The sequence below is a fragment of the Tetrao urogallus genome (assembly GCF_951394365.1).
Source record: "Tetrao urogallus genome assembly, chromosome: 14".
NCBI lineage: Eukaryota > Metazoa > Chordata > Aves > Galliformes > Phasianidae > Tetrao > Tetrao urogallus.
The window spans coordinates 10760800-11003480 of NC_136827.1; the positions used below are offsets into that span (position 1 = coordinate 10760800).

The following is a 242681-nucleotide window of genomic DNA, read 5'->3' on the forward strand; positions in this document are numbered from 1 at the left end:
ATTTGTATTGAGACCATCAAAGCCTTTCCTAGGTAGAAGAACCAGTTTTAACTGTGGGACTTGATGGAAGACTGGAATGGGGGTTGAGTAAAAATGATTGAATCTAATTTTATACTTTTCTTTTTCTTGAAGAGCTTGACTTTCTTTTTCCCCTCTCCCTGATCACTTTGTCATGATTGGATTCATTCCTTTTACTACCACTCTTAAGTCCACAATTGAAGTCACTGAAGTACAATAATCAGTTTTTTATAAGAATATATATTTTTGTCCAAAAATGGCCTACATATGTGATTATGGCTAATTCAAAGGGACCTGGAATGTACATACACTTTTGCTAATGTTCCAGCCACGCTGCTGTATTACTCAAATTTTTATTGTAAAAGTTGTCTCTCAGCAATTTGGTGATCACCAGATTTTTGGGGCATTACGTGCCACCATTGTTGTAACTGATATCCATTGCAAGCCTGGGAGAGGATCTGACTGAGACTGCTGGAAGGTTTCCTTTTACAAAACTCCAGAAAATGCACTTTCTTGCAGTTCTTTTACAGTGGAAGTTAGCATCATTTATTCTACCAGTATCCCTATGGAACCACTGGTTTACAGTGTCAGCAGCAGTCAAAAGACAAAAATGTTAATTTTTTGCATCATTACAAAAAATAACAAGACGAATTACACTGTTGAGTAAATCTATAACCCCATCTAATCCAACAGCATTTGATCTTAGCTTTCATATAAATCACATTTAGTGATTCTTTTGTGTAAATATGGCATTAGCAACTGTGGAAGCCAATAGAAGAATAAAATATATATATTAATAAAGGAAACCTGTAGCAGTCAAAGATTTTACTGATTTACTGAAAACAAAAGAATGAATTATGGTTTGGTTTTTTTTTTTTCCTTGTCTAAATCTGCATCTAAGTTCACATGAATCATGATTCTAGAATGTGGAATACAAAGATATTGTTATATTCACAAGCTGGGAATATTGGTAAGAATAAGCACTATACTATAGGTATGAAATTTATTTCCTCCTTTTTCTTACGTTGAATTTCTTTTTTATTATTAAGTTGATAAAACTTTGTTTCCATTGTATTCATAATGTTCTGTTATACATAACATTAAAATGTTCATTAAAATCAATGTTGGGCTGCTTTTCTTTTCATTCCATTTGACATTTATGAGAGCATTTGGGAAAAAAAAATAATTTTAATTTGGGCAAAGTAATTTTTATAAATAATTTAAAATTGTTTAATGACTTCTTATCTGAAGCCTTTCCTATCTGGCTCTACTGTTAGGAATTAAAAATGAAGCAGGCAAGATATCCTGACCCGCTCCAGCCTTGCTAATGCTCCATCTACAACATTTCTAATTAGGCAGAAATTCATGTACTTCAGCTAAGTGGTAATGAAAAGTGATTCATTTGCTGAATAAGAGATGAGAGTGAGTGTAATTAGCTGACTGCGGTTTTTAATCTTTCAACAATTCAATGTGTTTAAATTAGTTTCAAAGAATAGGAGCTTTCAAGTGTTGTTACATCAAAGTAATCAAGGCAGGCTTTAACGGCTGAGTGGGAGAGAGCGCTCTGGTTCCTCTTCTGAAACCTTCAGACTTCTTTGGAATAACTGCCCTCAAAACCTCGTGCTGACAGATGGGAAGGTTCACACTGGTTCAATATATGCAAAATAGTGGTGGGAAGAAAGGCGGCTCTGGAGGGTAAATGGGTGACAAGGAGAACTAAGCCTATAGTTGGTGTTGCTGTCTTTAGAAGGCTTTCTGGTGTCTTGGGCAAACCTGTTCATTATACTGTCCTCTTAAGGTAAGTTTAGCTAGTTAAATAGTAGCCGTTGAGTTTAAAGATCATGTTGTTGTTTACATTGCTCAGATCTCTTTGAGGAACTGATGATTTAGCATCTAATTGAGTGGTGAATTGTAACTAAGCATTTATCAGAGTAACGCTGTTGGAAAAGGCTCGGTCAGTCCAGAGTGGATCTTTGGGTTTGTCAGAGATCCCTTAGTGATACGTGGGCTTACAGACCAGTTGTAGCACTGAACTGATCCACTGCCCAAACCATGCATCGTTCTTTCTGTGGGTTGATGTTCTAATTGTGAACAGGGCTGTATGGAGTGCGAGAAGTTCCTTCATTGACTGCTGATTTCTGCAGGTAGATGGGAGGGAATTCCTACAAACCAAAATATACATCAGAGAGGATGGTGTGATAAGATCTCTTTAGAACATAAGTCATGTGCGCCCTGATGCAACTGCTACCTGCAGTGATGAGAGCCTTTTTCATGGAGTTTCCTCCTGTTCTCTCCTTTACTTAAAGTGAAGGACATAGAGTGTAAGTTATTGTGCTTAGCAGAATATGGCTTACATCTTTAGAGACAGAATATTAAATGGATTGTGAGTGCTAAGCAAAATGTATTGACGATGTTTAAGATGGATATCATAAAATATCAATATTTCAGGTGTGAGGAAAAATAGCATATTAAGAATTGAAAACAAATTACCTTTCCAGGTGTAAAATGCAAATGAGCTGCTGTGTGCGTGGTGATAGTTTGACCATTCGTCAGCTCCTCCTCAGAATAACTAGAGTATAATCTAAGACATGCTCCTATGTTCTTGTTAAGGCCAGGTCCAGCTATAACTGCAAACTGTCCAAAAGCCTAGTGTGTATGCAGCATGTGGCTGCATGGTGTGCTGCCATATCAGCATGGATTTAGCTTTGCCACGCTGGCCATTGGCCAGATCTGACATCCTTGCTTTTCCCCCCCAGACCAGTCACAAGTCATGGCAGTGTGCAGAGTGCTCCAGGTTGAAGGACAAACTGTAGGCAGTCTTGAAAGTGCTGTGACTGCTGGCAGTGTAGCAGCATGGCCTTTGCACACCAAACTGAAAAGCAGCAATCTATAACTGGAGTTTAGAGCCTACAGGGAAAAAAGAGAGGGGATAGACTGTATTCTGTAGTAAGAGGTGAACTTTAGAAGCTACAGAGTGCAGAGGTGGTAGACTTAGGAAAATTGTAGTCAAAATAAGTGAAATCCTTTCTAAAAGTTGTCTGTACTTCAGGAAATTTGGAGCCATTCCCTGTGTAGTTTTTTCAATCCTTTCTTAAAAATAAAATCATAATATGTGCAAAGGAGTAATAAATTGCAGCACAGGTGCAGGTTCAGGGATAACTAGAGCATCCACTGTGTTCTACAAAAGGAATTATATTCAAAACAGCTAAACAAGAGTATTTATAGCAGCATCTGTTTCAGCTATATCTGTCAGCTAAGAACAGTCTGACACTGCTTAAGGGAGGTGGGGGAGGGATTTATCAATGAAGTGTTTACATAATGCAGGCAGGCATTGTATACTCAAGGTGATGCCAACTCTAACAGGATAACAAATATCTAAAGACACTTTTATTCTCGGAGGCCTTTGCTCCAGGAGTCACTCTACAAAATTGCCTCTGTGTTCCTCTGTGCGTGGCTGTAAACGCTTTTATGGCGTATGACATTTTATAGTATCTTCACTTGGTTCCGATTAAAGCTTTTCATGGAGATGTAATTTTTCTCCCCCACCCTTCAGGTATTCAAAGCCACCACTCACTAAAAGTCACAACTGTTTCAGGCAAATCCACAGGGTTTGACTGCACATTGAAAATCTTTGTTTTAAGCAAAATATTTGACTGCTAAGGAAACCTTCAGTCAGAAATGGCAGCACGCTGAAAAATCACTTATGTACTGTTCTGGGCACTGGCTGACAGATTTGACTGGCAAAAAGAATGAGAGAATTGGAAACCAGATACTGAATACCTGCCTCCAGTTATTCCAGCCAGGGAGCTCTGCCTGCAGCAGGAGAGTTGTCCTCTTCTTCCTGTACCGGTAATTGAAGCACAGCTCTTTCTTGAGGACAAAGCAGCACTGTGTGCTGCTCCTAGGAGGCTGGGGCTGTGTGGTGATGGAACATGTGGCTCTGCAGCTCGTTCACATCAGCCAGAAGCACACAGTCACTGTGAATGTTTTCCAAAGCACTCAGATTTGGAGCTGACCCTAACGTTTTAGACGGTTCTGTGGGAGAGCTCCTGGGCTGGTGGGAGAGAGGATGGCTATTGTAGCTGCACTTCTAAGATGTGCCTTATGGGAGCTGCTTGTAGAGCTCCGGGGAAAGAAAGGCAGAAACAAGTTGTAAAGACAACGTGGTGAGCCCTGCAAATATTGTGATACAAAATGGGGGCCTGTGGAATTTGAAATTCAGTCTGCATGGCTTGGTCTGGTTACAACTTTACCTGGCTGGGATCTACAGAAGTTTGGTCCTTGTCAGGTACAGCAGCCTTTAAAATACGTAAGGATAAGCAGTAAAAGGAAATCTGCTGAGTGTAGCAAATGAAGCAGGGAGCAAACCTCAGTGTATCCCTGTATGTCTGCGGCTGGGATTTCTTTACATGGCATAAGCCAACTCTCTCTGTCTTCAGTGCTCCATGTGTACGGTGCAGCTCAGCCCTGAGTTTCAAAACTGTCTTCACTGTTCACAAATTTACAGATTTTTCTTCTTTTTAAATCATGTGCCATACGGTACTAGTTCACTAATTAACTGGCTCTTTAACAGAGCTACAATTACTTTGTTTCATGGGAAGGAAAAGAATGCATTCCAAGACAGAGCTACTTTCGACATCTGGGAACCTCCTAACAGCTGGCTATCTAATGAATATGCATCTGCTTAAGAGGCTGTAGTCCATTAATAAACCAATAGATATAAAACAGAAACAATCTTTGTCAGCTTCAAATGAGATTGGATGCAATGTGCTGTGAAGTGTCACTGTCACGCTGAATCGAGCTGGGGAGGTTAACAGTGGCTGTGTGGTATGGGTGGCTCTGTGGCACTGCGTCCTGCTGCGAGGGGGGAGGGCTGGAACCTCAGTGCTTTGTGGCTGCTTTCTGCTGCCTTCTGCATCCTTCTTTCTCCTGGTACCAGTTGAGTTTGAGGCAATGTTGCCTGTGATATGCAAGTTCAGCTAGCATTTGGTTTCACAAGGAGGATGTAGGTATTGTTTTTTCCTACCCAAATGATTCGTTATGCGAGGAAATCCATGCATGTGAAGAAATGACTGAGGAGAAGGCACGGGGATGTGATAGAAATGCACTTATTTGTGAACTGGGGCTTTGTAAGGGGACTGAGGATAGCCTAAGAGCTGTGTTGTACAACAGGATTGTGGTAGGTGAAATAGTCACTCCTAAAAACCATGACAGTGACCCTATTTGACTGCATAGATGTCTGAGCTCTTAAGGGTTTTATCTGTGCTTGTTCCAAAATATGTAGCATCGTGTGTTATCCCAACCTGTAGCAGCATTTCTTATTTTTGTACAAGTTGTTTCCTGTGACATTTCCTCCTTTAAAATGTGGATTTAGCATTATTTTAAGCATCCAAATCCTTCATGCATCAGTGTCTAATCCAGCCCAGACTGGTCAGATACCTTCTCTTGTCAATGGATGATTATGCAGAACAGCAGCCACCTGAAGCATCAGTAATTATTTTTTATGGGAAAACGTTAAGGAGGTAGAATTGTTCTTAGAAAAGTTACAATTTCACTTTAAGTCAGAGTGGTGGTAAAACTTAAAGCCAACTGTTAAATAACCTGTTTGCAGATGCCCTGGGATGGAGGCATGTACATCTTTTGTGTTGGGAACTGCGATAGTTTCCTTGTTTCATTGCTTAGTAAAATGTGAAGGTGCAATTCCACTGCCTGTAGAAGTGGAAAAGCCAAGAAGTTTGGTCTGGTTTTGCCCAGGTTGTGTTGCAGGCACACAGGATAAAAGTAATTATTCTTCAAGCATCATGTCCCATCTTCCACCTCCCCATCTTGCTGCATGTGGGCAGGGAGTTTGGCAGCTGACGGATGCTCCTTTGGAGGTCACTGAGAACTCGTGCTAGATTGATAGCATCTCTAGGCAGGCTAGTCTAGTCCAGGATTTGGTTCTGTTGTTTTTTCTTATTTCCTATAGATGAAAGACTTCTCCTTCCCTAACACCTTGTCAAAATGTACTCCTTGCCCTGCTCTAGCAAAGATGCGAATCCAACCAGCAAAGCTCTGGTTCTCCTGAGGATTGGGCTCCACGTCCATTTGGAGCACAGCAGGTGGGTCACTGATTAGCAGCACACCTTCCCCCTCCCAGGAGCTCTGCCTTTCACCCCAGAATTAGCAGCAATAAGATGTAATGGCTTTATCTTTCCGAGATGGACAAAAGAGCAAGCCGTGATGGAGGGCTGTCCTTTTAAATACTTTTACTTTTCAAGGTCATTTGGAAGCTTTTATCAATCAGAAAGCTAAATTCATACAAAAAAAGCATCCGTAATGAACCAAGCATATCTTGAACCTTATCCCTTCAGCTGAATACAAATTATCTAGGAAGGTACGTTCCATGAGTTCAGCATCCCCGTGAACATTTTGGAAGTAAGTACAGAAGCTGCTGTTGTGGGTTGCCATCTATCAATTTCTTGTCTTTTCTTTCTTCTCTTCTGTAATTGATTTATTAATTGTAGCATCTTAATGATCTATTTAAAATAAATAAACCATTTACACCATTTCAAAGGTATTTTGTGATATTCAGCTGATATTAAAATAGCACTAGCCTTATGTGCTTTTTCAGCAAGTGACCTAATTAGTTAATAAAGTAATTGAATATTAAAAAGGATGTTGCAACTGATTAAAATTTAAGAGCCTTCAGAACATTATTAAAGCTATAAATCATACATCACTGTTTTAATTTGCATAGCTACAGAATTACTAATGGTCCCACATGCATAAGCTACTTGGCAATTAGTCTTTTAACAAACTGTTGGTAATACTGAAATTACCAAAATCTTTCCCCATTTCTGACTTGCAAACAAACCCAGGATGAGGGAATGCTAAGGGTTAAGTTCCTAAAGGACAGGAAATCGGGTTCCTTCACAGGTCTCTCCACAGCAGCCTCTGTTCACCCGTTGTCTCTCACCCTTCTGGGCGGAAGACCGCATCCCCCCAAGTCCCACCGAGGTGTGAAGAGGTGAGGAAGCAGCGTCTGTCTCTGAGCCTACACCACCCTGGGTGATTTTTTTTTCCAGCCCAGTTCAATGTGTGTGAATTTCTTGACCCGGTGATGGAAGTTCTGTATTCCTGTCTCAATACATGGAAATGTCACAGTAATGTCACCCTTTTTCATCACCTGGATTCCAAGCACTGATGGGAGCAAGCAAAGAGCTCTGGCCCATGGATACTGTCTTTGGGCAGCAGGAAGAGCCAAACCACCGGCTTGCCACCTTCCAGTCTCTGTGCTGGGGCTTGCAGCCTCAGGGAAACCTCAAGCACCTGCAAACAACACAGGGTTCGGAGAAACATCACTGATGGGGAGCTGTGTGCCTGGCCCACTGAGCATGGGGCAGGAGGTAAGGAGGAGAATGAGGGGGAAGCAGGCAGTGCCATCTGGACTAAAAGGTGCTCGGTGAATCCGTCTCTGATTTCCCACCTTTTCCTTTGATACAGGCTGTGCCATCCTCTCTGGGAGCTGAGGTTTTGTCTCGCCCCCTCACAGCAAGATAAGGACAGTGCTCTGTGGCTCCTGCTCTGCTCCCCTGTTCCTTCCCATGCACACTCCCTGCAGGCACACTGCTGGTGCGAGCTGATATCATCACGTAAGGCACAGCTCCTTTTCCTCGGGTGAAAAGCAGACCTCACAGAACAGCATTTCCCTGCAAAACAATTTCATTTCCACCAAGTCAGCAGAAGCCTTGATGTAGTTTTAGCTACTGAAGTGCACTGACTGCTCCATTCCTTCTAAGAGAATTCCTTCTGGGTGCTGCAGAACTTTTCAGGAGCTCCTTTGAAACTGTTACTTGAGGTCAGGGTCCGCAGCCTCTTGCAGTATCTCCCTGTCAGCCCGCAGCACTCCCTGAAAGCCCTTACACTGGATATCGTGACAAACAGCAGCTCTTTGTTCATTAGTTTACACTGCAAAATAGACACGAGGCCAAGGATGGCTCTCAGCAAGTGCTGCACGCTAACACTGATGTTTGCTGTGTCTCAAGAGGTTGGAGACAGTACAACCTGCTTTTTCAAGGGTCTGTGTCTTTAATTAAAACAGCAAGCAGAGGAGTGGGTGGCTTCAAAGCATCCTGGTTGGAGGAGGAATGACAAAAATGCAGGTGTTTCTAAAATAAACTAATAACTATCTGCTATCTTACAGGTATAAAGCTGTCATTGCCTGATGGAGGTGGTTTAGCAAACATGCAGATATTACTGCATCATAAACACCAAGCTGGGAGGCAAAGGGGTGCTGGAGAAGACTGAGGTTTGTGCCCATTTGCACTATTTGGCTGAATTTAGAGCTGTTTAAGTCCTAGTTTGCCACCCTGGTTCCACCCAGTTCACTTCAGTGCTGTGACCTGGTAGCACCCCACCCCAAGCACAGCTTCTAAACCAGCAGTGCAGGCATTACAGCAGCTAATAGCAGAGGCATGAAGCGTATCCCTCCACCATTGTTTGAGCTCATTTACCCCAGGTTTGAGCTGGAGTGAAGACAAACAAAGTGTGTGGTGCAGGGAGGTCTTGCTGAGAGTCCCCATCTTCCCTCTACTTCCCACTGTTCTCATTTTGGAGCTTCTAAGCAACTAAAATCAAGCATTCTTTCAGTTGTTTCTTCCACCTTTTTGAGAACTTGGTGATACTGCCCAACATTCACCCATACTTCCCAAAGAACCACCACAGCGCCCTTCTTCCAGCAGAGAAGTGTAAAATCACTCACTTCCTCCTTTCTGGCTCACTCTGGTTCACTCAGATAACAGGCACAGCTCTCTACTCTGCTCTTTCTGCCCCTTGCTGTGCAATGTCCTGTTTGCCATCCTTCCTGCTGCTACATCAGTCCAATAGCATCAGATTTTCCACTTAAACCCCCACATCCTTTTCCTGATCACTGTGCTGTGCGCTTGTTCCACTGACCACACTGATGTGACAAACCCCCTGTGCTTGAGCTGGTCCCCAGCAGGGCAGAGCAGAAGAGGGGCTGGTTCCCTTCAAGCCTCTGCTGCAGCTGTGTGTGACCACACCACGACAGCACCCACGGGCTCAAAGAATACTATTTCAGTATTTTCCACACACATCACTTCCACGTGAACTGCACAGACGTGGTGGGCTCTCCTTATCCAGAGATATTCAAAACCCAGGAGGATGCTTAACTGAGTACCATATTGCAGGATCCTGCTCTTAGTGGGGGGGCTGGACTGGGGGAGCCTCAGAGATCCCTTCCAACCACTGTATTCTGCAATATAGGATTCCAGCTCGTATATCAGCACAGCATCGTTTGAGTTGGAAAGGACATTAAAGGAGATGTGTTCCAACTCCTCTGCAATGAACAGGGCCACCCACAGCTCCATCAGTGCTCAGAGTTCCTCCAGCCTGACCGTGGCTGTCTGCAGGTATGGGGCGCCACCGCCTCCCTGGGCAACCTGTGCCACTGCCTCACCACCCTCCTTGTAAATCCAACCTAAATCTCAGCTCGCAGTGGGATCTCCTCCCCCCCATCCTCCCAACCCCTCGGGATCTCGGCGGCCGCGGGATTCCCCTTCCCTTGCTGCCACCTCGCGGCTGCAGCGGGCGGGGAGCGGCGGGGTGAGCGCATGAGATGCGGTCCCAACCTCCAACAGCTTCAGTATCGCCAGAGAAGCCCCACCTGTTCACAGGTTTCAAAAACAAACTGACATCAGAACTGTGGTGAGATGAATGTGCTACACAGAATACCTGGACAGCAGCTAAACTCAGAACTGGAATTTCTAACTGTGCCTTATTGCTCCAGCCATCGTTTCCCTTAACCTGAGCAATGGTCTCATTGGACATGAGACAACTGTCTGCACAAGTACTCTCAGATGCACGTCACCTGCAAGCAAGTACACCCCACAACCCACATGTCTGAGTCAGCATACGAGACTGAAGTTTCCAACCATGCTTTAGCAGGCCTTTTTACACTGGCAAAGCTACAGTTTAGGTTTTAATAGCTAAGAGCAGTAGAACAATGCAAAAAGCTCCAGTTTTCCGTGGCAGTGCCAAACTTGTTTCATGGAAAGCTCAGGAATACAACTGCTGCACTTAAACCAACTGATGTGACTCCGGTTAGGGAGGTATTAGAGCACGTGCTTCACAACCTGCGGGAACATCAAACAACTCATGTCCTTTGCACTTGTCAATTAAACAGACAGAGCTGTAATCTAAAAGAGCAAGCAAGAATTCACTGCCACTCTGACTGCAGTGACATCAGAGAGATACCAGACACAAGGCAGAAAGGGCATGCTCCTGGTGCAGAACTACACTTTAAAATGCAAATGAAAGTCAATGGGTGCAGACCTCTGTGAATTTGCTGCTGTCTGATCCTTCTCATTACATGCATCCTCCTACTGCTGCTGGTAGCTTTAAACTGCAGATTTTGTATTCTTTAAGCAGTTGGCAGGTTGATTCCTTTAGAAAACACCTGAATTCCACAACAGATTTCTTATCACCTCTAGCAACCTGCACCCATATATTTAGCACCTCTGATCCAAACACACCAGCACCGTTTACTGTGGGACCAATCAGCTTCCTGGCAGTCAGAAGCTGTCTCTACTCACACTGCATGGCAGCTCTAAAACTCTCCAGTTCCTGGAAAACCCTCTCCTGGTGGCACAGTGGAAGATACATCCTATGTAGCAGCCCTGGGAGTGATCAGGATGGTACTTACATTCTTCAGTGTGAAGTTCACTTCCTTTCTGCATCTCTAAAAGACAGGTATGGTGATGTTAATTTGTGGCCAAATATGCTTTTGAACACAAAGACAACTGCTTCCCTCAGATCATACACTGGATAGAAGCACTAGCAGTTGGAACTTGTGGCCCCTACATCCATGTGCCTGTCCTAAGCACTGTCATAAGCATATTAGAGAGAGCACAAAAAGCAAGCTTTGAAGCCAACTGTTAAATGGATATTGTTTATTGCAGTGTAGTCTTAGCACTTTTAAATATAAACATTTATATCTGAAAGCAGAATATTGCAAATTTGGTATTATTCAATGTGTTCATAGCAGCATCAGCTTCCTAAGAAACAAAATAGGAAGACGGAGAAGGAATTACAAACAAGTTACACCCTTATTTATCAGTTTGACCCAAACATGGTACTGCAGTGTGAAACAGATATTGAAGTCACCTTGAAAACACAAGTAGTTCCAGGACTGAAGTGCGTCATTACACCTGATGTCTGGCACACCTCCCATGTACCGAGACACAAGGCTAACAGTCGAGTGCCTGAAGAGGGCAGATGATCTGTGTATCTGCATTACCTGACATATTATAGTTTTAATAACAATACTTAGCACTTGTGTAGCGCTCACTGCTCCCCCAGATACTGGTGAGACAGGCAAGGATGCTCTCAGATGGATTACAGCTGTGGAGCATATAGGAAAGTGACATGCCAAGGCCATTCAGTGAGTGAGTGGCAGTAGTGAGGTTGGAATTTGTCAGCACCTGACTTCCAACCCCGTATGGGTCTGGTAGGTCGTGCTGCCCCTTTGTGTTTCACTGGGGAAGCTTTGTAACTGACTAATTGGTTGCAAGTCCCAGTCCATGCAGCTATATTGGATGCATGCACCATTTGGAAAGAGGTCAATACAACTGCTCCTCTCATAATGCCCATTTTAGTGTTTAAGAAATGGAGCACTGCTCTCATTTTCTCATCTCAGGATGATCTGTCAGGCAGAAGGTACAATGACACAGCTGCACTTTGCTCTGAAGCAGTGCAAATCAGAAGCAATCACTAAAGGAGCAGGAGCAGCTTTCATTTCTTGCCTGAGAGAGAGCACTGATCTTTTGAGAGGAAAAAAAAAGATGGATATGTTTTTACACAAACTGATCAAACTACTTTTCATTCTAAACGAATACAAGACTGACTGAAAGTCTCAGGTGTACTAATTTTCTTCAGCTAAGTCATCCAAGTGTACACTGTGAAGGTAGCAGCTAATAAAACAGTTATCCAGGAACATCAGAAGCCATTTTCCTTCCCTGACAGGCCTCCACTTCTCCCAGCTAAGAGCAGGAGCACTTACAGTGACATCTGAAAGGACGTGTAAACATCATGAGACAAGCCAGCTCTGATATTCCCCTGAATACTGAAGCAGTCCTTCCTCCCGCACCCCCAGAAAGCTAACGAGGAAAATCAAGCCTCCTGCCAGCCCTGCCTCAAAAGAGGAAATTTCCTTAGTTGTTTGTTCTCCCACTGGGTTTTCTCTGCACATTTTTAGAGGCAGGATCAGTTATAAGGGATGGAGCCTGGCAGAGACCCTTGGGGCACGGTTCAACGAATGGAGGCTGCACTACAGAATCATCTCTGCACACTCACTGCTTTGTCTGCAAAACACAAGGTAACACAGGACAGCACACCTCTAGGAGAACTGCTGTACAGACGTCTTGTGGGAGACAGTAACACCAAGAAAGCTGCACCCTGCCAGCGTTGTGGACGCCTGATTGCTACAAACTGGAACTGCTCTTCTAGAAACTTTCACTGTAAAGTTAAGATTGTTTATATTCAAGTTGGCAAGCAGACTCGTGTCCCTTTGAGCTCTGTTTGTGATTGTGCCTAAGTCACTTTGGACTTTGGACTGTTTATGCCTATCTCCCATCAAGCATGGAAATGCTGGGAGAACCAGCTTGGAAATAACTACCTCACTCTACGAAGATCATCTTCCTGCACTAGAAGGGAAGGATTATTTATCTTCTCTTGTTCCTACAGTGGCTTCATACATTTCCATTTGCGCATCTTCATAGTATACTTCAGAAAAGAGGTTTCTGGTTTGTAATGCCTTAATCACAATAATATAACCTTTAGTCACTGTTATCAGTCAGTATCACGTAATTCCATAAATCCTGTAATCTCTTAATTTTTAAATATCATTTCTAGTAAGCACTAACAAGGCAGTCTTATAATTGCTATAGTACAAGCTTCCAGTTTTTAAGCCAGTGCCAAGAGGTGAAAGCATGAACTGGGCTGCAGAAGACACAATCTAGCATTTCTTCTTTACGCTTTGTGATGCAGGCAGAAAACAGCTTTCTATCAACTCACAGTATTTTGCAGTTATGCTTTGAGGCAGCCACAAACACGTAACTCAACAGCTTCCCAGGAAAGCGTGTGCCTGGTTGAAGCAATCACTGCACCACTGCTACTGCTGCTGCTTCGCCTCTGAGGGCTGCGCCTTGCAATTGTATCCAGCCACACAGCCTTCAGTTTAAACTGCTGCTTATAGTTCTGCTCTGTCTAATCAAAGACTGAAAGTTTACCTGCAATTATACATCCTCAGATACTTAAGTTTGCTGACCCATCTGTTTTCCCATTTTCTTTCAAGATCAGATGAAATCATTCTTTGTATCGATTTCATTTCAGTCAGTGCCACTGGGCAACAGAAAGGGCACTGTGGGCAGCATGTTGGACACAACACTAAATTCAACAAAAATCAGACATCTTTTATATCTGCTGCCTTTTTTTTTTCTTGAGAACTTCTTCATCCACTGCAATTGATGGGCAATCCCAGCTGCATCCTGCTGAGACCTGCTTCCAAACAGTGCCCAGGGCAAAACTGCATCAGAAACAAACAATCCAGTAGCTGAAGGAGAAAAGCAATCAAAAACCACCATGTGCTGCCTATTTCAGTAACATCATGCTAGCGCCTGACTCTAGATCAGAAAAACTTTCAGGCAATGAACAAGCCAGATTAGTCAGGTGAGGGACTAAAAGCTGCACTTTCTACAAGTTCCTTTCTAACGCTGGCCTTACCCATTCTGTTTCCACCCCGTACTTCCCAAGTGTTTGATAAAAATGAAGCACCTGAGTAAAAGGTTCCCAAGAAAGAACAATACTCACAACTACAGGCTGACACTGCGGTGCTCAGCCTGGTTCTCACTGTATTCCTCACTTCCCAACAGCACATAAAGGATTTGTCCTGTGGTGCCATGAAAATCTCACTCAGACTGTGTGAAAAGGACTTCAGAATTATATCACCATTCAAAAAAAAACAACAAAACAGCCCTTCTTAAAGGTCTCATGTGACTTCATTCCCTAAGGAACTGTGCTGGCAATAGAAAGGCACACGATGACACTGAGAAGTATCTGTGACACCCAGTTTAATTCTAAGACTATTGCTTTAAGTCACATGTTCTGTATCGTATACCTGCAGCTGGCACTGCGACGTTGCACAAGTTTCACATCTGTTATTTCAGGAATTCTCCTAAAATCATCTCCAGTGATCACAGCACTTCTTCAAAGGCAGGTCAATAAACATTGCTCCTTGCAATCATTTGGTACCTCACAATAAATAGGCTTTCAGAATCAGCGCTTACCAACAGGCTGAAAAACATCCCAGAAACAACAGGGAGAATGCAGCCAGGAGGTGACGCCCCCCCCCCAGGGATTCTTTACATTTGTCTCAAAACCTGTTGACCTTTACTTTGTGTCTCAGGGCTGCCTCCTGCTCCTGCTCTCAGTCTCTAGTGCAGTAACTTCAGATATCTATGCTCACACCTTCTTTGTGACACTACAGCAAAAGAGGAATGCAGGAGGTGCCAGCTGCTGAACGAAGAACCCAGATCTGCGCTGTGTCTGGAAAAGGTAAAAACACAGAAAGAAACAACCAGAAACAGCAACCAAAATAACAAAGTGGTTTTGGTTTGTTCAATTTACATGAATACTTCAGTGAGGTACAAAACTTCACTTCGGAATCGCATTCAATTTTATTTAAAGAGAAACTTTATCTGAAGTATTAAACATGCAAGTGACAACACGTACAGCATCACTTGCTAAGTCATAATCAAATACTGTGTTTGAGTGAGACAAAGTTCATCAAACAGCACTTAGATCATGGGCCTTAAAATGATACGCTGTCAGAAAAAGTAGGGAACAGGAAGACTAGGAGAAAGGCAGAGCCTGCATTTAAGAAGCAGCTTGGAAATAATGAGGAATGGGTAAGAATTAGAAAATAAAGGAAGAACACCACACAAACCATTACAGCTAAAGTGTGAGAGAAAACTTGATTAATCAAGTTCAGAGATAAGAAAGCAATGAGAAAAGAGGAAGAACAGTTTAATGATGAGGTAGAGGAAAAAGAAATAAAACGGCATCGATCTTAACCAGGTTTGTGGACTGAGATGATGACTGTGGAAGAACAGGTCAGCAATATAAAAATCAAGGCACCAATGCAAGTGTGAGCACCAGCATTTCTCATAGAATCTACAAACAGAAACACACAGATGTGAAGCAACAAACACCTGTAAGATTCCAGAAAAAAACCTTTTATGAAAGGAAACACTGAGACTTGTTGTAGTAAGTGAAGTAAGTAAAGTGAAGTAAGTAAAGTGTCAGTGGCATGGAAAGAGGGCACTGAAGTTGAAAGAACACTCAAGGCAGCTGTATCTTATTGTGTAATAAAGGATATAGAGAAGGATATAAAGAAAGAAATAGGCAGACAAAGAGAAATACAGATATGAGGTTAGAAAAATAAACCACAAAAATTGAACGGAAGATCTGACACAAAGGCCTGAGAGTGGAGATACAACACCCCATGGTCAAGTATGAGAGAAAAGGGAGTGTCAAACCAGCAGCCTCTGGCACACGTGAATGGAAGAGGCAGATACAGCCAGCCCACAAAACAGAAACAGAAACAAACCAGTCAGAAATTGGAGGAGAAAAAAGAAACACCACTGAAAACAAAATAAAGAAAAATAGTAATTTGCAATGGAAGTTGCTGAGAACTCAGGAGCAGAAAGAAGTTCCTTGTTTCAAGCTTCATATGCTTGCAGTAATTTGTGAGAATTCTGTTCAGCTGGCAAGTGCAAGGAAAGGCAACCAGGAAAGGTTTAGAAAGAGCCACCAAGGGTAAAGAGATGAACAATGTTCTGAAAGCAAAGTTAGAAAGGAGCATCCTGAGGAGAAAAACTACTGAAGGAAGGAAACTGTGTACGAGGGAACAGCGGCCCACATCAACACAAACAACAGCACAAGGGGAGGCAAGAACCTCCAAGGGACGAATCTGCTCAGTGCTGAGCTCATAGTAGGGAGGAATTACAGCACTGAAGTTATGTGTAATAAAAAATAGTAAATATTCTTTTTTTCTTAACTCCGTGAAATTGGTTTTTGCCTCCACAGTACTTCTCAATCTGAGGTACTTTTGTCCCAGTCTGAAGTCAGATTTGCTTCTCACTGGCTGTGCTGATCAGTCATCCAACCCCACCTCAATCTGAAACGCTGACATAAAAGTTTCAGGCTCCCCCAGAGGCTCAAAGCTGCTCTGTGTGCCCAGGAGCTCCTGCTAAATGAGTTCTGTAATTCACCCAAGCACCAGATGTACTCCTAATGACAAACAAGCAATATGCTGCATTTGTTGCAATAGAAACATGTCATTCAAGAGGACACTTGCTCAGTCTGAGGACTTAAGACCTCAGTATGCAACACAATACCTGCTATAAAGCACTAGAAAGCTGTTTCACCTGTTGTCCTGGCAATTTCACATCCTCACACCAGAGCTGCTGTGAAGCATAAGGTAGTTGCTATGAAAATGGGAATAGCAGCATGAAATCTAGCGTCGTCTACCATCCAAGAGAACAGACTAAGTAATTTAACAGCATTACTTACCCTCAAAGTTTTATACATAGCTCTCAGAAAGCAGTTTATATATGCAGAAGCCTGGCCTGATCTGTCACAGCTTAAGAACACTACTAAAATAAAATGACCAATGAGCTGAGTTTGACTTTTATACAGATAGAAAAGAATTGTGACAATTTGTGCTCCACGAGAACAGCTGGAGACAGAGCACCTCTAGTTTCAATAGAGGGAACTTAAAGTCACTTACATACAGCACGATGTGCTCAGCATGAACACTTGTATCTCAGAAGGAAAACTGCATCTTTGCAGATACTGCTATTGCTACAAGAACCAAATGGGTGAAAGAGAAAAGCACAGTTTTCCATATGCATCCACAGCATTCAGAGATATTCCCCAAATGAGGAGGTCCCTACATCAGCTCCATTAGCTGCTTGCTGGTGACACGTGGTGAAAGCATGGCACTGCAAATAAGAGCACAAGCTTTGACATTGAAAAAAGATTAAAACCTGGCAATCATTAACAGAAAAAGAACAGTCTTCAACTGAGACATGAGGTTTTCTATCGCACACAGCATTGCAGAGCTAACGATGGAGCCATCAGTAGCATGTCACCCCCCCTTTTCACACATTGTTTAATCTGTCAGAATTACATCTGGAAGAGAAAACATCTGTGTAACAATGGCAGATAAACGGTTAGTTTTGGAACATGTGAAATCAGGGATTCCTCAGAACATGCAAAATATCACTTGTGATTTGTTTTGGGTGGAGATCTCACCTTCAGCTCCGTAATCATAAGTCACAGTTCGCTCCTATATCTGACTGCACAAACATTCTCGGCCAACCTTCCTGACGTAGCTGTTTACCTTTTAAGAAGCAGAGGGCTCTGTGCTCATCTCCCTCATCTCACAAAGCAAAACCGTGCTGCTGATCTCACCCTGAGACCCCCAGCAGAGACTGAAGGAGGCTGCTTTGGCAGTAAGCTCAGGATACTCCAGTTAGAACTACTTCCCCTACCTGGTTACGGCAGTGGGAAACCTGTCACAGTACTACATTCACAAGAATGCTAAATAGGAATGAGAGCTACCACAGCAATTCATGCTATCAAATAAATACAGTGACGAAGGCTCATCCAAGTCAATGAGCTAAATGGACAAGCAAGACGTTCTCTCCTCGAATAAAAATCTGGTTTATGTGACGTGTGAACACCTGTTGATAATCCACTTTGGGCCTCCTTTTCCTCCGTGCCTGGCTTCTTGTGTGGGTACCAGCAGCAGCAGCACCCCCCGTGTGAGCAGTCCCGCTGCCCACATCAGCTTCACCTCTGACAGCCAGATGCAAACTGTCTCCTGGCACCTTCTTTTCTCCACCTCTGCCCAAGCGTTTCTGCTTCTCATGCTCATCTTCTTCTCTCCCTCGTCCCGATCCAACTTTCCATCCAGGCGTCTGAGAGTCATTTGTCAGGGCTAGCTCCCCTGATACAGTCTTTGAGTCAGCTCCCTTCTTCACAGAGGCATCCTGCAGCTTGAGTCTGTCAAACAGCTGTAAAGGAACATTTCTGTATGTGACCACTCAGAAAACAAGGAAAGCCTCTTGTTCTGCACTTCTGTATGGTATTTGAGTACACGGTCCCAAACCAGTTCTCATAATACTCAATGAACGAAGAATCTTTACCAGAAATAAATACCATGCTTTGTTGCCAAAGTCAAGCTGTGACATAAGGTAAATAGATCTCCTGCAGGTACATAAGCATATTTACACAATAATTAAGGAATGTGGGAGCAATACTGATGTGCAGTAGCATTTAACCATGGTCAGGTACAACAGAAAGCTACTAAGTCACTCTGTTAGCTCACTTTCCCCAAATCTCTTGTTATGCTGTTAACTAGAGAGATTTCCATCCTTGTGTCCCCAGTTGGGACACATACCCTCAAGATAAGGAGCCTCAAACAGCAAGGAATGCGTGCTGAAACATTCTTTGTGCTCCCGAAAACAAACTGAAGAAGGCCACTTCTGGGAGGTGAGCAGACCATGAACAATAGGAAAATAATTAAAGCTACAGCAGCAGATCCAAAGCACTGCATGAGCTCATTAATCCAAGAATACATGATACAGAATTTGGAAAAGGGGCTGCTTTTACTCTGGCAGCACCAAGCTTTTATGAAATACTGACAAATGAAAAGGATTCTTGGCGAGGTGGTCTCTTCCTAGCAACAGGACCAGGTAGTGAGAGCTGGCTAAAATTAACAATGACAACTTGATTATCTTAAACTATTTTTTTTTTTTAAAGAAGGGCAGGATCTATAAGAAAAGAGACTTAAATGGTAGGAATTTAAAAGCAAATTCTGTGCAATGGAACCATTTAAAATTTTTGTGATGCTCCTGTGATGTTCAGAAGGCCCCAAGCTATGCCACTGAATAGACACAGCCCTGTCACATTTTTTTTCCTTCATTGTTCAGAAGTTCACGTATCATTTTTTCAGTTTTCAACTTCACAAACGTGTTTGCAGCTGGATCCTAGAGTTTTGCTTTGCAGCAGCATGAAGAATTTTGGGCTTTGCAGTAGCTAGGCTAGAAGTCCAGGAGACAAGACAGACACACTGCTGGCTGGAAAAACTGTCACTCCACAAACATTAGTACCAGTTAGGCAATCACTTGGTGGAACAAATGAGGACTGCATCAATCATGGGTGCAGAAAGAGCTTTTGTACCAAACTAGCTAGGGCACAAAATGCCAGATTTATGCTGGATTTACACTGGCTATCAGAGGGCAGAAAATGTGGTCGTGTAAAGCAGACAGTATAGAACAAACCAGTCAAGAACCAGGGACTGAGCTTATTGAAGATCAGCATATTGTACTCAGCAGTGACAGCAATTACGATCTGACACTGGAAATTCTACAACAGAACATCAGTAACTCTGAACTACAGCCAAACTACTTTCAGAAGTTCAGAAAACTTAACTTTTCAGTTCAAGTCATTTTAGAGTCACCTGTAATAAAAGGAGGTAAAACATTTCAACTGTAAGTTGTAAGTTTTCCAGTCAATGCTCCTCTTCCACTACACTGAACAGTGAGATACTCAGGACATTAGAATGGCAGAGGGTTACCTACCCGGGTTAGTGAGAGCTGAGGTTCTGCATAGAAAGCTTTGCCCAGAACTGGTTTCCTGTATGTCTCATCCACATCTGTCAGGGCCTAGAAGAACATTAAAGAGATGGAAAGTACAAAATTAAAAAAAAAAAAACACAGAGACTCCAGGCCAGTTTTGTCTCATAGCATTATGAAATGGTATTCTAACTGAGAGAAAATCCACCCTAGGAACAAGATGTGCTTTGGACATGGCTTTGTGTCATCTGAGTTCTACTGAGGTATAAAAGTAACAGCAAAGCCCAACACTCATCCCGTATTACTTACAAAATCTTTCTGAGCCATGCTTGCAAAATCCTTCTGTTTTTTTTTCTACCTATTTCCAAGCTTTTCACAGCCCTAGGCTCACAAATAGTTCTTTCACAGCCACTGTCTCTAAGATGTACACGTGGTAGAACGGTGGAAAGCTTCTTCACCAAAAAGCAACTTATCAGTGAAAAACATCAGAGAAATCTTCAGAAGCTTCTGATATTCCTCATTCTCCACCTTCCTGGGTTCTTACATAAAACCTTTGAGGCACTTGGGTACTCTTCAACATCTCTCCATCCCTACCTGAGACCTATTGAGCAGCTGGGGGTCAGCCAGACACCAACCCAACACCAAGCACCACTGAGGCTGAAACCCAGCACTCACTGCCAAGGCATACAAGATTTAGGGACCACAATACCACATCTATAAACACAATTTGCTTACAACTGTTGCAAATTTCAAGTTTTCAGCGTTGCAGCTATAAATGAAGGGCTTGGAATGGTAATTACCATATTCCAGAACTTGTCAAATGCAACCAAGAAGCCTGTGCAGACTCCACGGAGCCCCTTGAAAGTGCGGATGTGAACATTGATTTTTACACCATCTCGGACACAGCGGTGGAGCTCCCCCAGTGGGCTGCCTTCATGCACTAAAACACAAAGAGAACATGGTTGGTCTTCAACAAAACGCATTCATAATAAATGTACAGAGAAATTATTTGCTTTACAGTGGAAGCGCAGCAGGTCTTGGTACAAAACAATTCCTCTAGAATGAAAAGTATTTAAGTCCTCCTGCAGCTTTTCATATGAACAAAAATATCTCAGCCAGAGATGATCCTTCTCCTTGCATTTTAGGGGCTGCAAACTCAAGGCTTGATTGCACATCAGGAAAGGTATACACTGCAAACCTCAAATGTTACCGTATGGCAGCTGATGAGCAGAGGCTGGCTGCATGCAACAGCTCCCCATGGATTAACCTGAATCACTTCTTTTTTTTTATTTTGAGATCCAGTGCCTTCTTTCCATATCCACTGCCAGGACAGCTGGAGAAAACTGCCTTCACACCAATACAAGCTGCCTCCTCTACTCCTAGCTTTGATTTGAGGGCAAACAGACTTTCTCCAACCTAACTGACAACAAACCATGCTCTGAAGCACAGGTGACACAGTCACTACACCACACTGATGTTTTTAACCACACAGCACATTTTCAAACCAACCCTGAGAACTCACAGGATCCTTTCAGTTCTTTCAGAGTGCCAGTTCAGATCCCTGTTTCTTTTTCAGAAGAACCTTAAAAATATTCAGGTATTGTGTCTTAGCAAGTGCTGTCTCATCTGATAAGCATGAATATAAAATATACATTCTTAATGCAGAGGTGAGCTGCTTGCTGGGCCACCCTACAGTTAATTTTTACACTGTTTTTCTTTTTTCCTTCTGTTTCAGTCACAGTATTCCAACCTCAGCCATCATATAAAGCCATCAAAACAATATTTAAAGCCGATCCTTCTGGGAATCCTAAACACAACGAGATTTGGGTTCATAAAGCACCTGCAGCAAGGCATTCGTTATGCTTTGGCACCCGCACAAGAAAAAACTTCTGCTTCAGGCATTCACAACAGAACGTTTTGAGCTTTGCATAAAGAATGGCGTGGAGGTCACAGCGCTGAGATGCTCTGACCGCGATAATCCCGCAGTATTTATAATAAAACACCAAAAACCGCTCGGACTCCCACACACAGCCCCAAGCCCCCGGCCCCGCACGCCTTACGCGGCATCCTGGTCAGGACGTTACGCGGAGCCCTCCGGCGCCGTGCCGCGCCGCCTCCCGCCGCGTCCTGCTCGGGGCCCGCGTTCACCATCAGGCTGCGGAGGCGCTGGATGCGCTCGGGGTCCGAGGCCGGAGGACCGCGGCGGGCGGAGCGCCCGGCGGAAGGGCCGCGGCGGGCGGAGGGACCCCGGCGGCCGCGCGGGCGGAGCAGGCCGCGCTGGAAGCTCTCGTACTCGGCGAGGTTGTTGAAGCAGGGCGCGGAGGGGAAGGGGAGCGGGGTGTCGGCGGAGTACAGCGCCAGCAGAGGGTCGAAGCGGCTGGAGCTCACGTCCAGGCGGCTGGGGCTGGGGGAGCGCTCGGCCCCGGGCCGCCGGCGGGGGTGCCGCTGCTCCGCGCCGCCCGCAGCCCCCTCGTCCTCCTCCATGCCGGGCTGCGGGCGGCGGCGCCGCCCACCGATAGGGGGCGCTACCGTGCCGTCCGCAGAGCCCCGCGGGGCGCGGGAACCGAGCGGGGAGGGGCGGCGCATGGAGCCGCCCACGGGTGGGCGTCGCGCAGCCGGGCGGTGCGGGGCCGACGGCTGCCGGCCACGCTGCGGCAATCGGTGACCCCGCCGTGCACCGCAGCGTCGGGCGGTGCTGCTCGGAGCCCGTGCCCCAGGCGAGCGGCACAACCTTCATTTCAGTCCATTAAATCCTGTGCAGCTCAGAAACAGTTCTGAAAGGAAAGGCGGTGCTGTGGTACCGTCGCTGTGTGTTTCTACTGTAACAGACTCCATCGCCTTTTAATTAATATTTTGTAACTGGCTCACGGAAGTGTAATGCTTCCTGCTACAGCAGTAGAGCTGACACAGTTACCCACCGACACAAAGGTCCACTTCTTCAGTGCAGTCACGTCCTGTACGAAACTGCACATGAGAACACCATGTACTTGAAGTCCATTAAGCACACAAGTTTTTTTTTCTCCTCCCAGCGTTTAAATTAACAAAAGTGGAAGGCCGTGGCTGTGAAGCCGATTCATAGCTTGGTTCCAGTGTCTCCCACCCATACGATGTTTACTTACTGCGTGTTGTAAGGATGAGTTAAATGGAATAAACCTGATACCTCTGCTCAGACACACAGTGTGCATGCGTAAGGAGACAAAGCACAGCATGTGTCAGACTATGAGATTAAAAACCTACATAATACTGTATTGACACTGGCATAACGCTGGCAGCACAGAGGCAAACCCAGCTGGCACAGCCTTGTGTGTGTCTATGTGTGCATATCACATCCCCTGTCATGCAGCAGCCCCTGGAAAAACTGAACAATACCTACATGAGACGTGACCATGGCTGCAATATCTTCTCATCTTTACTCAGCCTGCAAAACCCAAATATTGCCACTTCTGGAGCGGTTGCTCTACAGGCAGTGTCTGAAATGAGGTACCAGGCAGGAACGTGGCGTGTAAGACTGAAGAAAATTACATTTCTGATTTTAAAAATACACATGAAAAAACCCCAAGCCACCACTGAAACCGCTCTGATACTGCAGCAAAATGATTCATACAGAATCGTCTCTCACACTCCCTCATATCCTCTTCCCAGAAATTGTATGTGCCATTCTACCAACTACGAATATATATTCTTATTGTTCAGCATTAATTTCTCAGAATTAGGGTACGTCATGGAGCTTCCTGTCCCAGTATTGTAACTGCACAGACAAACCATTCATTCGCAGAAAAAGGAAGAAAGTGCAAGTAGTATTTCAAAACACAGCAAAATGCCTGTTTATGGGCTTGTTTTTCATTTACTAAGATCTGCACATTGCCTTAAATGTAGAAGTTCTTGTAAGAAGAAAAGCAGGAAAGCAGATAAACCAACTCAGCTCAGCACTTACCTGATTTTGTCAGTGCTATTTGATCCTCTTTCCATTCTAATTGGGGGGTGGTCCCAACTGTGGGTTCTCCCTTAACAGCTTGCTAACCAGATTATGGTTCTAGCACCATGTTTCTGAAACCAGTATGGTTAAAAGCAGTAATATCATTCTTATAGAAATACAGCTATAAAGATAATACAAGCATTTGTATTGAAATAGGTTATTTTCCTCAAATTCCATTTCTCCTGGGGCAAGTCCCTTTACGTTAGCAGGAATGTTTCTGCTCTGAGACGCCGCATGATTTGTTTCAATAGATTAATTCATAGTTAAACAGTGATGAACTTCAGCAACAACTCACTCCCCCCTTCCCATTGTACACAGCAGTCATGACTGCTGCATCTGTATCTACCCAGGAAAACCAGAGAACAGCAACACAAGTTCTTGTCAGCATAATCTTTACAAGAACATTCACACTTTGCTGCATTTGCCCCTCCATTTCAGGTAGTGGAAACATGACTTCCCAGGCTACAGAAGATGAGAGCACGATGTCTATTTATGCCCTAACAGAATTAAAGTCTGCACAGTTTCAGTACTCTCAGATTATTTGAAACCTTCACTAATTATTACTAATGAGAAAGTCCAAATAATAAATACAGAAGGAAGAAATAACTGGTTTTTTATTAGTTTAAAAAGTATAAAAATCCTGTACATTTGACAGAAGCATTTGAAATCAGTCATAGGAAACTGCTGGGGTACTTCATTGCTACTCTGTAAGGATCCATCATTAGGAAGTTGAAGAGTTTTTTCACTAATGTCACAAGGGCCTTGAAATTTAATACTAGATGTCACCTGAAGCATTCTGATCTGTCTCTGAACTGAAAGTAAAAAAATAATGACTTTTCCCTCTGCCCTTTACTACTCAATATGCAAGTTTTTTTGTCAGCTGTCAGTTCAGTAAAACATCCCATGATTCATGTACTACAGAAATACATAACAATTCTATACACTTTTTCTGCATGTATGTACAAGCAGCAGTCAATCAAGATGAGTTCTTAACATTTTAAATGCAGCACGGCTTAAGGCTTCTCCCATGGATCTATCTTTATATCAGACAACAAAACAGCGTCTCCTTTCCAGGCAACTTTGCATGCTAAAAGCAGTGTAAATGTTGGAGACATTTCACAGGTTAAAATCTGCAGTGACAACCCATACTTTCCCAGCTGCCAACAACTCAAGCAGAGCAGAACGAGCTACCAGCTCCATCATCAGAGATATCAGCTATCCTCAGCCAGAATCTCAGGATATTCCTCCCAGAACTGTTCTCCAATAATGTCACAGTGCAGGGGAACAACTTTAGTCCTGGTCCGGGTCACTTCCACTTCCTTTTCCTCTGATTCCTTTGGCAGTTTAATTTTCTTAGTCATTACCTCGTTCACCTGGAAATACAGCTGACACGTTAGCACACATATAAGACTTCAGAGGGGATTCTCAAATGGACAAAGAATAAGAGCTATAGTAACAGTAACCATCAAGCCTATAGCATACTATAGGATTTGAACACAGAAACTTCGAGTCTGTTCTGCTTGACAACTGACACACGAATGGTTGAAACTGCGCATCATCATCACGTAGCTTGAGGAAGTTACCTCAAACTCCACGCAACTGACTGCAAGTATCCTTGAATAAAGCACAGCATTTAACTCAGAACCACTTGAAGTAAATGGGAAACCTCAGAAATGTCCAAAATCAGTAACAAAAGATAAAGTATAAGGATCAAGTGAAATATATTCGCAGGTGAGAGCTTCTACTTGTTCTAATTATTTCAAATGAAGTCATAGAAGTCACTGGCTAAAATGGAACAAACAACAAAACACAAAAGAAAACAACCAACAAACAAGCAGATTAATTCTTTAAATTTATACAGACACACACATGTAGGAGTCAAAAGACTGAACAAATTAAAGAGAACTCTTAGCATGGACCGATTGGGTTCTGATCACACGAAACATCCATACAACTAATTAGGAATATCCTTCTGTGGTAGAAAGATTGAAGGCCGTCAACATTTACAGTTTCCTGGGACTGACTTCATACAGAACTGGTATTTCTTGCACTAATTCTGCATCCGTTATGCAGAATGATGAAAATTTCCTTGAATGAAAATTATCCTTAAAAGGAATTCATTAAGAGCTGCAATCTGTAGTATGTTCCTTTACATAAGAAAAGGGTACTACATATATTGCCAGCTGAGTTATTGAATGTGTTATTGAATGCCTCTGACTCCTTTGCAGTGGAAACTGACAACAGTTACTAAAATGTGCTTTTTTTCAAGAAGCAGAAATTCCTAAATTCTCCAAGCTGCTATGCTTATAGATGTGGTTATTTAAAAACACCTTCAAAACACCTAGTCACCTTTCACCACATCACATGGCAAGTTTGGTTAGTTTAATATCTCTAAAAATAAACATCCACAGAGCATTACTCCCATTTGGTGATCACTCAGACTAGATTTCTGGCCACAGTGTAGCTATTTAAAACAAGAACATGAAGCAAGTGGTAGTGAAGTTTTTACCTTCTGCCATATCAAGACAGTTCCTTTTCTATACATCAAAGGTTCATTGTTGTAGTTGATGTTGAATTCAGAAAATAAAATTTCATTCTTATCTCCAGCCAAAGTTCCCTACAAGAAAATGAAAGCAAGTACTCTTATAGAAAAAGACAGAAACAAACCAACAAGGTTACAAGCCAACTGAATCTGCAGAGCAGAAGATGGGTAAGTACAGGAATAATGGCACTTAACAAGGTTTTTCATCTTTGAATTACAAGGTGTTTTTCCCCAACACAGGAGTTACGTTCACCTGCTAAAGGGGGATATAAAAAACAGAGAGTTTTTTCAAGTCCATCTTACGTTTTCAAGATAAATAGAAAGTCAACAGAAACCAAGAGAAAAACTGAAACGATCACCTGAAATCTGCACAATGAGACAATAATAGAAGAGGGATTGGGAGCCCGTACTAATTGAATCCTCTCATTTCATTTCTTGCTTACAGACACCAATGTTTACATGATGTTTTCAAAATTTCTGAACTCACTAAATAAGAAATTAAAATACTGGTAAAATTCCAGTTAAAATGTATTATTTGCTGATCAATATTATCATCTTTACAATTCAAGAAGTTGTTGAATCTGCACCCACAAATTATTATAGTAGGAACAGAAAAGTCAGCCAGGGCTGCTGAGCAGGCAAGGAACAACTTGGCAGACCAGATGATTTTCTTTGTACCCAGAACATAATCTTGAGAGGTTCTTACCTGGAGTCTGTCCTGTGCTTGCACTGGTGTCAAACCACTCCTCTGCACAAGCATCCAAAACACTGTGTTATAAAGGTTATTGATATGGCCTACAGAAGGAAAAAAAAGATTTTTTTTTTTAAGTTTAATCCCCACAGTCACAACAAAAAACTTCAGAGAATAAATAATATCATTTGGTAGAAAAGATAAGAGTGTTTGTGATCCATTTTTAAATGCACTGCATACTGCGATAATTAGAAGACAGATCTGAAAAGGAAGACATCTGAAAAGGAAGAGCAGGGGGAGAAGGGAGTTTTTTGTATGACCTTAGTTACCTCAGTTTGAACAACAAGGGCTACATGTTAATGGAGACCTAGAAGTGAAACCACTCTTTCAGCGTGGCATATGCAGCCCTTTTAACCTCTACTGCTTTCCTGCATTTCAGAAGATTTTCATTTAAGATTACTTTGGTTAAAGAAACCCAAGAATATGAAACAATCACAACCAAATTCTATTAATATTTCCTGTGCTGAATTCACACCCAGCATGCAGCAAATTCAGTCATCATCTAAATATTCAGAATTCTAGCTGACACGCATCCAGACAAATCCCACTACAATACAAACACTTCCTATTTAAAAAAATACCACCCCACCTGCTGTTCTTTAACTGACAAGTTCTGTATACAAACACAATGGCAATAAGGACATTTCTAGTCAGAGAGGATGAGAACTCAACTGTTCCGTTTTCTAGAATGCTTACAATCAGCTTGTCTCCAGCTGAGGTAGTCCTTTAAGTTTTGGTTGCTGGGATACAGCACAATTCGTCCATCAAATCCTGGTGGGTACAGAAGTTGCTGGTCCTTAAAGTAATCCTTCCAATAGAAAACGTAACTTGAGGCAAACTGGGAGACCACGTGAGTCATGAACTTACTTGTAAACACAAAACAAAGGGAAAGGAAAGGCATACATCAATATGACAATAGGCACCTATAACCACGATGTATCAATAGCAGTAATTCTGGTGGACATTATGACATTATTTCTTATATAACAGTCCAACAGTTCAACGGCATAATCTTTTATAAATCAAGTACATCAGTTTGGAAAGCAAAACACCTTGCTAAAGGAAGCCCTGTTTTACCAAAACTACCTAAAGCTCGACATCACTAAACGCTACAGAAACACTGCTGGCAGAATTCACACTAAGAACCAGAACTAGTTGTAGTGTGTATCTCCAAATACAGCCCAGCCTGTAGCCTCTGTGTACAGATAAAGGCAAACCTAGAGATGAGGGCCAAGGCACAGGCTTAGACACAAGCTGACTTTCATACCAAAGCAGGTGTTACCTTGCTCTTCTTTTAAACCATTTACTCTTCCTTTTGAAAACAAAACTGTATTCATCGCTCTGTCCATAAGCAATAGCAATATCCTCCAACTCCTGCATCACTGTCTGGGCACATTTGGTCATCAGATGAAGAGCACGGTCATCATTTGGCTTTTTGAACTCATGTTGCTCAGCAAACCTTCAAGGAAAAAATGGTAGAATAAGAATCTTGTATAAGGTCGCTTGGAAATGTGAACTGATTCATTTTCATTGTATTTAGTTTTTACAAATATTGATTTACAATATTCAGCCAATACTAACAGAATTCCTTACAGGTGTGAAGAACAGTAACAAAAAATCGGTTTTACATAAGAGCTGATCCAAAAGCAATGCCTCCTATGCTGGTCCATGATGTCAGAGGCAGATATTGGTGGAATGGCAGCAGTGGCTGAACCATGCCACCAATACTGTGTTACATTTTGTTGCCATGTGACAGATGGCAGCAGAGGGGCAGTCTGACATGGAAGGGCACATGAAGCAAAGGTACAGAACAATATTCCTCCAAGTGGAAAAAAAGGCAGCCACCAATATTCGTCACCTGCTGAATGTTTATGGAGGCCAAACAGTGGGATGTCAGCACTGTTAGGCAGTGACTAACAGTGACTGAGTTTTAGCACTGTGACAGTGGCTCAGCTCTGCTGGTGCCAATTCATACAAGTGTGGCATGCAGGCTCTTATTCATTGCTGGCAAAAATGCATAGTTCATGGTGGTGACTGCATTGAAAAATAGTGTTTTGTAGCTGAGAATTTTCTCTATTAAACAGCGCTGTTGTGCTCTTTTTAGTTGTTGTAGTCAAAGAAATAAGTCAGAAGCATTGTTTACAAAGTAACCTGCATACATTGCAGAAAAGCTTTTCCTCATCAGGTCTCACCCTAACCCATCATTCTTATTTCACCTGGATTCAGATAATGATAAATACCATTTCCTATAATGCCGTTTTCTCCTAAGGCACCTCAGTCCCATCAAGGCAACACTACCAATAAATACATCAAAACTTGGTAGCTTTACTGAAATCAGACTCGAGCAAATCAGAGATCAAAGCCCCAGCAACAAGATTTATCCTGAAGAAAGGTGAATGCTGACCCCAAGCACAAACACTGTCCCTCTACACAGGCTGCAATACCTCCCTCCCCAAAGGTACACCGTGTCCCTGTCACAGCCACACTTGTTAAGCAGGACGTGACTCTTACAGCCAGACACCCTCCCCCATACCAGGTCCAGGCCGTGGCCGCGTTGCTGTAGCAACCACCCGGCAACAAGCTGCCCGCCCATTGGCTGCCCGCCCGGCCTTCACCTGTGAAAATTGCGGCCGTCCAGCCGGACCACTATCCAGCAGTTGGGCAGACAAGTGTCGTCCGTCTCAAAGTCCCGCACGTACTCGAACTTGCTTTTCGCCATGGAGAAGCGACCGCGCACACAGCCCGCCCCGCGACCGGCCGAGATGGCCGCCACTGCCGCCCGCAGGCAGCCCAGCATGGCCAGAGCGGAGGCGGAAGTGCAGCGCGGCACCCACAGAGACGGCACAGCAGTGAGCCGTTCTAGGCACCTAGGAGGACTTCTCTATGGATCTCGGATGCCGGTCTCCATGGCGACCGCATGGTGCGTTGGTGGGAGGGGCCGAGGGGAGCGTTGCGCTCTCGTTGGTGACTGCGGCGCGAGGGCGCTGCGAGCGTTGGGGACCAACCGCAGGCGGCAAACGGCAACGGCGTCATGGAGCGGGGCGGGGGCGACTGCCACGGCCGGGATTCTGACCTCGATCTCTGCTCTCAGGGTCCCTCAGGCGGTCAGGAGGCCCAGGCGCCCCTCCAGGAGCCGCGCGTTAAAGCCAAGGAGCTGCAGCAGGAGGATGGAGGCTTCCCCGCCTGTCTTGAGGGCAGCAAGGAAGCCGGAGGGGAGCTCAGGTGCTCCCCAGCTCCGTGGGGGGGAAAAGACAAGGCAAAAGAGGATCGAGAAAAGCGCGGCGGAGAAGAGCAAGAAGACGTGGAGGTGGTGGAGATCAGAGGAGGCGTGAAGGAACCCCGTCCCGGAGCGAGGGCGGATGGGGACGAGGACGGTGCTGCAGGCAGGGCCTCGCGCGGGCTCGCACACGCCGGCGGTGATGGCGGTGTGGCGCAGGCCGGTGAGGGGCTGGGGGTCCTCCCTGAGGACCTGAAGATCCCCGTGGTGCTTCGCCCTTTGCCGCCTGGTGCTCGTATACAGGTCCAAGGCCCCCTGCTGCCAAAGCTGATCCAGGTGTCAAAGGGGCCCGTGAGCCAAGTGCCTCTTAAAATGCAGACCCTGCTGGAGCCTTCCGTAAAAATTGAAACTAAAAACGTTCCCCTCACAGTACTGCCCTCCGATTCAGGTATTATGTTAAGAAGCCAAGTTAGCAGGGTTTTAATAAGGGACACGCAGCTGACGGGTTATCAGTAGTGGAAAGACAGCGCTAGAGAGCTAGCCCTCTGGATACATTGTATTTTGTAAAACCATCTAATTCAGCCTAGAGTGTGAGGTACAGGAGCACTGAGTTCTCCATTGCCTTATTGGAATCAATACAGTGCTTGCTCCCTGCCTCTACTGAACCCCTTTATAAAATGTTTAGAACCACACTGAATTTTGATTGCAAGTTGCAGTTTATGTGTCTGCTTGATTTTTAAAATGGAGAGTTCATACACCTCTCCAGGACAATTTGGGCATGTTAAGTGGTGAACATTTTGTAGTATCTGGGTTAGATGCTTAATTGTTCTGGAAAGAAAAGGGCCTTTAAAATTTATGGTTTTTTAGGCTTTTAAAATTCATGACTTTAAGTTCTAAAGATAAGAAGACCTTCTCCCTTTATTGATAGTATGGAACAGTTCATTTCTAAGCCTTTTGCTGAGGGATCAGCTGTGAGGGTTCTGGCTGTTCATTATGTCACCAGTTCAATCCAAACACAGTCTGTGTTTACAAAGATGTAAAGCTAGGTGTCATGTAACGGTCAGTTGATAAAACAGATTCCTCCAGCAAATGCCTGTCCATATCTGAGGGAAAAAAAACCCATCTAGGAACCCAGCACAGCAACAGCCTCAGCAGAGAAGCCAGAGGCTGCTCAGCAGTGGGACTGAAGTGCCATATCAGTGCTAGGCCTTGCCTGTGCATCGTTAGGGCTTTTGGATACACAGTTCTGAGGGAGGTGACAAATTTGCAGTGATATGGTCTATGCCATACTGAGTTCAATTCATAAACAAGTTACAGGAAACGGTCTAGCCAAGTGAAATCCAAACTCTCTTAGCAGTCACATGTGTTACATATTTTTAAAAAGAGAATAAACAACAAAAGCCATGCACATGATTCCTTATACAGTGGTTCGGTGGAAGTTAGTAGGGCCTTAATTATTTTTCTAAGAATTGCTCTCCACATGTGCAATGAATTTTGTGTATTCTGGAGATCTAGAGATTCTATTGACTGTCACTGAAAAGCCTTTTGATGTAATCTGCACTGCGTCTATTGCCTGGAAGATGATCTTTCCTCATTTTGTTGCATAGGTATGCCAGATACTCCATTCAGCAAGGACAAAACTGGCCACGTAAAGCGTCCAATGAATGCATTTATGGTGTGGGCTAGGATTCACCGACCTGCCCTAGCTAAAGCCAACCCCAATGCCAATAATGCTGAAATCAGTGTTCAGCTGGGGTTGGAGTGGAGCAAACTGACTGAAGAGCAGAAACAGCCCTATTATGATGAAGCTCGGAAAATAAAACAAAGGCACAGAGAGGAATTTCCTGGTAAACGTATTGATTTACCTCAGTGTTTTAGTAGTGCAGGATTCACAGGAGAAAAAAAAAGTACAAACACAGAAAGGGTTTCTTTCATTAGAGCAAAGAGAAGAGTTAGAAAACATGACACAAATTTCAAGCACTCAGTCCTTCTATCAGCCTTCTAGTGCTTGTGAAAACATATTCATTTCTTAGCATTCAAAAATTATGTGCATCCTTTAGAGCATCTGATGTTTCCTACATTCCCAGACCACCACAGCTCTTCTGGCCGCATGCAGAGGTTATTGTGAACATTGCTCCAAAATCCCTAACAAATTTGTTTATCCACTGCAGTTCAGTTAATAGGATAGTAACAAAACATAAGAATTTGCAACGCTCTTTTTGAAAGCTGTTAAGATATCAAGTGTCACAATCCTTTGTGATGTCATAATCCTGCTAACCCACAACTATGGCTAGACGAGACCTGATGTCACAAATGAGCAAAAGACGAAGTGCAGTGCTCTTTCTCTCTCTCTCCCCTGGGCTGCTCAGTGTAAATTCACAGTTTATTTAAAGTCTGCTAGTGTTTAGTTAATGTTATATGTCAGAGGCAAACATATTTTTTATTGCCAAACTCTATATGGGATTCCTATTGGATCATATTTTCCATTGTCTCTTGCATTATGTGAAATTTGTGGGGTTAAAGAAAAAATCAGAAAAGACCTACATTTTGAATACAGTCATGATTTCCTTCAGGACTGGAAAGCCAGCATGTGTCATGTTCTCCTTAGCATGCTTTCTGTAGCTGTGCCGTGTCCCTCCCTACCCTGCTGTATTTCTTTGTCTCACTAACAGTTACAGTTCAGTAACACAAACACAGTGCCCAAGTGTCCATTTTCTTTCCGCCTCTGATAAAACACCCCATTCACTCGCTCACTGACAGAAAGGCAGTTTTGCTATTGAAGCATTTTGAGAATTCTTTGACATTTTTTCTGATTTTTTCTTGAGGTATAAGGTTAAAAAAAAAAAAAAAGAGAGAGAGGGAGAGAAAAGAAAAAGAAACAGAGACACCATCCTATAAATGGTATATCTGCATTTTTTCATCTCTGACAGGTTGGGTTTATCAACCACGACCAGGCAAGAGGAAGCGTTATCCACTGGCTGTCTCTGCTGTATTTTCTAGCACTACCCAGAATATCATCACTACAAATCCAGTTGCTGTTTATCCCTTTTCATCGCCTGCATTTCCTGCTGCCATGCACAGTATTCAGAAAAATATTGGACATCCAGTCTGTGAGTTGCAATAGTGAATGATTTTAAAAATCAGGAATTTACCTGTTGTAGCAGAAGCTATACCTCTAGTAGTGTAGGTATATTTAAAAAATGATTTCTCAGTCTGCATGGACATTGCTATTTCTTTTGATTCTCCTCTGCACTGCACCTCTGCCTCCTAGTCTCTACCTACTGCTTCCTCACACTTAGCTGCTCTTTAATTCTGTCCCCCTCTTCATCCTCCACAGATGCTGCTATTGCCTTTGTAGTTCCTAGTGCCTCCTGGGTCTCTCTGGCTGTCTGTTATTCAACACTTGCCTCCTGAAGAGCTATAATCATTTCATTTCCCTGTTCTGCCTCCCTCACCCATATCTTTGCACCCCAGATCTAACTGCACCAGCATTCGAACCTGCTCTATTAAGCCTGGAAAGTTTTATTAGCTAATTACCTCCATCCGATGTTAGTGTTCTTTGGTAGCGAAGCAGCACTATTCTAGGGCTCAGCAACTTGTGCTGCACACAAGGAGGCAGAATTGTCTGCAACGTGATTAGAAATGAAGTTAGAAGAGTGTTGGTAAGGTGTGATATTAAAAGTCACTAAACCTGGAAAAGGAATTTTTCTCTTGCATGTTTTCCATCAGTTATTTGGGTGTTTTGTGCACCTCTGGAATAGCTCTATGCATCGCTGTTACCAACTTGCACAGTCTGAAGAAATGCATTGAATGTTGCACCTAACCTGGAAAGATCTTCCTTTTTTATTAAATATTTCAACAGTGAAATGGAGTTTATTATGAGAACCCATGTGCAAATATAAGTATCTAACCTGCAGTTTCTGATGTTTTGTGGTGAAAGAGCTCTGGCTCCATCAGTGCCCGGACAGTGGATCACAACAAACAGCTTAGATTCAGGCACTGGACTTCAGTGAGACAAGAAAACAAAATGCCTGTTAATGCTGTATGGTAATATTTGGAGACATAGAAGAGAGCACGTGGGGTACTTTGTTCTGGCAAAGTTTCTGAAGTAGATATGTGATCATTTCTCAAATTGTTCTATAAATTTGACAGAATTGTTTTGTTTCTTACCCCAGTGTATCTTATAATGTTGTAGTGTCCTCAGATGCTAGTGTGTTTCATTCCAGGGTTTACTATCCTACTGAGCTTGAAATCACTCTCAAACACAAATGGTAAAATCTGGAGGCATTTGAGATTCATTGACTCAGCATTTAGATGCTTAGACTAGCTAGTGGTTTTTGGGAACACTAATGTAAAGTGTTTTGGAATCTTACTGTGTAAAGGCAGTCTTTAACATGAAGTATAATTTGAAAGTGTACATCTGCAAAATGTTTTAAAGTGAAACTGGCCAGTGGAAGTGTTTGTAGGTGAAACAAATAAGAAAACATATCAAGAGCTGTTCTGTAATTATTACTTCTGCTCTTCACTTCTGCTTTGGCATCATGCATATTTATGAAGAATTTGGCTCATGCCATCTCAGCTAGTAGACCTGGGATGTCTTCTGATCTTCAGGCACTAAATGGTAGTTCATTTTTCATTCACCCTTGTTTTTGTTCAGTTCTGTTGAAGGAAGATTAAGCACATGGACTCCAAAACCATGCCAGACACACATGGGCCAATTGGCACGTGACTCGAGTTGCAGGGAAGCAATGCTATGAAATGTTTTGGAGCAAATGGTTCTGGCTCCAGATGTGGTTTGCTATGTCACTGTTTATGAAATCTCTTCCTTTACCCATGTCTGATAAATAATTGCTCTCTTTCCTAAAGGTGAAGCTCCTTCTGCCAGCCGGCTGCCAGCTTCTTCTATTCAGCGTCCAAGTCCAATTAATCTTTTCCGACCTGCTATTGCAAGCACCACTCCAGTAGCAGTTCCAGCTCCAACCCTGCCTCTGCGCCCTGTAATTGCATCACAGCACTTTGCTGAGCCTACTCAGAGAGAAGCTCGTGATGTATCATCTGGATCCTATTGCTTTCTGAAGAGATCAACACCAGTTGTTGTTGATCTCTCCAGTAGAAGTTCAAGTGCCACATCAAACACTAGTGACAGATTTTCTGTCCCTAATAGCGAGTTTCCGAAGGAGTTCTCAGGGATTTCTGCTTATCCTAGAGGTGTACTTCTTCCCCAGGTCACACCTCTTCCTCATTCGCATCTCTGTGAGAGTCCTCCCATTGGGCAGGCAGCCAGTCTGTACGGAGTACCTCCTCAGTTTTCGTTTTATCACCCCTACTTTGTTCCTGGACCTCACTATATCCCCTCAAGGTAATGCAACCCTTCATTTCAATCCCATTTAGATTAAATGCTAAAAGGCTTTAACTTTCAGAAAGCAGATGGAGCATTCAATTCTTGAGACAAGAACACAGTGCCCGAAAGGAAGAGTGCTCTTCTCTTCCCATGACTTCTGTGTGCTGGGACCTGCTTTCCTGAGGCTGCTTGTAATATATGCATAGTTACTGAAGGCTCTGTGGTATGATTTTAATAATTGCCATTCCCAAGCCCAAAGTAAATAGAAGTACCTTCTCTCTACTTCGTGCTCCTAAGTGCAGTTAGATGCACTACATCTGATCTCTATGGAAAAGTATTAGGTAAATGTATTTTCAAAATGATCAGATGCAATTAAGTAGTTTGTGTGAGATGTCTCCCAGCTACTTGTATGATTGTAGCTGTCATAACTATCAATATTTCTGAAATCTGGTCCTGTGGGAAATGTCTTCAGAAATATTACATCACCAGTAATTACTAGTTCACCCTTTGCAGGGTAGTAAATCAGAGAAGATCACCTAATCAAAGTATTTACAACCTAACACATGTAATGCCCTGTGAGTATTTCTTATACTTTTCTATACTGTTCTCAGTATGTACATTAATGTACTGCAGGCTTACTTGATTCTGTTTTATCCATGACATTAATTAATACTTTAAAACAATGGGGTTTTGATTGTTTTTAAAGTAATGTCCTGCCTGTGTTTACTATGAAGGGATGCATATGCAATCCTTGCTAATACAGAGGCTGTGTATGACTCTTCTTACAAAACCAGTGTTTAAATAAGACATGGCTCTAAAGTATGTGTACTTTGATGGTTTCATCTAAACTAACTTAGACTAACATTCTGATTCTCTCAGTTGGATGGAAGTCCAGCTATCTGAAGGACTACTTTCAATCTCTTTCATTGCAGCACGTGCCCATTCAGCCGTCCCCCTTTTGGCTGCGGGAATTTCTCCAGCTCAGTGCCTGAATGCTTTGGCTTCTATGGAGATGGCTACCAAAAGCAGGAGATGAAGTTTTCACCTCTGTGCAGAGATTACTCTTTCAGGGGACACCCAGGGGGAAGAATACGTGAAGACTCACGTGTCTGCACAGACCTCGAAGAAGTGACCTATCACAGCAGCCACAGCGAGGAGGGTTGTAGTATTAGCCCCATATCACAGCTAGACACTGGAGCTCTTGAGAATGATTTGCCAGCCACCCCACCTTCTCCTTCCAGCATCCAGCTAGTCAATGTGACTGACAGCGAGGATGAAGAAGAAAAAAAGGTGTTGCAAGAGCTGTGATTTTTAAACCAATTGATAATCTAAGAAATTGTTACAGAAGAGGAAATAAATATTTTCGTCACTACCGTCTTCAGAGAATGTGTTCAATGGGAAACCCATGTACCCTGAGCAACCCGTGCGTGTCAGTTTGAGGACTCTAATGAACTGCTTATACTTTGAGAGGTCACATACAGGTTTGGGAATGTCTAAAAGCTTTCTGAAGTTTCACCTGGTTCGTCAGGGCATTGCTTGGACTCTGGCTTACGAAAGCACTTACACTCAACTCAAGATATTTGACAACATTTGACAAAGATATTTTCCTGAGGAGAGATATATTTAAGCACATCCTTTTATTGCTCCTCTGAATTAGAATACTGCCTTTTATTGTTTACAGATGTTCTAATGGTATTTTCCATTTTTTTTAGGTGTTACTTTAGGAATTTTAGCAATAATTCTGGCTGCAGTAAAATACTCCGAGGCCCAGAAAGTGAAGCCAAGAATGATTCTGCAGTGCTTTTTGTTGATACTTTCATGAGACAGTTTTGTTTAATTTGGTTAATTTTTACTGTACTCTGCGTTTGTAGTACGAATGTTATATAATGCACTGATAATATAGATCAGTTTGAGTAACATCTTAGTCTGTAACCAGTTCCATTAAGGAAAACGGATTGCCCAGAAGGTAGGTGGATGTGTGGTAGAACCTGGAGAGGGGAAAATGGATGGGATCCAGTCCTGTGACTGACATTAGTGGACTGTGATTTGATCTCTGAGTGTCGTTATTACTCTAAAGAATTCTCCAGAGAATTCCAAATTCTCTGAGGAATATCAAAGGCTTTTAATAGAGAGGGTGTCTGTGCTGAACTCAGAGTGAGGAAATTCAAACATTTTTGGCCCAAATATGTAAATAATGTTACAAACGTTTATGTTTCTGTATTGCGAAAAGGAGGTCGTTTCTGTCTAGGAATTCTGTTATCTTTCTGTTGTTACAGTTGAATAAACTCACCTGAGTAATGTTCCCCTAGTTTTTCATTTTAACATGAACATCAAACTGATTTCAGTGTCGGTTGTATCCTGTGTTTTACTGTGAAGCCAGAACTGTGTGTGAGCTTCAGAGGGGTGAGGCATTCAGCATCTGCTGTGCTGGGTCGTTCATTTAGGAAAACACAGTATCATGTCCTCCATGGAAATCTCCTCTATTTAATACCACAAAGACCATAAGAAGAGAAGACTGAAGCTTAATATATCCTGAATTTCTTAATTGGAAACAAAATGTAAGACTGATTTTCCTGCCTTTCCTGTTAGAGCTGAAGGCCTGTATGAGACATTCAGGATCTGTGTCTGCAGATACAGCATTAGACCCAGCTCTCTCTGCTGTTTACCTTAATCCAGACTAAAAATCACCTTGCGTGCTTCAAAGTTTGAAAAATATCAGATGAAGGTATTCTAAAGATATTTGGGGCTGTGAGCAACCTGGTCTAGTGGGAGGTGTCCCTGCCTATAGCAGGGGATTGGAAATAGATGGTGTTAAAGGTCCCTTCCAACCCAAACTAGTCTGTGATTCCAAAGTTTGTTTTCTCTTGCTGCTGTAACAACTTTTAGTAGTCTGCTTCTCATTGTGGTCACTGCCTGTGGCTACACTTTTGCAGAGATTACTTTCCTCTCCAGAGTTATTGGACATTTTTATGGGCTGGGGTCATTAGAAGCCCTTATGCCGTTAAACCTGTTCCCCTTCTTATGGGCATTTGCTACTTTGGTACAAATACTATTGGAGAAGTTTAAAGTCAGCGTGGAGAAAACTGCAGTGCTTTAATATACAAATATAGTCAGAAGGATGCAGCATGTCAGCATGTACTGATCTGTGCCCTTCTTTGTAGGAATTAAGCAAAATTAGCAGCAGTGGCCCACCCTTAAATAAAAAAAAAAAGGAAAGAGCACTTTGACAGTATTTCAGTAGCAGCACACTGGGACAAGCCCTTGTGCGGTACCTGATCATCTTACAGTGCTTCTCCCTCTTTGGCAGGGCAGCTGCTCTAAGGCTCTCCCAAGTATTCCTGCTATCCTGCTCGGATGGTGGAAAAACAAAGCTAATCAGAAGATCTTTGCTCAGCCAAAGCTGTTCCCAACTCTTCAGGCCTGAAATAATGAAGTTACATCACCAGTTCCCTTCACCGATTCACAGCCTTCCTCCTTTGATCATTTCAAGTGATCTGAAAGAGGAAAAACGTTCTGAAAAAAGGAAGATTTCACATGCCACTCAAGTTAGCCAAGATGTTTACCACTGGCGCATAACAAATGCTGAGGTTACACGTGACAGAATGTCATCCACATTCACTCACTACGATTTTTCAGTAACACTTTCTCCAATTTCAAGAGGCTTTCGATGGCGGTTCATGATCAGCCTCCCTTATTTCTGAACAGGGAGTTCAAACGAAATTTTACGGAGCTCTCAGTTTGATACACACCCGAATCATTCCCTGTGTAAGTCTGTTTCCCTAACAGGCTTCTCTCCTCTCTGAATCTGTCTTTCTATGAGCTTAACTCTTAGTATATTTCTAAATTACAACGAATGGAATGGGAGAAACATCACCTTTTGCCCTGCAGCCAACCTGAAGAGTTAAACCACCTTGCATAGTGCAAAGCTAGCGCAGAAACCCCGCTGCAAAAGCGTGCTCAGCAGCTCTGGCCAGGGGAAATGGAAACCATTTCCAAACCTAGAGAACGACTGCACCCCCCGCCCTGTGTGCTGCGTAGGAGCTGCTGCTAATAGGTACATCCTTGCTTGGTCACAGGAGATGTCACAGACAGATAAGGCACCAGAGAACAGACTGCCACATCCCCAGCTGATACTTCTAACCAGGCAATTGGGGCTGCAGGGGAAATGAGTCTGTGCAATTCCCAGATAACAGAAAGCTTGATCTCGCTCTGTGAATCAAGCAAACAACCCATTAAGAGCTTTTTGAAGAAGTGGGTCCAGGGCAGGATCTGAGTCATGCTGTGCCAGAGGCAGGTAGCATTGCAGCATCTGAGCACAGCTAATAAGGCTGGGATACCCTGCAGCTTTCCATGCAACAATGCCTGAGCAGTGTAAGCGATACAACATATAAATATAGATCAAACTATTTATAACGATAGCACAGTACGTGGTTATATTTTTATAGGCAGACTTACTGCTGATTATAAATTAAGAGATCAATTCTCACATTACTAAATCCAGAGATAAAAATATCACTATACAGCAAATGCAAATGCTGCATATACTTTATTTTTATGACACTTGAATTATAACCAAAATCACAAGCAGCTAAGCAGCAGTTATTGGCCCAACTATTGCAGCAATTTTAAGATACATTCTTTTTATTTCATTTTATGCTTTTTTGAGCTGATCTTTTTGAGAAATAGGTGGAGCAGCCCCGTGAAAATTTGTCATAGTGGGAAGATCTGTGATCCTTCAGTGCAAGTGTAGGTATTCCTCATCAAATATTATTTTTCTCTGGACAGAAATATCGTTCAGGGATGAAAGCAGAATAGCTGTCTAAATTTGGGTTACATTTTTACTTCTTTGTAATGAAAGCATTGGCAATAGTGCCATTGTTTTCTTCTCTATTACAGGCAGCTACAAATTAATGGGAGAGTTCACAGAAAGCTCTGGGTTTCCTTTCAAGATACTCGAGGGGATTCAAAGAGCTGATTTGGTCCCTGGATTTCCACCCTGAGAAACTGTGAATTATTTGTGCAAAGGACATTTGTGACCTGTTTGTGGTGAGTATGAGGCCATTTATGGCACAGAATTTCCTGTGGGCACAATGATAGGAGTCAGCAAAGATCTTCAGTTAAAGAAAGCCCAGTGGTTTTCAATAGTATATATAAACCACTGGACCAGAAGCAAAATCTACTACTATTATTCTTAATTGTAAATGCATTGTTCATTTCCTATTGGCCTTGTTTACCAGTTTGCTCTGCAATGTAGCCAGGTGCGGATTCTCCCTGTTTGTTATGCTGGTTTTCCTTCCTGGTGGTTCACTGACACAGACACATGAAGCACAGAGATGAATGGAAAGGGTGTTGTGGATAACGCAGACCAATGGCTGAAGCATAACGCAATGACCAACAGGCAATGCTTTTTCGTGCTGTTCAGAGCCAAGCCCACAAAAAATGCAATCATCCTCCCTCCCAGCCTCATCTGTGTAACTGCACCTTGAGATGGCAGTGGCTGTGCTGTTAACCAGCTCACGCTCTGCCAGGCTGCCAGCACCTTTCTCACTGATATCCCTGTGCCAGTGTCACCGAGCCTGGGTCAATGCTGCCCAGCAATGGGCTCATCCTCGTGGCAGAGAGCTGGCAAAGGGATGGTGCAGGGAGTCAGCCCATGGGTCAGCCCTGAAGGGTGCAGAAGAAGCCAGGGATACTCGCTTGGGAGCTTCACAGAATGAGCAGGGACCATGAACTGCGTGTGCTCCTTCCAGCCCCTCTGTCTGCCTTAAGGGGAGAGGAGCCGTGAATCTGGCTTTGCTTCTGCAAAACCAGCATAAATCACAGCTGCCCTCAGCTGCCCATTGAGATAAGGAATTTAGGATGCTTTAGGCAGCGTGGGTTCAGTCATGAAGAGTTTGGTTGGGTTATGTAATAAATAAAAATATCATAGCACAGCTCCTTTGGGAGCTGCTTGAAGACGATGCGCCTGCTTCCTTCCAGCACGTCCTCCCTTCTTGCTGCCTTTGCGACGGCTTTCTGTGCTGACAAAGGAGGGGAGGAGGGAGGGACAGGAGAGTCTTTGCATGAAAGCAGCCCGAGCTCCCACCGAGCACCCGGGGCTGGAGTGGGGAGAGGAAGAAACGGGCAGGAGCTGTAGGGCGGTGTTGCGGGTGGGAGGAGAAAGCCGGACCGAGAGCTTCTATATATGAGGGGTGCGGTGGCGAGCCGAGTCCAGCCTGGAGCCATGCGGGGCCGGGGGCTGCTCTGCGGCATCGCCCTCTCGCTGCTGCTGCAGCCGCCGCGCAGTGAGTGCGGGGACATCGGGATGGGGACCGGCGGGGCGGGGGGCACGAGTGCGTTCTGCTGCATGAGCCTCGGGGAGGATGGGCTTGGGATGGCAGGGTATCTATCTCCTCCTGCTCCCCTCCTCCCAGCTTCTCGTTCTCTATCTTGGTGCTGAGCCGTTCGCCTCCTGTTCCCTATCCCCAGGCGCAGAGGCTGGTGGCACAGAGCCGCAGCCCGCCGTGCTGGTGCTGAGCTGGGACGCGCTGCGGAGCCCCGGCGGAGAGCAGGTGGGTCGGGTGCGGTGCTGCTGGGCTGGGCGCCCCGTTCTACGCCGAGCTACTGCGGAGCGCTGCCAGGTGGAGGGATGAGGCCGCGGTTCCTGTGTGTGAGCTCCCACGGTGCGCGCTGTGTGTTCTAAGCTGAGCTCTGCGATGAGGCTGAGGCCGGCTGCGGTCAGGGAGCCGCTGCATCCCTCCCGAAGGCAGGGGAACGCTGGCTATCTGCTCTCGGCAGGCTGCTCCTTTACACGTGCATCCTCGCTGCCCTGCGCTGAGGCTTCTGATCGCATCTCTCTGACTGATCGCATCTCTCTGACCTACTTTAAAGCTTTGCTTTCACTGTACTGAGATGGATCACAGCTGTGAGGGTGTTTCCCTTAAAAATATATAAATAAACCCCACACAAATAAACAAAACCCAACGACAATACCAAAAAAAAAAAAAAAAAAAAAAAAAACAAAAAAACAAAAAAACAAAAAAACAACCAAACAAGTCACTCCAAAGCTCAGGTGCAGATCGTAGTGACAGAATGTTTTGTGTTAGAAGGGACCTTCCAAGCTTACCTACTCCAACCCAGGAGACCCAGCTGCTCAAAGTCCCATGCAGTCTGAGCGCTCCCATGGATGGGGCATTCACAGCTCTTTCAGACCACCTGTGTCTTGTGCCCTGTGTGAGTACAGACATTTCTCCACTTCTCTTTGCTCTCAGTGGTCTGTCTGCAGCCGTTCTGAGAACTGCTGGGATGTTGGACTTGAATGTCAACCACAAACCAACCACAGTTTCCTAGCATCTGTGCTGCTGATATCATGAAGGTATCAAATAATGAAAGGGGAAAATCCAGATGAGGTTGCTTAAACTGTGAACCAGAAGAAGGAAAGCTACAGCATTTTTGTAAAGAAAATTATGGCAGCTCCCTGTAGCTGTTGTTATTCTGGGCTTAATGTCCTTTCCATACGATAGGAATTTCTATAACTCCATTGTGCTGTATAAGGAAAAAAGCTGCAATGGCTTCCTCATGTTCTTAATTCTCTAAAAAATGTTCTTGCAACATAGGCTGAAAGTTTTGTTTCTCTCTGTTATTGATAGTGATACAAATACATCTGGACAGCATTTGCCTTTACATAAAGTTGCTGTGTCTCAGGGGTCTTACTTGGTTTGTTTCGAGCAGATTCCTGTTGGCTCCCAAACCCATGTTAGCAAAGCTTATGTAAAGCTGGGATAGTTCTGTTACGTGGCAATTAATGGACTCTGAAGCTGAGTGAAGGAAAGCATTATTAGTAATAATGATGAAGAGACGTTACAGTCACAGAGACACTCAAATCCCCTAGTGATGGGTGAGGCAACATCTTCTGCAACTGCTTACATCAAAACAGCAGACCCACTCTGTGGTGGACTGAGTGTGTAATTTAGTGGACTAAAACTCAGCCCCTTGGCATTATCCTTTGTTGTATGCATTAAGGTATTTAGTCGTTCTGCATCACCTGATGGAAAATGAAGGACAGATGAACAAAACCCAGAGTATGAGTGGGGAGCTGATGAAAAGAGAAGCTTGTAACCTGGAGCTGACAGAGTGATGCCCAAACATACCTCAGGGCTGACCGCCTTTTAACAGAGCATCCTACTCAGCCTTGCTTTATGTTGCTTTTGGTTGATCTGTTCTGCAGAATCCCCTCTGACACTCAATAAGGAAATACATCGGTTGACTGCTTCTCACTGGTTTTCATAGTTGGTTTGTTGTTTTTTTTTTTTTTTTTTTTTTCACACAGTTTAGGTGAATTGAGAAGTCTGTTCTTATCAGATGGCTTATTCATGCATTTCCTTTGAGAGGAAAAGCTCTTTCAGAAACCTGACTTCAGCTAGCCCTGCTTTGACAGGGAGGTAAACCATAAAGAAATCCAGAGGCCTCCACTTTGGGCTTCTGGCAAACATATTCTATCCTTGAATTATTTAATTAATATTTTTAACACTGCTTTTGCTGTCTGCACTGCTCCTTTCTATCAGCTCTAGTAACGGTGTTAACTTATCCAGCTGTCCTGCATCCTAGCTCAGGGCTGTGCTTTGGGCTATTTGTGGATTGCAGACTGGGGCTGTGGCTGCTGTGCTTGAACTCCCAGAAAAAGCTGCTGCCATGGTTTCTGCAGCCTGGGACTCACACAAGAGCAGCTGTGAAATAATGTCCCCCAGACCTCTAGGAATCTGAAGACATCTACAGGATCCTGTTGCCTGCGTCTTCCTGGCATTTCTAGGGTGAAAGGAATTTTGTGTAAATCTCTGAAAGAGGCATGATTCCTCTTGTCCTGAAATAGGCTTCTAAAAAAAGCTTTTTTTCAGCTGGGATGACAAAGGAAGCTTTGGTTAACTTGCTCATCTGTTCGATGCGTAAACCTCAGGGGCAAATTGAGATGTCCCATGATGCAGACCTGACCATGGTGTGCCCACAAATGGACTCAGTGCACACCAAGCACTCCAGCACCAGGACTCACTGCCACATCTGAGCCCATCCCTCCCCACAGCAGACTGGGGACACTGGCTCAGATGCAGCACCCTAACAGCACAGCCATGCTGCTTGCCAGATCTGCGTTAGCGTGGCTGTGCTGTGGGGATGCAGCAGTGCATCTGGAGCCATTGCTTCTCCTCTCCGGCAATGAAGGTTACAGCCTTCCCCTGTGGAAGAGGGCAAGGAGTGCTTTAAGGTCAGCTGCAATATCTAGGGGAACAATTTGTTTTTCTGGATGTGTTCATAGTGGTGATGATTCATGAGTAACAGGCGCTGTCTTTTGTATGCAGCATCCACTCCAAGCTGAAGTTCGGATACAGGCAGAAGGCCAGGAGCTCATCTTGGACTTAAAGAAAAATGGGTAAGTGTGCTTTGCTCTGCAGTTTGACTTGTGCTCACTAAAGCAATGAATAAGGATTACAGTGAAGTCAACAGGAAAACCTCCACCGACTGAACAGGATTTGTATAAAGGCAGGATGAGGAAGTACTTTTTTGGATGTCAAGGTTATCCCAGGTCTGAGTCCTCACTGGTGTTAACTGGGCAGTGTTCACTTCAAGAAAGCTGTCAGTAAAAAGCAGACTGTGACCTGGTCTGCAGTCTGGAACTTACATTTATATCCTAGTTCTTGCATTCACCAGAAGATGTTGCTGATGCAGAGTGCACTGTTTACCAAATGACTCACTGTGCCTCTAATGCTGTGATAAGAAGAGATGCTGCTTTTTCTTTCTTAGGACAAATGACCTGATAGTTTTTATTCCATTAGTGCCCTTCGTGCTGAAGTACACTGAAAATATGCTTTTGATTAACTGAAATGCAGCCTCCTCTTGGGCACGATCCAGCAACCACGTGAAAGTGTAGGGCATGATGTGCATGGAATCCAGCTGGCACTACGGGAGGGGAAGTTAAGTTGAAGGACCCTTGTCTGGAGGCTTAGCCCCATGTCTCTGGATTAGTTTCCAGTGCTGGAACAGCAGCAGCTGGATATTTAGCTGCTATAAGCTTGTTGTTAAGCAGTCCACTTGTACTGTTAGTGTTTTAATTTTAAATTGATCTGAAGAGTTATCTATAGAAACACAACCCAGTGTATGTCTACTAGAACTAGCAGAGGGAATATTTACCTTCAAATAATAACCCTTCCTTCCTATATTTTAAATGTGTTGCATGGACATCCCAAGCACAGAGCTTAGGGGCTCAGCTTTCCCCCTGAAATAATCAGAGGATCTTTTCATGTCTGTCAACAGTATGTGATCCTAAATTATATTTGGGGTGTCCTACAGGAAAACCAGATTTTTCTTGGCACTGTGTGCAGCATAGACTGATAGCTGATGCAAGGAATGTGTATCCTACTGGGTGCTTTTGGTAATAGAAGCTTCTGGTATAAAAGCTACTGGGAATTTCAGAGCTGCAAAACCTGGACATGTTTCCCATTCAGTTGTACACCTGTGTAGAACCATACAGAACAAGCCATCAGTTATCTGTATTTTGGCATCTCTCAGCTGGGAAAATAGAAGTGATTAAAGAGCAGGCAGCATAAGCACTGCCAGTTTGGTCCTGTGTAAAGCAGGGAAAATATCTGTTGCAGGTGACAGTTTCAGCAGTGAGCTGAACCTGGAGGCAATGAGCCTGTGGGGGTTTCCTCCTGGTGAGAGGCTGTTGGTTTTAACATTTGGCACTAACTGCAAAGGTGAATTCCCTTCTGGCATGGAAGAAGTGGGGTTCCTTCCAGAATTATGTCACTGTGCTGGTGACGAAACAGCCAGGTGCCTGGTGGGAGCAGGGCTGGACTATTTCCAGCGCAGGCAGACTTGTTGCTGGTGTTGGTAAACACAATGATAAGAATAAAAGGCTTCCATTGTGTTTATTTCCTGAGATGTGTTTTCATTCATTGAGATGTGTATACACAGACTGAAGTGCACACACGCTTCCACTGCAGGATCAATCCCTTTACAAGGGCTGCAGAAATAGGGCAAGTGGTTTGGACCTCTTATATTCTGTGGAGAATACAAATGATTCACGGAGAGCAGCACTTCATGTGGGAGACTTTCCAGTTCTCAAGTCCTTGTTCAGGAGATGTGATGGCACCATCCCAAAATGAAGGTCTGTGAGCATGATTAGGCTCTGAGAGCCGCCGCTTCCCAGACTTGAGGGGGTGCAGAAGTAGTTCAGGGACTCTCAGTCTGAAAGAGAAATGATGAGGCAGAAGAGCATGAAGTGCATGGGAGCCCTGTGGATGCTGTCATCATTAGCATCTATAGAGCACTTATATGGGAAGTGGAGGAATGTCACTCCTCACTGCAGTCCATGGGGTCCAGCATGGAGCTGCTCCCGGCACCCAGAGCTCACACTGGGATGCTGAGTGATGACAGAACAGGGATTTCTTCCCTAAAGGGTCTGTCAGGCACCCAGGCAATGCAAGAGAAGCTGCCATTCTCTACTGGGGTCCATCCCTTTGGAGCAGTCTGAAACCTGGCTGCTCTGGTTTTGTGTTCCTTTGACAGTGAGTGTAACAAGTGCGTGGAAGTTACTTGGGACTTTGTGAGTCAAGAAGATCCTCAGAGTTCTGGGTCATTTCACTGATCCCTGCAGAGGGGCTCCGGAAAGCCGGTAGGTTAGGTTGCATGCTTCTTGTTAATCAGTCCTTATGGAGAGATGAAGGTGATGAAAATGATCTTGCTTTGGAAAAGTGAGAGAAAAAGCCATACAGATAAATCTTTTGTTTGTATGTTTGTTTGTAGGGACGCAGTAGCTTTCAGTGAAACAGGCTGCTGTTTCCAATATGTGGAAGAAACGGTCACATTAAGATTGTGATTTCATATTCAATACAAGAAGGACATGATGTTCATCTGCAGAGTGCAACACAGAAATTATTGCATATACTTCTTCAAAACTGAGCACAGAACTGAGTTTTGAAAGACCACCACACCGTCTGGGTCTGGGCTTCATATATCTAAGAATACAATCATTGCATTAGCAGTTAACGTAATGTTGCATTATTTCCTGTTTGGGCACTTATTACAAAGAAGGAACCATGCCGCAGTTCTAAGTAGAGGTCACAAAACCATGTCATGTTTCTGAGGAACAACAAAAGTATATCCCCTGAACGACTCACACTTCTCTTAAGTGACCCAAAGCCACGTCCTGCAGCTGCAGGACTGGAAAGCTCAAAGCTGCACAAACAACAAATATATGGAAAGATGCCTATAAAACAGCTTTAAAGTTGGCTGGGGATTGGGAGCAAAGGAATCTGAGTTGCAAACATTGGATGAGAAGTGACTTAAAGGCATTTTTTAATAAGAAGCAGCTTTGAGTCAAGCGTGGAGGGGATGCTGAGAGTCTTGAGTGTGTGGTAAAGCTGCCTGGTGTGAACCTTTTCTTCCTGGCCAAGGGGTGACCTGATATTTGTGCAGCAGAAACTTGCGCGAATTTTTTTCTCACCTAAATACCATAGAAATATGGAACACAGCTGTGTGTTGGCTGCTGCTCTCCTGCAGCATCCGTGGCTGTGGGGGGCAGAGCCTGTGTGGGGCTGGTGGAGATGTGCAGAGTTTGCATGAGGACAGAGCCAAGAAAGCCCAGAGCTCATCTGATCAGGGCTCTGAAGCAATCCAGTGATTATTTGCTGGATCTGATAAGGAGCAGTATCACTTCTAAGCTCTTCTGACCCCATCCAGGTAGCTGATGATTGCACCAGCCCTGGTTGATGCCCTCAGCAGTCTGGTAATGGCTTTGTATGTCACTTGTGTGTCACTGTTTCCTGCTTGTTCTCATTTCCAGGGCCTCCCTTCCCAACCGAGCGAGGAAGAGGGGAGGCTGCTGCCCACTCCCAAGCAGGAAGGATATATGAGATTATTCCACTGATGGGCTACACACTGTCAGTGTCTAATAGGTTTCCTGCATGGGGGGTTAAGGGTTATGTGAGAGAGGGAAATAGAGTTTATCCTGCTCTGCTGTCTCTTGGAGTCATCAGAAAAAGAGTGGTGGGACGTGGGAAGCCGTCGCTGCTTTTCAGCCTTCTGATTCTCCTGGGATATTCAGTGATTTCTGTGCAGTGTATGGAGGAAGAGGAAATTGAATCCTTTAACTTTTCTCTCTGAATCATTATCAGCTAATTTTCTATTTATTTTATTTCCTTTTTCCTCTCCAGGCAAGTTTTATAGTTCCCATTGGGGGTTATGTGGCAAATTTTGCTTAGGTCCTGTAACGTGATTTACACAGCGAGTGTCAGATGATGCAGATGACAAAAGGGGATCGAAAGCGCTTAGTAGCTTGTGGTGTTCTCCAAAACCTTGCAAATAGGTGTTTTAGTTCTACTTCAAGGGCTGGGAATCTACTTATTCCCTTCCAAGCTGCTGCTGTTTGCACAATAAACATGATCTCAGATATATCAGCATAGCTCCTGAGGGAGGGAGCTTAAGAGCTCTATGATTTTTCTGGATGAGATTTACTGACACAAAGAGAAAACTTTTGGAGTTCAGTGGTTTAACAGTGCCAAGTTTTGGCTAAAGAATTCCAGGGAGGTGAAATCCCTGATTTTTCATTAGTGATGGATACAGACAGCCGGCTCTTTGCATTGTCAGGGGTGACATTTTGGAGGTGTTTGTGATGGGGTCACTCTCAGGTTCTCACAATAAATCCTGACTTGAGGGAATGTTTGAAGGGCTGGGAAGTGAGGAATCTAATTTCCTCTCTTACCCTACTTGGATCCTGCTGAAAGGCAATGGAGTGGGACCACAAATCATAGATGGAAATCTGATGTCTCAGCTTTCTTGGGAGAACCAATTCCCTCCACCTCCAGATGCTGGCAGCCAAGCTGGACAGATTTATGGTGATTTGAGGAAATGGACAGGGAAAAAAGATGTCAGAAGAATTGGTGTTACTTACAAGAGCTTCCTGGATTTTTCTTTTTTCTTTTTTTTTTCTTTTTTCTCCCATGTACTGTTTTGGAGAGCACTGGGGTGCTGCCTGCTGAGGTGGTTGGGTTCTTCCCCAAACTCTCTGCCATTGCCTCATGTGTGAGGTGCCCGGCCTCCCTGGTGCTGTGTATTGGTGTGGTGAAAGGGAGATGCTCTGATCAAGAACATCAGCTGTAGGTGGTCATGTGCAGAGCAGGGTTTTGTTTCAAACAATGATATCATTGACAGCCGGGAGTGGGTCCAGTGCTGCTCCACGCCAGTCAACAGCAGAAAGTCTCGAGCCATCTGTATGCTATGGCAGCGAGCCACTCGTGCTTCATTTGGCTTCCCTGCTTGGATTGGAGCTGTGTCCCAGAGCATTCTGTGGAGCAGATCCTTCCAAGACACAGGCCCTTCCACCCGGAGTGCTGCACGCCGAGCTGGATCTGGGGCAGTGACTGATGTTGCCAGAGGTCGGTCGCTATGGGAGGTGCAGTGGTTGCCCTCGGGCACCCTGAGAGCTCCAGCAGTCCGTGTGGCTGCAGTTGCTATCACAGCTCTGCTCTGCCTGCTTTCCAAAATCTGCTTCTCCTCTGAGTTCATCAATTCCTCGTGCTGATAACCCCACTAATGACCAACTCCGTGCTTTATGATGTGTGCTAGTGGTCTGCCAGCTGTGCGAACATCTCTGAGGCCTTTACATGATGTTATTTTCACATTCAAGATTTACAGGCATTCAGTTTTATCTACAGCTGTTGCAGAGGTGGGCTGTGTAACAGGAAAGAAAAACCTAATCATGCTGTATTTTTCTATACTTTTCTCCTCCGTCAAGGATCTAAGTTCTGTGCTCCTATGAAAGCAGTGAGTTGGGTCTGTCAGCATTCAGAGAACTGAGCTTCCCTGGAAACCTGGCAGTGACTGTCCCAGAATTTTGATAGATAAAAGCCACTGCTAAGGTTTTGGGTGACAACATCTCACTGATGTCCCCTGTTTACCCAACTTGTACATATGAAGAAGAGGAATGAGCTGGACTGGTGCGCTGTGAGACGTGAAGGATTCTTTTCTATTTGTTTATGCTTTGGTGGTAAATTTGATGCTCTCTGAGGAAGTGAGCTGGGCTGGGAGTGGACTTTCACAGGCTGGGAGGTTTAGTCGACCCCTGAGGGTATTGCAAGATGTCCTGTTGTCTTTCCTCTTTCCTCATCTCCCTCCTCCCTGCAATGCCCTGCTGTGCTGGAGCCACAGGGCTCTCCTGTTACAGCAGGGAAAGGCCTTCAGAACATAAGATGGCACTAATCAGCTGGAGGGGCCACATTCCCAGCACAGCAAATAAATACCTCTAAAAATGCAAGCATCCCCCCCATGTCTCTAAAATTGAAGGTAGGAAGAGATGTGCACATGGCGTGTGCTATATGCCTTTATTCCGTGCCCAAAAAGCCTGGTGCTGAGTGGGAAGTGGAGGGATACATAAGTTGTGGCCATCAAAATTCAAAGCATGGGGGAATTTTATGGTGCTGGAAAAGAGAAAAACTAGCTATTCATAGTGCATGCTTTCCAAGAATAAAGGAGCAGGAGGCAAACACAGGCATGCTTGTTTGGGATTTAAACAAGTAGGCTGTGCAAGCCCCAGCTACTGGAAGAAATCTACAGGCTGTAGATTCTGGCTGTAGCAGCACAAAGCAGATTCACATTGGTTTCATGTCTGCTCTGAAGATGACAGTCTCTTACACAGACCAGATACCTGCCAGAACTCATTGCTCAAGGCAATTTCCTGCCAGTTAATGCAATCTGTTGATTAAACATTTGTTTCTTGCAGCCTCATGCTGAGCAAGCTACTGCAGTCAGGGAGATGAAGGGAGTTCTTTCTTGTGGGATGGCACTTCAGGGCTTATCTTTAGTTTACAGATTGAGATAGCTGGAAAGCAGTAATTCAGCCTTCTGGATCACTGACAAGATCTAGTGATGGGAATTAGCACATCAGAAAGAAACCAAATGAGCCTTCCTGGGCTACAGTGGCCTTTGGAAGTGGAGGTAAAAGCCGTTGAATTCTTGACACTAAATGCTGTCGAGTAAAATGATGGCACATGATGGCACACGGATCTGTTTGACACGAGGCTGCTGAGCAAGTGTGCTGCATAGATGGGGCACGCTGTAGGGTTCTTCTCCAGTTTTGGAAATGAGGCTATTGTTTAAAGGAAAGGAAAAACTTTTAAAGCTGTGTTATACTGCTGCTGAGATAGACACAGGATGTGACCTTCTTGCTTTGGCCCAGATTTTGACTTACTGTACTTTTTTACATCACTGTTTAGAAAATGCAGATGTTTAAAAAAAGAGGGAAGGCTGTTTCCTCTGGAATCAGGTCAAAATACTTACTATTCAGTGCATAGGAGCGCCTTTTATAGGCTTTTGGCTTGATCTTGGGCTGAAGACAGGGACAATATTGTCTGTACAAGGATGACATGATCAAATTTAAATGGGGGAATCAGCAGTTTCCTAGGACAAAGATGTGAACTGGCCTCTGGGCAGAAGTTGCAACACAGAAGCAGATTGGTTTATAATTGTGTTCAGATTTGGGCACTGGAGAGTCAGAGTGACACACACCAATGCCCAGATGTGTCCTGAGCTGGCTTCAGTGTGCTCAACCTAATTCCATTACACGTGGGCATAACTTAGCAGCACAAAGGAAACCACACAGTGCCTTGTATCATTCAGGGACTTTTTTTTTCTCCTTTTCCTCCTGCAACTGCAGAGACCTGTTTGCACCAGGCTACACTGAGACTCACTACAGCCAGACAGGACAAGCACGGACCATTCCTCTGGCCCACACTGTGAGTACTGACACCTGCAGCTGAAGGGGAGGGTGGTCTGGCTTTCTGACCTGGGGTGTTCCAGCAAGAAAGCATCACCATCATCAAAAAATTGGTAAAAACAGCTTAGTGTATTGCCTGTACTCTGGTGTGAGAGAGCCAAGGTCAACCCCCAGGATTGTCTCCCTCTCTGGGTGCTGGGGATTAATTCATTTCTCCTGCTGCTCATGCCCTTGCTTTTAATTCTCCCACTAGGTGCTTCATGCTGGGAAGAACCCAGCCCGAGTAAGTTGGCTCTGCTTGAGTAACAACCCTATGAATTACTGCTCTCACGCTGCCTTTGGCTGATTTACCAGCAGTGAGCACGCAGTGGCACAAAGATGTGCATTGGTTACAACATAAAAAATAGAAGACAAAATCCCCATGAGATCATTTTTATTGCTGCTGCCCCAGGGCAAGGGGGAGGGCCATGGTAGATACATTGGCATTCATGCCCCAACTCCTCCTGGTCCCTACTAGAGGCTGCCTTTGTTCTGCGGATGAGGACTTGCTGCTGTCCATGCTGTCACACATCTTTGAGGGCTCGACCCAGGGCCAGCTGCCACCAGCAGTGAGCTCCACTTACCAGCAGCTCCGGGTCAGGCTTCCTGCTGCAGCTATTCGAGGTGCATCCTTGGGGATTTAATTGAGATAAATGCCACGTGCAGCAGAAAGAAAGCAATTACAGGAGTATTGGCTGTACTCAGCTGGGACTTATTGATGTCTAAATGTAATGCATGTCAACCATGAATTGGATCGCCAACCTTTGCCCCTCTGCCTTGCAGGAGCACTGCTTTTACCAGGGAGTGGTGCGGGGCAGAAAGCACTCCAGCGTGACGCTCAGTTCATGCCAAGGGCTGCGGTAAGTGCTGGGGCAGATCTGCTCCCCAGGGTCTTTCTGGTCAGATGGGCCTGTTCTTAAATTCTACCCCACCAGAAGTCCTGGGTGTCAGAGGAAAAGCTGAAATCTGGGGAACACTGATGACCACAGCTTCCTATACAGCTCCCAGATTGCTTCCCCCTCTGCACTGGCAACATTAATCCATACATCAAATAACTCCAACTTGGATACCTCTTCCATTAAGTGACCTAGGACCGTGTCCCTTATGGAGGCAGGGACAGGGCTTGCCATGCTGCAGAAACCAGTTCCTTCTCCCAGCCTCTGACAGCTGGATGGTTTTCATGTTCTGGGGGCAGCCTTCAGATCTGAGTTTCCTCCCATCAGCCCCATTTCCTCTCCTCGCTCCCTGCTTTCTCCCTGGGTGGTGCAGGGTTGTGAGTTATGCCTCTGAAACCTTGGCTGTGGTAGTAATGGAGTCTCTGGCAGAAAAAGGCAGTCTGTATGTGTTCATTTACACCAGCTTGGGGTCTGTTTCCTAAATACCACGTGCACTTTATTGATATTAGCGGTCATCTGCCCTCGAGAGCTGTGGGACTTGGCCCAGCCAGGAAACAGCCCTTGCCAAAGCAAATCCCAGAAATCTTAAGTGGATTTACAGCAGGCCAGAGAGCCCATGGAGATAAACAAGGCAGTGCAGCCACCTGTGGTCTGCAATAAATAACTGAAAATCAGACACAGGTGTGTTCTTCTGCCAGCCTGCATGTTTCCCAGCTCTCCCCTCCAAGAGCAAGGAACACAGCTCTCCGATGCATGTACAGCTTTCTGCACCCATCAGGCCACTATCTGGGGGTGTTAGGTGCTCTGAAGCCCCCCCAGATCCAGCACAGAATCTGTCCCTGTGCAGGAGATGTGACAGCATCCCAGCACGAGGTGTTATTATGCTGACTGCATATTGCTGTGGTTTCAGAGGGGCTCTGAGTTGATTTGTGGCTTAGGCTTTTTGGGAGCAACTGGTGGAAAAATGGGGCAAAGGATAACAACAGCTTCCTGCTTTCCTTGAAGCCACGTGGCTGCACTCACTCCTGTAGCCATGAGATGGAAAAAAAACAGGCATATGAGCTGTGCCCCTGGGAAAGCACTTTGAATATGATCCTGGCTCACAAGGAAAGCACTTTGCAAGATCGCATGTATTATTTATTACTCCTTTTGTAACACTTTTTGTCAGGCACTCTCTCCTTTGAGGGTGAAGCAGGGTTTCTTTGCAAAGGGGTGCTGTGTGGGGTGGTGGCATGGGATGGGCAGACAGCTGGAGAGGATAGGGCTGTGTGAAGACATGGGCTGTTTGGGGGACAGAGACTTGTGGTGCCCAAAAATGGCATTTGCTGTAAGGGAAAAAAAAAAAACATTATTAATTGTTAGATGAAATAAAATGGGAGAATATCTGTTTTGTTGTGGCATCCATTACTTGTCCACATCAGTGCTTTTTTTCTTATACAATAAAACAGAGAGGGAAATGAAAGGGAGACGAGGAAAATCTGCAAAATGAAGGAGACAAAAATGCTGTTTCTTCTATTGACAAAAAAGCTTTTCATGTTTTCAGGCTAGTTTTGTTGCAGACAATTTTTTTTTTTTGATCCACTGAAGGAAAAGCTATACTTAAAAAAAATAAAAAGTAATAATAACACAAAAATCAGGCCTTGTTGCAGCACGTGCACCAATAACCCTTTAACTGATTGTGAGAGCCCATTTGAACAGATTATATGAAAACCAATGGATCACTATCTTCTGAACTCAAAATATTCCCATCCTTCTGAATAAGTGACCAGCCTGGCATGGAGAAATGCTTCACCAGGACCAGCCAGGAATACAGCAGCAGGATTTGACTCTATTTGCTGCAGTAGTAACTGGATTTCCTTCTCACTGCTTCCATTCCAACAGAGGCCTCATTGTACTGAGAAGCAATTGCAGCTATGTCCTGGAGCCGCTTCCTGACAACCCAGACCTGCACCAGATCTACAGGCTGGATGATCTGAGGATGCCAGCAGGAGCCTGTGGCCACCAGGACTCCATGGCCACAGCCAGGAATTGGCTTGGGGACTTTGCAGCTGGGGTGAAATTCCCCAACCACAGGGTGAGGAGGGCTTTGAGCATTTCCCAGCTCACTGCTGTAACTCAGTCACACCTTGAGGACCCTGTGTGATGGGGTGGGGTGAATGGCTGGTGAAAAATAGCCTGTCAGTATGTTTTATAAGAGTTTCTTGGGGAATGTTGGGGAAATAACTTGTATTGCTGCTGCAGGTGAGGCGGGAAGCTCTGCAGGCTATGAAGTATGTGGAGCTGCTGCTTGTGGCTGACTATGCAGAGGTAAGGAAGGGGGTCCTGTGCCATCACTTCTGTCCCCTCTGCTGCCTCCATTGGCCCGCCTTGACCAGCAGAGATACAGGCTATGACAGGGATGAAGGAGTAGGTCTGGGACAATTCTTGTCTCCCAGGGTACCAGTGATCCAGAGTAGAAAGATCCCACATCTCTGTGGACATTTGGGAACTCCTTCACAATCCTTCATTGAGGATAGGAGGGATGGCCTTCAGCCTTGGGTCACCTGGGTGTTTCCAGGAGAGATGTGCATCTATATTTAATCTCTAGGGAAGATAACTAAGATTATCATCTGCTTTGAGATCTTGTCATGTATATAAAAAAATAATGACGACATTTTCAGGGCTCCAGATGATCAAATCGGGCTGGAAGAGGCCCAGTGAATTCAGCAGTCCCTCCCTGTCTCCTGAGTGGATTGCATGCCAGATGTACTTACTGACAGTAAAACCTCACAAAGGAACATCGGTCATTTAATCTCCAGCACAGACTGGACTCAGGCTGATCCTATTCATAATTTACAGCTTGAAGCTCCAGCAGTGAAAGCCATGTAGTGCTCTGTGCTATAATTTATTCTGAACAAAAGTGGAGACAAAATCTGTTTTGATCTCCTCTTTTAGGCAGCAGGATGATAGGGAGACTGAGAGAACATGTTACACCCAGGAACTGCCATATGTTGTTCACCATTTTGTTATGTGAGCTGCAGTAAACACCCTCACAGTGTAGCTACACTTCACTGCTTCCCTTGCTAGGAGAAAAATCCCAGCTTTTGCAGTCTGTTTAATAGAAACCTAAATATTTTGCAAATCCTTAAATCAAAACACTGTTTGCAAAATTAACTCATTATCAGGTAGTTTAATAGGCAAATTTGTTCTTTTTGGCTGTTACCATGTATTGTACCTGACAAATTTCCTGTTACTTGCATTTGGATTGCTCCACTAAGTTCCTACCACCCCTGGAAAACTACCCCTGCAGTGGGATGCCAGGGGTGAATTCTGAAGATACATCTACAGGTGGGCTTACAGTCAAATGTACAGCAAATAAAGGCTTTTGAGCATCAGTTGGTAGTTACCCTCTTATTCCCACATGCTTAAACACATTTCAGCTCTTTCTAGTTGTCGTTGTGCCACCTGACACGGACATGTTTGTTTTGTTCAGGTTCAGAAACATCATTTCAACATTGAAGCAACAAGGCTTAAATTAGTGGAGGCTGCTAATTACGTGGATAAGGTGAGATTTGGTGAGCATGAACTTGGGGAAATCAAAGCCCATATTGTGCATTATGAGAATTAATCGTGAGGGGGAATATTGTCTTCTTGGGAGAGAGAATAATGCTTTGGCAGCACTCCCCAGTGGCTCAGGGAGAGATCATTTTTCAAGTAATTCTCTTGTTGGACATCAGGGGTGGGGTGAGATCTCCATTCCTCACCTTGGAATCAGCATGAGCATCTCTGTATTTTAATGCATCTCTGTATTAACTATGTTATCTAAATACAGAGGTTGACAAGGAGCTAAGGTCCCTTCTTTCTCTTCAGCTCTTTTCTCTTGTAGAAAGCCTCACAAACAGAGCAGGAAGGAGCCTTCAGAGCTCATCTTTGCAGTGGTACCCAGTGCTGTTGAAATAAACATCACAGCTTTTCAGATCTGCTCCCTTCATGCTCCCTTCAACTCCTTCCTCCTCCCCCTTCCTACCCTGCCCAGGAAAACTTGTCCTATTTGTACTTGACGTGGGCAGCAGATTACTTCCTTCCTTTTTTCAGGGATTTTGACATATCTCAAGATTAACACGATGTCGGTCTCCAGTCTTTGTGTTTTTCTAGATTATATCTCTGTCATTCATTAAAAAATGCATCTCTAGTCCAATCCAGTTTAGTTTAGTGGGTGGTGCACTTTTCTCTTTGCAAATTGTGATGCATTTCCAGAGAGGACATCATCTCTGGATGTGTGTTTCGCTAGTAGCATTTATCAGTGCTTACACACAAGGTCTAAAATGCAATAAAATTAATCAGTAGTGCTCATTTTGTTTTTTCTTTTCCCTCCTATACCTATCAGTTTTACAGGTCCCTGAATATCCGGATTGCCTTGGTGGGGCTGGAGATCTGGAGTAATGGGAACAAATGTGATTGCACTGAGAATCCTTACTCCACCCTGAAGTCCTTCCTGGCCTGGAGCAGCAAGGAGCGGGTGTACAGAAAGCATGATAATGCCCAACTAATCACGTAGGTTTATTTCACCTGAAATAAGCTGTTTCTGAAAGTGTGTTGAGTGGGTGGGAAAGCAATATTTGAGGTTATTATTTTTTTTCTAAGATTCAGAATGGAAAATTGAATGCTCAACTAACATTAAGCTTTGGCATGCAGAGCAATTTCAAGAAAATCTGAACCATAAGCAAGATCTGTAAGCACTTTGTAGAAGCTGTCCATCCCTACTTCACCCTGCTGAGATACAGGGAACACAATGGTAGGAGCTGGCTGGGGATCTTGCCTCACCCTGCTGATCTCATTACAGCCAGCAGTAGCTATGGCCAGCAATGCAAATGCCATCAGAAGAAAAGTCTGCAGCAACTCTCAGACCTCCCTGCCTCTCCCATGCTAGTTTATCCTTCAGAAAATAATGCTGAATCAAGCAGTAGACTTAAGGTAAATTAGATATTCCCAACTAGTACCAAACTAAGAATCCAGAAATATTGTTTTCTGTACCTACTGCAAAGCTCAATCGAGGAAACTTTCTTCCACTAAACAATTATACGAAAAAAAAAAGATTGGCTAATTGGTCCATAAAGCAAAGTATCAGTCCATGAAAATTAGGTCCTAAAGCTTTGTAGCTCTATTGTAATGTTCTGTGCTTGAAGGTGGTACTAAAGAAAATATATTCAACTGACATGTACATTGTACAAAGCTTGGGGCTGCAGGATGCTTTTTTTCTCTGCCTTGCCTTCAAGTGCCTCGGTGCCATTTTGTGGTCTTTCTGGGTTGATTTTAGGGGTGTGCCCTTCCAAGGTACCACAGTAGGTTTGGCTCCTGTGATGTCCATGTGCTCAGATTTCCAGTCAGGAGGAGTAAACATGGTAAGTTATTGCTAATGCCTGATGTGATGTTTCTTGTCAGCAGTAAATACAAACAATAGATGCCTCCTAAAGTCCAGGAAGAAATAGGCAGCAATACCTTCAGTAGATGTCTTCCATACATAACAGTGAGAAGTGCCTCTCACCCCATTGATCCAGAGGTACAAGGAACAGGCACAAGTGACATGCTGACCTGCCTCTTTGATCTTGCACAGGACCACTCTGATAATGCCATTGGTGTTGCTGCTACTATCGCCCATGAGATGGGCCACAATTTTGGCATGAATCATGACTCATCTGGCTGCTGTACCACCCGTGCAGAGGAAGGAGGCTGCATCATGGCTTCTGCCACTGGGTGAGTCCCATGGCCTTGCTGGGAGATGCAGAGAGTTTGGTGAGAGCTAAAAATTCAGAGTGAAGTGGACCTGTTGCTAGGTGCTATAGCCAGTGTGTTTATAGAGACAATAACTGCTGAGCAAACACTAGTTCATGTGTCAGTTGTAATTTGCAAAATTACCATTGAATTTATTCCTGTATGAGTTGGGCTTAAGTGTTGGAGCAGCATGTGGAGCTCTAAGCTGTTATAGAGGCAAATTTTCCTATCTTCTGTCCTAAGAGATGGTCTCAGGGTCTCTCTAATCCCTTATCTCTGAGTTTGTGCTTCCCACTGTGTCCTACCAAATGATCTATCACCCAAAGCACATTCAATACACTTACACACACATATCCTTCTCCACAACCTAAGCTGGCTATTGCCAGCAAGCACAGAGAAATGAGGGGTGACCAGAACATGTTTGGGTATGTCACCATGGTGTTTCATTTATGTGCTGCACAGAAAAATACAAAGGTAGTTGATAGGTTTTTTTAAAGCATCTCCCAGAAAAGATAATTTTGTCTTTTATAACACGATGAAGAAAAGAAATACGATTCCTTCAGGAGAGAACTGATCTTATTAAAAGCACAGTGACGGAGTTATACTTAAACTCAGGAGACATGAAAACAGATCCATTGCTTGTTGTCATCAGCATACGGCTTGGTTTCAGTGAGCCATGGAAAGCCATTGAAAGGGAAGGAATAGATCTTCTTTGGAGAAAAGGGAAGTGGGTCATTTTGGAAACCCACAGGAATTCCAGAGCTCATTCTGGATGAGGAACCACGACAGCTTCTGTATTTCAGTCACGTAAAAATGCTAGCCAAAGCCATTCACTTAAAGCCATGTTCCTTATTTCCCCAAGTCTTCCTCTTTGGCAGTTTTAAACAAAATTGTCTCAATTAAATGCCTTTTTTTAATGAGAGCTGTTTCCTCCAAATATGGAAAAATGTTCAGATGAACATTGAAAGCACACTGGCATATAGGAGCTATTCAGTGCAGCACATATGCATACATGCATGGTCATGAATAGAATGCATAGATTCAAGCACAGTTGCAAAGAAAGTTCATAATCCATGCAAGAGAACATGTTCAAGTCCTTTGCAATGAGCAGCAGAAACAAAAAAGGAAACATTATTTTCAGCAGCTAATTTCACGAGTGGTTATTCATGGTCCAAGTGCTGATTTTCAAACTTTAGAGCAGAGGTGTGAGCCAGGACTTCAGTGCTGAGCAGGTAAGGACTGCTGTCCTTGTCAGCAAGGACAAGGTGAAGTCTAACTCAACGTGATTTTATTTTTTTTTTCCCCCAGGAAAGATGGTTTTTAAAGGCCATTCCTTTACTAGAATGTTTTGAGGTGCAATCTCACCTCATTTCCAAATGAAACCCAAGTGGATCTCAATTTGAACAGGCACACAAAACCGCCATCCACTTTTATACAGTTGCATAGATTTAAAAGGAGTGGTGTTCTCTGGCACTGTTAGGACTGGTATGTGATCACTTTTGGTGCTCTGAACCATTGTCTGGATCTGTCGTGATGTTTTTCTGCACTGTGTTTATATTCAGGCACCCATTCCCCAGAGTGTTCAACCAGTGCAACAGGAGAGAGCTGGAGAAGTATCTGCACTCAGGTGGAGGGATGTGCCTTTCCAACATGCCAGATACCAAGAGAATGTATGGAGGGAGGAAATGTGGAAATGGCTACTTGGAAGAAGGGGAGGAGTGTGACTGTGGAGAGGTGGAGGTAACAGTTGTTCTCATTGACCTGTTTGGATTTTAGTTGGGACACAATGATTTTATTATATACTTTGCAAATGCAATTATGTGATATGTAAACAGCTTTTGTTTGTGCAGGAGATAAGCTTTTCTGCCCTGTATGTAAATGTATATGCAATGTAAATCAAGACAGTAAAGTATTGTATCTAAATTTATATTGCACAGCATAATGTATCCTGGAACTCAGGGGTGGTACAATCTGTGCTAAAACAGAGGTGATGGAAAGTGCATTAAAAAAAAAAGTGATCTTGCAGATCACATTTTCATGTGTGTAGGCAAAGTGCACTTCACCTACAGCTTCATTCTCTGTAAAGATGGGCTTCTCTCTTCTCATAGAATTGCAGTTTGCTTCTCCATATCCATACTTTGACTAGTAAGTCAAAGTGGAGCTGCAGCCCAGATTCAGCAGAGGTAACGATCTCAGCCTATAGTACCAATCCATCCAGCAGAGAACATTAATATGCAGTAGTATAATCCAGCAAATGCTGAGTTTCAAGAATATACTGTGGAAGAAAGGCTGATCCTCTGAATATTATTTATCTTGTGTGAGAACAGATTAGTGTCACCATGATGCTCTGATGAATTCTTGTCCTGAATTTGCCTTGTGAACAAACCATTCTGCATCCTGCTTTTTTCCAGGAATGCAATAATCCCTGTTGCAATGCCAACAACTGCTCCCTGAAGCTGGGTGCTCAATGTGCCCACGGCAGCTGCTGTCATGAGTGCAAGGTGGGCTTGTTGAATTTTCCTAAAATCTTTGCAGGCATTTGCACAGCGGTGTGTGTAGATCTGGTCTGTGGTCCCAAGGCTGTAAATGCCCTGCAGGACAGGGCAGACATTAGGGATCACACAGTGCTTCTGTATCACTGGAGCTTGTGAAAAATAGTTTTTGATTTAGGAGCCAAAGACCTTAAGGTTTGACCTCAGATTCTCCAGAATGAACATAGGCAAATATTTCTCTTTAGTTTATTTAATGTTTGCATATGTATTGCATGCTTTTAGTGACCTATCCTAAGCAGGTGAAAAAAAAATTTCCAGGAATCCATTTGGACTCTCACTTCTTTCACAAGAGACTTAAATAAACCTCCTAGACGTAATTGTGTATGTCTTTCCATCTGTGTGCATGGTAAACTCATAGCAGCTGGAGACAGAAGTTGCATGTTAGGAAAATGTCTCCAGCAGTGATGACAGACACTGAAACACACTTCCCAAACAGGGAGGATTTTTAGAATAGATTACATAAACATGTCAGAAATGGTTTGGGTGAATCAGATTCTACCCCTGTGTAGAGAGAGGTGGATCAATGTCCTTTTGAAATCTGACAACCTAATTTTCTCTGCATGCTCTCATCCTTACCTGGGAAAGGGATATGGTCACTAATTTAATTGCACACAGCTCACTCAGTTAATGAAGTTAGAGTTATTTGGATCACTGCAGACCTCAGAAAACCTAACATAAGGTGGAGAAGGGATGAATACAGTGGGATTTTTTTTTTTAATCTACAGAGAGACATTGTGCAGACATGAAATCATCAATAAGCCAAGCCACAATTCCATTTTTCCCCCTTTGTATTATTCTAGCTGATGTCTCCAGGAACTCTCTGCAGGGAAAAGTCAGGACTATGTGACCTCCCAGAGTACTGCACTGGGCAGTCACCGTTCTGCCCCTCCAACTCCTACCAAATTGATGGGACTTCCTGTGAAGGAGGAAAGGCATATTGCTATAATGGCATGTGTCTCACATACAAAGACCAGTGCTTGCAGCTGTGGGGGCCGGGTAAGGACACGACTTGCAGTGTATTGTATTGTTTTTGGAACATACAATATTATACAATATCCTGCTGTTATGCACTCTGTGTATGGCAGTAGTATCTTGCATCTATATTCTCAGTGACAAAACCTGAGGAGGTTTTTCTCCTGCCTTACTCACTTGGAGGAGGGAACACAAATTTCCCATGCTCAAACCATGTCAGATAAATGACAAGGGAGTGGTTGGCACAGGGTGAGGTGGCTGCCAGGTCCCACAGGAATCAGCTACGTGAGTCTCTCTCATGCAGGAGCATGGCCAGCACCAGACACCTGCTTTGAGAAAGTCAATGCTGCTGGAGATGTCTACGGGAACTGTGGGAAGGACGTCTACGGCAACTACAGGAAGTGTGAGAAAAGGTAGAAAGCATGGCAGCTGGGAGTTGCTGTCTGGAGAAGATGTTTTTATATGTTACAGAATTACGGGCCAGTAGACTAAAATGAGCCTGCTTTGGTTTCCATCCCTCTCTCACACCTGGGAAACCAGCTGTTTCCTACTAGGGCGGACTGGAAGCATTAACTTGAGCATTTTTCCCTACCTTTTGCATTTTAAAATAGATACTTTTTCAAGATACAGGAAAGTAGGATTTTCAATTCTTTAAGCTGAAATGTAGCTTTCTAACATGCTCTATGATTTTGCTGAAGCTGGCCTACCTCCAGAGACAGTGGTAGATGCCATCAGCACCCATCAAACAATAGTGCTTGACCTGGCTTTTGGAAGGTGCTTGCTCTTTTGCCATTGAGCAATGCCTCACACTTTAATTCACATGCAAAGCTGAAGCTTGCAAAACATTCATCTAACCAGAAATAATCACTTAGCCTTTCCTTTGAAATCAGAGATGCTAAATGTGGGAAGATCCAGTGCCAGAGCTCTGCTTCCAAACCTGTGCTGCCCAATGCCGTGCCCATAGACACAACTATCTCCCTGCAGAGGACGAAGGTGAGATGCCGAGGGACTCACGTGTACAGATCTGAGAATGAAGAAAAGGAGATGCTGGACCCTGCCTTGGTGCTGACAGGAACAAAATGTGGCAGCCATCATGTAGGTACAGTTCCTGCTTGCAATCGTTTGTGGCATTTCACGGTATCACTTTCCCATGTGGAAATTGCTTTGTGATTATTAAGGCGCTCATTTTTTTGTTGTCTAATGTCTTTCCAGGGGATTTTTATGTTTGTCAGAAATTAATTTCTTAGGAGTTTCTGAGTAGTGGAAGGTATACACCACAGGTCAAACCTTAAGGCTTTCCTAGATGAAGCCTGAGGCCAAAGCAAAACCCAGGGGTTGCTAGCTGGCTGAGATTGTTTTAGAAGTGAGACACACAATTAGAAATCAAGACATTCAACAGCTTCACAGGTTTGGCCACATCTGTGTCGCAAGTTACTGGCTTCTGAGCTCCTATACCTCTCTCTGATATGTGTTAGCTGGGTTATAGGGTAGTGGTTGAAAGTTTGCTTAGGCAGCTATTTGGTGTGTAACTTGATGAGCTTATATTGAGTTTTGGGATTCTTTCTCTGCAGGTTTGCTTTGAGGGACGCTGTCAGAACACATCCATCATCTTTGAGTCTGAAAGCTGTAGTGAGAAGTGCAATGGCAATGGGGTAGGTACCTCCTTTTTGTCTCTGTTCCAACCTGAAGCAGGATGGGCTGCCATTCATCTGTGGATGGTTGTTTGGCTCAGTTCTGATACCATCCCTAGGTTTGATCTGGCCTTCTGCTCCTTAATTATTAGTTTGCACCTATATTTTGTGATTGCATTTTCTGGTCTAATCTTCACGGTCCAGTTTAGATTTAATTTAAAATAAATTAGGAAAAAAATAATCAGGCTTAGAGAAAAGCATAGTAAAAAGTCTTATTTGGAACAATTTATTCCAAACTTTGCTCTGCTGTTCCCCACAGAATGGAAAGAAAAGGCTGATGAGAAAAATTTTAGAGCTTTTGCTAGTGTTTCTAGCACAAAACATCATCACCTCTCCATTGGTCCATTTAGGCAAGAAAGTGGTAAACATGCAGCATTGTGTTCCTTGAGTAGCTCAGGAAGTCCCAGGATGTGCCTGACAAAGAGCAGGACTCACCCCACCGTCACTCCCTGTCTGCTCCCTCTTATATGGTCCTTAAGGTTATAGGAAGCAAATAGTAGTTGTTGCACAGAATCAATTTAAACACTGCACTGAGTCTCTGAGTATTCCTGCTCCAGGTCTGCAACAACAACAAGAACTGTCACTGCAACCCGGGATGGGCTCCCCCATTTTGCAACAAGCGTGGGGACGGAGGAAGCTTGGACAGTGGCCCTCCATCACCAGAAGGTGAGTGGGACTAACACTGTGGTGGCAATTCAGAAAGACTTGGGATAGACTGGGAACAGAGGATTTCCCATTTAATTTACTGTATGTTCTTGCCTTTCAGGCTCTTCAGCAGTAGTGATAGCTCTGGCCATCCTAGCTTCCATTCTTCTTCTCATTGGAATCATGCTTTTGTTCTATTATCTGAAGTGCTGGAACAAATTTGTCATCTGTTCTCTAAAGAAGGCTCCACAGATCAGGTAAATAGCCAGTGCTGTGCTTTGTCTGCTTTTACCCACCCACAGAGCAGAAATCACAGTGGTTGCAAAGAATATAACTGTTACATTGCTGTAGTCAGTATTTACTTCTCATTCTTTGAAATATAGTAAAATACAAAAAGAAAGGAGAAAACACATCCAGTAAATAACTTTTTTTGCTTTGTCTCATTTTTAGCGACGCCTCTGGAAATGGCCATGCAAACCCTGCCTTCAAATTGAGAACCCCCCAACAGCAGAGGAAGGTAGGGGCAATGTCACTTCCAGCTCCCCAGGAGAGCTGCAGCTGACTTGCAGAGTGGGATGTGGTTCCCTCTCACACTGCATTTGAGGGGTGGTTTTTCCAAAGGATGAGGAAATCAGACAGATGTGCACCACAGCTGAAAGTCAGTGGGAGCTGAGTGTAGCATGTATCTCCAAACATCTCCTACAGGGAGAGAGGTGGCTGCATGTCTGTCCTGGTGGATCTTCTCTTGTCACATCCCCTCTTTCAAAACTTGCAGAAATTGCAAGCTGTGGAGTGATTTGCAAACATTTATATTGCTAGTACCTCTGTTAGTCTATTCTCTTGATTCCTCTTTCTGCTTCACAATTCAAAGTTGTCCAAGTACATGTAATCAGCACCTACTAGACATATATAACATACAGCTGTTGCAGTCAGTATTTCCTGCTATGTGGCTCAAAGGTCTTGTGCAGACTCTCAAAATTATAGCAGAGAGTGAAGAGGTTGTTTTGAAGCAGGCATAACCTAATTTCTGGAATGCGTGGGTCTTCTGCACAGGTGATTGGCTTCCCTGAAATCCCCTCAAAACCTCCTCCCCAACCAGCTCCTTGCCTCCAAATTAACATGCAGCAGCAGTCTGCCTTCACCAGCTACAGCTATGGTACGGGAAGTCCCGCAGGACCGGTGCATCCAGCACTGGCAAAGGATGTGCCCCGGCGGACACCCCCAAGCAGGCCAGCACCTCCAGCTCCCAGATCCCCCCCCTCTCAGGTATGAAGTTGTGTTGCTGTTCTGCAGGTGTGGTTTGGTGGGAGGCTTGGTTTGAGTGAAGCGTTTTTAACCAGATGTGTTGGTGGGATGTGGTTATCCCTGGTTCTTCTAGCTTTGTCATGGAGCCAGAAATGATTGCACTGGGTGCTTAGCATGCACAATTGCTTGTTGTTCATTTCTCTTTCTGACCAACACCTGGAGTCAGGTAGTCTGGATCATAAAGTAATATGTGCCTTACCAAGGTCAGGAAGCAAGGAGCCGTGCAGGTTTTTCATTAGGATAGCATAGCATAGCATATTTCTGTTTACCATTTGCATGCATTTTATTGCCTGGAAAGAAGCCCTGTGGAGATGACCAAACAGTGATAACTCTGAGGCTCAGTACCAAGTACAGGATCTCTATTCCTTCAGATAATCCTCAGGATATATTGCATTTGGCCACTGCCTTGAGAGCCTTGCGCAAATAGATGATGTTTCTTCATTTCAAATCAGCATAAACTGGCATTTAAACTATTCACAATTATTTATGTCTTTTTTTTTTTTTTTGGAGGGGGGGGATGGTCAGTATCAGTAATCAGTAATCAGTATCAGTAATCAGTAATCAAATAAATTTTGTTACACACAAAAGACATAGAACACATTTAGGTTTTTATTCTTTATTTTTATGGAGCAAAAATGGGATCATTAGTATGTTGCATGGGAAACAAAAGGATTAACTCAGACTGATCCTGTCTTATGTGAGCATCTCAGCCACAAGGTTACATTGAGGTGTTTAAGGCAATAGGGTTTTGGTTTACTTTTCTTGCTATAAGTTTTATTCTAGAATTAATAGATTCCACATACTGTGGAAAAACTGCAAATCACTCAGACTGACTTAAGCCCATCTTACCAAAAAATCTCCTTCCTAGCTTTACTAGGGTAGGGCCTGCAGAGAGGGGCCTCAGCTACAGGGAAAGCAGGAGGCTGGCTCCATGGCAGCCTCTCTAAAGGATATAGAAGAAAATGAAGCCAAAATTATTTTAGTGAATGAGATTTGTTTCTAGCTCCATTGTTCCTATGAGCAGCCAGCACTTCGAGAGGAAAGAAAACTAAAACAAAAGCAGGAAGCTGACTCTGATCAATAAGGAATAGATATCCTTCCCAGCTGCTTGTTGACAAGTTCCTCACCGTCTCCATTGTGTTCCTTCTCCAAAGCATCCAGTCTCTTGATGTCAGATCTACGCGATGGGACACTTGTCCTAGGGTTTTGAAAGGCAACCTTCTCATTTTTGGATTGGAAAAGAGCCACGAGATCCAGAAGATAGAGAGGAAGTCATTAATTTCACTGTTAGCTAGTGTCAGTGTCCTTCCTAGACATTTACAGTACCTACCAGACTTGCTCACTTACCATTCCTATAAGAGCTCTTTGGATCTGGTGCTCTGCGGGGTTTTTGCCTGCCTCATCCCTCCTGCAGTCCTTGGAGAGCAGTGGATCCCCAAGCATTGGCTGATACAGCCACTGAGCATCATGTTTATACATTGTCTGAGGAGACGGCAAGGTTTTTGGGTGCCCTCCAAGTTGTGAGCACAGCTGTGTTTATTAAACCAACACCTGTAAGCCAGAGACTTAGCATAGAAACTAAGCAACAACAGGCAGACAGCTCTTATGTGGGTAACTTCTCCCCAGGGTATATTTTATGCTGAAATTCATTAGACAAATGGAAAATATAATGCTTAGAGTATCCTATTAGGGACAGCTGCATGCACAAACAAAACAATAACACTGCAGGTGGAGGTGGGCTGCATGTTTGTCTATGGGCACACATGTGCATGCACATACAGTTTACAGTCACTGTATGACAGTGCCTCCCATGCAATCTGTTAGGTCCTTCCTGCTTTGCATTGTGCAGCCATTAGATTGTGCTGTTTCTGGGGTGAGGCCCAAAGCAGAAGCCTCACGGTGGGCAGCTGTGTACACAGCCTGCAGTCTCTGACTTCCCCAAAATTAAAAACAGGTCAGAAATACTTGCGGCCACATTCAGAGGCCCAGGCCATGTGAAATGAATGTGAAAACGTTATCTCTGCTTTCAGGTTGGCTATCTCTCCAGTCTGACAACTCAAAACTGTCTTTTTCTTGTGCAGGACATTTCAAGGCCCCGGCCACCACAAAGAGCCTTGCCAGCCAACCCAGTCCCAAGCAGGTGCAGAGCACGGCCTGGGGACAGCCCTGCCATCCCACTGCCTCCTGCTCGGCCCAGGATCCCAGGACAACTCCAGCCTGCAGCAGAGGTGGGCACCGATGGGGAGCAGCAGAGCTATTTGGGGAGTAATCTTGTGCAGCTGTGGTGGATGGCAATGGAAGGGCTGCTGAGTTGGTGGGCTTTGCTGCATAGGCCTCTGTTTTCTCTGTTCCCTGTTAAGCATTTGCTGGTCAAACAATACACCTGGTCCTAATTCTGCAGCAAAACTGACTCACCCTCAATGGAATCAGGCTGTAAGAACTGTTCAGTGCAGGTGCTGTAAACAGCCATGCCATGTTCTGGAATAACTGATTCACTTCTCCACGTCCCTGGGCACTTCCTCAGGTTAAGCTTTCTTGTGAGTGGGGCAGAGAGAGTGACACAGAAATGTAAGTGAAGAGCAGCAACTCAGGGAGATCCAGACAAGGCTTGAGGACCCCAGAAAGGATCAGAAACCTCCTCCAGCCTCTCCGATATGTTTTCCCTCTGGAACATTTCCCAAAATAAGGACAACGAATAAGAGTCTTTGAGCAGCTTAATTAAGCTTCCTGCAAACTGAACTCTCTAGCAAAAAATACCTCCACTCCACACATCACAGGTGCTACCTGCAGCATACTTGAAGCTAGACATCAAAGTGCAAATCCTGCATGAACATCATCATGCTATGGGCAGAAAGTAGCAGTTTCCTCTGCGACCCTTTAGGGTGAATGTGCAGTGTGAGTGAGAACAGCCTTCCCCTCGCCTGCTGTTGCATTAGAAAAGGTACTGAGCAGGATTTTCTCTTTCATCTATGCTCACTCCTCTCTCTCCTACCTCTTTTCCATCTCATTCAGAACACTGGTGCTAGGACAGCTGGAGCAGCAAACATGCTGAGAAGAGGACAGCCAGGCTCCAGTGCACACCCATGAATGTGCTGGCTCTGATCTTCAAGAAGGACTGGATGGCCTTCATCATCCAGAAATTTTTTCATTGGCCATTAGGTTTTTTTCCACTTAGCCTTATCTGTTTCCTATGTGACTCAAGAGGCTGCAGGCAGACTTGGCAGGAGTGCACCCAAGAAGCGAGCCGGTACATGCCAAGCTGAAACCTTCTCTCTGTGCTAATAGCCTTTTCTTTATAAGGACAATTTGTTTATGTGGTATTTATATGTTATTGTGCAATATTCAATGCAGGGATGGGGCAATGTGGGCTTCACATATTTTTTTAGCAGTTATTTAAGTATTTCCAGGGGGTGCAGGTGTTGGCCTTGATAGCCTTTCATCGATTAACTAGCCCTATTGGCTTCCTCAGCCATCCAGGCAGCTGCAGGAGCAATCAGTGGTGCTATAGAGAAACAGCTATCTCTTGGGAGACCAAGAGGCAGCTGCTGATAATTTTCTTCAGTTCATTCACAGTTTACAGCAGCCAGCAAGGTGGGCCACAACAGAGAGCAAACCATGGAAATATTTCTGGTTAAAGTCACTCTGGATTTTGGTTAACTTTCATAGAAAATATGAATTATTTTCTCTGTAAAACTTTCTTCATCAAGCATTGTGCAACCTTTCAGTCCTCCAGCACTCCTTGCCTTGGTGCTGTAGGACCAACACGATCCGTGTGTTCTCTGTGTCACTGGGACACAGCCGAGGTACGACAGGGACTCTCTCCCCCAAGACATGGAGCTGTAGTGGCCAGCAACAGCCAGTACTGAAACCTCCTCCCCACCACATGGTACCACAGAAAATCGATTGCACTTTTGTGTGCATCCCTTCAGTCTGTGCTGAGCAGTAATTCAGCACAAGCTGACTACTCTTCATACCAGTAAGAAACCTGCTCTAATGTTGACCAGGTGGTAGTACAGCAGAAATAGTAATGACACATGGTGCTTTTGTAGGACAGCTTTGCTTACTCCAGGTTTTTTTCTTAAGGACTTGGATGGAGAGAGCTGTGTGCACTTTAAGCAGTTGATTGATAGTCCTGACCCTCAGAACCCTCCCTTGTGAGCTTGATTTTTTTTCTCCTGGTGGTTTGAGCTCTTTTTACATTTTTTTTCCTTTTTCCTAAGGATTTTAAAATAATACCTTTTTTAATGCTATTTTTTTAAATTATTATTTCCTTTTATTATTTCCTCCTGGGAGAACACAGGGAATTCTGGAGCTGTATACAACAATAACACTGTGTTATGTCTGATATTTTATGGACAGCTCCTCAAACAGTGTAATTGGTGCTGCATGTGTAAAAAAAATTGTATCGTTGGTTTAAAGAAAAATATTTTTGTTGTTCTGGTTGTGTTTCCCTAAGTACTACTATTTAGGAAAAACAAAAACGTCTAAAGCCTGAGCACTCATTACGCTACACACAGAAGTATAGCTATAGGATGACTGAAACCACACCAGTTTTTGCAACTTTACTACCTCTTTCTTCACAAGGAAGAAGTATACGGGGTCTGTCTTGAATTACTGGTTAATTATCCATTACCTTGATCATTTTAGACCTTTTCTTATCTTCTGTATGTCTGGAAAAAAAAAAAAAACATAAATTACTCCTCTCTGAAATAAGGAATGACGAGCAAAAGATTTTGCCTTTCTAATGGTGATATATGTATATTCTTTTTCTATAGATGGGGTATTTTGCATATAAACAACCCTCCAATTTTGTTATTTTACTGCTCATAGGCAGGGGCCTAGACATCTAATTTGCAGTAACCTGGGTACAAATGGTGCTCACAGTAGTACTGGTTCAAACACAGGAACTCTTATGTCTGCATAAGAGCCTGTGATCTTTATTTAAATAACCACCAAAAAGAATGTTTTCAGTGCATTTCATGTGAGCATGGGTTCAAGCTTTTAAAACAATGTCCCCAGACACAAAGCTAATAGAAATCCTAATGGAACCCTTTGCTACTGGTATCTCATAAATACATTCTGGAGATTTTCAGTCTTTCTAAATTTTCACGTGTGCACCAGATGAGTGCATGATAATGGGAACTGCAGGAGGAGTAAAAGCTGCTAAAATATGGTATTTTTTAAAAGGCAATGTTACTTGGAAGAATGCATACAAAAATACATCTCACTTTCTTCTATGTCCACATACTAAAGGTTTACAGCAACGTTCTCTGTGCATCTATGCAAATACTTGAAGAATGCCACTCATTGTGCCTTTTGCCTAGTTTTTAATAAACTGGTCAGGTTGTCTTTAACAAGTGTTCTGTCGTTGTGATATTTCACTACACCAGTTCAGCCTTTCTCAATGTGCCTTTTGTGCAGAGGGGGCAGGATTTATGGAGGAACTGTCTTCCTTAAATGTAGTCTAGGCACTGGGAAGGATGAGACCTGTTTGCAGCGTATTTATAAAACGTGTAAAGCATTATATCAACTAGGACACCAAAGTTAAAGCAGCAAGTGAATTACTAGGATTATTTCCTGCAAAACCAAACGAGGGCGCTGGTTTCCTTCTGCAAAATCAGCGAAGTCATTAAAATCTTTCAGATCCACCTTCAAGGGTTTTTAGAAAAAGCCTTTATTTCCTTTTCCACATTCAAGAAAAAAAAAAGAAAAGAAAAAAAAGGTGCTGAAATGTTATTAAAATAAGAGACTGCATCGTCTTCCCTACCCTAACATCAAGTCATGTTTATTCAATAATATCCCAACAACATAAAACTGGATCTGCACAGGTACATGCCATGGTTCAGGGTAAGTAACTCTGGACCAAGTAAGCTTGGCACAGCTGGGTCAGGCTTTGCTGTGCCCAAATGGGCTCCCATCCTTGCATCCCCACCCATGATCCAAACGCAAGGGAATTCTGAAGGTGTGCTGCAAGGTCACACACGACACCTGCTAAGAAAAACATCTTTAAAACATTCACCTGCTTCAGGCTGAAAGCATTTTCATCAATCACCAAGAAGCATTACAGAAATTGTTAGTTCTCCTGATGGGGGTTTACCCTGCTGAAGCTTTCAAGCCTGAGTAGGGGCTGCCCCTTGCTTGCTTGTGTGAGGTCTGGTTCGGGCATAGTGGCTTCACTTACAGCAACACTGCAGCTTGGGCACTGCAGTTTCTAATGGGGAAAAAAAAAGTTGCAGAAAACTAATTAACATTGTGCTGCTGGGAAACTCCTGTACCTCACAAACAAAAGTGTAAAATGATTTATCTGCCACAGTCCCATATAAACACTTTATGGGGTTTGGGTCCTGACGCTTCTTCCAAAATTCACCATATTTTACCAATATTCTTCATCCAAAATTGCAGAATAATTAAATGTGGATAAGCAGAATGTGAATAGCAGTCCTCATTTTTTGCCTTTGTTTGAGATATTGTTCTGTACTTCAGAGTTCATGCAAGTGCCTAGAAAGGAAAAAACAAAAACAATCATATCAAAAATCAATGAATCAGTCAAGGCCTATAAATAAATACACTGATGATATCTCTACCCAGGGGCAGGAGTACAGAGTAAACACTAGCCCTGCCAACGATAAGAGATGGCAAGGGGCATCAAAGAGGGTCTTTGTCCCAGGAGTACCTCATTTCAAGAAAATTTTCAGAGACACTATACATTAAAGCCCAGTGACAATTTGACGTGCTCTGTGCTGCCACCCCATGCCAAAGATCCAGTGCAAGCCCAGTGAAAGACTTGGCTTAACTCTGCCAAGCTTTGGATAAGACACTGTTGATTTTAATTTTTTGACTTTCCTTAAATTGCTCAACAGCACGTGGAATTCTGGCATCAACCTACTCAGATTAGTTTTATGCCCCACCTCCAAACCCTCAAATGTAACATGCTAAGTATCATGAATACTTTTGGTTTATCCTCTGGAGCAATGCTGGAGTTGTCCACTTCTATCAGGATGTTCTTGTCATCTCGGGTGACCGGTGCCTCCTGTTCATTCTGGAGGACCTGTGGCAGATTCCCTAAATTGACGTCCATGTCTTTGAAGGCATGGAGTAAAAACACTCCCAAAATGATGGTTAGGAAGCCACAAACTGTCCCAATGATATCCACTACAGTCATGGCCACCCATTCTTTAAAGAGAATGATGGAAGTTGTGATGACGATGGTGGTGAACAGAACGTAGTAGATGGGAAACACCAAAGAGGTGTTAAAAATGTCTAGAGACTTATTGAGGTAGTTAATTTGTGTAGTGATGGATGCTACCAGCGTGATGACCAGGATCCACGTCAGTGGGTGCTGCAGCACAGGCTGGCCAGCAAAGAAGCCCTTGATGGCAATACCCAGGCCCTTGACTGAGGACACAGAGAAGGCCCCAATAACGGAGCAGATGGTGAGGTAGATGAGGATGTTGCTCCGGCCGTAGCGAGGTGCGAAGTACAAGATGAGGAGGAAGCAGACAGCCAAAAGGACTGCAGCATAAGCAAGAAAACCTGGAAGGGGAAAGAAACAAAGAAACAACAACTCAAACATGAGTTGGCATGGGGGCCAGAGCATTACTACTGCCCAACTCCAAACACAACCTCCTGCATACCTGGTTCTTTCAGCTTAAATAACATTTCATCTAGAGTGGTGACCTCCTCTTCCTCTGGTGCATGTATCACCATCACGGTGCTGCCCACGAGGCTCAGCATGCAGCCCAGCTTTCCCAGCAGGTTGAGCCGCTCTCCCAGCAAATAAGAAGACAGAATGGCACTGCATGGGACAGAAAAACAACGGCTGCTGTTACTTCGAAGTCCTTTAAAGAGGAAGCAGCATCTAAAATGGTGTAGAGCACATGATACGAGGACACCAATTTGGAATACATTTGCAGGATTCCTGCATGTTGTTACACATTCATGCTGCATCTGCTGACAACTGAACTTGCAGAGTTGGAGCTCTGAAGACCACAGCTCATGTACCAGCAAGGTAAAAAAGGGCCAAATGTGTCAGCACATCCCAGCAGACATTTCCAAGGTTTTCTAATTCACTCATGAGCATTATGGGCATTATGAAACCTTTAGCGCCCGAAGAATTGAATTCAAGGGCCACTACAATAGAGAGGAACAAAAAAACAACAACCAAACACAGAACTGCTACATTAATTTTAACTTAATCATCAGAAATATTAAGCCCCAGAGAAATTTGAGTATAATAGGGCTATAATATTAATTCCAGACATATAATGTCTGAAATTATTAATTAAAAAAGAAAATAAAGAGTTGTTTTCCATGACATTGAAACAATCCGAGACAGCACAGCAATCTCCATTTGCTTATGCATTTCCCAGAAACAGAACTTCCATAGAACCTTCAGTGCCCAGAGCCTTTTTAGCAACCGTATGAAAACACTGCCTCAGAACACCCTAAAAGCTCCGTAAACACAAGGCAAAAATAGAGACAAAGTTAAATCAAATGTAGCATTTCTGATATATTTAGGTTTTTTTTAGTGCTGTTTATTATTGAAAAAAATATCCTTTTACTGGCTGAAGAGTGAAGGCAATGGAAGAAGTCACGCTGCTAATTGCGGTAATTTAACATGAATTGTACACAGCTGCTATTCACAGCCACCTGCAGCATTTCAAGGGCACAGCACTTAATTCAGTGTTTTCTGGGTGATACCCCCAAAAAACAGCAACAGTTGGGGTATTTTTAGAAGACGTTCTTTCCTCACATTCACATTACTCCAAGTATTCCAGTCTTATAGACAAACAGGTGAACAGATCAGCCCAGCTGCAAACCCCAGGCACACACATCACCTTATGAGCACGCTGAGGGCCCCCAGAGGTGTGACAATGGTCGCAGGAGCAAAGGCATAGGCCGCAAAGTTGGCAGCTTCTCCTCCACCCACTGAATAAACAGAGGAAAAACAAACACTGGCGAATTACAATGTGCTTTTTGTGCTTTCTCTTACAAGCTTGCAAACTAGAGATTGGGTTTTACGAAAGGGCCTTCACGCTGCTTCTAAATAGGGCCAGATGGGGGGAAAGTCTCCATAGCACAAACTTATGCAGGCAAAGAGGCTGATGGTGCCAAACTGGGCCACAGCTGACTCCCATCAGCTTACTAAATCACCAATCCAGGCCCACAGCTGCAGTGCATCTGGGTCATTACTGGGTGTTTGGAGCCCCGGAGTGCTGGGAGGGCACAGGCTGCTCCTCAGCTATAAATTGTCTGTGGGTATGCTGCTGTGGGCTGTACAGCAGGAGCTGAAGGAGCAGAGTGAGGTGGGGGTACTCCTTGTTGCTGCTGCTCCAGGGAAGACAGCTCTGAAAACTTTTCCTGTGGAATCTGCTACTCTCTGTGTAACTCTAGTTTGGAAAGGTGTTATATTGTTTTGCATATAAAGAAAGTTTGGAGGGTTGCTCTAAGGGAAAAAAACTTTCCTTTAAGAAAAGAGCTGCTACCAACAGCTTGTTATCACCCTTGCTGCAGCAGTGACCTTTCTCGATCTCCTGAGGTGCACACAGGAGGCTGTTTGCCCTGCGCCTGGTACAGCTGGCTGCCCTATTCAGTTTTGTCTTTGTGTGCTTTTTGATTAAGCAAAATTGAGCTGCTGAGTACTACCAGCCCTCCAGGAGGGCTGCAGCAGGATGGTGGGGGAGGTGTACAGCTCACTTGCCTCCTCAGGCCTTGAGAGGAGCAGGGAACTAAACGAGGCTTTGAGCAACTGATGCTGGATTTGTTCATACCTGGTTCAAGTGGCACCAGGAAATGCTGCAAGCCCAGGGCGATAGCTTCTACTTACTCGTTAACAAGCCAGCCCACCAGAGCCAGTCCTTCAGGTAGCCGTGGCCTCCATCTCCTGGGAAAGCAAAGCAGGCAGGAGTTAACGATGAGAGAAGACAAATGGCCTTCTGAAAAGGAATAAGCCACACTGAGAAGAGCATGGCAAAGCAAATGGCTTGGAAGGACAGGAAGTGCAAACATAGAAGTTATGTAGGCTCAAGGCATGAGCAGAAAGTGACAGCTATTGGCAGACAATGTAAATACAATAAAAGCAGCTGCTTAATCTTCATGGAATGGCGTGCACTGCCCCAAAGCAGCAGATTATTGGGATGGGCTGTAGTGGTGCTCCTCACTGATTCATCATGGTGATTGTGCCTCTGAAGCCACCAGTGGATGCCTGTGCTGAGGTTCTGGGGGCTGGATGTGCTTTGGCTTGGATGTCCCTCCCCAGGTGACCCTGGGGTTGAGGGTGGTGGTGGCTGTGCCCTGCTGGATGCCTCTATGCAGAGACTGTTTCCATGGAGTTGCTGTGCTGGACCTTGCATCCCCATTGGATCTCTATGAAGAACCACGTGTTGGCATTAAGGTAAGGGAATTTTTCTTTTTTTATGGCTATGGTTGCGTTGTGTGAGCCAGTGGTATATTAGTTGGTGTTGCTGTATTGTGTACTGGTGAGGGCTCTAGGTGCCCTGGAGTTATCCATGTGTTAACTGCTGCTTTGCATGTTGCTTTGTGACTTAAGGTCTCAGTCTGAACTGTCATGAATCCTAATGTTGCCTTCGTATTAAGTTGTCATTTAGTGGCTGTTTCTGATAAATAGAAATAAGTGAAATCTGGTAAATGATTCCTGGTCTTGAAGTTCAACAAAGGAAAGTGTGAATAAAAATGAGGAAACATGGGTGCACTGTGCTAGGAACTAATCAAGCTCTAGTCTTTAACCACAAGCTGTTCTATGGCAGGAGCTTGGGCATGGTGACTTTGTGAGGGTACTGGGTTGGAGAGACTGATAGCAGGAGCTGATGGTAATGGTCTATGCACTGCTAGAAGTGTGTTATAGAAAGTTGATGTGTGCACATAGGAGGGCTGAAATACTGTAATACTGTGAGTAAGAGAAGGGGGAGAGGCAGGAGAAAGAGCAATGAAGGTGTGCATAAGAAGAGTTCAGGAGGTACAGAATTCTTTTTTCTGCTATAATTCAACTTCTGGTTCCTTAACAAGTGATGAAGCTTAAATGTTGTGCTCTGGTGTTCCTTAGAAACTATAAAATTGCTGGTTTGTTTGCCTGTAGCTTTTTTCTTGTAGAATTTTTCTTGTTGGCTGTGACTTTTTTGTCATCAATTCCTGGTAAAACATCCTCAGGTAGGAAGGAGTTTGCTCTTGTTTAACTAGATTGGCTCTGAAATGTAAGATGATGTTGGGAGTTCCACAACTGAAACAACACTGATATTTCATGGTACAAATCCAATGCTGAAAATCAAACCTATGTGAGTTCACCATTGCAAAGGGGACAGCTTAATGTATGGGGTGGGGATAGGAGACATATTGTTGGCTTTGCTCACCTGATGCTTGTGAGGCATCTTGCCTTTTCATGCCTTTGTGTCCCTGCATGGAGATGGGGATATTGAATTCCTTTGTAAATGACTTAAGAGCACTTCCTAGACCACAGGTAGGAAGTAGTAGTATTTTAATTATCATCATTTTGTCAGTAGTTATGTAAGTAGGTCACCCACCAGGTAGGACTTAGGCTGCTGCTGGAGCAAATGTTTGCAGTGTTGATGGGCTGTGCCCAATTGCACAGTGCAACTCAGCTCAGGCACGTTCCTCTACTGTCCCCATCCATAAACACACACCTCACCCCAGGACCTCAACACTAAAAGAAAGTTATCAGCCAACACATTGTTGAGCAACATGCTTTGGATGTATCACTTCTAAAAACCACGGCAGGGCTCACGCAAATCGCAGGGGTGCAGATGTGCATAAATAAATGACTTTTGCTAATGTGGTTCAAGCGTATGGGGATGCATCCTTGTTTCAGGGATTTGGTGGCAAAGATGTCTGATGTATCAGTGTGAGTGGGGGGAGGCATGAAATTGAACTATCTTGCTCCAGGCTGTGGCATGGGGATGACTTTCACCTTTGTGCAATGGGGCCCATTTCACAAAAGGTTTGCTGATTAAAGGCTGGCACGTGTACATCAAGGTGTTGCCCTACACAAAACCTTACCTGCCCTGGTGCCTCCCTTCTCCACCAGCCGGAGCAGCCCCTTCTTCTTGAGGATGATGCTGCTGCCAATGAGGAAACTGGAGAAGACAGCCAAGCCCAGACCAATGTAGAATCCATAGTTACTTTCCAGCCGTGTTACCCAGGAGGTATCCCCAGTCCCATTGTCATGGCCAGGGTCAGCCAGATCAGCACCTCTGACCACCTGGCACACAACTCGATGGGAAAGGCATGAAATGAAGAGCAGAGACCCTGTGAGAACATGGAGATACAACAACTATTAATGTGGCTGTCAAGAGTGCCATTCAATGCTTTAATCCGTCTCTCATACTCAGGACACCTCTGCACTTACATGGAAGCAGGAGGATGTCTGGTGATTGGTTTCTGGGATGCAGCTCAAGCAGCTCGTTGACACACTGTGCCTGCAGAGCCCTTTGCAGTGAACTGGAAGACCACAAGGACCACTATAATTAATCTGAATTTCCAACCATCTATGCTAGAATCTCTCCACCAAACTCCAGTATTATGAGGTTGAACTATACCTTGCCAGTGTCCAGTATTGATCCAAAGGCTTTGGTGCTTTACAGCCACCTAATCCTGACATCTTCCTGTTGCCTGCAGCTCACTGCTTTAAGTTTAATGTGGAACAGTGCCAGTATTTTGTAACTGTGAATCTGTCCCAGCTCCGTGTACTGAGCGGGGCCACATGATTGCTAATAAGAGGACAACAGGTTTGTCCCAGATTAAAGGTCCCTCTCTGTATTGGTTTTATTACCCCTATTTATGGACAGTTGTGTGCTCATGAGTCACAGAATATCCCAAGCTGGAAGGCACCCATAAGGACCATCATGTCCAACTCCTGGCTCTGCGGAGGACCACCCAAGAATCAGACTGCATGTCTGAGAGTGGTGGCATCAAGTCCTGCTAGTGTGGAAGGGCTGAACACAGGCATGGCTCTCTGCTGCCCACACAAAAAGCACCAAATCTTGGAGTATCTTGCTTGGGGTGTGTGTGGCTGTGTGGGTGGGAAAATTGCCGAGCTACCCCACCCAGCACATCTTCCTATTGCAATCTGAGCTGGGAGTGTAGCATGGACAGTGTGACTGTGCTCTGCTGGAACAAAGCACCCAGCGGGAGTGTCGTATACAAATCTGTCTCTAGTAAATGACAAGCTTTCTGCTTCAAATCATGTTGGAAATATGAATGGAACAATTACCCCTCTGCAGGCTGATGTTCTGTGGCTCACAGCTCTCCAAGAGTTGGGTCCCACCTTATTCTTCCCCTAAGAAACTGCCTTAAATCTTCTGCAGCCTTCACCCATCCCCTGCACATACAGCTGAGGGTTTGGATCCAAATTAGATCCATCTTTTTTTCTAATGGAAAAAAAAAAAATCCAGTGGTTTTTCTAAAGATTCTTTAAGAGGTTTTTTTTTTTTTTTTTTTTTTTTTTTTTCCTCTAATGGAAAAATAACCTTCACTGTGGAACTGTTTCCCAGGGTACTGGGGGGCATTTTCATAGAGTCACAGGATTGTTTGAATAAGAAGGGACCTTTAAGGCCATCTGGTCTCATTCCACTGCACTGAACAGAGACACCCACAGCTCCACCAGATGCTCAGTGCCCCTCCAGCCTGACCTTGGCTGCAGGGACGGAGTACCACCACCTCCTTGGGCAACCTGTGCCAGTGCCTCACCACCCTTATCGCAGAAACTTCTTCCTTATATGCAATCTATATCTCCTCTCTTTTATTTTGGAGCCGTTTCTGTTTGTCTGCAGACCATGCTCAAGAGTCTGTCCCTTTCCTTCTTACAGCCCCTTACACTGAAAGGCTGAGCTCCTTTACCTAGGCAAGGTGGATGCATCCAGCTCTCCAGGGAGCAAGCAGGAAGGCAGTGGGGTGAGGCAGCTACCTACCGGCTAACAACCACCTGTGAAACCAACCAGTGACAAAGATCAGCCCCGGCTTTGGGACACCCCCTGCCTCCAACTGCTTGGAGCCCTGCTCCCCCCAGCCCGGGCTGCACCCACCGTTGCTGCAGCTGCCGTTGGTCTCCAGCGGCTCCATCATCATCCCCTCAGTCCTCCGTGGTGCTCTCAGTGGCTCGGTGCTGGCTGCAGGCACACCTGCCCGGGCGGCTCCTCCTCCGTCGGCTGCGCTGCACGCCTCGCGCTGCCCTGGGGGTTGGGGCTGCTCCCTGTGGTGTAGCAAGGAAGGGGTTCAGAAGGCGTCCCCTCAAATGTGAGCTTTGGTGTTTGTTGTTCCCTGCTTAGCGTTACGGCTGTGTGCAGATGCAAAGGGCAAATCGTGGGGCTGAGGAATGAGTTGTAGCACAAGGAAGGTTGATGTATCTCAATGGAGATTTCGAGTGCGAGCAGGGATTTCCTCAATCGTGTACTTGTTGCACAGAGGCACGTTCCCTAATCGCTTTTCCGGCCTTCGAATCAGAGAGGGAGAGGCTGGGCTCCAGCACAAGCGCAAAGCAAATATCAGCAGAGGACGGGTGTGCAGAGGACATGTGCTGTGCTACAGAGGGCAAGAGGTGCAGGGCACAGTTTCACCTGCAGCTGCAGTTGAAGACTTTGCTGCCTCCAGCCACTAAATAAAATAACTAAAATGTAAGATCTGCGGGGCTTAATGCTTTGAAATTTGCTTTTTGATTTTTTTTGTTTTTCCTCTCACCATGAAATACACTGCCTGCTACAGAAGTTGCTGTTCTGTTGCTACAGAAGTTGCCCTTACACCATCAAGCTGCGACATTGCCAGCACCGTGTGCATCTTTCACTCAGCGACTGATTGTATCTCTGTACAACCCTGCTCTGCAGCAAATGTCATGTTTGAGTGCTTTGGGAGTCATCTTGACTTTAATTGGGCCAGTTCATCAGCCACACTCAGAGGCTGGGAAAGGCTGTGCTGGCCAGATCCCATGTCCTGCCCTCCATCACAGGAACATCTGATAGCTGTCCAAATGGTGTAGCAATGGTTTCTGGTGTAGGAAATTAAAGGTTGGTGATTCATCAGTGATAACTATGCTGCCAAACCAGAGGTGATGACATGGTGGAAAGCAAAAGACACTTTGGATCACAGCTTTACCTTCCCTTGGTGGCCTGACTTCCTAAATGAAGAGTTGACTGCATGTGGCATCTTCACTCCCAAATGTTTTTGACCCCATGGGCCAATTTTGCCAGGTTTGGGAAGGGGTGAGATCTCCAAGAGAAGTTCTTCTGAGCTTTGGGAAGAGCGGAGATGCAGAGGGGGGTGAGGACCCAGAAGGAGAGAATGCAGTAGTGCAAGTTCATTGATAGACATCAGGAGGGAGCGTGTGGAGTTTTCGCCACTACGAGAAAAGCTTCACTTAGATGTTGCAATCAGCTGTGGTACATGTGTGTCACATCTTTCTAGTATAGGAGCAGTGGAGATGTTGTATATAAAATCACTAAGTCGCAGGAGTTGCATTTGATGGATTTAGCAAGGCTGCATATGGCAATACAGGAGTTAAAAGCCAGGAAGGCTTGGCAAAGAATTGCCTGCAACTCTTAGTCAAGGGCAAGTTCAGACTGATAACGATAAAGCAGGGATGCAACCAGTGCCTCTGTTATTGGTTCATATCCTTGTTTTAATGGTAAGGCTGTAATTAGGGGAATTCAGCTCCAAGCTGTGAGCTCAGTGGTTGATACTCACATCAGGTGCTTCCTTAAAAATAAGGTCCAGCTCATCAGAAATGAGGGAGTCTGCTATAGTGGCTCATCTTGTAGCAACGTGGTTCCTCCTGAAATACTGGTTCCCCAAGCCAAAAGACTTGACTGCAGTCCAGAGGATAAAGCAAGACAGCTTTGCATGCAAATGATATCTTTACCAACATCAAAAGGCTTTTCTTTCTACTCCACTTCTCTTCTTCTTTATAGGACTGGAAAAAAATGGTGGAAAAATAGTGTTACCCATCCTGTGTATTGCTACAATGGTGGAAGCATCCTACTAGCAGCTACTAGTCTGCCCTTGGGTGTCTGCTAGACATTGTTCTTGTGGGAACTTTGAGAACAGGGCTGCAGTATTCAACCATGGCTCAGTGTAGTTTGAGATTTACTGCTTTGAAGGGAGATAAATCCTCTTTCTGACAGTGACCTGGTGGTGTAGGGGCAAAAGGAAATGCCTGGTGTTCGGGTGATTGCAGCACAGCAGCGTAAAAGCTTGTAGGACTGGATGTGGTTGAGCAGACAGCTTTTAGCTCAAGTTATCTCTCCAGGTAACCCTGCCTGCAGTGGCTGGGACTGTCATTTCACACTGCAGGAGTTCAGATGACACCAGCTTGGAGTTCCCAGTCTGTCACACCCACAACGGGTTCCCACTCTTGTGCTGCCCTCTCAGTGCCAGAATGAGTATCTGCGGTTCTGCTGAAGAGCAGCTGAGCTGTGCAGGTTCATAAGGTCATAATAAGCATGTCCTGCTTCACTTGTGGGGTTATTTTCTCTATCCAGATCAGTATAATCATCTGGGTCCCTGAGCCCCCATAAACTACAGATGGTGGCAGAAGAGAGGTGGTGGGTTGGTGATGGATACGGTGGATGTTCTGTGGGCAATGGAAGCCCTAAAGCTTCAGATCAGCAGCACGTGCTGTGAGGTGAAGTGACACGCAGGCAGCAGAGTGTTTGTTTATAGAGCTCTTAACTGCTGGGTGTTTGCATCAGAGCTCTACGTGAAGCAAAACTAGATTCAAAAGGTGCTGCTGGCTTGCAGGAGTTACAGCAAGGGTCTCTGCTACAGCTGAAATTGTGAAGCAATCATTCATGAACTGTTATTCTCAGTGGCAGAGTGCCATTAATCTGAGGACATAAAGATACTTAGATACACAAGAAAGAAGGATGTAGGTCTGTGGTTTTGGTAATGATCTGCTAGGGTTGGTTATCCAATAGTCAGACTCTCAGAGCTGGATGCTCAGTGCAAGGGGTGGCTCCAGGTGGAGCCATGCAGCCTGGGAGCACCCAGCAGCTCTTGGGGCTTTTAATAGGAACCAAAGAATGGCTGCAAATGGAAATCTGGAAGAAAATAGCAAGGGCTGTCTCCTGGGATGAAAAGTCCCTGTGAAGCTGGTAGGGCTGTGGTAGTGAGATGAGCTCATTTAGCTTTGTTTTGACTAGGGCCTGTCAAATGCTATTACAGATAGTTCTATAATTCTCCCCCCATTCTCTTCCAGAAGTTTTCAAATGAAAGTTTGTGGCAGAATTATGTTTCCCTCAAAGACCAACTTTCTGATAGGAAAATTTGTTGGTTTGTTTTGCTGTTGGCCATGAAGTTTCAGTTTCCTTTGTAGTTTTTGACAAAATCTTGACATTTTTTTAGCAACAAAATGCTGCCATCATCCCTCTTAGTGTTCTCCTTTTGCCAGGTGTGATCAGAGTCTCTCCTCAAATAACAGTTACTACAAATGACAGTGACACCATGAGATAAAGTTTGCCCATTTCATGAATGAGCTCAATTTTTATTTCTCTTCATCACAAAAGTCATCCCACATTTGTTGCACACACTGTTGTTGCTGTGTTACGGGACATATCACCATGTACCAGATGCTTTACTCTTGCAGAAGCATTTCTAATGGATATGGAAGCTTCTGTTAGCTGAATTTTAGAACAACAGCAAAAAATAATACAAAACCAAAATATCATCTTCAGCTGCATAGCAAATATGGATCAAAAATTTAACACTGTATCAGACCACGAGCGTAAATATACCTCACCATAAATAAAACTCATTGTACAAAATAACTCAAGCAGCTTTTCATACAAATATGGTACATTTGACAAGAGCTTTTGAGAATATTTTCTTTTTTTTACACCTTCAATTATTTTTTCTTTTGTTCTCAAACACACACAAACCTACTGGACTGGAGTAACGCAGGAGAAAAAAGACTAACGTTGTTCAGTGCTAATAAGTGCTGCTGGAGTTTAAAAGAAAAACCACTGAAGTGCTAAGTTGGAACAAGTTTGCTTCTCCTTTCTATTAGATCTCTGAGAATCAAGTGTAGCATCATCCAAGAAAGGCATTTGCACTGCCAATAGTCACATTTCACAATGTTAAAGCTGGAGGGAACATTACAATCATCTAGTCTGACTTTGCTCATTACACAGACCATCCTTTTCCCTCTCTCTAACTTTTGTATCAAGTCAGCAACTTGTCTTTGAAGTAGGCATTCCAAGCCATGGTTGGTAATCCCCAAGGAGTTACAACTACTTCAGAGTAATTGGGAAAACGTAGGTTAAAAAAAGGTATGCCCATAGTCAGTTGACCTAAATTATCCATATAGGGGTCCGTGTTTCCCTAGGAAAAAATAATATGGGCTGTGCAGATTGAATTAGAGCATATCTGCAAGGAAGACATCCAAAATTGGCAGAAAGTTTTCCAGTGTGGAGGATATGCCCGACCCCTTGGCAATCTGTTGTTTAGCTCTACTGTCACAAATTTTCTCCCCTATTTTCATGAATAATTATGACATTAAAAAAAAAAAAGAAGAGAAAAATTCTGCTTCACTAGGTTCTTTGAAGACATAAGTCTGAACTTTTCTTTTATAGATTCAAAGGGAGGGGAGGGAGGGGATTAGAAAACAAGCTAAAGACTATTTGAATCAGGTAGCTTCTTAACATAATAATAATAAGCAGGGAGATTCTTAACATAAGGACAATAACATCAAATCTCAGAAGTGAGGAGCATATGGTTATTCCTAGCTGATCTCATACTACTTGAGCAACAAGGCAAAAACATCTACAGTTAGAAACACTTTACATTTTGTTCATGCACTTTGGACATCTTGCTCAAAATGTGTCATCCCTCAGAACTGGAAGGAGTTTGTTTCTGACAGCAAATCTGAGGGCAAAAAAAAAAATAGATTTCTTCTACCTTTTCATTCAAGTACACCCAGCTGTGTTTTGCAGGTTTGTGGGTTTTTTTGTTTTGTTTTGTTTTTTTTTCTCAGAGAATTAAGCCAAAGCTGCAGCAAAAGAATGCCGTGATAGACACGTTTAGGTAAAAAATCTCCTGTCTCACTGCAAACCTAAACAAGAGACTTATATTCAACTTAGGATATCCTGTTCTGTCTGCTAGCTGTGAGTGACTGGGCTGTGTGGCATAGCTCATCCTTCTGTGTTCTTGCTCTTGCTGGTTTCTGCCAGGGCTCCAACATCCCATAACATATCAGACATCATAGAACATTCAATTTGTGCTGTGCTCAGAGATGGCTCTGAGAGCCGCTCAGGGATCTGTGCCACTTCATCAGCAACACTTTCATACCAAAATAACAAGCACTTGCTATTTAGGTCAGGAAAATAGGATCTTGGTCGGATCTATCTTCCTTGTGTCTTGTTTTTCACAAAAAATAAAGTGCTCAATTCTCCTCTTCCTTTTAAAAATATATATCTGTAAACTCCCTCAATTCAGTAGTTTCAGCAGTGTAAGGTGTTGGAACACAATGGAAAACCAGAACTGGCATCGATAGTGGAGAAAGTAAATAGAGAGCAGGAGTCCTTTGGTATTGTTGGGTCTTGGATGCTCTTGTGCTGCTCTTCTTCACAGTGTGAGGGAAACAACTTGCTTCCAGAAGCTGGATCCTTCCCTGGCACCCAAAGGGTTCAGCCCAATCTCCTGAGATGCCATTTGACTTTCACATTACTGTGCTGCACTGTTTTCTCCCAGAGGTTCAAGCATTTGCCTCAGCGATTAAAGAAGACTCAAGGTGTAAAGATGTTCAGCTCTTCCATGTGTGGATTATTTGTTGATCATGAGGGAGTGAGTGTGTGGGAGAACAAATGCATCCCACACAGCAAGATCTCCTTTAGCACTAATGCAGTGCTTGCTGTTGTTTTCTAAGACAATGCATTCCAGCTGGGATATTCCTACTAATTAATGATGTATTTCTTTTGGTAGAATAAGGGCCCAGGCTCTGCCTTTTCAACATCTGTAGTAGCATGCAGGTTACAAGGCATGATGGAATGCACGAAAATAACATCTATTACCAAATCTGTCTATTTAAACAGTAGTTATCTGCTGTGTCCTGGCTAAAGCTGAGAAATAAAAATATTGCCAGTGGTGACATTAGCATAATTTCCTCCTGGAGCATGTGGTTTGATCTTCTTTAGCTTCAGGCACAACGTTTTGTGTCACTGTGGTGACAGCACCAAGAGGAAAGGGAAAACCACAAGTTTTGAATATCTCCTTGAAGTCCCTACTGAATTTGTTCCCAGTACCTAATACATCCAGAGATATTAGATGAGCTGAGTAGGAGTAGGAAACAGACTCCGGTGTTCCCTCAGAAGGCTTTTGAGCCTGGAAATTGCTGTTTTCATTATGCTTATCCTATGTTTTACCTTTTCTAAAGAATCGTATCATTTCTGTGTGATGGGAAGTTTACTAAGCCTTGCTGATGGACACCATTCTCTTAAAAAATAAATAAATAAAAATTGGTTGCTGTGACTATCTAAAACAAGGGAAAAAAGCATGCCAGAACATACAAAAATTACACATCCCAGCTCTCATCCTTGGCTGAATATCAAAGATCACACATGGTCAAGGTAAATACAACTGCCTCCTGTCAGGAACAGTGTCTGTTTCCACTCAAGTTAGCATGTGCAAAAGCATATTCACATGAATCCAATGCAACCTCTTCCATGGTCCATAAGAAATTTTGTTTACTTCATTGAAGGTGTGTCTTCAAGGGAGAACCCTTTGAAATAAAATAAGTGGACATCCCAATAGCAGTGGAAAAAAAGCCAAAACAGGCCTTTTTTGATTCCCCCAGCTCTCTGAAATGCTGAGGAGTTATTTGGCAGCTACATCATTGCTATTTTGAAACCCAAGTGCCAGATGCTAGGAAGGCCAACAACTTGGCAGAGCGGGAAGCAATCCACAACCAGCCCAGCACGGCTCCTCTGCACTACTCCTTCCTCAGGCTGCTGCCGTAGGTGAAATCCTGCCTTCATCCCTTCTTCCCCAAAAAGAAGTCAGGGTCTGTCTTGTGGTGGCACGTGTCATGGGTGGGGTTGATTTTCCCCATTGCTTTTGCAGTGGGAGTGGGCTCCCGGCACAGTAGCAACACGCAGCTCTTCCGACAGGATCCCCCACCTTTGGGGCTGCAATATGGCTTCAGATTTTTGTGTTTGGCTGGATGAATCACAGGGAAAACCAGATTTCATGGAAGAAAAGCACATTTCACCCTCCCACCCCCACCCACTCCCAAGTCCAAAAGCTGCAAGTAAAATTGGTCACAGGGATGGAACAGAAGAACATGCACTCAACAGGGCCAGATGGGAAGATAAGTCCTTGTAGTGAGCATACCCAGTCTTACTTTGTTGCCAGGTCTCACGCCATCAAGTTCATCCTCCCAGTCATCCTGGGCTCAGTCTCTTCTCCCTTCCCAAAGCACACAGGGTTAGTGTCACACTAGCAGGTGGTGGCCAGTGACTGGTGGATGGGAGGCTGGAAGCAGCGCACATGCTCCACTGTGGAACTGTCTGTTTCCACCGACTTCATGTACTTGTTCAGGATGGCAAAAATCTCATTGTTCAGAATCTGGTACTTCCTTATCCTGTCAGCCATCTTTTTCAAGGGCTGGAGTGATGGTGAGAAAGAAAGACAGTAGATGAAGAGAGTCTTATGTCATTTGACCAGTCAGAAAGTATCAGTACATTTGCCCTGCTGCTGAGAAACCTCTGCTAATACAAAGTACGTGCTACAGTTCCACTTAGCAGCTTCCAGAGACTGGTGACTCACTTCATTATAGGATTTGGTGACTCAAGACAGAATTAACAAGGTCAGTGTGTGGTTCTATGTTAATCGATCTAGAGTCTGGACTCCCAGCTGCTTATTGATAAAGCCACAGAGATCAGAGAATGGTTGATGGAAATACCAGCTTCTCTGCTACAGCTTCCTAACCCCAGGAAGAAAGGAAAAGCTTTGGGAGACGAAAGATTTGATTGTCAAGCCAATTAAAATCCTGGCCTATCTGCTGAGACTGCAGGTGGAAATCTCACAGCAAGCATATCCAGCTTGAATAAGATCAATGCCTGGAAAGTTTGTTATTTATGAGTTTGAACAAGGCAAGTCGGAAAACAGAGATGTGTGCTAGTTCAGGTCTTTCGGAGCCTTACCCTTCAACTTACCACGTTTTTAATGATTTCATCCTTCCCGTCCTGCCTCTGCACCTTCAGCAGGTGGTAGCAGAAGTCAAATAGGTCAAAGCGTCGTTGTTGTCCAAGGAGAACAATGATAGAACAACCTGCCCAGTTCAGACCATCTCCAAAGCACTGCCTAGAATGGGGACAGGGTGATGGGATGAAGAGATAACAGGATGGAGTTAGATAAATGCTGTCCTAACATGAGACCAGGAACTTTCCTTGGTGGGGGAAATTGGTCCTATTGATGGAAAGTGGGTATGTAATTAGAGAAAAAAAATCATCTTAGGACAGAACCAGGCTATGCAGGGTGCATCACAGGGTACGATGGATGAGGACTTTGCCTCCAACCTGGACTGTAGGCTACCCATTTCTTTCTGCAGGGCACCTTGGACATTTCTCTGTACTCCTCTTTCCCTTCTCCCCTTTTCCCAGTCGTTCAGATGGGAAGCTTTGGGGGCATCTCTTTAGATCTACATCCAACAAAGTCCTGTCCTCAGGTACCCATGTTCTCTCTCTACCTCTGTGCTGGCTGTGGCTATTGCTGCAGCTAAGGGCCCATGAGCTAATAGCAGAGCTGGGTACTGGACACTCACTCTGCAGTGAACTCATTGGTGCCCACAGGGATGCAGTACACAAACTGCATGGCACTCCAGAGCCGGTGGAACTCCACGCACTCGTCCACGTGCATGACCCCATTTGTTGGGGGTGGTCCACGCCAGATTGGGTCCTGCAGGTAGCTCCGAATTCGTGTCAGGATGACCTCGAACATGGACAAGCCGCAGCACAGCCGCTCCTTGGTCAGCAAGTCACCTTCTCGAGCAATGGCTATTTGCTGAAGAGGAGGAGAACCAAAGAAACAAGTGACAATGTAATACAGGTGTACGTTCTGGGTGGACTTCACAATTCCTGGTCTCCCTGGCATATCCCGTGAAAGGTCCAACCTTACCTCTGATGGCTGCTCCCGTGGCACTCCCCACCAAGGAATGCTCAACCCAGAAGACTTAATATTGTGCTCAATTATATTTCACCAAACTGAGTATCTTCTGAAATAACTATATGCATCAGAAAACGAAAGCTGAAGGCAAAAGTTCTGACCAGAAATACTGATCCTTAATTCTGCTAGCATGCTATTCTGTTACACGAGCACTACTAAGCATTGCCAGGCTTAATTTCATGATTTGTGCAGATTATGAAAATGAATCAGGAGAGAAAACAGACATTTTGCTTCCCAGGGCATTGCCATCATCTCTTTAAAATGTAGATAGGCTACGAACTTGATTTCCTATGTAGTGGTTAAAAAGCTCTGAGATAGATGAGAAGCCATTGGAACCTTAATACTGGAAAATCTGCAGTTTCTAAGAAAGACAAGTATACATTTTCCAGCTGAGAAACTTTCCATGTGCAGAGAATTTCTGTGACATCCCCTCTCAAATTTACATGAACAAATCTGGAGAGCGTGGCTCCACTGTATGGAGTTGATTTGGCTTTTGCACCAGAGGAAGCTGAAGAGAGAACTGACTTAATTTCAGCTCCATTGCTGCTCCAGAGGAAAAAAACCAACAAGGGTACTTAAATAAACACTGACCCTAGTGAGCTTCCTGCCTTCATCCTCTGGGCTGGGCTGGGCTGCATGCATGGAGCCTGTCTGCCCCACTCCTTGCCATTTCCAGCAGTATTACTGCCTTCTTGAAGTGCTGCCAAAAATAACTGGGGAGATGAGAGCCAAGTGCTGTCAGAGTTGTGCCACGGTGATAGGAGGCTCACCCCATTATCTGGGTGATGGCCACATCCTGCTGTCCCCACAGGCAGAGCCTTTTACCACCTCACCACTTCAGCAGTGGCACTTACCAACCTTCTGCCTATCTTAGAGGGCTTCCTGGAACCCTAGGTCATTTTTAAGTTCTGCTCCATTTCCAGCTGTCCACCTAATGCCTGTGAGATAAAATGTCATCCTGACCAGAATTACAGCAGAGTCTCAGAGCACCTGCACATGTCCTGATCAGACTTTAAGGACGTGAATTTAGCTCAGTTTATTTGGATATTCTTTATTCTGCACTAAAAAAATAAAAATCTGAACGTGCATATACATCCCCTTTCCTGACTACTGGTTCACATTGGCACTGACCTTTTTAGTTTGGTAGCCTTTTTAGTTTGGTAGTACAGAAATGAAAGCATTACAACTCCTGCTTTCAACACAATTCCAAGGGCATTTTGGGAACTTCAGAGCAATTAATGTTCAACTAATAGCAAATATCAAGGGAACACTGTATTGCTGCCCAGAGGGCAGATTGGGGCTGGGATCCCTAGATTTGTTAAATTCAGGAATGATGTCACCCAAGTTTCACAGCACACTTGCACATATTTGCTTAGCAAGTAAGGGTTTATTTTATCCAGTGTGTTTTTTATAGCTAAAGGCAGTAGGTACAACTTATGTCTCTTCATCTGCATCAAACTCTTATGGGTAAAGATTAGTGTCTGCACACAAAAGTCTATGATGGAAAAATGGAAACACAGCAAGAGTAAAGCCTCTCAATGTGTAAATTAAGTGTTAGCATTACTGTTTGCTAAGAAATAGCAATAGAACTGGTATTTTTGACAAAACTACTTCCACGATCTTAGCATGAAGAAGTATTAATCTAGAAAAGGATGCACCCGTTTTCTAAAAAAACATGGTACCACTCACATTCACAGACAGAATTTGGTTTTAAAATTCATCCCTATGAATCATGACAGAGTCGTGACAATAGCTGTGACAGAGCACGACTATTACTTGGCAGATATTTAACATGCTGAAGGCAGCTGGACAACTATTAGTCCTGTGGCCAAAGCTGCCTAGAGTCTGAGGTCCCACTGATTTCTACGACCAGGAGAGGATGGGTGATTGAGGATAGATTGCCATGGGAAGACACTGTGCTGACTCAACTATTCCCTCTGTTCTCAAAAGAAAAAAGCTCCCATTACTTTCAAAGGAAAAAAAACCAGTCCATTGACAACGCACATTTGAAAGTCCCTTGCTAAATATCTACTCAGCATTAAAAGGGAAAGGATTCCTTTAACAATCTGCTGTGATTCCCTACTTCTGTATCAATCACGTACCAAACAGCTGTTGGTGGATTTCCAGTGTACAGTATGCACTCCCTGACAGATTTCCTGGCACTGCACTAACTCAGTTATGCCAGACCTCTTTCACGGCCTGTTAATGAGCAAACTTGCAAGAACCACACCTGAACACTGCTGGGAAGCAATTCCCTCTAACTTCAGCAGCTGTGGCTCAGACCCTTTACAACAAGTGGTTATGGGAACTGCATAAGGCCACTTTTTGGGAGGGGCATCCAGCAGCCAACTTCTGCACCAATTCTGGACAATTGCTCTAAGGTGCTTCTGTGTTCTGCAGGAAAAAACCAACATCGCCTGTGTCCAAAACTGCATTTCCAGGAGCAAGCTAGAAGCTATGGAGGCACCTATTGAATGTCATTTTTGTGTTCATTTATACCTCAAAAAAGATCTGGTACTCAACTGTACCTGTGTGGTGAATGTGGGAACAGTGTACAGAACAGTTAATTCAGGACATAAAATACCTTTTGTTTTCATCATTGTAACTACGGCAAGAATAAGCAACGAGTGGACTCTTATAGCAGATTTCAATGATGGTTTTGCATGAAAAGAAGGAGAGATAGAAAGACCAACACAAAGACACAAAAACACAGAGGTGAATTCTTTTTCTCGAGTGTCTCCTTTGAAAGGAAGCCAATGGGAAGTGAGAGGAGTGTCTACAAAGTCAGACAAAGCTCACAGTTTTCAATCCAATTTCTTTGTTTCATATGATTTCCAGTGAAGCAAAGTTTCAAATCCTCGATCCATCAGAAAAACATGGAAGAAAGCTGTGTAACTTTCTGCCTGCCATAGATCTGTCACCTCATACAACTGAGTATTTGTTCCATTCCCTCAGCAGTAGATTACAGAAAAAAGGGTGTTGATTTCTTTAACACTTTCAATGATTTTTATCCTATTAAATCCACTAAGTAGATAGTGGACATTTGGCTACTGATATCAATAGAACTCAATTCTGCCCATTGCATTGATTAAATCTGAGATATTTTTAGCGGTACTCAATTTCTGCAGAAAATAGATATGTTTTTTTCAAGCTGAGACCCCACCTCAATATGACACTTAAATGGAGGTGTAATTTTAAGCATGTGCTGAAGCTCTAAGCATGTGCTAGGAGGGAAACCATTCTCAGATGTACTCCTTGACAGGGATGAGCTTAAAAATATACCACCAGGCAGTCCTAAAACAGGATCCCCAAAAGTGATGGCAATGAATTAAGCCAGGGACAGGCCTATGATGTTTCCCCTGGAACCACCCCAACAATTATCCTTTTTTTTTTTTTTAATGGAGAGGAAAGAGGTTTTCAAGGCTGTTTGTGTTCAGAGCTGGCTTATGCTACAGCTGCCTGCCAGCTCTCCAGACTGGAGGCAGCAACGCACTCTGGACCCACTCACAAATTTCCCTTTGATGTGTCTGCTAGGGCAAGGATTCTGACTTTTTTTGTCTGATTGGCATTTTAGAAAAAAATAAATAAAAATAAAGGATCACCTTCCCAGGGCTGAACAGGGCAACTGGGACTGCTATGAATTTTCAACAGCCATCCCTTTCAATGAAATCCTTACCTGCGGAGTGCCCAGCCTCTCTATTAGGGGAACGAGGTGAAGTGGGGCATACTTGGCTTCGAGACGCTTCATGCGCACCTCCAAGCGTTCTCCTTCTGTCAAGCGAGCAGCAAACAGTGAAATGAGAGGAGGAAGTGGAGACCCGCAATTTCCGCTGAGTTTGCTCAGAGCTGCCCCCCAGCAACCATCCAATGAGCCTTTGGATCAGAGAGCCAAACCGACAGCAAATGAGGGGACTGGTGATGCGGAGAAGGGTGGGATGTGCAATTGCAGTCTCAGCAGCAGCTTAACCAAACATGTTCAGAAGCATGTCCCTGTTCCTGATTGCTCCTGTTGAGATGGACATTTCATGCTGTCATTCTCCAAAGAGGCTGCAAAATGCCTTTGAAGACTTAAGGGAACCCCCAGGCTATCTAAGGTTCCAGCCTGTAATTGGGCTACAGAAGATGCTCTGCTAGCATTTGTTTCCACCTTACTTTTGGCTGTATGCATTCATCTATTTAGAGGGGGAAGCAGGGCCAGAACTAATCCTCAGTTGAAATGGGAGAGAAACGGCTCTTGGAAGTGACCTCTGAATCTGTTCACTGCTGCCCTCTGAGCTTCTTACCTTTGATGTAGACCCTGGGCAAAATATTTTGGAAGGGAGCAGCATGCAGCAAATCACAAACTTCTTCCTGGGACTGAGGCAGGAAGAAAGAGAGATAAAGTAAGTTAAAAAATACCTATAGGGCGTGACTGTTTGGCTCAGGGGTCTGTGCAACCCTACGACAACCCAATCACATCTACAGCACCTGGTCAAATCTAACCCAGCTCAGTAATAAATCCAATAGTTTGTATCTAGATGGACTAAAACTGGAAGAAACAGCTCTCAGCTTAAGTCAGGAATTTTCTATAACCCAAATAATTTACCTCATGCCTACACAAGGCCAGAACTTCATATGTTTTTTGTTTTATTTTCTCGCCCACTTATTAATACTGTGAATAAAAGGGGATAAAGGCCATGGAAATTTCAGTTCTGTCTTACCCTGATGACTTCCTGCTGTTATTTCTCACTGAGTGTGCCCAGGTGGAAGTTACCCTTTGGCTTAGTTACTCTGGGATGCGTACATGTTAAATATACTGTTGTAAATAGATGCATGATACACTGGCCTGAAATTATTTGGTTGTACGGTGCTCACGGCCAGTGCTATCAGACCAAAATCCCAGTGGTGGAGGCACCAGGGAGAATAATACAGAAGTGCAGAGAGTAATAACATCATGAGATGCCACCTGAGAGGATGCATGCCAATGCACTAGAGAAAAAATAATCCCAAACATAGATGCACAAGGAGAAACCTAGAAATAGGAAGGTGGAGACTGAGGAGCGATGGCTGACAATACATCGTATACAAGTCTGCAATGGGAAAAAGCAGCAAGGAAAACCAAAGCTGTTCAACACAGAGGCACTGCGTAACAACATGGCAATAGTTTGCTCCTGCAAAACTCTCGTTCTAGGACATGCTTGCAGTTCTGAGCTTACCAGAGAGATTTAGACACACTTGAGAGGAGGTCATGACAGAGCAGCAAAAGATTTTCAGGGCAGATGGAATGACTCAGCTGGATCTGGTTGGGGTGCATGGGTAGGTACCCCTTCTCCCAGCCCCAGGGCAGAGGACGAATAGCATGGAGCTGCAGGAGGCTGCACTGGTGCCATGGATGCTGGCATGAGAGTGAGTTTGTGGGAGTGCAGTTTGTGACACAGTGCTGGAGGGACAGGAACAGCCCATGGTCCCTCCATGGGCATGATGCTGATGCTACCAGAGTGTGCATATCATCTTTGTTATTCTGTTTGCAATCATTTTTGTTATTCTGTTTGCAAAGGACTCTTCCTTCCTAGATCAATGTAGTTTCAGTGCTCTTTCCGTCTGATAAAAGAGAGCACTTTCTCATTTGCAGACTGCATACACCTGGTATCTGTTCTGAAATTAATCGAGGAAGACCTTCTCCCTAAGGCCCATTACCTGAGAGTAAGAATTCTTAGAATTTTAGTCCCAAGCAACACTTCATTCCGCAAATTTAAACAATAAAAAGGGGGGCAGACTGGAGCAGACTTCTAATCTTCACTAGAGCAGCTTCTGCCAACAAATACCACCAGCTCAGATTAGGCTGACAGCTATGAAGATAACTGCGCCATAAAAGTAATTGCTCCTTCTGCAGAGGGAGGGAAAATCTTGTTATGCAATGGCTCTAAGCATATGACAGCCTTCCAGCAAGTGAGAACCAGTGGCTGCTACATGCAAAACTCCTTTATATTCTGAACCAATTTCTGTGTAGAAAACTGACATCTTTGGTTAGCATGGAAGGTGGGCAGATGTGGACTTGGATGGGCAGTCTTTCTAAAAAGAACCTCAATGTCTCACTGTCTCCTTTATTTTCTGCTATTCTAGGATGTTATTATATTGCCAATGTACAGCTCCAGAGACAGGAGGAACATTTTTGCAGTCAAATAGGGATTTCTAAAAGAAACCACCATGTGTCCCTTAAGTATCCATTTAGAAGATGGAACATAAAAGGCAAATGCAGTCCATCTAGCATAAAATTCAGCACAGAACAGCAGAGAGCAGTGACAAAGCCACAAAAGAAACATAAACTGCCAGGATACTGTCTGGTCATTCTATTAGATAAAATCCAACTGCTAGGTGATATTTATCTCTGTTTGTTAAGTCTTATGCAACTGCTGCTCACCACCAAATATGTTTGATATACCATATAAGGAACTAGAAGTCTCTCTACTAGGGTTATTTGCAGACGTTTTCAGTTTTCCCTGTGTTCTGTAGTTGAGTAAACTTGGAATCTTCAAACTTTCTTCTGGTTTTACTCTGAACAAAATTTTATGGGTTTGCTTGGAAATCCCATGTGTGCTCAAGAAGGCTTGCTGAAAAAAATTCTGAAAGATCTGACATAACCCTGCCAAAACCATTATGACATGAAACATGCATCTTAATGCAAAACTGAATTGTTGTTGCAACTCTCAGTTGGCTCTAACATGTTGCATTCAGCCATAGATAGCCTTTGCCCCATACCAGCCCACTCAGGTTAGAATTGGCATCACATGAGCTAAGAGGCTGAGAGACCTGTGCATGCAAAGGTGCTTGTGCGAGGGCTAATATCACGTCATCACTCTAACTAAGTTTTTAGTGAAGATTAAGTCATAGGAAATATAATCTCTTCTGAGATTTCCTTCCTTTCGTATTGCTTTACCTTACTATCATTAGAACCAACCAGATTTTCCATTGCACTACCACTACAAGAGAGCATTAGAAAAAATAACAATCCCTGCCCCAAAGAGCTTACAATCTACAAATAAGCCCCAGTTGATTTTTATTTCTGAGACAGACAAACATGGGATAGCTTTGGGTTCAAGAATTAAATCTAGATCTTCCAGTATTCAGATTCTCCTTGAGCAATGCCAGATGTCAGTGACCCAGCACCAATGTATATCATCCCCACAGACCCCAGCAGCAGAACCGTAGGGAGACCCTGGGTACACGATAAGCTGGAAAATTTCCTCAACTCATCCACTGGAGAACCTATTTCCACTCAAACTCTTGAGCTGGCAATTTTAAGTGGGATCTGCTGGTGCAGGGTGTGTTGCCTTACCAAAGCCTGCTCAATAAGGAGGCAGAAGAGAATGGCATTGCCCACTTCTCTGAGGCTCTGGAACACATCAGTCTTCAGCTCTGCATACTCAATGATGTCCTTCAGTTGGTGGTGGAAAAACTCCAGGATTCCTTAAAAGACAAGGGAAAGCAGTCAGAAAAAGTGAGTGCAAAAGCATCCTTCAGTGGTGTGGATTAAAAGGCAGTCAGGGCCTGGTGCTTCCTTTATCATGAAATGCAAAAACTACTAAATGGATAGATAGGGATAGGCATTGGGCAGAACCAGCATGCAGTGTGTCATCCTGCTTTCGCTGACCCATGAGAAATAGGGAGTAATTCCTGTGAAGTCCTTGGATTTCCTCATCGGAGAAAAAAGAGATTCAAGACTGCTATGGATGTCTTTGTGCTGGTTCATTTATAACAGTCAGTTTTCACATCCAGCCGAGTTGCAGACTGCAGTCATACGGTAAAAAATCTTTCCATCAAAGTAGAGCTTTAGGAAAAGTAATGGTGAAGCCACTGTAACAAAAGCTTAAAAATCCTGAAAACAAAACCTTAGCAACCAGCAGACATACTCTAATCAATCATCTGTGTGTTCAAAGTGAAATTGTAACAGGAAAGTTGTGTCACAGGGAGCACGAGCACAGTGGATGCTCATCCTTATTTAACTGAGTAAATGCTGTGCAGGGATTTGGATGAGCTCTTGCACAAACCATGACACATCTCACTGTAGCACCCACCTGGAGAGCCATATTCGTGTCTTGGCAAGCGGCATATCTTGGGCATGACTTCTATCAGAGTCTTCACATACTGCAGGATGGTGCCTTGCAGCTTTAAGAGACAAAGAGGGGTTAAACTGGAAGGATGGCTTCTTCTGGCCTTGGTTTTAAACAGAACAGACTGTGGACGGGTCCCTGTCTGACAACAAAGGGTGAAACTTTAGTTGGAGTCTAAGAACTTGCTTCCTTTGGATTTCACCCAAATAGTCCAGCCCAAGTGCATGGAGTTTTACAGCTTCCTCCTGAATAATAAATAATGGTTGCATGGATTTTCTACTTCAATATACAGCTCATTGTGTTTGCATTATTTGCAGCTGAAATCCAAACAAGGCTCCATCGTAGATCCAGCTGGACTTGTGTTCCTAACCCAAAAAGCATTTCATTGGAGCTGCTAAAGGAGTCATTCCACAGCACAGGAAATGGTCTTTCCACCTGAGGAATGATTCTTGACACTGAAAGTTTAAAAAAATTAAAAATATATACACATAGAACAAGTTCCTGCAGATTGGATGTTTTGAACTAATATGGAGAAAAGTGTATTTCTTAGTTAAAAATGCTTGCTGTCATTTGGAGTTATATAAATACATCCTGTAGACATATTACATGGGATTATGTGATAAACATAATTTAACCAAATGCAAGATCTCTGTCTTCTCACTGAATGCTGTCTGATCTCACACAACAGCTACGGTGCTTTCAACTGAGTGACACAAATTACATCTTCAACAGCTACAGTGCTTTACAGCAGAGAAGCTGGGTATATGCTTAAGATTCAGGTCTACATTGCTTTGCTAGATAAGTTCAAAATCAAATCACTGCAGCCAAAACAGAATTTAAATATTTATAATGAATTGAAGTCTTCTCTTTGGTGAAACAGTTTTGGGTAGAAAAGCATGACCTGAAAAATGATAAATTTTTGCACGCTCCCTCCTGCCTTGTTAATGTTCTCTATTGTTGGTGCCCTTAGGGAGCACTTCCCTGTGGATATCACATCTCTCTTTTGAGAGCAGTACAAAGCAGATGGAGCTACTGGCTTCAGCATATCTGATGGAAAGGGACGTATGGCTTGAATTCTTAAGAGCTCACATGTAACAGAAATTTCTTTGCAAACTCTTTTTCATCAGTTTCGTGTCCTCCTCCTTAGCAACAGCAAAACTAGACCATGAATACAAGTGTTGCAGTGTGGATAAAGGGACACAGAAGTGCCTAGGTTTCAACAACCTAAACCAAAACCCGAAGGCCAGGCTGACCCTCCAATTCATGCCTCTCAAAGCATCGAGATTTCTCTGCTGTCAGTGTCAGGCTCAGCATTACCAGGCTCTTGACGATCTTCAACAGCTCTTCCATGACCACGGCAATCCCCTGATAGCCAAGCAGCCTGCAGATTGTCTTGAAATGAGGTGGCCCCACAAAGTTGCGGTAGGAGCTATAGATGTGACTGTAGGCAATGTTGAGAGGCTGAGAAAATAGAAGCACAGTGACAGTTAGGCACATTTACAGGACTTGTAAGTAATTCTCTTATCGTACTACTGTGTTCCATCACTTGAAATCGTTTTGAAGGAAAGCAGGAGAAATAATGATTCCTGTAAGAAATTTCTTACAATACTTCTTGAGGTACAAAAATATTGCTCTCCCTTCTATGTAGTCAAATGCAATCTACTCTGAAAAAATTGTCATGTCACAAGGTTTATTACCCTGCTGCATAGCCAACACCACTTTCATTTCTAAGATAATTTGCTCTTCTATGTATTTGCAGTCAAGGATTTCAGTTCACTGGCCCTTTGCCACTTCAAACCCAAGTTCTTCTCCACCAAAACTGAAAGCTTTATACATGAATAACAGGATAGAATTTTTCCTATTGGCATTTGCTTCAAATGAGTAAGAAACAGTAAGAAAAGTAGGAACTAGAGTATCTGAGACTAAGACCAGTTGGAAGAGACACAGAAATGACCCTTTCTGCATCCTGTACAGCCCTACATACTGATACTTGAGACATTTACATGTGACTGAGCCCAAAGGGAAGAACCTGACCCTTGCCTAGAGAGCATTATCTGGGGCTCTGGCCACTAGTAAATTGTTAGCAGCATAAAACGGAAGGCAACTTCCAGGAGCATATTTTATCAATATAATGTTGGAAATATGGGAATTACTGCAGTTTTCTGGCACTAGAGCATTTTTTTGATTCATTTGGTGTAAGAAGAAGAGAAGTAGGGGAATTAATTCACTTGTATGATTGGCAAAAGAAACCAAAAATCAAAAAGAAAACTGATTTTAGCTGAGACACCGCATGTTCAGCTTGGCATCTGTAAGAGAAGTGCTGGCACCGTGACTCAGCCCCACAGAGAAGGGCTGCAGCCTCCCACAGGAGATCTGTGACAACCACAGCTCCAGTACACAGCACTGAGTCTTAGAAAGGCTCTGGCACGTAGTGCCGCTTCCAGCAAAACACAGATGAAATCCCTGGCTCAGAGCTGCTAAAAGATCTGAAGACTAATGAAACAAATTAAGTTACATCCAAGTGTGCTGTGCAAGGCGTGCTGCATCCTTCCACAGCAACCACAGACTCAGCTCTGCAGGAATTCCCTTCCATGCCAGCACCAGGGACAGACTGTGGCCAGGGCACCTGAGAGACCACCACACTGGAGAGCTTAAGGTGAAAGGCAGCAAGCACTGAAGTAGCAGACGAGGACAAAATGGTGGATCCTCAGCTCCTTCTGCACCTAGCAGTTGCAATACAGCCAGTTGTGCTCGAAGGCTTCACTCATCCTCTCCTTCTGACTCACTTCCACAAACCTAATAAGTTAGGAAGTGAAGTCATTTGCTAGGAACCAGAATAGTGTTTTCTTTTGCTCTCAGATACAGAATTTCTGCTGACTGATGTACTCTTGTGGACTTGACAGTTGCTTTAATCAGTGAATTAATTGTTTTGTTAGAGCCCTACTGCCCTGATCCAGCAATGTTATCACCTCCTATGATTGCTAGATACTCCTCTAAAAAGCTAGCAGGAAAAAAAGTTGGAGAGCCCCCTGCTTCTCTTAAAACTTCACCGTTGGCCCTGATAGACAGAGAAACCCTTCACCACTCTTCTGTGTATCAGTACTGTTATATACACAAAGCCAACCCTGTAGTCTCTATAGTGCGTTCATTCACAACGTGCATGAACATTCTCCTCCATCAAAACTAAGCAATAGGCCTCTGAATAGTAAGGGTCAGAGTGAAATAATTTTGGGGAGATAGAATTGGTCGCATTTTCCTGGAACGGGGCTGGCATTTTGCTGCACGGGCAGACGATCTCTTAGTGCAGCCTCCTGCCTTGCAGCAAAACACAGTGCTGCTACAGTGCAGCTTTGAAGCTGTCTTTTCCTTCGAGTGGGGGTCCCAGCAATAAGACTGACTAGGAGAAGATACATTTTAGGCTGTGCATGGGCTGCAGATGAGGAGTGTGATTCATCCCCTCCTGTCTGCAAGATAAGGTAGGCTCATCAAGCTCTCTGCACAGCGCATTAGCAGCAGGCTTGCGTCTAATAATAATACCCTGTGAGCAATTAAAATATACCTCCATTTAAGGGCGAGATACACAACTTAGTTTAAAGACTGTAGGATGTAAAATATGACACCAGGGTGTATTTTAAGACAAACCAGCTGAACGCACAAGCTGGCTGTGTGGCACGCTCACTCCTCCACATTGTGTGGCCACTGCCACCCCCCAGGAGCAGGAGCAAAGCCCCTCTCCTGCAGGCCCACAGGAGGCTTTACTGTTCACAGGAGCAACAGCCGCTGAACACATAGTAGAGGTTTTCCCTGCCTTTGGTTTAGGGCCGGACAGGCAGGTTTTGGGGCTGAGAGGCTGGGTGTGCAGGCAGGTTGGGATCTGTGGCAGTGGCACAACCAAAGATTAGTCCTGACTATCAGCCTGACTTCAGTGCCACAGTTGAGATGGTGTCTAAGAAAGTACAAAGCAATTCTAAGACTTTTATGGAAAGTAAACAGAATCAGAGAGTCATTTGAGTTGGAAGGGTCCTTTAAAGGCTACGTAGCCCAACTCTGCTGCACTGAACAGGAACATCTACAGCTCAGTTAGGTGCTCAGAGCCCAGATCAGCCTGACCTTGAATATTTCCCATGATGCAGCAACCTGTTCCAGTGCTTCATTAAAATACATATGCCCTATGTGTGATGCAGAAATCATACAATGCAGTAGGCACTTTTATATACTGTATATAAACAATATCTCTGTCTATTCCATGCCTTAGCATAATGCCTTGCTATACTGACTGTAATTTTATACATACACACACACGTACATATCTACATAGACTGCTATAATGTATAATGAGCCACAGCAGGAGAGGTAGCACAGCCCCCACAGCCTGTTGCAATGGATCAGCAGCCCCCACTGCCAACACCACCTGCAGCATCCACAACTCCTTCACACCTCAGTGCTGCTGCTGCAGACGTGGCAGCAGTAAATAGAGTGGTTCCATTCCACTCACACAGCATGGCTATTTATACAGCTGCCAGCAGCATGCCTTGCCCTTCAGGTTACATCTGCTCTCACGCTTGCTAAAAATGGGTGGGCAAAGTCAGCTGTGAGAGGGAAGTTGTGATTTTCAGTGAGTCTGACGTGACCCTGGGTCCAGCAGTGCCAAGAGAAAACAGAAACACCCTTGAAAGTACATAAATTAAACCCAATCTAAAGCATTTACAGAGCTAAGAAGTGGTTAGCAAGCAGTAAGAAGTGGGTTGCTGTTGATTTACAGCTCCTTTGTAGGAAACTTGGCAACCTGCTGCATTTTCTAAGTGGCTGAGTGACAGAATTGCTCAGTTTCTGCTGACCACTCAAACACATTCGTGGTTTGCATCCCAGAGGGTGGAGTGGCAGGCAGGGACGGCCAGGGCTACTAGCAGATGTTATTTGGGTAGAAGGGAACAAAGGTGCTGGAGCAGAGCCAGCACTGACACAGTTTTGGTGTTTTCTTGTCCACAAAAAAGATAATTTCTAGCTCGTCACCAGTGTAAACTGGTGCTGACTTGACTTCGGTAATGCCAACAGCACTGAAAACTTTGCTATGGTTCTTTCAGAGCTTGTGGCATTGATCACTGCATGGAGAAGAGTTAGCAGGATGCAGCTATTCCTGTTTTCTGTGCTTTCCTCTGTTCCTGTTAACACGTTACGTGCGAACAACTGAAATTTAATTTTGAAACAACTGTGAACACCACTAACTCAACAACCCATCTGCAGAAGAAAAGCAGTACTCCCATGAAGTATTATCACATGGCGACACCTTTCTGAGCACAGATTTGTATCTTCAGCTCTCTCCCTGCAGGCAAGGATGTACTTTCTTCACAGCATGGGAGCAGCTAAGAGCTCTCCATTCCCTTGCTCCTGCAAGGAGGACTGAGCGATGTAAAAGGCTGGAGGCCGCCTGGGAGCACTTTCATTTCCATCCCTACCTATAATTATTTTCATCTTTGCTCCCCATTTTCAGCTCCCTGGCAGCTGCAGCCCACTCAGAAACTGAGGAAATACGGCAGGACTTGGAAGATAAACACACACAGAATTGCAAAGTGTCAATCAAAAGCAACAGTCACACGTACTGCCTGGGCTTGTAACAGCCTCGCCTAATCTGGTTTGCATCATCTCCTCACTAATGACATTTTGAAGATCTATGGCACCTTCCCAGCAAGAACGTGGAACTAATAACTCCATAGCCAGAACTGAAATTTACTTTGGGAAAGTTCCTCTCTTGATTACATTTTGGCTTCACAGAGCAGCAAGTCATTTCTTCAGAGCCTCTCTTTACCAGTCCTACTGCCACATCTGTCCCTTCCTGTCAGCTCTTGGCTATGGGCTCAGGCTGCTCTCTCAATGGCTTTGCCTCTCCTTCCTTCCCTGGGTATTCAGAGAAAACCCAGTTCCTGCTCCTATCACACAGCTTGGAGATAAATTAAAAAGCAAATGGACATTGCCTCAGTATCAGGGACGAAAATCTACCGCTCACTGGCTTTAAACAGCAGTTTAAACGTGCAAGAAATCATAGCAATAAAGACAAAACCTCTGAGTGCTAAGCTATCAATAGGCCAGGATGCTGGATTTCACACCATATACCAGTATGGCTCTAAATCCAGACTCTTCTGGAGGCAGTAGCTCTGGAGCAGGGTAGCAGTGTTGCTGCAGGGCTGCAGATAGAGATGGAAAAAAAACCCAGAAAAACAACCTAGAAAACAAAACAAAACTGGTTTTCTCATTGTGCCTCGGAGACACACTTCTCCCAGGCAAAAAGCTTTTAGGGACACCATTCCCAAATCATTTGAAGATGCCTGCCCATCCTTTCCTACTGGTTGCTATGGTGAGAGATGACGGAGCCCAAGATGGGTATAATACGAGGCAGCGTGCGGAGCAGGGATTTAGCAGAGCAGGAGGGACGCAGCGGTGAGAAGAGGGGAAGGTGTTGTGCTGCTCTCCTGCACTCAGGGGCTGCTGCAGAGCTGCTGGGGAGGTAAGCCGCTTCCTGTGGCTCTGGGAGGGCTTAGAGATGGGTGCATGTGCTTTTCTGCTCTGTAGGAATGGTTACAGTGGTTGTTAAGATGAGCTGCTTCTTGAGAGAATTAAGGGAAAGTTAGTTCTCTTAAGGGAGAGGGGAGGAAAAGAAGAAAAAAAGAAATGAGATCGATTGCATGCAGCTTCTGCTTGGAGTGCCCAGGTGGTTGGGGGAAGAGAGCCCTGCAACAAGGCTCAGAGGGCACTCTGGTGTCCTAAGATGTGCCAGCTGTTGTGGCTGTTGTTAATCAGGGATGTGTTACTGAGTAGTCTTTTATTAGGGGGAGAGCTTTGTCATTCATACACTTGTAATCCCTTAAAGAATTACAATATTATATCACATAATTGTAATATAATATTGAATATTGTATTTCAGCAGTTTTCAGATCTCACAGTTATTATCCTAATATTACAGTGTGAGATGCTGTAGTAACAGAAATACTTTATTGTTTATTAATCAACACATTACATATGGAAAATTCAGCAACAGCTTAAACAACTATTGAATCATTATGCAGCTTTTCTGTATGACATTTAGGTATAAAAATTAATCTTTAGGAAATTCTACCAGGCAAGCCTAATTATCAGCTTATGTTAATCAAACTTGCAGTATCCTTTCCATTCAATGGGAATGTAAAGCAAAAGTGCTAAAAAAGCTTCCTGTATAGACAACCAGTCACAAAGAAGAGATTTTTCAAAATCTAACTGACCATAATGTACACCCTATCTCCTACATGTTTGGTTGTTGTTTTTTTCTTTCAAGAAGCAGGCTGATAACAGTAGACTGGGCACCAAGCAGGTTTCATCTTTGGTAATTTTAATCACCTAAGATCGAGCATCTAATCTAAGCTCATTAGGCATAGCCCTTTTGCAGCCAGTGGAAAGAGCTCCCTCCTAGGCTGTGGGCAGCTCAGTTCCCACAGTCGCTTTCTTTTTGCCTCTGTAAAGGGGAATATGACATTTTCTACATTCAAGGAAGTGAAGCTGTGGTGACTGAGGGAAAAGATGGTAACAACTATCAGTGTGGAAATCATGGAAGCAGCAGTATTAGAAATGAAACTCTTGAGTGCAGCAGGTGCCTCAACAGATTGAGTTTCATTTCCACAAACTCCCCTAAGCGTAGGAGTCTAGGGTGAAAAGGGCAGGTTTTGAAGCAGTCAGCTGAGTAACTCAGCTTCTGAAAGTTTGCTGAAGACCCTGAAGACAACTGCGATGAAGTTTTCTGTCTGCTAGAGAGCACCTGCAGTGCTTAACAGTTCTAAAAATGCAGTATTTTTTAGTGTCAACCACTGGCAAAACACTTAAAAGAGATTGCAGGGACAATTGTGACTTATCCAAAATGCAGTGTGTTTTAGTAATTACTTTTACAAAAGGCACAGAGAGTTCACCTGAACGCCTACACAGGCCCAGTCTAAGGGCCAGTAATACCTGTGGAAAGCCTTCACTGATGTCAGTGGCCTTTAGGACTGCACATGCTTTGGGGAACTCAGCTTCTCGCTGGTTCTGGTTTCAGGGACATGATGAACATCGACGTGCACAACATCACCTACACCAGTGCCACAGTCTCCTGGACCACCACCAGTCCCTGTCCGGAGAACTACTACCACGTCATGTACCGCCCCAACTGGAACAGCGTCTTTGCCGGCTATTTGCGCCAAAACTTCCACCATGAGGAGCGAGTTCCCCACTCCCTCAGCTCCATCATCCTCCATCGCCTCACGCCCTCCACCATCTATGTCCTCTGCATCACGTGCAAGAACTCCTACCCCTCCAGCAACCACTGCACCACGTTTCACACGCTGGACCAAAACCCCCTACTTTTCAGCGGCTCTAAGCACGAGCCCACTACCTCCATGTGGATGGTGAGCAGCCTGTTGCTGCTCTGCTTTATAGCTCTCTTAGTCTACGGCTGCCTGCAGTTCTGGGCTGCACAGTGCTGTGGGCCTTCCAGGCCAAAGCAACATGATGCCAGCCCTGAAGAAGTGGGTGAAGGCAGCAGCTCGCTGGATGGTCCTCTGAGTGATGGACTGAAAGAAGAGCTTCTGGAAGTGCCCATGACCACCGTGCTCATGAGGAGCTCTAGTTTCATGAGGGAGAGTCCGTATAGTTCCCCACGCTGCTTCTTCCCCTATAAGAACAGTGATGATAAGACAGCCATCTTGCCGCAGCACGGCCTTCAGTGAGAGCAAAATAAAGAGAGGCACTGCTTGGCAGTCTGGTTCATGCTGCTCTTTCCCAGCTCTTCCCAGTTTGTGTATGCACAGGGGCTGTTTGTCCCAGGGTAAAACATGAGGTAGGAACATTATCTGCAGGGAGAAAAGCTTTTTCAAGTGACAAAAATATTATCATTCACTGAGGGGTTTTTAAAAGGAAACAAAGTAAGCTTTCTGGGAATGGCCACGCTAGGCTGACTGTAGTGTCACTATCTAATCTGCATCAGTGCTGTAGATCACATCAGCCATCAACCAGCATGCACAAGAAATAAACTCCACTCCAATACTTTCATGCCTGAGTGATCCTCCACTAGCATCACACCCCAAGCCCTCATAACACTTGTATAAACAGTCATCATGGCCTGACAAAAGAGCTTTTTGTCAGTGTTAAGTAGTTTACATTTGCACTCCAGCATTTTAGTAACTCCTGTTCTGAACTAGAAATGGGATTCCTGCGCAGCACCTTTCTCAGGGGGCAGCACCGAACTGTAACTCCAGCTAGCTCTCCTCTCTCTGTGTTTAGATGGATATGACTCGGTCTAGGAACCACCAGCAAGCAAAGAGTGGTGTCAGCACCCCCTCACACAGGCATGTTATGGAGAAGAATATGGGAAAGCAATAGCAAAAAGCACACTGAAGCTGCTTCTTGCATGGCTTTTTTGTTTCACATGACAATGTGATGCTGTACATTCGCACTCGTCACACTGTTATCGAACAAAATATTGCATTTGTTTCTTCCTAAATAAAGGATTCCAGCATCCACCCCTGCTGGCTGCCATGGCTCATTTACTGACCTTGGACCCATAGAGGTAATATGGTTGAACATTGGCTGGTTTGTCCCGCTGGGGTTCCTGCGTAAAGGGGATTGCTGTCCTCACAAACCTGCAGCAGGCACAGGAGATAGGGAGGGAAATGGTCAGCTGTGGGCAGTGCAGACATCACGCGGTCCAAGAGGAACTGTGGTTGCAGACTAATTAGCAAGTCATCATCTGAGCTACATGTGCAAAATCCTGCCCCAACCTATTGGTGATATAAAACATATCAACTTAACATATTACAGAGGTTTTGGTTTTTTTGGAGGCAGGCAAGAAACCCACATCTGAGCAGGGACCACAGCTCTGCTGACAAGTCACAACACTCTAGACTGAACTACCTCAGTTGTTCGTAATCTCTGTCCAACTTTGTTTGAATGTGTTACTAGAGCTTCCAAGACCAAGGGGAGCTGGTGGACTTTAACTCTCAGTGCTGCACATCATAGGGAATAAAAACTTCCCTGCAATGCATGTGAATTTTATGTGGCAGGTTTGAAATTCTGGAAAGAAATGTAAGGTCTCCAGGTGCTCTGGTTTTCCTCCTCACCTGTTGGTGGATCCATTGTAGCAGTAGTTGGGTAGAAAGTCAAAGTTGAGCTCCCAAAAGACATGGAGGGTGATGCGCCCATAGGGTGCAGAGACGTTGTGGTTGGCTTCCCGGAACATGGCATCAAAGCTATCCAAAGTCATGTGCTTGCACAGCAACCTGTGAGTCAGGCGATTTATTTCCAAGAGCCACTCCAGCTCCTGCAGCACACAAAGCAGCAGCAGATGACACGTGTTACCAAGATGACAATAGAAACTGTTGGTTCAGTTGCCAAGGGATGATATTATATCCACACCCACACAGAGAACTTCCCAGGTGAGGATGTAACAAATGTTAAATACAATGATTTCACTCAGTGACTGAGGCCAACTGCACTTCTACTCTAGGGGGTCCTGGTCCACTATCTCCTAAACCTGCAGGCAGCAAAATTAATTTATTCCCCACTGAGTGCTGGCTGGCTTTCACATCAGAATCCTTCAGAGGTGGAAACTGGTAATTTTACACTACTTGACTCTGATACTTCTGTAAAGTATCAAAGGCAGAAAATCCTGCACAAACGATCTCAGCTACCTGTATTCAACAGGGGGAATTACAGTCAAGATTGCCTACTGTCAGATCACTGGACTCTGTTCTATGAGCTCCGCAAAATTTAAATACTGACTGTCACCTTATGATTTACTCAAATAGTTCACAGTCTAATAATAATGCAATTAAGGCTTCATAAGTAGAAACAGTAGAGATTCAGTGTCATAAAGGAAAATACATGGTTGGCTGAACCCTACTGTAGGTGGGACAACTAGCAGAAGATCGCTGACTCTGTATTCATAGCAGTGTATTATTCTCTCAATTCATACTCTCAGTAATAGTTCTTACCACTATGGATGTCAGGTCCTCACTCTCAAAGCGGCTAATGGCCTGGTCTAATGATTTGTACATTGCTGCTGAGATACGCTGGGTTATGAGCCTGTTCAGGTCAATTGACCTGCCCAGCAACTGGGAAAAGAAGAAAAGAGAGGTGTATGTTACATTCAGATTAGGGAAGGTTGGTAGTAAGCCCTCTATTGGGTACACCACTACCTGGAAATAAGGTTGGAAATATGGAGTGTAACTCATTAATTCCCTCAACCCAATGTCCTGAGTGCAGTGAGACAGAAACACATTCAATTCTTCTCATTCCAGCACTGGTTTCAATTGAGCCCAGCACTAGGATGCCAGCTGCCCACTAAAGAATAATAGATTAAGAGCTATGAATAATACTTGCTTGCAGTGTACCTGGACATGCCTTTGCTTGAGCAGTGTCTCATAGCGGTTTGATGGTGGGTATGGAATGATCACCCCATAATTCTTGCATTCAGCCCGGAAACGTTTGTCCAGCAAAACACTGAAACAGGCAACTAACATCAGGAAAACGCAAACACACACAATCATCTTCTTTCTGGATTTGTTCCAGAGCTATATTCATCCTTCTTTTCATCTTGGTCTGAATGCCAACAAATGTCCACTTGCTTTGCTTTCATTTCTAAGTCGCAAAGCAGCAGTTGTCACCTGGTGACTTCCATGCTGCTACCACTCTTGGCTTTTATGGCTAAAACATCCAAAAATATAAAAGACTGTACTGAAAGGTATCACTAGTACCAAGTAGTGGGGTGGTCTCCTTATCTAAGACCAATCGTGATCTAGAAACAAAACTCTTTGCAGAGTTAGACTAAGACTTGTGCACATTTGGAGACATGAGAGGAGATTAGAGTTCATCTGTATTCTTTAAATTGTTAAAAGGAAATGTCACAAAGGGCTTATATCCTCATCAGGGAGCAGGTAACTCTGCAGAAGTCCTGCAGTCTGAGGTATGACCTATGACTGTGTATCAATTTGGCCATTTTAAGTCTTGATGCTCTACTAGGGTGAGGACAAGCGAATATCCCTGCTTCCTATAGCTGGGAGGCTTCCAGTACTCATCTGCCTGGTACACAATCAAAAGTCAAGCAAGGACATGTCTTCAATAGGATTGATCTGCTCTGCTGCTGCTCCAGAAAATGGTACTCAGACAGCTACATAGGATATCAATCATTTGTATTTCACTGTTCACCATGTCTGCTTGCCACCATTAATTTATTTTCCCTATCTACACTGGTCTACATGGATACTAAGCTTGGTGAGACAAGGATAATCTTTTGTTTTGTCTACCTGCAGTGGCTACACCCTGAGGGGTACCTTTTGGTTAACAGCAATATCATCACTCAGCAGCAGCAGTCGGGTTCTCCTACCTGCCAGCCATTGCTTTATAATAGGCAAAGATCTGATCTGCCAGCTTGTACACAAACTGATCAAAGCATAAATTCACCTGGGGGAGAAAAAAAAAAAATCACAAAGGTGTCATCAGTGCAAAGTGGCTCCTTCCTACTCTTGCAAGATTGGTATAACTCAATACAGAGCTTATAGTTTCTGCCTGTTCTTACAGATCCCAATCTCCCCAACCCAGTCATCCTTCGCTCTCAGAGATCTCCAGGTTGTCATTTTCCTCTGATGTCTCATAACCCTCTGCCCATCAGACAGACTCTTCCAGGCTCACAGTGTCTGACAGCATTTGGCTTCCACTGGTCCCACAGTACTGCTAAGTTGAAGCCCTTAATCAACAGAGCATGTAAGCTCTCTGAGTATTTTGATCTTCTGAAAATCTCTCAGAACATATTCAGAATATCAGAATATATATTTTTCAGAGTACGCCTATTATTGATTCACTGAACTGCTGGGCTGGGCTGACAAACAGGACAGTGTGACCCCTACTGTGCTCTTTCTATACAATAAAGAGGAACTTACTTCAGCTTCAATTTCATCGTACAGGAACTGCTTTTTGAACTTGGTCAAGGCATAGTACGCGCTGTCATTATAGAGGTCCAAGGGGTATAGTACATATCTGAGGACAAGAAGACATCATATCTTCAATTAACCTTGGAGATATCAGCATAAAGAGCAGCCACTCAGTGCAAGAACTGGCATTTTTCTGTCTTTCACTCCTTTTACCTCCATTCACTCCAGACCCTCAAGTTCCCCCATCTCACTCCTTGTCTGATTTGCTGGAAGCTGCAAGAACAGATCTGGGTGTGTGCTGTGTCTTATTCAATCAATGCCATCTCCTTCTCTGCCCTATAAAAAATGTTGTCTTGCCCTCACTCCAGAGCGCCTTGCCAATGGTTATAAAATGGAAAACAAAGCTTCCTTAATGAGGAAGATAATATGAATATAATTATACTTGCATTACAGCAATTTCTGATCATTTATCAGATGTACAAAAGAAGTGCTTAAAGTTCTTTATCCAGGGTTCATGTCCCTTTGGTTGCACATGCTGTTTGACTGCTGTGTGCAGACCACTACCACCGAGTTGAGTGGATATTCTAATGCAGCAATTCCCAACTGCTGGTTTATGATGGAGGATCAAGTTTCAATGTCAAGAAGCAGCTAGTGTGCATCTGCTGATGAGTTATTCATACATTACACACTCATGCAGCAGCAAGTCAAAAAACATGTTTGTTTTTTTTTCTCACCCTTGTCAAAGAGATATTCATCCCCAGCCTACTCTTCACCAAATCAAAATCTCAAGCCCCACTGAAGGCACAACCCACCACAGCCCATCATCTCTTACTCCATCATGGAGGGTTCTTTGGTTTCCAGAATATGGTCCGTGAGGATCCAGGGCATGGACATTTCAATGGGGAACTGGATGCGGCGGCCCATCGTCAGCTCCAGGAAGAACTCCCGGAACCAGAGCTGGGAAAGGTCACAGCACTGCTGCAGCGCTTCTGCAACACAGAGAGATCCCCCAGTGGGAAGACTCAGAAGTCATCCTAGGATGGAAAGAAAACTCCACTCCTAGAAACTAAACTACCACTAATGGCTCTTTTGCTATTGCTGACTCATTCCCGTTCTCACAATGATTACTACCTAGAAGCACGCCTGCATCAGCCACAAGTAGAACACTTGGGAAAAATCAAGGAAAATCTTCTGTGCAAATCAATGAGGAGCAAAACTATACATAAATCTTTGCCTGTCCAAGAATGTGAGAGTTGGATTCAAGTCTCCCCCTGCCATAGTTTCACTCACCACTGATGTTGAGAAGGTGGGTGAAGAAGAACGACTGCTTGTGGAACTCCTCAATGGCCAAGACTATAGGCCCATCCAAGCTGCTCCTCAGAGTCTTCTTGGAGCCACTCTTGTCTGCTATGAGGGACTCCAGCATGGTCCGCACCATGTAGAGCTTAGGAAGGAAGTTAACAGTCACTACTCTCCTGTGAGATACCACTGCACGCAAACATGATGCTCTGCAGCAAAAATTAACACTTCTGCTTCTACTTCGGCTTACGCTCTACTTTCTGCACCCTTTGGGCCACCATCATTCTGAGATAGAAATAATCACACCCATAGCAAGTGAGACGTGGGGAACTATACAACAAGCTAGGCATCAAAGAAATGTTTAACATGTAACATGAGGGTAAAGACATTACTGGATAGCCCATGGAAAGAGCTGCTAACCCACAGAATGGAAGATTCCTACATGACTGTAGGACCATTAATTCCATAGAAATAGAGATTTACATACCTGTGTACTTGATGGTCCTACTGCTCGTCGTGGGACTTTAATATCAAATCCACCCTTGGGGTCCTTTTCACCTCTCAGGCAAGGATCATTTGGAGGCTCTCGACCTCCCTCCCAGTCACAGATTGTCTTTCGAATTGCTTGAAGAACACTGGGATGGGTAGGGAGAGGGAAATTAGTGCTTAACTTGATTTTACTGCAAGGCAAAAACACTCACAGCTATGAACATTAGCAGGGGAAGTATATGGAGTGGGGAGTTACACTGTTGTTTGTAGGGGAGTCATGTCCAAAAGTGGACTGTGGAAAGAGTTGCTGGCCAAGGTATGTTGACTGACTGTATAATATTAAGCTGTGTACAGGACTACACACTTACATAGTACACCTGTACTATATACTACACCAATAAATACATTGGCTTTGTATTACATTCAAGAAAGACCAACCTGATCAGGACATTCTTCTTCTTCCTTACTGCCTGCCTGAGGGGCTCTCGCAGCGTCACCTGGGCAAAGTCCTGCAAAGCTGCATAGATAGTGTTGCGGATGGCTTGGTTAAAGACACTCTCCATCCGGCCCATCAACACTTGTAGACCTTTGATCATGGCAATTACCTGAAACAAAAATTGAAAACAGATGTACTTCCTATTTTGTCATTTGTATGGAGAGGTCCATAAACATTAAGATAATTTGATAATAAATTCTATTCAAGTAACTTAAGTACAGCAAATAGGTGGCTAATTTTTTTTTTCGTTGTTATATGCTGGGGAGAGCATTTCCACCACCAGTTTCTTGCAAATGGCCCCTGTCCTTTGGCAGAATTTGTTTTCATTCTTGATTTCTTGATATCTTTAATAACACCCAACCCTGGAAAACTGCACATGTTCCAAATGTCCTTTGTGCCTGATAGGAAAACAGCCCTTGCTGGCTCTTAGTCACTCTTTTTTATGCAAAAATCAAAACTTCAAAATGCAGAAAAATTGATCTCCAAGCCACTCTCTCTGCCATGGCAGTAAAGAGAGCAAGGCAGTAGATGGCACCTACCTCCACAAAGGCAAACTTCTCTTCGCTGGTATAGTTGTACCGGGTAGCTCGTTCATACTCTTCTGCTGTTCCTGGACAGTCCTTGTTGCAGAACTTATCGGTGGGATGAACCAGCTTCCAAGAGTACTGGAAAATGGAAACAGATACTGTCAACATTGCAGTGAGTGAGAAGCAAGCCTGGAGACTGAAGAGAGCTCTATGCCTGAGAAACAGTCCCTGGAAATCAGAACACTTGCTTGACACAACTTTGGGTGCAGAATGTATACTTTTTCCTGGCTTGAACATCACTGTATTAAATATTGTTTTTGTTTATTTGATGGTTTGCCAGTTATATTGGGCTTTTGACATCTGTGGGCTTTCTATGGTCATTTAAATTAGTTTTACTTGCTCAAGATCCAGACCTGTCATGCACCCTTCCATACTTAATGTGGACACCCCAGAACGTGTGAAGGGCAGTGCAGCTCTTGGGAGGGATGAACAAGTTCTCTTTCTCTATTTGTTGTAGAGAAGTTCAGGGTGATCAGCTGTCTGATTTTAGTATGTTAGTTAAAGGCTTAAAGTAAGGTGGCATGCAAACAGCCTCATCATTTCACAGTCTGTACCATATAGCCTGCTAACAAATTGACACTCACTTACGAAGAGGAGGACATTACACACTGATGCACTCACCACTTCCATGACATGGGCACTCCACTTGGACAGCAGCTGCAGTCCCCGTAAAGCGAGGTCAAAGAGCTCCCGGTACTCTTCATCAGACTTCTGGCTGTCCAGCCCTGAGCCGGTGACCACCTGGAGGAGATCACATCGTGTCAGGGCCGGAGTCAGCAACTTGCTGCAGCTTCGGTTGAGTCAAACAGCAGCAGCAGATCTCCCTCCCAAATCCCAGCTGAAATGAATTCCCCATGATCTTATGATCAAGATAAAACTGGGCTGTGCATGTTTTCTCCCTTGAGAAAAGGAGTGTAACTTGGCAGGACTCTTACTACCCAGGCAGTCAATTTATTTCCTACAGAAAAATGAGTTTGACCCGTAACCTCAAAGCAAATAACTGACCTTTTCATTCCACTTTCCCATTTCTCTGTGGTAGTCTAATACCACTGAACTCCTCTAGCCTTTACTGACATAAAGTTCAAATAAGCATACACAAATGCCAAAACAAAAGGGCTGAGAATTCTAACAATTCACTGAACTAACAGTGATCAATGAGGATCACGCAATTGCAAAAAACAGTCAGAATTGCATCAGAAAAGGCTCTGACATTCAGTAATGAACAGAGAACAGTGAATTTCCCTCAGAGCTCTAATGGCTCTGTGCAACAAAAAAGACCCATCTGCAAGACATGGGTGTTCTGCCACCCACAGCTGATGATAAACAATTAGTTGCAAAAATATTTCTACTCCTTATTTCAACTAAGCTCTGGCCAAAAAGTGATAGCTTTCGGAGTAGGTCTCCCAGTGCACAATTTTGCACCCACAGGGACCTTTCATAACTCATTTTCTTTTATTGCTGGATCGAGCAGCAGTTTGTTCCATTTGTGTCCTTTCACCCATCTCACTCTATGTCTTGGCAGACCATACTAATGCCACATTTGTCCTCTCCCAGCCTTGTCTGTCTAATGAACTCAATTAAAGCGACTGCCCCTGAGCTTACCTCACTGTTGCTGTAGCGAGCGAGCTCAGAAATGAAGCGAATGTGGTCATCTCGGATCTGGACCATCTGCTCACAGATGTTGTACTGCGGACTTATGCTGCTCTGAGTGCACGTCCACCTGAGCAAAAAAGCAACGGCTTCAAGAAGAGGACACGGGGCTCAGCTCAGACACCCCAGGAACAAAGCTTGTACTCAGCTGCTCTCTTCATCTCAGTGTGCCCAAGACATGCCGCCTTCAGGGCAAATGTCAGCTTGTGTCTTCCCTCTCACATTTAGGGCATATGATGAATTTCAGAGGTGGTCTCAGAGGTATGACAGGATGCTTGCTCCGCATTTCTACCAGAACATCTCTGCTCCATCCACTCTGGAGGCTGCACTCCATTATGGGTTACTTAACTCTCATACGCAGAGGAGACTACTTCCCTGGCTGCTGTCAGGCAAGCTCTCAGGGAAGAACAAATTGCAGAGCTCCATCATCATTTGCATCCTTTCTGCTAAATATAAGGATAATCATTCCTTTAGAGGACATCTTTCTGAGTCTGAGGCTGGGTCATGCCTCTGCTGCAAGGAAATACCCTGCAAGGAGCCAGCAGCAAAATATCCCTTCTGCTCTACTTGGTTCTGGGTTATATTGACAGCTCACTGAAAAACCCTGAGTGTAAACAATGAGCAGGATATGATCAAATGAACTAGATATTCATTTGCACTGAGCCACATGTACTGTGTAACAGTGCAATGCGCTCTTAAAAGGAAGACAGTTCTCCCTTCCAGTGGCACAGTCATATGAAGAAGTGGTCACAATAAGCCTGAATCAAGTCTAATTTAACATCTAATTTTTCCCAGATCCTTATTGCCTACAGACATAGAAACAGAATGGCTCCATTAGACTGATTTGAGCAAACAAACATGTTTCATCATTACAGTGGTTTTAGATGTTTTTTTTTTCCCCACTAAATAACCGGCCATCTTAAGATAGTCTTCTTCTCCAGTATAGACTGGCTATACAAAAGGGAAGTGAGCACCCTGCTTCTGACATGGACATAGACACAAAAACCTATTCCCACAGTTAACTGTAGGCACCTGTTGCCAATCTTTGTGGTGCTGGAAGGTGTTGGAAGTGCTGGACCATGTCACCCCTCGTTAATCCAGCCTCCCACATTCCCATCACTCCACTCTTACCCGTTTCAATGTCCTGTGTTCCCCACCGGACAATTGGCAGGCTAGCAGCAATTGCCAGGGCTGCCCCAGCCCTTCCTGCTACATACAATTTAGTCCACAGTGCAGAAACAAAAGGCCATGCAGGAAAAACAGCAATTAAATCTATTTTCATGGAGACACGGAGGGAAAGAAAGTGACAAAAACAATATTAGTAAGAAATGGGGAATATATGGAACCAACTTGGCAGTTAATGCTGGAAGCCCCATGCAATTTGCTGAGAAAGCAAGTGAGTGAAGAAACATCAGTTAGTAAGGTGCAGCACAGAGACCTGGTAGACAGATTTTGAGACAGACATTGAATTGTGCACAGGTAAACAGCCCATGAGCTACGTCGGTTTTGAGATGAGAAAATGAAATGCTGCTGACACATTTTGTTGAAATGTGCTCTCTGAACGGTTTGGGATAAAAAGGTGTATATTTTTAGATAATCTTCCTTTTCAAATTTAAATTTTTGAAAATATTTTTTAAATTCACATTTTATACAATTTTTTTTTTTTTGATTGCCATTTTGCTTGGGAAATTCTTCCATGTTACTCTCATTTTTCTCATGCACCTTTCAACCAGCCTTCAGGGGGGCAGGGAGGGTGCTCCTGGGGCAGCTAGGCAGTGAGCAGAAAGCAGGACCCTCCATAGGGAAGGGGAAAGCAAACAGGCAGCCTGTAGTCTAGATCCTGTCCCGACAGCTGTTCAGCTAGACTGCTGCTCTGTGACAGTGGAGAAATCTGACTTCTGCATGACCTGGTCCCATGGGTAAATGGTCACTCAGTGGTAAAAGCCAGTCTGCAATCAGTGATTACATCAAACACAGCTCAGACGGGCTTTGCTTACGTGCAGTGGTAAATGCTATTCCTAGGATGTCCAAACCCATCGGTGATTCTCCTAATAATAATTGAGCACCGTGCAAAGCTACAGAGACAACTGGGGCTTGGACACAAGTGGTGGAATCTGAAGCAACACCTGCAAATCCTCCCGATGGCCCTGAACCTGTGCTGTGACGCTGTGCTGCAGATCCCACGCCACAGTGACTGAGTACTCCTGGAAAGACTCAATTTCTGCCTTTTTTTCCAGCAATATTCATTCATTTGTAATGCATCTAACCCACTCTTTGCACTTCATTCCTGCTGCCTTTCTGCAGTGCCTGAGCTAGAAGGCACAGTGCCTGGCTACTGCACAGATAGACCCAGCTATGTTCATGCTCTGAAGGATTTTGTCCTTGGGATGGAAAGCGTGGATTAAAATCTCTCCAGAGCAGGGACACGCTGCTCGCACTCACACAGCTCCGGGCACACACGTCCCAAGCACTCAGCGGCCACCCCAGAACTGCGCACCATGCCTGCTCACCCGCCTGCACACACGGGAATGGCTCCATGGAGCTGGCGAGGAGATGTCTTCCCATGCAGGGACACACAGGTACACACGTGCACACAGAGTCAGGCACGCTGGGTGTGCAGCCCCCGGGGACACACACACAGGTACCTGTGCACAGACCTCACGCACGCCGAGGAGGGAGATGCAGCTCCCACAGCTTTCAGGACACACACAGAAGCCAAGAGACATTATGGCAGGCACTCACTTGGATTTGTTCTCCTCATAGTGAGCACTGGTCTTAATGTATCTGGCCAGTTCTATCTGCATATCGCCGAATAAAGGAACCACCTGCAGCTGCTGGAAAAGAAAACAAAAGATGGTTGAAACGCAGCAGAGAGTCCCTAAGGTGATGCAAGGGATGAGGAAGTGGCATTCTGCAGCTTTGAAGCTCCAGGCTGTTCAAACCTGGATGTGGGATCTTTTCACACTTAGGAACTGACTGAAAACTATCACAGAGGGTTTGGGGCAAAGAAGATCACCCACTGTGAGTGCTTTGGAGCCATGGGCTTGCCAGTACTGGCTTGGTTATTGCCAGAATGCTGTAACCAGCATCAGCTGTGAGAGAAAAGGGTCATTATACACCACAAGGAGAGAAGCATATTCCTCACTGGGGCTTACTTCCTCCCACCATAAACCTCAGGGAGAACAAAGGGATAAAAGCTGGCACATTGGTATCTTGGCAGCACGGCAGGGAGGGGAGGTGTAGGCTGCTCTGCGCTGCTGGAGATGTGGCCTCTTTCTCCAGGGAACTCAGATTTTACTTTGGCACTGTGGTTGCTAGTGATGTGTCTTACAGATTCTCCACAAAAAGAAAAACAGTCATTGTCTGCTTGCATTTCAACACGGCTCTACTCCCCCTGTACATTTCAGGAGGATTTTGATGGGAAATAAATTCTAAGTGCACTGAACATGTCTGAAGCTCACAGAGGCCTCCCCTAGGCTAAGCTTTCAGATGCAAGCAAAATTCAATCAAGAGCTTCCTACAGCTCTTCAATAAAAAGTGAAGCTTCAACTTCACCTAGAAGAAGTCTAGCCCCAAAAATCAAAGAATAAGGTGGCAAATTCACTGTCTTATTATCACACGCTACTTTTCTGAGGCTAGCTTGCGTGGAGGATGTGCAATGCTGTCATCAGGAATTCCCAGTGGCACTTTCCTAAGCAGTTTAAATGAAAGGGTTGTTCTTTTTCGCTACTCAAATTCCTGGTCAATCCACTAAAAATTTAATCAGAAGGCAGTAAGCAGATGTAGTAAGAGGAGCAGTTGGCTTTTCTTATTGAGATCTGATAGTCTGGAGTGGTACTTAACTCATCGGGTGAGACCACAGCAGATGTTGGAGAAGAGCTCACAGAAAAAAGCTGGAAAGCAAAAAGTTATTCCATGCATTGGAAGATACTGTACTAGTCCATTTCTCTAATGGACCACAACCTTTTTCAATGAACCACGGATGTGCTCAAGTGCAGCAAGATGACCAAACAATACAGATTATGCTGAAGACTTGGTTTAAACTGAGGCAAAGATTCAGTCAAACTAGCAAAAGTGAACTCAGAAAAAAAAACTCAGAAAACTCCAAGAGATGTCATGATAAATCTCTTTTGCAAAGCTGCAGTCCTCAGCCATCTCCCTGGTGACTGGGAAGTATTCAGCCACCCCATTATCTCCCCCGTCTGTGAGGTTATGGTTTCTGTAGTTCCCTATGGGCGGTGTTTGAGTCTTGCCGTTTCTGGGAGATGACGCAAATATGGGTAAACAGCTCCTCACTCACTTGAGGTGAGGATGCAGCAGCAGGTACATCAGCCTTCCATGAAACCAGCCATCCAGGCTCACCAACACATCTGTCCCTTGCCAGACCCCAACATGAGCTGACCTGCCCCAAACCTGGAAAGTCTCCAAGACTCAACCTGTGCACAGAACCAAAGGGCAGGAGAAGTCATCTCACCCTGCCAGTGCCCAGGAGATGCTTGTAGTGTGCTGAGCTCAAGCAAACCGTGTAATCAGGCAAAGACAATGCAAAGTCAGCCCTATTCTCCACATGTCAATGACAGCTTGCATACACACATTTGGGGAGGAAGCAGACAGGGTTACCCCAAATGTTTCTTGTGCTGAGCAGCCTGTGGCAATGCTTTCCTCCATATGGTCTGGGGAACAGCCCAGGGCTGAATCCAGCTGCACGTGGAGAAGGGGCAGAAGGAGGCTGCACAGCTGCTTCCCACCAAGCCTTCGGAGTGCCCAGCTCTTGCAGACCTTTCCCCAAAAACTTGATCCCAGATAAAACAAAAAGGACTCATCAAACCACCAAACCTCAGCCTCCTGAGGAGCTCTCTGAACACCTGCAAACTCCAACCAATACAAGCTCCATAAGTAGCTTTTTGTCTTTCACAAGGCACAGCTTATATACCAGGTGAGACTGCCAATGGTATGTTGGCTGGCCAGCTATGTCCCTTGTCCCTCAACATGCCAGCTCAGCAGTGAGGTGAGGGACAGGGTAAACCCACCAAAAAATCATGGTGCTCTTCAGGAGACTGCAGCCCAGCCTGAAAACTGTGCCAAGCTAGATGTGGATATTGTCCTGGCATACTTTTCCCTTGTCCACAAAACAGACCTTCCTTGTGCCATTCCCATCCTTCAGCCCTTGACAGAAGGGCCATCATCTCCCATTTCTCTCATGCTGTGCCTCTGTGCCTATTCACATTCATGACAATCCCACTCCTCATCCTTCTGTCTCGTTAATTCCTTGATCCTTTAGGGTTTGTTTTTTTTTTTGTAACTATAAATTACTCCCGTGTTTTTTTGTTGGTAGCATCTGCAATGATATAGATTGGTAGTTCATTGGTCTCCAGTCTCACCCAGACGGGTCACTGACCTTGAAGAATTTGTCTATTTTGCTAAGGTTGATTCTCTTCTTGGCATCCAGTTTGTAGATGTTGCTGACATTCCCATCCATAAGATACAGACCAAACCCCATCACCTGAAGAAGACAGAAAGGCAAAGTCTCATTAACTTATTAAGTCAAAGGCAATTCTTGTTTGGTTAGCAAACCCTCTTCAGAATCCTGTGCCACCTGGAACTCACGGAGAAAACAGTATAAAATGTGCACGTTTGCAAGGAATGTGTGTGGTAGGTAGAGTACACATTATGGAATGCTTCTGTTTTCTGTGCAGAAATGCATGGTTCTCAATTGTTCCTCCTCTCTCACAAATAAAGACAATCCCAAATTCTTCTCCACTCATATTTTAGGCAAGCATTTGCTCCCAGAAAATTGAAAACATCTAAAATATTCTCCTGAATTGATTTTTTCTCCTTAATTCAGTGCAAATCATTATAGATATTAAACCTACCCACATTATCCTTCAAAGAATCTAAGCTGACTCATACCGTAGTAATGATGTTCTTAGGGTAATAGTGACTATAATCACTGTAATAACTGACTTACAATAAGAACAAACATACTAACTAAGCAAGCTGTGTGCCCATAAAATATTGGCTCTTCAGAAAAGGGGTGCATGTAAACCCAAAGGAGAAAAAAATAAAGAAAATGAAGAGAAGCATTGTCTTGGAAGGGAATTTCACTTTACTAAATAGAAAGTGGAACTACCGAAACGCCCAGCTCTGTAAGTACAGCCAAACCTCACCTTTAAAAGCATATGCTTCTCACTGGGTGTGAGATACATCTTGTTTTCATAGTAATCCACACAGATGTTGACAATATCAGCCAGCAATTCCTCATAGCCAGGGATAACCTCTAGTTGTTGGTGCAGACACTGAAACAGCAACAAGGGGACACTTTATCCACATGGACAGAGGAAGAGTGGGAATGTTTCCAGAATGTATGTGGAAGCATACTTGAAAGATTAAGAAGATAATGAGGTTTCCTAAAACCCCGTCTGCACTTTTCTTGAGTTACAGATCGAAGATTGACCTCATGGTACCACCTCTAAAGAAACACCTTCTGTAGGAGAGCTCTCCTCTTCAGATTGATGACAGCAGCCAAGCATCAGACAGTGAGATGAAAAAAAAGAGTTTGCACAGGAGCATACCTTCTGACTCTCCTGTCTCTGTGCAATATTTTATCTAATTAGCAGAATCTATGGACCCTGTGGATTGTGGAGGTCCCTTGTGTCTGATCTGCAGTCCCTACACAGCTGCAGAGACAGACTGGATGGATTTCTGGAGAAAAATAGGGGCAAGGTTTATGGTAGAAAGCCTCCTGAGAGCTCTTCTTGCATCTTTTAGAGCTTTATCCTTGTCTTGACATAAAGAGACCTCCTGAGCTACCCAGCATAACCCCATGGAGAGAATTATTACTAGACTTATGCAGCCTGACCCAGACACCAACAATCATCAGAAATGACCCAACAAAAAAGGCAGATATTGTTGCAGTCCAGCCTGAAGCACCTGAAGCATGGAAAGATCAACTGGTTCAGAGGAACGGGACTTGCCTGTGTGATGCGGTTGTGATTTGCCAGGAACATAGAAAGGTTCTGGGACTCCTGGATGGACTGGGGATCTGCCATCTTCCGCAGAAACTGGGCAGCTCTGAATGAGAGAAATTCACCATCACCATGACCTGTTGCCCAGCACCAAGCTTTCACCACCCATCCTCCTCACTTCACCTGCAGCTGCAGAGCAGCAGCCTCAGAGCTCGCCTTGAGCAGAGCTTTTCCCTTTCCTCATTTTACCAACAGGGAACTGAAACACACAGGAGCTCGGTCTTTTTCTCACAAAGAGACCACAACAGCACAGATAACCGCCCTCCAGCCTCCCTGTATCTGCCTGATCCCACTGTGGGAAATGTCCACTGCCAGACCAGGCACAGGCTCAGCCCTGCTCTTCCTGCTTCTTGCCCCTCACCTTTTGTAGGCTGAGTGGTCATTTTTGACACTGCACTTCATGTTCTTCAGCTCATCCAGGACAGCAAACATGTTGATGAACTTGCCCAAGGTGAGGAGGTAGGCCTCAGAGACAAAGTCCTTCCTCCGCTCCGCATGGCACAGGCGCTTCACCTCACTGCAGAACCGCTCGATAGCCTTGCGCTGGAAGGCGGTGGGACAGGGTCAGCACATGCAAACCACCACCCCTACAGCCACCATCCCCTTCCTTCTCCTGGTGGGATGGCAGCTCCAGGGTCTCGCTCTGTTGTCACCATGAAATGATGCAGCATTACAGACCCCTATAATAAATGTCCTCCATGCTGGAGGGAGGAGGAAGGAGGAGCCTTCAATCCTCTGCCCAGCCTGCCCAGAGAGAAGCGTGATCTGTCAAATCATGCTTTAGGTGGAGCATTAAGATATCATGAGACATAAAACCCAAAGACAGTAGTGAAACCCAGTTGCAGCCAGGTGTAAACACAAGCAATGACATGGGGAGCTCCCTTCAGCCCACAGCAGCTCTGCTTTGTGGTCACTGCTCTGCTGGGATCTGAGTGCGTTATTTTCTCAAGCATCTCAAATGTAGCAACTGTTAGCTTTGGTGTTTGACACCAAAGTACAGGGCCAGGTACAGTGGCCAGAATGAATACACCAGCTGCACCCTCAGCTCTTTTTGGCTTTGCTTCAGATGGAGGAACAGCAGAGTGATCTATGCTGGCCCTACTGAAGAACCCCAAACCAAAGACATTATTTTTGTCAACTTCTTTGACTGCTTACCTGAAAGTACATGAACTTCATAAGCTTGGTGACTTCTGGCTCCAGAACTTCTACTGTCTTCTCATAAATCTCCACTCGGTTTGGCTGTTCATTACATTTCACCTGCAAAGACAAATGATGATTGTCAGCATTAATACTTCTGACACAGCTGTGGTCTTGCAACAGCCACTGCCTTTCTGCTTGTTTCACACTGAGCACTGTCCCCATTTGAGGACAATGGAGTGACCAAAGAAGGAGATTTTTTTCAAGGCAAAAGGTGATATCAGAAGGGGCTATTTCTCCAATATGAAATTTTCTCCATGTGTTATAGAAAGGCACAATCCTGACTCTGAGAAACAAAATTTTCTAATGCACTTCTCGGGAGAATATATAAAATACAGAGTCTGGATTACCCACACAATGTGGGAATGTTTCATCATGGATTTATTGAAGATTTTGTGTTGCAAAGTCCCTTGTACACACAAGGCACCATGCCGTGGCTCTGCTCTAGTTCTGCTGGGATAATTTTTGTTCTGTTGAAGAACCATTAAAAATCCCTGGGCTAGGATGTGGCTAGCAGCAATGAAGTGAGTTCACCTATATCAGTCCTAGGAAGCCACATTTAAGGAAAGATGTATCCAGTTGTCACCCACCTCATTTCTAAATGATGACGTGGAGTCATCACCAAACTTTCAGGAAAATCCCTGGCTGCCCTACAAAATGCATTTCACTGCTGTTATTCTTTGTCAGGGAATGGATTCCAAAGGCCTTGCTAGGGTGTATTTTGTTTATAGTTGTTGCTGACACAAAGTTGTGATGGAGTTCACAGCTCTGGTACAAATTTAGCAGCCCAGCAGTTGATCTACAGCGTGTGAGGGGGACAAATCAGCAAGCTTTACATGTGGGCAGCTGCCAGAGTCACTACAAAACAGCCCTCAGCCTCTGTTCAGCAAAGAAGGACTGGGGAGAGCAGCCATCCCACAGGTTTCATGCCCTGTCAGGTGGTATGAAAATCACAGGAGCAGTAGGGATGGGAGGACACTAAACTCCAAAACGGAAGATGATCCACAGTACTCAAACCCTGCCCAAGTTCACAACTCGTATCTTGTCTTGCCAACAACTCAGCCATGGCCTGCCTTCTGCTAGCATGACCAGCAAAGGCAAGAGTAGCACAGCAGCAAATATAAATGGGAGATAAACAAAAATCTAATCAGCATCAGCAGTCTCCCCATGGTTGGGTCTCATCAGACCATCAGCAGAATATAACCCGCAGGAACTGAGATTTGACCTTTCCTGGGGAATTGCTAACACAGGCAATGCCAGCCATGCAGAAATATTTTTTCCAAGCTCCATGGAAGCCCTGCAACCCCTTTTATCAGTAGGGTTAATGCAAGTGTGCTACATCTGCCTGCAGTGTTGTCAGCCTGCATTTCTGAAGTGATGAAGTGAGCTCTCACGTGGCAGAAGACAAGCTTTGTGTTGGAATCTGAATCACAGCTCAGTGGGCCATGTGGGCAATCTTACTCATGCTTGTAGGTGTTTGAAGGATGGAACCAACAAAATTCAGGTTGGAGAAGGACTGAAAAACATTTGAAACAGAACTTGCAGTAGAAGGGGAGAATGATTAAGCCTGGGACGTTCAGGTACATCAACAGCAAAATAGGACATTTGGTTGTGTCCTGACAAGGAAGCAGATATTCACTCCAGAAATGCTTCTGATAGAGCAAAGAGCTCCTTCACGCACCCTCACACAACATCAATCCTTCTGGGGTTCCCCTTGGAATAGAAAGGGCCCCCACATCCAGATACCAGTTGGTGACGTGGAAACCTGCCCCAGCTGCCCACTGCTTCATGCAAGGCAGGGACAGCCCAGGTCTGCCATGTCTCAAGAGCACCTGCTGCTCTCACGTTGTGCTGGCCATATTGCTTCTTTACGCAATCACAGAATCATTAAGGTTTGAGAGACCACTATGATCGTCTAGTCCAACTGTCAATGCATCACCACCATGCACACTAAGCATGTGCCACATCTCCATGATTCTTGGACACCTCCAGGGACAGTGACTCCACTACCTCCCTGCCTTTGCCTGACACTGAGTGTGTCCTTCACCCCTGCTGGCCCTGCAGGGGTAAAGTGACCTCAAGCATGACTTCTGAGAGAGCAGAGGAAAGGCTCCTGAAACTAGGAGATATATATATAGCTGAGAGGTACTGTTAAGAGATGTCAGGGATGGAGCTGCTGCATCTTCTATACATGACGGTGCAGAGCAGAGTCCTTTGCTAGGGCAGCAGTAGGGTGTGCTTCTTCTGGAGTGGCTACTTGCTGCAGGGATTAGTGGTTGAGACTTTGATGGGGAGAGGAAGGCAATTTGAAGAGTCTATGGTTTCTGTTTTCAACTATTCTACCCCCTTCAGTCTTTGCTTTTTTTGGCCTCCACCCCAAACTGACCACATTGAAGATAAAACCACATGTACCTGGGGAATGGCTCTTGAGCAGCTCCTCCACGTGTACAGCATCACGGCATACTCATGGCCTTCTTCCAGCATTTCATTCTGAAACACAGAGAGGTGTTGCTGGGGCAAGGCACACGCTGTGGTGTGGCATTACTGGGCAGTGCCTGGGAACTCACCATGCTGGAGTGTACTGTTGCCTGCTCGATGTACCTGGCGATTCCAGTCACAAAGGCATTTCTGTCTTCAAAGTTTGTGTCAAAATTAGCCTATGGGTGAAATGGAGATGAGGATTAAAATATGCACAAGCTAGATGCTTGCTCACCTGATGCCATGCACTGTCAAGTTGTTTTAGAAGTATAGGCAAGAAAACTCCCAGCAGGCACAGGAAGAAGTAGGAGGGCTCTTGGGATATAGGGGTCAACCCATAGTGAATTGGAGGTGCTGGAAATCACCGCATCTCTAAGGATATAGTATACACATATATAGACATATACAGTTTGCAGTGTATCTGAATCTCACATGTTCATTAGAGGAAACCCTGCAGATGATGGATGTGAAGATGTGGCTGACAAAGCCTTCTAAAATCAAGCCAATCCAGTGGTGATCAGTTACACACAACTGCAGCCACACCAGTGAGCAAACCTGCAGCAACTATACGAAAGACTTCAGTCTTCTAACTCAGAGAAAGTTGCAACCTCATTAATTTCTGTTTGTGCCCTGGATGCTAGGGGAAGACCACATCCTGTCAGCAGGAATTGCAAAGGATAAACATAGAAAGAGCAGGGAAAGAGATGTCTGGGAAACATAGATGTGAAAGTCAGCACTCAGCGCTTAGTGCTAGTGCTGCTCTCGCAAGCTGATGCTTTGGGAGAAACAGTTGTGAAACCTAAGCTACTGCTTTGCATGTAGACGTGGCAGTAAGAAAGTGCAAAGCAAGGCAGGAGGTGAAAGCACAGCTCCTCTGCCTCATTCACATGCTTTGGGCTTGGGCAATTTCCTCTGCGAAGGCACACTGATGCTATCTCCTGCAAGGCAGAGCACATATAGGTCCCAAGTGCACAGAGCGATGTCATCAGCAGTGCATTGACTGTGTTCACCTCAATAACTGACTTCCTGAGCAGCTGAGCTGGGAGCACAGAGCTGTGGCCTTAGAGCTGCTTTTCTTCATGCCTCTATGACCCTAATGTGATTAACGTAACAGCAAACCTCAGGCTGCAAGTGCATTTTTGAGTAGCAGGGAGAGTGCTAACCCCAAAGCAGGTATGATGAGGAACCAGGCTTGGCCAATTCTGTGAATACCTCTAGATCCAGTTTTGTCATGGTTTCAATGAGGTTTACATGCCCAGCGGAGGGCACACGCTTATGGCCATGAAGCACAAGTGAAGCTGTGCCATTGGTCAGGACCCTGAGCCTCCCATGAGCCACAGGCCAGCAAAGACTAAAAATTAATTTGTGAAGATAGATGTTAAAATGTTACTAAGATTTTCCAGAGAGAGCTGAAACTTGAACAGCCCAGAAATGCCTTTGGGTCTGATAACCCCAAGGGATACCAATGCTACTGAACAAGCCCGCAGTCTGACCTGCTGAAAGAGATACTGTAACTCCAGCACCCTGCACACGCAGCACAGCAATCACCGTAAGGTTGCATTTATGCATGACCACAGTAAGGCGTGCAGACAGGAGTGGCAGGATGGAGAAAGTAACCCTGTGTTATATTTAATCCTGGGAGTGTGCTATAGGACAGGGTGTGGTGGGCAAGCAGTCGTGGCATCCCGCTGTGGGTCCAAAAGCAGTGCTTTGAGCCTTCTCTTGGGCCCATGCCAGACTTGGGCAGGACAGCTGCAGATGAATCCGTGGTCACTTGAGGCAGAGCAGTGGTTATCACAGAATTGTAGACTCGTTTGATGTGGAAGGGACCCTTAAAGGCCACCTGGTCCAACTCCTCCGCAATGAACAGGGACACCCGCAGCTCCATCAGGTGCTCAGAGTCCCTACACCCTGACCGTGGGTATCTCCAGGGAGGGGGAACCCCCATCTCTCTGGTCAACTTGTGCCAGTGCCTCACCACCCTGCTGCCTGCCCTCCCTGCTGCTCCAGCTGTGCGCACAGCATGGGACAGACAAATTCAGGCTGAACTCTGATTCTGACCTACTTAGACACATGCACTTAGCATTTAAAGGAAGCACAGAAATACACACATAATAAAACACTGCTGAGAACCTCCTGTTGTTATCACGAATCTCAATCTCTGGCTTCTTATCCATTCGTACACTCTGGTCCTCATTTTTAACTTCCCTATGACTTGCCCAGTGTTAAAGAACCCTTTTCCCAATCTCTGACAGCAAAGCTGTGGCTCGATCTGTTCTGAACATTTCCTCTAACACTCTGACTGGAAGCACTTTCTCCTCCTTCTCCCAGCACCACGTGCCCCTGTGCTGTGCAGAACAGCCTCTGTGCCCTGTGGGTCTGGAAGCTGTGGGTACCTGGTACATAATGGAGGAAGGAGGTGGCTCGATGCATGGCTGCTGGTCCGGCAGCGGCAGCTCCTCCAGCAGGTCCACATTGGACAGGGCATCCTCCAGCGTGACGTGGGTCGTCATGGTGCCAGCTGTTCAGTTTCCACACTAGATCCAAAGGAAAAAAGAGAGTGATAAACAGCAGTCAGAAAACTGAGTGGGAAAGCACTAAAGGACTAAACTGGAACCAGGCCTGCCTTGCAATGCAGGGGACACGATCCTAGTTTATCTTGTTTTCCTTTTCTTGTGTATTTAACCTATATCTCTGTGTCATCTCCCTTTCCACAATTCAATAACAGAGCAGGAATGCAGAATCAGAGGAACACAGCCACCCACCCAACTCCTTCTGTGCTCAGCTCTGTGCAGAACAGCTGGGTGCTGCGGTGCAGCCTGAGCAGCCTGAAGTGAAAGCGTGAGATGCAAAGCGGTGCTTTCAAAAATATCTCTCGAAGCAGTGCAATGAGAAAAGCATGAGCAGTGCTGACACTCACATGGTGCCCTCCCTACATGAGGAGGCACTGGAAACTGTAAACAACAAAGCAATTTTTGCAGGTGAACTGGAAAGGATCAGGTTCTGGACGGCTTAGGCAGTGAAAAAAAAGAGGTGGTTAAAAAAAGTATTTATTTGCTTTTACAGTGCAGTGCGTCCCCTGGTCAGGCCCTGCTTGCCCTGGAGCTGCCACCAGCTGTGTTGTGAGATGGTGCCAGCTGCATACAATACAAAAAACAAAGGGAAATGTTTCTGAAAGAGCTCACTGCTGCTTACCTCTGTGCTCAGCCAAGCCAGCAGGAAACACAGGCCAAAAAAGAGTCCCTGATCTCTTTTGCTCTTCACCTTTGCAGTGAATGCCTCACCATGGACAGACCCTGCTGTCCTCCAGGCTGAGCACTTGTATAACCACAACCACAGGGCTCCCCTAGTTAATGCCTAATCCCTGTGCAATGGCTGTGCTGACCTGGAGTGTGTCTCCTAGAAAACACTCAGTTGCACTTAAACATTTGAAAGGAGAGAAATGGCTTTAAATGTTGACATGTCGCTGGATTAGCAGATCATTCCCCTTTCAAAAACTGTGTGTTTTTTTTTTCCAGTTGGACCCAATTAGTTTCAAATGTGAACTGAATTTATCACTTTAATCTGTAAGACAGTAGAACTCTGTTAGCAAACTTTTCATGAGGATACTCCCGGGTTTCAATAGGAACACCCTGCAACCTTTGAATTAGCTCAGGCAAGTGGGCTGAGCTCTTCAATGCCTTGTTACAGAGCACATCTCCCAGTCCTTTAATCATCTCTTTGGCTTTTCTCTAAGCTTGATCCCATTTTCCAATTTTGCAGCTTTTTTGGTGAGGTGCAGACAGCATAGCAGGACACGGTGCTCCAGCACTGTCTGCACACACACCAGTCACAAAAGCAGCACAGTGTACCTTCTCATGCACCGCCACATCAGCTCCTTTGGTCACAGCAGCAGTCCTACAGGCGCTCCCGCTCAGCTGATTATCTGCCTCAATTCCCTTAAGTCCATTTTTTTTGCTGTTTGTTTTTTTAATTGAGTCACTGCTTCCCAGACTATAAGTTTGTTTTTCATTTCCAGCACTGGGAACATGGAAGGACAATGGCTTTGGGTTGTCCATAGATACACACACGCATACACACTCAGTAAGAAACGTGGCCCAAAGGGATGGATGCATGCAGACCTGAGTGGCTTCATGCTGGGTGAGGGCAGGGATAAGCTGTGCCTCTCATTGCTGCTGCCTGCAGCAGGAGCTCTGAGAGCACAGAGGGGTCTGGAAAAACTCGTGTCATCTCCACAAATGCCTCCCCAAGGCAGTGGGAAGTTTTTCGGGTTGTAGCAGGAGATCTGGTTCCCAACTCAGCATCTCAGACCCACAGTGCAGAGTACTGCACAAACTTGCAGGAAGACAACGGCCCTGCACTCAAACGCAGGAAGGGAGGAGGCAGCAGTGTGGAAATAATGAACAGAAAAGGAAGCATCAAGCAAAGCAAGCAAACAGCCATGAGCACAGCCTGCCCCGTGCTTAGCTGTGCAAGAAAGAGGATCCAGGTGACAAAACTGCACAAATGTTCTGGTTTTAACAGATGAATCTTCATTGTAACATCCCCGGGAACCCAATTTCAATTGTATGCTTTCTTCAGCAGAACGGCAGAGCCAAAGCAGATGAAGGGGCACGGTGTGGGTTGTGAGCGGTGCCTGCGGTGTATCAGCAGCGCTTCCTGTGCCAGCACACATCGCTGCTCGGGGTGGAGCACAGCGTGCCCCACATGGGGCTTTTTTGCTGCCCCATGCACGTGTGCAGAGGGGTGAGGCTTTCCTCCTCGCACAGGAAACATATCCTGCCTGCGTGAAGTAAAGCACCGCCACCCAGGCTGCTAGAAGCTGCCTCTCTAAAGTATTTTGTTCTGTATATCCAGCCACTGGAGCTCCGCCAGCCCATGCATTTTTGGTGGAACTGCGCCCTGCAGGAGCCAGCCCCATCCTAGGGAAACCCTGGGGCCGTGAGGCTGATACTACTAATGCTAATGAGCACTCTGCTGCCCACACTCTGCCTGTCCTCTGCAGAAACTTCCTCCTCCTATTGCCACGGTGATGTTCAGTGCTCCCCAACCCATGTGCCAAAGGACTGCAGCCCCAGGTCCCCCACCCCAAAGCTGAAATGAAGGTAAATCTGTTAGGAGAACAGAGGGCTGGATTTAACAGTCTGGAGGAAGGCTTTGGGAAGGAGCGACCATGGACATCCCAGATGGCTGAGTTTGTCATTGCAGCCCAGTCCTACCTTTCCTATCTGTGCAATATCATCGTCTTCACAGCAAGAGGAACAAAGGAGACTTCACTATTAAGGCAGCTTGGGGGAACAAAGGAAGACTTTTGATAGTGGGGCCATAATGAGTATGTTGCATTCATGTGCGCTTGGCTTCACAGCTGCACAGCTGAGAGCTGTGGGGAAGTGGAAGGGCTGCTTCAGGTGCTCAGCACTCCTGCTCCCACAGCAGACATCCACACTGGAGCTGCAGGAGCTGCCAAGCACAGGAGAGGCAGCAACAATTGCTCTGTAGACTGCCAGTCATTTGAGATCCAAGCCCTGCAAGCCTGGGGTGAGTTGCTGCAAAATGACTTTTGCTGGAGAGGTGGTGACATGGAGGAAAAGGAGGAAAACACCTCCCAGAGGATCTGGTGCTCTGCTTCTGCTGTGTAACCTGGGAAAGGCACATTAACTTATTGGGCCTTGTGATAAAAGTTTCACCTTTTACTCAAAAAAATCATTTAACTCGTGGTCAGAAACCACCCTGGCCCAGCAAACACCCCAGCAGGCAGACATCCTGGATACATAGCACCACATTTCTGGTGCCCATGGCTTCATTGCAAGAGAAGGGTGTATACATGCTGCTGGACAGCAATGGATTTTGGTAAAGCAGAGTGATTCCAGGGTGCAAAAGGATTGTTATACTGTTGCCCCAGAAGAACAGGATTAACATCCCCTATGTTGTAGGATGCATATCATCAGCAGTCTCCTCACATACTGTAAGATTTACTTGGAATTGCAACCACCACAGTCAGGAGGTTCTTTGCACGAGCAAATCAACACAGCCAGGATGAGCAGAGCTGGGCTGCTGCCCTCCACAGACACAGCCATTAATAACCCTGAAATTACCCATCCTGACAAAAAAAGGAAGCCAAACTGCACCCACTCCTGAAGCTGTCTGCATTTGCATTCTAAATTTGCTGCCATCCCACTAAGGCTGAGCTCCAGATATCTGCGCATCTCTGTCTGAGCAACATTGTTATTTTGGAATTTATTTCGTATAGAATAACTTCATTTATCTCTGGCCAAGGAAAAAGGCTGCTATAGGAAGCTGCATTTCCAATATAGCAGAGAAATGTAAAGCAAGTTTGTGAGCAAGATCCTTTGCTGACAGTCAAAGCACTTATTGGGAGATAATATCATACAGAACAGTGTTGTTAGTAGTTGAATAATTAGAAATGTTCCAAAAGTGATCTTCCTCTTTACGTGCAAAGACAGTAATTGTTTGTTAATAAAATTATTGTGATATCACGATATTGAGCTTTGCTCGAGACCCGAGTAAGAAAATGGAAGGCTTTTCCATATTCCTCAGGCTTCACTAATAGCAATTAGCTGTACAGAGAAAAGGAGAAAGGAATTATCCTTCGTAGGGAACTGCCCTAGAATAACACGCAGTGACAGACACCAACACAGCAGGCAGTCTCTGCTGGCAGTGACCAACCCCTGGCAACAACTGCCACCGTGCAAAGCAAGGCTGTGGGGCAGGAGAGGTGCAGGGCAGGAGGGTTGCTGGGGTGCAGCCCATCTTAATTGCAGGAAATGGCTGTGATCTGAGGCCAAGGCCAGAACCCCCGCGGAAAGCGGCAGATGGCAGAGGCCAAGCTCTGCTGCTGGCAGCGTCCCTAACGGCACACAAACCGGCCCCTTCCCCAAATCAGACAACGGCAGTGTTCCAGCACGTGTCCCTTTTCTGCCCCAGTCCCCCCCCCCCAAGCTCTGCAACCCACGGAGATTTCCTGCCGCGTTCCCTGCTCAGCTAGGATGCGGGTGGCACTGGCACTGTGTTTCCAACAGCATCCTCCGCCGCGAAGTTCAATAGAAAGAGATGCATCTCGCTCGCAGGCGGCCCCGCGCACGGGAAGGGCCGCTTTGCTCATCATTTTGCCATCACCCCACACCCGGCGCTGACCCTCAGCCCGCACCCCGCGGCCGCCTGCCCACCCCCCCAACCACCATCCCTCCGGCCCCATTGCTCCCGCGGAGCATCGCCGCCCCCCGGCTGCCATTGCCGCTCGCAGCGGGGCCTGCAGCGCCCGCCGGGCCCGGGGCTCGGCTTTATGCCCCTCCCTCGGTGCGAGATGGGGATAGAAGGAGATCTGTGCTATTTTCCTATTTTTTGCTATTTTCCTATTTTTTGCTATTTTGCGATTCTCCCCTCCCTCCCATCCCCTCCTCCTTTTCCAGCTCCTCGCAATAAACGCTGCAGGTAGCCCTGAGCATTATGGGATACATTCTGCACATCCCGGCCCCGCCGGGCCGCCCGCCCTGCCTCTACCCGGAGAGGCAGCACCTGCCCGGCGGGGGCACCCCTACCCCGTTGTTCCCCCCGGAGGATTACCGGGGAGCGCAGCCCCGGGCCGCGAAGGTCTGAGGCCGCGCAGCCCCCGCGCAGCAGCGCCCAGCCCCGCGCCGCTCACCTGGCGCTGGGTTCGGGGCTCGGGGCGGCGATGCTCGGATGCTCCGCGCCGCCCGCACAAAGAGCAGGAAATGGCTGCAGCAAGTGCACTTCCGCGGCTCTCCGCCGGCCTCTCCGCGCGGCGGCGGCGGTGCTGGTGGTGGTGGCGGCGGGGGGAGAGCCCCGGCCCCCGCCGCGGGAAGGGCTGGAGCCGTGCGCTCCTCCTCCGGGGGATGCGTGGGGCCGCATCCCCGCCCCTCCGCCGGGGATGGCCCAGAGCGGGGCGCAGGAAGGCTACCGCATCCCCCCCGGGAGCCCCGGCGCTGGGGGAGTGCGGTGGGGGCCCCAGACGGGCAGAGCCCGGCCGGGATTCGTCGTTCGCGCTGCTGCGGGGCTTCGGGTTGCAGCCTCTCCGCTCCTCCTGGAGCTGTACCGCCGTTACGTTTTACCTACCGTGTCCTTGACAGCCTGCTGTGTAGCGTGCTTGTGAAACCTGATCTGGAAGGGACCTAAAGCAGGAGGTAATCAGTGCCTTGGCTTGCAGCTCCGAGCCTTGTCTGAGTCAGCTCTGCATCCGAAAGATCTTCCTTTCGGCGTTTTGGGCATATGGCATTTCTTCACTGACAAGTTTCCTGTCCTTCTGCTCATGCTGCTTTCTAAAGCTCTTCGGATCCAGCGTGAAATCCAAACTGGATCTCTTACAGCCTCCAGAGCAGCAGCTCCCCGTGGTCATTGATGCAAGCCCTTCGCGGGGCTTTGGTCATTTCAGGCAGTGCTCCCAGCTCCTGCTGCTGCCTCTAGAAAGACACTGATGGGTACCCAAGGACCACTGACGGTCTTATAATATAAATATATAATGTCTAGATAAATTTCCTTAGCTCCCTTGGCAGTGTGCCTTTCCTGAGCACCATTCTCTGCTCACAGTGGGCTGCCACTTGCCCCTTGGATCACAGCCCTCCTGGGGCTGAGTTTGCTTTGGACTCAGGCTCTCCATGTTGGCTGACTCTGCAGGGGAGTTTGGACACCAGGTCTACCCTATAGCTCTGCTGCTGTCAGCTGAATGGATACAGTGGGCTGAAGGTACTGGGGTCCACAAGCTGCAGAAGGAGAAAGACAGTCTGAGGAACAGTCTTTGTGTTAATAGACAGACCCACACCTAGAAAATTCTGTTAATAGCATCTCTGGGAGCAAACCCTTCTTCCCCTGTGTTGCAGTTCTCTCTCACTTGTAACTCAAATATTTCGTAGCCATCATTCCCCTTTCTACTATTTATTGTTGTCAGAAAAATTCAGTAAGTGAGCATTATTATTGCAGGTCCAAGAGATCTAACATCTAACGTTGCTCCGAGACTGTGGGAGAAACAAAGTCAGTCCAACAAAACCATGGCAGTAAAAATTGTTGTTGTTTCTTTTTTTAATATTGTTTAACCTTGCTTCCATTATCAGCCAGGTTCAGGCTGATGGGAATTCCACAAGTGTTGTGATACTATATTAATTTTCTACTCCGTGCTTTCTTAGATCATTGAATAATTAATGAGCTTCCTTGCATTCATCATGTAGGTCACTGCTGGAAGCACTGGCAGTGAGGGGCAGGCCCCACAGCACTGCAGGTATCTACATGGTGTATAGATTTACCGCCGTGCATTTGTGACATTATGGCACTGTCCTTTTCAGATTCTTGAAGTCTCTCATAAATACTAGTGGGGAAATACCTTTGGGAGAACTTGGATATTATTAACCCTGTTTTAGAAGGACCCGAAGAAGTTAAAGCCATAACACCTGACATTTAGACTTGGAAGTCTGTGTGTCCATATGGTAAACTACCCAATTTGCTGAGATTATGGATACTTCCTAACCCCATGAACCCAGCATGTCAAGTAACCCCAGAACACAGCCAGAGCTCTGGGGAATGGAGATATTTCAGAAAGCCAGCTTGCTTCTTGGTGGGAAGGATGAGAAAGGGCAGGCTGTTCAATTATAAAAGCACACGAGTGGTTTTTGCACTGATGCTAATGTATAGTGAAAACCACAGATGGGACAAAGTAATTCTATTGTCTGTAAAAATACATATTGTGTACATAGAAATACAGCTAATGAAGACCAAACATATGACAATGATATTTTGTGCAGTGCACCCGAGCTAATAAATATTACATGTATCTCATCAAACATAAATATAATCTCAGAAATATTTCCTAAAAGAGCAATAGTGCTGCTACCCAATAGCAGCTTCTTCAGTCTCATCAGATCCCTGGTTGCTCCCAAAGAGCCAGAAGCTTGGCTTTGTGAGCACACAGATAGCCCTGCCCCAGGCTGAGTGCCTCTGCTCAGGGAAAAGCCATTCCAGGGTGCCCTGCAGTGGTTCGGATTGTGTGAGTGGAGCAGGGGAGAAATGGAGTTACAGCCAGCTGGCCTCGCACTTAGCTGTCAGCGTGCCGTTCAACACGTGTCGGGCTGCTGGAAACTTCACTGCCCAAATGCCAAATTTAGCACCGTGGGGACGTGACGACAGGCTAACTTGGACTGAAAGGATGAGAGAGAGAAACTGAGCTTAACTTCACCATAGGCAAAAATTCAAAGATGTTTTATAGATGCTCATTTTCCACATATTGGTTCAGACTGCTAAGAGATTTCTGTGGAAGTCCTGGCTTGAAGGTGGCACTCTGACCTCATGCTTTGGATTGACATCCTCTGGTCCGTATGTTAGGATTCACCTTGCTTGGGAGAGTCACTCTGGATGGTATTAGTAGGAGCAAAACACAGTAAATAATGTGGAAATAAAGCAAAGTTGGAAGATCTATATGGCAGGAACTATGTCTTGCCTGTATCTATAAGCCTGAAAGGATTCTGACTCCTAAAGTGACTCTAGAACCATGGATCTGAAAAACACCACAAATTCAACCTCCTTCTATGAAGAAATAGTTTGACACAGGATATGTGAGATCATGGGATTACAGTATTTCCTTGTTCCATTTTTGTTGGCAAACATCTTTGAACTTGACTTCTGTAACAACCGAAGGAATTGCTGCTAGAAGTTTCAACCTCAAAGTTTCTGTAAACTGCTGTCACATAACGTTTACCCATGTCCTAGCTTGCCCAAACACAGAAACATCAAAAACACATCTCACATATATGCACATATCATCTGTGAGTCCCTTTAGCTTCTCTAGTTCTTGTTAATGCTTAGCAGAAAGTCCTGATCCCATGTACAAATGCTGCACGACACTAATACCCACATTTCTGGTTCGGAGGTCAGTTATGTCAAATTGGTGTCTGTCCTGCAGTGGAGATGTGGACGTTAACTGAAGTACCAACGGATGGATATTGCTCATACCTTCTTCTGCTCCCACCACATGGATCTCCTGGAGCATCAAGGCAGTCTGTTTGCATAAGACTTTCTTTCTTTGATCACTCCCTAGAAGATTCACCAGTTTGTTTGCAGAAGAGATGGAAGTCTTTTCTTGTGATGATTCAGTTACTCTTTGAAGTAAAACTTCTCATTAGCACTAGTGCACTGATCACACACTCTGCATGATTCCTCCTCATGGCACACTCCTTTGGGAATAGGTGTTTCTGCTTCTCCCTGACACGGGATCCTGTCTGCTTCTGGACTGGAGGCACACAATGCTCAGCCCTGCCTTGTCCTCCGTGCTCAGATAGAGGAAGTTGGTGGACGTTATTTGTCTTCTGATTTAGAAAGATTGAAGAAAAAAATCAACAGAAACTTTCAGATTTGAGTTTTTTCCCCCCAGAACATCTAGATGTGCATCAAAGTCCCAATTTCCCACTCACTGTAGAAATTTGAGAGAATATCAAGACTCTTTATAACACATTGCTTTCCTCTTCTGCACTTACAAACTGCAGATACCTCTTCATCTTTTAGGGTATCAAAATCCTGTTTCCGTTAAGCCACAGTTTCAGAGGAAGTCATATAAAGGGAGAACAAAACCACCTTAAAATGTCAGCATCAGAAATGCAGTCACTAAATCCAGGCTGTTCCTTTGTACCCCAGGCTTATTCCTGTTCAGAGCTTTCAGGTCCAGCCCACTCTGAATTAGAGAGCCATGGAAGTCTAAGTGTTCCTCCTTAGTCAAAGATAGGGTTTTTTTCCCAGGGGAGACATTCATTTGGGAATTTGCAGAACTGGAACATCAATGCCAGATCTCCTCGTTCTGAGGCTGCATCTTCATGAGAATTACACTTGCTGTGTTACATGTTGCAGGAATTTCTGCTCATTTGCTGGTTCTGCTTGTAAGATGCAAACAACATTCTTGGCCAAGCCAAACCTCATGTCTGCCTGTGCTCTGGAAGACCTGGGAATATCTCGTCTGTCTGGAAGTACGGGCCTCTGCCCTCTGCTTCTCCTCAGGCATACAGTAAGTTTCTGTGGTGGAAGGATTCACATTAATGCTTTGTGTGGGGAGAATCCAGCCGTCTGCCCTATCAGGACTTTCTTAGCTTCATGTAGCATCCGGTGCCATGATTACAGATCAAACTCAGAGATTTCACTCAGCTGATAAAGCAGAAGAGAAAAGGACGGGCGATCTTCTTTCCTCTGAGTGAAATGGAGAGAGAGAGAATATTAACATCAGTGTGGGAGGTATGGTGAGTTTAGTAAGGAGAACCTTGTGAAAAAAGCAAGTTTTAACAAAAACAAAATCCGTTCTTATAGAGAAAATGCCAATGGAAGAATGATGCTCCTTCTGCACCGTGATTCTTCTCTACTAACAGGGAATTTTCCCCAGAGGACACTAGGTACTTTGTAATGGGCAGGCTGTCATTTTTACCATCCATGTTAAAGCTGAGCACCACTGATTCGTAGCTTTCTTAGGAAGCAAAATGCTGAATTAACTTGAATTTGGTGCGCTGCATAGACTGTTCAGTGATGTCAATGCATTCTGTAGAAACAGCAGCTTAAATAAAAGGCAAAGACCATAAGGTTTAATTCATCTTGCTAACACAGATAATAGCTACAAAGTGCCTCATCTCCAGCACTGTATCTTGTATTAGCATGCGAGGTGTAAACTCTCTCCTAAACACCAAAGAAGAGAGAGCTCTTTTTGGGAAGCAGTGCTTTCCCAGTGAAATACTAACCATGCTCCAGCAGTGGCTCATCACCTCATAAATAGACTTGGAGGCCAACTTGGGCTTGTAGAGCCGAAACCCTGCATTGATTTCTTCCACCACTTCTCCATTGGTGCGATTCTCATAGGGCATTTTGCCTTCGCTGAAGACCTCCCACATTAGCACTCCTAAAGCAAACAAATGGGAACAATTACAAAAACACAAATAACATGCTCAGCAGGCCCACACCCCCCTTCCACCCGCTCATCTGCGCAGCTCAGTGTTGGTGTCTGTTACTTGAAAAAGCATTTTTGCTTAGATTTGAAGCACACCTCAGAAAAATCAGGGCCTAACACAGCTGTAGATTTCACAGGACTGCAGCACATATTTTCTCTTTTCCTAAACACTCATATAACTTCCTATGATTACTGTTCAGAGCAGTCCAGAAACTTGTGCTTATCCAGTGCAGTATATGATATGCAAAGACAAAACCACTGTGGACACTGGCCAGAGTTGGCCATCATATCAGAAAAGGTCTGCAGATAAAGTGAATACAAGTTCTGGTTTTATTATTAGGTTTGCTTTCTTTGGTCATCCGGTGTTAAACTGTGTTCACAATGTAAAGAAAGGAGAGACAGACTGATCTGACATGGAGTTGCATAACACTGCAGTCAGCTTTGCTAAAGAATTCTTGCTTTCTAGCTTCTAATTCTTCAAAGAGGGAGGTGCAGTGAGATTGCAGTCCCTGCCATTGATATTGGCTCTGATGAACACCAAGCAGTTGTACTGCCCCAGTGCGCAGATTCCCAGCACTAGGAATTTCTTCCACCCATTTTGTTCTCTTGGGTACAGCAGGACTTCAGGCCTGGCAGAAGGGATGAATGCATGGCAGAATAGCAGAGCAGAATGCTTCTCACAGTCATGAGACCATGACACGACAGAGGAATCCTCTTATGCAAACCCCACTGGAGGGGCAGATAATGAGTCTGACAGATGTACTGCATTGGTGCCTGCAGATTTCATGGTGGGCTGACTGATGCACACACAGCTCACAGCTATTTCACTCAGCCCTGACACTGTTGTGAGCCAACTCCACTCAGCTTGGCTGGGCTATAAAACGGAGTATACTTTTTGGAGGCATTTAGCTCTTACAGGGCCCTAAATGTGAAATGCCACTCAGGCAGTTCCTGATTTGTGAAGCAGATGAGCATTCTTAGCAAGGTATCATCTCGTCCCATGTCACTGCCACTTTGCTGTGAGGTGTCAGAGCTGGATGTGCTGGCAGTGTTGCCCCTTGTTGTTATGAGGGAAGTGCTGACAGCCTCCTCCATGTGCCGGGGACATGAAGAGGACACAGAAGAGGGATAGAGCTTGGGAACCATCTCTGGGTTGGGTTCTCAAAGGAGCTCCCACCACGCTGCTCATAACCCACCCCAGGGATGCATCACTTCACCCAGCATCAACCACACAGCTTCTAGGAAGGGCAGAGGGGAGCACAGAGCTCACAAGTACAGACTAGCCAAGGGTATAATCCTACATTATTTACTGAGAGGCACGGAGCTGAGTGGCACCCCATTGACTGTGTGCTGTGCTCCGCACACTGTACCGATTCATTCTGCACTGCCACTATTTGTGTTAGCTGGAGGTGGGCCAGGCACATCAGTTGGCCAGATCAACAGGCCAGGGAATAGCCTTTGTTATCTGCAGTGCCAGTGGCTGTGGGGAAAAAAACATACAGCAGCTTTCTTATCTATGAGGATCCAGAAAGGAGATTGAAGAACAGATGCAAATCATAAAACAATGCATTGGGGAGTGGGAAATTAGATGAGAAAAGGTCAGCACTGAAATAATATTTTCAAATCAACAAAAAGCAAACAGAGTCAGCAAAAACAAACTCTGAGAGGCAGAGGTTTAGAATGAAGCTTCAGTGCTTTGGACTGGTGATCAGAGAGATGAAATGCCTAAATGTCTGTATTTCCTTTTTCTTAGAAACCTTCTGACTCTTCTACATTTTCTTGGTTACTCATTCAGTTGCATCATAAGATAGAGATTGTTCCTTGGTACTGTATCACACTGTACAGGTACAATACATTATATTGGTAGTATCTGGAGTGCTTCAGAGTGTGTAGGTAGTTTACTGTTCCGTTCATCCCTTCACTTAGACTATTTCGGCTTGATTTTCCAAGCTGCTATTCAGGCAACACACCATTGGAACCCTGAAGATGTAGTGTTTAGAATATTTTACTTTAGCACTGAGTCCCTAGGTCTTTCTGAGCTGATATTTCTTCTCTTTTTGTTTTGTTTTGTTTTGTTTTGTTTCATTCTGATGAAGGTTTCTTACCAAATGACCAAACATCTGATTTGGTGCTGTAGTTACTGTAGGAGAAAACCTCTGGGGCAGACCATTTAACTGGAAACTTGGTCCCCGTGGAGCTGGTATACTGATCATCAAGAACAATCCTGGAAAAGGAAAAGAAGGGAGCATTTTGAGCAACCCCAGTACCTCACCACAGCCTCATGTCTGCAGCCCCTATGGCATTACCTTGACATCCCGAAGTCAGACACTTTGACCACATGAGATTCCCCCACCAGGCAGTTCCTAGCAGCCTACAAAAACAGAAAAGGTAGAAGGTCAGTCCTGAAAGATTATCACTGCCACCTTATTGCTTTTATCCTGTTTTACACAGTGCTTCAAAATAGGAGAATCAGAGTGATATCCTACTGTACAAAGAAAGCAAGAACTTTCAGTCCTAATGTTTTCTGTGTGTTTTACAGCCAGTGTGCTTCTCTTGCCAGCAAAGCCTTCAGCCATCAGTCTGATGCATGCCTTTGCTGCCCAGAAAGAGCAGAGAAAGAGTGAAATATCCACAGCTGCCTACAGTCCTGTAGTAATATGGCAGCAGTGCACAAGGCAGCTTACTGACCACTGCAATTAAAACCATTTTATCAGCAATGCATGTCGTTTATGCCTATGTAAGAACAGGTCTTTTTGGTGTCTTTGCTGTTTTGGACATGAAAAGTGGTGAGATTCTGTGAGCTGTGGAAAGCAAAATAGTCCACTGAGACAAAGAGATGAAATTTATGTTCTTGCTCCTTCTCTCCCAAACGCAACAAAGGGAAACGGATTTATCAGTGTTCCAGAGGATGCTTTTTCTTTCTAAAGCTTTAGTGCTGCTTCTGCAAAAAGAGGAGATATTGTTCCTCTGCCAGTGGGTAGGCAGGAGGAGTGTGAAAGCCAAAATTAATGAAGAGAGAAAGTCCAGTTGGAGTGGGGAAATCTGTATGGAGGCAACGTACCAGGTCTCTGTGGATGACAGAATTTTGTTCCAGATAAGCCATTCCTTCGCACACATCTAGGCACATTCCCAGGAGGGTTTCCTTTGAAAAACTGCCCCGCTGGCTCCTGAGGTAGTCAGACAAGCAGCCATGCTCCATGAACTCGAACACCAGGCATATGGGAGTGTTCTCAAAGCACACTCCATAAAGCTGAACTAGTTTGGGGTGAGACAGCTTCCTGTGGGACAAGAAGAGGAGGTGGAGAAAGAGGTTGAAGTCTGCTCAGTCCTTTCTGCCCTTACAGAAATTATGCTTACAGAAAATGACCAGTTTTTTCACCCTGTTTCACCTGTTGCATTCTTCTCTCTGCAAAGACCAACTATGAACACAGAAAAAGGAAAATATGCAGATGAGGCCTAACTTCAAGGTGCTTAGCATTGAGTATATCTCATTTCAATGGTAATCAAAAGACATTCCTGCATTCCAAATCATCCAATCAAACAACAAAAAAATTGTTTCTTCCTACTTTGAAGAGAGAGAGATGTAAAAAAATGCAAACAAAGGCAATGATATCAGATACAAGTATTGTCAGCTGTGCAAATAAAAACAAACAAAAAAGCAGGCAAGCTTTTAAAATAAAACGTCCCTCAAATTTTGAGATGTCTTAATCTAGTTATTTCTGACACTTGTCTCTCCAAAATGCTCTAGGAATGAACCCTGCCTTCTAGAGAAGAAGAAATCTAGAAAACAGTTCTGGATATTGACAGACTTACAACTATAGGAATTCACCTACACTTTGAACTGTGTTCCCTTGTAACCCCCAGAGCTCACAGGTCTCTCTATACTGTTTAGCTGGATAGCAAATAATGCAAAATTCATATTTCTGAACATTATCACAACACTTAGTCTACTGAGTACAGGGTCTGATTTTTGTGTGAATCTACTGCTTACATCAAGACCTTAGCCTCCTCGATGAAATCCTCTTCGGACATCGCTCCTTCACGAATGGTCTTTATGGCAACTTTTGTCTTCTCCAGCCAGTAGCCAAGGTAAACCACTCCAAACTGACCACTGCCTATTTCCTGCACACGGGTGAGCTCAGAAGGATTAATGACCAATTTTCCTGTTGATTATAAGAGAAAGAGTGAGAATCTAGCAGAAAAACGTCAAAGAAAAAGCTTTTGTGGGTTAAATATTAAGACAGGACACTAAGTAAGAGTTTCTGACTCTGACTTAAATCATCTGTGTGACTTTTGGTGGCTCATTTACTACTCCATGCTGCAGTTCATGCACCAGAATAAGAATAACAGCATTCCCATTTTTTCCTCTATTGCTTTTGTCTATCCAGCTCTTCAGGGAGGATTGTTTCTAACACATGTATATATTACTATGCACAACATGTTTCCCAGTTCTCTTGATGCTTCTGAGAATTACAACAGTGTTTGGAATGGTGCAATGTAAAGATCTGAAGAAAACTATTATACTGGTGGTCACATGAGAATTCTTCATTCTCCATGGATATATTCACGTTCACCCAGATAACCAAGGAGGTGTGTGATTCCCACATGGTGAAGAGAGTAACTCCATACCATAGCTCAGCCCTGCGGTGATTGGGGCCTTCTTCTTCCAAGAAGACACTGCGTACCGCAAACGAGTAACAAGACCTGAGTGACAGAAGGAAAGATGGGTTCCAGTTATTGTCACCGTTATGGGAAGTGTGGCTGTTCTTCTCCCCAGAAGTGAGTCAGGATACTTGCAGCGCATTTATTGTACTGAGTTCTCAGCTCCACTTGAGGGCAGCTGAATCTCTATTCAGTGTGATTTCCTGCCTGCCAAGGAAGCCAATTCTGATCAGTTTCAGCTTATTTTTCATTCTTGCTCTGTCAGCAAGTGTGAGTCTATATTAACTGGTGAAATTCCAAATTATACATTTATATTTTTGAAGCCCACGGTTTCCCTTGGTACTCCGAGCTGTAGTCTTTGATGACTCCCATGTTTGGCTGTGGATGGTGACCATGCCCCTGACTTTGTGTCGAATCAAGGCCCAGGGATATGCCACCTCCGGGGCAAGAAGGCACTGCAGTTTATCTCAAGCAAGTAGCTCGTCTAGCAGTTGCTGACACACTCCCATGGACTCCTGAGAATGAAAGGACTCTCTATTGTTTGTCTGTATGACATCTGCATTAGTCATACTCAGAAGGATCACCAGAATGAAGAATTTGGAAGCTTAGCCAAGATGGTCATTTTACAGACATTCTAGTGCCTGGGTAACATTTCAGTGTAAGGATGGAGGGATTGAAAGCCTTCCTTCCTTGAGAACATTCACCTGGCTACATGGTGAAACAGCAACTTGCCTAGCTGGTGTCAGCATTCACTTACCTCCTGCATTGTGCTGGTGGTAGTTGATGAGTTCAGGGATGCAGTCAAAGATGTGTTTTTCTGCCAAATAGTATCTCTTGGGAAAGTCAGTTGTCTCATTGATGTGGTAATGTTTTATAACAGGGTTGTTATCCGTACTGAAAAAGATGAAGTTTTCTTTGAGAAAAACTAGGTTACAGCAAAAAGATAGGAATTTGGGGTATAGGTGGAAGAGAAGAGAGCAAAGAAATGGGACAGCCTTCCTTACAGTGAATGGGTGAGGAGAGAGGAGCGAGCTGCAATTGCTAGTGAAAACTGTACTTCTATGTTTTCCCTCTCACCGGTAGATAGTCTCAACTCTAGAAAGGCTGAGGTTTCTCAATAAGAACAGGTTGAGTACTATGTTACTCTGCCTCATTATGAAACAAAACTTTCTGCCCCATGACAGAAACCCTTTCACTGGTCCTGTGTTATCCACTTTGGATGAGTGCAGCACATAGCCTGTGTTGATCCTATGGGCACTTCAGCTGGGGAGGAAATTTCAACAAAATTACAAGCCTGGTGATGTCTTAGGGACTATATATAGGCACTTATTTAGATGCAGGGTGAAGTGGAGCCTTTAATATGCTTTGCTTTGCGAATGGCAGCTAACTCTTCTGCCTTTTTTGGAAGCATTTTTCTGTATCGTTTTAATGAGCCTTCTGCTCTATCTTCATGATGCCAAAACAACTACAGAGATTACTCTCTCATAGAAGCCATTTCATTGATGTAATTGATGTGAAAAGCTGCTGAGCTCAGCTGTACCTCAATGCTTTGGTGAAAACAGAGACTGTGTACATGCCAGGCTGCCTCGAATCTCTCACCATGAAGGCACCTTCTCTACCCTGTAACAAGATCAGAGGAGAGAAAACTGGTTAGAGACATCACAGAAAAAGAAGCAGGCCAGGGGCAAAGCTCTGCTCATTTCAGCCCCGTCTTCTGCTCATGAGGATTTGCTAAAGATGTTGGAAAAAATGGAGCTCTCAGCCACTCCATGCTCTTCCCTGGTGTATGCCCAGGGACTGCAGGTACACCCAGCTGATCTCTCTTGGGTGCCATGTATTTTTAGCTTGATTTCCTGAGGAAATGGGACTTATGCAATCATGTTGAATATGTGTGGGTGTAGGCACACATGAATGCACGTCTCTGTTCCTCTAAGCTTCTCCTCTAGAAATTTTGATTGCTTTCAACCTTATCTGAGAGAACACTGGTGATCTTAATTTCAGACAAGTTCAACAAAAATGGGCAGCTGAGTGGAAAGGCAAACCCCGCTGAGTGCCCTCCACAGAGAACAGTTACAGGATGAAGGTGCTACTTATTCAACACCAAAGAATCCCTATGAGAGCATATGAGAGATAATTTACCAATGTACCAGAAATAGAAAAAGCTTGGACAAGATCCTCTGTGCAGGTACACCAGCCAACCAATGTCTAAATATAATTGCTTAGGAAAGCAGGCTACCTCCACTCAGGCATTCACAGAACAATTTCCCTTTCTAATTTTTCACTGTAATTGTTTTCTACTCATCTGAATGCTAAAATGTTCCATAGGCCTGCAGGGTCAAACACTAATGAATCAGATAGCAGGGGAGAAGATTTAACATAACAGTTTGGATGCAATGTGCTGTGCTGACTCTACATTGATAATAAAAACCATAATTTTTTTATGTTTGAAGATAAAGATACTTTTATATCTGACACTTCAAATGCTTGATTATTTTTGCTTTGCTTTACCTGATGGAGTCCCTCCACTTATATGTGCCCAATCTTCTTTTCTACATTTAAAAAAAAACAACAGACTTCCTTCATTTCAACACTGCTAATATTGACAGCAAACATGCAGCAACCTGTGACTGTCTTTTGTCTGACAAAGCTGGAAGGAGCTTTATCAGCTTTACCAGACAAATCCCATCTGCGGCACGTGGTGTAAGGCTAAGCCCCAAGTGCAGCCTGTCTCAGCCTCCTGCTGGCACAGGTAGAGGAGAGTTGGGGGAAGCATCCTGCTGAGCTGCTTTCAGAACCATTCTTCCCTCTCACATGGGAGCAAGGCTGGCTGGAGACCACTCATGTGCCTGGCTGCGTGTTTGGAAGGAGCTGTAAGGGATGGAAAATTCTGAACCAGAAATGTCTGCGGCCAAACAGGGGTAGCAGCCACAGAAAAGCTATGATGGAAGGACCAGAAGGAAAAATAAGTTCACTCAATCCTGCATGGTTAGTAGGAGTTCATAGGAGATAAGAGATTATTTTAAACCGCATAAAAATAAGCTCCTGTTTTCATAAAGTGCTGTCATTCAGCATTTTATTTGGTTCTCCTGTTAGTGTAAGAGCTGACACTGTAAAAACTAACATTGTGTTTGTGTGGAAAATTTGAACAAGAAGTGTACTCTTTTTATTCGCATGACAATCTTCACTGGAAAACTCTGTCTCTACTGAAAGATTAGAGACGCACGCACATAACACACAGCTAAGCATAACACCAACCCATACTTTTGGCTTTCACCCAAAATACCACAGCACAAGATTAGTTTGATTTTCAGAGAACTACTGGCATTCACAGGCCCCCAGCAGAGTCATGATGAGCTACAATCTGAGTTATCAGCCAACTCTGTTCTGAAAAGGCATTTTCCATCATCTCACTGCCCTGGATGAGGGTGGCACAGCTCGCTGCCTGCCCCTGGCTGCTGTGGTGTCGGGGGCTGCTGGTGCCTGGATCCCTAGCAGCCCCGTGCCGTGCATGGCCCAGGGACAGCAGCACAGCAGGGACCTGGCACTCAGTTTGCCCTTGCACAAAGCAGCACTCATGGGCTGCTCCTCAGTTCTCATTTATTAATTATGATTGCCCATCTGACCTGAATGTAAACACCGGCTTACCTCATCCCTGAGGAGCATTTCTGCTTTGCTTCTGCTGATGTTCTTATTGTACCATCTGAAAACAGCAAAAGACTGCGTGTCAGCATTTCTAGGCTGTTAAAGTTCCTGCTGAAAAGCCTCTGCACTGAGAGTCTCTACTACAAGCGACAGCATAGCGTGGGGTGGGGACCTTTGAGATTTGCAGCTTCTGTAACAAATCCAGCATTTAGAGGTACAACAAAAACACAGGCACAACTTACTCATATATTTGCAGGTTATCGGGTGATTTTTCCGCCAGGTAGCTACTTGGCACATAGCCTTCATGCCTGTGAAAATGTGACACAGCACGTGTGAGCTACAGACAGGATTTTCTCTGCACCTGTGGAAATTAGCCCTGAGACATTTGTTGGCCAGATGCCTTGTTCTTTGCATGATAGAAATGCTGGGTTTTATGTATTTTGTAGGGTTCCTGGGTGTTGAAAACAACTATATCCTCCCCAGCCCAGATAAACAAGGAGAACTGAGGAGAACTAATGCATGGCCTCCATCACTGTTCATATTGAGGATGCTATAGTTTGATTTGTTTTGGTGTTAGTTATCCCCGCGGAGTGCATTCTAGTTTCCTTAAGTTTTCCCCATAAGTTTGATAGCAAGTATCAGTCTGAGCTAAGGATTGCTGTTTAAAAAATCAACTTTGGGTCCTTTTTCTTCAGCCGCCTAGATACAAGCAGCTCCAAGGGAAGGATCCTTCCATCTCACTTTCTTTTATGTATCAGAAGATACTTCGCAAAAGTGGTACTAGAGGCCAGATAAATGCTAGTGGATGAGCAGACTGGACTTAGAAAGGATTTGTAAATTTGATGTTGAAAAGGGATTTACCCGTTCTTATCTTGAATCAGCCACCAATGTTCCTCAGAGCTGTCAATCACATGATATTCCTCATTGTACCGTAATGTCAGCTCCTGCGGGTTCTGGGCTTCATAGTCGTATATGGCCACGACTAAGGTTTCCTTTGTGTTTAGCAGTGATTTCTGCACCAATTAGGAAAAAGGCTCATCACATTCATGTTCATAAATGTCAATGGCATGCTCTCTGAAATGATATTCCCCTGACAACACTGGTGTGCTCTGTACTCAGTTCTTTTAGGCTTAAGGCAGAATTAACCCTGTTTGATCCGATTTTCACAGATGTTTCCTAAACTCCCATTGAAAGATACCAGTGATAAAATCTCCTTGCTCTTCTCAGATGGACCTAACAACCTCACAGCTCCTCACTTCTTATAATGACTTTTTCCATCCACAAGTGGGTTTGGAAAACTGCTCATTGTGCTTCTCTTCACAGCAGCTTTTGCAGATACAAAAGCTTTTCTCATATCCACCCCCTTTCCCAGTTTCCCTTTCTACAGAATGAAAAAAAAAAACACCACCTTTGAAGCTTTCCTCACCACTGGAAAGCTACTTGTAACACAGCCATCTTTGAAGGACTTAATCTAGTGCAGTGGATTACTGCTGATTATTTATAACTTATGGGGAAAGAAAAAAAAAGAAAAGGGAAGAGAAAAGCCCAGGGAATATTATCATAGTTGATATTCTAGGTCACTGCTCCATGACGAACATTTCTGAACTTATTTGCACCTCTGCTAGTTAAACATACAGGACACTAAGGACAGTGTTGCATGCCTTGCTGCACTCACCCAGTTATCTTCAGGAGTTGGAGGAAGAGGCTTCTTTGAGGCTGAAATGAAATCAAGAAAGCTAATTTGAATCAGGAATAGACAAACCCTACAGAAATACAATAGCTAGCTTTGGTCATTTAGAGTAAGATGTGCCAACAGCTGCACCTGCTAGCACGGGTTTGAAACTGATGTGCAGACTGCATAAGGAATCACAGAAATACAAGGGGAAAAAAAGTCTTGAGTGTAAAATGATTGACTTCCCTATCTGCCAGCACTTACATCACCATTGATACCACAGAGGAAATGTGGGAAGGACAAAATAAGATACGTGGGAAGGAGTGCAGGTATCTTAAAAAGTTGTTGTTAAGGTTTGTTGAAGGACCACAGCTGATCAAGTTCTTGGGTTTCAGTTTCACTCCTCAGACAGAACAAAGCATTCTACAGAGGAAAATATTAATTCAAAACAAAGAGTAACGTGTAGTGAAAAATAAGCCAAAACAAGGAATGTTCAAAGAAGACAGCAGCATGTCTCTTGATCAAAATGTAACAGGGTATACTTTCATGTTCTGCACAAGATAGATTTAATCTTTTACTTTTTCTAGGAATAAATATTTTCAGGGTCAAGAGTCTCTTAAAGAAATCTCATACCAGTTTTGGTGGGGTCATACTCTATACAGCCAACTGCCATCTTCTCTGTCTGAGCACAGCATCTCCACTTGCCATCTATCCAGAAATCTGGATGATACTTTGAGACCAAACTGTTGTTGCTCCTGGTTTCTGGAAAGTGTTACAGTAACAGAAGAAAGGAGGAAAAAGTGGATTTGTTTTTATTAACATAATCTCTGCAAAATACATGGAACTGAACAGAAATAATCTGCACTAAAGAATCTTCTTATTTTTTCTCAAACCATTATTCTATGTGAATATTATCAGCCTGATCCTTTTCTCTCTTCAAACTGTTAAACACCAAAACCACAGAAAGAAGGTCTCAAAAACAGAAAGAAAACCTGGTACAACCAGGTACTGATGATTCTCATAGCGAACTGCATCTCTGCAGTATGTATGTACATAGGACACCAACTCTGCTCGGTGTTCAGAAGGAGCTGCACCAGTTGGGATTCACCAGCTCTAAATATGTTTGTATGTGTAGATGTCAGCTGTGAATCTCTGTGTGAGCAGTCAAAGGTCCTTTGGTTTGAAACTATTTGCCCTAATAATTTTCTTAAAAAGACAAAGAAAAAAAAAACACAAAACAAACAGACAAAACTATCCTGGCCTGTTTCTGTTTGATCAATTCAAATAAAATTGTTGTTGACCACTCAGATTGTCTCAACATGCTGAACTAGAAGAGATGGTAAACAAGGAACTCAGAACAGGTACAGCCTAGAAGGGGAATAACTGATTGTAAGACCAAGTGCATGAACTTAACAATAACTCAAACAGGCTTAAAGTTTTCAAAATGAACTAAACAGCAGCTCACGTTACAAAGCAGGAGAAAGCTATGAGGGAATCAGGGTGCAATTTTCATGTAACTAAAGAATCTCTTCCTTCTGCACGCAGCGGTTAGTTATTGTACCTTCACTTCAGAATCATTGTAATGAACCACAGAACAATTCAAGAGGTGAACAGGAAATGAAAGCTACCCACAAAAATGTTTCTTAATAATCATGATTCTCTAAGAAGGTTGTCATCTAAACAAAGTAGCTATTAATCAGTGTTGAGAAATCTACCCAGAAAATATTGTAACTTGGATTACATGTCCAAGTTTTTCAAAGCTTTTGAAAATACACCCACAACATTTGCAAATGTATTTGTTTCCATAGCTGCGTTCCCAATGACCACTTTGCATGTTTAGACGTAAGAAATCAACTCCTCTTGCATGTTTTCTTGGCATTTTAGCTTTTGAGAAAAATGACCAGGAATAACGAACTTCAACAATGAAGTGGGCCTAGGGGTTCTGTTACCTTCCTTCAGTGTAAAGACCCATCTCTGCCGGCTCTCACGGTTGGGTGCGAACACATAGAGGATGTAGTTATCATGGACAATCTGGAAAGGGGAATAAAGATGGGAGCCAGCCATTAGAAACATTCCTGGGCATGGTGGAACCTCGGAAAGAAACAAGCAGCAACCCCCATGTCAACTACGTAAATCCATACAAAACAATGCAGTGAACACATGGAGTACATAGGGCCTGTTCAGAGGCATCCCATAAACTCAGTGCCTTTTACTTACCTAAGATGGAGTACAAAACTTGATCAAGAAAGAATTCTAGATGGGTAATTTTTTATTTTTATTTTTTTAATCAGTTTTTTGTTGATAAGAAATGCCAGTAAAACCAATGGAGATATTGCAACTTCGTTGTGCACAGAAGCCAGCCCACTACATGCAGCTGTAGCCTATTCTTCTGAAGCACCTCTGGGGAAATGACATCTGTTTCTCAGCAGTTTCTTTTAAGACATCTTCACTTAACATCTAAGAGCCAAATTAGCTTTTCTAGTCAGTATAAATCCCAAGCAATGCCCTGGGGATTCGCTGTACTACTATCACTCTAAAGTATTTGCTATCTTTCACTAGGATTATGGTGGGGAAATAAGAAACTAGAGCAGATGAGCAACAAGCAGTCAGGATGCTGGTTTCACAAACTTGTCCTTAGTGATGAATAAAATGATGGAAGAGAAATACAGAACATTCGTGAAGTTTCAGACTAGAGAGTGAAATCATCACAGGAACAAAAATGACTCAGAATCTTAATCAGATGACTATATTTGGGACTAAAATGTGATGTAACACACAATCTAAGTTTCTTTTCCAATATTTATCTCAAGAATTTAAATCCAAATGAGACCTGGACTCTTTGATGCACAAACACTTTGAAAAAACTTCAACCAGTGTCTTTAAAAAGAGATTTCTAGAAGACAGTATCTGTTTTTTTCAAAGCTTAAAGCAGTGTAGATGAGGCAACATTAATAATTGTTTAAATGACAGGAAGCATTTGCTATCTCCTGGCCTGATGCCCCTGCAGGCACACGCAGACAGCTATGTGACTCAGTTGCTTTGCAGTCTACAGAGAGATAAATTATAACCTCTGTTTAAAGAAAAAATAAAAACAAGGGGGGAATAATTCCCACTCATTTAAAGACACTCTTCTTGATATTACAGTTGTGTCTGTAGAACGTTTTGACAATTTAAGATGGATTTTGAAATGCATAGCGAGCAGATCTCCAGAAAACATAGCCATGAGCATGCACAACTGCACAAAATCCTCCCTTCAGCTTCTCTGCAAGGGGCTGACCTGCCAGAGGAGCCACACTGAGACAATGAAGGGACGTTGGTGCTTCCTCTGGAGGTTTACAGCCAGGTGCATTGAGATGCTTCAGACAAAATGGACAATATCGTTTAACAAAACATTGCAGAGTTGACTCTGGGATAAAATTCAGATGGAACACAAGCAGAATTCCCCTGACCTTGGCAGAACACTGTCCAACACAACAAAGCCTCTGCCACCACCTCACCAGTACTGGCACTACCCGCACTTTATTTTGTTCTTCCTGTAGAACTGGAGATGTGGAGATGTAGATGGAAATTCAGACCCAGAACTAGCAGATCTGAACATTTGTTCTTTCTCCCATCCATGCTTACCCAGGAAAGCTGCATTATAATTTGGGAAGGGAGGAAAGAGCAGTTGAGGTTCCCCCCTCAAGCTTTCCCCAGTTAGGCAGATCCCAACCAGCCCTGGATACGAGCTGTGCTGTCAGGCTGCTCATCAGCAGCTGTTTGCAGCATAAAACAGCACCTTTTGGTGCTCCTAAAGACCCATAGACAAGGCTGTAACACTCGGATTGTTTCAAGTCATCTGTGAACAGATTGTCCTGTATTCGTGGAAATTCATACGCTGTAATTATCATGAAAAATAGTGTCACCAGTGAGATAAAATTCTGATTACTGAGTCTTTGAGTCCTTAGTTCTCTTCAAACCTCTCTGCTTTTTCCTCATTTGATAACATTCATCTCAGTGTTGACTTCATTAAGGACTGCAATATACAGGAGCATCTTAGTGAAAGACAGAAAGAAGTTCTATCATTTATCAGTATATCCAACAGACAGACTCACCTGGAAAGGATATTTATATTGACAGGGGATGATGATGTCACTTTTCACAATTTCTACACATTTAATCCTGGAAAGTTCCACAGAACCCTTCAAAGTCCTTTTTTTCTACAAGACAGATAGAAGCACTTGGTTAAGGTCAGTGATTGTGGATTATGTACGTAATGAGACAAGACTGAGATGTCCACAGGAGATTTCTAAGTTTGATAGAGATGAACCAGATGATATAGTAGGTATAAGTACAAGGAATTATTCTCATATATGTCACCTCTATGTACGTGGCACATAAACATCTGCACACAGATATATTTCAGCTCAGCACATGGATTCTTAGAGAACCAGTCAGAACTTTGGGTTGAAATTCAGGTTTTATTTCTTCCTTCCAACAAAATTAGATCTCTTTTTAACCAAAAAAGAACTACTTTCATGAAACTTGTGATTTGTTAACAGTCTTGTTTCATAGAGAAAATCTCTAAAACAATATACTTTATTAAAAGAAAACTTTGGGGTACTTTGATTTTCAAAACGGAGCATTATCTAAAATATAATATTTTTACTGCCTGCATTTGCTAAGAAAAAAAACACATCTCTGTTTTTGGTCTTTCTAGGTTTTTAGCTTAAGGAAAATATCAGGAAATTTTAAAATAAATAATACACTGAAAAACTTGCCTACAAGACTACTTGTCTGTCAGCTTCTGCTGTGTGATTATTCATTAGAGGCCAGATAGCCAGATAACAGAATAGCCAGTCAGGGGAGGGTAAGAACAGAATGGACACCCCGTATCCCAGCTGCTCTCGGCATGCCTTATTTCCCAGTGAAGCACTGCCTGTAGCTCCCAGATAGTAGCAATCAGCTCCAGCAAGAGAGATGGACAAGGAAAATGCCAGCAGAAGCTATCAGATGCTTGCTATCTGGTGCACGCTTCTGAGGGATTCATTACAAGTGTGTTTGCTCTTCGGAGACAAACCAGTTTCCTATTTTGTTTCATTTTCAGTAGGGATGAAACATTAACATTCTCCCACCTCAGATCTGCCACCCAAAGAACACTGCAAGGATTATTTTTGCAAGAGCTTCATACTTTGCCCTTATATACCTGGACCTGAGGAAAGAGAGGGAAGTTATTACAGCGTGGTCTCACATTGTTCCTGACGGACTTTGTTGGTGTATATATCTCTTGTATGTGCTGGCAGTTCAGCCAGCACCTCTGGGTTTGTTGCCAAGTCTGTCTCTTGTATTTGTCATTTGCCTATATAGCTCTGTGGGGTGGAATGGGATTTTTTTAATCAATAAACTCAAGGCTGTAAGACAGCTCTAAATTTAAAAATCAATTGACTAGCAAGAGCACTGCCAAATCTTAGAAAGCCTCCCTGCACTGCATTTTCTTCCATTCTTGTCTGTTCAGTTCTTTCTTCCAGATTTGGCTTCCTCTATCTCTTCTCCACAACCTCCTCTATCATTTGTTCTACCCCTGGGATTTCCACTCTGCCACGAGAAACAAAGCCATTTATTTCCTACAAAACCCTTCAATTTTGTTAATGCTGAGCTCTCTTTTAGCTGATTATTGTGAAGACCCAGGGTTTAACCACACATGAGGCTTTCGGAGTTGATGGTGCCTGTTGCAGTCACAGTCTCTATTCTTTCGCTGTAGAGATTTTATTGACACATTTCCATTCTCCCGTGAAAGACAGGGCCCAGCCTTCTTGAGGAGCTTTATGCAGTTGTCCCGCAACTCCACCTCCTGAGCTCTTTTTAGTTGTGTAATTTCAGCAAAAAGCCCCCATCACCTCAAGTTAAAGCACATCAGGCTGTGTGCCACAGTTGCTGTATTGCAGGTCCTCCACAGATGGGACTTTGCTGACAGAAAGCAATTATAGTCCTGAAGCAGCACAAACTATAGAAATTACCATTCACAAAACCAGGCATTACCCAGCAGCGAGCCTAGGAACTAACCATACCCCTAGTTTTGTGATGCCTGACTGCTTTAATCTAACAAAAGCAACTGAACCATTTGGAAGGGAGGAGAGAGAAAAGACCTCTTAAAAATGGTCCCCAAAACCTCAGAGACTTGTTTCTAAGAGGGCCAGACTAAACATACTGAGAGATCTCTGTTTGTAGTTTTCAGTCTGCCCAGAGTATAATTAAATAGATGTTTTAGTTGGTTGGTCAGAAAAACCATCAGTTGTCTTGCTGAGTAATGTGTGCGGAAGGATAACCAAGGCACACTGCTGTCCCAAGAGGAAAAGCACAGTGTGTGCAGATCAGTATATCCTGCTTTATTGCTTTCAAGCCATTATTTGCAATACGGGAAGGGGAAGCTAACAGCACCAAATGGAGCTGAGTGCATCACAAACTCAGTGCATTATGGTGTTCAACTCTGGTGTTTCACCTCCTCTTGCCTCACAGCTCCAGCAGTTTTAGAAATGATTGCAATGGTTTCTATTTCCTTAGGTACTGGTAGTGCTAACTTTGGAAGAAGTAGGTGGGAATTTCCGTACTAGAACTATTCTGTAGTAATTTCTACCTGCACAGTCCTCCCCTACAGCACAGAAGAGGACTCTTACAGTGCTCGTTTAATGGAAGAGCCACCTTGCTTTTTACCACGTGCTCAGCCTACACAGCCCCCAGCACTGCAACTCAACCAGCACATGCAACTCAACCAGTGGCCCACTAATCCTTTCCCATCAGCTCATGTCCTGCTGGGTCCAGCCAGCCCTTTGTCAGACAAACATGGGAAGAAGCAGGGCCATGGGAGGGCAACGAGTCAGCAGTGAACCCAGCGCTGTGCACGACTGTGCTTCCTGACTGTGCTTCTGTACTCATTGCTTCACAAACGTCTCAGATTTTGTGAGATGTGGGGCTGTACAGTCAGGGGAATGTGCTGCTTTCTGGTTAACGCTTTGCTGTTGCTATTCATGGTCCTGATTCATCAGATGTGCTGAACCAAAGAATCACAAATCTTGGTGGATGCTTAAAGCTTTTGCTAAATGCCACCTTATTTATCAATGGGAATTGGCATTAAAAACTGTCAACAGTGCAAGAGCAGAGGGAAGGGAGGGAGGCCAAATGGCAGGAAGAGATGTAGTGGGCAAAGCTTCACCTCCACAGCTAAAGAGAGAGAAGGCAGAACCTTGAGCAGGCAGAAAGACAGTGTGCTGCGTTTCACAAAGCTGACAGAGCTCAAAAGTTGTTTTATTTTTGGGGTGTAAGGAAAAAAAGCGAGCAATTGGGGTTCATTTGGCCCCAAACTCTTGATCAGTGCTCACTTCCCACAGCTCTAGTGTTTGCTTTCCCCTTTCCACATTTCTCTCTACTTCATCCCCATCGCCTGCCACATCCCTACCTCAGCTATGCCTGCTGGTCCCCCTGCCTGGCCAGGAACCTCTGAAAGGAGCAGGTTCCCCTGCAGCACCTCTGGGCCCCTATGTACATGAGACCCTCCTCTACCACAGGCTCAGCCCATGGCTCTGTGCTCACCCACTGCTCCCCACTGAAGGCCCAGCTGCAGTTGGACACTTTCCCTCAGTAGGTGGAAAGGGGAAGGAAGCTTATAGCTGCAGTGGAGAGAGGTAGGAAATTCCAGTCCTCCGCAAGCAAAACCGCAGAAACATTTCCGTCAGTAAAAGCATTTAATGGCCTTCTCTGCAGTGCCAGCTTTGCAAGTCTCTGGGCTGATTTACATTCCCTGCTTTCATTTGTCAGCTTGAAAAGAAGGAAACATTCTTAATTAACCATCTTGGTGATGAAGTAGATGAGGGGTCTTTGCCTTGCCCCAGTCTTCTTGTGCCTTATCACCAGCTCCCCATCTCTCTTCCCAGTGAATAGCCTGGATAGAGGTAGGAGTAAGAAGAATTTCTTACTCTGTGAAAACGTAGTGGTGAAACAAAACAATATTTATATTATTATTATTGTTTTTAATGGCACATACAGTCCTCCAAACATAGGCAAGATTAAAACCTCAGAAGATGGATAGGTCAAAATGGGTTGAAAGGGCACAAGCTGTTTTCTGGGAGCAGAGGCAATGCAGCTGCCCTGGGTCAGCGCTTGAATGAAGGTAGAACTTCATGTGTACCTTTTCTGTAGAGCTTTTTCATGAAAACCAATTAACCTTCCAAAAGTTGGAAATACAAGTTCTAAGCTGGCATCTGTGTTGCTCTTCTTTGGCTGACAATGCGTTGCACTTTTTCTTTTTTTTTTAAATTTCAAAATGATTGAAAAGAAATATTTAAAGTTGAAGAGTCTTTCTCTCACATGACTGGCTCAAAAAGGCAAAATAATATCTGACTTTGCATGGTCAGATCACTCCAGATATGCTTTCTTAGCTTCCAGTAAAACATTTGAGGCTACTTTTATAGTTTTACCCAGACCAGTTGATACTGACCAGTCTTGGAGACAGGCCACTTGGTTCATGGGTCTGTTGTGATTGAAGATCACACTTTTACATTCTCATGAGCTTAAATTAAGCTCTAGAAATAATACAGAAGCATATGTATGCCTGGCTTGCTCTGTTTTCTCTGTTCTTAACTGTAAGAAATATTCACCATAGCCACACATTTTATGGAGGATATGAGTACATGATTTTCAGGGCAAGATGCAACATTACCGTTCAACCACTGGTAGGAAATAAGTGGGTCAATGTACAGACCACTTCACTGAACCTGCCTGTCTATTTGCAGGCAGATTTACATCAAAGTGAAGCAGAATCATTGTGAAAGATCTATCTCCTAGGAATGGAGAACTCAATTTGTTGAAGGCTGGTGAACATCTCCTTTTTTAATTAGTGACAAATCACTATTTTCCAGCTCTGATTCTTTTCAGGCCTTGTTGAGCTTCTACAGTATAATTTCTTGATTTGCTGAGATGATCAGATTTTGTTTGTGCCTGTGCTGTTGCAGAGTATTCAGTTTACTCAGTAACTTATAGTTCTCTCATAAGCACGCGTTGGCTCTAAGAGCAATGGAGAAGAACATAGAAAATAGTAACGAGGAACATCATGAAATTAGATGGATTCTTAACAGCAATTCTCTTATATTTTTCCACTGACCAAAAGATTTGCGCTTGAACTTGAACCTCCTTGAAACCTGTGCTGATACAATTAATTTCTGTCCCTTATCTTATCAGATCCCTTATCTATACATTGGGGCATGTGTTCTTTTTATCATTAACATCTAGGATATAAAGAACTGTTGATTGCTGGATTTACAGAAATCTTGCTGAACTCTGACATTGTTCAGTATTTTGAGTTCTCATTCTTAGAAGGAACACCAATGGACTGAAGTTTTATTGGAAGTTAAACAATTTTCAAATGAATTTTGAAAACTAACTTGGGCAATTTGAATGTTAAAAGAAAGTTGTAAGGGATTTTGCATTGCCTGCCAATACAAAGTACTCTAAAGGAAAAGCAATTGTTAGTACTGGGGTTTTCTGTAGATCTCTGACTGTTGTGTTGTGCTGTAATAACACAAGATACTCTGTTATATTTAATATTTCAGTTCCTAAATGTAACAGCTTAATGCATATATCTATATCTACAAGCAGGACACAACTATTCTGTCCTGCTACTTTAATTAAAAAGTGTGTATGTATATATATGTATATATATGTATATATATATATATCTTGTTTCACAGCTGTTTTTACATCTAAAGATAGAGAGGTCTTCTAGTGTTGGGCTCAACCTGCCCCAGAGTGCATCAAATTGTGTTAACAACAAAATTAACTGCATCTGGTGCTTAAGATGCGTCCATGGATTTAAGCAGTGTGACTAGGAGGGCTGTGTCTGCTTTGCTTGTCTGTATTCTGTGGTTGCCTTGCATGTAACTTTAGCAGCTGCAGTCAGGAACTTCTTCCTGCTTTGCTGCTCTTCCAGGAACCTGCAAAGATCTCCTTGTTTGCAGCCTCACCTACAGTGCAGGGCTTGGGCATAAACCTTGCTGAGGATGCTGAATCACAGCTGGCTCCTATGTCAGTAAGTAAATATTTCGTCTGCTAGTGAGACGACATGGTGCTGCTTAATGGTTGTGCTGTGTGCTGTTAGTACACATTGTTTGCATGCTATCAGCTCACTCATCACTCATTGTCACTCCCAGAAACTAATTTCAGCATCAAATACTGTTTACGGAGGTAATAGAACAGTTTACAGTCGAAGTCTGCTTCATGCAAACAATTGCAGTTTGTTTTCACTTTACTTGGATAAATTCTCAGTTTCCCTCAGAATAACTGCTACAGAAAAATTACTCCTCCCATTCTTTTTAAGTCCTATAGGCTAAATGTGGTATTTATATTTGCAACAAAATCATTTTAAACCACAGAAATCTTAAAACCTCTTGAAACAGGCAGAAAAGTCAGTAGAGCTCAGAAGACCTGGCCTGCAGCCAGTTAGGAGCAGGCTGTTGTGCTGTCCTGTAGTCCAGGCTTCCTAAGGTGCCTGGCTTTCAGAATTATGTGACCCTAAACCTGGAAGAGACGCAGAGGGAGATTAAAACTGTAGTCCTTCTACAAGTGCTCATTTTCATGGGCTAAGTGAATTTAAGGTTCAAATACAAGGGTTGGATGGAAAAGCACGCTTGGGCATTAGGTCGTTTTTCTTTGGGCCCCCATTAGCAAGGCCCCAGTGTTTTCACTAAATTTGTATTTCACTACCAGCCAAAGCCACTGCCAGCAGTCGTATTGCTGTCCTGTCTGAGATGATTATCAAGGCGTGTGTCCCTACTATTGGCACAAGTGGTTTGAGAACAAAATCAATATCACTGTTAAGGAAACAGAAAAGAAAAGATTCTTGGTTTTTGAATCAGCTTCTTAGTATAACAAAAATGAGTCTTTATGTTGTAGAAAAGCATATGGATCAATTACTAAATATTACATGAATTTTACCACAACCAATCTTGACTTGCAAAGGTGGGAGGAGTGGATAGCAGTGAATGAAGGGTTCAACGATAGGAGGAAGCTAAGTTAGATCTATTAAATGTCGTCACTTTTTCATTAAAGTATGTATTATTCTTAAAGGATGAAATTTGGTTAGAAAGGGTAAAAGAGCATAAAGCATTAGGAAGGCATTGCAACAACATTCTTACAGTGCTGATTATGATATAAAGAAAAGGCAGGCACTGGAAACAAAAATGGCAACAGTAAAAGTCTAATAAAAGATTTAAAAATCTCATTGTAGCATATTCATATTAAGAATTCCTTTTTAAAGATGAAAAAAGAGAGAGAACAAATGTTGGATTTTTGTTTTGTTTTGTTTTGTTTTGTTTTGTTTTGTTTTGTTTTGTTTTCAGCATCTCTATTGAAAGAAAGATTAGAGCTTCATGATTTATGGAAGTTGGGAGTACATGACATTTCCCAGGGAACATTGCTCAGAATTAATTTTGAAAGAAAATCTTGGAATATTGAAGAGTAATAAATACCTAAGGAAAGACCTAGTAGGAGCAGAACAGAGTGTGCAAAGACAATGGTAGTGGAAAATACTTATAATCAAAACTCAGGAAGGCAAAACGAGTTAATAAAAAAGTAGGTTTTTTCCTTATCAGATTCTAACACGCTTTTGTGGGCTTAGTAAGGATGTAGAGAACAGACCTAGAACAAATTGCATTTTGCTTAAAGCAGAAGCACAGTATTCCCACCCAGAATCACACTGCAGAAGGAAGTGTGAGAGACAGCTCTGATAGACAGAAATTTTGTAAATATCTAAAAATAATAATTGGTAAAACATTCTGGAACAAGTGCCAGACCAAAGCTGTGAAAACTTTACCTCTGTTTCAAGCAGTGGCTAGCCAAAGCCACTGCTGACTTGTTTTAGTGTTGGCTATACAGTCCTGCTCTGAATATTCATCTAATGTTGGCATCTGCCTTACCCTGAGCACAAAGACTGATACTAAATTAAGATGGGCCCCCCAGCCAGTTTTCCAGTGATTGTGATTCTTACAATAGAAATTAGGATTATTGTGGCAGTCAATATTAACTTAATCATTCCTTAACTCCTGCAATGCAATTAGGATTATTAAAAAATCCATGATATATTCACAGAGATGCTAAAGGATTTCAAATTATTACACAGGTTTGCACCTTGTCTCCATCATATTTAAGGTTATATTGTGTTTTGTTTTTTTTTTTAATGTAAAATAATAATTAAAGCAGTTGTGATGTAGGTAGATGCCATGCCTGATTACTTTGTGAGTGATATTAATAATAAATTAGTTTGAGATACACATTGGAAGGCAGCTGGCATTGCAAATGCTGGCAAACAAATAGGGTTTGTTAATAAATACACAGTAAGTTATGAAGAATCATCTATGCACTGGTATGTATATTTATGGGAAGTTATCTTCAAAAGCATCTTTAAATTCACTAAATATGAGGATTATAATTTTGTCTGAAGTATCTAGAATATGCAAAGCAATGTCTTATATTGAATGGTAAGAAATGGTACGGACAGCCATTGTAATTAACAAGAAGGAACACCAAAACCAAGATCTTCAGAAGCAAACTCCTACTGTGTTTACATTAGTCTCAGTGAGGAAAACAAGCCTTTCCAGGGGAAGATGGGTAGGTCAGGATCTGTGTAATCAAGGTAAAATGGAGTTCCAGGGTGAGAAATGAAGAGATGTTGTGTTACTGTGAGTAGTTGGACTCTCACAAGTAACACAAAGCGTAGATAATGCAACAGAAGCAGATAAAGCATTTTTAGATCCCGATAAAAGGTTTTTCAGGCAGGTTTATTCATTTGTTCTCCTGGAACCATAGACAGAAAGGAACTTCCTGGATGCACTGAAGGTGTCATCTTTTTGTCTGAATATCAAAGATTTGAATGACAGAGCCCAGGACAACTTGTGCTATGTGACCGCTTGAGCATCTGACCAGTGTTGGAAGAACAGTACTGATATATAGGCAGAGGGAACTCAGTCCTTAAAAATAACCACATGCCTGAACTTCCCAGGTGTTGGAAGCAACTTTGCCAGCTCTGAAATATTTCTCAATATCTGCAGAGGACAAGGCACTATGAAGATTTCAAAGAGGGAAAACTGTGGCACAGGGACTTTTTTTGCATTGTTGGTACAGTAAGGCAACAGCACTCTCCACGTTACCAGGCAAACCCAAGAGGAGCAGCTCTGATCCATATGCTGTGTCTCTGGGACTCTGAGAGTATCACATAAATGTGTGTTCTATAGGTTACTCTGGTGAGGATCAAACCCACTGAAATAGTTAAAATCATATCTCTATGTGCTCATTCACTTGCATGCTCAGTAACTATAAAAGCAGTCCCCAGAAATGAAAAATTTTTGCCCATGTAATTGATTTGCATGTTGCAATAAAGGCACTTCTGATGTATTTTAGCAGACGGGGGCTGAATACATGTGCCTGTTATCAGGGCTTAGCTTTATGTTAAGACAGCCTTGCATTGTGCTCTGGATAACGAATTCCAGAACACACAGCTTCTTATTGTTGTCAGTTATTGGGGGCTCATTCTCCTAATGAGACATGTAAATATCTTTCATTAACATTAACAGCGATTGTATGCGTGGCTCTGAGGAAAACAGTGCCTTCTGTTTAGCTGTGTGCTGCTGTGACAGAAAATGCCATTACAGCTATTGCAAAATTTTGCCTTTATTATGTTGGATGTCTTGGCAGCTTTTGATATAATTTCCTAAATAGTCTCTGTACCTCTTAACCTGACCTGGTTATTTCTTTGCTTTGGACTGCTACAGTAAGCTATGCATCCTTTTATATTCATGATGTCTGAATCCAGAGAAAGGGACAGGTTGTTAAACCCCTTAAATACAGACAAAATGTGTAACTGTACTTAACGTGTCAGGATATGCCTTACTTTAAGTCACATCATTGAAACCACTGGGATTTCTTAAATTGTTTAGTAACTTGCTAATTGTTTTACCTGAATTTATGTATAGGCTGCGGTCACTGACAGAATAGGGGATACAGTATAGTACTGAACTCTTGAGTACAGTAAGGGGTTCTTAAAGAAACTCTTTGAAATCTCTGGCAGATCCACAGAGATTTCCCTGGAAAAAAAAAGTACTTTAAAAGCCCCGGCAGAAGCTGGTCCCATCTATCCATTGCAGCACGCATGCCTGAGGATACTCTCCATCTCTATGGCAAGCAGGCAGAGACAAGCTAGCACCCATAAAGCTTTGCCTGTATATATATATGATGGGTCTGTATATCCAGAGCAAAGGGACCTCAAGCAAACTGCCAGTTTCCAATAGTCCACAGTCTGTCTTACTCCCACCAATTACCGGAGAGTCTATATGGAGCAGACCTAAACCTGTGCTGGAGATTTAGCACTGCAGACCACTGATTTTCTTGCATGCTCCTTGGTCCTGGTTGGCTCATCAGAATGGACATTATTCATGTGTCAGGCAGGTACTGTAATTGTCCTCTCATGGGCTGTGGAATCCTCTCTGGGGCTTTCACTCTGTTCTTAGCATGGGACAAAAGGGTGCTGGGAGAGTCTGCCCTAAGTTTGCCTCCAGAACAACCATGACCTCCCAACATGGAAGCCTGACCAGGATGATCTAATTTTTGGCTGAAAAGGCTGAGACTTTCTTGTGGGTACTCCCACAAGAGTGCTTTGTCACAGCACAAAGTCTTTTCTACATGTTCAATACAAAGTCCTTCTATTTGTGTAGTGACCTGATTTTTGACAATTTTTTTCAGCAAAAAGTTAGTGCTTTGTGGAAAATAATCTCTGTAATTATATATATGCATATGGTCATTCACAGAATCATAGTACCACAGAATGGTTTAGGTCTTTAGGTAAAGACCATCCAGTTCTAACCCCCCTCCCTTGGGCAGGGACGCCTCACACCAGGGCCCCATTCAACCTGGCCTTGAACAACACCAGGAATGGGGAACCCACAGCTTCTTTGGGCAGCAGCATCAGGGCCTCTCTACTCTATGAAGAAATATTTTCTTCCTAATATCTAACCTAAGTCTCCCCTCTCTTAAAACTGTTTTCTCCCAGCCTGTATGTAGGCACACACATATACACAAAGGTAGGTCAGCTGTCACTTGGTGCGCAATCAGATTTTGCATTTGTCATGTAACAGAATGCCTTTTAAAATCCTCTATATGTTTATTTCATCAGCATTTTAAGATGTTCTCAAGTTGCCTAATTGACCTTTAGGAAGGCTTGGGGACAAAATTTCCAAAGGTAATCATGTAGCACATGAAATCTGTGCCCAGCTGGAAGTTTCTGAATCAGATTTTCCAACTGATCTAAGTCTCTAAAGATGCAAACACTCAGCTAGTGTGAGTTTGCAAAAGTATCTAAGCAAAATATGTGTTGAGTCCTCCTCAAATCCTTCAAGACTCACCAAGCACCAGTGAAAACTAAGGGTGAAAACTTCGCAAAGTGCCTACAGCAGAATTACTTTTGAAATGCTTTTGAAAATTTTAACTAGGCTAGAATAGAACAGTTATAATAGAATTTAAAATCTTCATGCCAAGTGAAAGTCTGAGTAGCAGTCAAGTAGAGTCTCATAAAATACAAGCAAAAAAAGTATCTTGTGCACACTTGAGAGAAATAACTTGAAAATAAGAATGTTAGTTAACTTTTGAAGCTGGTATCCATTATACTTTGCATTTTGTTGGGTTCAGTTTTAACTTAATTTTCTTTGTTTAACTGATATGAGATGGTCTGAAGGTGCCAATACTGGATTTTCTTGCAAGCAAGGCAACAAGATCCCCATTAATGGTCTGTGCACAGTAACAGTGCCTGAACTTTATGGATTAACAGCATGTTATGTGACTGTTGGATAACAAGCAATATTATATACAACCATATTGAGGCTCTGCAAACATCCAGCTAAACAGAACAGGGAAATAATTCTCACTTCACTAGAACACTCAGCAAAATAGGGCACGCACTGACTTCTGAATTTCTTCTTTTTTAGTGAATCAGGGAAATGCAAGCCTAAGGAAATGGTGCCGAATCTGAGCATGTATCTTGTCATCACATCCCTTTTGCAGTTAACTCAAACCTAGGCCTGTTAAGCACGGCAGCTGAATTTATTTTGAAATGTAAGATTGAGGCTGTAGCTGTTACAGGCAGTGATTTTAACAGCCTGTGCTAAATTCCTGCAACAGAATTAGACACTTTCTATGAAGTCTCAATGTAGTCTTATTCTTCCATTTGCACCAAATGCCCACTGACCAGAAGCTCTGAAGAACCCATGTGACCGCTCTACAACTTTCAGCAAGTGGTGCTGTAACAGAAACCAGAAATGTTACTCAAATATAAGAAAAGAGTTCATCCTTCCCTTCATTACTCTAATATTAGAGGAAAAAATGGCTGACATACCCCATGGCGATGTTCATAGTAAGCCAGCTTAGATTTGGTTAAGACAAAGAAGCGCACTTTAAAGTTGGAGGGTGAAGTCCTTCTCTTCTGCTGGGATTTTTTGATCAGCTGCTCTTCCAGGAGCACACAGTTATTCATGACTGGGCAAAGAATGGTCCTCTCCCAGGACATGAGGTGCCTGCCCTACACGCTGAGCACTCGTCCCAGAAAGAGACACAAGGAGGAAGACAGTTGAGAGTTTTGCTTTTTTCTGAAAAAAAAAAAAAAAAAAAAAAGTATTCAAAAGGCAGCGTAGGTGCTTTAAGCTTTATCTTTCCATCTACTGCAAAGCTTCCTTTCTGCCAAACCATAACCACATCCTCTCATAAAACGAATAGCACATGCTGAAGCGAACTCTAGGGCAAATGTTATGGAAAAAATAACACTTGAGGGACATTCAATAAATGTGAATCAATGATTAGGGATGAATTAGAAGAGTGTGACATGATGAAGCATCTGTCTCTTCTAGTAAATACAGTTATAAATGCACACGCAGAGCATAGATATATAGTATGAATGACTCTCTGGTCCTTTTAGGAGTAGCTTGTGCATCCATACTTTTTTGAAGGAATAGTGCCTTTCCATTCAGACTATGTAATCATTATGTTGCGTTTGAGGGATGTCATAAAAAGTGTTTTAAGTAAATTTTCTATGTAAAGTGAAAATTCGTATTGCACAAGCAAAGGCAAAAGGCAGCAACTGAATGTACAAGCTAAGAGAAAAATGATAACCAGGATTTACTTGTACAAGGATTGCTTAATATTTGTAGTCATTAAACATTTAAATTGAAAACAAATGGTTAAAATAACAGAAAATTAATTATCATTGGTTACTATTCACTGATTACTGACTGCTTCAAGTGCTCTGTCTGGTGGCTGGATCCCAGGAAGAACAGGCATGATGTTCCTCTGTGGATGCTTTGAGATCACTGTAATGAGCAGTGAAGCGAGCACAAACATCAAAGCCAGTGTAACTGGTTTCCTCAGAATTCAGGGGACCATTCAGCTCACTCTACACCAAACTAAATATAGAATTACTAAAGGAAAAGTAATGTGCACCTGATGCACTCAGTATGACAGCACTGATATGTTTTAAAAGAAATGCAATTCATTTTCTTCTGCCCTTCCATATTTAATATCTTCTGTACGTATATTTTTGTCAATGATGCATAATTGTAGTGTTGATTGCACTGAGCATTGGAGTAGTAGGATTGGGTGGTATGTGAAGAATCTACAAGACAAATATTTTCATCAATTATGTATTTTTGAAAACTATTCTGGTCTAAATCATTTACTACTGCGACTTTTGACATTGGTGTAGTGTTAGGGCATAAGTAGAGACCTTCCTAAATTTGATGTATCTGTAGAGCTCTGCAAAATTCAGAGATGATACTCCATTTAACGTGTGGGAAAAAAAATCTGAATAAATATCCAAATTGCAGGCTCTGTTTAATTTAAGATTTTATAGGGCAGCTCATGAAACTGCAGTTCTGAATATAATGTTCTGGTTATTCCTCTCAAAAACCAAACTGAAACAGCCAAAACCAAGCAGGTAAGCTACTGCTTCCTTGCTATTTTATGTTATATTGAGCCTTTCTTCAGGCAGAATATTCCAGAGATCCTCAGAAGTTCCTTATCTTTTAAAATGCTAGTTGAGAAATGATATTTACCATAAGAATACAATTAAATATAGCATCTAATGCACTGATCTGACTTGCTCCTGGCCATGCTGTACCGTGGAATAGAAATGGAGAGGAACAGTAGCTATTGCATGGCTCACACCTACATATACCTCCTGGTGGTCTCAGCATAGGTCACAGCATAGTTGAAACATCTCATACAAATCTAGTGAAACGGTTTTGTTTCCTGGTAGTGACTGAGTTACAAGGAAGTCTTTTGGTTGAACAAGAAAGATGACACAAGTCTGTGATCTCCCAAAAAAAATGTCACTGCTGCCAAAGGGGATTTCATAACTATTTGTAGAGCAGGATTAATACCAAGGCCCAATTTCCCAATCTTCTAGGAAACAATGCAAATGTATATTAAAAATAAAAATCAAAAATCAGCTTTCTGTGAGTTTTCTAAAACTGCACTCTATATAAACAGCAGCCATGCAGATCTCATTTACATGCTTGCACCTCTAAAGCATAGGGTTACTTTTGTGTGCGCATCCATTTCCTTATCTGTAAGAATTTGCTTGTTGGAACTATGCTTAGAGATCCGTTCTCATAACTGTTAAAGAAGAACATGGGCTGTAGAGTGCCCTCACACACTGTAAGACTTCATTCTTGCTACTCTTGTTGACTTCTGTGTAGCAAGAACTTTCTGGAAAGCCTTCAGAGCTTGTGCTGCAGGGGTTTGCAGTTGGAGATTTACATGTATTTTCAAAACAGTGGATTTAAATAGAAAGTCAAGGCTGTGCTTCTGCAGCTCTGCAGAAGTGAAGCCTCCAGGGCAGCAAAGAAGTGGAGAAGCCAACAAGGTGGCCTCAGTGGAGCAACAGTACTGAGGGCAAGAGGATGTGGAGGGAGAAGAGATTCAGCAGGGCTGGCAAGTAGTGGGGGGAGTAATTCTTTAAATGCAGTGGCAGCGACTTGATTTCTTCATGAGATAAGAAATGAGATCACAGAGGGGTATGAAGGAGGGAGTGATTTGATCAAATGTTCAGATAGCAGGATTTGGCAATTGCGTTTCATATGGTCTGAGTGTGGTGTGATGCGATGTGTTGTCTGATGGGAAACTGACACAGTGCTGCAGGTCGGACAGAGAGAGAATCGAGGCCCAGATGAGATTTGGCTCTGTGCAGATCAACTGGACAGGCTGAGCTGTGGAAGAGAAGTTGTGGATCTGATACAAACATATAGGAAGAAAGAAACAGGTTGCTGTAAGAAAAAAATCATTAACTTTGCCCTGGAGAGATAGAGGATCTGTTAGTTGTGTCAGAATTTGCAGGTTTCAGCAGGTGAGATTAGCCATACTGAATTCCAGATGAGGATGGGTCAGTAAACTGAGAGAAGGAAACAAGTAAACATAAGCAGATTTGGATGTTACTATAGTTGATTTCACTGAGAGCTCCTGTTTGTTTTGCAAATTTAATGGCCTTAAGTTGAACCAGGGGGAGATTCAAGTTGGATATTGGGAGAAATTTCTCCTCTAAAAGAGTGGTGAGGTTTTGGAACAGGCTGCCCATGGAGCTGGAGGAGTCACCATCCCTGGAGATGTTCAAGAAAAGAGTTGATGAGCAACATCATCTGGAGTTGTCACAGGCAAGGGCTGATGGTTGGATTGGGTGATCTTGGTGGTCTTTCCAACTCTTCACTGATATGGGGAAGAATGTAGGAGCTGGGGTATTTTTGTATCCACTCTTGCTACAGATCTACACCTTCCTGTTCCTTTTTCAGTTCAGTCCCCAAACCCATGTGTAGTAAACATGCATATCTTTAAGTGTAGCAAGCCAAAATCCAAATAAGAATGTACTTTAATGATTTTAAGGCTGGGTTGACATGTATGTACAAAAATGTACAGTCTAATAACTGCATTTGTTTAATTACACCTTTACGAGTGAGTAACCTGCGTATGTATATTTGAAGTGTATCTAATTTCAAAGATTGTTAAATGAACAATTTAAATTGTTCAATTTTACAATGAAATTTTTCATTTTTAAATGAAATTCTTTGTTTCTTTCAATACATAAAGTGTAGGTACAAATCAAATGTTGTCATCCTTCTATTAGGAGGATGACATCCTGACTAGCAGGACATGATTCTTTTTAAGAGAAGACTCAGCCATTGAGGAGCTTCAAGATCCTCCCACAGTGGTGCAAAAGAATAGTTAGGTAGAAATACCCTCCGTGTCTAGAATCAAAATTGTTTCAGAGCTGGAAGAAGTGCAGACAAGTCTGTAGACTCAAGATGCAAACCAGACAGCTTCCTGAAAGGCCTCTGAAGGGTCAGCTGGAACGTCATGCTACCACTGGTATTTCATTGCTGGAACCTGATGTTGTAAGTTGGTGCAGGAGTACACCAACTGTATGGGTATGCTCCTTTTGTTCAAAGATTTTTGCAACATAATATATTGTATGTCTCAGAAATTTTGTATACATAATGGAAAGGAATTAAGTAGAACTGCCCAAAGTATCTTAAAACCACTGTAAGTATATATCCCTCAAGATGAGGAGACAGCTTAATGAATTTTTTAGTTATCTTCTCTGCTTGGGTTTTTTTAATAGATTCTGCTGACTTGTATCCTTTCACACGTTTAATTCATATGCAAGAAAAGAGAAAAATGCAAATTTTTTCAGATTTAAGTTTGATCTGCTATGTGCATCAAATTCTCTCTGCTTGGTAAACTGATGTTACAAGTGAGGGTTAGAAGTAGGTGATCTTAAGGGTCCCTTCCAGCCCAAACCATTCTGTGATTCTGTGAAGTTATCCTTATCAACTGTGACTTCAGCGACCTCTTTTTGATTTCTTTTAATCACCTTTCTCCATTCCTTGCTACCTCCTGCAAAATGCTTGATTTCTGCTCTAAAACAGGTTATTTTAGGGATTGGATTTTTCTTAGGGGATTTACCCAGATTATGCAGTTCACACTTTTATTACTGTAGTCTGTGGAAATCTCCCCACCCGCACATCCTGCTGTGATACCAGTGCTTATGCCCTGAAGACAGCAGAGAAATTTATGAAGTTAAATATAGATAGTTTTTGGTTTTGTAAAAAAAAAAGAAGAAAAAAAAAACAGACCGGAAAACAGCAACTACATCTTCACTCTCAGAAGACAACCTGTACACTTTTACCTCTCAGGTAATATTCAGGTCAGATTTTCTGTCTGGGTGCCAGCTCTTACTTTTCACCAGCTGTTCATTACAGTGATTATTATTCCATTTCCAGGCTCCCAGAACTCATTCTGTTTTCCTATTTAGCTTTTTTAGAGAGTGTGAGAAACTCTGTTTAAGTTACTCAGCTGGTTTGCATCTTTGGCAATTCATTATTCCACCAACAAAGATGTCTGCAGTAGACTCACAAAACAAACCAGAAAGCTGCCGAAAAATAAGGAAAGGATTAGAATAGAAAGAATTGGTCTTTATAAGCCAGATGCATCTAGCTTTCTTCTTGATCTTACAACTGCACCTTTGAATGTGCTCACACTGCTCCCAGTGACCAAGAGAGCTGCTCTGTTGGAACTCGAGTAGGATTCCTCTGTGAGCCGTTTGTGAGCCCTAGGAAAGTAGGGCCTTGTTCTGAGCATCTGCTAGGAGGATACAGTGAATTATCCATGATTTGAATGCCTGAAGCAAATCGCTCATAGGTTTGCTGATATTCCCAGGAACATAGGGAACACATTTTAAACCACTGAACTTGCACAGGGATTGTACTTGTTCTGTGATATAAGTACAAAATAATTCTTTGCTCAGCTGTTCTCACCTAGGAAAAAATACAGAAGGGAAAATATAGTTGCATGGGGTTGTATCCAAACTGGAAATTTGCTCTAAGTCATTCTGTTAGTGCCTGCCTAACAAGGTTTCTGTCCCTTACTATTTGCTTCTGAAGACAAAGGCATGACTTACAGTGCTGGAAAATCTGCAGTGCTTCAAATCCTGCATTTTGTTCTGGCAGCATGGCCTGCAGGCAGCTACCCAGGATGCTGATGGCTGGGTAAGGAGTACTTCTCCATGCCATACAGACACAGTTTTGGAGACATTTTCATTTACAAGTTAGAATAGGCAGTCATCACAGACTTCTGACTGCGTAAAGACCCCACATTAATGCCTGGCTTAATAATCAGGTAGGGGATCTGCTTCCAGAAATAATAGACTATGAACACAGGAAAGAGTGCTGGCTGATTCCAATAAAATATGCCTGGATTTTGAACCATGAACAAATAGTGAGGTATCTATTTCATGACTAAAAAACTGTTCAGACTGTGCTGAGGTCTTCATCTACTCAGATACCAGTAGTCACAGATTGTATAGCAAAGAGCAGTTCAACTCTCGTGTACTGAAGAATGGTGTGTCCCAGTTTTTATATGAGGGGAAACACAAAGCTTCTCTCCTACGTTTGTAAGTGTACAACTAGGCTGAAGCTGATATTTTGGTCTGAGGAGTAAGAAAGAAAATGCAGCATAGCACTGCATTTCAAATTCATTAATTCCCACAGCCACAGCAGGAGATGGGAATTAACCACAGCAGATGGAGACATAAAGCAAAAGTCCCCCTCACCCCCAACAGGTTCCTTTTCTCTTCCCCTCCTCCCAGGTATGTCCTGCAACGAAGCCTTCAACAGTCATCAAAAAAGGAAGTTCCTGAGCTTGTTGCTTAACCAGGCTGTAAGATGAAACAACCTAAACAAAGCAAGATGCCGCAACTCTGTCTTATATTGAAGTTCTCTTTCAGGCTACTTAGGAAAAGAAAAAAAAAAAAACCAACAAACAACAAACCAAATTTTATTTATCTACTATTTAGCCTGCAGTGACAATCAAAAATTGCAGAAATATGTTCCATCATAGAAGAGAGCAGAGCTATGTGAAAATGGGGTTTGTGTTTACTGTGGTTGTACACCTCCTGAATTCAAAGTCCTGCTATGATAACAGTGTACTGCTGTACACACTTGCTGAATTAAGGGAACATAATGATAATGAAACATGGCAATTTGTCTGAAATTAGTTATGAATAAAACTAAAATAAATGAAACTGAAGCAATAAATTAAGATCTTCTGTCTTTGTGGCAGAGAACATTGTTTAAGTGACTCCCCATCTGCTGAACTGGTGAATGAACTGATGGGTTCATTCCAACAATTTGCAGATGCTGTAGTAATTGAGCTGTATTATCAGTGGTGGACTTGTCTTGGACAGTGACTTTATTTCAGACAACAGCAGAAATGCAGTAGAAAGCAAATTTGAGAGTGCTATGTGTGACACTCGCCTTCATTCTCAGTCTCTCATTTGGAACCACTGCAGAGAAAATGTTAACAGCTCCCCATATGCTGGGAAGGGTCATCCAAGAGCCTTCTGAGAATCAGTCATGCTACCAAGAATGAAAATGAAAACCCTTTTTCTTCTTTCATTTGTTGGCCACTACGTGCAAACTGGGAAAATGACTCGATAACACAGACCATGTGAAAAACAAGTGCTTGGCTCCCTACTACCTTCTACCCTTTGAAGTCGCAGCATTTAGAGCTGTACTGCGTGGTTCACAGAGTGCAAAACAGCTGATAATCGAGCTCAGCTCTTGGTATAAGAATGTGAAATCACAGTCTGGAAAGTCCAACAAAACCAAAGACTTGTTAATGCCTCCTACTAGATCGGTTTTCTCATGCTACCCTGGAGGTGGTGCTTTTAATTCCTTGTCTGTGGGGTTTGGAGTTGCAATAGTTTGCTTTGCAAACCAACGCCTGTTAGTGATCCTACAAAGCAGTGACAGGAAAAGGCTGTACAGCCAGAAGTCAGGGCTGGAGGAGCAGTGAAGGAAGAAAGCAGAGCAGAACCCGATGGAAGGTGAGGGAATGAGAGCTCCTCTTTTCAAATCAGCAGCTGTCTAGTTGCAGCATGGAACCATGCTCTTGCCAGTATCAGAAAACCATGTTCTCAGTTCCATATTTTTATATCTGTGTGTTAAGATCTGTATCTCCATCTTGGAGCTCTTTCTCTTCTTCAAAATGATTACTTGTATGCACTGAAGTAATATTTAGAAACAACTGGCTGATTGTGTGTGATTTTTTGCTCCAGACTGTTGGCCTCTTACCTGACTGGATCACAAACTGATTAAGGAAGTTATGGGATAATGAATTTGGATTTTAAGAATGAAAATTAAAGGTCTCTTAAATTTCCTATTGATCCCAAAGGACCTTGTGTCTTAATATGAGGAGTTTGAATGACTGGTTCATGTTGAACAGCAAAATCATGGCATGAGAGACTACCAGGGACCCAGCTCAAACTTTACATGCAGAGGAACCCTTCAGTCTATGGAGTTCCATAACCATGGTAGGGAAGTAGTGAATAGTAGCAATTTTTTAAACATCATTCCTCAACTTTTTTGAGTGTGTCTTGATTGAAAAACAAAACAAAAAGCATATAATATTTATTTTGAAATCAACTTTTTGTTCTCTCCAGTTTTCTTTAAGGTGGCTCTTTCAAATATCTTAGCATAACTCTTATGTTTCAAAGGGATGGTTTTCACAGGTACAGTGCTGATATGCTGAAAACAGAAAGCAATGTGGCCAAACCACATCAAGCTATTATGTTTTTTCTGCATTGTGTTGCAAAACATGGCTGACCATTAGGTTATTTGCACACAAAGAATAAGAGCTTTCTGTACACCCAACCTCCTGAGGCTGAACAGAATGTTCAAAGCTTATACTACTCAGTGCCTGTTCCATTTCAATCGTTATGGATGTGTTTCTGAAGAGAACACTCTGTCAATTCACATCTTGGGGCACTAGAAGATCCTTCATGTAAGGACTTTTGTCTCACTCTTTAAATAGAATTATTGGTACCAAGGGCAGAAAATGTGAAGATATTGCTTCTGTTATCAAAAAGCATCAGATCCAGCAGTCTATAGATTATTGACAAATACAGATTTCACTCAAATCAACTTGTCACTTTTCCCTAAACCAAAATTGTAGGCAACTAATGAATGGCAAGAATATTCTTCTTTGGACAGTGTGCATGAAGTGATGCCTAGTTACATGAAAAAGAGAAATCCTTGAGTCTATATTTGAAAGTATGACAGGCTATATCTGTACATACATACATGTGGATAAATACTAAACTACTACTACACTGATGGCATCAATCCGTGTGATTAGAGAGAAAAAATAGGGATAAACCTTTAATAAAGACCAAGTAACAAACTGATATTTTACTAAGAAACGAGCTAACGACTGAAGTCATCAGCAATATGTTTTTAAATGTGTAAATACTGTACAGCAATGCTAAAGCACATCAATCCTTGGAATGCCTCTTTGGATGCCAGGGGTTTTCACTCATTTTCAGTGCTACCTCAACTGTAGAGTGTTTTTCTTTTTTTTTAATTTGGATTATTTATTTAACTGTTTAGGTATTCATTATTAAAACATTTCCTCCCCCCCAAAATGATCCCAAATAGCAATTCTGCACATGATAGGGCACGTAGACAGGGGTTCTCTTGCCGGATGAGGGATGTTACTGCCATCTGCTGAGGAAAAAAGAAATCAGAGCACAAATGCCCCATTGCCACACCAGTGGCCATCTGCAGAGATGCTGCCAGCCAGCCCAGATTCCCATGGCAATGTGGAGTACATAAATCCTCTATTTTTTTCTTGAACTTTGCCTGAAACAAAAATGGAAGAAAAACAAGAAGTCCCAGCGGTTTGTTGCAGACTTTGTGCATCCAGGCTGGCTGTGTTCAGCTATAGAAAGAATGCTAACACTTCCCAGGGCAATGCTTTCATTTTGTGACCAGAATAACACCCAAGTCTCTGCTGCGTCATTCAATGGTTAAAGCATTGGGATCACACTGACGGGCTCCTCAGGGTCTGGCACCGAGCTCACCAGAGTTTAGGAAGAGTCTGGATGATGCTCTCAGACATACGGACTGATTTTTAGGTGGTTCCATGCAGAGCCAGCAGCTGCACTCGATGAATCCCTTCGAACTCGGGATGTTCTATGATTCTATGAAAGCAGTCCTGGCTTTCCAGTTGGAATACTAAACACTAAACATGCAGAAGTAAGTCTCGCGGAGGGTCTGATGCCTACAAAAGCCAGATCGCCCGTTCCCATCTCTGCCTCCGCCGGAGGACCCGTGCTGGGACCCCTGCTGAGATCCCGGCTGAGAGCCCCGCCGCGCCACTCCCAGCCGCAAGAGGGCACCATTCCCCAACGCTCCCGCCGCGATGCGAACCCTGCTCCGCACCGCCTCCCGAATGAGCCCTGGCTGTGAGTGGAGCAAGCTTCTGACTGGCGTTGGGGAAAGCCAATCAGAGCCTGTCACCCTGCTTGAGTTGCGAGCCAATGGCAGCGAAGAGGAAGAAGAGTCGCTCGCCGGAAGTTGGGTGTTGACGGTTGCAGCGGAGCGCGGCGGGCGGGCAGGTGAGGGAGTGCTTTGTGTGCGCCCTGCGTGCGCGGCCGGCTATTTGGCCAGCTGCCGTCGGGCTCCTGCCGAGCGCGGCCTCCGCCTTTGTTTCTCTTCAGCAGCGGCCTGGCGAGCCCCGCCGTGCGGCTTTTGGGCCTTCCCGGAGCCCGGCCGTAGCGGTGGGCCGGGCCTTCCTTCTTGTGCCTCTTCACTGGCACGTCTGGTTTGGGAAGCGCTGTGTATTTCAGTAGAAAGCTAACGTGGGTTTATTGGAGAGTTTACTATTTTGTGCGCGCTGAAGTATCTCCTGTCTGGTGTGTTTTCTCATAGCTAGCTGTATGCTGTTTTCTACATGCTACAAAGCTGTCACATAAGTTATTTAATGTACGTTTCTTTGGTATTTGCTAGGTATTTTCATCTGCAAAAATGGGTGAACCTCAGCAAGTGAGTGCCCTTCCTCCACCTCCAATGCAATATATAAAAGAATATACTGATGAAAACATACGTAAAGGTCTGGCACCGAAGCCACCTCCACCTGTGAAAGACAGTTACATGATGTTTGGTAATCAGTTCCAGTGCGATGACTTAATTATCCGACCCTTGGAAAGCCAGGGTATTGAACGGCTGCATCCGATGCAGTTTGATCACAAAAAGGAATTAAGGAAACTTAACATGTCTATCTTGGTCAACTTTTTGGATCTCTTGGATATCCTGATAAGGAGTCCAGGGAGCATAAAGCGAGAAGAGAAACTGGAGGACCTGAAACTGCTGTTTGTTCATGTGCATCATCTTATAAATGAGTACCGTCCCCACCAAGCTAGGGAGACCCTGAGAGTCATGATGGAAGTGCAGAAACGTCAGCGTCTGGAAACTGCAGAGCGATTTCAGAAGCATTTAGAGAGAGTTGTGGAGATGATTCAGAACTGCCTGGCATCATTGCCTGATGATCTCCCTCATTCAGAGGGAGGACTGGGAGTGAAAACAGAACCAATGGACACTGATGATGGCAGCAGCTGCATTGGACAGAGTGAGAAGCAGAGAGAACGTTCTGGCTGCAAGAGAGATCAGGTTTTAGACAAAGATGCAGCTATGTGTAGCATTATTGATGAAATGACATGAAGGAAGCATTTATTGTGTTAGCATACAATACAGAGGCCAAATGGCTTGTGAGGGTATATGCTGTATTTTGTTTTTCTGTTGTGCCAGCAGTTGCAACATTCGCACCTACTGTGGGGTGGGTGTGAGCTGCTAAGCAGCAGAGGATATTTAATATTTTGTATGGGCTATATGTGTATTGGTAAAAACAACAACGTATGCTTTGTCCTGTGTGGATGCTGTTAAAGTTAGCTTTTATTTGTAGAACGTTGTTTTGTTACTTACAGCTTTCTGGGATATGCTTCATGTTGTAAATGCCTTATGCTGTGGAAGCAGAGGATCTGACTGACTGAAATTGAAGCTGACAGTTCCTGGATTTCAAATAAATGTTAGTTTACATTTGAAATGAGTCTTTTCAGTTACACTATATTAAAAATTAAATCAATATTAAATCTGGGAAATCCATTCCTTTCTAACTTTGTAGTAATGTAACAGTGTTAAAGAGTACTTTAAAATTGTTTTATTATGTATGTATTGTGGTGTAACTTGTCTTGTTTAGGTCTGTGAAGTTGTGGTTCTCTACAGCTAAGTTGATTAAATGGATAATTAGCTTTTATACTAACTGAGAACTCTCAAGTTAGAAAGACTCCTGAAGTCTGTAAAATGGAAGCTAAATCAGTCATGTTTAAAGAGAATGCAGTTGGATCAAGCTTATGGCAAGTGGAAAAGAGTGATTTGATAATCAATTGGCTTCTTTACCCAGCTCCTCCTGTCTGTAGCATGTATGTTTTCCAAACTTGATGTAACACCTTAAAAGAAAAAAAGGTTAACTTTGTGGATGAGGGAACTTAGTGAAACTATTTTTAACACTCATTATGCAAACGATATATGAGATCATTCAGCTGTTTTCAGGCATGCAGATTTATTTAAATGAGCAGGTAGATCTTAGCTGTTGGGTGGTGGGATTGAGATCAGTGTAGCTGAAGATGAACTGAAGCAAACGGGTGACTCACAGCAGGAACTCATCTGCTATTTCAAGTACGTGTGATGTAAGTAATAGTAAAGAGAAAACATGTTTTTCAGAAATGTTTATAAATAACTTCATGAAGTTAAAACTTTTGACCTCTGTGCAGCTCCCGCTCTTTCCTTCTCCCTGAACTATCTGAATAGGTGTTTTCCAGTAACTAAAACTACTGTGGGTCAGCTGAATTAATTGGGTGTCTGCTTTGCAAATGCTCCTCAAGTGGAAGATAGGAAGAAACAGCTTTAGTGTGTTGTGGATAAGAGATCATGCGTGTGGAGTTACTTTGCCACAGATGTTCTAACTCTGCCATTCAATGCTATAGATGCCCAAGGTCTTTTTTTGGTTGTTTTTGTTTTCTTTCACTTTTTATGTTTCTAATGAAGTTGAAGGCCCAAGTGCTGTATTTCAAACTACAGGCTGGGTTCTAACAGTAACCAGTAGTCATAATTAACTTCTTCTGGTGAAAGCAATGAAGTAATTGGGGATTGGGCCGTATAAAATCATAAGACTGCTTTCAACTTTCCAAGAAGTTTCAGCAATAATTTTCTCTATATTCCTTGGGGTCTGTCTTTAAGGCAAATCCTGAGATAAATACCTGCAGGAGACCACGGTACTTTCTGAGCTTTTCTTCAGCCAAAATGGCAACTCTCTTTTGTCACATCAATACAATGATGGCTCTCTTTTTTTTCCTTTTAAAACTTTGCTTTTGATTAAAAAAAAACAAAGCAAAAAACCAATAATTCAACTGTAGCTGCAGCGAAGGCAGTGGGTGATGTATGCCTTGTATGGGAGCTGCATTTCAGATTGTGTAGGATATGACTCACTGACTTCAAAGTGAGGCTATGAATGTTGTCTCTTCTAATTAGCCGACTCGTGATGATGAGGTCTTTCTTAACCTCAAAAAAAGAAAAAAACCAAAACCTCTGATGTTGCTGTTGGATGTGATGATGATACTTGAAGTATTCTATTCCTGTGAAATGTTAATGTATGAAGTGAATTGGATTATAAATGCCTTACAAAACTCAGTCGGATAAAGGTAATGTCGGATGTTAAGAGTGAACAAAATGCTGCTTTAAAACAACAACAAGCTGGTTCTTTTATAACACCAAGTGAGCTCGGGGATAAGTGCAGTTGTTTGAAACAGGGAAGGCAAGTGTGTTGTCAGTGAGCAAAAAGGGGAAGTTTTGATCATTCAGAGGGAGGAAAAACAAAGCTAAACTCTGTTGTTGCAGGGCAGTCCCAGGCTACTGATGTTAATGGTCAGCACAATGTCTGTAAAAGCTGCCTACAGTGTCCTGTCTCCCCAGAAGCAGGAGCAGCAGAGAGGAAGTGTGTTCTTGTCCAGTCATAAATCTGCACGCACAGGTTGCCCTTTCTCCCTCTTCCATCCTTTTCCAGCAGACATGTTGCTGGTGTAGCTCTGCCACTTGGCTGCATTTATTTGTTAGTTCTAAAAAGTCATTCCTTGCAACTTAATTTGTATAAAAGGCAGATCATCTGTTTCAGCAGAGAACGTGAATTTGCTATGGATCATGTTTGATCACAGCTGCAGTTCTAGACTGAATGATATTAAAAGACTCCATGTCCTCACTCAGGGCAACCCAGAGTGGCCAGAAAAACCATTTTTTAAGTAACACATTTCTCCTAGTGACCACTGTTGCCACCCAGCTTTTCAGATGGCTTCCGTGCTGTGTGTTACTCGGTATGGTAAAAGCTCAGAATCATGCTGAACTTCTAAGAGCTGAGTGATGAGAGGCTGCAGCTCTGTTTAGTCTACACCTGTGAAGTGGAAGCTTCCAGTATTCCTGCTGTAAAGGATATCACATTTGTTTAAAGTAGCAATGTTAGAAGCAGAATTTAGGATTAGATGCTGGTTTAATAATTCCTAAGACCCTCTTACATTGCTGAATGATTTCTGTTTACTGGTCTGCTACACATCTTATGTAATCTCTTCTGGGTGTGGGAACCCAGCTTGAGGCAATGGATTATTGGTGGTGACAGCTTGGTAGTACTAACAGTTTAACCTGCTATAAGCAAGTAGATCTGGGGGGAAAAAAAGAGAAGTAGATTTCTGAAGTGCTGCTGAGTATTTTAACCTTATAGTCAAACCACAGTCAGCAAGCATTCAGCTGCATGCGTTCTCAGCAGCAGCAGCTTCAGTGACTAACAGACTAACCACAGGAAAGGCAATCCTGATCAAACCAAAGGGCATCATCCTGTTTGAAGCTGACGTGCTAGTACTGAGAAGTAAAACCAGCAGTTTATGAAAACGATAGTTTATTTTGAATGTAGGTGCATAAAGAGTGAATAAGAGCATTCCTCATCCTCAGCCACAATGTCTTCTCATTACTTCCTGGACTGGATCCTTCTGATCTGGCTTACAGGTAACTCAGTGGGTGTGAAAAATAGCTGGAAGCGGATGGAAGGGAGGTAACGTGCATCAGTGCTTCTTGGGGGCTGCAGAGAGATTCTGGGTTACGGTGGTAAGAGTGGTTGCATTGCACAGCAATTGCTGTTTTGCATATTCAGTAAAACTTTATTACAGTATTCTGATGATCATATCTCCCTTTTAAAACAGAGCTATTGATACAGACAGATGGACATGAAACATTTGGTAGGATATGTTCAACAGACAAAAAAGAGACTACAGATACTTTTCTTCTAGTTTTTTCTAAAGCCTTTTATGATGAGATTCATTTAGAGTTTCCTTTTTGTATTAAATAAAATGCATTATTGTCAGGGATTAATTCCTGGTACGTTACTGTGGCAAAATCTTTGCATAAGACTTATTTATAATTATTATAGCATAGTTTAGGAAGAACATGGCTGAGATGAAATTGGGCAGGACTGCTTTTTCCCAAGGAACAATGGCAATGAAGCCAGATGCTGCTTGGGATCCATTGGCACAAGTTGAGCTACCTGCTGAGGGCAGCACCCTTGCCAGTGATATGCAGGGACTTTGATTAGAGATGATTAGTTGCTAGACTATTTCCTACTTCCATCCTTGCCGCAGTGAATTCCATCCCTGAAATGTTAATGTGGGTAAATCAACATCTTTGCACTTTGGATCCCATGCTGTGGGAACTGAATGGGTTAGAAGCTTGGGAAGAATGAGGGGGGATTTTAAGCTAGGGAAAAAAAGAAGGTACAGAAGTTTTTAGGAAAGCTCTGGAAGATCTCTTCTGATAGGCACAGCCCAAATCCTTTCTTAGCGAAAGAAAAAAGGAAATGCACAGCTATAATGCTGGTGAAAACTGCCTTTCAGTGGCTTTTTACTGAAAGTGAGGAAGGGTTTCCCACTATAGTTTTAATGAAAAATGATGCCTTTCTGTTCTCCCATGCCTGGTTTGGATTAAATCTAAGCTAAGAGAAAAACCAAGACCCATTCACCTGGATGTGGCTGAAGAGAAGCCACGGAGCTGTGCAGGTCCAAACTCCATTCTCTCTTCACCTTTTTGCCTGCTGCACGCGACTTTTTAATGTTTGTGTTTCTGTCCACAGGCCCTACAGTGTCAGGACTGCTGGTGAAGGGAGAGGTTGGTCAGAACATCACCGTGCCCTGCTTTTACACGGTTAGGGCAGAACATGACATCACCTCAATGTGCTGGGGCCGCGATGCCTGCCCCTCTTCCAAATGTTCTCGCCCCATTATCTGGACAGATGGGAGGAAGGTGACAGAGGGGTACCACACAAAGTATGTGCTGAAAGGGAACCTGCTGAAGGGCGACGTGTCCCTCACCATCCTGAATGCCCAGGAAACAGACAGTGGGACGTATTGCTGCCGTGTGGAGATCCCGGGGTGGTTCAACGACAAGACAACCAACCTCCAGGTGGTGGTTGAGAGAGGTGAGTGCTGTCGCAGTGACTCTGCTGCTCCGTCTGCAGTTTGAAGCTTGTGGAGGAAGCGATTTCTGTCATCATCCATAGAATCAGTCTTTAGCATCCGGCAGACCTGCCGTTAGTTGGGTGAAAGCTAATCTGCCTTTGAGAATGTTGTAATCACTGCAGTAATAACAATAAAAAAGCAAACAACGAAGGCAGTGGTGCTTTGTTTAATGGTATGCAGTGCTACTGAGTTTCCTTGGAAGCACTATTTATAGAAATGAAGAATGAGGGCACTGTAGGGTATCTGAAGTGCCGTACTTGCGGCTGTATCACAAAGATAATGTTTCATCTTTTTCTGCTGGGTTTCAGGGTAAAGCCCAGGGATATGCAAATAGCACTGACAGTTTTTCTTTAAGGAAACTCTTCTTTTGGTTTTAGTTCATCTCTACTTGTGAAAAAAAACGTGATAACATAAGGAACAATTGTCTCACAGGTGTCTGCCTGGTTTGAGCACGCTTTTATAGAAACATTTTCTCTTTCTTCACTGCATGGATGGACATTAATTATAATGCATGTTGTTTGTTTCTCTAACACCAGCTAGGGTCTCTACTGCAACTCCTCTCACTCACACCTCTCCACCGACCTCAGGTAACTTTTTTCCAAGTATTAATGGCAATAGCATATTTTATCTGCATTGCAAATGGACATCTTAAAAAAAAAAACAAAATGACAGATGATAGAAATATCTTGGCTAAAATTTACCGAACCTGCCATAGGACTTGAGATCTGAACTTGGCCTGTAAATTCTACCTCATATTATATAGAGGCTTAGCAGAAGGAACTTGTATGTTGCTCCCAGGTGTTGGGCTTAACTAGATGCTTCATTGGTGCTACAAGTGTTGTTTTCCCTGTGGCTGTTTCAGGATGTGTTTTCTCTGTGGTATAAAGTCTCACCTTGTCATCCAGAAGTGCATCCCGTGAACAATAAAACACATGGTTTTAGGATCTGTGTGTGTGCTCACTATTTAATCAAAGCACTTGTTGGTTAAGGTGAAGTAACAAAGAACTGTGTTGCTGGGTTGGTTCAAACATATATCTAGTTCAGGATCCCATCTCCATTAGCTGTCAACTGCAGAAAATTGAGGAGGAATATAGAAACAGCAGAAATGTTATGATACAACATATCGTAAGTATTCTTTTATCCTGCTGTTGCCTGTGTCTCAGAGGTTGCCCACATCCCCTGCAGTCTACGCATAGTCTCAAGTGAGGCCCATCACTGTGATGGAATATCCATTCCTTACTCAGCTTTGTTCCACTGTGTGCATCTATAGATGTCTGTCATATACCCACTCAGCTTCTTTTTTTAAATCTGAAAAAGCCAACATTAATATCCAGTACTCACAGCAGAGTTCGTAGTTAATGACAGCTTAATGGCAGGATTTTGAAAGAAAAATCAGGGATGCTATTTTATCTATCCCTCAATCTCAAACGTTACCAGTTGAGCAACACTAAAATGTTACAACACTTGCATTTCCTTCTTGGAAGAAGAAGTGAAAATGTTCTCAAACCATTTCTATTCTTGTTGCAAATGATATGGCTTCCAGTCTCAGCTCTCATGGGTTTTCTTAACCATGTGACATCCTCCTTAGCTGCCGGGGAGCAATTTTTTGAGAATACAAGTTAATTTCTGCATGGGGACACTTAAAAAGATGGGTGGCTGCGTTCCTCTGATGTAGGGATGTTCCAGCATCTGTCTTGAAAAAGAGGACAGTGAAGCAGGTGATCCTCACTCTTCAAAATGCAGCTTATGACATAAGGTTAACCATTTATAACATGAAAGGAGCCACCTGGGATTGTCATAACGTGAATAGAAGATTTTGTTTTCAGGAGGGTTTTGTATCATCTGACAGCACACAGAGAAACTGTGACGGATGATGCGGATAACAAAGCAGTTTGTAGCTCTATTTTAAATATTGAAAACTGCTCTGGGAAATTACCTCAAAATCCACTGCATGCCCTATGCAAATGTATCACACTTCAGTCGGCTGTTTATTGTATAGCTGTGATCTGGGACTTCAAAAGTACAGCTTGCTATCTGCAACTCTACACCAATTCGTCTTCCAAGGCCCTGAGCTGTTGTTTATCAATTTTCATCAAATAATCTAGTTTTACATCCACTGCCTCCTCTGATCTATGATAGGGATCCAGAGCCCAACTCCATCTTTTTAGGCTCCGTGTTGAGATAATAGCAGGTGTTTCCTGGAAGGATTTCAAAGCTCTGAAAAGGGCACTGGAGGGATTTTGCAATGCCTTTGTGTGGCACAACATCTTTATAATATACACAGCAAAGACTCCAGACAGAGGTACTTAGGTTCAATGGTCTCAGGTCAGTAGCATACATTCTTTGTCCAAGCAGAATGGTTTCCTGTGAGAGTGATATGTTGGTTTGTCTTGCTTTTGCTCAGCTCCTGGGAGTGCCAGTGAAGCGTCCTTTACTGTCAGAACGTGGCCACCAGTTTCTGTTTCAGAAGATCCTGAGACTGTAAGCATCACTGTTGTGCTATACTGAGATGATGTGCTTAGACATCGGAAGTTATGGGTGATTCCTGCAGTTAAATTACAGTATTTTGTTTTGATTGCAAAATAACAGATATTTTCTTACAGTCTGCATATTTAATGCTTACAAAAGAATGCTTATGGGGTCATTATGAAAGGGAGAAAGCAAACTGCTTTGCTTGCAAAAACTGTTTCCTTCCTACTAAAGAGGGAAGACCTTTAGCAACATCTGTATTGCCTTTCAGGCCTCTGGTTCCTACTCAAGCATCTCAGACTACCCAGAAGTAACCTCCAGCCTGCAGGTACCGGCAGGACATGGGGAAGGGTCAAAAATGGACCACATGACAGCACAGGGATCTACCTGCCACGCGTGTGTACGGGGTTCAAGCTCACAGCCCCATCTGCCCTGCTGAGTCCTCCAGCTCGTGCTGTGTGTTAATGGGCAGTAGCATCATCTTAATTTTTGTCAGGAAGGCAAGACAGCCAAGCTAACGTTTGGGAAGCTCTGATGTTATGTCCTGCAAGGTAGTATGTATGTGGGCATTCATATTGCTGCACGTGCAGAAAGTCAGGGACTGCACTACCTTTCAGCATCTTCCCAGCTCTTAGGGAGTGGTTGGATACCTATCAGCTGGCTTCCAGAAGTTGTGCTGAAAGGTGAAGGCATGTTCACATCCTGGGATAAAGCTCCACATAACTACTGAGTAAGCTGGCAAAAAAGGGAGGCAGAGGGAAAACAGCAGGGGATATTTAATCTTATGATTAAATAAAGATATTCACCAAACAGTATTAAATGTTAGGCTTCTTCCTTGGGCTGAAAGGAACCAGGAACAAATGTGAACAAATGGGACTGGTCATAACCTCAGGTTCTTTGATGGTGTTAAGGAGTAATATATTTAACAGCAGGGTTCACACGAGTGTTGTGAATTCTTGAAACTAGTATCTCAAGTTGGGCTCTTGCTCCCGAGTGCATTTTAATTGCAGCTTTACAAAATGCACAAATGTCCTCTGGGTCCTGCATAGTTCCACTGACACTAATTTGTTTTGTGTTTGACAGAATTCATCCATATCAACTCACAGTCAGCAGTATTCAGAAAAGAGTGTTTACCTCAGAACTGGATTGTGCGTGGGGTTTCTGCTCATCCTCGGTTTGGGTCTGTTCCTAGGTAGACGTAAGTACTTCTCAGAGGCAGTTATTCAGGTGTGGGTTGGGTACATCGAATCACAGCTGTGACTTTGCCACACGTGTCTCCTGTGCCATGAAAGTGAGCTTATGTCCCCCTTACCTGGAGCTGGTGAGGAGACGTGGTACAAACCCACATCCCCGCGCTGCTCCTTTCCTCGTGGGCACTGCCTCTGTTGTCCCTGACCTTCTCAATGATAAGGAAGGAGGCCCTGGTTTCATGTCACTATACCCAACGTTTTTTATGTGCCAGACTTTCTCCTTAAATGCTCTTGGTCAGATGAAACCACATGAATTTAACTTCATGGAACTTATGGGGATTTCCTATACTGAAACCTCGGCTTAAAGTTCCCTAATTTCGTTTCCTGCACTTTTTTTTTTTTTTGGCTAAACCTGTAACTTTACTTACTTAGGATGGTTTAAAGAACAATGTTTATTTTTCTTTATTTTCATTCTGAATCATCCTTAGGATATTTACGCAATATGAAGAAACTGAGTAAGTTTGCAAGGTAAGTATTCTATTTCTGCTTCAGCTAATAGGACAAACTAGTCCCACAGGGAGTTGCTGTGATTCCTGCTAGATGCATGATGACTGTACATACTCTAATTTGATTTTCTTTTTAATCTCAAATTAATAAGAAACATTGCAAAAGAAATTAATAAATCCTGCTACTCATCCTTAGTTTATAAACAAAAAACGAGTCTAACTGTCAATTCAGTGCATTAGGGAGCAGGGAAAATTCAAGTGTGGGTTGTCTCATAAATGGAAAAATGATTCATTATCAGTTGTATTTAAATAAGTGCTTTTGCATATTTTACAATTTTTCCAGTGAGCTGGTTCATTTAACAGTCTGCTCTTTTGTGTTTCTACTGTCCGTTGTTTAACAGCCTTGTTTTTACTCATGTGTGCAGCTCTGTTGCATTTTGGAGACCAGAACGTGCTGGGAACCAAAGTGCCCTGGAAGTTGAGATCCACGCAGAGGAAAACATTTACACAATACACTAAGGACTGTATGCATGCTTTCCTTTGTCATCTCTGGGACTTTAAATATTTTCCAAAATGTTAGCTGCTCCCTCTGCTCTGCAGCTAAGTGTGCCTGGACTACTAAAGCATCACTCATATTATTCTAATAAAGCAAATAAAAGCTACAATGCTAATTAAAAACTTTTATCAGCTTGTTCCAGGAACAGAAACCCTACTGGCTTGAATGGAAATTTCCAGATTCCATTTATCAAACCATAAGGAAAGTTACCACATACAAGGGGGAATGGCTTTAAACTAAAAGGGGAGATTTTAGGTGAGATGTTAGGAAGAAATTCTTTACTCAGAGAGAGGCCATCACATGCAGAGCTGTGGGTGCCCCTTTCCTGGAGATGCTCAGAGCCAGGTGGGATGGGGCGGCCTGAGCTGGTGAGGGGGTTGGGACTGGATGGACTTTAAGGTCCCCCTCCAACCTAAACCATTCAATGATACAGTCTGCTTCAGATTCTCTCTAACTTTCAGAAAAAAGGAAGGGGCAGGATAACTATTCAATCACAAAAGGAAAACCACCCAAAAGGAAGACCACAGTCTTAAAATTTGTCTCTATCATGTATTAAATCCCTTGCTACAAAACAAACAGTCATCTGAGGGGGAAGAAACCTCATAGCTGCTTTGGCACAGACAGCAGATGGAAAACCTTGGTAGTAATCGTATGTCAAAATACCTTTCATTAATTTTTTCTTGAAGTTGGGCATGCCCATTCTGGATAACAGCTGTGTGTTAATTCCTGCCTACCCATGGTTAAAGCTGGAGGGGCTGCCTGTGCTCACCCACTCATGGGGGTATTGTTGGAGCTTACGGAATACTCACAGCCTGCTTTCAGAGAAGTGTGACTAAGTGCATTTTCCTCTGCAAAACGCATCACTTTCTTGTTGCGGCTTTCTCCTTGGGCCCTTGTTTGCCCTGAGATGTTCTTAGGGTGGAAAATTTCCTTTCCAGGTCTCTAAAGCAACCAAGTAAACAGAACTACTCTGTAGTCTTCTGCTCTTTCAGGCGGGAGAGCGACCAGCTCTCACCAAGTATTACTGGGTGCAAATAACACCCTGCAGCTCAGCCCACGCAGCAACGTGCAATACCTAAAGCACACATTGCTGCCATAAAGGGCAGCAGGCTTAGAGCTAATGTTGTCATTAAGATTATTTTCAAAGGAGCATACAACAAAGCTACGTCAACCATTAAGGCATAAAAGAACAATAATAGAGTCAGTAGATGTTATGTTAACAGCTGAGACACTTGGTCATGGTCTGGTTGTGCTGTTATGGGGAGCTGAGGTCAGTGGAGCAGCTACACCTCCTGTCCTCAATTGGCAACCAGCTCTGCCATTTGCTTTCTTCATGTCATCTGCTGCCTTGTATAAGAAGATACTGAGACAAGAGTGGTTCTGTTAGTTTAAGATTGTATTTATTTGTTTGACTATTAGCAATAACTACTAATCTAGCATCAGTAGTAGCCCCTCTGTAGACACTGCTTTCTGTCTGGTTGGTTGACAGGTCACTGCTGTGGGCTACAGCCCATAGCCAGAGCTGGAGGAAGTCTGACCTGATTTCTGAACCAGAGCTCAGAAAATATCTTCAGCAATTTCTGCTACCTGAAGCTTTTGCCAAATAAATAATCTTCACAGGGATTCAGACAAGAAGTGAGGGGTTTCCTAAACCATCTGATTCCAACCATTTGTACTTTTAAGGAGTCTGAGGTCTGCTGATAATGAAAGGTACTTGCCCATGAGGAGTTTTTTCCTTGGTATTACAGACAAATTCAGACTTATTTTTGTATCAGAGAGTTTTGATGCAAAATAATGTCCACTCATGTCGGCGCATCTTAGAATAGGTATTTCAAAATGATCCCCAGAGTTTTACAGGTGGCATTTGAGCCTATTCACCCATTAAGAGGTTTTCCAGCTGCACACAGCTGACAGCCTTCTGAGCTAACAAGCTGCAGAGCAGTCTGTCCTTCCTTTTCTGCATGCAAGAAGCCACTAGATAGCAGTATAGATACAGAAAGCAAGGCATGTTTTTCTGGTTCTTCCCAGCATACTTGAATCTGATGGATTCTGGATGGCCTTTTTCAATGCCCAGTCTTGGTAAGGAAGCAAAGCTGAATGATGCCATGCTTCTCTCTTCCTTCCCTAGTTGTTTAGAACAGGCTGGCTAATCCTGATTTGAGAAACTTCATTGAAATTAGTAGCTGGATAAAGACCCAAATTAGTATCCCAGGTGGGATTCAGCTGCTCCTTGCATTGGCATTAGCTGAGCATTGGCTCATGATCACTGTGTGATGGTGAGTGATAGGAGAGGAAGGAGGAGCTAGGACCTGCTGTAGAGGGAAAGTATCTGGGATATTGAACACGATAGACTTTATCAGATCTTCACAGAACAGCTGGAGCTGCTCGTACTTGGCATTGTATGAGTTGTACCTGGTAGAACACTGCCAGTTAGTTATTTTACTGATTGCTGGCTAAAGTGCCTTATGGTATTGACAGTAGGATACTATTGTTGTGTCTATTCCTACTGATTGCTGTTATGCTACACTGAAGCATCCCTTCAGAATAAACTCAGAAGAGTTCTTTGAGATTCGTGCTCCTTGAATCTGCCACTGAAGTGTCTATTGCAGCATTGGATGGCTATCTGCTGGTGAAAGAAGCAAGGCATTCTGGCTTAGCTGCAATCTAGTCTACTGGGGATCTACTTCTTGCCATGAATAACATGGTGGTGTGATGGATGAGGATGTCAACAGGTCTGCAAACATAGGAATCATTCTCTCATACTATGTTGGGAGTGGGGATGGTATCGAAAATTCATCTCTTTCCAACCTTCCTGTGCCACTCAAGATTTTGTAGACCTGTATCTCTTCCAGGCTGACTTGATATGGACCATTCACTTATTCCAACTGTGGAAGCTCTTCCTTTTTTTTTTTCACCATTCTTTTTGGCCCTCCTCAAACTGTTCTTGGTTCTAATATATGCTTTTTTTTAAGTAGAGGGAACTAGAACTAATGATGGGATACAAAGTAGAACTTGTGTAGAGGTGTAATGATGTCTTCTGATTTGTCTCTTTTCAATGAATAGATAGCTTATTAATAGAGAATATGGAATTTAATAATAATTGCTAAAATATGCCTTCCCCCTTCCTCCTCCCCTCCCCCAAGTGTTACCAAGCCTAGAGGTAATATTTTCATGGTACTGTGCCTGATGAGGCCTAAATCCCATATTGAGGGGTAGAGTCTGTTCAGAGCCCATCATTTTATTATTTGAACTTAGAATTGTTTTCTCCATTTGCACTGCATTACATTTACTTGCACAGAATTTTGTCTATCTACAATTTGCGTTTGCAATGAGGAAACAAGAAAAGTCAAAGCACAGCCTCAGCTGACAGTGATCAGTGTGGTGTCAGTCAATAAAAAAGGCTTTTTAAAGTATGTCAATGGCAAGAGGAAGTTTAAGGAAAACACTGGACTGGTAGTTGATGCAGATCATAACCTAACAAGTAAGGATGAGGAAAATATGAAGCAGAAAAAAGATACAGAGGGGTCTTGAAGCAGAAAGCAGAATCAAGGGCAAAGAAGGGATTAGAAAATCTTAAGCACAGGTGAAGATTAAGCCAAATGCTTAAGACTGTAAGAGCACAGAGTTTTTTCTTGCTGCTCAGTACCACGTAACAGTAATCAATCGTAAGAATTCACAGAAAGGAAAAAAAAAGAAAAATCCACAACAATTTTGAACTGCGATGGTAATACCACGCTCTGTGTCTTGGAAAGGGAGAGGGACCTATCCGGAAAACAGAAGCAATTGCGGTATGTAAAATCTGGAAATGGAGAAACGAAACTTCAGTTGGGCTCACTCAGCATCTTTAATGGTAGCTATAAGGTCTGGTTTTCTCTCCTTCCGCTCACTGACCTTGGGTCGCCGTCAGCCAAAATGTCCCATTTTGTGCTGTTTCGCTGGATTGTGATGCAGACCTTTATAGGTGAGTCTTCGCCTGCTTGACTGTGGGATTGCTCAGAGAACAAAAATTTTAATGGCAGCACTTGTTTTACCCATGTATGTGTGCATCACAGGGAAAAGGATGTAACTGTATACAGAACTTCAAAAAATATTTTTAAATTGTAGAATTAACTTACAGAGTTAGTTAACATCTCAAGATGTTATAATTTTAATTTAAAACGTATCTAGTTTCTTCTATCTATATGCTGTTAGTTTGCTCTGTCCCCCAAATTATCTAATTTATTTACTGCTGCTAAACATGTATTGCCAGCTTTATTTCTCTATCTGCATCTCCACCACAACCCAAGGCAGACACAACCCAAGCCAGGGAATTGAAATATTGATTGCATAATGAACTTATATACATGATAAAGACAATATTTTCCTAAACACTGAGGACTGTCTGCTGCTTTGAACATTATCACAGGAATCATAGAATCACTAAGGTTGGAAAAGAGCACTAAGATCATCTAGTCCAACCATGAAGAAAAGCACGGCTGGAGATTACTCTCCTTCTAAATGCAAATGTTGAGAGTTTGCCCATCTAAAATCTGGATCCTCAAAGAAATAGCTGTAATTTCTGCATGCGCATTTAGGCATCAGTGATGCAATTTCCAAATTGCTGAATGAATTAAATGAATCTCAATGAATGAAGCTGAATGAATTGGCTCATGAAACATGTCTTCACCCACTTCCAGTGAGGCACGAGCTCCTAGTGAGAGTTGTGCTTGTAAATCACTCCAACATTTCAGGAAATGCTGCCTTAGATGATTAAATATTAAACCGACTAACCTCTACTAGGATGAAATATCCAAGATAATAATGACAGCAATTGCACTGTCCTTAATTCACTTTAAAAAGTAGTGGAAAGATTTTGGTAGGTGGTGGAATGCACTGAGGTGTCTGCTGTGCAAGTGGCGCAGTGATGTAGCCTGGGAATTCCATAATATTTTTGCTCTTCTGTCAGACTCAGCAGAAGAAATAGGAGGTCTCTTTCCTTGCCATACGTTCATCCTCAGCATAAATTGGAGGGACTGATATCCATTTGCTCTTGTTTTCAAAAACTTTTTTTATGCAGAGCTACTGAAGGATGAGAATGACTTTTTGTTACTGGCTTCTCTTCCACCCAGCTCTGCACTGAGAAAGGCCTGTACTTTCAGGCTCAAGATTAAATATTTCTTTCTGGTTTACAGGATGTTTTCTTTGAAACCTCATTACTGCAAAAGTTTTAAGGAGAAATAAAAAATAAGATTGATATGGAAAAGATATCAATTGTCTTATGCAAAAAAAAAAAAAAAAGGAGAAGCTATTCCTGAAACAGATCAAGGAAAAAACTTATTTTTTCAGCCAGCTGTCTTGCGTGTTTTTGTCCATCCAATGACCAGTCTACATAAGATAAAACCATTACAACAGCAATTACACTGCTTAATCTATCACTGAGGGTTGTTCCAAGAGAATCTATACATAAATATGTGTATATACATACAATTTAAACAATTATGAATACCTTCCTGTCTTGGAGTATATAATAAATATCTGGAGTGCATTTCTCTCTCACTTGGATTAAAGATTCAGAGTGACAAAGCTCACAGACTTCAGTGGGCCTGCCCAGGCACAGCTGATGCTCAGGGTGCCTTGAGTCAAGACTGGTTGGCTGGGCTGGTCATTGCCATGGACAAAAACAACCTAGGGTGTCAGGATGGAACAGTGTCAGGAAATTCTTTCTTAATTTCAAAAGTATTTAAATTCAATCCTGTTTGCTATTTCTTCTGGAAAATGTGTCTGTGAAAGAGTCTGCAGCTGAGAAAGAAATTACATGGTCCTTGCTAAGAGGTTCATTGTGTTGAAGAAAGATGGTTGTGGTATTGAAGCTTTCCCTGCTAACCTGCAGTGCAGGCAGATGTTAGGAACATTAGTGTCACATAAATTAAAAGAGGACTTGAAACTGCAAAAAAATATAACTTCCTAGCACCAGTACTTGTGGGAAACTGCCCTGCAGACATTCTGGTGCCTTGTGTCTTCCCTCTTTTTCATTTCTTTCTTTCTTTCTTTTATTTTTTTTTTTTTTAAATAAGCAGAGACTCGAGCTTATTAAAAAGAGAAGAGCAGGCAGAATTTCATTTGTTAAAGAGTTGCTTAATGAAGCTACTTATGCATTGTACAAGATTGGGATGAAACAAGAGCAGAAGATATGTCCATTCATCCTCAAACTGCAGTGATGTCACCTGCAGGAATAGTTCAAGCTGGTCTTGGTTTTACATACATCATTGTTGGGGTTGATTTGAGAATATATGTTAAACTGCTGCAGTGCCTTACCTCATGGTTCTCTACTTTCAAGGCCTATCAGATGAATTATTTTGTTCTCTTGTCACCAAAAGAGTCTGTTTTCTCTGCTCTTCTATAACAAGACAAATGAACTTACTTGTTTCCAAGCAGTAAAACAAGCAGCCATTTTGCAAAGCTTTATGCTGCAGTCAGAAATTCTCTCTTTTTTTCTATTCTTTTTTTTCCAAATTCTTCATTTGTTTCACTGCTGAAACTTCTGCCCTTCATGCCATACTGCATGTTGTTTTTGTCTGCTCCTACTCTTTTAGCATTTGGAGCAGTGGAAACCTGAACCAGTCAACTTATCTTGCCAATGGGATAAGCGATAATGAAGCTGAAATGTCATCCGAATAACAAGTCATGGGGCAGCCTGCCACAGACTAAAGCCTCACCTGGGGAATAGTCCAATAAAGAAAAAACAAGAGAGACATGGACACAATTGGCAGCATCTCTGTTTGCTATCTGGGAGCCGCGCCAAAAAGAAAAGACATTTAAACAGCTGGCAGAATAGAAATGTTTGGCAAACCAGTGTCAGAGCTGGTGATAACAGCAGCACTTCTCTAAGTCCTCTTTGGGGTAAGGAAACAGACCGTAAGTTATCAGATCTGTGGGGTGATCCTCTTGCTGCAGCAGAGGACCAGATCTGGATGCTCCCCACGTCCCTCAGTTCTTTCTCTACTGTATGTAAATGATAACATGGGGAAAAGTCAGCAAGGCAGGAGGAGCAACAAAGACAGAATGAACGTAAACCATAGGAGATTTATCACCATATGTAAACTTTTATTTTAGTGTAGTGTCTCTCATGAGGAAGAAATCCCTTGCAGGGCAATCTGGAAATTGCATGGAAAGTTAAGAGGGAATAATAACAAAGGTTCAAACCAGATGCTAAGGTGGGTACTGGCTGTAAACCCAAAGAAGAGCTGGTCATCAGGAGCAAAAACACAATTAAAATCTGCATCTGTTGTTTTTAACACTGGTTTAACAATAGCTGTTAAAGCTGCTGTGAACACAGGTCTGCAGGTAACTGAGAGTTGGTAGGGTTTGCTCAGGGACTGAGAGAGCTTAATAACAACAGATTCCCATAGGCAGATCGCACCACTCTGCCAATTTAATTAGGACCTAATTTCATGCAAGAGTAGGTAATTTGGCCCCTACTATTGAGTCTGTCACGGAAAGGCAGCCGTGACAGAACTTTTTGTTCAAAGGAGGTGACAGTGAACTGAGAACACCAGTTGAGTTTCAAACCAGGTTTCTGAACAACTTTCAAAGAATCTCTGAGAACAGGCAGTGGGATGGGAGCCTGAGTCCCAAATTGCATTTGCACACGTGCGATTTGTGTTTGGGTCATCAGCAACAGTCTTGAGCTTTTGTCACCATGCACACGTTTACTCTCAGTTCTTTGTTCCTTAACAGTGCACACCGCATCAGAAACTGTTGTTCGAGGAATGATGGGACAACCTGTCACACTGCCTTGCTCCTACCGGGTGGCACGAGAGAAGGACATCTCTGACATGTGCTGGGGCAGAGGCCCGTGCCCAAACTCCAAGTGTAACAACAAACTTCTGCACACCACTAGGAACAGGGTGACGTTCAGAACATCGCAGCGGTACAACCTGCAGGGCTACGTTTCCTACGGAGATGTGTCTCTGACAATTCAGGAGCTGAAGGCAGAAGATGCGGGCACATACTGCTGCCGCGTGGAGATCCCGGGCTGGTTCAATGACATCAAGCAGAACATTCAGCTGGTGGTGCTCAGAGGTGAGTTCTGGGGTCTTCTCCGGACTTTTGAGCCATAAAAGATTCTGGTTCTTTTGTTTCTGTGTGTGTGTGAAGGAGTAACTTCTTGCAGCCTAGAAAGAAATCAAACCCACAAATCTGGGCTTTGCTCTTCCTCAGGCTTGGTTTCTGCTAATCAGGCAGTAAATTTAAACAGCAACTCTCCTTACTTAAGTCACAGTATTTAAGTAGGTAGATGATTTTTGGTAAATTATCATTTGGCTTTCCTCAAAGAATGCTCTGATTCAGCTTAACTCTTGGTTACAATCTTTCTATACAGCAACCTCAGTGAAGAAAAAACCTAAAAAAAATGGTTCAAAATCCACAAAACGTCTCAGAAAAACAACTTTTGCACCCCAAACAACCTCTGATCTTCAAGGAACAGAGCAGACTGCTGTCTTCCTGGCAACCGCTGTCCCCCCAGCAGCTTCTGCAACCACTGAGTCTCCGAGAGTAACAACTGCTTTTTTCCCCCCAATATTTGATCAGACAGCAAGTGGCACTTCTCTAGAAAAAGCGGGGTCAACCAGTGCTCTCCCAGATTTTTCAGCCAGTTTTCAAGCAGTTGATGTGAGGACTGACGGTGATGGCATCTCCTACTCGACAGAGTTAATCCTTCTTCCTGAAGGTACCAAAGTAACCAGCACCAATTCTTTACTTGTCTGTGTAACAGAGATTGTCTGTGTTAGCCCAAATCAGGCATCATAAAGATTCTCAGGGACAGATAACTAACTATAGCTTGAAAGGTTTATCTGAAACATTTGAATATGCATATAGGTAGTATGTTTTAGAATCACAGAATCATAACAGTTGGAAGAGATCCTAAAGGACCATTTGATCTGCCTCCCCTGCAATGAACAGGGACACCCACAGCTCCATCAGTGCTCAGAGCCCCTCCAGCCTGACCTTGGCTGTCCGCAGGGATGGGGCACCACCACCTCTCTCACAGGGCAACTTGTGCCAGTGTCTCACTGCCCTTATCAAAATAGACGTGCAAGTCAGATGTTGTGGCTGGTGCCACAGCAGAGAGAATGATAAGGAGAATAGGTGACTGAGCCTGTTGTCAGAGGAATGTTAACAGGCTGAAGAAATAAGGTGACAGAAAGGGTGGATGGTGCCCTATTTTCATTTGGTGGAGGTGCACTGTTAGCCAAGTCCAGACAGAACCTCGTCTGTTTTTGTTAGTTAATTTCTCACAAGTGTTTGCCAGACAGATTGGGTTAACTGGGTGTTTGGTTCCTGCTGAGCAGGCTCTAATTTAAGTTTCTCTTCTGCCTTTGCCTGATTTCCCCAGCAACAACCCTGCCAGAGCCAGCCATACTTCAGACACCGAAGTCAACCCTCGGTCCTTCAGGTACGGGGAGGAGGCACCAACAGTTGCTCCACAAAGTGGGCTGTGGTTCACTGCCAGAAAGTCTAATTTTGACCTATGGGACATGTGTGCCAGAGTGAGATATGCACTTTGTGTACTTGTGTATTTGGGGGTATTCCTGCTAAACTGCTCTTCCTTCCTTTTTATTTTTGGGAAGAGTAGTGCGGAGGGAAATTGAAAAAAATGAGGGAGGAATGGGTGTTGGGAAAAAAAGGATGAAGACAAAATGAAAATACATGTCTCGAGAGAGGGCATGGGATGGGAGCTGAATTCCCAAATTCCATTTGCACAGCTTTTATCTGTGCTTAGGCCATCCGCAACAGACCTCAGCTTCTGTCATCACACATTTGGACACACTTGGTCACATAACCCAAGTGTGTGGCTCCTAAAAGTCAATGCAGAATCAAAAAGTTTTATGGATGATGTGCCTTGTGAACAGCCCACAGCAGTTGGCTGGGGCTCAAGAATGGAGCCCTCCAGCAGCGGCAAGGAGCCAACATCCATGAACTCCTGGCTATTGCCCACCCTGCCCTGGGCCATAGGCTACCATAGGCTGCAAGGAAGTCCCTTGGGTCACAGCAGTGAGCTCTGCAGGCTGTGCTGCTTCTTTTCCTGCCACATTGTGTTGCACAGGCAGAGACCTGAAACTGAGGCTGCCAAAATTTCTCATTCCTGTTCCTTTGTTCTTCCTCAGCAATGAACACCGCATCAGAGACTGTTGTTCGAGGAATGATGGGACAACCTGTCACACTGCCTTGCTCCTACCGGGTGGCACGAGAGAAGGACATCTCTGACATGTGCTGGGGCAGAGGCCCGTGCCCAAACTCCAAGTGTAACAACAAACTTCTGCACACCACTAGGAACAGGGTGACGTTCAGAACATCGCAGCGGTACAACCTGCAGGGCTACGTTTCCTACGGAGATGTGTCTCTGACAATTCAGGAGCTGAAGGCAGAAGATGCGGGCACATACTGCTGCCGCGTGGAGATCCCGGGCTGGTTCAATGACATCAAGCAGAACATTCAGCTGGTGGTGCTCAGAGGTGAGTTCTGGGGTTTTATGCACCGGGGAGAAACCCAACACTGCAGGAGAGGTGAAAACCCAGTTGTGTCTGTTGGGCTGTTTGGTTTTGATAGAAGGTGTTTTTATCGATGTAAGCAGTTTTCAGTGGAGGGCTGAAACCAGCTGCCCATTTGAATCAAAGTCATTGAGCACCTCTGATGAGAAAATCATTACTTGAATTATCTTTCCTTTCGAATGAAATGTTTAATTTTTCATTTCACAACTATATTTGTGGATTTAAATGAAGTTTAAATCCACAAATCATCAAAAGAACCCTTGGAATTGGAATTAAATCCAATTTTTCATTTGGTATTCATCGAATACTAAAGACTGGTTTGATTTTACTAATTTTACCCAGGTACAGAAATTTTGTCTTAGGTTTTCAAATTATTTTTCCCTTATTTGACCAATCTGCATGTTAAAAATAAAGATATTGCAAAGCCAAGAAAAGGCTGAAAAGCATTGCGAAGCACAGGGAAAAGATGGTAGCCACCAGCCTTACTGCAGAAAGAGCAATTATTCTTCTGTCTTTAGAGGAGGTTGTTCTGGAGTGCAATTGATGCTGGTGTACACAGAGCTCTAGATATGCCTGTTGTAAGCAATGTATCGGGAGAGTGGGGCAAAAATGCTGCAATCACATGGCTATCTCCTAGTCTGAAGGCAAAAGTTCTTAAAAAATAAAGGACTGGTTGAAAGAACTGATGAGAAACTTGTGGCTGAAAATCAAACTTTTTATCTAGAATGACTGAGGGTCTCAGTGTCTTTACTTTTAGGAGGACACTGGAGAGCAATAATGTTCTGCACATTTAGGAGATTTGCAATTCAAGGTTCCAGTCCTTCCATTCTGTGAAAGGGCCAGAGAGGGAATGTTTGAAACCTGCAAAAAAATAAAAATAAAATACAAAATCAAACCCAGAGCACTGGGAATTGCTCACCTGAGGCTTGTTTTCTGCTGATTAGACAACTATTTAAAAGAATTCTTTCACCTTCAATCACAATTTTCAATCACAATGATCACAATAAATGGATCATTTTCATTAATTTGGTTAACTGACTTTCCTCAAGGTGAGTTGTGAATGCTGAGATCCACCTTTTCTTTTGGTTAACTTTTCCACACAGCACCTCCAGTGATGACAACCACGGGAAAACCTCCCACTTCCCCCAACCATTTTGGAACAACAACTTTTGCTGCCCAAGAAACTCCTGATCTTCAAGCAACCACATGGGCTGCTGTCCCCTCAGCAGGACCTACAACCACCTGGTCACCCCCAACTTTTGATAAGACAACAAGTGATAACTTTCTGGAAGAAGTGGTGACTACCAGTGCTCCCCCAGATTTTTCAACCAATTTCCAAACAAGTGATGCATGGACTGAAGGTGAAAGTGTGTTCTGCTCAACACAGCCGGTCTCTCTTCCCAGAGGTACAAAAATATCCAACAAAAATGCTTTCTTTTGTCTGTGTAACAGAGATTTTTCATGTTAAGATGACTCAGGCATCATAGCAACTTTCCAAAGACAAATAATTAATTGTAGCTTGGAAGGTTTCTCTGAGATGCTTATGGGTATGCCTGTAGATATTATGTTCAAGGAAATGGAGCTCACATGTTGTGACTGATGCCAAACCATGGAGAATGGTCAAGAGAACAAGGGATTGTCTTTTCCTTTAGAGCAGTTTTAGCAGGCTGGAAAAATTAGGTGATAGAAACCCCATCAAGTACAATAGAAATAAATGCAAAATTTACACCTGGGTTGGGAGACTCACTGATGCCTGCACTACTCCATTTCTTTATTTGGGAAAGCCTGTTGAAATGCTCCACTGAAAAGGTCTTTTACTCAGATTAGCTGCAGACGTGAGAATGGTGGTTCAGTTTTGCCTCTTAGCAGATGCAGAACTGCAAGAGCAATTCTGAACACCATGCAAATAACCCCCTAAGCAGTGATCTTTATGAGCAGTGGCTCTTATTTTGTTTCAGCGACTTCTGAATTCCCAAGTATACTTTTGACTGCAGATGGAGCTGAAGAGGCCACTTTTCTCTGGAGAGATGATGTGCCAACTGTAGGTGAGCACAATAACGCTGGAAGGTCAGATGTTGCATGTTCAGAGAAATGATGAAGTTGTCATAAACAGAAGTATTGACTGTTCTTAAGAGTGTACCAAACATTTACCGATAGCTATTTGTTGCATGTGTCAGTGAGGAGGGTTTGAGGTACACAGAGTAGTTGTCTGAAATAAGGATGAAACAACAGGAAACAGCATGTTTTCAAGGCCTCCAAAGGAAGCAGGGTTTGAGTCACTTGAGTCTCGGGTCTGAAGTAAAAACTTCTCTTTGTCACCATCCAAACTGAATTGTCAGATATCTCACCTGTCATTATTGTGAATCCACTGAGCTTTCTGCTTCAAACACTCCCTGAATGTCATCACTGAACAGATTCTGCCAGATGTGGCTGCAGGCTCAGCTCTCCCATGCCCATTGTGTGCTCCTGGTGATGATGGATAGCAGCAGGCAATTACCACAACCATCAGTCAGTCCTTCAAGAGAAAAGGAGCTGGGGTACAAAATCATGACAGACCTGAGAAATGAACAAACTCTCATGAAGTTTGCACTTCATGGCTGCTAGTCAAGTACAAACAAAAACCAGATAGTTGTTCAGGTGTCAGAACGTGTCCATCAGACACCTGGAAGTGATGACTTTAAAAATGGAAAACTAAAATTCAAGGATGGTGTCATATCTGGCTGTTAGGAGAGGCCACTGCTCACACAGTATTTGGGTTTTTGCAGATCTCCTTTTGGTAGGTCTAGAGACTTGCAGCAGAAACAGTTTAGGAAACCATTCCTTGAATGCCCGTGGAGGCTCATGAAAGAGGCTTAACTGATCTCTTTGGGCATATGTGAGCACTTCTTGCACTACTCTGCTTCTCATCTTTTTTATATAATTCTGGATAATGCCCGTGTTCTGTTGTTGTAAATAGGGAGTCTTGGAAAGAGGCTTACCTCTGGGATTCAGGAGGAAACCGTGGGCTAGAAAGAGCTGTCACTAAATGAGTAAGAGCAGGCAATGTACCATGCTATGTGAATCATGCAAGCTCCCACCCCTGCAAAAACTTGTCATGCTATTTCCAACAACAAAACTGCCACGTGTCTGAAAATGCTGCAGCATAGTTAAACACAGTATCTTAATTAAAAGCAACAACAAGAACAACAAAAACATGTTCTTGCATGGGTATCATTTTACTGTAATGTTTCAGAGGTATTGAGAATCTACCTGAGGATTGAAAACAAGGTGGATGGTGCCCAGTTTGTGTTCGGTGAAGCTGTGCTATAAGCCAAGTCCAGACAGAACCTCGTCTGTTTTTGTTAGTTAATTTCTCACAAGCGTTTGCCAGACAGATTGGGTTAGCTGGGTGTTTGGTTCCTGCTGAGCAGGCTCTCATTTAGTTTCTCTTCTGTCTTTGCCTGATTTCCCCAGCAACAACCCTGCCAGAGCCAACCATACTTCAGACACCAAAGTCAACCCTCGATCCTTCAGGTACGGGGAGGAGGCACCAACAGTTGCTCCACCAAGCAGGTTGTGGTTCGCTGCCAGAAAATCTAATTTTGACCTATGGGACATGTGTGCCAGAGTGAGATATCCTGTATTTGTTACTCACCAGAATCTACTTTCTACTCAAATGGAAATTTCTGTTGCTAAAATTGCGTGCATGTGAGCTACCTGTGTCCTGTCCATGTCTTTGATAACATTCAAACACGTGCTTTGGTAGATGGAAACAAAGCAGCTCAGCTGTCATAGGTAAGCTGATCTGAACTGAGATATCTGGGGGAGATAGGAGAGTTATCTACTGGAGGAAAAGAAAAAAAACATGCAAATTTGTTCTAGTGGGGTTACTTGTGACTGCCTGATCAGCCCTGCTGCCGGGTGACATTCTGTGAGCCTCATGCATGCAGTGTTTCCTTCAGCTGTGGTTTGGGACACTATAAGTGTGCTACATGTACGTGCCCTGTCAAGTGACTCATCTGGTCCCCAGTGCATTTGCTAATACAGAGGCCCCATGGTTGTTCCCTTGTCAGACCCTTGGAAGCACTTCTCATCAATGTCTTTCTATACATTAGGGTATGACCGAATGCACAGAACCTCTCCTGTCCTGAGATAAGCTGCTACTTCAGTTTGCTTAGCTAAGTCACTCTTCTGTCTTTGGGATGCTGATCAGCATTGGTGCCTCCTATGAGGGATCAAGAGCTTCAAATACTGAAATACTTCAGTATTTTATAGCATGAGATCATGATGAGCACAGGCCATGTTCAGGTTAATTTTTCGGTGGCTTTAAGTTCACCAGCCAAAATCAAGGTAGTAGGATCAGAGGACAGCAGCCTATAAGTTTGCTGCAAGATTTCTTGAGCATTCGTTTAGTTCATTCCTATGCCCAAGGCTAAGAAAACCAGAACAACTGAATTATTTTTAATAAGCTAAGATTAAAAAAAAAAGAGAAAGAACGAAAGGAAACACACCAAAGCATCATCTTGATAGAGCTACCTTAGATCTGTGGTAAGTTATCTTAATGTTAAGGTATTTCCTGTGGTTTCCAGCTAAAGCAACCACACACAGCTCTGACCACAAATAAGCAGAGGCAGCTCCTCCAGTTAAACTTGTGCCTTGCTAACTACCTGTGCTCTCTGCTATATTTTGTCATGCTTATGGAAGTAAAAATTTTCTTGTGAGAGACAAATTTCTTCCGTCCTGCTTCATAGGCTGTCCCTTGGAAGCCTCTTATTTCCCTGATGAAGGCTGACACTTCCTGATGGTTGCCTGTATACAGTTTGTGGCTGAAAGAGATTGTAAACTGCTGGTTTTGAGGTGCTACGTTTCTCTTACTTGGAGCCAGACTTCACACAGTAGCCCTCCCACCCTCAGAGGACTGTGCCATTGATAATTTATTTCTCTTCTGTTTCCAGGGACTACACTGAGTTCAGCCAGCAATACAGAGAAAGCTGGGATGAAACTTTCTGTAAGTTTCACGAGCGTTTGACTAACGAGAAGCCAGGCCAGCAGGATGGGCTGGTGATTTTTCAATGCGTTGATGCCAAACAGATGATCTTTGCAAAACAGTAGCCTGGACTTTTGTGCAGAAGCTCAGGAACCATCTATTCACCTTCTGCTGATCCTGTGGGTTGTTTTAAAACCTGCAGCAATCCCATCTGGTTCGGGCACTTCAAAAAATTCCTCTTCCCTCCAACACCTCTGCATGAGGTGCTGTCCTCTGGGTGAGAGCAGGCAAGAGGCCCCTTCAGGAGGTTGTTGCATTTCCCTGTCTCTAGCTTAGAGAAAGATGAAGGTGACTAAGCTCCTATAGACTTACTGAGTTCATGTTTAATGGGATGCATTTAGGCTTAAATGCTTCAGAGCATTCAGAGTTTATTAAATATTCAACAGGCAGTTCATGCTGTTTATCATGATCAACCTGATGTGTCTTCTTCTGGCAAGCTGAGCAGAGTGTTGCAAACTCAGCCTCATGCAGATATTACAGAGCTCTTAGCCTGGAGCTCACTTCTGCATGGATACCTCTGACGCAGAAATGCTTTCAAAGACTTCTTAACTTTTTTCTTCTCTTTTCCAGTTTCGCATCTCCACCATTCTCACCGTATCTCTCATAGGGATATCCATTATTTTAATGTTGATACTCTTATCGTTACTTTGGAAGCGTAAGTACCACTTAAGCACTTTTATTTTTTAATGTTTCCAATGGTGGCCTAATGCAGATATTCTCTGTATCTCTGATGAATCCTCTGGTAGATCTGCCATGGACTGTATAACAGCACTCAGTTCATTTTATAGAGCTGTTGTCCGTAGCCCAGGACTGTGTCACCATGGGGATGAGGTAGGGATGCAACAGGAGGAAACCTGTGCAAAGAACCCATCGCTTGTCAAGTTCTGATTCTCACTGAGGGCTCTTATTCTTAGTAATGTGGTCTTATAGTTCCTTGGAATTGCTCCTGGTGAACACTGATGTAGCTTAGAATGAGATCCTTTCTTTCCTGCTTAGCTCACAGAAATGTTGCAGCTTGGTGTCTTTGCTTCTGAACTCATTTGACTGATTTGATAGAATGGTAGATTTCTTTTTTGTCATTGTAACAATATGATTTTGCTTCTAGGAAGACACACAAGGAAATTTATTATGAAAAGGTAATCCATTTTATAATTTTCTATTAAAAGTTCCAACATATTTTTTCTTAGGAACAGAAATTATTTGCCACTAATTGTAACGGGTACAGTACTGGTCTGTGAGGCTGATAATGTAAATTTTCAGACAACTTCACCCCAGAAAATCAAACAGTGGTTCCTGGAAACTTCCCATATGTAGTACTGAACAGATATCCAGAGCACTGGGGAAGGTTAGCAGCTGACACTGGGACACAGTGACCCCACCTTAAGAAAATTCCTTACCTGCATTATTCTTTGACCAAATGGAATCATAGAATGGTATAGGGAGGGGCCTTAACGATCATCCCTGCCACAGACAGGGTAAATCCTAGTGCATGAGCCTGGTGAGGCTGGTTTAAATCAAGCAAGATGTAAACAGTGGGGAAAAAAAGGACGTTTTATTTTTCTCATTTGCTCATCTTGGCTCAGAAAGGGATCAGAGATTTACAAACAGTCCTCCATGAAGTAGCAGTCCATTCCAATAGACAAAAATATATATATATATATGTAGGGCCCAGGATGGGCACAGTGCAGCAGCATGGCAAACCAAACCTTCCACCAGTGGGTAAATCTTGCAGCCCTCATGGGGTCACTGCACCTGGTCACATCCTCCTTGAGTCACACAGAAGTATAGCAGGTGACCACTGAGGTAATCATTTTGAAACAGATGTGGAATATTTAGGTATGATGAATCACCCAGGGCACATATTCCTAATAAGCTCATGTCTTCTGGCTTGACTTGAACACAGAACTTTTTCTAACCAAATAGGGTTGTCCATTGGAGTATCACCCTTTGCCAGTACCAATACTTTTTAAATAGTAGATTGTCTCCCAGTGCATACTACACCTAAGATGTGGGGGCTGGGGGCCAAGGAAGGGCTCCTTTCTGAAACCCATAGTGTTTATCTGGCAGCTGTCACTATAAGATCTGAGCAGGCCTTTCCTAATTGTTAGAATGATGCGTGCAAGGTAAATACTTCATAGTGTAAATAAGTAGACCTTTTGCCATTGAAATCAATGGACTCAGTAGCTTCTGGTCTCTGTTTCAAGGGGAATGTGCCAACGTTGCAAATAAGAAAGGTTGCTCTGAAGCATCATAGTACTTTTGCCCCATACATACTGATCTGTGCTTATCACTATAGCCTTAGACCAGCTGAAGACCTTGAAAAAGTTTTCAGTGGCTCTGAAGGAGAAAACAACCTTTTTGTTCTGTGAAGAGCTCCTGCATCATCAGTGGATGGCCTGGAATAAAGCACAGCTGCACTGCAAATAGAAAGGACCTGTTTCAAGCTGCATCGAGAGACATTTGTGAGCCCTTAAAATATCAGTGGGTGTAAACCAAAGGCCAAAGCTTCAACTATGAAAATTTAAAATCTTTGTGCAAATTTTGCCATCTCACCTTTAAAGCGCACTGTATAAAGAAGCTTCTTTTAGAGTATGCATTATTCAGTAGCATTTCTGGGATCTGTGTTCTTGTTAATACCAAATTAAATGTTTTTCTCTGAGTTTTACTAATGCTTTTCCTTGAATACAACTTAGACTTTGGGGAACAGAAGAAATATCAGTGAATGCTTCTTAACTTTGAAGTGCAAAGAAACATACAAACCAGCAAATACAAAGTTTCTTATTGCTTTTATATAATCAAGGGAAAAATTAAGCCACAGGAATGCCTTAAGAATAAATAAAGATGTAGATCACTTCAGGGGTTCCAGTGCTGCCCTTGATTCAGCATGTTCGAGTGACCCTTGGAGGCTACGCTAATAAACTTTGTAATTTACCACTAGAAATTGCATTTTTTATGCCACATCCTAGAGCACTTAAGCAGGAGTTAGTTATTCCCCAGGTGCTGAAATGACTGGTGTGCTATCCCAGCTCTCCAAAGAAGCGCTGCAGCATTTCCAGAGATGGAAAATGACCCAGAAGTCCAACCCCATAACATTCCCCACCACTCATTGGTAAATTCCTGTCTCCTCCAGCAGCGTGCATAGGGGATCTCCACTCATTTGAATACATTTGCCTTTTTGTCCTCATCATGACAAGCTGCAAAATGGTGTTTCAGCTGGGTTGAGATTTAGGCTCTAAAATATAGCTTGTGTTGATGGTCTTGCCTGGCAGGGTCAGTGCAGAGAGGCTGGCTATGGGGTCTTGCTTGGAGGAAGGGTCATCTGTGGGATGCATCGTTCATCTGTGTCACTGAAGTCCTCAGCAGCTCTGTGGGATCAGCACAGGAAATGGTTCAAACCCATTACCTCCATTGCCTGCAGTTGTCAATCCCTGCTACAGCAACTTCAGGAAAGGAGCCCTTGAGCTGAGAGCATGTGATGGAAGCATCATTTGAGCAAAATGTGGCAGGCCTGGACTTCCCCTCCAGTCACACTTGAGGCTGCGGTGAGAATTTTATCTCTACAGCATATCTTCCCAGCCCACATGTGGCTGCATGAGTTCTGTGGAGGCAGAAGAGGTTCCTCTGTGGGCTCCTGCTCAGTCTTGCCTGGGTTCAAGACCCTGCTGAGTATACTGGTCCTGCGTTGCTGGACCATGCAGTTTTTATGCTTTCCTTTATGAGAACACAACCAAAATAGCTGGCTTTGTTTTATTTTTTTTTTCTTCCAATTAGCAGGACTGGGCCAATCCATTTGCAGGTATTAATTAGCTCTGCACTGAAGACTTCTGCAGAGCAGGGTTGGCTGCTGGTCTGGAAGGTCCTGCTTTGGGGAGATGTGGAAGGGCAGAAGAAATACGAGCTAAGAAAGTGTGTTTGATCCTCTAAACATAAAGCACTGAAGCCAAGAAAACCCTTTTGTGAGCATCCTCAAACAAATAAAAGCTGTAAGGTCCTTCAGTGCTTGGGGATGGGAAAACTTGGAGAAAAGCAGCCTTGCAACTGCTGTAGGGCTTGTGCTGTTGTTTTGTAGGGTACTTGTTGTGGTGCTTGCTGTGCTTGCCAATGCCAGCCTCCCTCCTTCATCAAAATGGTGAATTAAATTGTGTGAAGTGGATCTGATGTGAAGAGATCATGACTGAACTACTCAATTAGTGTGGAGCAGGTACAGAAAAGCAGTTAAAAAGGAGTGATCTGAGTATTTTGGGACATGAGATTGGCTAGTGGAAAAAAAACAAACAAAAAACAAACAAAAACTGGAAGAAACAATGAGAAACAGAGGTGGACACTGAGTTACAAGTACAAATCCTCTAAAGAGAATTCCAAGGAAAGAATTAAGTATCATTCTGAGATTAATGAGACCTCTCTTAATAGACTTTACTGGAGCTGACTGCTCCGATGGTCCCTCTCCATCTCAGCAGAATATTCCATTATGTCTCAGGGTTTGTTTCTCAGCGTTAATGTGCTTTTCTAGGCATTTTTTAAGGTTAGTATAAATAAATCTCTGGGTTCCAAAGGTGGATTCTAGTTGGAGCTTAAGAAGGAGCAAGCAGAAGAGAAGAATGCAGTTGAGTACATAGGAAATTAGAAATAAGAATAAATAGCATCATGGGACTTGGGGAAAGTACAGAGATAACTGCGCCATGTGAGATGAATGCACGAAAAAGTGGAAAATTTTGGGACGTGCTGCTGCAGACATGACAGCAGATGGCAAAGTTGAGCTGCAGAGAAACAGCTGAACTAATGTATAGGGGCTGTGGAAGTGATGTACTGAGATTAAGGAGGAGGGGGTTCCTGCAGGGAATACTTTGGTGGGAAGGATCATTTCCTGCCCTTTGGCAACGTCAGCTTAAGGGTTCTCACTGGTTTGAAGCTGAGAGCGCAGGAGAGATGCAACCTGGAGTGGGCAAAAAGCATTGGGAAGACTGGGGAGGAAAGACTCCTTAGCAGTCTGTTGGGATATGACAGAGGGAAATAGTTTCAAATATTGAAAATAGGGGAGATTTAGATTGGTTATAAGGAAAAGTTTCTTACAGTAAAGACAGTGAGGCAGTGGCACAGGTTGCTAGAAGGTGGTGCTCCATCCCTGCAGACAGCCAAGGTCAGGCTGGAGGGCTTTGAGCACCTGGTGGAGCTGTGGGTGTTCCTGTTCAGTGCAGGGGGGTTGGAGCAGTTGGCCTTTAAGTGTCCTTTCCACCTCGGGTGATTCTGTGATTCTGGTATCAGCTTTAATATTTGAGATGCTGACCCTTCTCCAAGGGGAAGGAAATCCACCCCTTCCCCAAATGGAAGCCTTATTTTCTTTCTTAGAAGAAGTCGCATGTTCTGCTGCAACTTTTTTTGAATCAAGAAAAGGTGTTTTATTTATTTTGTATTTTACTTTTTAAACATGTAGAAAAAGGGGAGAAAGATCAATTATCCAAACCAGGTGTGTGGGAACTGTTGAGTCACGGGCTGAACCACTGATTGAGCAGCTGGGAAAAGACCCGGTCAGCCCTGGGAGCACAGGTGAAGGCAATTTAGTGCCACCAAAAGGGTTGGAGCCTAGCTGTACCTCTCTTAGACCTTATTTAAGGGCTGACTGGCATTGGGGAAAGATCTCTTTCTGCAGTTCCCTCCTTGGTGAAGCTTTCCCCTGTGAATCTGGAATCTTCTGTTGTAGGTGAGCAATCTTCTTCCTTTCCTTTGTAGCACCTTTCTGTTGTGCCAGTCCTTCCATCATCGCACCTTTGTTGTAACGCCTTTCCTATCGTATTGATCTAATAGCTGCAGCAGGGAACAATCTGTAATTATGTAATCTGAAACAAAAAGTGTGGAGGCCTGGCTCCTCTTCAGTCCTCAAGTCTTGAATACTCAGACTTGCATATTATGAAGATTCATGGCTTCAAATTTACTCTCAACTACTGGAGTGTCATTCTTAACTAAGTCATCCAGTAGTTATACACACCACAAAATCATCTGCGTGTTTAATGTAGAGCAGAGAATTTCTATGGAGAAATCTATAGCTTTTAATTCAGTGATGAATCATTTATGGGATTTTGGATTATTCACTTTGCACTGAATTGAGTTGTCTCTTTCACAAAGACCACCCCCCCCAACGTGCTCTGTGTCACAGACTGAGCCTCGTGATGATGTATGCTGCTGGGATGAATTATTTGTCGGATGTTTTAAATCACTTGTTTGGTGGTGAACTAAGTCAGTTAATTTTAAATGTGCTCATATCTATTCTTAAGTGCACAAAAAGATTTTATGTACACAATATTCATCTCTCTTTCTTCTTTCCTTTTGTGTACAATAACGAATTATCCATGAGGTTTGGGGTTGAGCTAGTTTTGGATGTGATCAAACTTTCCTTTGAGGGAAGCAGTGACCTGTCCTGGGGGTTTGCCCCACCTGTTCTTGGGCCTGGTGTGCAGCAGGTGTGTGCATGAGCCTATCAACTCTCAGCTGCATCTTATTTCAAAAACACAGGGAAGGGATCACTATTTCTTAGCTTGTAGTGCACAAGATGCAGTTCTCTCAATCCTCAAGAAGTTCAGCAGTGAACTTCTCAATGGATTGTATCAATAGTACTGAGAGAAGGGAAATTCCCATAGATTTCTCTGATCAAACACTGATTTTATTTTTTCTCTTGACCTGCAAGGCTCAGCAGATAATGGGGGTGGCTCTTTCCTAGGGCTTTCCTGTGAGCTCTGCTTCAAGGACAAGGGAAAATCAGCCTCTTCACTGACTGGTGAGTTGATGCTGCTTTTGAATTTTACTTGGTGTTTTATGCCCTTGGTCCATTATCTAATGAAGATTATGATGAGGTAATTATGGAAATACACAAATTGCAACCTCATGAATACCAAAGAAATTCATGATGATCCATGCTAAAAGAATGCATAAAAATGCAAATCATTTGTAAATGGGTAGTAGTAAATCTTGTTAATATTAATAACGTGGAGCTTTTAATTGCATCAGCCCTCTGAGGAGAGTTTTTAAGATTTTATCCTGTGAACTGTGTACCATGAGGTCAAAGGGAGCTCTTACATGGCTCTGTTTGGTGTGTAGTTACCCTTGGCTCCTTCCATAGCTGAGAGAGGGGGAAGGACACTGGTCCAGAACATGATGCAGCCCACCCAAGAGGAAGTGAAGCCTGCCCTGTGGTGGGAGAGCTCCTGAACTCAGTAGGGCATTGTTAATTGTGTGCAACAACCTGGAATCATGCCATAGAGACTTACAGTGTAGTGTGACTTTGTCTATAAAGTTAGGTTAAATAGCATTGCTGGATGGATGCGTCCCAGGACTAACTCTGGACCCCAAATATCATTGATATGAGCATCTCTATGGGCATCTGTATCACAGCACAGAATCTGGTAGAGATGGGGAGCATGATCTCCATGCCTGTGTCTGAGATTCAACTGTGGCACCAGCAAAGCACTCAGGAAGGATGACTGCAAAGGCCACGGCTGAGTGAGCTGGAGATGTGGGTAGGGGGTGACTCAGTGCCTCTGCTTTCCCCTGAAGCACTTCTGCTGTGGTTGCTTCCTTCAGAAGGGCTTTGTGAGGAGCAAACCCCCTCCAGTGCTGAGGAGAGAAGTAGCAGGATTGCTAAGCTTGATGAGAGGTGCCCAAATGAATGTATGGGTTATGAAGCTTATGGAGGTCCTGTGACAGCAAAATATTGACAAATGTTACAGTAGCTGAGTGTTCGGTAGAGTTCATGTTCGATTTCATCAGCTCATTTTTCTATCTTCTCTAGTTCATTCATTTCCTGTCATTAGCTGAGTTATTCCTTGAAATAATTTTATTATACAAAGATACTAGATAGTGCATTCAGACATGGTGCCTGCAGCTTCACAAATCCTGATGGAAGAGAGAGGAATATTCCAAGAGAAAATGTCATGATTTATTGCTTATGAACAGCTCTCTGGGTCTTATTATCTTTTCTGTGTAGAAGCCTGGAGATCTAGATCGAGCTTTATAATTCACATCAAAATTCATTGTATCACATGTCTTCCGTAAAGCCACGTTTTTTTGAATGATACGGCAAACCCTATTAAATAGGTACTCATTAAACTCCAACACCTTATAAATTCTTCCTGAGTTTTGTTGACAGTACACATCAAACACAAAGCATTAAGTGCTTTTCATTTTCCTGGTAGTGTGCAATCATAATGCATTACATGACAAAATAATGTGTTTACATGACAGATTTAGTGCTTGATCTGCTGCATGAAATGCTTCTGAGCACCAGAAGATAAGAGAAAAATGTAACATTATACTTCCAAGTGTATATTAATTCTTAACTAATAATAAATTACACCAGGATGCTGATGGAAACAGATGAGAGAGCCACACGCACATGGGAGGAATTCATGAGGATCAGTGACATGGCAATGAATACTAAATGCAGACATCATAACTGGAGCTAAAATGAAGCATTTCTGCATCAGCAAGAGAGCTCCTAGAGCCTGTGGGCTCTGTGTGTTTTTCTTCTTTTGCATCTTGAAAGCCCATACTGGATTTCAGCAAAGTTCCTGTTAGTCTTACCATCACTGGTCCCTCCCACCTGAAATGGTGGCTCTGAGCATGCAGCTTCTCACCCTCTCAAGGCATTTGGTGCCAAAAGTTCATTTTTTTTCCTTTTGATAATTCTAAGGAAATTATTTTATCTTTTTAATGTTTTTCTTTCAATTTTTCATCACAATTTGGCCACAGTGCTACTGGTCCACTGCCAGCCCTTTCCCTCCTCAAAACTGTACCGTAATTCACAATTTAGCAGGCATTCAGCACCAACAGATAACTGTCATGATGTTGAATTTGGAATTTCAAGAGTGATATTCAGCCACTTCATGAGTTTGGAGTAGGAGGGTAGCTGTGTCTATTAATCTTTAAAAAGAACCCAAATCTGTGTGTTTTATTGCAAGTGGGAGCTAAGGCAGAATTGGTATGTGGGAAAACAATGCTATAATAATGACATACAATCAAAGGGAGGATAATAAACCTGCTAGTTCTCTGTATTTGCTGGGGGAGCTTGCTGGGGAGCAGGAACTGAGGCTTGCTTTAACTACAGACAGCTTTCTCCTTTCTGTTTTTATGGCTTTCTCAATCACTTTGCTCATCTGCTGCTGGAGGCTTTTATTTGCTGATAAGGGCTGTTAACCAGTTGGAAAGTCAGACCAATAAAGTTATGTAAAATGCAGCCAGCAGCTTTTGGCAGGAAACAGGCATGGTGCTGGCAGTGAGGGAGGAGATGAGAGGGCTCCTTCCCCTCCTGTTGGAAAGGGAAATGTCCTGGGGAGGAGGGGACCAGTTGCAGTGTAGCAGTGATTGACACGTGCATAGTCTCTGTTCCTTGGCCTCGGCTGGTGCTGATGGAACAATGAGTTTATTTTCCTTATTCAGTTCCTCCATTTCCAGAGAAATTTCTACAGGCTTCTTTCATGGGGAAAGGAGTAACAGATGCTGGTTTGCAATGGGAGGGGGCTCGGACTGCCTTGCCACAGTGCAGTGCTGCGAGCTGCAGCTCTTAGCAAGGCAATGACCAGCTGAACTCCAGGAAGACTTGGAGATAAATAAGTGCTTCCTTCAAAGTGACTTTGTATTACCTTTCCTTGCCCAGATACAACAATAATAGAAATGGAAAAAGTACCTGATTTTCAACAGTTTACCTTTGAGCAGACCTCAGAGTTGTGTCGTTGCAAGCCTGGATGCAGGCAGTTGTGTTACAGCAATAGCTTTTATTTCTACCTTAAAACTTTCTAGAAGCATAGAATTAATTCTGTGTGGGCTTCCCAGTGTGTCTGTAGGTGCTAAAAAAGTCACAGGCCTTACTGAGAATTCAGATTTTGTTTATAACCTGTGTCTGGTATTGTGATCTTATTTCATGGCATTTTGCCTCTGAGATGGTATTTCTAACCTCTAGAGCTCTGCGTATGATGCTAATGAAAAATTCAAGAGGAGAGCACTAAGAGTTTGAGTTCTGAAAGGAATGCTTGGTATGGAAAGCTGGAGTGTAGGGCTGAATGTGCCTTTTTGTTCTGTACCTTATTGTTCACCCCACGCAACTCCACACGCTTGGGGCAGAGTGACTGGGAAGTTACACAGAGGAAAAGGAGCTGGGGGTGTTCATGAATGTGAGGCAGCAGTGGGTTGGGTGGCCAAGAAGACTAATGGCCACCATTGGAATGGATGCCAATGGTCTTCTTGGCTTATGTCAGAAATAGGGCAGCCAGCAGGCTGTCCCTCTGTGAGGCTGCACTTCTGGTGCTGTGTTCAGTTCTGGCCCCTCACTACATGAAAGACGTTAGGCCCTGGAGTGTGTCCAGAAAAGGAAAGCAGAGCTAGGACGGGTTTGGTCTCATCTCTTGTCCTAGGAGCTGGGGATTGTCTTCAGACCCTGTGTTTCTCACCAGCTGCTTGGAGATCTCAGTTACTGGGATATGGCAGCTCCTAGTATTCAAACATCAGTTTCAAATCTCACCTCCATTTGGTCATTGGTTGGGAAATGATCAGCATCAGATTTGACAGAACTGTTTCAGTTTCTCTCTTCTCTTCCAGAATCCTTTTGTCCTGAAACAAATCTGAGAAATTCTGTAGCATCTTCTTGTAAAGCCTCATCTCTTTCAGATCGCATATGGTAGAAAGGTATCTCCCTACCTACTGAGCTGCTCTTACTCCAGAGAAATTTTTATTTACCCAGTAAGAAATATGAAGTCAAAACTGATTATTTGGTTGGAAATCATCTACTCTGATGCTACAAAAGGTGAAGTTTGTGTGAATCTTGGCTCATGGTAGAAAAGTCCAGCTTTGATGCTTTTTTTTCTTCCTTGTTTCTTTCCTGAAAGTGGTATGAGCTTGAGGAACAGAGATGCTCGTGAAGCTGTTTTGTGATAGGTGGTCCAGCTCCTGCAGGAGAGCCAAGTAAGGCATTTGCTGCGAAAGCTCAAAGGAGTTTTGCCCTGGTATTTGCTATGGGTGTGCTCTATACCTACTTGCTTATGTGTTCTGAGTTGTTCCCCAAACTGCTGTCGCGTTCTCTAGCAGCCTGGATTTTGGGTGTCATGTATTGGGATGAAGTAGTAGGGAGCAGCTGCTGCCCAAACCACTGGTTGCTGCTGTCCTACCTGCTGTGCTTGCTCTGCTCACACACTGTCAGATTTCCTTGGTTCTTTCATAATATGGAAGACCACTTTTCAAACAGTGGTCTCATAACTCTGTATAACATTAGAGTTGAAAGCAGTGATTAATAAAAACATATGTGAACCTCACTTTTGCTCTGGTACGAATCCTTTCAGAAAGAGTATAGCCAGCGAGTCTGCCCATGTGCAATGATGCATGCAATGGGGTCCTTTCTATAGCCTCTGTAGGAAGGATTTGAGATCTCTTCAGCTGATATTACATTTTTCTGATGGAGACTCATTAAAAATTGATCACTTTTTTTTTTTTTTTTTAGCAGGCTCCACTACTTTCCTGCTGGGGCTATTTATGTAGGAGTAGACTTAAACATCTCCTATTTACTCATAAATTATATTGATCTGGTAAAAATCCATGCCATTTTCAGCAAAATCTGTTCTGTTTGGAAATAAGGCATAAATCTCCTGACTTCAGAAAGCTTTTCTAAGATGTCCTCACCTGCTGCACCACTGTGGCCAAGGCAAGCTAGAAGCTAAGCCTCTTCCTCACCCAAGCTACCAAGCTCTATTAGTGTTGTTTTTTCCCCAGGTGCTAGAAATTTGTGCTTCTTGGCAGTTCTACCTGTAGGTTAATGAAACCAGTAGTCTTTATGACTTGGCAGCTTTCCTCCTGCTGCACCATCTTTAAATTTCTCCAAGATCCAGAAATGAGACTCAATTGAGAGACTCCTCCATCTCCACAGAAATTGGGATAATGCAAAGAAAGAAGTTGGGTCCCACTGGTGGCAAGGAGATGGGAAGTTCAGGCAGAAAGGAGCAGAATCTGGTAAAAAAGACAACCCTGCCTCTGGACCCCACCCCACCTTGTTTTGCATTTTCTATTCAGTAGCCCTTTGACCAAATACATGTGGCTTTTGGACCACAAAATGTCTCTTTCCTCCCTCTCTGTGTGAATGATTTAGCAAGTAGCTTATACTCATGTAAACTCTCCACCTGTTTTGCTTAAGAAAACTGCAGGTGATCATCCCTCTGTCTGGTTCAGCTTTGGCAGGATCACTTCCAAACTAATCCCTTGCCCAGGCTCTTCACTCTGGGATCTGGACCTGTGCCCACAGCTGAGCACGTTTCCTCAGCCCCAGAAATCACCATGCCTAAATTTCAGACGCAAAAGGTACTTTCATCCAGCCCTGAGTGTACTCACACTGGATTAAGTGAGCGACTTGATGAACTGATTAAAGTTTTATCGTTCTTAGAGCACGCAGCAGTCTTTTGGGAAGAATCTTGGATCAGAGATCCACCCCTGTCCTCACTAATCAGTGTATTATTCTCTCTCATCATTTTGTATCGATTCATTTCCATTTCATGCTGGTCACCAGTGTGTGTCTGATATTGCACTACATTATTTAGCTGCCTCCTGACTCTCTTTCAGTGTTCAGTGGCATCTGTTAGCATGGTTGACCCTTCCCTGTCAGATATCATCTAATGATGGCTTCTTTGTTTTCCCATTAATAACACTGACATCTTATTAGTCCATTAGCTGGTCATACTCTGCCTCCAAATGGCATATGATGGCATACTCTCTGCCATCCACAGTTAACTCTTCAGTGCCTTCTCTTTTCTTTCCATGCCCTCCATGTTGAACCTGAATTCCTACTTGTGACTTCTAGCCATTATTTTTGGTGGTCCCAGAGACCACCAAACCCCAGATACTTGTCTCTAGGAATGTGGGAGCAAATCAGCAAGTGATATGCTTCTCTCTGGGCATGACCCACTTTTTTTTTTTTTTTTTTTTTTTTTGCTGCATCTCATTAGTTGTGATGGCTTTTAATATTTTAAAATGCCAGAGAACGTGTGTCAACCCCACCAGTGAAGAAGCCTTCCCTCAGTGTTCCTAGGCTGCTAAAAGCAGCATTGCAAGGGTCTGCAGAGCACTTCTGTTTAGCTTCACATGGACTCATAACAGCTGGGCTGGATCATCCACTGGGCAAAGCAGCACAGCATCACAGCCCCTCTCCTCAGGCTTCTTTCTCAATCTCAGCTGCATCCCTTCAGGTTGTCTCTCATCTGAAACACGTGGCAGATGCAAAGCAAGTCTCTTGGGGTTTCTCTTTGTTTTCCATTGCTGGGCTGCCTGAACAGCAGCAGCAAAACCTCTGGCTATACCTTCTTATTGATACCTCATCAATAGGAAGTCCTGTGAATTCCCTGTTATTGTAGATATCCCTCTCACTTCCTCTGGTTTCACAATAACAGTAAGAAAAGACAACTGGGCTGTGCTGTGTCACACACTTGCTCAGCCAGACTCCCATCTCATGTTTTGAGGATATGGCAATATCTTAACTGCAGGATTTGAGAAGTCTGCTGATGCCAACAACTGTCCCCCTCTGTGGCCAGATAGAAAAGATTCAGCTGTTGGAGAGTCATCAGAGAGGGCTTAAGAGAGGCTTGGCTGCTGGAAGTGACTATTGCTGAGAAACACTTCCCTATGACTGATGCAGAAGTCTTGCAGATAATCCACTATGGTCTTTCAGAAACACCAGGAATCTCAAAATGTTAATTCCTCTTTTATTTTCCAGCTCATCAAACAATTGAGTCCCAGATTTATGGGATCCCTAACCGGAATGGAAATTAGGCCACGTTGTCAAAAATGACAGTTTCTGCCTCCCCTGTTCAGAACTTGTCTTCCCTTGATGTTTAAAGGGTTGTGCCCCATGGGAATGCAGCAGGCAGTTATGCACCAGGTCTGCCCTTCCAGTTCTTGTCCAGTGGGCTGTGGGTGACATTTGGAGAATGCCTGTCCCTGCTGTGGTGAAATGAGCTTTGTCTCAGTTCTCCTGCAAGAAGAGTGAGATGTTGAATGTCCATCCTTCTGGAAATGAACAGGGATGTGAGAACTCCACTGTGTCAGCTCAAGGCCTCTCATTGCTTTATTTCTGATTTGACTGCATCCAGATCACTGCAGCAGTTTCGTATGGTGCCTTTCTCCACCCAGCACCAATCCTTCTCCCATGTGAGACAGTCATCTGAAATACTGGCAGGCTTTTAATTTTTTGATAAGCAAAGTTGATCTTTAAAATGTCCCGTGGCCTCTTGCTTTTCTAAAACTTAAATTACTTTGTGCTTCTCCTATTTTTCAACCAGGTTTTTTTTTTTTCCAGTTTTTTTTTTTTTTTTTAAATATGCATTTAAAATACAACACTGGCACCAGAGCTGAGCCAGCATCCTGGGTTTGTCTTGCCAGTGGCACAGTCAAGGGGCAAAAGTTGTCCTCTTCCTCTTGCTTGCTCCTGTGTGGTCAAACTGGAAACATCCCCAGTCGTTAATTCAGATATTGCCTCTGATAGAAAATCTATCAGGCTAATGGAAGATGTTCCCTTGGTTAATTACTTTCCCTGGTTTGAAAAAAAAAAAAAATTAAAATGACTCCCCATAGCTTGAATTGATTCAGTTTCAGCCTCCAACCACTGGGTCTTATTCTGCTCCTGTATCTACTAGATTAAAGAGCTCTCTCTTAATAGAAAACCATGTGGATACTTCAGTGACCTCTTAGCCTTCTCTCAGGGAAATGAAATGAATGGAAGTTCTTTGGACTCTTGCTGCAAGGCAAGCGTTCCTGATGAGGGTCAGGGCAGTCCAACAGGGTCTTGGTCAGAGATCACTAAGAAGAAAATATTTATGTTCTTGGCCCACTTTCTGGAAACTCAAAATAGATTAATTGTGAGAAGTGTTAAGGAGCACTCAGGAATTTGTCTTCCATTCAGGTTGGGCACTTAAATAGATTTCCTCTCTCGTCTCTTCATGATTCAAATTAAGAAAGAGCTAATGGAAAAATTAATCAGGTGCTATTTCATCCATTTCCTTCATGGAAAGGCAGGTGAACGTTAAACTACATTAAATATTACTTTCTTATGAGTAAATTGAGATTCCACACAAATACAGTTAATTAAAGATTGAGGCCGTCCAATTACATGAATATATACAAGAAGGCTGATTTGAATATGGATGCTACAAAAGTGGAGGGGGGGAGAAGGAAATCTGTCAGTGCCACTAAAAACCCATTTAAACAGATTAGTGCTGTGCTTCATATTTAACTTAATAAAGGCATTTACTGTTAATGAAGTGATAGATGTGCTGGAAAATGGGAGTAAATGATTAAAATGGGAAGTTCTTGAGGTGTAGCATTTGGCAGGAGTGGAGGGAGGAAAAATGTGTGGCACTGGGAGCATGTGATCGGAAGGCTGTGCTAGGACCTGGAGAGGTGTCTCAGTCCCTTTTTGGCCTCTTTGGATTCCTGTCCTTTCCTCTTCCTGCTCTTCCCCATGTTGCTGTCTGTGCTGCTAATGAGCCCTGATGTTGGTACTGATCTGTAGGCCCACAAATGAGTATAAATGAAAAGTGCTTTTCTTTGTTCAAAATATCAATGCTGGTGGCTAGATTAATAACAAGTTGCTCATGGGAATAGAGGCCTGTTAAATTAAGGTCTAGCCCTTAGGTCCTATGAGGTTTGGGATATTCCTGCATTGCACTAGCACGGCTGAGTGAATTGCAAGGTTTTAGTGACCTCCATGCAAGGACAAGAAGTGCTTCCTTCTGCCTAAAGCTGTTTTCTGCAAAAATAAGACACAGTTTTTGGACATAGAAGAATGAAGGCATTGTCATTTCAGAAACTATATTCAGAACTTACATTTACAAGTTTTTTTCATTTGTTATAAAATAATGATAGGATGAATTCAGTTTCTCCATTCCCCTCTGGAAGTGACCTTCTCTTGGGAACGGGCTGCTGAAGCACTTAATGTCTAGATGCTTGCAAAAACTACCTGCAGAACAAACTGCACCAAGAAAATGGAAAGTCATTATTTGGGTTTTGTGGCTGCTCTACCTTCATTGCCCTTTCAGATTAGGTGAAGGAACACCAGGGTACCACTCCTTCATATCTCAGTTGCAGAGCTGACAGTTCAATCTGTTGTGGGGGCAGGGAAATTAAGTTTGGCTCTACCTTTTCTTCTATGCTAAGGGGACAGAATCTTGCCTTTGTGGGCATAAATCACTTCTAATTAGGGAAGGTTAGGAGGAACCCTCTCTGGATCTGGGCAATCCAGCAGTTGACTGCTGAGGTTTTGTACAGAGCTTGGTGTTATGCACATGTTTAGACCATGTCACACTCAGGATAGAGGAGGACGTAAGATGTTTGTTCTCATTTCAAGTGTGCAGGTACCATCTCTGCCAGGGAAGGGAAAACATCTGTGAAAGCAAAGGCTGGATCTTCTGTTTTTTATCGTGCAGAACAGAATAGGAGTCCAGAGCAGCAATATGAAAATGCTTCAAGTGATGAAAAAAAGGAGACAGGATAGAGCAGTGCATTGGAAGTGTGCTGTGTGTCTGGCCATTAGGTGACACTCTCCTGCCATGTTTCCACTAGCCAGGGTTGCAGTGGAGAGAAAAGCATTTGGTAAAGTTTGTGTGAAGTACTCTGGGCAGACACTCATATTTTGGGGAAGCCAACTGTAAACGTTTCCTCATATTAAGGTTTAATTCACATGGGGACTTTACGATTTTATTTGTTTTTTCTGATCCAGCACTTTCCACTTCATCCAACTCCTGATTAATGTGGTTCTTCACTTTAATGCAATTGAAAATTCAGGAATTCAATACCTTGAATTCAGAACAATAATTACCAGTATATTTTGCTCAATTTAGATCTACTCAAGTTTGTGTTATGAGATTCGGTCATCAGCTCCAGGGTATAACTATGTAATTTTTGTGGAGGGTGTCATTTCCGTGCCGTGGAAGATAAAGGAGTCTGAGAAAAGAAGAGGAATAAAAAGCAGAGGGGCAATCAGAGCATTTTTCTAATATTTCTGGCTGCATCACTGGCCTGTCTAATGCCTTTGGTCAAAATAAAGCTTCTGAAAGCAGTGCAGAATAACAACAAAGTCAGAGAGACTAGTTTGCCATGTTTGGCAGCAGAATCTGAGTAAGTGCGTCTGCTTCACGTACTTTGTTGCTCTCTTCTACAACAGTGACAAAAGATGAATGCGTGCTTGGCCATCCCTTGGAAGTGATTTCTCAGATTGCATCCACATCATAATAATTCATTGAGAAGATGGCTGACATGAGAAAAGCAATAGCACTATTTTTTTCAGGACCACTTGAAGGATTTATGGCAAACTTTTATCTTAATTCCAGGGAAATAACCAGGTTAGTACTAATCAATCTCTATGTTTTAAACTAAAAATAAATAGAGCTGTGTGGGCTGCAGTCGTGGAACATGTCAAGAGCAGTGCCTGCCCTTGCTGTGTACCACCAGTGTTCATCCTCCTGCTCCCAGTGCTTCCCCCCATGAGGAACCAGCATGGGATGGGATTCACACTTGCTCCAGCCTGGCTGGTATTCCTGAGTTTGCATACATGTTTTCAGAGAAAAATCAGTGTTGCAGATATGCTCCACTAATCTGTAATGGCTTTGGTGTTGGTTTTTCATTCCATTAGTATATTTGTATTTACTTTTTTGCTGCACTTTAGGTGTGTTTTTTGTTTTGTTTTGTTTTTTTTTTCTGTCTTCCTTTCTGCATCTATGTGAAGTAGGCAAGGCAATGTTCTGTTTGAATTGCTTCTGGGGAAGGCATATTTAAAGCCACACACATACTGGAAAGGCATGTTAAAGACTTAAAGGACCATGGTAGGGATGATCATAGGGACTTAGATGTATACTCTGAGTCCTTCAGTATGCAAAAGGATGCCATCATTTGGCACTTCTGACCCTTGAAGGAAAAAGGGGCAGGAGGGAAGAAAGAAGGGAAAAGGGGGAAGAAAGTGTGTTTGAAGTCTGTTTGTTTGGAATGCTAATGGAGCACTTTCTAGGTACAAGTTGATAGAAACAAGCTGGAGGAGGCTATTGGCAGCACTACCACTACCTGTCAAACACTGGATCTTGTGATAAAAGAAAGGACTTGAGGTCTTCTTGGATTTCCTTTCCTACTCTATGATTCTGACCTGATCTCATGCGTATGGGAAAGTGAGTTTGCTTTATTGACCTCAAGGAATTCATAAGGACTTGTGTCTGTTGGGCTCTGTTTTTGTAAAACTGAACTTGACTGGTGGCTAGACAAAGTTTGTGTCCTGCCTTGTGGTGATCCCTGTTGGTAGTCTGCCAGCAAGATGGTTCTGCTCACCTTAGTTGTAGTGAGGCTGAAGTGAGGTTATCAAACCTGGGGAAATTTATGGTTTTGGAGTACTTATTCCTGTTGCAAAAAGATTTTAAATAGCAAGGTTAATGTCTCACAAAGTTACATGTTTTTTGATTATTTTTTTTTTCCTGGTCCATTGAAATATTTGATAATTTTCATAATGCAAACTAAATACGTTTCACCACGCTGCTGCTGAAGTGGTTGAAGTGCTTCATCTTGACATTTTCAATGTAGAAAAGAGATGTCGCTGAAATGTTTCTGGGGTAATTTGTGTTTTTCTTTAATGAAAAGTCATTAGAGAGCAAATGTCCACAGAAGGTCTGAAATGAAGTGTGTCCTTAATGAAAGGGGATTTCTTTGATAGAAGATGTCTTATGGAAGCTTCCTTCAGAGATCAGCTCGCTGTAGCCTCAGGGCAGGTGGACCTGCAGCAGGTCTGTGACTCAGTGCTGGAGCTGGGGTGAACACCATGGACTGTTTCCTTGTGGAACTCTTGTGTCTTAGTATCCACGGATTCCAGCATTCATCTCTGTGATCCTGTCTTGTTGCAAAGCCCGGAGTTAGAAATGGGCATTTATTTGTATGTGTGTAAAACTGGTCTGTTTGGGGTCTTATGTGAGTGCTTTGTGCCAGCTCATTGCTGCCTATGACCATAGAGCACAATACTGATTGTCCATTAATTACCTGTCAATTTGCTGAAAGCATAACAAAGGTGTTTTCGTGTAAGTGTATTTTTTTCATATTGGGAAGATAACACCAGCAAAGTGACACTGAATTGAATTGAAAAAGAGGTTCAAGGCAGTAGCACCAAGGGCAATCACTACTTCTGTGGAAATCTAGGGCAGAAGTTGCAGCCCTACAGGCCAGTAAGGGAAGGGATGGTTGGGTCTTCATCGTGACCATTCTCTGGTTGGATTGGTAAGGAAGAGCCTGATGGAGAAGAGCCACCTGAGATTTAAGGACAGTGTAAAAAGCAGATGAGGTCAGGGGCTGTTCTCAGCGAGCAGGGGGCTGCTAGTGGATAAGAGTGGGGGAACGTTTGCTTACTGTAACTTGTTTTCGCTCCATTGTAAAATTATTCAGAAGTGATGGTCTTTGCTGTATCACTTTCCCCATAGCAATGCAGATTCCCACATTTGAACAGCACTGATCTTGCTACTTTTGCACAGGGTGATTCTGTGAAAGTCAGATCTGAACATGGTCCAAACAAAAATGCCTGCTCGACGCTCAGCCTGCAGCCCCAGATCCCTGAGCCTTTTGTTTCTCTGCTGCAGGTGGCACTATGGTGCCTTTTCTTTTACCCATCCCAAATCTGAAGAGATGAGTTATTTGCCATGGTCCAAAGGGCAGCAGAAAAGCCTGACCAAATTTAACTAAACCAGAAGGGCACAAAAAGGATTTTCAACTAAACGTGAGTGACTTGCTTGCCCTGCCCATCCCTTCTCAATTACAGAGCGCAAATAACTTTCATGTAATGGCCATGGGGGAAGAGGCATGGAGAGGAATCAGAAAATTCTTTCTGTTAAAACTGATCTTCAGGTGGAGCTCCACACTGTTTGCACAAACAGAATGTGTGCTTGGCTGGCTGAAGGCCTGGCAGCTGACACTAAGCAGTAGCTATTTGTTGCTCTGTGCTGGGTACCTTCCTGCATTTAATGCAACTCTTTGCATCCTGGCTTGGAGGAGCAGATCTCCACAGCCACAGTCTCCCATAATATGTGTCATCAGGTTTGCCCTAACTTCCCTAAAGATGTAATGAAAGTTGGGCATCCAGTGGCAGGGGCGCTTGATCTAATGTGTGATGTAGTGGCTGGCAACTGTCCACAGCACGGGGTTGGATCTAGATGGTCTTTGAGGTCCCTTAAAACCGAGGTCATTCTGTGATTCTGTGGCAGTGCTCCCTCTCTCCCAGCCTGATGTGCTGGAGGCAAGATGCAGGTCCTCAGGACCTATCATGTGCTTGATGTCTATGGGATGACCAAGATCAGATTCTCCTGGCAGAACCAGGGCAGCCCATTGGAAAAATGTTTCATTTCTTAACATCCAGATAAAGCTTTCTTTTCTATTGTGAACTGTGTTGGGGCAGTGGGAGGGAGGACACGTTAGCAGAGCAGATGTAATTATCAAGCAATATTCAGGCAGGAGGAGAAGGTGGTGGGAGATCTTCCTACGTGCCGAGTAAGCCAGCAAGGAATGCCGTGTTTGGGGCTGGTTTTACCTGCCCCAAATTGTTCATCAAATCACAAACCATTCAGAGAAGAACAATAAAACTTGGAGGCTTAAATGTGAGGGGCTGAAGAAGCTAAGGTACTTGTTTGCTGTTTTTCTTTTGTCTAAGAGAAGTTTAAGAGGTGACCCGCTCACAGCCTGTAAGTAACAACAGCAAGCAGAAAAGTTTTTTAATCTGAGGGAGAGAGTATAAGTAAATTTCAAAGGCTGTAAATAGAAACTAGATAAATCCAAATGGGACCTGGGCAGGTGGCAGAAGGGTACAAGCGAGATGTGCTTCTCACCTGTGTGTGCAGCACCATGTGCACTAATCTAAAAAGCCCATAAAAACCTTCCTGCAGTTTCTGTGCAGAACAGGAAGAGTAAACACAGAGGAAAAGTATATGGATTGAGTTGATGGAAATTTACTTTTGACTGATTGAAACGGAGGTGACATAAAGCAGATGGAATTTTTTCTCACTACTGCTAGCTTAAGAAAATGAAGTCTTTCATGATGATCCAATTTTTCTATTAATTTTCATATAAAGAACACAAAATATTGTGGCTGTGAAAGAGCTGAATATGAAGCAGAAATAAAATATGTACATAAAATGGAATAACTGACAGGTTTAATACATTTTCAATTTATATGTGAATATAGACACAATTTCCCCCTTGCATAAGCCAAACATCTAGCCACAGAAAGCAGAAAGGCAAAGTGATGTGCAGCACTTGAGCAAGAGAACCAGTGGTGGAGGGGTGGCAGCAGGCAGGGCCTGTTGGATGGCTTGATGGGATCTGCACCTCCTTCATGTCTGTCCCTGCAGCCGGCATCACACTTGCTCAGAAGCTGACAAGCACAAATTTTTGGTCTTTTTGTGCAATCTCCAGCACTTTCTTCATCAGCATCTCAGATGCTCCACTAGCACCTAGAAATCATCAAGGTGATGAAATTGATTGTAATGACCCTGTGACAGAAGGCAATGGGAAGGCAGAGCTGGTGTGACCAGTGCATGGCTATTTCCTAACAGCTCCAGTCTCTCTGCTTGTCTTTGGAGGCTATTTCAAGATTGATCTCAGTTGCACCAGGCTCAGAGCAGATGCTGTGTGACTTCAGGCACACCGGTGCCATGCGTGCGTTCACCCAAAGGCTTTGATATGCTTAAAAAGAATATAGAGGAAAAAGAAATGGAGTGGGGGGAGGAAGAGGGTCTCATGATGTCTGGCTGTGCCCAATGCTGCCTTCTTAATTACTGGTGTAATCAGGTCATGCAGCTTGCTAGCACCTCGGTGTGGGAGCTCCTGCTCATGCTGGGCTGTGTCTCTGCCAAGGCTTATTGGGAATCTGCATAGCTGCACAATACAGTGAACCTCATTAGGAACGAGACCAGCTCTCCATAAAGGATAAGTTCTGATGAGTGGGTCTTTTCTCTTCTGCTTGAGCTACAGCGAGGGCTCCTTGAATTAATTTAATAGAAGCAGTGACAAAACAGCTCTGCACTCTCCTTCCCCAAATAGATGTTTGGAAGGATTCTGCTGTCCTACGCTGTGTTTCTCAGCACAAAATCTGCTGATGTTTAGTAGCTGCCGCCAGCAGTCCCTCCATCCATAACCTCCGTAGGAAATCCTCATGGCTTCCTAGGAACACTAACATTTCCAGGAGCTAAAGGATTTGGGGAATTTTCCTTTGGTTTTCCAGGAATTTTTGATTGAGTGGGAATTCATAGAACACTTCTCAACAGCTCCTTGGGCTTGAATCTGCCTGGGAATTTCCTTTCTGGGAGACTTCCTGGGGCCCTCTAGGCAATTTCCAGTTACAGTTTAGAAAGTCCTACAGATGCTTTTCAGGTTTTCTATTCGTGACTCTGTGGGCAATTTTCTGTCAGCCTTTCAACTTCTGCTTCCCAGGAATACTGCAGTTGTTTTTTTGTGACTTCTCCCCATGCTTTCTGCAAACTATCCTGCTTTTTTTTTTTTTCCCTAGAAACTTTCCTCTTTTAGGAATTTCCCCCCCCCCTTTTTTTTCTTTCTTCTTAGAATTCATCTCTTGTTTTCTAGGAACTTGGCACATTCTAGACATTTTCTCACAGCTTTCTAAGAATTCATATGGTGCTTTCCAGATGCATTTCTAGGAATTCACACCAAGCCTGCTAGGAATTCCTCATTGCTTTCTAGGAATTTTCCTGCTGCATTTAAGGATTTATCAGTTGCTCTCTAGGAATCCAGGTGGTGCTTTCTAGAAATTTCCCCATTCCTTCATAGACATTTTCCTACAATCCAGAATATCACTGGCTGCTTTTGAGAATGTCACCTGCTGCTGTCTAGGCTCTTTCCTGCTACATCTCAGGAATTTTCTCCACTGCTTCAATTCACTTCACTGGTTAAAAAAAAAAAAAATTCAGTGAGTTTCACTACTGTGTCCTCACAGTGCTAATGATGTCTGGATATCAGCACATATGACCAGCTGACACAGGCCAACGAGGCTGGGAAACGGTGTGGAGAGAAAGAAAGTCTTTGGTCTGTACTGAACTCAAACAGCTTGCAGCCAGTGATCCTTTCCTGTCTCTGAGCAACAGCATATGGATGCTATGCAGCAGCCACTGCTCTTCTCTCTTGCTCCTGCTTTGAGGGTCTTTCCTGAGTCTTCTCCATTCAAGGGGACATCATGGCTTGAAGTTTCACCAGGGGGTGTTCAGGTTGGACGTTAGGAAAAACTTCTTCTCTGAAAGGGTTGTCAGACATTGGAGGGCATGGTTCAGTGGGCATGGTGGTGATGGGTTGACAGTTGGACTAGATGATCTTAGCGGTGTTTCCAACCATAACAATTCTGTGATTTTTATGAACTCCCATAGCATGCAGCCTGCTGAAGCAGCAAAACAGCATTAACAGATCAAACAGTAAATGGACTATATTTCTTTGCAAGAGACATAATCTCATTTCTTTTCCCTGCAATACTCTACCTGTACGTTCTTCCCTTTACAGTATCATCACAACAGTTTGTAAAGAATGAACCTGTCTCCAGTTGTAATTGAACAGCTATATTGTACCTGGGGACTGAGAATAAGAGCATTTGCCTAGTTCTGTGTTTTTAAAACACAGAACTGTGTTTTGTTTTTTTTTCCAGCAGAGTAACACTTAAAGGAGTTCTGCAATTAGCATTGCTAATGTTCCAGGGTGGTAACAGCCATGCACAATGCAGCCTCTCTGGCACAGTGCTGATGAATTGTTAAGAAGAGGACCTGATTCACTTTGCTAAATTAGAACTGATGCCACAGGCACTATGGATGTTAGCATCCATGTAATTATGCAAAATATTTGTACTTTTATCTACGTTAAGCATGGTACAAGTGTACAAGACACAGAGGCTGTCAGAAAAACACCCACAACTTACCCCAAAGAGAAGCTTCTTATCTCCTTGGTTCCCAACATAAAAGAAAGGTGCAGTGGCAGGATCCACGCTCTGTAAAGGTAAATCTACTTTCCATAGCATATCATCAGGCATAAAGTAGAGCAAGGCATAGGGTTTTCTGCTTATTAATGGGCAGAGGTGGCTTGTTGTGCTGGGAGCAGTGCTCCTTCTATTGTGTGAATTATGCGGTCCAGGGAGAGCAGGAGCTCCTTGAAGCAAGACGTGAAGGTAACAGTGAAGCCTGAGCAGGGAGGTGGGAAAATAAAATATGACCCATATAATTGATGTAAGAGGTGACAGGCACAACTAACAGTCCCTTCCTTCAGATCTCTTGCTAAAGTGGTGTTTATTTTTTAGTGTACCTTTTCCATTTGTGGTGAAGAACTGAACACTGCAAAGCTGGAGTGCCATTAGATTCAAAATTCTCCCCAGCTGTGGGGAAAAAAACTTTAATTTTAATAGTTTAAATACTAAGCCATCCCACATGTTCAGAGCTGCCAAAAGAAATGTAGAAACAAGGCAAAACATATGATTTCATTTTTCAGCTGTTTAAAACTTTAATCCAAATTTAATTACTTTTGGGGTATGGGGGTGGTGGTGGGGGTGTTATTACAGAACACTGAAGCTTCAGCACTTCCCTGTTTGAAAGTGACTTCTCAAATAAGAGTTTCTTAGGAAGGGTTTCAAGGTCAGTCACAGTTATTTTTAACCAAAAAGAAGGCTGTTGAAAAAAGACTCTGATCAACAAAACTCTCGTGTTTTCACTTGGGTTTCATAGATCCATTTTAGAAGACTTTGTTACTTTTTCCAGCTCATTGTTTATCTGAGAAGCTTCAGTCCTATCCTCCAGTAGATACATGACCTCTATATGTTAAAACTTTTTTGGGTAGCAACTCCATTCATAGAAGGAGCACCTTCTTTCACTAAGCTGCATCTTGATCTGTCCAATACAAGCAGAAAAACCCCACAGTCCTGGGAAAGATGCTGTTTGTTTGTTCATTGTACTTGAGAATTCATGGGTATTTCATCAGTATTAACATGGTACTAGAAGTCAATACCAGTCAGTACCTGTGTCCCCACAAGATGTTGACTGAACTGGGGCTGAAGTCCCTGGTTTAAGGTGCTCTGCTGTAGCATGTTCCTTCAGGTGAATTAACAATTATTATTATTATTTTAAACATAACCAAGATTGGTAGGTGGCTGTGATTGCTTGGCAATGAGCTTTAGCTCCTGTAAGTCTTACCATCATAGGCAGGTTCTTTTAAAATGTCTTCCAAGTTGTTTATAATTCTTTGCCCATCATATATCTATGATGGGGTGAAATGTTTTGTTAGTCATGAAGTCAGTTCTAAATTCCAGAGGATTACTGAGGAAGAAGCAATTTGTAGGTGATCACAAAACAACAGCTTCTCTAGGCTGTATTTTTACAGCTTTCCCCATTAGGAGTTTGCCTCTTTCAATTGGGAGTCTGGATATGTAGGAAAAAGGCTTTCTGTGTCTCCTATATGGATTTGGGTCAGTGCAAGAGAAGCAATGAAAGTCAGCTGAGGAGTAGTTGATGTACATGGGAGGTATTTGATTTGTATTGACTATCATGAGTAGCGTGAGCTTGAATGTGTGATTCAGATGGGAGGCTGCCAAACTTCTGTGCCAACGTCTCAGTGGCAACAAGGAAAAAGAAAGGAGGGGAGAATACCACAGAGAACAAGCTCTGGAAATAATCCTTCACAGTGTGACTTTCTAAATTGTTAGACAAAGAGGGAGCAACTAATTGAAGCATTGTTTTCCTAACAGAAGCTCACATTTTGCTCTCAGTTACATGTCAGCAACTACACCGCAGTAATTGGAATAACACCTACGGCAGTTCAGGTACCATGGTGATGAGCGCTAATAGAGAGACTGGTTAGATAAAGCAGGATGCGCAGATGACAGATTGGTTCTGATAAACGTGTTTTAAAAGTCAAAAGGATGTTCACTTGTGGTTTTCTTCTGAACCAGACACTAAAAAAGTTAGCATTATCAGGTTTTCTTCTGAACCAGACACTAAAGACGTTAGCTCTACAAGACTTCTACCCAGAGAGATGTTCATTTGCAGGAATACTGTTTTCTGTACTAGCGCTTCAAAGATCCAACTTCTGTTTTCTTTGACATCAACAGAGCTTTTACAGGTGTGAATTGCAATCTTGGTTACGTAAGCTCATTTATTATGGGACGGGTAGTCAATATACACTTCTATCACATCTGCTCCATTGTAATTTTCCAATGAATGCTTTCAAAGATGTACAGGACATAAGCTTTCAGATTAGCATCCAGGTGCCATTAGTCTAGTTCTAAAACACAGCTAGAAAATCTGCAGGTAAACCTAGCTAAACCTAGCTCTGTGCATGTTTCAGTGCTGTGAGTATTTGCTGAAGATTTGCTCCCCAGGCACACACTTCAGAGGACAGAAATTGATTTTAAAAATTCCCTTTTATGTTTTTCCCAGCTAATGTTTAATGAGAATAAAAAAACTATTCTTAACTTCTTTTTTTTTCTTAAGATATCTAGAAGCAGCTATTAGTAAGTTTAATCATTTAAACTTCTGATTTTTCTATGACAAGTACAAGTTGATACAGACTTTATTGTCTGAACTTTATTTCAGATACCTGGAGAGTTAAATTACTGTGTCTTGAGGAGAGCTGGGCTGATGTGCCCAGAGCAAAAGCCTAGCTGGTTTAGATGCAGAAAAAGCAGCAACTACTTCTTACACATAATCTGCTCAGAGGGAACCTTGCACAGAGGATCTGTGGGAATCTCTCTAGGCAGTTTAAAGAGAGATCATTTGGATCTTCTTCTCAGGTGCCAACTGAAAAGAGGCAGCTCAGCCACCCAGGTCAGCAGCATCCCCCCCTGCTCCCCTCCTTCCTGCCCTAAGAGTTGGCATCTCCCACCTTGTGCTTACTCAGTAAGATGTGCACTGGCTGATGTATGTCTTGATTTAATGAAGTGCTGTATCTTTCACTAGCAGATTACAGATCAGTGTCTACAAAACTGAGGCTGGGAAGAGCATTTTTTGCAGTCACTTCTAAGTCCTGACCGAGTTGTTTGGCCGTAACCTGACCTGGTGCTAACCCAGTAGTGAAACACAACAGAGTGTTGAATTGTGGTGAGCTTCAACCAGTTTCATTTAGAAACCTCCAGAGGAGGAGGTAATGAAATGTTTTGTCTTCATACAGCTGAACAGTGTATCAAAGCTTCACTCAGTGCAGAAGTACTGACACTCACCTAGAAAATGGAAGCGTTGACCTATACATAAAAGATGCATGCTTGGATTTTTAGAAATCAAAATTTATGAGAGCAATTATACTTTTTATTTTTATTTTTGTTGTTGTAGGGAATAGGCTTAAAGTCACTGCCTGGTGGTTTCAGTTGACAACTAAAATTATATGGTCTGTCAGCTCTCCTTACAGGTTAAGGTGAACATCTGCGTTATGAGGATTTCTGCTTTTTATAATTGTTCTGGGTAAATGTCGGTTTCTTTTCTCCTGGTCAGTTATCGCATTTCAGAACAAGTTCCGACAGGACTTTTCCTTCAGGACACCGTTATAAAAGCCATAGAATTAGACATAGTAGAAAAGAGATTGTCTCTTCATAAAGGTCTCAAAGCTCTTTCGATACAAGACTGCAGCAAAAGATAACTGCTACAGGCTACTTGCCACGTGGGCTTTGTTTCATTTCTTCTCTTCCTCAACCTCTGTGATTTTTTTTCTGAACGTTTTAAGCAACAGGTTCTGCATTACATGATGCTCAGGTGTGCTGCAAACAGAAGGGGGCTGCACTCCCCCCTGCAAAATGGCTCGAAGTGTGTATTTCTCTTAGCATCATAGATACTTGAGTAGATCTTGGAAGGGATTCTGTGTTTGGATTATCTGAATCTTCTTTGTGCTACTTTAGAGAATTATTATTAGTAGTAGTAGTATTAGAGAATATTTTTAAAGAAATCCTAGAATAGAGCTGCAGATAGAAGTACTAAGTGGAATTGTTCTAAGCACCCTGGCCTCATGCAACAGTTTCAAAGTCAATCTTCCTCAAATAGTTTGCACTGTGTAATTTTATCACAGAACTGAAATTTCACAGACTTGGCCCAAGTTCCATGTTGCATCTATTAGCCAGGAGTAACAGCACTGTGCTGAATACTAATGCTTCCCCCTGAAAGGAAACTTCTCCAAGCCTGAGCCAGCTAAGGGATACTTCAATAAACAGAGGAAGAGGTATCAGCACAGCCAGCTGAGTCGTTTCATAGTCCTGAAAAGAGAGGCTCAACTCTTTTGTCCTGTTAACTATGCATCAAGTGTTAATTCTTTTTAAATTAAAGATTTAAATTTAAAAAAAGATTAAAATTTAAATTAACTCTAGTAACTCTAAACTCTTGGACTGGAGCTAAGTTGGATACCTAAGTTTCAGTATGGATATTAGGAACAATTTATTCTCCGAAAGAATAGTGATGCATTGACACAGGCTGCTCAGGGAGGTGGTGCAGTCATTGTTCCTGGAGGTGATCCAGAACCATGGAGGTGGGGCACTGAGGGTCATGGCCAGTGGGCATGGTGGGGTGGGTTAGAGTTGGACCTTGGTGTTCTTACTGGTCATTAAATTCATGTTACTTGCTTTCCTTATCGTTTTGCTGGTCAGCTTCTTGCACCTCTGAGGAACTGGACCTGATGTCTCCAGAATCCAATATACGGATTTTCAAATTGACATTTCCAAAATTTCTAGCCAAGCCTGTAGCCTGAGATTTGACTGAATCTGTGTCTCCTTGCATGAGGAGGAATTGTTCCTGGTCCCCAGGAGACTTGGTTCTCCAGTTCCCCACCTCTGTGGGACCAACTGCCAAAGTGGCTGTGAGCTCAGGTGGCATAGTTAGCTTTACATGGAGCATCTGCACATAAGGGATGTTTCAATCTGCTTTAACCCCTCACCTTGAACGTAATCAGCCTTCTCATCTTGAGGAAGATGAGTCACCTCATCAGGTTCTTTCAGTGCCAGCTCTCTCTCCTGGAAGACTGGGACTTTGTCCATCCCATTTTCCACAACGACTGTAATCCTAATAGCGTTTATTCAAGCATGGCCCCATTACAATTAGAGCCAAGGGCTTTAGACATCCAAATGATGCCATTGGCAGAGCTTATGCTCCAACAGTGAACTGCCAGCACCTCCTTTATGATTTCTGCAGCCTTTTCCCAACCAATAATTGAACTGCCTTAGTGGTCTTGTATCTAAGTGGAAGAAAAGGCTTTTTCCAGCCTCACCTCTGACTTTCATAGGCTTCCACTGTTCCTTCAGCATGCCTTGTCTATGGGTTTTTAAATACCTTCATGATTGAACAGCCCTTCTTTTTCTTTTGAAGCTTTTAAGCCCTCAGTCCAGGCACAACAATCTCCTATCTGAATGCTGGGTGAAGTCCTGAGCAGCAGCTCCAAAGCCAGAATAGAAAAGCTTTAATTCCTCTGGAAAGTCCTCTCTGTGCAGCATGTCACAAATCCCTCTCCAAATCCATCTCCTGCCGAGGAACAGAAAACCCATCCTGTTCCTGCAGGAGCTGCTCTCAGCCTCAGGTGGAGACTTCAGAAGCAAATGTCACGCTTTAAAACCTAAGTGCTCCCAGCACAGCCCAGCCTTGGCACTTTTGGCTCAAGAAATATGATTTCATCACTAATTTTTTCAGCTATCTTACTGCTTGCCCTTCCTCTTTGAAGGGATTTTTGCTCAGGTTGCCAGCATCCTAAGGCTTAAATTGAAATAATATTTCCTAGAAAATGTGTGTTAAAGCAAGTTGTTAGTAATCTAATGCAGGCAGGCCTTTTCCCTGTCCCAACAAGCCCTTAATGCCTGTTAGTTGCCATTTTGTCATACTCACTGTAGCTCCCAGTTCCCATTAATCAGCACTGAGGAGCAGGTCATAGGTAGAGATGATGCTTGGGAGGCATTCACCTGCTCTCTGCCCAGCAAGGACTTTCTGCTGTTTTGGTGGAAGATGGCTGAATTTCCCATGCTATGTTTCAGATTTTCTGTGGTTAGTGTAAGAAATGTAGTGAATGAGGAAGGCCAGGGCAGTTATCACTAGAGCACTGCAGCCACGTTCAATTTCTCACACATGTGCTGAATTCCAATAGTGAGAAATCTTGAGGAGCAGAGAAAAATCCAAGGTGAGAAATCACCGCCTGATGAATTTTGCTTTTCAGCAAGTATCACTTGGAATTGGCCACTTTTCCAATTATTAACAACCATGTATTTTACAAGAGAGTCACATACAACCATCTCAACACAGAACAGACCCGAATGGGCTGGGGCAGTGTAAGGGTCACTCTGTGGACAGATCCTGTAGGGAGCATGTTCTAGTCCACATTCGGCCCAAATCATGCAGGCAAAGAGCAATTCCATCTGCATATACCATAGTGTTTCTGGATTTGTACTCCAGGCATTGCCATGTTGGCTTTTACCTATTTGGTTCAGCATAGGTGCCCACCTACCCGTGCTGTGGTTGGCTGGAAGTGGTCTGAGGGGTAGTATGGGACTTCTTGGGTGAGATGGACTCTGCGATTGCTAATTATCCATTTATTTGGGATGACAGGAGGTGGATTTGACATTTCTGATCTCTTTTTAGTCTTTCCTACAGCAAGGAAAGACTGCATTACGGCTGTCAGCCTGCTGTCTGCTACATGATGGGCTGGTGTGGGCAATGTGCTCCTCACCTAATTGTTTTTGATACAGTGAGATGAAAACATGTGAAGACAGGTCCTTCTTTAATATGCAATTAGGGGTCATTTTATATGAGCCATGCAATGTTAATGGAATTTAGCAGCTTATAAGTGTTTTCTAATTGCAAATAATTCATTGTAACTTATTGAATGCCTTTGCTTATGCCTGCCGTCTGCATTCCTGCACCTTTTAATGCTTATCTTAAAGTCCTCCTTGCAGTCCTCATGTAAAGTAGGGATGACAATATTCTTCTGAGGGCAGCAGCAGAGGATCCCAGTGCTCATTAACCCATCTTTGGAGCAAGGCTTTCCCCTCTGCCGCGGCGAAGCTCCTCCCCTAGCGATTTGGATTCTCCAAAAGGGGAGAGCGCAGAGAGAGCTTCAGCCAAAGAGAGCTGGTCCTGGCACTGAGTGATGACATGTAATATTGCAGTGGGGTGAAAGGGTATTAGTACTTCAGGATGCAGTTTGCTAGGAATTGAGGTTTTTGTCTCAAACTTCTTAGGGTGCAATTCATCACCTGCACTGTGCAACATCTGAACACACAGTGCTCCCATCACACCCTTGCCCTGGGCAGGGCTGCACCACCTGTTCCTGTTTCCTTTGCCTGCTAAACCGTTCATTGCAAATGAGTGTATAAATAATTCATGGCATGCTGCATTCTGTGCTTCAAAGTTCATTGTGTAGGTGGTGGGCTGTGGGTTTTCTTGGAAGCAGCAGGCTTCTCTCCATTCTTTTCTCTTTGTTCATTGTGTGTGTGTGTGTGTGTGTGTGTGTGTGTGTGTGTGCAGAGCTCAAACAGCATTCAGAACCTAAGGTTTCGCTATCACTGTTTTTCTGATAGCTTCTGTATAGCAGATTACAGTCATTTTCAAATTTGGTTATTATGGTTCAGAGCAGTTATGTTGGAAAGAAAATAATCTTTTGAGATTGGGTTTTACTGAAATGCCCAAATGCTTGTGGAAGGTGCTAGAACTGACAGAAAAAAAATAACGTATCAGTCTGAAATGGGCTTCCCCAACCCCATGCAAGCATGAGTTATGCACGCACCCTTCCTAAGCAGGCACTTACTATTGCTAGGCCTGCTGATGCTGGAAAGTAATGAAAAGTTATTCAGGCTCTCATCCTGCGTTTAGCCGTCGGCTGCTGCTGGGATGGCACACTATGTCAGGTTGTGTTTGGGGAAGGGGCAAGTTAAAATTAAAGCACCTATTTCAAGGCCCATTGCCAGCTCTAACACTGCTTATTACAGCCCTGGGGCCTCATTTTTTCCCCATCAGAGCGCTTGGAGCCCATGCACATATGTCACATGGGCCACTGTGGTGTCACAGCCTTACCTTGCTCCTCCTAGGAAACTTCTTGCTCTGCAGCACTCCACATTTTCTTGACTGCATCCGCAATAGAGCATCATTTTTTGACACGTGCATATACAGTTTCTTGCCTCTTATTAAATTTCATTAGACGTCCCCAGTCTGGTAAAGCAGATCTAAGAGCCGTGTTCAACATGTCAGAGCCCACCTCAGTTAAGCAGAGCATCCTAAGGCTGACTTGGAGCATTCAGCTGCTAAGCTCACCTTGTAGGAAGAGTTTAGGGAAGCAAAACAAATTTATTGTTTGAAAGCAGAACTGAGGTCTGTCAGTCTACTTGGGGCTTTTGCTGGCACAGGTTGCTTGCCCAGAGAGGTGGTTGGTGCCCCATCTCTGGAGACATTCAAGGTCAGGCTGGGCAGGGTTCTGAGCACCTGATGGAGCTGTGGTGTCCTGGTTCACTGCAGGGGGATTGGTCTAGATGGCCGCTAAAGGTCCATTCCAACTCAAATGCTTCTACGATTCTGTGCTGTCATGGACAATACCTGTGGTTACAGCCAGGTATGGGCACTGGGCTGTTGAGGAGGGTGTGGAGGAAATAGCAGCCACCAGAGGAGTCCACCCCCCCAGCAGCAGCAGCAGTAGCAAACGGAGCCAAATGGGGTTACCTGAGAGATTTAAATGCTGTTTTGTGCTTTCCCCACCCCCCGTACAGCCTCTGAACAGTGCCAAGCAGAGGGTCCATGCATTCCTCAGTGAAGAGGCAGTGGTGTGGCTGCTTGTGATGTTTCTTTTGAGGCTGCAAGCGAAGCCCAAAAGTGGTGGGAAAAATGCCCCAGTAGGTGTGAAGGGAAAAACAGCCCAGCTGGTGTTACACAAGCTTGGTTGTATGGTGACGTGGAGTATTGAGAGGCTGTTCACACACCCCGACATTAAAAAGTGCAGATCATATCAGTAATGTTTATTACAGTTGCCCGATAGCATGAATCAAATATTTGAAGATTGTTTCCACTGCTTTGGACTATAGATTGACTGCAGAAGAAAGCCAGGGTTGAGCTGCCAGCTACACTTCTTGCTTTTTCTCTATTAAATGAGGTCATATAATTTTCCTGTGGGATACATTTGGCACTGGAGCTATTTAGGTCTGATCCTTCATCACTAAATTCAAGAGGATTTTTTCTGTTCAGTTTGAGGATGGAAGAATCAAGGTCACAGCACTGGAGAAAACCTGTTAAAATAAGTACTTCTCATTGCTGGTTTCTGTTCATAAAAATAAAAATAATCACCCTGATTTAATAACTGAACTTCAGCAGCAGCAACGTGGCTGCACCGGATGGACTGAGATGGGAAATACGAAAACTCAGCTGCACATAAAATGTTAAAATTGATGTTGTTACCATTTTACAGAGGATAGAATGTGTTAATTTGGTCACAGTCATTCTTTTCTGCTTTTGTAGTTGTTTTTTTTTTTTTTTAAATTCATCTTTTCTGTTACTGAGGAGGAAAAAACAAACAAACAAACAAAAAAACCCAATGAATTTCCAGTAGGATAGAAAGGAAGAATGGGGAAATACTTCTTAAAAGCTGAATGGCAAAAAATCTGGGGAAAAGTTGCATTTTGACAATTACTGAGGGAGTGGATTTTGCTGCTCGTAGGGCTGAATTCTGTAAGTAGTTCCTGCTTAAATCGCAGCACCTTTACCGACAGCTGAGGAGAGCTCGTTGATCCCAAGGAAAGATGCAACCACTGCCTGCCCTGGCACAGCGCTGCATCACCTGCTGCTGCTGGGAAGTCTCTGGTGGTGTGGTGCTTAAATGGGGTTAACTTCTGAATTATTTTGCTGTCAGTTTGTCAGACATTGCAAACTCAGGCCAAGAATGGCAGCTGAAATTCAGCTGAAAGATGTCTGTGAGGTTTTTTTGTTGTCCTTCTTCTTATAAACTGCAAACAGTCCAAAACCCGCAGAGCAAGAGAAGGGCTGTGCATGTTCACCAAACATTCCAGAGTGAACTCATTTGCAACCTGGTAAAAATTGGCTCCTACAAACTGGTGATCACAGAGCCCTACAGCCTGGACCCTGGCAATGTCTCAGCTGTGATAACCAGGCTCATGCTCCTTGCTCTTGGAAGGCATGCACATCTTTTCAGCTGGACTGAATTCTTGCTATTTGTTCAGCTAATGAGCCCCAATCAATGCTCTCATTTACCGACAAAATCCAGGCTGAACAACTTCGTATTTAAAACCCAGCTCCTGCAAAATGTGCTCACAAGTGATTGCATGGCAAGTGCAGAGTCTCCCATGAGCATCTGATTAGTTATCCAATTAAAATAAAACTGATGGATCGTTAAAGCAGCACACTTGTCCACAGTGCTGTGGGTTTTGTGTTTTTTTTATTGTTCTTTTGCAGGCAGAGTTGAGCTTATGCTCCTCGCACTGTGTGTAGGCAGGGGCTTGATCCTGGGTGGATGCACCTGTCTACTACTCAAGATGGTAACTCAACTTTCCCCATCATTTCTACCTCTAAAGCATTTTTTGGGGGGAATGAAAACATCCAGGGACTTGAGGCTGTGAGACAGATCACTGCTATGACACAGCCTGGCACATCATTGACTAAGATCACCAAGTCCAACCACCAACACACTCTCGCCATGCCCACTAAACCACGTCTCCACATCACATCAACCCTTTTCCTGAAAACCTCTAGGGATGGTAATTCCAGCACTTCCATGTGCAGCCTGTTCCAATGCATTCCTTCTTTCAGAGAAAGATTTTTCCTGGTAATATCCAAGATGAGCCTTCCCTGAAGCAACTTAAGGCCTACAGATATATATATAGACCCGTACAGACATATCCTACAGACATACAAATGTCTGAGGTCTAATTCATATTTGTCATGCTCAAGCAAACAAAAAAACTCAACAGCTCTTTCCTTCTTAACAATCATTATTTTATTAATATATTTTACAAGATTGCAGTTGAAATCATTTAAATACAAATTTTTTTTTATACAGAAAGTGTAATAAAGTTAAAATAGTTCCTTGTGTAATTCATAGCATTATTGCAATGCTTACAAAATTTTGCATAGAGTGTGCAAGGATTGATGTTATTTGATACAAAAAAGCTTTATATTTTCCCACACAACCACACACATACATAAATTAAAAAGAAAAAAGCCAAACCAATCTGAATTTCCTAATGAGAACTGTGATAAGACTTTAGAATTTGTTTGTCCTGTTTACAATATCAAGATCATTGGTGGTTATCAGAGTAGAGGTCAGACAAGGTATTTAACCATCACAGATGAGAACTGCCATTATCACAGGGGTCGTGCCTTTATGCTGCTGCTGTGGTTGAATGGGGTTTTGCTGTTGGGTTTAATTATGTGGAGTTTGGATTTGTTGGGTTACCATCAACAACTCTATTAGTGTTCATGTACAAAGAAACTAAGTAAATAAGGGGCAGGCAAAAAATAAAATGAAATAGAATGGATCTGAGTCAGATCCAGCAGGTCAACCCCTTCCCTGCACCCAAAGTACTGCACAGTGCAGATCCAGAACAAGTTCTGGCTCATGGCTCAGGAATAGCTCTGATCTAGGGAGAAATCTGGGTGGGAATGTTATCATGGAGCCCTTCTTCCATAAACGTAAGGTGTGATGAGTGCTCGGTTCTGCTTTCAGAAGGTCAGGCTTTGTTACTCCTAACTCTGAAAACCCCAGAAAGGAAATCTTGCAGACAGCGCAGCCCCAACCCAGTTCATGGGAACAGCAGAGCTCCAGTGCCCCCCTGGCCTCAGTGCAGCTGCTGCCTTTGGAGTGAACAAAGAATTCCTAGTGCAGCAACCAATAACCACCGCCATGACTGCAGCCACACATCACCTTTAAAATCATTAGCACTGCTGCTGTGTTTTGCTATCTGGTACATCAAGAACAGCACTGACAGTAAGTGCACGAGGCTAGGAAGACCCAGGTGAGGCCCAAAGCAGCAGGCTCTTCCTCCCTGGGTACATGAAACAACCCTGGGAGGAATGCAGTCAGAGTGCTGGGGCGTGTGTGGTGCTTGCAGCTCAGAGTGGGAGAAATAACAGCAACATTCTTTCAACTATAATCCAGCCTTCAATAGAAATAGAGCCAACCACAATTAATTATTCTTCTGCTCCACAGCGCGAGCCTGCCTGACGATGTTTCAAGGACTCTGTTATGAGGAAATCTTTGAAACAAGAAAGCTGCTGCATTGCTTTAGAAAGGGATGATGCATTGAGCTGTATGAGGCTTCAGGAAGCTTTATCTCCTATCATCAGTTAAGCCTTTCTCACAGGGGATAACGTGAGAGTACGATGCAACTTCAAATTCTTGCTCCATGCAGAGATGCACACAAACTGTTCTTTGCAGTGGGCCTATTCCTGCCCATGGTAGAGCTGTTAGAAAGGGTGAGGTTCAATTTGGGCTGGACCTGGTGAAAGGTTGGCAGTGTCTTTTTTAATCTGGGAAAACAAAGACCTTTTTACTAAGGTCACACGTTGTTACTCAAAGCATTTGGGAACAGAAAGAAAAATAAACCTAAGGGTTTTGCACAATTTTCTTTCTGACATTTACTGTCAGAAAGCTCAGGCCAACTGAATGACAGATATACACAACTGTATATTGCTCCACAGTGGAGACATCTTTCCTACTTTTTAACACAGGTTAAACCAAACACTCACCCTGTCCATGCAGATGGTGGCCTCAAAGGAAATCTGGCTGCCCCCTGAGCCAGAAGCCCACTGCCACCCACCCAGCCCCAAACTCCAGCTGTGGCACGGCAATGAGCTGCACCGAGGTGAGGCCTTTCCTGGACGTGACACCAGGGCTGACTTTCCTGCAGAAATTAACATCTTTAGCAAATCATCAAGTTAAGGGACTGACTTACTTGCATCTCTGATTTAATGTGACTTGGATGGGAAATCTCAGCAATTCACTATGATCACACTTTCTTCGTTGCTCAGGATATAAATCCCACAGTTTTAAATATCCATCTTTTCCTGTATAAAGAAGTGTGTCCCTTTACATGCGGGCACGATGCAATTCAGGTGGCAGGACAAGAGTTTTAAATGATAAAGCCTTGGGGCTCTCTGTGCATAACCATGTGCTTCTCAAGCACAGTAAATTTAAAAGCTTTCTAAACACAAGCCACTCACTATAATTTCCATACGAGCCCCAAGCCATTGTGGTTATTGTGGATGGAAACAACACCTTGGCCATCTCAAGCAGCTCAAGCTGTAAGTGCTTCCATTGAAGTAATTCCACTGTGCACCAGGGAAGATCAAACATAATTGCTACCATATTTAGTGAAATGGACGTTATTAATTTAATGTGTAACAGTGTAAACAGACAAAGAAGTTTGCTGCATTACCATGATTAAGGTGATGTCTCTAGCCATTTCTTCCCTCTCCCTCCGTTCTGCCTTCCATAATGCACTCTTCTCCTTCTGAATAATCTCATCAGAGCCACATCAGTGTTCAGCTCTGCTTCAGCTCAGCTGTAGACTTGGCTGCATCAGCTGTGAAAACACTGCAGCTGTTGTGCAGAATTTACCTAAAAGGCCTAAATTTCACCTTAGTGCTGCTGCCCCATGCTTGTTGATATGGGTCTTTGGAGGTGTGAGGTGGCACTGGGGGCTGCAGGCCACCCCAATGCAGAAATACTGCCACTGAAATACTACACAGCAATTTCAGAGCTGATGAAAAAGCTTACAATGGGGAAAATGGAAATGTTACAGTGATTGCATTCCTCAACAAGAAGGGCAATGAGAATGAAGGCGCTGCTGTGTTCGTTTGAGGAGCACCAATTCCTGATTGCCAGAGCTTGACAGGAGCGCTCCCTGCATTTGTTCAGGTGAGTTCTGGATGATGACATTTGCAAATTTAAAATGTCAGACATTAAAAAAAACAACAACAGAGAAAGACAACAAAACCCATCAGCCAAACAGAACAGCCCCAGATTTTCTTGGTTTTATGGCATGCTCTTTGTAATAAAATCATTTCAGCACAGTTTCTCTTCTTCACTGAGCAGGGTGACTACGAATTCCAAGGACTGAAGACCTGGATGGTTTCACGGGAGCATCCTGCTATTGTTGGTGCTATTGGTGCTATTGTTGGTTGTAAGGTTGGTTGCTATTGGTGTGTCCTACCAGCATCCTCATCTGCTGATGCTCGAGTGCACAGCCAGCAACCAACATTTCCTCAGTTGAGTTACACCTTCAGCCCAGGACGATCTCTCTTAACATTTTGGTTATTTTCTCACGTTTCTCTTTCCAGGTAACCTTACCTTCTGTACACACCTGAAAAATTCCAGGTTATTTTCACTCCTCTCCATGAAGGAAATTAAAGGCTTCCTGCTGCTGTATGCTCTCACATGCATCTATGTGATAAACCTGTGCTTTTCCTGCCCAGTTCCAAAAAGCACCATTAAAGTTAATGCATTTCAGGTGTGAGGGCAACCAGAGAAAGGATTAATTTCTGTAATCTTTGGTCTTTTCTCATTGTCTTTTGCAATGTGAAACTTAAAGCCATAACTGCAAATAAAGAAAATATGTCTTTTGTTGTAAACAAATGCAGCTAACCATGTATATATGTGTGTGTGCATGTATGCTATGACAACAAAAGTTAATCTCTTCCAAGACCACCTGTCACTGCAAACTAGGTATGATGCAAACTGACCAGGTTATTCACAGGTTTCCATAGGAATCTCTGCTCAGCCTTCAAGCAGTTTCTAGAGGGGGGTTCTTGATTCAGATATTGTTTTGCTGTACTGCAGGTGGGACTGCTAGGTGAATGCCTTAAGCTTTTTGCTTTGTGCATTGTGATACTTGTGATTAAATGAGGGGAAAAAAAACCCAACAAACTCTTAAAATCCAGGTGTTTGACAGCATGTGACTGAGAGAAACAAATACACATCACTTCATTTTCTAAACATGTATACCTACAGAGGTCACACACCTATTTTCACAGTTACTGGCCTCCCCTTTTCAATGACTTCCTTTCATTTTTACATATCTTTGTACTCTACAGCCACCCATTTCACTGACTACCAGGTAACACACTTCAAAAAAGTTTAAAAGTCAACCAAAGCAAAGGTACGTGGAGAACACATGTGGTTGTACCATTGGTATTAGGATCTCTGCTTTTGCTAATAGCAAAATCTTTTTACTTTACGCCCGCCCTCCCAACTCTTTACAGCAGAAGGCTCATACATGACATATGCATAAGGTACTGGTGTACAGCTAAACACTGACAGTCAGTACTGAAGTGTGGCATTGAAAGCAAATTTAACAAGGTCCCAAAACCCTGTAAAGTTAAGAGCTACAACACATAAAAGCATTTATCTTTATCTGGTTGCCTAAGGGACATTGACACTAGTATCACAGTCTCTTGATTAGCATTTCAATGTTTGCAATGCACATAGCTGCAATGCAGGACCCCACACGGTGCAGTCAGTTCAGCTCCACAGCCACCACAGCTGCTGGCACTGTTTCCTCTGGCATTAGTGCCCTGAATTCTCACCCATCAGGCTCCTGCCTTAGCTCAGGCTATGAAGACATTGGCATCTCTTCCATTGGGCTCAGCATGAACAAATTCACCACCCACCCCAGCCTTGCCTTAGTGTTAAGAGGTAAAACTAAACTCTGATTTGAGATAAATGCCATCTCCCCTCATAGCAAATGCTCAATTGAACTAAACTGCAGGCCCAATTCATAAAGAAATACACAAACCCTTAATTGTTTTTGGCATTTATCAACAGCAGGTAGAGTGTATGTACAGGGATGTTGTGACTTAGTTTGCACTCAGGGAAAACCAACCCATACAGGTAAAGCAATTGTGAGTGGTTTCTGAACAAGGCAGGAGGAAAACCGAACCTTAATCATCTGCCTCTCCCAGCAGGTGAGTTAGTCACACCACAACTGTGCCCAGAGAACAAACTATGAGCTGTGAGGTGGCTGGATGTGACTGCATGCTGCTTTTTAAACAAAAATGCAATCTTTCCCCTGGACTCTCATAGATGCAATCCTGCTTGCCCTGGTTTGCCACTCACTGAACAGCAGAGGATTACTCACATGGCCAACTCAAGACCAAGCAGCATCATCTGAACTGTGGTCTTAAAACTGAAGTGAGGGTCAAATGTTTTTCAAGTCTCTGCATGGGTTCAGTCTCCATGCACAGAGAAAATCATTTTACACTTTTAAAAATGGAGACAAAATGGTAGAATATATTGAACTCCTTTACCTAGGCATAATTAAGGTACCCATTGTTCACTTTCTGCAGAAAACAGTAGCGGCACAGAGGTGTAAGGCTGTTCTCTAACAGCTCCCCCACAGACATTCATGCCAAAATTAATGTTCTTAAGCAATCTCATGGTCTTCCCAAGTTATGAGGGTGCTCATCTCATCCAAGACCGCAGTGGAAAAGACCATCAGGTCAAAGTGAAATTGCTGCAGAGCAGCCCAAGGGTATTTGGGATGAGGACTGACCACCGGGCACTGGGGGTCAGAGTAAAGGATTGGGACACAGTATGTGACATACATGTGTCACACCCACTCCTTGTGCTCAGCCCCATGCTACCAACTGGCACTGGTACCTTCAGGGAAGGGAAAGTTAACCCAACTTGTTTTCTGTACAGGATGTACCTCCTGCAGCATGCATCTTCACAACCACTCATGTGCTTGCAAACATGGGATTTGTTTATGAATTGGGCCATGCTTGATACAATGCCTGTGACCAGTATTAAATGAAACAGGGAAAAAAATCTATAGAAAATGTAGGACTATCAATGGGACTTCACTTGTGATCCCAGAGGTAACATACACAGTATTTTGCTATATTTAACGTGGTAAAAAAAACAACAGTTGTCACTCTCGGTGCCCCTACAGTCTTAATACATTTCATTAATATTTGTTTTAAGTTGCACAACCATTTCCCAAGACACCCTCCTGTCCCTCCCCCCAAATAAACTAGTTTTTATAACAAGATAAATATGATGTGCTTCTCCTTGCTGAGTGCATTGACTTAAGGCATAGGCACAATTCCCCTCTTTGAACAGAGATGGTATAGTCCTGTGTCCCAATACAATTGTTATCCTGGGTGACCCTTTGCATTCGAACATTGACTCAAGATAATAATTACAGGAATAATTCATTAACAAATAATTTGAATTTGTTCATTAATCTGAAAGCATCAGAGATATATATGTAGACAACTCAATCCTCTTTCAGAAATAAATTTTATGGGAGTGTTGCTTTGTTGGGAAGCAACATCCAATCAAAATGCCATGGATATCTTCCCATTGAGTCCAGCCAGTTTGGGATCAGGCTAGAATCAATCATTTAAGAACATCAAACCCTGGTACTTTTCAGACCACATGAAAACATGTGGAAATATGTTCCAAAGGAAAGGGCTAAATTATTTCTACA

The 242681-nt window shown here is 43.6% G+C and overlaps 11 protein-coding genes across 19 annotated transcripts; 6 read left to right on the forward strand and 5 right to left on the reverse strand.

Annotated features, from left to right (window-relative positions):
• Nucleotides 1–17753: 17753 nt before the first annotated feature.
• Nucleotides 17754–22205, reverse strand: LSM11 (LSM11, U7 small nuclear RNA associated; the record flags this gene model as incomplete). Its single annotated transcript, XM_079542348.1, has 4 exons — nt 17754–18158; nt 19728–19811; nt 20522–20661; nt 21782–22205. The coding sequence occupies 4 exons, from the start codon at nt 22203–22205 to the stop codon at nt 17754–17756; spliced, it is 1053 nt and encodes a 350-aa protein (XP_079398474.1).
• Nucleotides 22206–24908: 2703 nt separating this feature from the next.
• Nucleotides 24909–29787, reverse strand: THG1L (tRNA-histidine guanylyltransferase 1 like; the record flags this gene model as incomplete). Its single annotated transcript, XM_079542528.1, has 6 exons — nt 24909–25070; nt 26207–26314; nt 26946–27034; nt 27687–27856; nt 28273–28449; nt 29606–29787. 6 exons carry the CDS (start codon nt 29785–29787, stop codon nt 24909–24911), a joined length of 888 nt encoding a protein of 295 aa, XP_079398654.1.
• A 234-nt stretch (nt 29788–30021) lies between these two features.
• On the forward strand, nt 30022–36856 carry SOX30 (SRY-box transcription factor 30; the record flags this gene model as incomplete). The annotated part of the gene is made up of 5 exons (XM_079542583.1): nt 30022–30655; nt 31815–32054; nt 33138–33317; nt 35074–35566; nt 36481–36856. 5 exons carry the CDS (start codon nt 30022–30024, stop codon nt 36854–36856), a joined length of 1923 nt encoding a protein of 640 aa, XP_079398709.1.
• A 4915-nt stretch (nt 36857–41771) lies between these two features.
• ADAM19 (ADAM metallopeptidase domain 19) lies at nt 41772–69227 on the forward strand (the record flags this gene model as incomplete). The annotated part of the gene is made up of 23 exons (XM_079542156.1): nt 41772–41832; nt 42017–42099; nt 44878–44948; nt 52230–52308; nt 53112–53188; nt 55106–55298; nt 55466–55531; nt 56697–56768; nt 57591–57757; nt 58521–58605; nt 58818–58957; nt 60538–60715; nt 61387–61476; nt 62328–62523; nt 62804–62912; nt 63390–63594; nt 64071–64151; nt 64748–64856; nt 64957–65092; nt 65286–65352; nt 65889–66101; nt 68222–68368; nt 69153–69227. 23 exons carry the CDS (start codon nt 41772–41774, stop codon nt 69225–69227), a joined length of 2700 nt encoding a protein of 899 aa, XP_079398282.1.
• Nucleotides 69228–72626: 3399 nt separating this feature from the next.
• Nucleotides 72627–80237, reverse strand: NIPAL4 (NIPA like domain containing 4; the record flags this gene model as incomplete). The annotated part of the gene is made up of 7 exons (XM_079542257.1): nt 72627–72638; nt 73057–73673; nt 73775–73935; nt 74978–75068; nt 75967–76023; nt 78171–78419; nt 80195–80237. The coding sequence occupies 7 exons, from the start codon at nt 80235–80237 to the stop codon at nt 72627–72629; spliced, it is 1230 nt and encodes a 409-aa protein (XP_079398383.1).
• Nucleotides 80238–87587: 7350 nt separating this feature from the next.
• CYFIP2 (cytoplasmic FMR1 interacting protein 2) lies at nt 87588–128062 on the reverse strand (the record flags this gene model as incomplete). Of its 5 annotated transcripts, none has more annotated exons than XM_079542378.1 (30): nt 87588–87755; nt 88307–88454; nt 88915–89153; nt 92992–93086; nt 93599–93671; nt 96631–96761; nt 97370–97460; nt 98723–98866; nt 106956–107043; nt 107521–107720; nt 108394–108513; nt 108793–108901; nt 109785–109861; nt 110338–110434; nt 111161–111317; nt 111619–111772; nt 112115–112262; nt 112555–112721; nt 113152–113277; nt 113821–113940; nt 114802–114919; nt 117592–117683; nt 120248–120352; nt 121017–121145; nt 121824–121920; nt 122236–122417; nt 123030–123131; nt 125484–125561; nt 125639–125728; nt 127946–128062. In XM_079542378.1, 30 exons carry the CDS (start codon nt 128060–128062, stop codon nt 87588–87590), a joined length of 3762 nt encoding a protein of 1253 aa, XP_079398504.1. The 5 variants fall into 5 exon arrangements, with proteins under 5 accessions (XP_079398504.1, XP_079398503.1, XP_079398506.1 ...); XM_079542377.1 differs by having other exon boundaries at nt 111619–111834; nt 112111–112262; XM_079542380.1 differs by lacking the exon at nt 125639–125728.
• On the forward strand, nt 105469–106131 carry FNDC9 (fibronectin type III domain containing 9; the record flags this gene model as incomplete). Its single annotated transcript, XM_079542553.1, has 1 exon — nt 105469–106131. The coding sequence occupies one exon, from the start codon at nt 105469–105471 to the stop codon at nt 106129–106131; it is 663 nt and encodes a 220-aa protein (XP_079398679.1).
• Nucleotides 128063–137672: 9610 nt separating the features above from the next.
• ITK (IL2 inducible T cell kinase) lies at nt 137673–165041 on the reverse strand (the record flags this gene model as incomplete). The annotated part of the gene is made up of 17 exons (XM_079542480.1): nt 137673–137744; nt 138284–138441; nt 140595–140713; nt 140796–140860; nt 141551–141767; nt 142481–142652; nt 143119–143193; nt 143909–144045; nt 144692–144771; nt 146797–146851; nt 147036–147101; nt 147655–147806; nt 148469–148509; nt 149099–149227; nt 150415–150496; nt 152560–152664; nt 164871–165041. The coding sequence occupies 17 exons, from the start codon at nt 165039–165041 to the stop codon at nt 137673–137675; spliced, it is 1896 nt and encodes a 631-aa protein (XP_079398606.1).
• Nucleotides 165042–175380: 10339 nt separating this feature from the next.
• Nucleotides 175381–176073, forward strand: MED7 (mediator complex subunit 7; the record flags this gene model as incomplete). Its single annotated transcript, XM_079542195.1, has 1 exon — nt 175381–176073. The coding sequence occupies one exon, from the start codon at nt 175381–175383 to the stop codon at nt 176071–176073; it is 693 nt and encodes a 230-aa protein (XP_079398321.1).
• A 3335-nt stretch (nt 176074–179408) lies between these two features.
• LOC306951872 (hepatitis A virus cellular receptor 2-like) lies at nt 179409–185704 on the forward strand (the record flags this gene model as incomplete). Of its 3 annotated transcripts, XM_079542424.1 has the most annotated exons (8): nt 179409–179457; nt 180575–180919; nt 181496–181546; nt 183364–183440; nt 183700–183756; nt 184512–184626; nt 185107–185146; nt 185550–185643. In XM_079542424.1, the coding sequence occupies 8 exons, from the start codon at nt 179409–179411 to the stop codon at nt 185641–185643; spliced, it is 828 nt and encodes a 275-aa protein (XP_079398550.1). The 3 variants fall into 3 exon arrangements, with proteins under 3 accessions (XP_079398550.1, XP_079398549.1, XP_079398551.1); XM_079542423.1 differs by lacking the exon at nt 185107–185146 and having other exon boundaries at nt 185550–185704; XM_079542425.1 differs by lacking the exon at nt 181496–181546.
• A 3888-nt stretch (nt 185705–189592) lies between these two features.
• Nucleotides 189593–203604, forward strand: LOC306951933 (uncharacterized protein; the record flags this gene model as incomplete). 3 transcript variants are annotated; one of them, XM_079542530.1, is made up of 12 exons in its annotated part: nt 189593–189641; nt 193397–193741; nt 194040–194387; nt 195054–195113; nt 195826–196173; nt 197313–197615; nt 198168–198254; nt 199663–199722; nt 201144–201196; nt 201806–201890; nt 202341–202371; nt 203532–203604. In XM_079542530.1, 12 exons carry the CDS (start codon nt 189593–189595, stop codon nt 203602–203604), a joined length of 1842 nt encoding a protein of 613 aa, XP_079398656.1. The 3 variants fall into 3 exon arrangements, with proteins under 3 accessions (XP_079398656.1, XP_079398657.1, XP_079398658.1); XM_079542531.1 differs by having other exon boundaries at nt 194214–194387; XM_079542532.1 differs by lacking the exons at nt 195826–196173; nt 197313–197615; nt 198168–198254; nt 199663–199722 and having other exon boundaries at nt 194214–194387.
• Nucleotides 203605–242681: the final 39077 nt, after the last annotated feature.